At 32.1% G+C, this 288,358-nt stretch overlaps 6 protein-coding genes across 18 annotated transcripts; 2 read left to right on the top strand and 4 right to left on the bottom strand.

Annotated features, from left to right (window-relative positions):
• The first annotated feature begins 12,855 nt into the window (after positions 1 to 12,855).
• Positions 12,856 to 40,845, top strand: LOC139495840 (uncharacterized). 2 transcript variants are annotated; one of them, XM_071284238.1, is made up of 14 exons: positions 12,856 to 13,093; positions 23,319 to 23,419; positions 25,311 to 25,495; positions 26,556 to 27,143; positions 27,948 to 28,136; positions 29,246 to 29,356; positions 30,460 to 30,591; positions 32,610 to 32,779; positions 33,693 to 33,735; positions 33,980 to 34,131; positions 34,547 to 34,732; positions 35,248 to 36,355; positions 38,649 to 38,683; positions 39,986 to 40,845. In XM_071284238.1, exons 2-14 carry the CDS (start codon positions 23,362 to 23,364, stop codon positions 40,074 to 40,076), a joined length of 3,048 nt encoding a protein of 1,015 aa, XP_071140339.1. In that variant the 5' UTR covers positions 12,856 to 13,093; positions 23,319 to 23,361; the 3' UTR covers positions 40,077 to 40,845. The 2 variants fall into 2 exon arrangements, with proteins under 2 accessions (XP_071140339.1, XP_071140338.1); XM_071284237.1 differs by lacking the exon at positions 12,856 to 13,093 and adding an exon at positions 18,466 to 19,198.
• A 12,671-nt stretch (positions 40,846 to 53,516) lies between these two features.
• LOC139495839 (galactoside alpha-(1,2)-fucosyltransferase 2-like) lies at positions 53,517 to 59,084 on the top strand. The gene is made up of 2 exons (XM_071284235.1): positions 53,517 to 53,901; positions 57,767 to 59,084. Exon 2 carries the CDS (start codon positions 57,834 to 57,836, stop codon positions 58,968 to 58,970), a length of 1,137 nt encoding a protein of 378 aa, XP_071140336.1. The 5' UTR covers positions 53,517 to 53,901; positions 57,767 to 57,833; the 3' UTR covers positions 58,971 to 59,084.
• A 5,334-nt stretch (positions 59,085 to 64,418) lies between these two features.
• Positions 64,419 to 65,330, bottom strand: LOC139494392 (craniofacial development protein 2-like). The gene has a single exon (XM_071282556.1). The coding sequence runs from the start codon at positions 65,328 to 65,330 to the stop codon at positions 64,419 to 64,421; it is 912 nt and encodes a 303-aa protein (XP_071138657.1).
• Positions 65,331 to 85,689: 20,359 nt separating this feature from the next.
• Positions 85,690 to 89,423, bottom strand: LOC139494892 (uncharacterized). Its single transcript, XM_071283034.1, has 2 exons — positions 88,783 to 89,423; positions 85,690 to 86,194 (listed from the first exon to the last, which is right to left on the bottom strand). The coding sequence occupies exons 1-2, from the start codon at positions 89,420 to 89,422 to the stop codon at positions 85,800 to 85,802; spliced, it is 1,035 nt and encodes a 344-aa protein (XP_071139135.1). The 5' UTR covers position 89,423; the 3' UTR covers positions 85,690 to 85,799.
• A 13,872-nt stretch (positions 89,424 to 103,295) lies between these two features.
• On the bottom strand, positions 103,296 to 227,288 carry LOC139495842 (talin-1-like). 3 transcript variants are annotated; one of them, XM_071284241.1, is made up of 57 exons: positions 219,407 to 219,759; positions 214,306 to 214,364; positions 186,716 to 186,966; positions 175,533 to 175,630; positions 172,892 to 173,021; positions 172,521 to 172,670; positions 171,451 to 171,593; positions 168,243 to 168,370; positions 167,464 to 167,527; positions 166,887 to 166,997; positions 166,456 to 166,545; positions 165,667 to 165,732; positions 165,147 to 165,248; positions 164,010 to 164,086; positions 163,438 to 163,618; positions 161,072 to 161,212; positions 160,234 to 160,391; positions 159,904 to 160,057; positions 158,989 to 159,258; positions 158,302 to 158,517; positions 157,719 to 157,832; positions 156,997 to 157,128; positions 156,623 to 156,751; positions 155,443 to 155,556; positions 154,737 to 154,850; positions 153,731 to 153,994; positions 152,887 to 152,970; positions 151,790 to 152,017; positions 150,407 to 150,526; positions 149,179 to 149,516; positions 148,226 to 148,319; positions 147,463 to 147,552; positions 144,812 to 144,934; positions 144,108 to 144,251; positions 140,634 to 140,936; positions 140,005 to 140,186; positions 139,162 to 139,294; positions 138,354 to 138,455; positions 137,710 to 138,027; positions 134,870 to 135,091; positions 133,777 to 133,923; positions 133,279 to 133,445; positions 132,698 to 132,881; positions 132,124 to 132,249; positions 127,279 to 127,395; positions 126,665 to 126,850; positions 126,062 to 126,166; positions 125,584 to 125,689; positions 122,373 to 122,408; positions 120,756 to 120,880; positions 118,291 to 118,416; positions 116,845 to 116,862; positions 115,350 to 115,421; positions 113,870 to 114,052; positions 111,068 to 111,193; positions 106,290 to 107,432; positions 103,296 to 106,126 (listed from the first exon to the last, which is right to left on the bottom strand). In XM_071284241.1, exons 3-56 carry the CDS (start codon positions 186,855 to 186,857, stop codon positions 107,304 to 107,306), a joined length of 7,722 nt encoding a protein of 2,573 aa, XP_071140342.1. In that variant the 5' UTR covers positions 186,858 to 186,966; positions 214,306 to 214,364; positions 219,407 to 219,759; the 3' UTR covers positions 103,296 to 106,126; positions 106,290 to 107,303. The 3 variants fall into 3 exon arrangements, with proteins under 3 accessions (XP_071140342.1, XP_071140343.1, XP_071140344.1); XM_071284242.1 differs by lacking the exons at positions 103,296 to 106,126; positions 106,290 to 107,432; positions 111,068 to 111,193; ... (9 more) ...; positions 127,279 to 127,395; positions 219,407 to 219,759 and adding exons at positions 130,393 to 130,948; positions 227,212 to 227,288 and having other exon boundaries at positions 163,477 to 163,618; XM_071284243.1 differs by lacking the exons at positions 103,296 to 106,126; positions 106,290 to 107,432; positions 111,068 to 111,193; ... (10 more) ...; positions 214,306 to 214,364; positions 219,407 to 219,759 and adding exons at positions 130,393 to 130,948; positions 204,866 to 205,263 and having other exon boundaries at positions 163,477 to 163,618.
• An 8,398-nt stretch (positions 227,289 to 235,686) lies between these two features.
• On the bottom strand, positions 235,687 to 283,821 carry LOC139495838 (cilia- and flagella-associated protein 337-like). 10 transcript variants are annotated; one of them, XM_071284224.1, is made up of 32 exons: positions 283,604 to 283,810; positions 282,653 to 282,736; positions 279,059 to 279,134; positions 278,430 to 278,519; positions 276,794 to 276,844; positions 275,258 to 275,356; positions 273,790 to 273,944; positions 273,271 to 273,340; positions 272,622 to 272,778; positions 271,885 to 271,972; positions 270,470 to 270,603; positions 269,562 to 269,576; positions 265,328 to 265,441; positions 264,766 to 264,892; positions 263,628 to 263,663; positions 260,952 to 261,016; positions 260,087 to 260,151; positions 258,614 to 258,773; positions 257,409 to 257,587; positions 256,200 to 256,364; positions 253,753 to 253,868; positions 252,438 to 252,693; positions 249,464 to 249,526; positions 246,622 to 246,787; positions 245,972 to 246,106; positions 244,826 to 244,977; positions 244,117 to 244,182; positions 243,071 to 243,200; positions 241,340 to 241,458; positions 240,599 to 240,722; positions 238,277 to 238,386; positions 235,687 to 237,771 (listed from the first exon to the last, which is right to left on the bottom strand). In XM_071284224.1, exons 1-32 carry the CDS (start codon positions 283,690 to 283,692, stop codon positions 237,577 to 237,579), a joined length of 3,651 nt encoding a protein of 1,216 aa, XP_071140325.1. In that variant the 5' UTR covers positions 283,693 to 283,810; the 3' UTR covers positions 235,687 to 237,576. The 10 variants fall into 10 exon arrangements, with proteins under 10 accessions (XP_071140325.1, XP_071140328.1, XP_071140326.1 ...); XM_071284227.1 differs by lacking the exon at positions 278,430 to 278,519 and having other exon boundaries at positions 283,604 to 283,821; XM_071284225.1 differs by lacking the exon at positions 269,562 to 269,576.
• Positions 283,822 to 288,358: the final 4,537 nt, after the last annotated feature.

The raw sequence follows: 288,358 nt of genomic DNA, 5'->3' as shown, positions 1-288,358 counted from the left end.
AGGAAAACAAATGTTTTAACTGAAGGCAAGTCACAAGAAATCAAAATGAGTTGATGGACAATAAACTAGAGGCTCCAACAAGCATGTTTCCTTCCACTAGCATTTTTGCATCTAACTGTTTTTTTTTTACCGAGAACGTTGGTGTTGAGTGGAACCTATGTAAGCTTTAATCTGGTGTTGTCGAACAGTTATTTATAACGGGTTTCAAGGTAAAAATGGGAAAAAAAATAAGTTTAAACTGAGACTTCTGGGTAAAGAGTCTACTGAAAGTTCATTCGTATTGGCTTATTTGTAGATCTTGTTTACATCTCCAAATCTCTCTCTTAATCATCGTCCGGTCAGGACTTAATCGTAACACTTGGCTAGCAAATATGTCAAAGAATCATCATTTTGGAGTTTACTGACGGTAACAGCCACGTTGACTTATTCGCAGATGTTCTGCTGATCATTGATAGGTGGCAGGGTAGTATTTGCATTCCGGAAATGAGGGTGACTTTTGTGTACCTTTCATAAGTCAATTTATCTAAACAGTGTGATTAGACAAAAAATACGGTATCAACTGAACATACCTCGTACTTGTTTGGCTTCATAACTTTTTTGATCTGAGCGTCACTGATGAGTCTTCTGTAGGCGAAACGCTCCGCTGTCTTACTTAATAATAAGCCTGATACCTTTGCTACATGTTTCGTAAACCAGTGATCGGGAAGGTCGTGCGCCCTGCGCCTATAGCGCATATTGACCAGAAATGGCGCATAGAGTGACAAATGTAAGCGCCCACGTGGCGCATGATATTTTTCACATCGTTTCGAAACGTTTAGATATCGTCAAATGGATTTCCGATCGTTTGCGTGCCGCCATGTGTGTGTACACAACTGTATAATGTTCCTCCAATCATAGGAGCACCTATATACATTTTTGGGACGTCTCGGGTGTATTCCTATGGTAATAATAGAACCATGCGGTTTAACTGATAACCCAAAAAACGTAATTAACCATCATTCATGATATAATTTTTTATAAAGAACTTTAAATTTGTGAAATTTGGCTTTGACAGACGAGATTTAACTCTAATGATAATCTTTTAATTTAGTTTATCTTGCTATTATTTCGATTGAAAACCCCCGAAGCCTTTTTATGAATATAGTTTTTTGTCTCCATAAAAGGCGCTTGACTGTCCTTGCCGTTTTTTGGTCTTTGGCTCGTTTTGACATTTTGTAAACATGACTTCAGCGAATTATTGTTTTGTTCTATCATCTAATGGTACTCTCTACTGTTATTCTTGTCATCGTGATAAAGTAATAATAATAATACAAGAAGTGCAGAGGAAGTGCCTGAAATGTCTTCTAATACGGAACGTCTGGAATAAGTATGGTATCGACGAAGACCCAAATTTATTGTTAAAAAAACCCAACATAAACATGAACAAGTCAAGGCAACAGTACCAGTTTAAACATTGTAAATAAAGGTTATCTTTAATATTGTCCGTTTTGCAAGAAGTTATTGTATATTCATTGAAATTACAGAATCACAGGAACAATATCCATATGATATTATTTAAAATCATAAAGGTAAGTAACAACACCTCTTTGGCAAAAAATAATGATACTTTTTAATTTTTTACAGAGGTCAATTCAAATGGCCCACTCATTTGACAACATGGCCCATTATTTTTTAAAATGGCCCATTGAATTTATTTTTGAGGGGCCCTGGGCCCATAGTGAAAAAAACCTTCCAGATCACTGGTAAACCAGAGGGATAAATCAGGTGTAGAAAAATTTGAAATGATTTTACATAAAGGTGAAAATGAATTTTTGAGAATTTTCAAAATTTTGTATTCACTGCATGATAAAAGACATAAAAGCACTATTGTTCTTATATTTCTTAAGATAGCAAACAAAGTAAGCTGTCATGATACATATTCAAATTCATTTCTGAATAGTATAATGAAAGTAATTCAGTTAACTGTGTATGTAGAATTTCGGGCGGTGTTAGAAAGTGGTGAAAATTCTAAATTATCCCTTATTGACCAGGAAATACTACCGTGCACCTATAGTTTCTCTCATGTATGATATCGTTTCTATAATAATTCAAGGGAAATAACTCATAACAGGAGTGGACTTCTTTCAAAAACGCAAGAAAGTGGGTAACAATAATGGTCATTCGATCAAAATCTTAAAGACATAAACTGACGGTTTTAGGCATGTTGACTAATTCGTAGATCTATATATTTACAATTTCTATATATCTGCCACAGTTTCTACAAAAATATATCAAATAGTCATTCATACTGAGCAAATCCCATTAGAAATCCATTGACATTTTTTTGGTAAAAATCATTGATATAAAATCGCATTTTTCTTAGAGTTTCTTCAAGAAATAGAACAAATTAAGTTAAGTTGCCATTTAAAGTCATATGAAACGAGTAAGTGGTGAAAAATAATGTTTATCCGATTCTTGAACCAATGCGTGTATATATCATAAACTTAGTCCTCTGTGCACGATTTTATCATTATTTTCGCAAATATATCATATAATCGTCAATTTTTTTTCTGTCTGTTTGTTATGATTTAACAAATATCGCTGCTCATTAAATGCCGTGTTTTGAAGCCGAGTTTTACCGATTGTCACCTTATAGTAAACAAATCACAAAAAGCATGGGTATTGAGCACGTGTTAAACATGTATAATCAGATATTTGTTTATTTCAATGACAGATCCATGCGTATTGCGATCACCTGATTTTTACAAGGAGGGTTACGTTCGGGTCACTATGCATACGGAAAATATGTTGGCGAATTGCTTCCTGGAAGCAAGCAATTAAAAATAAGTAAACTTCTTCTAAATGTGGACAAATTAAAGAATTTTCCTCAGAAAAAAGTATATGTACACAAGTTGTATAATGAAAACTATCCATTTAGTTATAAAAAACATATGCATATTTTTTTTTAATTTGAGGTTTCTTATGACTTTAAGGACAATAACTTTTATAAGGATTCGATGTTCTTAATATTCGTCGATCCTTTTTGCTAAATAGTTTTTACTCTTCTGAATTGTGACAAAACCAGTTTCACATACCCAATAGTTTCGAAAAATTCATACGTGTGCTATATTGAAGCACCGCTAAAAAAAATCCGTTATAACAAAGTTTATCTTCCTGAGTGGAATTTAAAAAAACTGAAGTTCAATTATTTATTTCATTATCAACGCGTTCGTCTACATTTTTTTTTTGCACATGTTGCGTGCATAAATGTTATTTTATTTTACTTTCCCTACAAGTTTTGTATAAATATTAAATGACAATGTACATATTTCCTCAATAAATGAATACATGCAATGAATTTGAGGTGGAATGTCATACTTCATATTCACTCTTATAAAACCAACAAGGAAATACTCGACTGATTAGAATTATTGAAGAAATATATTCCATTTCCTTTATTATTCTGTTTACTTTCTCAGCACATCGCTTATCTACATAATATGTAAGGGAAAGTGAAACGAAATAAAAATTATGTGTGAAATATGTTTGATGAAAATACAGACGTTGACAATTGAACTGACATTGACAATGTAATTAATTTGAGTTTCTGTTTTAATTCCATTATGGAATAGAAACTGTTATCATTGTTATCAACTGTGAATAAGGAGGCATACCTCCGTCAAGGAAAATATCAGTACGTTTGTGTCAACCATTTTCAAAAATATATTCTAAGCTTCCAGTTTACATTTATTATTTTAAATCTGTTTCAGGTAAATACTTTAAACACATTGATGAAATTTGACAATTACAAACGCATTACTGTTTTAATGAGCTATCTCCCTGAACCAAGGTTTAACTCCTTAAAAATAGCAAGATTATGAAATTCACGAAACCTTAGATAAGCTATTTGAGCTATGAATGAACACATAATTGTAAGAACATAAAATAATAAGAATATGGATGAAGGCAAAACTGGGGCTGAAAAATAGAAAAAGCTATCCACGAATAATTTTGTTCAAAAATCCCTATCTGATTGTTGACCTTAAATGGCACTTAAACTTGGAACGATATCGGGCCAATAACTTTATACCTTCGATGCGCGTTTCGTCTTCCGACGACTCACCAGAGGCACTCAAATAAAAAAAGACCGAATCAAATACGAAATAAAAATATAACCATCGTTTACAATTTGTTTAGTCCTTTAATATATGTCTTCGAAATTTTTTTTCATTTGTAACGTCATCTATGGACAATATTTATAAGGAGTTGACTGCCAATTTTGTACATATTTACTATTTCAAAACAATAGTCAACAAAGCAAAAATTGTTGCAAAATTGTCATTTAATAGCAAAGAGAAGAAAAAAACAAACCACATAATTTAGATTATTTATAGGCACCTTAGCCAATTAAATGACAGTGTTGCCAATATTTTATCCTAAAAATATATGGTAAAGTCCTATAATGTGTTAACTGACGATTTTAAACTGAAAGCATTTGACCGCCATATTTATTTTGTTTTAGATACCTTTAAAAATGCACTTGGTTGCATTAAGAAATTCAATATTACTTATCACCAACCATCCTTTAATCTCGGAAGCGAGCAAACAACTATATATTTCAACAACGAAACCGCCGGAAACGCCTCTGATTTTCTCCCAGAACACGATATTGCCCTGTTCATCGTTCGGAAGTTCAAGCATCACAAGTGGTATATCCTTTGTATGAATCTGTTCTCGAAATATTAAGAATACAATGTTATTGCCATCTCTGGAATAAATACTTTCCATCCTCGCCATGTTGAACTCAAACATACAGTAATAAGACTCGAAAAACGCTTTACTTATACTTCAAATGGTTTTTCTACTTTTATGAATAGCATTAGTAATGTTAATAGTTATGTCCCGAAAAATCTCGTCTTTTTCCAAGTTTGAAATGAAATCTTTTATGACGAATGATCTATCATTGTCCGAGTACGAAATGAATGAATGGTACGAGTAATCGATGCCATCTTCGTTCGAAGCCTTGTAGCTGTAGTGTTTACTTTTTGCCAGATAAAACATGTACCGCAATTTTCATCTGTACTTATAAACAAGAGCAGATAGAAGGACGATCAGGGTAAACAAGCTGATGGTGGATCCTATAAGAATACCCGAATACGTCCTTTTGTTGTTGGTGTATTATTCCCTTCATTGCATTTAATGTCACTTCTGGTCCATCATCAAGGACACATCTGTATTGTCTAAGATGTAAAAATTTAAAACGTGTTTTCGTTATCCAAATGAGAAAAGGTAAAGTTCCGCAATTACAGCTGAGGGGATTGTTATACATTAATAGTTAGGTTAGATATCTTAGCGATATTGTCAAACATTGCCATATTGATCTCATTAAGGGATGTTATTAAATTATTCGATAAATCCAAGAATCGAAGGTTATGTGATCGTGACTTCGCGTTAACCATTTTGACCTTATGCAATGTGTTTCAAATTAGGCTAGCCATGAAATAACCTGGTACGTTCAGTTTGTCAATATTATTTTGTGTCAAATCAACGTGTTCCAACACACTTTTGTTTGTTGTCATATACTAGTATCTGTTTGAATGAAGAAAATCCCCAAGAAGGTTATCGATCAGAATCAAAATGCGAATTCTATTTAATTCGACAGCAAACTGATTAAGTTTGTTTGTGTAAAGGTTTAAAAACCGTAAGCAGTCTGGTGGTTCCCTTAATTCACATATGTGTCCTGCAAAGTTGTTCTCTGTAAGTCGTAACTTTTTTATTCGTGAACTGTTTAAACAAAGAGTATTCCATGTGTTAGATAAATCTTCAGTTTTCTCAGTGAATGTGTTCCTAAATGATAAGATTGGTGTCTGCATCAGTTCTCAAACTATACGAGGGAAATCTTGTATCACGAACTTTGTACATAATTTGCGTAGCGTTAAGCTTTTTAATCGAGACATGAAAGTTGCGTAAGAACCTAATAGAACAAGAAATGTCTATAACAAGGTTCTTTAGATAAGGCACAAATCTAAAAGTAGTACTAACAATTTGAAAAAACCAACATTTTCCGATATCAATTGTATGCAAATGATTCAAAGATTTATAAACTTGTCCAAATGGATCTGCTTTTAATATTTCTACTTCCACAGTTTCGAGCATTTTTAAATCTGATAGCGAATAATCTGGGATATTATGATAACTCGAACGGTCAATAGGTGGAATAATATTTTTGACGCCCAAATGTTTTAGTCCTCTCAGCGGTTTGAACGCATCTCCTGGAATTGAAGTCCCTTTAAAACGCAGAGGGTTGTTATTAAGTTTAAGAACAACTAGCTTCTTCATATATTCAAACGAATTCCGATTAAAGCCGGCTATGACGTTAAACGACAGATCCAGCACGGTCAGATGAGTGAGCAATCGAAACTTTCCTCCATGTATAAACTGAATTCGATTGTGTTGCAGATCTACACTATACAAATTTCTTGGAAAGTCTGGAATGGTCGTGGTATTTGTTTTGGAACAATCAATTAACACATTCGAATTATATGTTTCTTTCTTACATCGAAAGTTTACTTGAAAGAAGCAAGGCACTGGTATTTTCCTTGCATAAATATTTTCCAGGTTATACGTCAGAAAAACGATAGTAACAGTAATGCATAAAATTGTGTTTACTTACTATGATTCTAAGCTATAATGAAATAGACAAAAATATAAAACAACACGATTTTCCACGTTTAACTACTAGTCAGTCGAATTATTTTCCTTGCTAGTTTTATTAGAGGGAATATGAAGTATGATTTTCGACCTCAAATTAAGTTAATGTATTCATTTATTGAGAAAATATGTCCATACCTTTTAAATATTTCCTGTTCATGTAATAAAAATGCAGACCTTTAGATTGATAATGTAATAAATATTTGAATTTCAGTTTTTAAGTTCAATTAAGGCAGATAAACTTTGTTTTACCTGATTATTTGTCCAGCAGTTCTTCACTATAGCACAGTTATGAAATTTTCGAAACCATAGGATCGTAGGCAATTTTTATCTTGTTATCTTTTTTAAATTGTCTTTAAATTTTAAAAAAAGTGCTTTAATACACAGGTCAAAATATAGGGTGTGTAAAAATTGTTTTGTCATGACAATTTAGAATGTATATGGATAATAGTAAAACTAAAACCGTAGCAAATTTGATTGATGATCATTTCAATTAATCGACTCTTTTAAACAAAATTGATAAGAAAAGTACGATTTCATATGAATGGTTTTTTTCCCAAAATTGTCGATGGATTTTTTTTAGGATTAGTTTGCCTTAAATGACGGTGTCCTACGTTTTACGTTTTTTTGGAAAATCTGCGACAGATAGATAGAATTTGTAAACATAAAAATCATTTCTAAATAATATCTACTAGTTAGTCAACATGTCTGGAACTGTCTATTTCTGTACGTAGGTGTTTGAATGACGATTTGTACCCGTTTTCAAGGGTGTTCCCCAACATATCGTCAGTCAACTCCTCTTTTCAGTTATTTCCTCTGAATGATGAATTTTACAAAGGGGAAATGTTCTTTTCTTACAACAACAAAACAAAAACAAAAAACACCCCACAAAAATGATAACACCGTCCTTGATATCGATTTTAAGGTCCTTTCTGGTCATAAAGCTCTTCAGTTTTTTAGTTGTTGCACACCCCTGGCTTTAAATATCCGGCATTGAGTGGTGATTTAAATAGGAAAAAAAAAAGATTTGGACGCATGAAATGTATAACGTGTTGTTTAATTTGAGTTTATTGAGGAAACGATACAAGTAACGAGAGAAACGATAAATTGCACAATGATCATCATGACATCTACTAATTAGTTAACGTGGCGGCAAATCGTCAATTAACTACTAAATGAGGATTTTTACCCGTGGTTTTATTTTTATGGCAACTAGTAAATATAGAGAATCGTTGACAATGAAAACAAAGCATGAAGAAGGCCCTAGTTTCTTAAGCTATAGCATAATCCCCTGCGATTTAAAATGACTTAAATTCAAGTAGAAACCACCGCTGAGTGGACTAAAACATTTATCTATTAAAAATAGCATACCGACTATTGACCGTATGAGATAGAATTGTAAGTTTATATATCTTTAAATCATTTGCTTACAATACATATGAGTAAATGTTTGTTTTATCAAATTGTTAGTACTACTTTTAGATTTGTGCCTTATTCAAGGAACCTTGATATAGACATTTAATGAATGGCAATAATTTATTTTGAATTTATTGAACCATAAGAGTAAAAAAAAAATTATGGTTCAATAAATTCAAAATAAATTATTGCCATTCATTATAAATAAAGGAGTAGGTCCAGTAAGACCCCTTTTTGGCCCCAAAATATAGCAGTTTTACAAAATTGTTAAAATGTAAAATTACGTTATCTATTAGAAAGTATATTGTTTCTAATACATACATATGGGCTGTTTTTTGACAATACAATGCACATATATTGGGTACTAGCATTATTAAGTCATGTTAAATTACTGAAATCTTCACAATTTTAGCATTTTAGTTAAATTTTAGACGGTTTCTGTTTAAAATGAAAGTGGCCGCATTTGTGTTCATTCTTAATATTGAAATGTAAGTTGTATTTGATGAGAATACATAACATATATAAAGGTTGAGGATGAACACGGATGCGACCACTTTCATTTTTGACAAAAAAAACATTTAAAAGTAACATTTTTGGCATATTTGATAGATTTTTCATATTTAAGCTTGAGTCGGAGCGTTTTAATGATAAAATCAGTTTAAATCTTTCACATAAACTAATTGAATCAAATAAAAAGTGTCCAAAATCTTTCGTCAGATGAGACATTTGAGGCCAAAACCGGTTCTTACCGGACCTTCTCCTTTCTATCAAAAATAAAGCTCAAAGAACTTTTTATATTATTTATGTTAACAATAACAACGTACACATATGTTGGCTTATGAATACATAACGTCAGAGTGGGCGTGTCTCCATAAAAATTGACAATATTAAAAATGAAAGTAATACTTTTAACCAATTAGAAGACAGTAAATACACTAAATGTATTTATGTATTGTTCTATTAGGTTTTTTTCGCAACTTTTATTATGGTATGTCTCGATTGAAAAGCTTATCGTTGCACAAATTAGGCACACAGTTCTTGAGAGAAGATTTCCCTCGTTATTTTGCGAATTAATACAGACATCTATTGTTGTCATTTGGTACCTTTTATAACTTTTTACACCACTGGGTCGATGCCGCTGCTGGTGGACGTTTCGTCCCTGAGGGTATCACCAGGCCAGTAGTCAGCACTTCGGTGTTGACATGAAAATCAATTATATGGTCATTTTTATGAATTTCCTGTCACAAAACTTTGAAATTTTCGAAAACTAAGTTTTTCTTATCCCAGGATTAGATTACTTTAGCCGTATTTGGCACATTTTTTTGGAATTTTGGGTCTTCTATGCTCTTCAACTTTGTACTTGTTTGGCTTTATGACTATTTTGAGATGAGAGTCACTGGTGAGTCTTATGTAGACGAATCGCGCGTCTGACGTATTAAATTATAATCCTGGTACCTTTGATAACTATTTATGGGATTTTTTCATTCAAACAGTGCAGGTTTATGGAACAAGCGTCAAATAATAGATGGACTTTGTGTTTGACAGTAACATTGTTGTTTGAGGAAGGGAAAGTGCGACCTGCCTACAATGTATACAAAACTATGGTCCGGTTGTACATTTGTAATCGTGTATTGTAAGTGTCAAATAGAAAAGAAAAAACTAAAACAATAAAAGCAACACTTCTAATATTGTTCATCATCGGATTATAATGTAAAATCAAAGTTTATCGGCTTGAACGAGATTTGTATTTTTATAAGTTAAATGTTTTTATTTTTTTCTTACAATTTAAAAACGGTTGAAGAAAGACTTGAGATTTTTTGTTTATTAAACGTAAATGATAATTAATACATTATACTAAAACGTGGCGTGTAATATATAATCCGACGAACATTCGCCATGATCACATCGAGAAACTGCTTTTTTCCCCAACACTTAATGCATCTGCAGAAAGATGAAAAAACTTCGACTCGGAACCTCTTACCAAGAAAACGAAGATCTCCGGCTACTAGTACGACATGTTGCAGTTCACTCGTTGTCTCATCAGAGCTAGTTGAAGATGTATGGTCAACTACATTTAAAAGCGCTGAAAAGACTGCCATCAACACGGCATCTTTCGCAGAATATTTTATCGACCAATGGGTTGAATACAGAAAAAAAACCGCTTATACTTAACAACTGCATCAACGAGAGTGGCACAGCAAATTAAAGAGGCAAGTCAACAAATAATCCCTTATAGAAACTCTCCGGAAAACCCAACCTTACCAGATACAAGTAACAGCTTGCAGAACTCAACGAATGTCAGCACTGAAAGAACGTTTTCTGGAATTATGTGAACTTACCATCCAGGCCAGCTAGGACTACCCCGACCAAGCCACCATCCTTCTATACATGAAAATGCGACAGCAGTGTACAGTGTACTGTATTGACATTTAGCCAATAGAATCAATATAAATTTGTTCAGTTTATGACTTTTTCCTGTGCATAGCTTCAAACATTTATTTTTTATTTGTTCATTATTGCAAATTTTGTTGATCTTTCTATACGATCGGAAAATTATTTCCTTTTATGTCACTGGTGCGATTGTACATACGCGCTCGGATGTAAATAAGACATTACGACAAGAATCTCTACTATAGAGTGACATGAATATCAATAATGTGGTCATTTTTATAAATTTCCAAACTTTGACTTTTAGATCCTCAATGCTCTTCAATTTTGTACTTGTTTTGCTTTATATATATTTTGATATGAGCGTCACTGACGAGTCTTATGAAGACGAAACGCGCGTTTGGCATACTAAATTATATTCCTGGTACCTTTGATAACTATTCATAATACCACAATTTGAGAGAGAAATCCATTCGGCATTGTATCTATTTAAACTTTCATTAAAAATGTACGATAGCGGCACAATTTATATGCAGACTTAAAAAAACGATTCTACGACATCAGCACTATGTATATGCAGATGATATAAGGTGCACAGGCAAATAATGACCGGCAATATTTAAAACTGATTCCACAGAAAACCCTGGCAAGCGGGGACACTGAAACAAACCCCCGCCCACATGACCAGAAACCTACTGCAATGGAAATCAAAGACTTTTTTGATGAATTGTTTTTGTCAAGTAATACATTATTGCAAGTAAAATGATTATAGCTCATACAAAACTTCATTTCATTTTGAAATGACACCTATTTTACAAATATTGATGATTCACAGTCCACAAGACTTGAAGAAGGATCGTCTTCCCCATGAAAGTACTACATTCACAATATATTGCACTTTAATGCATGATCTACCATGTATCACAGTATCTCGGTAATACTTATATATACTTATACAGTCAAACTGTGTAATATAATAATATAGCATCTTTATGGAATAATTCTATAAAATTAAATTCCAATTGATTATTAGTCCGTTACTTCTTTAAAATATATTAAATGACATCTCTAACATGTCTAAGTTGAATTAGATAAACTTTAATTAAGCCGTTATCTGGTTACATGAACATCAGACATTACAGACCTATAGTAAATATCCCCGGGTATTTAAACACGGTTGTAATTTATTGTAAATCAATTGAAAATGTCAATAAATGTATCCTTAGATCAGATATAAATAAAGAGGTACTTGAATAGGGTGAACTATAAACACAATCGATGCTATATTATATATAGACATTTATCTCAGAGTGATTCATAGCTTTCTATACAGCAAGGGTCTTGCTCATTATTGAAGGCTAAGTCGGGTTATCGGAATACATAGAATATCCCTCAAAACAGCAGCAATACAATGGTATGACACACATTTATGGACATTATCTTGATATGGATTGTGGTATTGATTTTACTCATTATTGAAGGCTGTATAGCTAGCGACTTATAGTTTTTAATTTCTGTGTAATTTGGATCCCTTGAAGAGAGTTGTCTCTTTGGTGGTAATACCACATCTTATTCTTTTTATATTATAGAAGAAAGAAAAATGTCTCTCTTGGATAGCTAGCTTATTCGTCTCCACCTTCTCCATTACCATGTTCATAATCAAAAGATGATACCGCAAGTGGTAAGAGTTTTGATGGATAAAACTGAACCATTTGTTTTATCTGCTTCTTGAATTTGCAGTTGGATGCTAAAATACCAACAATCTATGATTATCAATTAATCTGTGGGTTCTCGTAGATCTTTACTTTGTGGTTTGTTTTTTTTTGGTTTTGTTGAGCTGTTACACCTCTGTTTTTGGTAGGGAGATGGTTGGCGCCGCCAAAAAAAATAATCAACCGGTATCCCACGATTTTTCACAATGACTTCTAAAATAAGTCTTGTTGTGCAAGTAAACTTTCTTTTCTTTCCAAATAGTCCGAACTGATAGGACATATTGCAAGTACTAAGTATGCATATCTTTACTAGTCTATCCTTTGGTTTAGTCTAAGAAAACGACTCCCTCCTGACCCAAACTTTAAAAAATCAGACCAATGTTAAATACTGAGGTCGAGTCGAGATCATAATTATATTTTTTCGACTATTTAAATTTTTTTTCTAAATATTCGACATGCAAGATATATAATATGATATTTCTAAATTAATGTTGCTCGCAGTTTACTGACATATTGACATTAAATATACAAGATATCATCAATAGTTAGAACTCAATACCTGTTGTACAATCTGCATATATATAGAAACCAATTATCTCAAACCCTTTGGGAAGGCCTCACATCAATTTACACTGCGGTATTTTAAATTGAAGTTATTTTGTGTATTAAAGGAAGTGTACCTGAGTTACATTTTATCCTTTGAACATTGTCCTACAAGACAATTCGCCATTGTACGGTATAAAGATTGGTGTCAATTTTTCTCCGACACGATGTTATTTCCCCGGTAACAATAGTTGTGTATTGGGTGTTATTTGTGTATTGATTTAGCTAAGATGGTAATTTTCTGTGATCATTATTGGAATTAGCTGCTGAAAATATTGTAAAAGGTAAGTTAAATTGTGTGTTTATATTCTTAGGTGTTGTGGTAATAGCTGAATGCTTTACAATTAAGGAGAAGTACTTTCTGTTTATTGATCAAATTTTAAGTATGTAAAATTCTAATGAAAAGTATGCTTCCAAACAGAAAATGTTATGAACAATTGATACAAACAAGATACTAGTACTTAAAGAGATGACCTATTTTCCAGTGGTGGTTTTCGGATGGGGTGTAGCGGGCTTTCATCACCTTTGATTGGAAAGTATATCATAATATTTGAACCTAAACTCGTCAAAAAATTGCTCGCCTTGCTCCGCTCTACTGATTATATTTTCTGGGATTTAATTTAGCAATTTACGCTTTTCTTTCCAAAATCCTGGATCGATCCCTGTTGCCAGTCAAAAGATGACAATCGGCATTAACAATATATCAAACGAGATAACCATTGTTAAAAACCAAAAGAAATTCTGTGAAATAAAATGTTTTATACTATAAGCATTCACAATTTCGCGTAGCATTAAGTACACAATATTGCAAAGGTTTATCGAAATAATAAAAAAAAAACAGTCCATCCCTCTCTTCCCTTTCCCATTATACCATGTATACTGAGTCAAAGCTTATGCAACGTATTTTTTAACTGCAACCATTTCAGTATCCGCAAATCACTTAATTCGGGATTAAAGAATCCGCCAAATTTTTTTTCGTAAACTTTGTTGCCCCGTAATCGCGAAATTCTACACCCGAAGGAAAAAAAACCGCGAAACGGTATCGTATCAATCAAGGTTAGAGAAATAAAGGGTCAGAGATAAATGATGGACGACTCTGAAATGTTTGGTTTTTTTTAAGTTTAATTGCTTCATTCTTATTTTTACATTAACACCTTTACTCTAACTTATAAAACAAACAAAATAAAACAGAAAAAAATCATCTGAGAAAAAAATATGTCTGAAAGGTTTGTTATGTTCGGCAAACAAATTATCTTTGTAGAAAAGAACCAAAAAAAGGTCGACAACTGTTGAATGATTTTTCTACATGTAAAATACATTTGCATTGCTACCTGGCTAACCATTTACCTTAGCAAAAAATATTGATATAACAATAATGTTTGTTTCAAAGCGGAAATGGAATCAATTTAGATGAAAATGATAAAGGTTATGAATATATTTGGTTAGTCACTTAAATGTTTGACTCCTAGTTGAAAAAAAAGTTATGAGGGTATGGATTGGGGCCATTCATTTTTTATTCTTTGCTTTTTTTAAAAAAGACCTTGTAACATTTTTTTTCTAATGTTGAAGAAAGGCCGGGAAGTGGACCTAAAGGAAAGCACAAGTTAAACAAATGTCATTGGCAAGAAAATAGGTCATATTATTAATTCAAACACCTCTTGGCACTGCCGTATATCATAAATATTATAAAGATATTAAAGTCTTATAGAATAGTATATTGTACATAATTTATCATTCCGATTCATTCAATTTTAATTTGCCATTACGTATCCTTATTTACCTAACAATTCTCACAAAGGTATTACTTACCGATATCAATACAATATAAAGGATATTTTATCTAAATGCTTTGCAATGTAAATATTTTGAATATACACTGACGTTCGGGTGAGACCAGTAGATCGAAACATACGTAATTAATCGATTTACCAGTACCTACCTGTATTTTTGAACACTTCAAACAAATAAAAATTTATAACCCTTTTTACAATATTTATGTATCGTATATACTATAAAAGACATGTTGTAAGTAAATTCATTTAAAATTTAAACGTCTAAATGGTTTGTTAAGGGAAATGGTGTTTAAGTTTAATTAAAGTTTTACCACTCAATATATTGACATTTAGGGTGAAATATGTAAAATAATTTGTTATTTATTTCAAATTTTAATTTAAATCACTAGTATTTCACATGAAACTAAATAGCGAAATCCCTCACGGGCATCAGGTAAAAAGATATAATAAACGTGTTGGTATGAAATGTTATTTTTATTTCTGAAGTATACATTAAGAGAAATTTTATGTACGGTTGTAAAACCTTTTAACTATACCCTGAATGCATGTTATGTATACCCACAAACACGACAGTACATTGTGGTAAGTTTTTAATTATTTGTTGCTAACTGTCACTGTTTGAAATAAAGTACTGGTAACTTACATTATGAAAAATACCGTGACAAAACTATGATTTGCTAATATTTTGTTATACATTTCGAATACTTTACTTCGAGATCGAAATTAAGTGTACAAATCTCTGAATGTGATATATTCTCGTGCTTTTGTATCAGGTTGAAAGTTGTCTCATCATGCTCATCGACAACATTACCGAATATCAAATGTTTGAAGACCATATGTCAACCTCAATGTATCTTATTTTTTCGTTGAGTTGCTGTATCATTGGACGTATATATAGCCCACATCTCATGATTGTACAGCCCACATCTCTTAATATTTATATTCTAGTATTCACAATAAATTAAACCGCGAACGCAGATTTGCGTCAAATCGAAGACGCAGTTATAATCTTACATTAGTTTATATTGAAATAATAATCAGAGTGAGATATTAAAAATGTCGTTGAGCAAAACAGAATATTTCATTTCTTATGTATAAAAAACATATTTACAAACGCTCCTACTTATAATAAATAAATTCTAAGGTTTCAAAATATGTTTTTGAAGTAGGCGATGTCTAACTTGACACGTATACAATAGATTATGGTAATAGTTTTCACCTCGTATGAATGAAGGGCTTTCAGATATATTTTGGAATATGAAAGATGTATTGATATTGACAAATATAAGCTGTATGAAGTAAATGTTCGAATTCAACTGAAACGAACTTAAATCTACCAACCATGCATAATTGGTTTATAAGTTGCACAATGTGCATATGTATGAAATTTGTTTACATACATAATTTGTTTTTAAATATGTGCATTCGTTCAAAATTTGTTACAATGTGCATATGTATGAAATTTGTTTACACACATAATTTGTTTTTAAATATGTGCATACGTTACAAATTTGTATTGCGGTCGGCTCTTGTGGGTTTAACAAACATGTTTCATTTAAAGACTTGTTACATTAGCCGGATTGCTATCTTGAATGCACTTTATCAGAAACGTTTATTAAAAATCTGATGAAAATAAAATGTTTGGGAAAAGAAAAAATTGACATTATGGCAAACAGTCGCAACCCTCGTTCGAACCAAGTTAATAATATTTTGGCCATATACAGTACAACCTTGCATATAATTAGCTAGGAGTGAACTAATGCGGCACTATATATATGTGTGTCACAGAACGCGTACCTTTTGGACTCATTATTTTTTTTAAATTTATTTACACACAACTCAGAGTTTGGGATGGAAATAACTATTCTCGTCTGCTAACAACTGGTATGAATTGTAAGTTTGTCCAAATAGGATGACAATGAATATTCTGTTATTAAACACATAATTTAGCTATTTGTATGAAATACTTCTGTTTAAAACATAAATGAATTTTCGCGCGGTAAACAAGACTCGCAGAAGGTAAAATTAAATATTTCAGAAGAACAAAATCTACCCCAGCCCCCATCCTACAGAAAACCCTCAAATGTTTGCCTCTTATGAGTTTGCTCGCGACTACTGTTCGCTCAGACTGTTCGAAGACTAAAACTGCTATAAAAGCAAATTCTTTGATTGGGACTTATATCAATATTTATGATTCGTTTCTATTTTCATAAATTGACCACAAATTGTGCTATTTGAAATGATACCTTTAACCTGACCAGGAGTTATTAGGAGAATGTCAAATATCTCTTTATAATAGAAACTTCCGTAGGATTATGATAACTTTTTAATCAGATCCTAACGGGAGCGGATTGTTGACATAATACTATACAAATCGCCCTGGACAAAGACACGATACAAAGACGTAGTATCACGGTATTATACCATAATACAAATACTACAGGTGGATCAAGAGGATCAAGTAGATATTGAAGATGTTTACTACAAGATACCTGTTGAGGGTCTGTATGCTGGTCGTACTTTAAGGTGCTTTAACTCTGGAAAGTCGCCAGTGATACGAATACATGTGTATATGTATGGCATGTTTGAATGTTTTCGGTGATTTGGAGATGTTTCTACAAGATACCTGCTGAGGATCTGTATGCTGGTCGTACTTTAAGGTTAACTGGAACTTCGCCATTAGTTGTCGCATGAATACGAATGCGTATGCATAATGATTCGATAACTTTTCGGTTATTTTGATGATAATGGCAGTTCTTTAATTATTTCTGTTGAATTTAGGCATAACTTTTATAGACTCGGAACGATTAAGACATTCACATATTGTACAGTCGGGGTACTCGTTTAATATAACTGTCCACCATAATTACAAATATAACAATTATACAGGAGATCTCGAAACTGAATCGAGCCAGCCTACCAAGTACCATACGCTTTGCTTCAACCAGCAAAGGTCTCTATTTTACGTTTACAAAAAGGAGTAATGAGTACGTTAACAAAACAGTAGCCACACAACACAATAAAACTATATCCACAGGTCAATATTCGGTCACTTTAAAAGTGTTTAATACCCTGTTGAGCCTCATTGAAATTGATACTTTAGTGTCACTCTTTTGTCAAGTGAGATGTTTATAACGGTAGAGTGTGTAACCACCACTGTTTGTTTGCTCTCTGATACAAATATTTGACGAACATTTTCATTAACGGCTGGAAACTTTTAACACATGCCAGGGAGAGGGACCGAACCCATACAAGTTATAAATGATTTGTGGAGTATATTTATATCTTCTCTTAAACGAACGAGACAGGGAGCGGGAATGAGCGCATGAAAGTTATAAATGATCTACGGAGTATATATATCTTCGCTAACGGATGGAAACTTTTAACGAAAGGGAAAGAACTCGTACACAGTTATAAATGTTCTGCGGAGTTTTGACCGTTTGTAAATTGTTACTGAAATAACGCCGTTCGTCGTATAGACTGGTTCTCTGTCCTTTATCTGTTTGGCTTTGACAGATATAAGCTGATACCCGTATGTTGCAAGGGAGAGGACCAGCCTATTCGTCGTATAAATTATAAAGTTTTGTACTGGTTTAAGGAGTTATAAAGTATCAACTTTCATCGAATTAAAATATTTTTTCTATAGATGATTTAGATCTGATAATTATATGTGTGAATATATATCGTTTTCTTTTGATTTACATCAATTATTTTTAGAAACCTTGCATTCGCCTTCCTCTCGGAAAATAATTTAATGAGTTAATTTAAACCAAAATGTACAATGAATTCTACAGATAAAGTATTCGATTAAGATTCTCGACACAAATAATTGAAGAGATAATTTGTATGTCAAGATTGATATACATCTCCGAGGGCCAAGTGTAAAATACAAGTCGTTTAATTTATGTTGGTTTTTGTGAACAAGGACATTTAATTTTTTCTCAACCTCGTGCGACTGGGACAAAAATTATCCGTTAAGTACGAAATGAAAATAAACGATTTTCAGTTATACAAAAGAATAAATTTGATAGAAATATGAAACGAGATTTGAGATATGTAAAATAGATAATTACCTACAATTGTGATCAATCATAATATGTGAATTTTATGACTTATTTGACACGGGAGTGTATACACGTACGTCAAATGACTGTTTGTGTGTTAAACATACTTGTGAAAAATATACATGGAAGTATTCTGTTACCTACCCGAGGTTAGAAGTCTCATCAGAATTGTCGTATCAAAATGGAGTAACTATAGAGTAAACAAATCCCGACTTTCGGAGACTTGACTGACAGTTGCATTTTGTGCAAAACCAACGAATTTACGGAAATTCTTGCGAGTTTAATTTTTCACAGCGAGCGGCTTTCATAATCTATGGAGTAAACAAAGCCTGATATTTGGAGACTTGACAGTCGCATTGTGTGAAAAACTATACTAATAGAATTTAAACAAATTGTAGCGAATTTTGTTTTCTACAATGAGCGGATTTCTGAAATATATTTGTCTGTTCAATCAAAAGGAAAGATATTCTCCATTATGGAGTGTTAATAACTTTCATTTTAAGAGGGATGGAAAACACAACGAGGAAATATGGTAAGCATGAAAAAATATAAAAAAAATAAAAAAATCTAGTTTTAGGGTTTGTTGGTTTTGGAGGGGTTGTCATTTTGTAATTGAAACTTCATTGTTGTTCATGATTGCAGAATTTTGTATTTAGATGCAACATTGTAGTTTCACTTTTTTTTTTATTAATAAAAAATCTTATTTCCAAGCAAGACGTTGCTGAAATCAAATTATATACTTTTATTTGATACTATCAGTAACAATCGAACGTATATCATATAAATAGGTTTAAATATACATCGAACTGAATAATAAGACAAGCCCAAACTTTTCTGAAATGTATATCTTCTTTTATTCAAATCTAAACATAATGATTGTATCAAACTTTAATTTCAATGTATAATTTATTTCTTTTTGAAATCCAAGCAAACACAAAAACATTAATGGTGTGACATGCTCGAACAAAAACTAAATCAAACAGAGTTTTAAAACTTAAATTCTATATTTGAAGGTACGGACACAACAGAATATACCTCTCCAATGCTTCGCAACTGAAAAGAAAATCTAACAATATCATGAATGTCTAATAAAATAAATGTAAATTGTTGACTTAAATATATATATATAGCTAATTGAAGTGATTGCTTTTTTAGTTCCAGTTATCATGTAAAGTTTACTATGTTTTACTTACTTTGACTGTTCCTTGCAAAACAAATCAAGCAATGTCCAAATCTTTCATATTTTTTTACCAAGAGTAGAATAGTTTCTTTGAGTAGCAATGATCTTCTTTTTTAAGTGTGAAAAAAGTAGTATATACATAATGTACTAGCAGTGGTAACCTTCTTGGGCTTGCGATTTAATGGTACTTTGATTCAGGCTCTGCGTTTCCTGCCAGAGCACATGAGATCACCCGCGGTGTTTAGTGAGGTTATTTTCGCCCTTGCAGCCTTTCTTTTTCTACTTTTTGGCCTTGAATTGTCCGTTTATCTTCGAGTTAAGAGTTTGAATGTTTCTTAGTATCCTTCGCCTCTCTTTTAGTGTCACAGTTTTATTGAGTGGTGATAATTTAGTGTCACTATTTTATTGAGTGATGATACTTTAAAGTCACTGTTGTGTTGAGCGTTTATACTTTAGTGTCACTGTTTTGTTGAGTGAGATGTGAGATGTGAGATCTCAAGTGCTCCGAAAGGGTAGGAAGATTCTGCTTCGAAAATTATTATCGTTAGAATGTAACGTTCCGATTTAAAAGTATTTTATCTTTAGCATAGTATATGATATGCTCATATGGCAAGGTAAACAAACGTTTTAATTTACAGGTCCCTACATGTACATACTCCTCACCTCCTCCATTTTTTACACTCTTTAGCGACACATACAAAGTATATAGACATTAAACTATACAGTTATGGTAGGTTGTAGTAATAAAGGGTTTCACACTTGTCTATGACAAGATACACACACACATTCTAATTTAAAGGTCCTTCAAACCCCTCCACCCCTTCACCTTTTGTAACGTTTGACACTCTTTCGCGGCAAATATCAAGTATACAGAGTGGTATGTTGTGGTAATAGAAGATTGTCTTGCGCAAGGGTAGACACATTCTAAATCAAAGGTCCCTACAAAACCCTCAACCCCTCCATCTTTTGTAACGTTTGACATTCTTTTGCGACAAATATATAGTATACAGACATTAAACTGTACAATTATGATGTGTTGTGGTAATAAAAGGTTATCCCAGGCAAGGCACACACATTCTAATTTAAAGGTCCCTGCAAACCCCTCCACCCCTTCACCTTTTGTAACGTTTGACACTCTTTCGCGGCAAATGTCAAGTATACAGAGTGGTATGTTGTGGTAATAGAAGATTGTCTTGCGCAAGGGTAGACACATTCTAAATCAAAGGTCCCTACAAAACCCTCAACCCCTCCATCTTTTGTAACGTTTGACATTCTTTTGCGACAAATATATAGTATACAGACATTAAACTGTACAATTATGATGTGTTGTGGTAATAAAAGGTTATCCCAGGCAAGGCACACACATTTTAATTTAAAGGTCCCTGCAAACCCCTCAATTTCTGGTTGACACTCTTTCGCGACAAATATATAGTATTATCAGACATTAAACTATACAGTTATAGTATGTTGTGGTAATAAAGATGTCCTGGTTTGACACGTGACACTGAAACAATTGTAATTATACATTTAACATAAATCTAGTCCAGAGGTGTAACCTTGCATGTTACTCAGGTAAATAGAGAACAAAATATGTAATACATATTTCTGTCTATAACAGACTGTTATGTTATTTAATGTTATTTACAAAATGATGTGTTTTACATACATTTGTGTATATACGATTTAAAGAAGTAAAGTGTTGCTATAGCTTCTATTCTCTCAAAATAAGCAACACATAGTTAAAGGCAACAGTAGTTCACCGCTATTCAAAAGTCAAAAAACGGTTGAAAGAAAACAAATCAGGGTAACAAACTAAAACCGAGGAAAACACATCAACTATATAAGAGGAAAACATCGAAACACCAGAAACACTGAATATAACATTTATTGGGGCCAACATCGACTTCGTTTATATTTAAAATTTCTGTTGTTCAGCAAAATCGCAAGGGAGTTTTAAAATTTCAAATATATACAAAGTTCCACTAATAAGAAAGGATGATGATAGGTTTTGCTTTGTTTCTTGCTATGCGTTACTGAAGGTTGTTTTCACATCCCAAAATTATTTTTTTTATAAGAAACGGTGCAGGGTCAAGAGAAAACACCTCTTCATATAGAGTACAGCAATGCCTTAAAAGGGATATGCTCATAAAATGTGAAGGGTTAACGTAGTTAAAAAATTCTACCCCCCCCCCCCACACACACAAACATATTTTAAATTATCATTTCAAGAGATGTGGTATGTACTAGTAACGCAGACACGACATACCACCTGTCGTCCATACTTTATAACTCGAGTTTTCTTTTAGGCCTTTCTTTTACCCATTAATCTTTGTGTCTCGCCATTTATAACGCTATAATGTTTTGGTTATAAATTACCATATGTAAAACAAAAATAGAACTGGAATTCCTAACACTACTGTACATATTTAATCATTATTAAACGTATGAAGTATTGTCAACGTGACATGGTTTTAAAACAGCAATAGCTGCATTTTATAGTTCTATGTGACTCATTTTCTAAATTTTTCTTTTATCGCTGTGATATAGTATTTTTGTGCTGATGCAGCGTAAAGCAAGCACCAATCGATCAATTCAACAGAACTTCTGTTTTTTTACAAGTATCGCGAATTTTTCGAATTCTATTTCTATTCTTACACATTTTTTGTACAATAAAAGTAAAATCACAAAAACACTGAGGCTTATAAAATGGTGAAATCAAAAGCTGAAATATATCAAACGAATACATTACAACTGTCATATTCCTGACTTGGTACAGACATTGTCTAATACAAAACTGGTGGATTAAACCTGGATTTAAAGCTAGCTTAACCTCTAACTTGTATGACAGTCGCATCAAATTCTTTAACATAATTAGACCATTTTATGACACTAATCTGGCTGATGTAATGCTGGAAGGCCGGGAATGGTGTATAGATCACACGATGACAGCAGTACGTCCAGTAACAACTATTACATTAGATATAAATGCACCCAATTATGTATTAAGGCGAAGCCAGAAAGTTGAATAAAGGAGCAGGGGCTTTAATCACATAAAATCATTCTTCTTTTGAAAAGGAAAAAAAAGTATATTTCAGCGGCCAGGAGAAATGCCTAGTGCGTAAAACATATTTAAATATTGTCAACTGTCGGTCGATGCATGATTTATATTCAGGTAGAGAATGAACATTTAAAAGACCATCAGAAAAACAATTTTTATCTTGTAATTCAATTAACCGTAATTTTTATACTGTAATGTAAAGGTGTCAACTTATAATATTTGTTTCGCCTAACAGAACTTCCCCTAGAAACATTGTTATAAACAATGCAATTTTATCTGTTCCTGTTAGCTGACAACGAATATTTCGAGGCCTTCTTCAGTCCTAACGACAGTCCATGAAAGGACGAAAGAGTCCTGATTCGGTTTGGTTCTAATTAAGTCAGTATTTTTATGTACTGCTTTCTTGTTTTCCAGTGCTTTACATAACTCTGAATCTTCACTGAGCCACGTTGGAAGCATGGAGACGCTGATAGACGCGCCATCTATCGCAGAAGACAATCCAGAGGTTATGTTAGGTAAGCATTTGTATGTGCTTTTTTTGGGTGCAAATATGTTTCATAACTGTGTATTTTTTTTTATTAAGCAAACTTCGATTTATGACATTTTTTCGTTCTTTAAATCTTGGTTAATATTCAATATATTTTAGTTTTATCTCTCTACATATCAATCAATAAATTCAAGTCAAAAATCATAATATTTTGCACTTTTTTTTTTAGAAAAAATACCCTTATTATTTGCGCATCTGCCACTTTGTGTGGTGTCTGTTTCTAGTAGATTGATTTTTGTAGTAAATTCATTTCTTTACATCGTCCTGAACATGCATGAAATATTTGCCACTGGATGTTAAGCAGCCAACAACCAATCATTTCTTAATGTATCATATACATATTTCTCTGGATCTTCTTTTCATGGTATAGACATGGACCTAAACTACATGCAAAACGTGGCAGTGACATCACATAATTAAATATGTTTGATTTGATGTAGTAGACACCATAATCATTCTTTAATTTTTATTTTATTAATGTCATTCTTTTTTTGGCATATATGAATTGCATTTACATATTGTTAAATGTATTTGCCATTGAAGGATGCAATATTGGAAAATTGTACTTCGTTTAATTTTGAAATGTTCATCTATATTTGTACCCGTGTAGTGTTTTTGTTTGTTTGTTTTGTTGCTGTTATAGTCTCTGTGTGTTTGTCTATTTTATGAAGGTGTCGTTGGCTAGTAATTATCATTCGGTGTCTTGTGAAATAGCTTTAAATTGTAATTTAAAGGATACCATCAAACATTTAAAAGTCACCTAAATTGTTAAATGTTACAATATGATTGATGCCTTATCAATACTGAAAATAATTAATTAATAAGAAATTTATAATGTTACTTGTAAGTGATAAGCAAAACATCATCGGAAAACTTATTTATGTTTGTATGTGATGATACCATGGAGACTGCTAACTAAAATATTGAATCTTTGAAATTACGAAGATAACATCATAATTATTTATTTTTTTGTACATTTTTTATTATAGACTTACGTAACAATAGAGTCCTGTTAATCTTAATGAGGTTTCATTGCTCAACAGGTTTTTTTTATGTAACCTCTATTGATATCAAATTAGCCATTTATTTTTCTTTCGATTCTGAAACAATTATTTATTACGTTTCATTTCGAAACAATCATTTACACCGTTTATTTTGGAATAACCATGTAATCCTGAAATCCAATGCAGCTAGCAAAATGCGTGCTTGTTACTGTTGGTGAGCAGTTTAATTTATTGCGTGTTTTATTTCCACTTCATATGTCTAGAAAAGCAAAGGAAAGTTGGATAGACGTTCGTTTTCACATAATTGGTCATCAGCAATGTGTACAAGTTTCCTTTGATCATACTACCTACAATTTTATTAGATAGTGGTGGCACGCAATACTACGGCAACGTCTCGCCACGTCAATTTATCAATGAAATTCGCTCGAATTCATTCAGATATGATTCATACAATCGAACTATCGCGACGTTTTGTACGCTTAGAATTAGTGTTATAAACTTTTCCATGCAATTTCATACTAAAACCAGGCAAAAGATAAAAAGAATGATTGTATTTAAAATTTTTATACTCACTTCATCAGCTAGATTATCAGCTCCCCTTAGCGAGCTCGCATGATATTCTTGCTAATAAAGTCGGTATCAAAAACAAAAATGCCAATTTTCTATATGCAGTTACCCACATCATATTATGCTATTTAAAAAAAATGTGTTGCATGATTATTGGTTTTGTCTATGTACCTCTATTTTCTTAGAGATATCGGGTTGGCAGTTTGGCCTCTTATATTGTGCAATATTCATGGTAATTCCGTTTATCCTTTTTACCTTTTTATTTAATGTTATTTATTATTCTTTCAGATTTCCTTACAATGCAGAGTTTAAGAGACAGATACAATGAGAAAGACCTATTTGAGGTAGAATTAACGGCTCCTTATGTCAACGAACAAGACTTTGATAACTACGTCAGAGAATTCGTCATTGATGATGCTATCTCCGAGTGTTTTGCTGCCTCTGAAGATTCAAGTCCTATATTTTCATTCCCGGTAGGTTCCGATGTCTTCTATAGCTTACTTTACGATGTGAGTTTTGCTCATCACTGAAGGTCGTACGATGACGCAAATTCCCTTCACATCTTCGACGACTGGCCTCCGATGGAAAGTTGTCGCATTTACAATTATAATACCACATCTTAATTTTTTTTTACATTAGAGGTGTTTTGGACATACGATAGTAGGAAGGTGCTCACGCTTAGCTTACCTTAGCCGTATTTGGCACAATTTTTTGGAATTGTAGGTACTCCATTCTCTTCAACTTTGTACTTGTTTGGCTTTATAACTATTTTGCTCTAAGCGTCACTGATGAGTGGTCTAAGCGTCACTGATGAGTATTATGTAGACGAAACGCGCGTCTGGCGTATTAAATTATAATCCCGGTACCTTTGATAAGTATTAGCATGTTATGAATATAAATCCATTATTAAATTTGACAAAGATCATATGCGTATAAAAGGAATATATTTCCTATTTTAGCAGAAAGTATGTTTTCCCTATTTTATAATTCTATAGTAATTCCCCAAAACAGGGAATGATGTGTGCACCTTTATTTGATGATTAAGTTTGTTACGGCAGATTGCATTTACTGTTATACATGTATGTCATGTTTGTGAACAGTCGTAACTAAATGTTTGGAATAGACAAACACCTTTAATATATAAACAATAACTTACTATTTTGTCATACTACATGCTCTCTATTCACTATCATAGGTGCTAGGAAAGAAGTGGCGAACTTTCCCTCATAAGTTTTGGCTAAAATCATCTTACTGCCAAAAAAATGTTAATGGAAGAATATTAAACTAACAAACTTTTAGATTATAATAGAAAAGAAAATGTTACTTAATAGAAAAAGATTTGCTTGTCACTTTCAGAAGTTTGTCAATCCCCTTACTGCTCTGTCTACTCGTGCGCTTCTGGGTTTCTTCGTCCGTTTGATTTCTGCATATCGATTACAAATGTATTGTTAAATCCAACTGAATAGTATAAAAGATATATAAATTGTTCATAGCAATGTGTATTTGTTGTAATACAAACCCTTTTCTTAATAGTTTCAGAAAACGTCTAATTCACCGGCAAAACAAAACCGATTGAAAAAGAAACTTGTCCACAAATCCCCTCAAGAGGAAATGATACTAAGTGATGAGGACTCAAGGTCAAGTGATTCAAAAAGGTCAAAGTTGATTGGTAATATTTTCAGCCGGAAGCAGAAGGGTAAGGAGAATATGAAACCAATCAAAGAACCGGATCCGAAAGAAAATGGCGATATTACAGGGGCGATAATCGATGCTTGTGAGCATATTACAAATACATATAAACATCCTTCAGGGAAACCAGATTCTACTATAAGTGACAAATCACCGAAAAAAGACTCAAATAAAAATCAGGGAATAGTTAAAAATGGCAGCATAGTTAAAGAAAGTGATAATGTTAGTCGTAGGACCAGTGTTAGTAATCGGTCACGTGATAGTAGTTCCTCTCGTCGTCTACCTCCGGTTCCGTCCGATTCCAGCCGATCAGAAAGTTCTGTTCCGAGGAGAAAACACTCAACTGCTTCGTCTACGGGTACATCAAGACGGACGCCGAAAAAGAGTGAAACACTTATTGATGAACTGTTGTCAAAAAGCGATGCTGATTTGGTAATTATATTTTTTATTATAACGCCAACAGGGCTATTATTTCGTCTTTACTTATCTTACAATCACGATATTTATATATATTCTAAAATTTGAATATCTAACGTTTTCATCTTACTTAGTTTACCGTCTGCACTTTAACAATTGTTTATAGCTCGGTCTCATTACTTCATTAAGTTAAAGTTAAAGCAACATACAGTTTCCGCCCATTCGATTGTAAAAGTTATCAGATGGGTTGCTAATTAACAAAGACATAATAAGGTGATAAGTCTTTTTTTTATATTGTTCTGCCATGCTTTTTAAATTAGGTAATTTATATCAATTATGCTATTATTTCTTGACCGGGATTGGTTTTACTTTTGGTTCTCTTATCAGCTCTGCAACGTTTGTATTTTGATTTTGGACTCGAGCATCACTGAAGGGCGTATGCGGGGTACCATTAACGTTGTAATCAGCTTCGTCTTTTTGTGTTACATTGTCCGTTAAGGATCGCTGTAAATATAATGGCATTTGATGCGACTGTCATACAGATGAGCGGTTTAGCGCTATAAACTAGGTTCAATCCACCATTTTCTACATTTGAAAAAGCCTGTACCAAGTCAGGAATATGACAGTTGTTATCCATTCGTTTGATGTGTTTTATCATTTGATTTTGCAATTTGTAAGGGATTTTCCGCTTTGAATTTTCCAGTATTTTTGTGATTTTACTTTTACAGATATATATATCGAATGAATTGAAAAGGTCCAATGTTTCTTTTGTACGACTTTTTTTATGATAAATATAATTGTTTTTCTTTCTTCATGAAGGCATCCACTTTGAACAGTATGTCGTATGATTCTTTGAGAAAAACAAGAGACCGAATGGGTGACACTGTACTACACAGATGTGTCAAAGAAGACAAAACTACCTCAACAAAGACATTGTCTACTAAATATCCTCAGATGTGTTCAGAACTCAACAACGACAGATTGTCTCCCTTAGAATACTCAGTAAAGGTAAATATTACTTAAATAAAAGACAACAGTAGTATATCTCTGTTCGAAATTCATAAATCGATTGAGAAAGAACAATTCCGGGTTACAAGCTAAAACTGAGGGAAACACATCAAATATAAGAGGAGAACAACGACACAACAGAAACACTAAAATGCAACACACTCAGAAACGAACTACAAGATAACAATAGCTATTTTCCGGAGTTTGAAACTGATTGGAACGAGTTTGTCGTCTCGAAATATTCCAGTAAAACAATTTGTTCCCTAAGAACCTAATGCAGATCACAAAACCTGACTCAACTATTTCTCTTCAAACGATATTTTTGGTGACCAAACTCATAGGTTATCTATAATTTTGACAGCTTCAAAGTCCTTAATAATCTCTTCAGTCAAACTTTAAGGAAATAGTTATAATGATTCTAGACATTATTGAAGAATCCGGTTTATTAATATTTGTAACATATTCAATGATGAAATTGCCTAGTCGTGTGATAAGCAAAATTAAGAACATATGGCGTAAACCCAGAGTTAATACCAGTGAAAATTTGAATAAAACGAAATTGAATTGTCAGCATCGTAAATTCAGTTGAAAAAGCTGAAGTGTTTTAGTTATTCAAAACTGTATATGTAACACATACAAATTATTATCATTTTAAAGTTACGTCTGCTGAATCAAACTGCGTCACATGACCAACATGGCAATGAGGATTTCGGAAGCCAACCTTTTCAAAAATCGATATTTTGCATCAATACAAAAAGTAAAATCACAAAAATACTGAACTCCGAGGAAAATTCAAAACGAAAAGTACTCAATCAAATGGCAAAATCATATGATAACGAATGGACAACTGTCATATTCCTGATATGACTTGGTACAAACATTGAAAAGCTCAAGAAAATTAGTTAAAAGTTATCAAAGGTACCAGGATTATAATTAAATACGCCAGACGCGCGTTTTGTCTAAATAATACTCACCAGTGACGCTCAGAACAAAATAGTTATAAAGCCAAACAAGTACAAAGTTCATAAAAGTTGTGCTAAATAGGGCTAAGGCAATCTATATATCCTTCTAATAACACATTCCTAAGTGTTTTATGATCTATCTTGTAGCTTGGAAAATGTGAATGTATGCTGATTTTACTAGAAAAATCGCGTTCTGACGGAGTACTGGAATCTTTAACGGTGCCCCGACTACTTAATATGGCAGCTCAGTATGATCAGGTATAAAACAGTCATATATGTTGTATATTACACGGATAAAATATTGTAAACAACAATCAGATTAAACTCAATGACACAAAACACACATTTAGAAATTAACATACGTTCTTCTACTGTAGACAGGTGTCTAAAATCCTAATCAATGATGTCTTGTACGCCAGATGCGAGTTTCGTCTACACAAGACTTATAAGAGATGATAGGATTAACACAATAAATATAGTGTTGAAATCTTAAGAGCATTAAAATAGAAAATAAATTCATTAGTGTCTAATACGATGAAACATTATAACAAGGTTGAATCTGTTACCTCAACAATTTACGTTTTTGTTCCGCTTATTCTTAATATCAAACATATGCAATAGGAATTAAGTTAATCATCTGAATGCAGAATGAATAAAACAAATATTGAATTGGGTTAATACATATTGTCATCTCTTGACTTATCAAACAGTAATATCCATGCTAAAAGTGTTGTGTGTTTGGGATTGAGGGATGCATAAATACACAACCACGTCTGCTCTGAATACGGACGTTCAATCTGATGCATCCTGTTGAAAGGGCTTAAATAGACGCAGATCCCAGCACCCTGACCTTTATTTTTTAAGGTGGGCCTGTATGTTTTAACTAGCACAAGTCCCTAATACTTTGAATGGCAGACCTCTGAATTTCTAAACTGTTGTTCAGTTAATCCCTAACTATGTATAGTTATCAAAGGTACCAGGATTATAATTTGATACGCCAGACGCATGTTTCGTCTACATAAGATCAAAATAGTAAAATAGTTATTTAGCCGAACAAGTACAAAGTTGAAGAGCATTGAGGACCCAAAATTCCAAAAAGTTGTGCAAATTACGGCTAAGGTAATCTATGCCTGAGATAAGAAAATCCTTAGTATTTCGAAAAATTCATACTTTTGTTAACGGGAAAATTATAAAATGACCACATAATTGATATTCATGTCAACACCGAAGTGCTGACTACTGGGCTGTTGATACCTTCGGGGACGAAACGTCCATCAGCAGTGCCAAACCGAGTGTTGTAAATAGTTATAGTTATCAATAGTTATATATATACAAGTTCTATTCTTTTCTTTTACCATTAGGCTGAATGTTTGGAATCTTTGCTGAATTTACTTCCTAAAGGAGAGGGCAATCCACTGGAACTACCTCCAGATAGTCTTGGTAATACGGCTGCGCACGAGGCTACCAGTAAAGGTCATCTAAGGTGTTTACAGGTACTTATTGGCTTTTATTTAAATTGTCAAATTTTAGACATCATGTGGTGGCATTTACAGATAAGGTAAAATGTCACGTCTTGTTGTGTAATGAGAAAATTTTCGCGCGTGTCTGATTTTCTCTATATCGCGGTAGACATTTAACCTCGAAATTTAGCGTACACGAATATTTCGCTGTGCACGGCCATATAACGTGAATAAAGAACACGATGAAGATTAAATTGCCCATTCTAAACAACCGAAACGCCAACAGGACCTGACGCTAAAATGACTTTATGTTTACAACTATACATTGAATCGAATAAGAGTAAAATAATTGTGAGTCCTGTATTCACCACTTGGCTATCTTATGTTGTAACATAAATTGGATTTTTTCGTTTGATGTTTTTATGAAATAATTTGCTTAAAAAGTGTGGTGAGGGAAAACCATGGTATATTATATGCAAATTAATGTTGTACCATACTTTGCTAATTAAATATGCAACTCAACTAGAATTCAAAGGAAAAAAGGCGGAGCTTCAGCCATGGTATAACATATTCATGTTCATGTTATTCCATGGCTGAAGCTCCACCCTTTTTTAAAATGTATCCGCCTCTTAAATATTTAGGAAACTGTTAAACGTACTAAAAGATCAAGATCTTCATTTGTTTTCATTTCATAACAAAAAGCAATAAGATTATGTGTACCCAAATCTTAAGAAACCTTTTTCAAACTATATAGGATTGTTACGAATTCCCCTAATTTTGGAAACAATTAATAAATGTTTCTTCTTTAAGTTGTGAAAAAAATGAAATGTGAAACTATCATTTCCTTTGCGAAGATCCAATTAAATTTCGAATTAAAAAAGGGGGTACCTATAGAAAAAGGAATAAATATCGGCTACAAATATCTGTGAAAAAACATGATGTTTTGCGATCAATTAGGAGAACGTACACTATCTACGCTCCCTGGATCCGCTACTGTTTAAATACAGTGTTTTATCATTAAAATTGTGTTTTTTAAAATAACTAATCTAATAATCGAATTATATAATTAATAAAATAACGGAAGAAAGCAGTTTGTACGAAAACTAGAAATGTATAAATATGCATTTTTCAATGAGACGAAAATTCAGTAAAATATGATTAATTTGTTTGATACTTGAAAAAAAAAAAAAAAATCTTACCGTCATTAGAATAATTATTTAATCCTTGTCCGACGCTGGAATCCGATATTTTTGTCTACCTCAGTCTAATGATATTATGAAATTACCTGCGCAAACAACCATACACAGGGCGCAAAACTAAATAAAAATCGGGAAAATCTGACATGTTCTTTCCTTTTTGCAAATTCAGGGGTTCTATTACATGAATTACAGAGAAGATCATGCACGAGGCGCAAAAGTGACTTGCGCGAGCTTTCATTTCATTGGATAAAACTGTAACGTGATCAATTTCCAATATTGGTTCAAGGTCTTGAAGCTGTCAATCATTTTATTTATATTACAAATTTTATATACCATGTGTCTTACTCATTAACATATTTAAACAAACTCATCCTTCGGATTCGTTTGTTTAAATATGTTAACTCGTAAAAACCATGGTATGTATAGTACTTAGCAGTCAACATCAATAAAATAAGTGATATGCAGATAATTGTAGAATCTCTGTTAATACTCATCAAAGATCATGAAGATACCAGGCTTATAAATTTAAACGCCAGACGCGATTTTCGTCTGCATCAGACTTATAATGGACACCCAAATCAACATTTTGAAGGCCATACTAAATGTAAAGTTACAGAGTATTGAAAACCAAAAAATCCGAATATTTGTCAAAACGTATGTCACAAGGTAGAAACCACTTACAAAAGTGCTGGCTGGTTAGCTAGTTAACACTTGGGGAAGAAACATACACCAACAGATACATCTATCAACAAGATTGTGAAAATCATTGCCGGTAACACCATCATCAATTTAATTACTGTTACACAATTATACATGTAAATGGCATTAAAAAAACATACTTGTACTTTTCAGATTTTGTTGGATAACGGATATGATGTTTGGTCTAAGAATTCAGAAGGATTATGTCCTATACAGCTTGCCATACATAATCATCACACGGAATGTTACGGGTTTATGTTATTGTTTGAAAGTTCTCGATGTCTTGCAAGGGAAGCTGCACACCAGTACAACAAAGCAGTCAGGTATTATGATAAACATTGAATGCAAAACGTGCATGATTGTAAAGATTTGATTTTCTATCACAAATGTTTACCCTTTGTCTTAATTCACTTCAAAGTTAACAAGATTTTCAAAAAAGTACTTTATTAAATGAAGTTACAAAGCAAGCGAATTGGAGGTTCAAATTGTTTTTACAAGTTATCCTGTACGGTTAAAAGAGGTAGAAATTAAGAACAAGACGTATACTATCATTTTGCAGTATAATGTATTAAAGAAAAAAAAATCATAATTGAACTAGTTATGTATATCGTATTTACATAATTCTTTCACGTACTAATACAGACACCTTTTGGAAAAAGTAAGATAAAACAACTATACCGAACTTCAAGGACATTCAAATCGGAAAGTCCTTTATCAAATGGCAATACCAAAAGCTGTAACATATTGAATGAATAGAAAACTATTGTCATATTTCTGACTTGGTACATGTAGAACAGTTTTCTTATGTTGAAAAAGGTGGATTAAACATATATGGAGAAAGTATAACTATTTGAATTTTTGCAAAAAGTTAAAAATATCTATTCCGATATAGATAATATGGATAATTTGGATAAATTGGTTTTATGTCTTTCTTGTCCGTCAATTATGCAGTATGCTGCTTCATTTGTTAAAAAGTCATGGTCACTGAGGAGGGTGGACTCAACAACTGCATAATAGATACATATATGTATATAATGTTTGGTTCTTTTGTTGGTTTTTTCTGTATGATGTATTGTAAAATTACTATGTTGATTTATGTATGCCTTCAACCCATATGGGTACAAATGTGCATTATATTCAATAGTAATATCTTCTTTTTTTTTTGTTAATCGTTCTAACAGTAACTAATTTGAGTTTCAACTTGTGTTTTAAAATATATTTTATTATGTATTACAGGTTCAGAAATTCTAAGATGTCAAACTACGACGCTTTTGTTATGGTATGTATACCATACATCCTTGTATTGTACATGTTGAAAATAACCCGGTGATAAACTTGTTCTGAACCCTCAAGACGCACTCGGTCTCGCTTCTTTTAAAGTTCGGGCGATTCCCTCAGTTTTTGTACGCTACCTTGATTTATATCCTGTTATTCGTTAAATGAACCTTTATTCCAAATATATCCAAACATCTTTGGGAAAAAAACCAACAACAATCTATAAACCAATGTTTTTATATATACAGATTGAATCCCAACTCTCACGATATCAAGAACAGTTGAATGAAGCCATGAGGTCCACTCTGGAAAGCCAGGAAAATATCTTAGTTACTCTAGACTGTATATACGATCAGTTAGCTGCAGTGTTAGCATCAATGGAGGATTCGTCAGAATTAACGTAAGATATTTGTATACAGATCAAAGGTTATTTTTTCAGATAATTATTTCATTTCATGCAAAAAAAAATGAGATAAGCTTTACTATTTGTTATTATGATTCACAGATTAAGTCTGGTTTCAAAGTTAAAACAAAAGTACCAAAAACAAAAATATTGAAATCCAATGAAAAAAAAACAGAAAGTCAAAATCAAAAGCTCAAACACATCAACTGTCATATTTCTGACTTGGTACATGCATTTCCTCGTGTAGGAAATGGATTAAATGAGACTGACCTGTCATAAAATCTGAAACAATGACGCATTCCTTTTTAAAAAGGAAATTTGCAGAATCGCAATGACATATAACAATATTATCATTATTTTTAAGGATCTGCTTGATATTTGTGATTAATCAAAGTCTATTTTATATTCTCAGTTGCCATTTAGAAACTATCAAGGGTGAATCTGAACGCCTGCAAGATCTGTTTGACTTTTCGGTTATTGCAAATGCCAATAGCATGCTGTCTAAATTGCTAACCGACTTCCGTGAGGTGCTGAAAGATGTGGATGGGAAGGCAATCAAAGACGGTACTCCTGATAAAAAGCCGTACATTAATTTTAGGTAAATCTTTTTGACATTCTTTACACGCCATACATAATTCTATGGTCATTACACCTAGTGATTGTTCACAATGATTTGTTTTATAAGCATAAAAGATTAACAGTTGTATTTTACTGCCATCTATAAGAGGTTTCCTTCAATTATCTATAATTTCTGGTTATTGACAATTGTAAACATTTAATAAAATTTATAAATTATAAATTAGTCACGTTTGGCTTTTTTATTATTACAAGATGTTTTGATAGTTAATTCGAAAACGAGTATATGGAGAAACAGAAGGATTTTTATAAAGTTGTTTCAATGACATTTAAAACAATAATAATAACAAGAAACAATAATTGTTTTTATAAGTATCATACATGATTTCACTAGAAAAGAAGAGCCAATGTCTTAAAAAAAACCGCCAAACAGTGTATACCTAGTATACTTATTTAAATTTGTATGAATTAAAGCAAATAATGCGATTGATTTTTTTGTAAATACAATTGAAACCCCTTTGTTATTTTTATTTTCAGATCTTCATATAAGGATATGATAAGAACTGTAGAGCATGATCAAGGTGAACATTTTGAAACAAAAGTACAACAGCATATGCAGACATTTATAAAAAAATATAAGCTACCGGAAACGCAATTTTCAGATAAGGAGAGTACTTCTAATTCTAGTAGTTCTACAAGCAATCGAACATTTACCATTACTAAAAAGACTTTAAAATTACCGTCCTTTTCCGTTGACTCTACGCATCATGAACTACCTCAAAATAACCCTGACAATAGTAGTAAAGAAGGGTACACACAAAAATCGCCGTCCAAACTGAAGAGAGGTAATACGAAAACTAAAAGTCTCAAAGGTCTAACTCCATCCCAAGAGAAAAGAACTGGTGTGGTAAAAACAGCCCAGTCCGATGAGACTAGTCCAAAAGATAGAAGAAAAATAAATAGAAATACAAGTCAACATTGTAATGAGGATGAAAACAATATGGTTAGTCATATAATGTCGTCACCGGAAGTACCATTATTGGAAAGTCCTAGTGCAACAGAGTCTGTTTACACATCAACTCTGACGTCAGATCAAACGGTCACAGATCAGTATTCTGATTGGACGTCAAGGACTGAAACACTCCAAAGAGAATCGAATGATTCCGGTTCCGAATGGTGGCAAGAAAACAACGGTTACTATAACGAAGAAGAAGACGATATTGACGACGGTCATAGTCGAGTGCGTCTAAATGTTGACAATGAGGACTTGCCAGATGAAATGTTGCGTCAGCATCGTCTGAACCAACACTTAAAATCAGTAGAGAAGATAAACGCACATAGAACTGACGTCATTGAAACTGTAGTAACAGCTTCGGGTAGACAGCTGGGTCGGTCTAATCCTTCCAAAGTACCGAAGCCAGCTCCAAGGCCGTCTTTGAACAAGGAACAACCGAAACATAACAAGGAATCTAAACGAGGGACAAGCATTTTTAGTAAGATCAAAAATAAAAGCAAAGTGAAACTTTTTAGTGCAGAGGACGTTGGTCCCTCGCGTGAAATTACCCCATCGGAGTTCTTGGAAAGTTATGATCGGTCACATGATGGAGCAAAAAATGATTTGAAGTGGGACGAAGTTTCTTTAACAGTAAGTTATCCTTAGGAATACATTGATATGTCTGAATTGTCTATTTGTACTGATTTTTTGTGATATACCTGATGAAGTTTAACTATTGAAGACGAACGAGTCGCGAGCACTATATTACAACATACCTCTTCTATCACTTGCCTTTGGTCAATTTTCAGTCACACAGGGTAACCTTTCCACAGTAACCAATGCATAACCTAGCCTTGTTATAGATTCTTATTATCACTTGATCAGTACTGTTGTTGGTCATTTCTCATTTCAAGTTGGTAACCTCCACACAGTTACCAATGATTTATTTTGGTTTCGTTTACCATTTTACCTATCTATTATGTCTGTTTTCTTCACGCATCGTTGTAAATATAATGGAATTTGATGCGACTGTCATACAAATGAGAGGTTTAGCGCTATAAAACCAGGTTCAATCCACCATTTTCTACATTTGAAAATGCCCGTTTCCTCGGAGTTCAGTGTTTTTGTGATTTTACTTTTTAAATAGTGATTGTCATATTAATAAATTAACATGATTAAGTCATTGATCTATTCTGACGAGGTATGATTGGTCAAATGGTCTGATGCATTGCATGTTTGTGTTTCGCACCGTCCCGAGCGTAACTGAATAAGAACTAGGTCCGTTTAAGTTTTACCAGCTCTTTAACGTCCTTGCGAGGGTTGGATTTTAACATCTCTACCTTAAGTATTACTAAAAAGATTTAAGTTGTCTAAAGACGAATCTGGTTAAGTTAAATTGATACCGCTGTTTATTTAATTCCTAAAGAATAATTTGTCCTGCACTTAGAAATAAGTACCAAATGTTCGATTCTACAATAAACTCATATATACCGGGATTGACCTCTTATATTAACGCCAGATGCGCGTTTCGTCTACAAAAGACTGATCAATGACGCTCGAATAAAAAAATGTTAAAAAGGCCAAAAAAAGTACGAATGCATTGATAATACAGATACAGTAAAAAAACAGTAGGTCATGCAAAGGGCTTTGAAGAAAGAGATATATGCATTAAGTCTGGTTGTGGGAGACAATTCCTAATTTTCTACCTGTTACATCCAATCACAGCTATTGCAAACATTCCCTTTATCAAAGAAAAGATACGAAACCGTTGATAGGGAAAAGTACCTATTGTGTGTTTTTGGAATGCGCAAGTGTTGCCTCAAATGCTACTCCATATTGTAATTGTTGGTATCATTGTACGATTGTTTTATTCTAGATTTTGTGAACCTTATTGGGATTTTTTTTTGCATGCATGCAGACAACAACCAATAAAAGTAACAAAATCTAACTTAAAACCATCATACAATGATAGTAACATATACAACATGAAATTGCATTTAAAACATTGCAAACTCATATGTATCTACACCAATGCAAAAAAAGCTGAAGTACAGTATTGCATTGGTATAGATGGTTTCGAGATTTCAATGTTTGTATTCTCCAAAGCTGACATACGTTGTTGTGTTAGCACTGCATAAAGTACTTAATTTCATTCGTTTGATCGTATATGCATCATCATCAATTGTAAGAAAATATGAAGAGTTAAGACTTGGATATGTAATGTACGAATAATTCGTTAATGAATATTTTGTAAACTTGATCTCAAGTCTGGATACTGGCATATTTTATTAACTACATTTTGTATCTAGTTCATGAGGTTGTTAGGAGACATGGCAGCTGAAATAGAACTTTAAGAGATAGATTCAGGCTAAACTTTTATAAACTTAGAACTTGCGGTATAACACTTTAATTTGTAGGAGTAGATAGTTCTCAAAGGTACCAGGTTTATAACTAAACACGACAGACGCGTGTTTCATCTTTATAAGGCTCACCAGTGACGCTCAGATAGAAATAGTTAGAAAGCCAGACAATTATAAAGTTGAAGGGCATTGAGTACCCAAAATATAAAAAAGTTGTGCTCAATACGACTAAGAATGCCAAGTAGGCTTTTCTGTTTTCTTTTCGATAAATGTATGTTCTGTACGATTGATTGCAGCATGTTGTGTATTTAGAATTATATTATAAAAGTCCTAAGCAAAACTAAAGATAAATGGAGTAACAAAGTATACATCAAGGAAATGGCAACTCAACACAATTTTGCTGATAGACATTCACAGTCTTGAACTACACACATTTGTTCACACTATGGCAATTTTAAATAATTCAAACTTCAAAAAAAATGTAAAGAATGTAATCAGAAGCTATCAAGGATGTATTATTGGCTACATATAGTTAATAAAAACATCACTGACGTGCTTTAGAAATATTTATTTTCTTTTTTCAGGACGGAGAAGAGTACAAATCAAATGAAAAGCCTTGGTAAGTTAAGTAAAATATAGAAAGACAGTGAATCTATTTATAAGCATGTAAAATTACTTTTGTATGAGTGTAATGTGTATTCATCGCATATATAGGTTCAATTGATGCAATTCAGCAATAGTTAAGTCCATTTTGTCGCCATACCGGTTTTAGAGGGTTTCGTGCATTAATTCTTTAATAAATTTGTCAACTTATCAAATTAACTCACCAGATAAACGAAACGTTTCGAAGGGTTTTTGAAAAATTGAAATTTCCTTTAGCTTTGCTTGATTCATCATCTAGAAAGCATTTGTTATCAGGCGTTTGTAATCTGTTATAACCATAACCGCATGGTTCAATTTGGTTTGTCATATAAGAAAATCTCAACCATACAAAATGGAATAGAAAGTAACTCAAACTAAAAATGTATCTTTACGTGGTATGTTTATACAAATATTTACCTTTCAGGAAATCTTTGTAAAAGGGTTTGGGTAATGCCACCGTTGCTTTTCTTAAATAACTTTTGAAAATGGCGTCGTAAGCACTCTCATGGGTACAATTCTTGCCAGATCTTTATTAATCTGATTATTATAATTTTGACAGATAACAAAAAAGGTTTTCTAGTTGTTGCCCTTGTACCTTAGATGAATAAATTATTTGCAACGCGGTGAGACATTGTAACTGTTCTTTTATTTTTTTTAAAATACACCAGGGTTAAATTTGGTATTATTGATTATTTGAATAGTCAAACCTGTATTAGGCAGTAACTCGTAAGAAGTTTAAAAAGTGACTGCTCAAGAGAGGTGACATTTTAAACTAGGTGCCAGCAAATTCCGAGTTCGATATCGTCAGTGGCACATTGGTTTAGGGTTTTCAATCAGTAAAGTTATCGTACTTGCGAGCAGTCTAATGGAAAAGGTCGGAAGGATTTCGGCGCTGTACAAATCAAAATATGTGAATATTGACAACATATGTTTTTCATCATGAATGTTTTTTTGGTAGAAAGTAGCAATAAAAAGACCGTTGTTAAAAGTTGAAATTATGGATTCATTCAAAAATTAGGTGACAGCTGAAACGAGTTAAATATAGAGCGAAAACGTTTGGGATTGTCCAAAAACTGAAAATGACCGTTTAGTTTAAACATATTTATTTATGTTTAAACTAAACGACCATTTGATGCATTGAATCGATTGAACGAGGTGGTCGTTAAGATAAGTTTGACTGTAGTATTATTATATGATATAGTTTGTGACTGTAGTATGATTATATGATATAGTTTGCCAATTCTAGCAAAGAATGTAATGATTTATTTATCTTTGATAGGTATGAAATGTCGGAAGATGAAGAAAGCCTATTACAAGGTTGGAAAACGGACGATGAAGATGAAAATGCGCGGGATTTTGGAAACCTATGATTTTGAATCTATTAGGACAAAAACAGTCTAACTGTGCATTGCAGTAACATCAAAATAAGGATATACGATAATTGTGATATCAAATCAATTTTGTTTTATTACACTCAGGGTCAACATATAACATTGTTGTGAAAACAGGGACATATTTACAAAATTATATTTGCATACAGTATCTATTTTATTTCATTATCTGTGTGATATGTATATCAATCTTCTGTTGATCAAAAAGTGTTAAATGAGTAGTAGAACATTATTAGTTATATGTAATGTTGTATTTTTATGCCCCTTCTACGATAGTAGAGGGGCATTATGTTTTCTGGTCTGTGCCTCCGTTCGTTCGTCCGTCTGTGTGTCCGTTCGCTTCAGGTTAAAATTTTTGGTCGAGGTAGTTTTTGATGAAGCTGAAGTCCAATCAACTTGAAACTTGATACACATGTTCCCCATGATATGATCTTTCTAATTTTAATGCCAAATTATAGTTTTGACCCCAATTTCATGGTTCACTGAACATAGAAAATGATAGTGCAAAGTTCAGGTTAAAGTTTTTGGTCAAGGTAGTTTTTGATGAAGTTAAAGTTACATCAACTTGAAACTTAGTACATATGTTCCCTATGATATGATCTTTCTAATTTTAATTCCAAATTAAAGTTTTGACCCCAATTTCATGGTCCACATAGAAAATGATAGTGCGAGTGGTGCATCCGTGTACTATGGACACATTCTTGTTGTTATTGATTTTGTTGATTGATTATAAATTATTTAAATTTAATCTCATATTTGTTCTTAGACACATGTCACCCAGTGAAAAATCAATCGAAATACTGATTAAACAGAGAAAAATATAATTTTAAAAAAATCCCCAGCTGATGTTAATACGTAAGACTCAGTGTGAAGTCTGTTTATTAGATTTAAGTGCGATCTGACATCATATTTTCAAATTGAATGGAGGTCATTCAACCTTGTCTATCATGAAATACTTGCGATTATCCCCACATACCAGAGTATTATACATATTATCCTAGCGAGGTTCACCGTAGCCATTTTCGAATTGCTGTAGGTAAATTTTTGTCATTCTGAATCTGATTGGGCTATCCCTGTCCTCTTTTCCCCGAATGTGACCTACCAAATAATAGCCAACTTGAATGTACGAGCAACACCACGGTTGACAAATGTGGAGCAGAATCTGTTTACCCTGTTTCTTTTCGTGGGGTTCGATTTGCTCAGCCTTTGGTTTTCTATGATTTTTTCTGAGGACTGTTGTTTTTCAGTTGGTCTTATTTTCTTATGTTTGCCTGAGCTTTTATCATTACCTGATAAGTTTCAATTTCCTCTTCATTTTTTTTTTTATCACACATCGGTGTCAATATAATGGAAATGTATGTGACTGAGGTTGTTTAGCTATAAAAACCGGTTTAATTAGGAGATAACTGTATTGTATTTTAAACTCCGACGGCATCTATTGGGGATTTGATGGTCGCAAATTAAGTTTACTGGCGACGACGCGTTAGCGGAGACAGTAAATAGGTATTTGCGACCATCAAATCCCAAATTGATGCCGTCGGAGCTTAAAATACAATATTGTTATCTCCATTCTAATGAAACTGACAGAAAACAACGTTAAAACATGTATTTAAAATCTGACATATGCCGTCTGCGCTTGCGCGTACATCCCATAGCATCAATTGTCAATTGATGCCATGTAAGAAAGTGACGTTATCCAATCAAAATGAACGTTACAAACGTTGTTGCATAAGACTCCACCATTTTCTACATAAGAAAATTTCTGTACCTCGTCGGGAATGTTGCAGTTGTGGTCAAATCGTTTTTTTTTTTTTTGTATTTGAGCTTTTTTGTTTTGCAATTTGATTAGGGACTTTCCGTTCTAAAGTTTCATCGGAATTAAGTATTTTTGTCATTTTACTTTTAGGTATAAATCACTCGCCTCTCGCTTCGATTTAATAGTTGTTTGTCGATGTATTAATCTGCTAATCAATTTAAAAAAGATGTATGGATGAAGGCTTAATGTAAAAGTTAAGGGAATAATAACAGCTAACCTTTCTGTCATTATAAGACTGCGAAATCATGCTATTTGTCAAATTAGAAGATGGAGTACTTTTATATTGATTTATGTTACTGCAACCTGTTTTCAAAACGATGTAATTTGTTATTTATTTTGTGTTGGTGAATATCATGTATATTTGTTTTAGCTCACATGGACCGAAGGGCCAAGTGAGCTTTTCTCGTCACTTTGCATCCGGCGTCCGTCGTCGCTAACTTTTACAAAAATCTTCTCCTCTGAAACTACAGGGCCAAATTTAACCAAACTTGGCCACAATCATCATCTAGTTTAAAAAATGTGTGGCGTGACCCGACCAACCAACCAAGATGGCCGCCATGGCTAAAAATAGAACATAGGGGTAAAATATAGATTTTGGCTTATAACTCTGAAACCAAAGCATTTAGAGCAAATCTGACATGGGGTGTAATGTCTATAAGGTCAAGATCTATCAGAAAAATAAGACAACCCATTGTAGGGTTGCTGCCACCACCAAATTAGTAATTTTAAGGAAAATTTTGCAGTTTTTTGTTATTATCTCGAATATTATTATGGATAGGGATAAACTGTAAACAGCAATAATGTTCAGCAAAGTAGAATCTACAAATAAGTCAACATGACCAAAATTGTCAGTTGCCCCCTTAAGGAGATATTGCCCTTTATAGTCAATTTTTTACTTTTTTTCAAAAATTTGTCTTTTAAAAAAATCTTCTCCTCTGAAACAACTGGGCCAAATTTAACCAAACTTGGCCACAATCATCATTGGGGTATCTAGTTTAAAAATGTGTGGCGTGACCTGGCCAACCAACCAAGATGGCCGTCATGGCTAAAAATAGTACATATAGGTAGATTTTGGCTTATATCTCTGAAACCAAAGCATTTAGAGCAAATCTGAAAAGGGATTAAATTTTTTATCAGATCAAGATCTATCTGCCCTGAAATTTTCAGACAAATCAGAAACCCCTTGTTGGGTTGCTGCCTTCAAATTGGTAATTTTAAATAAAATTTGGCAGATTTTGGTTATAATCTTGAAAATTATTATAGATAGAGATAAACTGTAAACAGCAATAATGGTAAGCAAAGTAAGATCTACAAATAAGTCAACATGATCAAAATGGTCAGTTGACCCCTGTTAAAAGGTGTTATTGCCCTTTATAGTCAATTTTTTACAATTTTCATAAATTTTTGTAAGTATTTGTAAATTTTTTGAAATTTTTTTCCACTGTTATTACTGGGCCAAGTTCATTATAGATAGAGATAATTGTAGCAAAAAGAATGGTCAGTAAAGTAAGATCTACAAACACATCACCATCACCAAAACACAATTTGTCATGAATTTATCTGTGTCCATTGTTTAATATGCACAAAGACCAAGGTGAGCGACACAGGCTCTTGAGAGCCTCTAGTTTGTTATTATCTTGAATGCTATTATAGATAGAGATAAACTGTAAACAGCAATAATGTTCAGCAAAGTAAGACCTAAAGATAAGTCAACATGACCAAAATGGTCAGTTGACCCCTTAAGGAGTTATTACCCTTTAAAGTTAATTTTTGTACATTTTTACAAAATATTTTCCTTGTATCTAAAGGGCAAAGTTAATTATAGATAGAGTAAATTGTAAGCTGCAAGAAGGTTCAGTAAAGTGAGATCTACAAACACATCACCATCACCAAAACACAATTTTGTCATAAATCCATCTGTGTCCTTTATTTAATATACACAAAGACCAAGGTGAGCGACACAGGCTCTTGAGGGCCTCTAGTTTGTTATTATCTTGAATGCTATTATAGATAAAAATAAACTGTAAACAGCAATAATGTTCAGCAAAATAAGACCTAAAGATAAGTTAACATGACCAAAATGGTCAGTTGACCCCTTAAGGAGTTATTACCCTTTAAAGTTAATTTTTGTACATTTTTACAAAATATTTTCCTTGTATCTAAAGGGCAAAGTTAATTATTTTGTAAGCTGCAAGAAGGTTCAGTAAAGTGAGATCTACAAACACAATTTTGTCATAAATCCATCTGTGTCCTTTGTTTAATATGCACGTAGACCAAGGTGAGCGACACAGGCTCTTTAGAGCCTCTCGTTATTGTATGTTCTTTTGTATAAGTTTTGTTAATATACTGATATAATTGAAAAGGGGAGTTTTGACATCTCAAAAATCTCTTATTTACATCACATTTGAATGTACCTATCTCAAGCCAAAAACCTTGCCAGTGTTTGTCATGTGTCATATATTAATAGATTTGATCTTGTTTGCTAATGATAATGGCAAATCTTTGATTGTTTATGTTGAAATTTGTAGAATTTAACGAGTATTTAATAGGCAACTTTACGGTAAGGGGCAAATAAAGTATGTTCAGGCAACAAATACTACATATAGATCTACAAGAGGGTTTGATCCGCATGATGGGTGATACATTTTCGATAACTTTGGAAAATGAGGGCATATTGGAACGGAACAGAATCTAACCGTTACAATATACCACTAAATACCCATTCAAAGAGTTGTTGCAAGAGTTTCCTGTGTGCATAGAGCGTCAGGCGCGGATCCAGAAGGGGGTCTGGGGTTGGAACCCCCTTTTAAAATGGATGGATCCGCCCCTGAGCGTGGTACTCTCTACACTTGAAATCGGTCTGAACTGTGACAAGACGAGCCTAAATGGACATTGGTTCCTTGTAACTTAAAATGACATGTGGTATTCATTAGAAAATGAAATACATGTACTTATAAACAGACAATAATAGTGCATTGACTTGACATATCAACGATATAAGGATAAGGTTTAGAAACATGGAAATGCGAGGCCCTGTCCAGCTTTCTACCCGTTTCGGGCCGATTCCTTATATCATAGAGCGCTGTGATGACTGTAAGTGGATATTTTTATTAATAAATGTAGTGCGTATATTTTCAATAAAGATTTTTAACCAAATAGAAAATATTTTCTAAAAATATTAACATTGCTGCAAGTTTTGTTAATTTAAAATCGATTTTACATATATCCATATAGGTAAATCAATTGTTCCCAAATTTAGTTAAGGTGGGGGGGGGGGGGGGGGGGGGGGTCAGTGAAAAAAATATGTGAATTAAGTTTTGTATCCTACATAGAACTTTTGATGTCGTCCCTTACGACCAATTACTTCAGAATAATTATTATTTGTTTTCTCCTTAGGTTTTATTTTCTGATACACTTACTAACGCCAAATAAATGCTAATAATATACATAGTAAATCATGTCGACAAAATACAGTTTAGTAACTTATAAATACTGCTAAAATCCAAATATATTAAATTGATCATCAAATAAACTCACATCCGCAAATTAAAATGTTTAACTGTGATATACGTCTATTCAAGTCGGTCCTATCGTACTGAATGGTGATAACCCATGAAGTGCGGGAAAATGAACAACGGTCTATTGGCAGACTACTAGAAGAAATTAATTTCAATTTTCAGTTAATTCATGTAGTTGAAATTACATTTTTTTTTATCGAGTCGCTTTTAATGATAATAACAGAAGAGTAATGGTTTTCAATTCAATTCGCCATTTTGATTATTTAAGAATGACTGTAATATTTTTTCTGTCTATGAAGAAAAAACATAAAAAATATGGTGCACACTGAATAACGCCATTTCATTTTAAACTATAGAAAACCATGAAAAACGTTGATGACGTCACGGTCACATGACTTAATTATGTCTATGGGCTGATAACAAAATAACGTCAGCCAATCAGAAGACGTGTTACATCCAAATTAAATTATAAGTACATTTAGCGCGCTTTTGGTTAAATACATTTCATTGTTTAAGTCATCATCGTGTATTTTCATCTACCTAAGATTTTCCTCAGGAATGATAATAAAAGAGGGTCTTGTAGGGTCCTTCGGTAATGCAAGAAAAGTTTTTACAGCCGATTGCATTGAGTGTGTAGGCAAAAGTTATATTTTTTTTTTGTTAGATTGCTTGCTAGCTGAACCGTGAAGTTAGGTTAGATAAACTACCCTCCTTTAAGAGTAGTCGTCTAGTCCGACAGATAACCAATCTATCTGTCTGTTAAACTAGGCTAGTTCAAAATGAGGGTTGTATACTTGACCTAATAATGACTGCACGGTTCAGCTATCAAGCAAGCTCACCAAAGACATTACCTTTGCCTACACACTCAATGAAATCGGCTGTAAGTATCTTTCTCTTTTCTTTTTATTGAACAGCCCATTACTCTCCATATATGTACTTTATGTTCTGATTCAATTCTTTATAGTCTTTTAATCCACTTTTCTTTAGTCTTTTTAATCAACTTTTTTCTTTAGTATTTGTCCGTTATTCTTTATTTTGTAAACCCAATGAACGTGTATCGAGTATACCTTATTCATTACTCAAGAAACATACATTGAATCGAGCAAACCGATGTGATTGAGATTGATAATTAGTTTTCGATAAAAAAAAAAAAAAAAAAAAAAAAAAACAAGAATGTGTCAATAGTACACGGATGCCCCACTCGCACTATCATTTTCTATGTTCAGTGGACCGTGAAATTGGGGTCAAAATTATAATTTGGAATTATAATTAGAAAGATCATATCATAAGGAACATGTGTACTAAGTTTCAAGTTGATGTAACTTTAACTTCATCAAAAACTACCTTGACCCAAAACTTTAACCTGAACTTCGCACTATCATTTTCTATGTTCAGTGGACCATGAAATTGTGGTCGAAACTATAATTTGGCATTAAAATTAGAAAGATCATATCATGGGGAACATGTGTACTAAGTTTCAAGTTGATTGGACTTCAACTTCTTCAAAAACTACCTTGACCAAAAACTTTAACCTGAAGCGAACGGACGGACGCACAGACGCACAGACGGACAAACGGACGAACGGACGCACGGACGAACGGAGGCACAGACCAGAAAACATAATGCCCCTCTACTATCGTAGGTGGGGCATAAAAAAGTATGGTATACTATCCACCACTGACAAAGGATACCGATGTCAGAAGGTCTAAATAGGGCTTTCAGGGTGAAAAATAATGGTTAAACAACAACGAAAATAGTAAAATAAGCAATAAAAAAGTAATAAAGAATAAGGGGTGCCAAAGTAAAAAAAGAATAATTCAAGAATTTTATTTAAATTATCCCTGGAAATGAACTATGTACAGAACTGAGAAATTATACAATTACAGAAATGGACTATGTACAGAATAGAGAAATTATACAATTACAGAAAAAGGTAAATTAAAGGTAAATTAATTTTAATGACAATTTTATAGAATAATCGTTATTTTCAAAGATGATACAAATGTCAAATGATAGAAATATTATATTAAGTCCAATGGAGGATCAGGGGGTCCGGGGGTTAGAACCTTCGTTTTTGGACGATCAATGCATTTGAATGGGGACATGTGGTTGGAAACCTCCCCCTTTTATCCTTGATTGGGACCCCGTCCCCCTTATTAAAATGGCTGGATCCACCCCTGAAGTCAAATTACAAGACAGTTCTAGTTTGAACGTACTATTAGAAAATGAATATATGAAATTCGTTTGGTTAACACACCAAATATTTTTTTTTAATTTCGAGATCTTATTAATAGGAAGAACTGATCTGAACTATCAATTTTATCAATTTTAAACGAATATTTAATGCATGTCTAGAATCTCCAGGGTAACACTTTATTTCTCTACTTTACATGTGTTACTTAAATTTTTTACTTTGTATGTTAATTTCTATGAATATGTCTCTATACCATTGCACTTAGGTTTGTCGGAGAATAAAGATATTTTTTTTGTTTTTGAACATTTATATCTGTTTATTATTGGTGTTACTTTCTTTCGTGTTCAATTTGTCTTCGATTTAATTTTAAGAGAATGATAATCCATTTATTCACCGTGCGAGGGCTGTATAGCCAGTCTTCTTTTCTCAGTATAAGCTTCCTAAGGAACACTAGCTTAACGGATTAAATCCAAGTAAAAGTACTATTTACACGGTCAAGGTCGTTAAAAACTTAGATCATCTTCACAATTGGGAAATGCTCTAGGCTCGATTGACCTCTTGATTTGTTATAACCAAGATTAAAGTTCATGGTCAGCTCAATGTTTAAAATTAATGCACGTGACTTTTTATTAAGGCTTGTCATTCACGGATTTGCCCTAGTGATGTAAGTAATTATTCCTAATTTGGGAAATTTGAAGACATTGTGACTTTGACATTAGATGTAATGGTAGGAATCGTAAATTAAGTTTTATAAGGATTACGTACCCTTGTATTGATTCAATGTTAAACATATGGAAATTTTATAGAAACTCCACAGCCTCTATCCTTGTAATTTCATATTTGGCAATTTGATGACTGATATATATAGGATTATTGCATGCTTGCGTTAAAACACATATCAATATGAAACAAATCAAATACACCTTTTAAGGTGCACTCGACTTTAGTGACTCCGCATGCGGTGTTTTGGATTAATTGATTGATTGTTGGTTGCTTAACGTCCAGTGGCAGATATTTCATGCATTTTCAGGACGAGAACAAGTCAACAATAAATACAATAGGTAGGTCTTGTATAAGGGGGCGTCCGGGGTGATGGTCGGGAAAATTTTGACTGCCACGGGAAAATCAGGTTATAGTGGATAGGGACAGAAGTTTTCCTTGCAACAGGCAACCGACGGACCCCTCAATGAGTTGTTGCAAGGGTTCTTAACGTTCAAAGAGCGTAGCTTTTTCTTTAAACGAGACATCGGATTTAACGTCCCAATTCTGACTGGACGTTATCCGCAAACTTGATACATCCCGCCCAGCCAAACGGTCGCCTCACTTTAACAAGGTTTAATTTACTGCCGGTCGGAAGAAAACCAAGTGACCATACTTCTATTCCCCAGTCACCATTGGGGGTTGGTGTTTTGGAATTTACAGGTTGCTTAGAACTTTTCGTAAACAATTATCTCTAGCACATCAGAGAAAAGCAAGTAAGTAATCTATGTTTGAAATTTTATAACAAAAATCTCTGCATTTAAGGCTGTGTATTTTCTTAAAAAATCTTGGTTTAATTGCCAGAAAGTTCTCTTATTCTATTAAATGCAATGAAACAGTAAATGATAATGCTTTGCATCAAGTTTCCCCTTGGTATATGTACGAAATGGCCTATCTCTTTTATTCATTATATCTGTAGTTTTGATACAATTGAAGTTTGAAAAAATCGTACAAAAAATGGCTACAGAATGGGTCATAAACCTTAACGCCACTTTGAACACTGATGTGCTACATCGAGGCGGTCAGTTTGTATTGGTGTAGGAAGCCGGAGTGACCTTTCTTTCTACAGGTATGAATCGCCGTTCTAGATCGGCGCACTCCTACATAGACCAGAGAGAACCAACGACCTTCATTAGGAAAACTGACAATCCAAATCAATTTAGTTTGAAGTTGAGTGCACCTACCACTTACGGAATTCGAACTGACAACCTCAGTGCATCAAATGGAAGTTTTTAACGACCTTGACTGGCTATACAGCCCTTGCACGGTCGGTTGCAATGGTGACTGGCTAGTGACTGATCTAGTAGTTCGTCTACTGAGCGTAGGTGTAATGATTTCTCTATAAGACTAATGATACTTAAATCCCGTCATGCTTCAGGGATTCTCTATAAAATCAACCAAATTTGCCGCCTATGAGAGAAGACGGAAAAATCCCAAGTCCAACCATCCTGTTACAGTAGGATTCTATATTGCCCGCCATGAAATAACTGTTTTGCTGACTAAGCGGTATGGGCTCTGCTCATTGTTGAAGGCCGTATGGTGACCTATAGTTGTTAATGTCTGTGTCATTTTGGTCTCTTGTGGACAGTTGTGTCATTGGCAATCATACCACATCTTCTTTTTTTATATTTGCAAAATAAATTGTGCACATCCACGGACACAAAATTATTAATTTGAAATATTATCCGGACGATATTTACCTATGAAATCGTGTCCACAGATGTAAAACAAAAAGTGTCCTTCAAAGAAAATACTAGTACGGTGACCAGACACAATATGTTTTAGATTTAATCGTCAAACAAACTGGCTTTATTATAATCGGCAATCTGAGTACTTTTACAATAATACGTCAAAAATAAATGGGGAACAGTTTTGCATAAAATAAGGTAAAAGATCAACATACTTTTTTCTTTTTTTTTCCTATTATTTTTTTTTAATTTCAAGATATAAGCAGCCCTTTGTGTTAAATTTTAGATACAGACATATTTAAATCAATTAACATTGAATTATCTCGAAAATGTAAAAAAAAAAGAAAAAAAAAGGGGGATTTAATTAGTCGCTTAATTCTGAAAATTGGCCTTTTAAAACACAAGTTCTATTTTACAAGATCAATACAAATTCCGTTAAAGTTACAGTAGTTGCCTTACCGGTAAGTGCATTTTAATCCGGTCCTACTAAATACATTGAATATTTGTTTCTACTTCAATATGTGAGTACAGGTAATTCACTGAAATTTATATTAAAAGTTCAAACAGAATAAAATGAAATAATCGCCTTATAAAATTTTGATATTCAAATCTAATTCAATTTTAACTGTATCTGAATAATTGAAATGACTATTTTACCCAACCGTACGCGTGGATACAATAATCGAAATCGAAATGAGTTATAGAGCTAGAGGTATAGGGAGAGGGTTGAGATCTCATACACATGTTTAACCCCGCCGCATTTGTGCGCCTGTCCCGAGTCAGGAGCCTCTGGCCTTTGTTAGTCTTGTATTATATTAATTTTAGTTTCTTGTGTACAATTTGGAGTTTAGTATGGCGTTCATTATCACTGAACTAGTATATATTTGTCTAGGGGCCAGCTGAAGGACGCCTCCGGGTGCGGGAATTTCTCGCTAGAGTATTAGCTAAAGATTTAGGTTATACCTAGTTTATGTAATCTTTCGTTTTTGTATTTCTTCTCTATTCTTTATGTTTTTGGCCTATTTCTGAACTTTTTGCCGATTATTCTCTTTTCTATGTAAACCCATCAATATCCCTTTATAACTTTCAAAGAACTTATATATAACATAATACATCAATCGGTAATCCTCGGATGAATCCGTTACTCTCGTTAGAAAAGGTACGAAATAGACCGAGGTGTGACGAATGATACATACATTAGATATCAATTATATATCGCCTGTATACTAAAATCCACATATGATTGATTCATTATTTGTTGCTTAATGTCAAGTGGCAAATATTTCATGCATTTTCGGGATGATAGGCACAAATTTGTAAGGATATGATAAATTCAGATAAATTGCTTTTACTCTCCTGAACACTATCTCGAAAAACGTCACCATAACCGGATAAATTTCTTTTACTCTCCTGATCACTATCTCGAAAAAGGTCACCATAGCCGGATACATTTCTTTTACTCTCCTGATCACTATCTCGAAAAAGATCACCATAGCCGGATACATTTATTTTACTCTCCTGATCACTATCTCAAAAATGTCACCATAGCCGGATAAATTTATTTTACTCTCCTGACCACTATCTCAAAAAGGTCACCATAGCCGGATAAATTTATTTTACTCTCCTGATCACTATCTCGAAAAAGGTCACCGTAGCTGGATTCATTTCTTTTACTCTCCGGATCACTATCTCGAAAAAGGTCACCATAGCCGGATACATTTCTTTTACTCTCCTGATCACTATCTCGAAAAAGATCACCGTAGCCGGATAAATTTCTTTTACTCTCCGGACCACTATCTCAAAAAAGGTCACCGTAGCCGGATTGATTTCTTGTACTCACCTGATCACTTTCTCGAAAAGGGTCACCACAGCCGAATGAATTATTTTACACTCCTGATCACTATCTCGAAAAGGTCACCAGAGCCGGATAAATTTCTTATACCTCCTGATAACTATCTCGAAAGAGTCACAATAGCCGGATAAATTTCTTTTACTCTGCTGATCACTATCTCGAAAAAGATCACCATAGCCGGATAAATGTCCTTTACTCTCCTGATCACTATCTCGAAAAAGATCACCGTAGCCGGATTGATTTCTTGTACACTCCTAATCACTATCTCGAAAAAGGTTACCAAAGCCGAATGAATTCTTTTACACTCCTGATCACTACGAAATGTACCGAGGTGTGACGAATGATACACACATTAAATATCAATTATAGTTCGCTTGTATACTAAATCCACATATGATTGATTCATTATTGGTTGCTTAATGTCCAGTGGCAAATATCTCATGCATTTTTGGGATGATAGGCACAAATTTTTAAGGATATGATACATTCAGATAAATTGCTTTTACTCTCCTGAACGCTATCTCGAAAAACGTCACCATAGCCGCATAAATTTCTTTTACCCTCCTGATCACTATCTCAAAAAAAGTCACCATAGGCGGATACATTTCTGTTACTTTCCTAGTCACTATCTCGAAAAATTCACCATAGCCGGATAAACTTCTTTTACTCTCCTGATCACTATCTCGAAAAAGGTCACCATAGCCGGATAATTAATTTTACTCTCCTGATCGCTATCTCGAAAAAGGTCACCATAGCCGGATAATTAATTTTACACTCCTGATCACTATCTCGAAAAAGGTCACCATAGCCGGATAATTAATTTTACTCTCCTGATCGCTATCTCGAAAAAGGTCACCATAGCCGGATAATTAATTTTGCACTCCTGATCACTATCTCGAAAAAGGTCACCATAGCCGGATAATTAATTTTACTCTCCTGATCACTATCTTGAAAAAGGTCACCGTGGCCGGATACATTTCTTTTGCTCTCCTGATCACTATCTCGAAAGAGGTTATCAAATAAAAAACAATATAGGTAGACCCTGTTACAGAGGTCTGAGGTCTGTGAAATTTATAAAATGAAAATATATCTGACCAGGACAGAAATTGTGCCTTCCATCAAGCCTACTACGGACCTTTTATGAAAGGGGTTAACTGTCGGTGACTAGAAGACCTAAGAGACCATATTTCTTATCCAAAGTATTTTTTTTCAAATTGACTTGTTCAATAAAAGCCCGCACTGTGATTAGTGAAACTGCAGTAATTGTATTTATTCTTTCATCTACATACACAAATTGTACATTCATGCATTGTAGCGGAGTTTTCTATCCATGTCGATATGACTTCAACGCAGACCGCACTGAAGAACCTCAAGTTAACAGTTATGTAAACGGTATTTTAACATTATCATTTGCTCGCAACAGAAGCAGGATACCACGAGACTATAAACGTCTAGCTATATAGAATACGTTAATCAATTAATTTAATCTGTCATCCCGTATTTGTATTTATATAGTAGAAATAAATAATTTTTGTTTTTCACATATGTACAATTTGTGTGCTTATGACGTTTGCTGTACAATCGGAAATGTTATTTTTTTAATTACATTTTTTTCACATTGGAATAGATTACGTTCTACTGCTTATTTAATTGGCTATTAATCAGGAAACATTCCAAAACTCTGTTAATCACAAGGGATATCGAATAAAATGCGAACTCATAAATAATGTAACTCTTGAGAAATCCAATTGACATTTGAACGTCACTCTATCCGGTATAACCTACCTTTGTTGTTAAGATATTTAAATATTTTCGTTGTGATCATTCTAAAGTGATATGTTGGATTATTCTTAAATCAATATGACAGACAGGTAGAAAAAACCTCTGGCGAACCTCAATTAAGGATTATCTGACCATTGATAACAGCCGTATAAAGACCGTATTGATTTTGTCACAGTAAAATGTTCAAGCCATAACGTAAGTATGATTTGTATCTATATATGTGTTATTTCCTTGACGGGGAAGTAGATATGTATATTTTTAACTAGGCGACTCGCCCTTGACTAGCGTGTATTGTATACGTGTGTCCGCTTATTTTACAGTGTAACTTTTTGCTCTCGAGTGTACTTAAGTTAGATATTGAAACCTTGGCGACAATGTTTTCTCTAACTAATTATGGAGAAATATAGGTATGTGATTAATTTATACTGCTGTCAATCAAATATTTCTGCGAGCATGTGGTGCTTATAATATATGTACACCGTGCATGAACAGTAAAGAGCGTAGGCGGATTAAGGGGGACACCGGACCGGGCCGGGGGGGATACAGGGTTTCCTTTTCTTATGGTCTTCTGACTTAAAACATAAATTTTAAATTCTTATTTTTTTTATTTTTTTTTTTATTTTCACCTAACTACATCCTTTTAAAAAGATGACTTTCCAGTGTAGGATAGGTCATGATGATTCACTCAATAAATGTTTTACAAATACAAAATAGAATTTAAATGTTTACAAGAAAAACTAATTAGACTTTAATGAAATTTTGACCTTTATAATATCTATTTTAGACTTTACTTGCTTAAGCTTTATTTAGTTTAGACTCTACATGCTAAAGTTTTTCAAGATTTCAAGATTTCAAGATTTTATTCATAACCTCAGACACATACTTGTGTACAAGAGGACAATATATAAAAACATATCAAGATAATACATAGCGAGACAGGACAAACGAAACACAAATACATAGTATATTATAAAAGACAATTGGTATAATTAGATTAAGTATTTTATGATTTTCTTCACGAAAATTGATAATTTCCTTTGATAACTTGAACTTTCCAATAATTAAATTGAGAGAGGAAACGAGAAATGTGTCAAAGATACAACAACTCGACCAAAGGGCAGAAAACAGCACAAGCACCAACAGGTCTTCAACACAGTGAGAAAATCACGCACCCGGAGGCGGGCTTCATCTAGCTTCTACACATAAAAGCGTCTTACTTGAGAAAAAATAGACGTCACACAAAACTCCGAAACTTATAAATGTACCAAAATTAAGAAGACAAAAAAAATACAACACTGACAGGGGCCCGAGTTTCCTGACTTAGGGCAGTCGTAGAAATGCGTCAGGGTTAAACATGTTTTGTGATATTTCAACTCTCCCTCTCTATACGATCCTATTCCTCTAGCCAATGTAGAATAAACAAACATATTGTAATACGGACAGTTAAACTTTCAAGAAGTCCGAGTTCGATGTGACTAAAGAGTTACAAAATAGATGAATCGGTTCAATTTCTCAAGCTGTGTCATGCACATGTTATTCAGTGTGTAGCAGAATATAGTCGATCTCTTAGACAGTGTTATTAGATGTGTCAATACACGATGTGTCAATACATGATGTGTCACTGCAGTTATACTTTAAATATTGCTTTTATAGATTATTTATATATCATCTTTTGTGTATTTACCTTATACTTTGCTCTTATACTAATAATTTGTGTGTAATTATGTTGTAACGTTTGCTTTAAATATTTATTAATTGTATGTTCATTGAATCTCATTTATGAGGAATTAAAGATATGAATGAAGAAGTCCGAGTTCGATGTGACTAAAGAGTTACAAAATACAGGAGAAATGGCCTCACTTTTGATTTTAAATTAGCTATTTATATTTCTAATCCTTATGAAACATTTTCATTAGTGAACTGAATTTCTATGACTGTTTTCAGGTCAATGGATTCATTTCGAAATTTATAAGTTGATATTAAAATAAGGAGACGTGGTGTGGTTATAAATGTGACAAATATAACTGAAGTTTTAAACCAATTCTATAATAGGAAACCGTATGTTCTTCAACGTACAGTCGACTATAAAAGGCCCTGACATAAAAATAAAAGTGAAACAATTCAATCGAGAAAAAGTAACGGCCTAATTTATAACAAAACAATAGACGAAAATGACATAAAAACAACAATGACACACAGACGGATTTGATGTAAGATAACGTGGTAGTTTAAAGTGCACTATTGAAAGGACACTATTGAATTTGTGTATTTAAAAATACTGTAACATATTACCTTTACTTACTGTAAACAGTTGTATAAACATTTAAACAAGTTATCTAAATATTTTTAAGTATATATAGCCATGTAAACTTCCACGAAAACTGAAAATAAAACTGAGAATATAGTTGGCCTTCTGATTTTGTTCTCGAATTTTATGATTATTTTGTTTATATAATTTTTGTCCAACCTGCGACTTCTGACTTTCGCAGAAAGATCGCCATAGGGATAGTGATCCGGTGGCGTTAAGTAACTTCTTAAAAGCTTTATAATTTAGAAGGTGGAATACCCGGATGCTTTAAACTTATGTTTTGGAGTTTCCGTCCGTCATATCTCCATTGTCATTTTCATGGTTCAATTTCTCCTTGAATAAAAGTTAATATTTTTTGTTATGTTAATTTCTCACTTATTATGAGTTATAGAATAACTATATTTAGTATGTGCGAACCTTGCTAGATCATCATGCCCGTCATACAGTTTTCATCTGACCTCAACCTCATTTCATGGATCAATAACTAAGGTTAAGTTTTCGTGGTCAAGTCCAGATACTATAAACAGTCCAGATACTATAAACAGTCCAGATACTATAAACAGTATGTCTTCTATATTTGGTGTATGGAATGATTGTAAGGTGTAAATGTCCATCTGACAGGTGTCATCTGACCTTGACCTCATTTTCATGGTTCAGTGGTTAATATTAAGTTTTTTAGTTTTGGTCTTTTTTCTAATACTATATGCATTAGGTCTACTGTATTGTATGATGCTATTGTATGATGTACATGTCAGTCTGGCAGGTTTTAATTGACCTTGAAATCATTTATTGCTCGGTGTTGAGTTTTTTTTGTTTTGGTCTGTTTTTCTTGAACTATAACCAATAGATCATCTATATTTGTCGTACGATTTGGAACGATTGAAAGGTGTGTATGGCTGTCTTGCAATGTATTATCCGACCTTGACCTCATTATCATGGTCCATTGGTCAATGTTTAGTTTTCTTGTTTTAATCTGTTTCTTAAATACTTTTAGCAGTATGTCAACTGTATTTGGTTTATTACCTGATTGTAAGGTGTCCATGTATTTCTGGTTTGGTTTATCTGACTTTTACCTCATTTTCGATTATCTTGTTAAGTTTATTTGATACTCGTAGTAAAGCTTAATAGACAGGACTATCAACATAAATTCAAAGAAAGGCGAGATATTTCAGCCGATGTACAGCACCGTACGAGTAAATCCGCTAAAGTCATAACTGTAAGTTAAGCAATCATCAATCAATCAATCGTTGAAGGTTAAGATTATCATGTGGTGCTCACCAACATTTTGCGAGGACAACACAATTTTGATAAATTGCAATAGAAACATATGGGAGGCTCAGCATATTTCTTCAAGGATCACCAAGGGAAAAGGATTTCAAAAACTCTGTTCTAGAAGTACTAACAAACCAAGCCAATACTATAGTACAGAACGTTAGTATTGTAGTATTAGCACGAAAGACTTTAGTTTCGGCATGCTAGAACGTTTGAATATTTAAAAGTATTGGCGTTGCAGTACTTAAAAGTGTTCCATAAATCCGATTAAAGTATAAAAGAAATAGGTGCTGCCTTAGTACTTACGACAAAAAAAAAGCAAATGTGGAGATGTGGTTTGATTGTCAATGAGACTTGTATTAAGTTAATACGAAAAAACCCTGTCATATAGTCAGCACAAAAACAAAAGGTTGATGCGAGACGTTAACTTTTTTTTTCTGTTTTCTTCTACTTTTTTAATTTGTTGTTTGCTTCTTTCAGGAGGGGATCAACTAGTATAAAATCTAATGGAGAATACCGAGACAGTTCCGGTCAAGTGGAAACAGCTATGCCGAACAGACGCCAGGACCAAGTTGGAACAAATGGATTTTTCATTTGGACATATGGAAAGTTTTATATGTTTTGCCTTATTGCAGTTATATGTTTTTTCCTATTGGAATATTCGGACTACACAGAAACAAGCAGTATTCGTATGCTTCCAAAAATGATTGAAAAAAACGAAATGAAAGAAGTTCATAAAGTTGAAACGAAAGGAGTGACTAAAGACTTGCCTCCTTCTCGAGAAACGATAGTGAATATTGTAGGCAAACATAACACAACAAAACCGGTCTCTGCTCGACAGAATTCAAGTAGACAATCTAATAGTAGTAAAGATTTGACTGACTTTAAAAGGACACATTTTATGACCGCCAATGGCCAAGGTCGACTTGGGAACCAACTATTTCAAGTAGCTTGTCTAATTGGTACCGCCTTCCGTCATAATTACACACCGTTTATTCCACGTAACCATCGCCTTAACCGTGTATTAGACTTAAAACAAGCAAAGGATATACACATGACTAATATTGCTAGAATCGGTGAAGGCAAAGCAATGGCCTACAACAGTAAAGTTGAAACAGTATCCCATGATAAAAACTGGACGTTAAACGGATATTTTCAATCATGGAAATATTTTCATCATTGCAGACATGAAATAATCAGTTCGTTTAAATTTAAGCAAAATACAAAAAGAAAAGTGATAGAAATTCTTAAAACAATCAATGCCAAAGGGCGGCCATTGATAGGTGTACACATTAGAAGGGGTGATATGTCGTCGAGCTCTGAAATGAAACGAGGCTACAATGTCGCAACACCAGAATTTATTACAAAAGCATTTGCATATTTTAGAAACAATACTATCAAACCTTTATTCTTAGTTGTCTCTGATGATCCGCGATGGTGTAAAGCGCATGCTCATGGACCGGATGTAATCTACGCTGGAACCGGAAGTCCAGAAACAGACATGGTGTTGTTAACATATTGCAATCATACAATTATCACCTCTGGATCGTTTGGTTGGTGGGGAGCATATCTATGTGGGGGTAAAACAGTATATTTCAGTAATTTTCCTCGTAATGGAAGCTGGTTGGCTACAATATATAACCATGACGATTACTATCTCCCGGAATGGATTGGGATGCAATAGATCATGTGACATATATAATTGTGTGCGCGCACCCGAAATGGATTGGGATGCAATAGCTACACATGTTAGTGAGCGCGCATATGTGATTTACTTTAATGTTGAATCCTTAAACTCTATGTGATTAACTTATTCAAACTTCCATGAAAATATTGACGAAGCTGGTAGTTCGGTTTTAGTATTGTGTACATTTTGAGTTTGTTGACTGCGAAATAACCATCAAAATATTTTGCCTTTAATGCAACAAAATCAATGTCTAAACTGTGTATTACGAAATGCTCATTTGATTTTTATGTCATTGGATGGGTAGGAATTGAGTAGAATTATGTTTGCCTGGTAAAAATTTAAAATAGGTAATCTTACACATTACTTAATGAAAAAGCATATTGTGACCCACAAAATGCATGATACAAAATGTCCCAAACCGATGATAAATTTTAAATCCTGCATAGAAAAGATTGAATTGTATATTCTTTCAGTAAAAATTCTTCCGTTTTATCGCAACATATTTATCGAATATAAAAAAAGAAATCTCGGCAATTTGTTAAAAATAACAAACATAATCTACCCACATAATTGTACCAAATGAAAATTTATAATTCCATGTGGTTGTTTTTAAGGGGAGAAGGGGTATGGTTTTTTTCTTGGATACAAGTTTGTTTTTGTGCAAAGCGCGAACATTTCAAGTTTTAAGTTTTTCAACGCTATCATCCAACTTATTTTTTCAGATTTCCAAGGTATGGAAAATTATTCAGAACACTTTTTTTGTGTCATCAGGTTGACCACAATTTATTTTTTTCATCAAATTGGGGAACGAAATGTTGTTTCCCCCCTCCCCTTCCCCTTTTGAAGTTAAATAGTAACTGTTGTTCCCTTAGCGATGTAATTCAAATGCATTTTTTTTTGTGTTTCACATTTTTTCAATGGCTTCTGTTTGCCGTCAAATACACAGATGGTTTACTTGATGTTGAGCATGTAAAACATGAACAAACAATCCATCTCTATGTTTCACCAGTGTACAGATTAAACCGTTTTAAGTAATTTGAATACCTACAGAGTTGGATTAAAGGGGAGGGGGAACTGACCTATGATAGATTTTCATAAAGTTACAATGGAACTGACCAATTTCAGACAAAGTTTACTTACCGTCTGTAAATACTGTTGCAAGTTTGTGATGTAGATATAGATAGACATGAATGGGCAGATCAAGAGAGGTTCGAATATTTTTAAAGGCCAAATAAAAAAATATGGGTGTTTCCTATTTCTCTACGTTCCTATATTTTAAGCTTAGAAATAGCATACTTTAACGTTTTTTCGGCCATTTTTCAACTAGCACTGTTGGAGTCAGATTTTTTCTCTCATTGATTTAATTTAAAAAAAATTGTCAAACGAAAAAAAATCCCAACCTACCTACCCTGTTTTTCAAAAATGTTATAAGAAACACGTATATTATTTTATTTGGTATGAGGCGTCTAAATTTACAAAAATAACTTGAACCTTGTTTTAACTGATGGAACCACACTTTGAAAATAATTATTAATTCACGCATGTTGCTCTTTCCACAAAACGACTACGATTTTCGGAAGTAATTTTTTTTCGTAAGATGTTATGTCAAAACAGTCGCTGAAACTTAAAATTGAAAATGGAAATGAAGACTGTTTCTAAGAGACAACAACACAACCATAGAGCATACAGCAGCCGAAGGCCACCAATGGGTCTTCAATGCAGCGAGAGAAACTCCCGCAACCGGAGATTTTCTACTGCTGTTGTTGTTTATTTGTACTTTTTATTGGGGGGAGGGTAGTGGAAGGGTCACTCTTTCTACTGATATAAAAGAAATATTTGTATTTTCCATAACTGATGAACATATGTCAAATAGACTTAGATATACATGTTAATCTATGAGAACATTACGAACACCTGAAACGTTTTCAAAACCTACCAAACGTGCAAGATCATGAACTGTTAGTGGTATTTTAAAACTCGGTGTATTTAGTTTGACAATGAAATTGTCAAGACTAAAAATATCATGAACACACACTGTATTCACAAATGTTAAGAATTTAAAATATTTATTAATTTTGTTTTGAAAAATGTGAGCTATCGATGGAGATATTATTTTTGCCAAATGTATTTATGTAATCTTTTATCTTTATAAGTTCTATTTATAAAATAAAGATATTAAATTATTTGTTTGCATCAGGTTGTTGACTTTCCTTGTAGAAGAAAAGCGTTTCTAGCGTAATTACACAATTTAATCCTGGTATTTATGAGTTTATATAAAACGACTGGGCCGAGGGTATCACCCGCCCAGTAGTCAGCACCTATGTGTTGACACGAGCTATTATTGATATGGTCATTGTTATAAATTAACTGTTTACAAAACCTTGATTTGTTTTTGAAATACTAAGGCTTTTCTACCCCAGGAATAGATTACCCTAGCTGTTTTTTGCAAAACAGTTTGGAATTTTTAATCCTCAATGCTCATCAACTTCTTACTTTTTTTGCCTTTTTAACAATTTTTTATTCGAGCGTCACTGATAAATCTTTTGAAGACCAAACGCGTCTGGCGCAAATAAAAAAGTCAATCCTGGTATCTATGATGAATATATTTACTGAACTGGTAAATAAGCTTGGTAAATATTGTTCCGTATAATTATGTAAAGTACAATTAAATTTGCTGCAAACAGTATTATGCTAAAATATGCATATGCGTAGAAAGTAGACATGTAGAGTACCCGACCTGTTTAATATGTAGACATGTAGACATGAAGAGAATGCCGATGAAGATCTAGATCAATCAATTGATTTTATTTAAAAAAAAAAAGAAGGGTTTAGATCATGGAAAATGTTGTAGATATTTGGTACTAATACAAAATCAAATAAACAATTACAAATTAAAAGGTTTCTACTACAAAAAAGCTACGACGTGTCTGTAACAATAAGATGCGGTATGAATGCCAATGATACAACTCACCACCAGAGACTAAATGCCATGAAAATTAACAACTATAGTTCACCATACAACCTACAACAATGAGTAAAACACATACCGCAAACCCAAGTTTATTGTATTAATCATGTATATTAACGTCTGTTGTCGTTTTGGGGGTGTGTGGTTTTATGAGAAAGTGATGTCCTTTTAAGTTTTTTTAAAAGGTTTGCTTTTTTCCTTATACACTCTCGCAAGTAACTTCAAAACTTCTCAAAAAAGAAAGAAAGACAAAAGGCAATTAGTTTGAAATTCTTAAAAAAAAGGGCGAAAGATACCAGAGGTACATTCACACTCAAAATTATTTTATATCTACCTGTGTGATGTCAATTGCGCGATTGTACTTTACTTACTTAGGCCCTTGGCTCCTCCGGGGATCATAGGCCATTGACGAACTCCCTCCATCTAACTCGATTTTGGGCAAGCTTTTCTAGTGTGTTCCAGTTGTGTCCTTGCTGCTTTATTTCCGATTCTGTGTCCCTATGCCAGGTGTTTCTTGGTCGTCCTTTGTTTCTTTTTCCTTGAGGGTTCCACTTAAGTGCCTGCCCTGTAATGCTGCTTGCTGGTTTTCGCAGTGTGTGGCCTATCCATACCCATTTTCTTTTCTTGATTTGGATGTCAATCGGTTCTTGTCCAGCTCTTTTCCATAGGTCTTCATTTCTTACTTTATCGAATCATCTGATGTTCATGATTCTCCTTAGGCAGTAGTTGATGAACCTTTGGAGTCTAGACAACATTGTTTTGGTTGTTCTCCATGTCTCTGATCCATACAAGAGCACTGATTTAACGTTGGAATTGAAAATTTTCATTTTTGTGCTTCTTGAGATGTTCTTGGCACTCCATACTTTCCCTAGAATGTTAAAGATGACTCTGGCTTTGTTGATTCTTGCTTTTACATCAGCGTCTGTACCTCCTTCTATATTGACAAGGCTTCCTAGATAAGTAAACACCTCTAGTTCTTCTATGTTGGTGCTGTTCATCTTTATTGGTTGTTTACTTTTAGTATTGATCTTCATTACTTTTGTTTTTTCTTCGTTTGGTTTAAGTCCAAGCTTTATAGATGTTCCGGACCATATGAGTATTTGGACCATACGCGTATGGTCATGACCATCTGGGTATATACTCATATGGTCCGACCATACGCGTATGGTCCAAATACTCATATGGTCCGGATCATAGATGTTGAAGAGAAAAGGGTTGTTTTTTCTTGCATTTGTTGTTGTGTACTGGATATAAGGACTATATCATCTGCAAAGTCCAAGTCCTCTAGTTGTTGCCCCATAGTTCATTGGATTCCATTTCTTTTCCCTTCAGTTGCTTCTTTCATGATGCAGTCTATTGCCAAGAGGAAAAGAAAAGGTGATAGCAGGCAGCCTTGTTTTACTCCAGTTTTAACATCAAAACTCTCGCTGAGCTTGCCTTCATGTATAACTCTGTATTTCATGTTGTTATAGGAGTTTCTGATGATGTTTATGAAAGGTTGTGGTATTCCATAGTGTGCCATGATGTTCCAAAGGGTTTCTCTGTCCAAGCTGTCGAATGCCTTTTCGAAGTCAACGAAGTTAATCAGTAACGAGGTGTTCCACTCTAAGTACTGTTCAATTATTATGCGTAGTGTGGCTGGAGTTTTTCGTCTATAGCCTTAAGAAGTCGTATAAGGCGAATTCTATTCAGTACCTTTCCTGCCACTGATAGTAATGCAATTCCTCTGTAATTTTTGCATTCTTTAAGGTTGCCTTTCTTTGGTAGTTTTATTAGGTGGCCCTCATTCCATTCTTGAGGCATTTCTTCTTGCTGCCATATATCACAGAATAGTTTATGTAAGAGGTTAGCTGTTAGGTCTGGGCTGGCCTTAAAGGCTTCTGGTGGAATGTTGTCCGGACCTGCTGCCTTTCCTGCCTTCAACTTTTTTACAGTTGTTTTAATTTCTACTTTTACTTTAGGTTAAGGTTTATATGAAAGTGTATTAGCTGGAGGTTGTCTATTCAGAAGTTCTTTGAAGTATTCGGCCCATCTAGCAATCTGTTCTTCAAAAGTGGTAAGGACCTTCCCATTTTTGTCTTTAACTTGTTGACCGGTTTGTCTAAATTTGCCAGCAAGTTTTTTGGTGGTATCATACAGATCTTTCATGTTTCTCATGTTTGCAGCTTCCTCAGCTTGTGTATGCTCTTTTATCTTTTCTTACACACTGTCTAACTTCCTTGTGGGTTTTGTTGTAGTCAGTTTGAGCATCAGCTTTTGATTTTCTAGTTTTGCTTCTATTCAATTTGTCTTTTTTTCTGTTTTCTCTCATTAACTTTCCTGAGAGTGGCTGGTGTAATCCATTCTTTTTGGGTGTGTTTTTCTACCAAGAGTTTCTTCACATGTGCTGTTTATTAAACTTTTATCTGACTCCACTGGTCTTCGATGTTATTAAGTTCTTCTAGCAGCTGGAATTTGTTTGAAAGTGTTATGTTGAATTATTCTTTCTCTGTTTTTTCTCTCAAGAAGTTGACATTGTATTTCACCCTTGATGAGTGTTTCATGGTGTATACTTTCCTTAGTTTCATTCTTATTTTTCCAATCAGAAGGTGATGGTCTGATGCAGCATCTGCTCCCCTCTTTACACAAACATCTTGGAACGATCTCCTAAATTTGTTGCTTATGCAGAAATGGTCAATTTGATTTTCTGTGACATGGTCTGGCGATACCCATGTTGCCTTGTGGATGCGTTTGTGTGGAAATATACTCCCTCCTATGACAAATTTATTGTTGGCACATATTTCTGCAAATTGTTCTCCATTTTCATTCATTTGACCAAGTCCATGATTTCCCATTGATTGCTCATACCCCATATTGCTGTTTCCTATTTTGGCATTGAAATCGCCCATCAGTACTGTTAGATCTTTGTCTTTTTGCTGGATTATAATTCCATTAAAGGTGTTATAAAAATTGTCCTTGTCATTTTCATCGGCATTATTTGTTGGTGCATAGCACTGTATAAAGTTTGCTCTTATTCGCTTATGCTTTGTTCGAAATGTTGCTGTTATTATTCTTGAACTTATAGGTTCCCAAGATATAAGTGCCCTATTGGCTTCCTTTGACATCATCATGGCAACTCCTTCTGTATGTGGACTACCATCCTCTTGGTGTACAGAATATAAAATAGTCTCACCAGTAGCAAGCATCGTCTTACCAGTTGAAATCCATCTAGTTTCGCTCAACCCTAGTATTTCTATGTTGTACTGTTTCATTTCATTGGCTATGATTGCTGCTTTGCTACTTTGGTACATGGTTCTTACATTCCAGGTCCCATGTATGGAGGTTGACTTAGGTGTCCGAAGGTTAATCGGCTTTGCAGCTTCGTTTCCGCTTTCCCTGCAATGCGTCATGTCTCTTGTTGTTGAAGAGACCCTCTCTACCGAGTCGGTAAATATATTTCTGTTCGTCAATGTTTATGTAACTGTGAATTTTTTTACAAGGCGGGATAGTTGGTCTTGCGCTCTACCCCCAACCTGGAGGGCCAGGGATTTTGTTTTCAATGTATCCTTCCTCTAGATAAGCTGTCTGCCATGACTTACGAGCCTTATTTAACCGGTTTGATTTTGGAGTTGTTCCTTCTCCTATATGGATTGCCTTTCTTGGCTTACAACTCTCATCTATCCGGCTATTTTCCCATAGCTGGGGCAAGGTTGATGAGTGTAAGGGCATGTCCACACACCGGTGGGCCTACACACTGCATCTGTGGGGCCCTTGATGCTCCGAGATCCTCTACAATTATGCCTAGGATACCAGACCCTAGTTACCGTGTGCTGTCGCGAGGAGGCATTGTAGAAGTCTTGAATAGTGTAGAGGCTATGTACTGGCGAAAAGACTTACTCACTCGGCTTTCTTTTCACCTGCAAAAGCAGGCTAGCCAGCGGTGGTATCAGAGCCTATAGCTCCAACCCACACTAGACGCATACACAATCCTGTGGCACAGCCACCAATACACAAACACACACAAAAATGCGCGATTGTAGGTCAGAGTTAATCATGTGTCCATCAGGGTAAGAATTCGGTCCAAGTACGTACAATTTTTCAATCCTTTATGGGTGGATTTTACGCTGAAAGGTGCACAGAGAACCTTTCACCGAACTATTATCCCTGTGCGGATTTTGCACAGATGAATAAAATCGTATAATAAAAAAACAAATTGAGATTGTTCAATTTGATGTTTGCGTTTTTGTGCTTCTTTGTTAAATTTATTTGTTTTATCGTGATTAAGATGGTAATGATTACACAATATTGACTGCTGAACCCTTCTTTTTTTACATTTTCACCTATTGTGTCTGTTTGTTTTGTTAACGCATCGTTGTTAATATAATGGACTTTGGTGCGACTGTCATTCAAGTGAGAGATATAGCAAGCTATTAACCCAGGTTCAATCCACCATTTTCTACACAAAAAAATGCTTGTACTAGATCGGGAATATAACAGTTGTTGATGTATGTGAGCTTTTAATTTTGCCATCTGATTATGGACTTCCTTTTTTCATAAGTCGAAAATAAACTGACAACGCAATAGTTGAAAAAGTAAAAGACATGCAAACAGACAAACAATAGTACTAAACACAACATAGTAAACTAAAGATAGAGCAGCACGGACCCCATCAAAAGTCTCAGGTGAAAAAAATGAAAGGTTTGGTGTTAGAATTATTGACAGTTTTGTAAAATTGTTTGTTTTAAGATTGTGATTGTAACAGTGATGACTGCTGTATCCATATTTTTGCTATTTTATTTAGTATGTCTGTTTTGTTCACGCATCGTTGTAAATATAACGGAATTTGATGAGACTGTCGCACAAGTGAGAGGATAAGCGCTATAAAACCAGGTTCAATGCACTATATTCTACATTTAAAAATGTCTGTACCAAGTCAGGAATATGACAGTTGTTGTCCATTCGTTTGATGTGTTTTGTCATTTGATTTTGCCATGTGATTAGGGACGTTCCGATTGAATTTTCCTCGAAGTTCAGTTTTTTTTTTGTGATTTTACTTTTTACTATTAACTAATGTTTTTGTTGGCTTCTATTTTAGATTTCATCATAAATCTTTTTTTTTTTGTAAATGTTTGTCAGTTGTGTTGTATGTCTGTGATCGATGTACGTATACAAAGTTTTGGCTGCTGGATCTTAGTAATGGTCTATTTTTTTAATAACAGCTCAATTCGGGGTCCAATCCACGGTCCGCGTCTCAAGTCATGTCCATTTCATCAAAAAAAAAAAGAAAAAAATATTCAACAGTTGAGATGTCAATAACTATACGTTTGTTTTTTCTGTACAGTGTACTGAAATATAAAATTAATTTGAACTCTTAACAAAACAGGAGAAATATCAGCTTCCACGACCCGACCCCTCTTCTGAATCTCCTAGTTATACATTTTATTTTTTTCTACACTACGAATATTGTATATGTATGCGTAGATCTTTCGGTAAAGTAAAATTATCAAAAACGTTCTACACGGATCGCCTGAAAACGTCATGAATATGGGTATGACTCAAACATTTACAGTTCAATTTAGGAGTTGTAAGTTATTGACAATTCAAGGGCTTGAAATTGTACTTTTCTGATGCACGACTTGAATATTTCCACCCACTGCATTGTAAATCACTTACAATTCCTAAACCGTACTGTAATTAAACTGTTGATGTAAAATGCTAAATATATGTAACTGAAGCCATTGCTATTTTATTATTTGAGTAATTACACATATGTCTTTTCGTCAAATGTCTGGTGGTCACAGCAAGACAACTTATGATTCTGTAAAGAATAATATCTATTCATAAGACATCTTCTTTAAATCGCAATTATCATTGTTGTTCGCTTTATTATGTATTCATAAGCATGATCACAAATATTTTGATTACATGAGTATACTTTACACATATATATAATTGTTAAACAAAACTATTATAAAAAAAAATAAAGAAAAATCTCTCTTCAGTAATTTTTTTTTCATTTACCTTGCATCAGACAATGGTTATTTTTATATTAAAAGGTTAAACTGAACCTACAGTTATAATACGTATTGTTGTCCTAAATGACGGAATACACTCGTAAAGATTTTACGTACACTGCATGCAATTTCCGTAAATATTGGGTGCAGTGACGTGCACATGTACCATCAATTTTCCACTTTTAGCTATTGGAAAGCTGTAGGATGGATTAACACGAATAAGAACCACTATACATGTGTGATTCGGTATTAGTCTTGATATCGAGAACATCATGTATATTCAAATATTGTAATGTCAAAAATAGAAATAAAACGGAAGAGGGTATGGTTAGGAAGACTAAAAAGTTCAAAAGATAAATATGAAAATATAAATTGGACCGACAAACCAATCAAAATCCTTGAAATATATTTTGGGTATGACAAAAAAAGTGTCAAACATTAAATATTTAGAAGCGCAACAAAGTCTTGTTTTCTAGCCTCTGCTTCATTTCTAAGGGAATTAACTGAATTATTCGTAATTCTTAATTCTTCCCTTAATATTTTTGTCTCGTTGCGCACACTAAGGACTGATTGTAGATCTATTACACCTTTCAGTTGTTTAAGAGATGCGACTTCCTGTTCCAACACATTGGTATAATTTTCCAGATTCGAATGCTTCATATCAAGTTTATCAAATTTTAATTTTAAGAGATTGTGGTCGGTGTCCAACTCATTATATTTTGCGTATAATGTATTCCAGTTCCTTGTCTCTCGTTCTAATGTAGCGTTATTGTCCGCACTTGTATGGTATATGTCTGTTACTCCTTGTTGGGTTGCCAGCAATTCTTGTTCCAAACGTACTACGTGCTGCTCTAACTTCGCACGCGTTTGACGCTCGGTCATGATTAGATTAATAAGGTTATTGTAATGCTGGTCAGATAGCAATTGCCCGGATGTGGTCTCTGGTTAAGTTCTATCATCTAATAAAAATCCACCACAAGCAAGGAGTAAAGATATTACTGCGAATATTAATGAGAAACCCATCATGTCTGTCATTAAAATTACTTCATTGCCTTCAGTTAAACCTTACCAAACTGAAAATGCAGTAAAATTTTGAAAAGAAAAAGATTTATATTTGTAGGTTTGTTTGTTTATTGATTAAGAAGATATGTCAAAAACCTTTTTCAGATAGCATTGAACATTTTACTCTGAGTGTTTTTATCTTGATATTACAAAATAACATGTAGTTTTTTATATCAGCTGACAAATTTTGACTAGTTTCTGTCTTTTCGGATCACTTTGAAGGAGGAAACTAACCTTTGCACCATCAGCCGTGTTTACATACGTTAGTTTACTTGTTTATGTGCTGAATATTAAAAGTATAATGTATGAAATGAAGTAACATTATCCATAAAAAAATCTTGGCGTAAGAGTTTTTCTAAGTTATTTTAGAATTGTTGAGGTATATTGATCCAAATTGGGAATAAACATAAAGAAACTTTAACAAACAATACCGTTACAAAAAATTAAACCTACAGGCAAACAGCAGTCTAAAAACACTACACGTTGGTCTGGTTCATAATCATTTGGATAATTGATGTTTATATAAAGGATCATTCTAGTTAAAGCAATAAAATGTGGTTCACCCTGTACATGTTTCTCTTTTATCTGATAATTTTAGCTTTTTCAACTGATTTTTATATTTTTTTTATGTTGTACTGTTTCATCACTGTCCCAACTTAGGGGAGGGTTCTGATCCTTCTAACACTTTTAAGACGGCCGCATTCATATGTATGTGCCTGTCCCAAATTAGGAGCCTGTAATTCAGTGGTTGTCGTTGGTTGCTGTGATACATTTTTGTATTGTGTTCATTTTGGTTTGTAAATATATTTATGCCGTTAATTATCTCGTTTAAATTGTTTTACATTTTTCATTTCGGGGCCTTTTTATAGCTGACTATGCGGTCTGGACTTTACTTATTGTTTTGGCTACTATCAAGTACTATACTATCATAAGGTCTAAATCTACAGTCAATAAATTTTGATCGTATGCAGTTATTTTGAAAAGTTATAGGAAGTATGAAATGACAAAACAACCTTGAGGGTAAAGAAAATATCTAGAACTGAAGTAAGAATAAATCCAGCCGCTGATGACTTCATTATTAGTATTATATTTTGTATTAGAAAATTGTAGCTATCTCTGTCCCTTTTAAGAGAATGTTCAACCTTTCTGTTCTAGTTCTTGAACAGTGAGCCCAGGTTCGAAGTTGTAATCAACAAGACCCATCTGATTTTGGATACTTTCGTTTTCCATCGCGGTACGTGTGTAAATAGAATTAGTTTTGCAAAGTTTCAGATGCTGGAACAGATAAACCGGAACTGTAGGAGTGACGTCAGGGCTAAAACAAAAATGGCTGCCTATGTTGGAGGCGGGAATTTCAAAATTGATAATATTAAAATATTGATTTTCTTCATAACGGTACACTTTTTTAACACCAACTTTGTTAAAAAAAATATTTATATAATAATTTTTTATCAATTTAGGCAAACATTTTTTTGGGGTTTACTTCTCCTTTAAAGCGTCATGAAATCACATGCCCACAAGGTTCATATCTAATTTTTTCAACTTTCATGAACCAGCTTGAGAGTTATTTTGATAATAAATCTGAAGTAATATTATGATGTATCAATTTGGGAAACAAAATATCTGCACCTAAATGTAAAATTCAAAAGTGAAAGAAACACACTTTGTATGTGTGTCATACTCACACAGATACTACAAGAGCTTTAATAGGTCACAATCGTTTGATTGGAATGTTTTTTATAGATATCAATTACACTACCAACATACCTAGGGGTAAATATAGGCAACAGTAATCATGATACCACTTTTCGAAAGTCATAAATTGATTGACAGAAAAAATCCGGATTACAAAGTAAATTACACAAGTTATAAATAACGGTTTGTCTGTATTTTAGTCTCTAAATGACAGAACACAGGCTATGATCAATATCAATACTTCATTAGTTTATAGTGAACAAACTGATTTCATTAAAAAAACACTCCTCATATATACCAGGATTGAAATTTTGTTTTTGCGCCGACGCGAAAAAGACTATGATTTAAAATTCTTGTCAAAACTTTCGTTGCTAGAAATTTTCTGTTGTAACTTAGTCTCTTTTTTATGGATTGTAAATTTATATGTTTTGAATCAATTGAAATAACAGTTTTATCCGATTATAGGTACGAAATATTTCAAATTTCGTCAGGATCGACATGTGAATAAGATGCAGCAATTATATAGAAAGTACAATGTACACACAGATATAGAAATATGTGGTATGAGTGCCAATGCACTTAAATATTTGAGAATCAAAAAGGTACTGGTTCGATAAATGCTACTTGAACCAGTAAAGTCAGAAAATGCAATTCCATTTATCCTTAAACCATCCCCTTCAACCAGAACTCTAAATATCAATACATGTGAGAGTTTGTCAGGATAATAGCTAATATAAGCCAGACTTTTCACATTTTATCCTTCCGGAAATTGCACACAATAATTTCCATAAAGGTTTACATACTCTTCTATTAAGGCTTTAAAGAGTTGTTTTACTTTTAGTTTAGAGTAATTTTCTCTATACGAATTGTTCTTATGGAAGGCACTAATTTCAACAATTTCATTAAATGTTTTAATCATTGTGTTTTCTCTATAGTGTATTATAATTTTTCGACTCTCATTCAAGTGTTGTGTCATTGTCCGTGTTAGTGAGGAATATGTCTATATTTCCATTTTGAATTGTCGCTTATACTTATTCCAAACATAATATATGATGCACTAGCTTGTCACGTGAATGTTTTTCCTTAACAATGATATAAAAAAGGAAGGCATTGATATGGTAAATAGTTAGAATAAGCATGATGATGTCGAGTGATAATTCTGTGATATAATAAAGATACATCACAATCAAGGATAAGATCTCGCTGAAAATACTCATGAAAACCCAATTGTGATTGTCATTAAGGTGATAAAAATGCTGCTTTACCTAAACATTCCTATCACAATTTATTATAGACTACAGCATTTTAGAAGATAAAGATTTGTTTTGCAGGGACGATTATTTATTTTAATAATCATATTTTAACACCTTTCCTGATGGCAATTTAAATTCAAATTTGAGGGTCTGCATTGTGATGTCACATTTATGCGTTTCATGAAATTTATAAAATATTGATTCCATTTATTTACAATTCGTTTTGTTTCCGATTGAGTTGCCTTTGACATGCCTCTGTATTTTTACATTCCGCTTTCTTGTGGTTCTTTTACCTTGAGCGTTCCTTTTGCAGGCGGGTCCTAATGGGCGATTTGGACACAATAGGTTTTTTTACAGTTTTGTGTACCTTATATTGTTTTTACTTAATTTGCGTGAGAAGGTGTGTGCTATAAACGGTATGAAATATGAACTACACAATGTTTTTATCGGAGTTCTTATCCACTACAAACACTTTTTTGTCATATTTACTACCAACTACAACACTCTTTCTGTTGGTGTCTATGTTAGATTTGTTTGAAGTTTTATGTAGGTGTGAGGTGTGTTAAAGGAGCAACCATTTAAATTTAAATGAGGGGTGTTTCTCAGTCAGAACATTTATTCAGTTTTGGACGCGATCAATCAGTTTATATTTTCCAAATTTAACACTTTCAGGTATAGGGACAATTTGTATTCAAAATAATTGTTTTGTCATCTGCTTGCCCATCATACTTTTTACTTCGAATTTGAGATCAGATATTGTTTAAGAAAAAGAAATGACCCAACTCCTCCTCCCCGACCCCCTGGAAGTTAAGTTGTTTTATTCTTGCACAATTAAGGCTGCAGGATTTCATGTATTGTAAAAATGTAGCTTTTATGTCTGTTTGGGTTGCTCACTTTATTTTATCAATAAAACGGAACTAAATCAGTATAAACAGCTATCATATAGGTGAGAGGTTTATCGTTTATAGCAACATTCATGTTTATATATAACATTTGGATTAAAGCATTATTTTGTATTTCGGAGCATTGTTCCAAAAATACATGTGTCACTAAAATGTAAAGACAATTTAAAGATTACAATTGTAAAACTGATATACTCTTTAATTTATCATATACTTATTTGATTTCATGTTTTTAACAATTATTGTGAAGCTACGTAAAAGTCATACGTCAAATATCCTTTTAAAATCATAAAGCAGACTTTAAAAAAAAACCAAAAAAAAAAACGATTGGACTTGTTAAAAATGGGGAAAAAATCAATGTTATGAATCATACATGAAATATACCAATATTCCGGTGCTTTTTACTCTTAATTCCATTCACCAAAGTGTGGATTATATATAAATCGTGATAGTACACAAAAGTAATTCATGCAAAAATCCATCCTTGGCTTTCAAATATCTAAGTAGTAGCTTTCCTTTTGAAGCTAGATCCAAATAATTTACAAAGTATACTTTTTTCATTTTTTATTTTAAGATATCGAAATGTTTTCAGCCGAGCCGTGTTCAAGTACAGCTGTTTAAGTTTTTGTACATCTTTGGTTTTAAAGTATTCGGCTTTGAACGGTCCTGGTAAATTTAGGAAAGCGCTTCGGACTATTAGTTTTATTTAGTGTTTTCCCCTTTTTATAGACAATAAACACTTGTTGACTATACATCAATTATTTATCATATATTGGGTACCGTATCATGTATTTAGTACTTGTATACGCTTATATTAGTGAATCATTTGGTAAGCTGTAGAAACGAAAAACATGAATAAATACTGCCGTAAACATTATAAGTTATCTACGTTCATATCCGTAGATATGGATATTTTAACACCCTGAGGCGCAACTGAAGGGTGTTAAAATATCCATATCCCCTCTTAGTCTAAATCTGGCGATATTTAGAGAAATTCCACCACAAGGTTTAACGTGAAAGTAACATTTTATTTTATTTTTAAAATATCTTTTATGGCAATTTGGGATTTTGACATATTTTTAACGGGGTATAGGGTATTACCTCTGGTAGAACCCTACAGATAGACAAATATAAGACGTTTTTAATCTAAAGACAGAGAAAGTGAAATGGTTCGAATTTGGCGCTTAAAGTTGTGAGAGTTACATCATAGACGGTGTGACGTCGACGTGGGTCATTTAAGGTCAGTAGTCCCATTCATTGATTATGTGGCAAAATGTGATGCGTTTACTAAAATAAGTGCAAATAATTGACATACTACGATAAAATCGTTAGTGGATTAAGTATTTTAAAAAATTATACAGATATCATGGATAATCTACAAAATTCGATATTTCATAAGGAACAACCATGGAATTTTCCCCAATGTAATGGGTAGCAACGTCCGGGGATATGGGTTAGCAACACTCAGGAGCTATGGGTTTTGTAATGACGGGCGTTATATAATCAAAATCCTAGAAATAGACTAAGCCGGGGATAGGTACACCTGGTCCAGCCTTTATGAGGATGGTATCATTAATATATAAATGCCAATGCACTATTTCAAATAAACCGCATTTGTATACGCTAAAAATATAATGTATTAAAGTAAATCAACATGCCCTATATGATGTGTTTGCTTTAATTTAAATTACCTAATGTGCTGTAAACAAGAAGCATATGTTACAAAGGGATAATCAAACAACACAAGTAAAGAACAACAGAAAATAACATGGCAATGCATAAGATAAACAACGATAGGACAAATCAAATCCACAAAACTGGGTAAACTACCATAACAAAGTTGTTAATTTCTGTGTCATTTTGGAATCTTTTCGACGGTTGTCTCATTTGCAATCATATCACATCTTCTTTTTTTATATTACATTAATGAGCAGCACGAACCGTAATAAAAGACCGTGACGGATTTAAATGCATCGGAACAAATCAGATTTTGACACTTAAAATACATTGCCCCACCCAAAACATCTTTTATTTACAAACAAAGTATACAATTGTCATAACCCAGTTCCAATCAAGTTCTTATACTTACCTAATCTTTTTAAAATTATTAAGCTAATTCAGGAAGTACTTTTTTGCTAGATTTAGACACATCCGGGACATATTTATAAGAACAACTAAGAAGTGACAGAGTGTGATTTTATATAAATTTTTAACTAGGGGTTCCAGAGGATATCTGGTGAAGGACTAACGGAATCTTTATGCGGCAGCTATGAAAATCGGTTGGTACTTACAACTCAAAATCTTATGATACATTAAATTACCCCATACCATATTGCTCCCCTCTGAATTCGTCACTGACGCAATAAAATTGTTGTTGATACTGAAAACAGTTTTCAATTTCAACATCAGGTCATGAATAGTTATGAACTAACAAATTTCATTTTTATGTCTGTTCTTAACAATAGTCATTGGGAAAACGCATGATGTGAATTAGCCTTTGACGTATATGGCATATACTATTACTTGCCACTTAGAAAAAATCTACTGAAGCTGTAAAGGATTTTCATACGCGGAATAAATGTTGACAGGTCAGATTCAAACTTTAAAAAAAATCATATGAGATAAATATAAAAGTTTAATAAATTCGAGATAACATATGAAAGAGGAGCGAAAGATAACGTTGATCACAAGAGTAACTTGTGAAAGGAAGAAATTTTTTAATCATCAACTTGCCTATCTGTAACTTTTGTGTTGATTCATTTTTATATACTTTTCGTCAATCATTTGTTTATAAATTAAAAAAAGTATTATGAAACTGAAGTTTCATCTCCCTCAAACAAAGCTGACCTTTGATGCATTTGTTTTTTTTTTAAATCACATCTGTTCATATAGCTCTACCCGATTGTTTTTGTCTTATACATCCTTGGCTTCCATATGGTTTGGTTGGAGCGTTCCTAGTAAAAGTAATATCACCAAAGACGGACGTCGGACGAATGAAATTTATTAGGGTTTTTATCTCATTTACCAGCAGTGGGTCGATTATACTTTTGGTGCACTGTTATATACAGTTGGTATGATCAGCTCGGTAGTAAATACATTGGTATCATTTATAGCAAACTTCACTTGAGTTCTGTGCTGATAAATAAGATTGTTTTAGACAACTAAGGTTCTAACTCCCTTAGGCAATGTTGACCCTAAACTATGTTTGCTCATTTTGTGGATGATATGGCTCTTCATTTGATTTTGTCTTCTTATTCATCCATTGTTTTCAAATGGTTTGAGCATTTATGATGAAGTATAATCGACAATATCGCTTTGGACGCAAGAAATTATTGAAGTGTTATTATTGTATTTACAAGCCATTTGTTGATATCACAATAGGTAAACGTTTAGTTCCCAAAGGTATCGTCAGCTTATGAGTCAGTGGTTCGGTCCTGATATGATTTTTAAATTTCTTTAAATTTTCGTTGATAAATTCAGAAATTAATGAAAAAATAATGTTCCAATTTTACAATTGCCACAAACATTGTTCTACTGTAATGTTGGATAATGGGTTGTTGATGGATAGTGTTATTTGCTATACTCTCCATTAATTTACGTAATTCGTTTTAGTGCGTTATTTATTGATGACTGACACATCAAATTCATGATTTTTTGTTTTTGTTAGGCCAGGTCGTATATATTTTTCTACTTTTTTTTAATTGAGCACTTTCTTTGCTTTCTGGATCGTAGAACCTGAATTATAAATGCAATGCATGAATATACAGTAGTACTTTTATAATATTGTAGTTAAAAATAAACCAAATAAAGAGTAGATAATTTAAAATATATGTTTTAATGATAACACAATTTCAGATTACAATCATCACGGTAAATATATCCAATCAATAGTACACACACTGATTCCATGAAATGTCTAATTTTAAGGGCATACGATACAGTTACAGAGGAGGTAATGAAGTTGCTAAAGTAAAATAAATATTATTCACGATGTCAAACTGTCAGATGGTTTGTTTTTGAATTAGGGGAATATACAACAAAATTAAATCATGATTTTTATTTATTTTTTAAATGTAACACTAATTTAAAGCATATTCATGTACTATAGATATTCCAATAGTTTTACAAAAATACGTGTGTGTTTATCGTATGAAACAAAAACGTTTAGTATGTCTTTTCAAAGTATACAAATGTGAAACCGTAATTTTTAATAAACGTGAAAAACTTTTTTTATAGCATATGTATAGCATATTTGCGTAGACTTGGTGAAAAACTGCTTGAAAATTTCGTCCCAAATTCACCATGGATTTAAAACCGTATCATTAGCCCTTAAGATATCAATAATATTGTATGAAATGCACTAGCGTTGTAAAACGTCTTTTGCTGCAAATGTATTTAATTTGTATATAATGTTTGGTGCAGCGTCATATATAAGCAAATTTAGTATTTGTTTAATTTATTTTTAATTTGTAAGCTGTAGGAACGACAAACATGAATAAGTACCACCCCAAACAACTGCACTCGCAACAACATTTGTAATATATATGCTATCGTTTATTTCTAAATGTTGCAGAATAGAAATGGTACTTGTTTGATAAACGTTCACAGACATTAAAAATGCAGCAATCATATTGCCGTTCTTGTTTAAGTGGAGCTCTACATGCCCTTTAGTATTTGTCATAAGAAATGCTGATATCAGATAAAGGCCAGCTTTTTCACATATAAACTTTCCAGATGATCCTAAAACAGACAAAGCCGAATTGCTAACACCATATTTTGTCTGAACTGCAGAAAACAACACGATATCTCCGGGGGAATATGACTTCTGAGGCGCACATACTGTAAATGCCACTGAAAATAAAATGATAATATTAAACAAATAAATTCAGATATTATAAGTCACAACTTTATCGTAATACATGTCTGACAATACCAATACCGTTATACATTATAAAAGAAATAATCAAACATGCATTGTACAATAGTAACAATAACTGCATTTTAATACATGTTTCACATAGTTAATGACGAAAACAAATAGTAGTAATTGATTATGACTGTGTTAACCGGTTAGATTTACAACTAAATAGTTTACTATACAGTCACACTGCACTTTTAACGGGCAGGCTCGTGCATACAGTGGATATCATGCCACATCTTAATCTTTAGTTTTTTATGTTGTGTCTTGTTATTTTTCTGTTTGTCTTTTTCTTTCTTAGACATGGCATTGTAAGTTTATTTTCGATCCTTGAGTTTGAATGACTCTATGGTATCGTTCGCACCTCTTTTAATAAATTCCGACGAAATCTCTAAATTCATTTTATCGAGACATAATCATTTAAAATGAAATAGAAATAGAAAGTAACGTCCATGCGGGTTTTATTGTACACTCGCTTGCATCCATGTTATTTTGTGTTATAGTAAAATGTAAGTAGCATTACCACGTACAAAAATGCCTTCATTCTTTTAATGAAACTTTTCCATCTATCGACAAACAAACAGATGCTTACCTCGATTAGACATGTTATGGATTTCCATATCTAAATTTTCGACAGACTGATTTTGGCTCATTTCGTACTTCTGCATTTGATTTTGAATCCACTTTATTTCGAGTTGTGTCTGATTTGTTTTGTGCTCATAATCTGTAACTGAAGATTTTAGTTTATGTTCGGTTGAATCGGCTTTGTTTAATAGCGCAACAAAATCTTGTTTTCTTGCCTCGGCTTCATTTCTTATGGAATTAAGGGAATTATTCGTGTTTTTCAATTCTTCTCGTAATATTTTTGTCTCATTGCGCACGCTCAGAACTGTTTGTAAATCTGTTACACCTTTCAGTTGTTGAAGAGATGTGACTTCCCGTTCCAATGCTTTGGTATAATTTTCCAAATTCGAATGATTTCTAGAAAGAGAATTAAACTTATATTCTAACAAATTGTATCTGTTCTTCAAGTCATTGTTTTCTGTTCGTATTGTATTCCAATTCTTTGCCTCCAGTTCAAGAGTAGCGTTATTGTTCGCACTAGTGTGGTATATGTCAGTAACTCCCTGTTGGGTTGCAAGCAGTTCCTGTTCCAAACGAACTAACTGCTGTTCTAGCTTGGAACGCGATTGTCGTTCGGTCACAATTAGATTAAAAAGTGCGTTGTAATGTTGGTCTGTTAAAAATGACACAGATGTTGTTGCGGGTTTATTTCTGTCATCTAATAAAAATCCATCACACCCAATGAATAAATAAAGTATTACTGTAACTACACACGATAAACCCATCATGGCTGTTATTGAAATGAAATGATTACCGCATTACCTCAGACAAACTTACGTTATTTATCATAAAGTACAAAGTTTGATCAGATTTGTGCATGCAGGATTTGTTTACTTTTTGATAAAAATATTTTAAAAACTCGTTCACAGATGACAACAACATATTTACTTTGTATACATCTTGATATCGAAATACGATATGCGTTTTAAATTTGTTTTCTCTCAGATGAAGTTATCCCTATACCAACAGAGACATTTCGATTATTACCTGTCATCTTATTTTAATTCGCAACAAAGAAGTCAATTGAATAGCTCTCAGAATCAACCTCAGTATATACGTAAGCATCCATAGGAACGCAATATTAAGTCTTGAAAAGTTTGCTCTATTCGGTCATAGTCATTGCTAAAACTACACGATAAGAAGGTTCATATATAAACATCACATTTTACTTTTATTACCCAGAAGAGTTGTTTCGATTAAATACAATATAGAAATACTGGCCTTAAACGACGTCAGATGACTATATACGCCGATCAAAGATGCTACAGGTGAAACAAAAGAAAGCTTCATAGAACAGCTATATAAAGTCATAGCAGGATCAACTAAACATGACATCCTCTTAGTAATGGTAGACTTTAATGCAAAGGTTGTGATGAACAATGAAGGTCATGAAATCATCATGGGAAGGCATAGAATTGGATGTAGGAATGGAAATGGAAAAAAACCTCCTTGATATTTGTCAAAGGAGCAACTAAGTCATTATTGGCACAATCTTTCCACATAAGGACAAACACAAAGTAACATGGATTTCACCGAACAAGAACACAGAAAATCAAAAGACCATATCCTGGTTACTAGACAACACAGAAAATCAATAATGGACACAAGGGCAATGAGAGGAGCAGACATTGGCAGGGATCACGAACTCCTCAAATGCGAATTAAGAATAAAACTTAGAAATTCAAAATAGTAACAGATACTTCAAGGAAGAAATTTAATACCACCAAACTACAACGTCCTGAAGTAAGAAAAGTATTTTCAATTGAGCTAAAGAACAAGTTCCAACTCTTAGACGAACCAGAGGACATATAAACATTCTTGGAAGATATAACAAAATGCTATACAGAAACAGCAACTAACACACTAGGTTTAAAAGAGCGTGGGCATAAGCCCTGGATCGTCAACAATTTGCAATGAGAAACAGAACACTCCAAGACATCAAAGCCAAGTCTGGGAATCCATTATTTAGCCATGACGAAAATCTTAAAAGATGGAAAGAACACTTTCAAGAAGTCTTGAACAGCACTGAACCAGAAATACCATTTGACATCAATTTAAACTGTGATATCGATGAAAGAGATATAGATGCTAGTCCAATCAGAAAAGAGGAAATTACAAAAGCCTTGAAAAGATTGAAAAATGGAAAGTTAGGAGGCATATATTGCATAACAGCTGAGATACTAAAAATAGCATTAAGATTTAATAACAACCACCAAGTATTTGCTTAAGCTTTACAATCTTAAAAGCTTATCACATCCCAGACAGACTAATAAATAAAGGCAACAGTAGTATACCGCTGTTCAAAACTCATAAATCCATGGACAAAAAACAAAATCGGGGTAACAAACTAAAACCGAGGGAAACGCATTAAATATAAGAGGAGAACAACGACATAACACTAAAATGTAACACACATAGACAAAATCCCACGAGAATAACAAATATAACATATATATATAACATCCCAGTTATAAAACTTTTATACGATTCATTTGAGTGTGCAGCCATTGACGAAGGAATACAATCAGAATGGTTAAAAGTAAAAACTAGAGTTAAACAAGGCTGCTTGATGTCTGGCTTCTTATTTCTAATAGCCATTGACTATGTCATGAAGCAAACAATTAAAGACCATGAAACAGGAATTAGATGGAAATTTACCGCAAAATTAGAAGACCTTGATTTTGCTGACGACCTAGCACTACTTTCTTACAAACTCCAACATATACAGCTGAAAACAAGCAAACTTCAAGAAAATGACAATAAAATAGGGCTAAAGATAAACACATCCAAAACAAAAGTAATGCGGATGAACACCACAAATAACATCCCAGTGAAGTTGAACGAGAAATACCTATTTTGATACCTTCACTTACTTAGGAGAAATAGTAACAACAAAAGGTGGCTGTGACAATGACATGGAAAACCGGTTCAAGAAAGCTAAAGGCCAATTCAGCAGGTTAAGAAAAATATGGAGATAATCGGTACTGTCATTTTAAACAAAGGTCCGTCAAGTTATTGAACAGCTTAGTCATATCAGTCCTTCTGTATGGATGTGAAACCTGGAAAAGAAATTACACACCTTCCTGAAAATAATTGGCCTAATACAATATCAAACGAAAACCTCCACATAAGAGCTGGAACAAAGAAGCTAAGTGATGACTTAATGGAACGGCGTTGGAGATGGATTGGTCGTGTACTGAGAATGGATACCAACAGTATATGGTCAGTTGCACTGATATGGAAACCAGAGAGAAAAGGGAAAGTTGGAAGTCCCAAACCATCTGTAGACGGACTTTAGAGACAGAACGAACATCACTTGGATGGAACAGATAGGCTACTGCAAGAACAGCAGCTAAAGACCGTGTAAAATGGAAAAAAATGTAGCTGGGCCTTAAATGCCGATCAGCATGAAGAGGAGAGCTGAGGTTAGTTGACGTTGTTTCGATCATAAATTTGAAGAAATAGAAATAATGTTATAATGTTTCAATTTGGAAGACAAATTATCTGCACTCTTATGTAATAAAATCAAAGGTAAAAGAACGCATTTTAATTGCTATTCTTACTCACAAAGTCACATTTAGGGCTTCAGCAAAGAGCAAACACAGTCAACTGACTGAAAGTTCAAGATGGTCACTGTTTGACCGCATTTATTTGTTAAATGTCTATAACAATTCATTTGTGGATTGATGAACACCATAACGGGTAACAATAAAGACATTCTTAATAATAATCTATCAGCACCAAGCTATAATTGGTATAAATAAACTCATCATAGATACCAGGATTAAATTTTGATATTTACGCCAGACGCGCGTTTCGTCTACAAAAGACTCATCAGTGACGCTCGAATCAAAAATGTTTGAATGGCCAAAAGATGTACGAAGTTGAAGAGCACTGAAGACCAAAAATTCCTAAACGTTTTGCAAAAAACAGCTAAGGTAATCTATTCCTGAGGTAGAAAAGCCTTATTTTTAAAAAATTCAAAGTTTTGTAAACTGTTAATTTATTATTATGAACATATCAACGATAACTCAAGTCAATAAAGAAGTGCTAACTACTGGGCTTTTGATACCCTAGGGGAAATAAATCTCCACTAGCAGTGGCATCGACACAACTTACTCATAGCCCCATATCGTTCTGTGTTAAATTCTGCTGTTTCAAGCATTTATGGCTACCATGTCTTAAGTGAAGAAATGGCAGTCATTTCATGTTAAAACTATACCTTATCCTGACTTATGGTGACACAAATTAGAGCATACTGATTCCTGGAAGTTTGATAGTACAAACACCGGAACATCTGATCTGAACAACCGGGCAAATATGCCCTCCTATTATAATGTTGTATACTTCATTAATTTTCAAAGGAAACTTTAAACAAGGGTTCTACAGTGATCCCAAGCTTTCATTTAATACCATTACTAACCAAGTATTTCACCTATTGAAAAAGATACAGCTATGCGCAGGAACTATTATGTTTTAAATTTGTACTACTTTCTTGTATGTTCTTACCTACCGGGCCTAAATGATGAGTGGTTCTATGCCATAGAAGGTAAGTTAACTTTCATTTTGCATCTGAGATCGAAGTTTGTAACCTCATAACATTACATAATCTAATTTTTGATAATAACGATATCGTGCAGAACAGATTGGAATGCAACAAATAAGTATGTTCCTGTAATCGATTTCAACGTGTGTTACATTCAATAAAAATAACGATTTTAAAGTTTCATGCGTCCTTATGATTTTTTTGGAAAATCTCAAACTCGAACAATTGAAAACCCAATATGTTTTAACACTAGAGACGTTACGAGCTGAATTACCAAAACGGATGTTAATATTTTGATTCTCTGTTCGAAAAATCAATTTCTTTAAAAATATGAGGAAGTAAGAAGACAGGTTTGAATATTGTCTGCATCTCAAATTTATAACTGTAAAACTATCGCCATAATATTCACTGTTTATTTAAGCTGAGACAACTATTACACGATATAGTAGTCTTAGATTTAAGATAAGAATCGTTCGAACTGTATTAAATTATGAACAAAGAGTCTTATTCAATACGATTAGTTATTGTTGAAAAAGACTGTCAGATATTATAAACTATAAACTGTTATCATTAATTATTCTGAAATGTATAAAAACTTTAAAATTGTTTCCATATCTAGAGAAGTAACTACTTACCTTCTGGAGCGCATAAGTGTACCCCCGTAGTTTGGTACGGATACGGGTGCTCAATCTAGATTACTTTTTTTATGTTATATTTGTTATTGTTGTTTTTCCTTTCGTTATTTTTATTTGTGGCCATAGTATGTTGTTAATGATACATTTTTTTTTCATTTTTGAATGACTATGTTGGTTTCTCTCTCATTTTCAATTTGGACAAATGTCTCAAAAATAATGCAAGGTTTACTGGAACCATGGATAACTATGATCTGAGGGTGCACTTGAAATCTTTTTTGTGATCACTACTTTTCGCTTGTGGTCAATACTATTTAAAACTTGAGTTAAAGAATGTAAAGAAATATTTGTTGAAACCTAAATTCGAAAGCAATTTATAGAAATTAATATTTTTTTATAGGTTACTGTAAAACTTAAATCCATAGATGACCTGGTTTATGTTGGACACCCTTAAATTTAAGACAATGACACCCTTTAGATCATTACATGGTAATTGTTCAAATAAATCTTCATCATGCATATGTTCATATACATTGAAGTTCAAATTTAATTGCCAATTGTTCATAAAGTCTCAGCCACCTCAACTTGTTTTTTTTTTTACGATTGGATATCCTTTTATCTTTTTTAATTTGCTTCATAATCAACAAAACATAGTAATAGCTATAACAATACAAAAACTCAAATTTGAATGCTTCCATTCAAGAAAATCAACTTTCAATTTCAATAAAACATTTTTAGCCTTTAAATCGTTGCATCCTGTGCGTATTATATTACAATTTTCCCATGTGGTATATGTAAAAAGTAAAATCACAAAAATACTGAACTTAGAGAAAGAAAATAACAATCAAAACCAAGGAGGAAAATCTAATCGGAAAGTCCATAATCACATGGCAAAAACAAATAACAAAACACATCAAAAAAGAATGGACAAGAACTTTCATATTCCTGACTTAGTATAGGCATTTTCAAATGTAGAAAATGTTGGATTAAACCTGGTTTTATAGCGCTAAACCTCTCACTTTGATGACAGTCCCATCAAGTTCCGTTATATTTACAATGATGCATAACCCCTTGTTGGGTTGCAAGCAGTTCTTGTTCCAAACGTGATAGCTGTTGCTCTAGCTTTCCGCGCGATTGTCATTCGTGTACGATTAAATTAAAAAGGGCATTGTAATTTTCTTCGGTCAGCAATGACCTTAATGATGTTGCTGGTTTAGTTTTGTCATCTAATAAAAATCCTTCACAACACAGAAACAAATAAGATATCACTGCGAATATCCACGAGAAACTCGTCGTACCTGTTATTGAAATTATTAATGAATAAATACTGCATTACATATAAGAAAAGCTAACAAATATTATCATTAGGTTCAGAGATAAAGATTTATATTTATAGGTTGAGTTTGCAGATCGATTACAAATATTTTAAATGGCCTTTTCAAACAGCATTGAAAATTAACTTTGGGTTTCAACAACTTGATATAACAATATAATATGCGTTTCACAACTTTTTTTCTCCAATGAACATGTGTTTGTTAAATTAACTATTTGTCAAATTCCGTGTTCACTACGTTAAAATCAACATAAAGTATTTACCAAAACTAGAAACTACTAAAGTAAATCGTGATCACAAGCTTCAACAACTAACTTGCAAAAACCTATTGATTGTGTTAATTCGTCGTTTGTAGGAATATATATATTTAAAAAAATATATTACATTTAGAAGGGTTTTTTTGTATTTGAAAGTATACTTTCAAAAAGAGCATAAATCGAAATAAAACATTCTGACACTTTAAAAACATCTATTATGATCGTAACTGAACAGTCTTTATGACCAAACCTAATAAATCTTTCGTTTCAAGTATATAGATCTGTAAATGTATAATTTGTAATCGACATGAAAATAGATTAAAGAAACGCTTGCATGACCTCCACATTCGTTTTGAAAAATCTACTTTATAAACAAGACAAGAAATAAATAAGATGTTCAGTACTTATATTGTCAAAGTTAAAAAAAAAACCTCACAGAAAGCATAGATATTTATAAACAATTTTTGTAATCAAAATCAAAATTTACGATTACAACAATCACAGGATATATTAAATAGAAAGTACACAAACGGGATCCCATCAACATTTCATTTGACGATAATGAAAATTATATTAAATGGCTTTTCAAATTTGCATTATTTATCATATATAAAATTTGTGTATAAGATGCTGTATCAGTGTATCAATTGGTAAGCTGTAGGAACGAAATACATGAATATGTATCACCGTAAACTTTCATTGTCCTTCCGGACTTTACATAGATAGTATCATTTATATTCAAATATTGTAGAATCAAAATAGTACTTGTTTGAAAACTGTAACCAGCAGTCACTGATAAATAAGTTTTAGCAATGCTTTCATCATTCTTGTATAAATCGAGACGTGCGTATACTTTTGAATCTGTCATGAAAAATCCTGATATAACATAGAGACCAGCTTTTTCACATCTAAATTTTCCAGAATTTGCCATATCAGTCAAGGTTAAATTTCTTACTTCATTTCTGGTTTGTACAGTAGGAAACATAATGATACTCTCGTCGGAATATGTATTTTCAGTTGCACATACTGTAAATGCAGCTATAAAAAGAATGACATACATTATTTGAAAGAAGATCCTATGTAAAATGCAAATTTTGACCTTATAGTTATACATAAGTAATGATCAAATCATTAGAAAAAAGGAAAACAAAACAAAAAGAAGAATTCACACCTACAACAACATATACCGTTATACACAGTATGATAATTATAATAGTAATAATAATAGTGATATAGGGTACGTATGGAAAGCCACAGTGAACCCCCCGATAATTATTATTTTTCCTTTAAAAATACATGGATACAAATAAATCTTCGGCTTTTACAATCCCGCCGATTATTATAATTCTAAAATCTTCGGCTTTTCAAAATCTTCGGCTTTTCAAAATCTACGGATTTTCAAAATCTACGGATTTTCAAAATCTACGGCTTTTCGAAATCTACGGCTTTTCGAAATCTACGGCTTTTCAAAATCTACGACTTTCAAAATCTACGGCCTTTCAAAATCTTCGGCTTTTAGAAATTCACCGCCGATTATTATATTATAAAATTTTCGGCTTTTAATCACCTGTCCGTCGATTTTCCGTCCCGAAATCACAAACATTGATAACTATATGTCTTTCTATGTTGTGATGTTACACTATTGTTTCCGATGAGGGAGAAGGTTTGGAACCATTAAAAAGTTTAATCCCACTGAGTTGTGTGCACCTGTCCTGGGTCAGGAATTTGATGTTCAGTAGTTGTCGTCTGTTGATGTGGTTTGTAACTTTTTTTGTAGTTTCTCGTTTTTTTTTTATATAGATTAGACCGTTGGTTTTCCCGTTTGAATGGTTTTACACTAGTTTTTTTTTTTTGGGGGGGGGGGTGTTAATTATAGCTTGTTGTTTGGTGTGAGCCAAGGCTCCGTGTCGAAGACCGTACATTGACCTATAATGGTATATTTTTATAATTTGTGACTTGGATGGAGAGTTGTCTCATTGGCACTCATACCACATCTTCTTATGTGTATTTACATCCTACAAAATATTAAAGTTGTACCTTTATAACTATAGGAGATAGCCGGGCAAACAATGCATCTTACTGACGAACAGCCGGACGGACAAGAGTAAATTAATATGTCAACCCCTATTTTTTAAGGGTGGCTTCAAAATGATACAGCAGCTTACGCACACACTCATATATATACATACATACTATATAGTCTGCATGTGCTTGCGTGTTTAAGGTTTTCACTTGTCCTTTCTTGAAGAAAAAAAAGCCGAAGATTTTACAATTGATAATAATCAGCCGTGGTCTGCCTTTACGGATATAGACTTTTAAAAGCCGAAGATTTTTTAATTGAAAATAATCGGCGGACAGGTGATTAAAAGCCGAAGATTTTATAATATAATAATCGGCGGTGAATTTCTAAAAGCCGAAGATTTTGAAAGCCGAAGATTTTAAAAAGCCGTAGATTTTGAAAGCCGAAGATTTTAATAAGCCAAGCCGAAGATTTTGAAAAGCCGAAGATTTTGAAAAGCCGATGATTTTGACAAGCCGAAAATTGTGAAAAGCCGTATAGATTTTGAAAAGCCGAAGATTTTGAAAAGCCGTAGATTTTGAAAAGCCGAAGATTTGAAAAGCCGTAGATTTTGAAAAGCCGAAGAATTGGAAAGACCGTAGATTTTGAAAAGCCGTAGATTTTGAAAAGCCGATGATTTTGACAAGCCGAAGATTTTGAAAAGCCGTATAGATTTTGAAAAGCCGTAGATTTTGAAAAGCCGAAGATTTTGAAAAGCCGAAGATTTGAAAAGCCGTAGATTTTGAAAAGCCGAAGAATTGGAAAGACCGTAGATTTTGAAAAGCCGTAGATTTTGAAAAGCCGAAGATTTTAGAATTATAATAATCGGCGGGATTGTAAAAGCCGAAGATTTATTTGTATCCATGTATTTTTAAAGGAAAAATAATAATAATCGGGGGGATCACTGTGGCTTTCCATAGGTACAAAATGCCTCATAGTGTTGGTTTTTCAAATCAAAACTCACGAACTAGAAGACTTATATTCTGTAAACAATGTTATCATGTGTAGCAATATTTTCACTGAGTAAGACAATGGCAATTATATCGTATTTCAATAAAAGATTTATATTTATAGTATGTATTGAGGAACTGTGAAGACTGCGAGGTGTCATCGTTTTTATCAGTCTGTGTTGAAGAATATTTCGCTGTCGATAGGATATCATTATTAAAATGTTTTAGTGAGACGTCAATTTTCATTGAACAAATATAGAATTTTATGAGGACCATCTCCGGGTGCTGAATTTTCTCGTTACGTTGAAGACCCATTGGTGGCCTTCTGCTGTTGTCTGCTCTTTGGTCGTGTTCTTGTCTCTATGATATATTCCCAATTTCCATTCTCAATTACATTTAACAGCTCCACGTTAAAGATAAAAAAATTAAAAGATCAATAATGATTATGTTCGGACATTTTGTTGTTTGTGTATATTTACTAGTATGTGAAATGTCCGTTGAATAACATTTTTATTATTCTTTTCCTTTGTTTCTTTATGTCGTTACTGAAATTATGTTCATAGTATTAACTAAGGTAAACTTACAGACGGTTCAGAGATGATGCAACACTTGCTTACCTCGATTTGACATGTTGTGGATTTCCATGTTCAGTTTGTGTTCAGTAGATTCGGCTTTATTCAATAGCGCAACAAAATCTTGTTTCCTAGCCTCAGCTTCATTTCTAACGGAGTTAAGTGAATCGTTCGTTATTTTTAATTCCTTTCGTAAGATGTTTGTCTCATTTCGCACATCAAGGACTGTTTGTAGATCTGTGACTCCTTTTAGGTGTCGGAGAGATGTTACTTCTCGTTCTAACATTTTCGTGTAATTTTCTAAGTTCGTATGGTCTGTACGCAGCGCATTTAAGTTCGATTTCATCAAACTGTTTTCGTTTTCTAAATTCATGTATTTTGCGTATAGTGCATTCCAATTCTTCGTTTGTTGTTCTAGTGTAACGTTATTGATCGAGCTTGTGTGGTATATGTCCGTAACTCCTTGTTGGGTTGCCAGCAATTCTTGTTCCAAACGAACAACATGCTGCTCTAGCTTCGCACGCGTTTGTCGTTCGTTCGTGATAAGATTGATGAGGAAGTTGTAATGTTGGTCTGATAGCAATGGTCCAGATGTAGTCGCCGGACTAGTTCTGTCATCTAATAAAAATCCATCACAAGCAAGAAACACATTTATTACTACGAATATCCATGATATCCCCATCATGGCTAGTATTGAAATGATAAAAATACAGACAACTTATTTATAAAACATTTATCATTTAGTACAAAGGTTGAGGAGATAATTATTTAGAGTCAATCTAGATCAAGTTGTTGATATTTTGATAACATTATTTTAAACAACCTATTTTACTACACTGACAATTTGACTATGAATTTTTTCATCTCGATAACGTAATACAGTATACGCTTTACAGGTTATTTTCTGTCAGATTAATTAATAATCATTGATACAAGACTTAAGTTTGACGTTTAAAATCATACTGAATGACAAATGTCGAAAATTTCTGAAACCTTTAAAGTGCAGGTTTGTCTTTTATGGGGTGAGTAAAATTATCCTTTAGGACTACCTCCGTATGCACGTATGTAGATGAATTGATTCTCAGAAGCATCATTTGTATTCGTTGTAAATTGCAGTTAATGTGCAAAAGATTTTGTATTAAATGTTGGTCAGCATGACCTATTTTTGACACTAGAGTATCTGTACTGAATAATGATCAAACTTTCTCCTTACGGTTACTAAAAACTTGCATTAAAGAGGAAGATTTTAGGCAGTTAGGCGTCTCGTAAAGAGTCTTTACCTTTCTTTAATAATTTTAGGTTTGAATCAAAATGTGTGTTTCAAGGTTTACAAGATACTGTTTCGTCTTAACATGCATACACGATTCACTGTTCATTGGAAATAATAAGTATATATTGTAGGATAAGGATGTATTTTGGATACCAACAAAGGATAAGGTAATTTTTAATTTTTTTTCTGTCTGAAGATTTTTTTTTTATTTCACTTGCATGTATTGAAAAACATTCGAGACCGTATACATTTCAGATCAAAATTGACGGTCATGTGTAACTTTCAAACATGGCAAATATAGATATCATTAGCCTGGAACCTCAACGCTACAAAAACCATACTAATAGATAACAACGTCGGACGCATGTTCGTTTACTTTTCAGTGTCGCTCATAGCGAAGAAATTGGAAGGGCAGATCACATACTAAAAAGGGTCATCAATCGCAACATATTTCCTGTTTATTTAATGTTGAAGTACCCAGAATACCAAGGATTTTCTGGTTCGAATTTTCTACCATATACAGTAGCCCCAAATTCTTAAACAGGTTGTGCCATAACCCCAAAAAATGAATCCAAACCTTTCTTTTGAGGTATGGAACCTTGTTGAACCATTTCATAGAGATAAATGCACTTAAACATGTTAAACACAAGTATGTGTCCTGAAATTAGAAAAGTGTTTGTTTTTGGTACTCAATTCCTAAATAGTTAGGACTATAACCCCCAGAATCAATACCTACCAGACTAAAGTGGATATTAATTTTCTAGATCATTCAAACATATCAGCTATTATAGATCACATAAAATCATTTCTGTACTTTCTTAAAGTTAAACTACTGTCGAATTTAATATTTGTATTAGGCTTTGAATTAGCTTTCCAGTACTCTAATTTTGGTGCTTTGTGTCCTTTTTTTTAAAGTTATTTTCGCCTGATAACGATCTATTTAGTTATGCATATTGTTACTGGTGTTTACAGTTAGTTCTTTTGATGAACTGTTACACCACCATCCCAGTTTATTCCCACCACATTCATCCAGCGGTTAGTCCTTTTTAGTATTGTTTTACACTTTTACAAGGCATTTTATTACTTGCTATATGAAATACGTTTTGCTCATTCTTGAAGACCACATGGTTACATCTACTTCATTTGGTCTCTGTTGAGTGGTTGCCTCATTCTCAATCATATCATATCTCCTTTTTTTCATATTGAAATTTATATAATAGAAAAATACAAAAAACGAAATAAAGAAAAAAGATCCCTTTAATGGTTTTTCATAGTCCTTCCTTCGGACTATGGAATATACATTTGTTAAGTGAAACCTATTTATACTGTATTATTTAAACGATATTCTATAGTCATGATCAATCATATTAAAGGCACGTGTTTTGACAAACATTCTTTCGCTACTTTTCCATTAACAAGTATATGAAGCATAGTCGTAACAGCGAATTAAAATGTCTAACAATTGGTAATTTGTAGGAACGAAACACAAGAATAATAATCTGGATAAACTAATGCTGTAGTTTCCGTCTGTATATGGATAGTATCATGTATTGTTAGAAATTGAAGAATCAGAAAGGTATTGTTCGAAAACTGTCACCAGTGATAACAGGTGATAATACAGCAAGAAGTACAGCCTTATTCTTGTACATGTGAATCTCTACATATGTTTTAGTGTCTGTCGTAAGATATCCTGCTATAAGATAAAGACCAGCCTTTTCACACTTAAACATTCCAGAACTTGCCATAGTAGACAAAGTCGAATTGCTGACTCCATATCTTGTTTTCACACGAGTAAAAGGAATGATGTTTCCGCGGCCGTATGTCTCGTCTTTTGCACATACTGTGAATGCAGTTACAAAAAACGATTAAAAAGTAAAAATAACCTATATTTGTATGTAAGTAAATTAACTGATATGTGTATGTAAGTAAAAATCATTAAACCCAAGTTATTACCATATATAAGATTACACATTAGTAACAGTACAGTTTTCTGTATCGTTCTAAATGATTGTCAAACATAAATTATAAAGATTATAGAAATTGAATAAAAACCACAATGTTTTCTATCAATTGTGTACATAGTCATAGCTTATCTTTGGTCATCTCAACGCGATTGTTTTTTCTCGTTTTAGACGATACGATGAAAGTGGTAAAAGCAATCGAGTTGAGATGATCAATGAAAACCAGCTTATCGCTATTTTACCTTAGCAATTTTATTGACCACGGCAAGTCAGTCCTTAGTTTCAAACGAGAATTTTTCATATCACTCTACTATGCTGTCGGCAAATAGTTATCAGAGGTACCAGAATTATAATTTAATACGCCATACGCGCGTTTCGTCTACATATATAATACTCCTCAGTGACGCTCAGATCTAAATAGTTATAAAGCCACACAAGTACAAAGTTGAAGAGCATTGAGGACCCAAATTTTCAAATATGTTGTGTCAAATACGGCTGAGTTAATCTATTCCTAGGATAAGAAAATTCTTAGTTTTTCGAAAAGTTCAAAGTTTTGTAACAGGACCATATAGTTGATATTCATGTCAACACCGAAGTGCTGACTACTGGGCTTGTGATACCCTCTAAAATTTCGTAAAATAGCGATAAAAAAGATATTCATTTCTATTACTCACTCCAAAGGTATTTGATTACGAGACTTTGGTTTGTAAAAGATATTTTTTCATAAAACTGTTTAAGCGCCCATGGTGAATAAATATCTATATTAGCGTTGAATGTATGTGTTCATCTGGTTGTGTTAGATCCAGAGCTAGAATTGAAAGAAAAATCAGCATTCCTCTTTTTTATCACGTCAGTTTGAGGTGTAAATCTTACTGTCTTATCATATGTACAGTTTAAATTACCGTTGAACTATTCTGAACACTATTTTGGGAACTATAAGAATATCAAATTCAGTTACGTACGGACTTTATTTAGCACTCTTTTCTTTCATTTTTAATTGAAGCATTTTCACTATTGTATGCCTTTATGGGAAATATGTCAGTAATAAAATACAATTAAAATCAGAATGAAAATGGGAAATGTGTCAAAGAGACAACACCCAGACCATAGAACAGACAACAGCCGAAGGCCACCAATGGGTCATCAATGCAGTGAGAAACTCCCGCACCCAAAGGAGTCCTTCAGCTGGCCCCTAAACAAATATAAAATTAAGAAAGGAAATGGGGAATGTGTCAGAGAGACAACAATCTGACCATAGAGCAGACAAAAGTGTAAGGCCACCAATGGGTTTCAATGCAGTGAAAAACTCCCGTACCCGGAGGAGTCCTTCAGTTCGCCCCTAAACAAATATGTATACTAGTTCAGTGATAATGGACGTCATACTAAACTTCAAATTAAACACAAGAAACTCAATAACAATTACACGATTTCGTAATTTTTTTTTTCATTTCGGTTATAACAGTTTAACGCGGAAAGTGTTCTTCGTGTTTTCAAATGACAGCGCACACAACTTACCGCGATTTGACATGTTATGTATTTCCAAGTCTAGCTTTCCAATAGATAAATTTGAGTTCTCTCTATAGCGATCAGATTTTTATGAAGATTAGCGAATGTCTGATTATGAACTGTTCCCAACTTCTACATTTCATCATGCATCAGTTTCATGTCTAGTTTAGCTTGATTTTGTTGATACTGCAATTCAGCAACAAGGGCGCTTACCGAATATTCAAATTTATTGTCGGTTGAATTGGCTTTATTCAGATGCGCAACAAAATCTTGTTTTCTAACCTCCGCTTCATTTTTAAGGGAGTTAAGTGTAATATTCGTGTTTTTTAATTCTTCTTGTAATATGTTTATCTAATAGGCGAGTGACTTATTTCAAAAAGACGCTTAGTTAACGACTTTAATGCACCCACCTAACACACGGCTGTATTATATATCATTCGAAAGCTGTTAATCTGTACTTTCTGTTTTGCCCGGTCGTAAAAAAATCGTATGGTGCAATTTTTGTTAAATCAAGGTCGAAGGTCATGAAAAAACATTCCAATTTTTGCGATTACTATATTAAACGCCATTTTCTAATTCTTGTACCATAAAATTGTTTAATTAGAAGTAAGCATAATTTTAGGAAATTTTATGATGTCAAAAACTTCTTTGATAGTCATTACAGGGTTTTACTTAGTTTTAATTAATTAGTATTTGCACCAGAAAGAAAAATTGGGTTTTCACACATTTTGTTAACTTTTACTCGAATTTCAGGAAACATGTGCTATCTGTCAAAAACACGCTTTAAATATTAAAAAATGCATTTGAATAATGATTGTTAATCTCTCTGCTAAAAGTTTAAATTGTTTGCATATGTGAATTTAGTATATTAAAGTCATATTATGCAATCAGGCTAAAATCTTAGAAAATATGCACTTATTCGTCCTTGGCCTTTGATCTTGATTTGACGGAAATTGCACCGTACGATTTTTTTACGACCGGGCAAAACAGATAGTACATATGTGTAGCTTTCAAATGATATATAACTTAGCCGTGTGTTAGGTAGGTGCATTAAAAATTTTATTTTATGGTTAAAGTCACTCGCCTATAATAACGCACGTTCATGACCATTTGTAAATCATTAATACCTTTCAGATGTCGGAGAGATGCCACTGACATTTTTATAGATTTTAGTGAGTGTCAAATATAGGCTCTCCATCATTAGCGAATGTTTTTTTATTTCTTAATTTTCTATCTAAGTTGCTGTAAGGAAATCTTCTACTTTTTTGTGCCTTTTATATAAAGTAGACTTCCCTATGAAAATCTTTTGCAAAATACATCATTCTGTTAGATACGTCAATGTATGATGATATATTTTCTTTTTTATTTATTACTTGGGAGAGTACATAAATTTTATCATAACCCTGTTGCAAATCTCAGTCCTACAAACCGGATGTCTAATACAATTTGCACAAACCAATCGCAATATAAGGTAGGCATTGGCTACGGTTACATGGAAATGTAACAATAATAAAAATATTATTGTTACATTGGAGACTAAATGCCGGAATGCATGGTTGGGTATCGACCTGTTTAACGTAGCACTACAGTCAGAATTTTCTGACTCCAATCAACAGTCTTTAAAGATTAATTTCTCCAAAAATCTCAATGGATTTTTAAAATCTTTAACTCATTTTAAAGCTGAATTTTTAATCTATATATAAATTTATTTTTGGTTTGATTAATCTCAAAATATAGCTCATTAATTGCCAAAAAAGTGGTCTTCAAACTTGGATGAAAATGGCATATTCATGTCAAATGGTAGTAAAAATTTGTTTCACCCTTTTAATCAACCATATACAATCTCCAAAACCGTGTCTTAGATTTTTAATATATGCCTCCAGTAAGAAGATATATATGGGTGCCAAACCTCATTTCACCTTTCATCTTTAGGGACTTATAAATTCATTTAGAAACAAGCCAAAGGGGTTACCTATAAAGTTTCTAGTTTCATTTTTTCCTTACAATTCTCATGAAATTTTTTTCTGAGAAATGACCTAAAAACTGAATTTCCCCGTTAGAACCCCTATTAAGTCAATATAAATACAAACATTCCACTGGGCTCACCCCAGGAGTGTTCTGATACCATTGCTATATCAATAGAACCACACACTTTGTGTCTTTGATGCTCTAATGCTGTAAATTTTGCATTATATGTGAACTGTCCAACACTAATTTGTTATTTGGCGGGAGTTTGACGTCACAGATTTGACCAACATCTGTGATGTAGCAATTGAATATAGACAAAGCTCCGCCTCTTTCAAGACAGTCTAAGATAAGAGAATAACATGATTGACCAGCTGCATATAATCAATGTTTTTCATCATTATTCTCTATATATAAAGCATAATTTTCATTTGAATCTTTAAAAGGAAATAAACTATGTCTGAAATTATTTAGAACATTAAAAGTGTGCACCAAAAAACATGTTCATAAAAGGATCAAGACCACCCTCTTCTTGAAAATACATTTTCCCACATGATTATTTTAATTTAATTGAACTGAAAAATTAAAACTAAACTAATAATTAGTTAGAATGCATAAAACTGTATTTAAATGAAGAAGACTAAAGAGAAGATATTTATACAGGTAGTCAGGGGCTTTCAAAAACACTTTCCCACTCTTTTTCATAAGTATTTGTTTTTCATTTTTGGTATATTTTTTCCCATTAGATTTTTTTCTCTGTTCGCTTCCATGTTTATATAAATACATTTTGTTGTAAAAAAATGAGATAAGACTACAATATTTATCTTGTGGTCAGGAATTAACAGCTGGACACTGGTATCAACAGATGATTGACATATTAGCCCCTCCCAAATGCCTATATATGTAGATTAATTACTATGTGCTTTTATTTACATAAGTTCATTAACAATTTACTCCCTGTTGTGATATGATAATGACCTTGGGAATTTTACAAACTGTGCAGAATAATACTTACTTTAAAATTATGTGATAAAAAAAATATCTTCAAAAAATCATTGTTAGACTGTAGTGCTACCTGAATTACGAATGTAACAATAATTATTGAGGCTACGGTTACATTGCGTTATTGTTACATGAAAAAAAGCAATGTACGATGGGACTAGTAATATGTACTAAATAATAAAAGTTGAGGACATTTATTACATACATTTATAACATACAATTTATTTATTGTAATTTTTTATTTATAATGACAATTTCTACAAATCCAGTAAGTTGTTTTTAAAGTCCGACACATTTTTGATGAACGAAATTACGTCCTCCACGGATACGTGTACATACAGAATTTCTTAGTATTTAAGTTACAGTTAACAAACTTTGCTTTTGATTATCAATTTGCGTCAAGTTATAAAGCTGTATGAAATGTATGTCTTGATATTGTTTCAGTTTCGGTTAAAACGCATCCCAAGTTTTATTTTTTTCACCATAAACAAAATTGGTCCAAAGTATAATGACAGTAATAAGAGTAGGTGTGCAGTTAAATACTTTAAAAAAGTGAAACCATTGAACTATATTTTTCGCCTTTGACAGTCACACTCCTAATCTTGAGTAGTATCTTTAAGAACATCAAAACCATTAATACGTAGTAAAACTATTCAAGTTGTACACCATTTGTTGAATAATAATATTTTATTATTTATCAGTATTAAATTACAAGTATTGTTTAGTACATATGAAAGAATGAAGCAATACAACTATAGAAGATTTAAGTTTAATCAATCTAGCGTACATTGCTGTTTTGCATGTAACAATAACATAATGTAACCGTAGCCTCAGTAATTATCGTTACATTTGTAATTAATCGGTTCCTCACCCAACTTTGCATTCTGGCAATTAGTCTCCAATGTAACAATAATATTTTTAGTATTGTTACATTTCCATTTAACCGTAGCCAGTGCCTATAAGGTAAGCACTCAGTTTGCTTTATAATCCGAATTTTATCTATCATATCTTCATATTTTCATTGCTTGGTGCCTTCAATTATTTTAAACTCTTTATTGAAGTTGTGGTTATTAAATTAAACCAGTTACACATTTTGACTAATACTGTCTTGTGTGTTTAAAGTTCAGATCGCCTCGAAGGAGAAAACAATCATTTGCACCAACTTCCTTTTTATACATACGTAGCTGAATTATTTCTCAGGATCTGAATTTTTTTTGCGCTTAAAATTATAAGTATAATGTATGAAAAGTCGGTAACTTTCCCTATAGATAATATTTAAATTCTTTTCGAAGTGCATTGTACAGATAGATTATTCTAAAGGGGTAATTAAAAAAAAATAATTTACTTGAACAGATAATACCATGACCAAAAGGAAAAATAACTGACAAAAAGTCCAAAAACACTGCATTTGGTTTTGTTTACATTTATGTTCCTATTTCAAATTTTAAAAACAAAACATGTTAGTCGGAACTTCCTTAAAGATGCACTTTAGGAAGTAAGTCAGCATCTGTGATAGAGGGATATTTTTTTTATATTAATCCTGTATACATTTATTATGTTTTAAAGGTTATTCCGAGGCACCATTAATTATATATTTCATCACAGAGTAGTTTACCTAAGTCCACCTATATTCTATTGATTGTCAATTGATTATTCATTAATTCCTAAATTCTAACCGTTTACCAAGTACATGTAGCATTTACCTATTATTGATTTTATTATCAGTACTGACTCTTCACAAGGGTCAATAGGTTTTTTTTAATTCGATTGGTTTAATAATCCCTTCCTCCAGTTTGGTGGAAGTTTTGAAAAGGCAATGGATGTCTGATGTCTTTGTTGTGATATCGATATACTTGTATATTTTGTGAGGTATAGTGTTCTTTTTATTTGTCTATATATTTTTAACCTTGACTGTGTAGTCAATTTTTCGTGATATCCCTTTTGGTCGGCTCTACTTTATTTTGCAAACTATGCTTTTAACGTTTATATGTAATCTATGGTAGCTTACCATGCACTGTATGTTTCAATTGTGTAGTTTTCGTATCTTTTTATTCAGTCGATGTGAAGAGAGGTTATAGTTATGTTTTAATCAAATATCGACTTTGAATTGTGTTCTGTGAATCTTTGTTACTGTGGTATGGTCATTTTTTGTGTCCTTGTCTTTCATTTTTGCGCATTTGCTTTGTCTTTAGAGTGACTACATACTATCTTGTTTTTCTTTCTTTGACAAAGTTGTTGACTGCTGTACCCCATATTTTTACATTTTCACCTAACAGTATAGCAGTATAAACAATTGAATTCTTTCACCTCATGATATATGCTCATTTTAACATACATAAGCTAGATATTTGTCAACATTCTACTCTTCTCACTAATACTCTATATAAAGATATTGGTAAACTAAAACTATATATTTCTGAAGCATGATTAGGTTTGGATATCGACTTTCTGCTTGAAACTGAAACGCACTGGAGATGATACAATTGCATTCTTTTAACTTTTATGAGTATACATTTCATAAATGTTTGTCATAAGGATGTGAAGAATGCGCGATGCACTTGGTTTGGAAACAATCTTAACAGTAGTAACTAGAGGCTCTCAAGAGCCTGTGTCACTCACCTTGGTCTATGTGCATATTATACAATGGACACAGATAAATTCATGACAAAATTGTGTTTTGGTAGAGATAATTGTAGCAAGAAGAATGTCCAATAAAGTAAGATCTACAAACACATCATTGTTTGTAGATCTTACTTTACTGGACATTCATCTTGCTACAATTATCTCTATCTATAATGAACTTGACAGTGGAAAATATTTTCAAAAAATTTACAAAAATTTACAAAAATTTATGAAAATTGTTAAATAATGACTATAAAGGGCAACTCCTTAAGGGGTAAACTAAAAATTTTGGTCATGTTGACTTATTTGTAGATCTTACTTAGCTGAACATTATTGCTGTTTACAGTTTATCTCTATCTATTATAATATTCAAGATAATAACCAATAAAGGGCTGCGCTTTAGCGCATGATACGCCCGTTGCTCTTTTAACTTGTCTTTTATGCTTTAAATGAATTTATATGATCAACTAGAAATATATATACAAATCAAAAGGGATGTTACATTAATATATTCACCAAAGTTTCATAAAATCTCCCTTTTTTAAGTATAAAAATTCATTACTTAAGAAAACGTAAAATCTAAAATTTATAAAAATGGAAAGGGCATGTCAATAGATATTAACAATTTATCAAAGTTGCATAAAATTTTGAGAAAGTGTTAGTTATTGTCCCAAAATTGGAATATCCCCCCTTTTTAAGCATAAAAATTCATAACACGGAAATATAAAATCTGAAATTTATAAAAATTGAAAGGGATCTTACATCAATAGATATAAATAATTCACCAAAGTTTCATGGACATTGGTGAAGGCCTTTTTGAGTTATTGTCCGAAGTGTTAAAAATCCCCCTTTTTTTATGAATAAAGCCCCATAAATCCAAAACTTAAAATCTGAAATTTATAAAAATTGAAAGGGAGCTTACATCAATAGATATAAACAATTCACCAAAGTTTCATGGACATTGGTGAAAGCCTTTTTGAGTTATTGTCCGAAGTGTTGAAAATCCCCCTTTTTTTATGAATAAAGCCCCATAAATCCAAAACTTAAAATCTGAAATTTATAAAAATTGAAAGGGAGCTTACATCAATAGATATAAACAATTCACCAAAGTTTCATGGACATTGGTGAAAGCCTTTTTGAGTTATTGTCAGAAGTGTTGAAAATCCCCCCTTTTTTATGAATAAAGCCCCATAAATCCAAAACTTAAAATCTGAAATTAAAAAAAAACGAAAGGGAGCTTACGTCAATAGATATAAACAATTCACTTAAGTTTCATGGAAATTGGTGAAAGTGTTTTTGAGTTATTGTCCGAAGTGTGGACGACGGACGGACGGACAAAGGTATACCATAATACGTCCCGTCTAAAAGACGACGGGCGTATAAAAACTTAAAATTACTAATTCTGGGGCAGCAACTCAGCAACGGGTTGTCCGATTTGTCTGAAAATTTCAGGGCAGATAGATCTTGACCTGATGAACAATTTATCCTCACACAGATTTGCTCTAAATGCTTTGGTTTCAGAGATATAAGCCGTAATCTACATTTCGCTCCTATGTACTATTTTTAGCCATGGCGGCCATCTTGGTTGGTTGGCAGGGTCACGCCACACATTCTAAAAGTAGATACCCAAATGATGATTGTGGCCAAGTTTGGTTAAATTTGGCCCAGTAGTTTCAGAGGAGAAGATTTTTTAAAAGAATACTAAAATTTTAGAAAAATGGTTAAAAATTGACAATGAAGGGCAATAACTCCTTAATGGGTGGACTGACAATTTTGGTCATGTTGACTTATTTGTAGATCTTACTTTGCTGAACATTATTGCTGTTTACAGTTCATCTCTATCAAACACAGTAAAATTTCCTGAAAATTACCAATTTAGGGGCAGCAATCCAACAACGGGTTGTCCGATTCATCTGAAAATTTCAGGGCAGATAGATCTTGACCTGATAAACAATTATAACCCCATGTCAGATTTGCTCTAAATGCTTTGGTTTTTGAGTTATAAGCCAAAAACTGTATTTTACCCCTATGTTCTATTTTTAGCCATGGCGGCCATCTTGGTTGGTTGGCCGGGTCACCGGACACATTTTTTAAACTAGATACCCCAATGATGATTGTGGCCAAGTTTGATTAATTTGGCCCAGTAGTTTCAGAGAAGATTTTTGTAAAAGTTAAGGTAGCACTACAGTCAGAATGTTCTGACTCCAATCAACAGTGGTATTCCAACTTGGATGAAAATGGCACATGCATGTCAAATGGTAGTAAAAATTTGATTTCATCCCTTAAATCAACCATATACAATCTCCAAAACTGTGTCTTAGATTTTTGATATATGCCTTCAGTAAGGAGATGTATTGATTTAACCTCATTTCACCTTTCATCTTTGGAGACCTATAAATTCATTTAGAAACAAATTATCCAAAAACTGGGACACGGTATTGTAGAAAATACACCCTTTAATCATATATATCAAGGTCAAGCCAAAGGGGGTACCCATGAAGTTTTTATTTACATTTTTTCCTTACAATTCTCATGAAAAATTGTTCTGAGAAATGACCTAAAAACTGAATTTCCCCCTTAGAACCCCTATAAAGTCAATATAAATACAAGCATTCCACTGGGAACACCCCAGGAGTGTTCAGGTACCATTACTATATCAATAGAACCACAAACTTTTTGTCTTTGATGTTCTAATGCTATAAATTTTGCATTATATGTGAACTGTCCAACACTAACTTGGCATTTGGCGGGAGTTTGACGTCACAGATTTGACCAACATCTGTGATGTAGTAATTAAATAGACAAAGCTCCGCCTCTTTCCAGACAGTCTTAGATAAGAGAATAACATGATTGACCAGCTGCATTTATTCAATGTTTAACATCATTATTCTCTATATATATAAAGAATAATTTTCATTTGAATTTTAAAAAAGAAATAAACTATGTCTGAAATTAGCTTAAACATTAAAAGTGTGCATCAAAAACATGTTCATAAAAAGATCAAGGCCACCCTTTTCTTGAAAATACACTTTCTCACATGATTTTTTTATTTAATGGAACTGAAAAATTACACATAAACTGAAAATTAGTTAAAATGCATAAAACTTTATTTAAATGAAGAAGACCAAAGAGAAGAAATTTATACATGATTTTTTTATTTAATGGAACTGAAAAATTACACATAAACTGAAAATTAGTTAAAATGCATAAAACTTTATTTAAATGAAGAAGACCAAAGAGAAGAAATTTATACAGGCAGTCAAAGGCTTTCAAAAATACTTTCTCACTCTTTTCAGTGGTATTTTTTTTTTCATTTTTGGTAGATTTTTTCCCTTTAGTTTTTTTCCTTTTCTACATGTTCTATGTTCACTTCCATGTTAAATTAATAATTTTTGTTGCAAAACAATGAAATAGGACTACAATATTTATCTTGTGGTCAGGGATTAACAGCTGGACACTGGTATCAACAGATGATTGACATATTAGCCCCTCCCAAATGCCTATATATTTAGATTATTTACCATGTGCTTTTATTTACATACGTTTATTATCAATTTACTCCATGTTGTAATATGATAATGACTTTGGAATTTTTACACACTGTGCAGAATAATACTTACTTCAAAATTATATGACAAAAAAAATATCTTCAAAAAATTATTGTTAGACTGTAGTGCTACCTTAACGACGACGCCGAACGACGCCGGACGCCAAGTGATGGGAAAAGCTCCCTTGGCCCTTTGGGCCAGGTGAGCTCATAAAGTCTGTAAAATTGATAACTATCATTAAGGGGTTTGACTGCATGAATGCAATATTTGTCACATCCACCCACCCCCTATAAAAAAGAAATATAGAAGAAATGAATCAAATATCAGGAATAAAGAACCACATTTAGAATAAAAACACAAAGAAAAAAAAATGTGCAAAAACTGCTGACACAAAGAATTTGAACCTTTTCTTAGCGATAAAAACTTCAATAAAAGCTAGAATAAGGTAGTAGCATAATCTTTACTAAAAGAGTCAACATCTCCAGTTGATTGATCAGTGATCAGAGATGTTTGAATCCAAGTAAGCAAAGGGACCGAATCCATTACACAACGTGAGGCATTTACGAAATATGTTTTCTTTTTACTGTATAACACTAAATTGACACGGTTAGAATAAATTGTGATGGAGGCTGCAAGATTGGTGACACCTATTGGTAAATATAAACAAAACATACCAAAACAAAGTACAAATATTAATTCATTTATTATTGTCAACATTTATAATACAAACAAGCTTTATTTCTTAATGATATGCAAATTAGTTAGGCAGAGATGTCATTAAAAACAAACAAAAACAAGAAATTACAATGAATCTTTCCCTTAGTCCGATTCAGTATTTTAATTTCATAATTAAGTAAAACCCTTTTCAAATTAGAAATTGAAAACATGATTGTGTGAAAACGTGTATCCAATCCCAACATCATTAATACTGGTGGTCTTTTAAACCCCTACCATCCTCCTACTACTAGTTCTGGGATAGCCCTAAACATAATCTACAGCTAACTGAAAGAACAAAGGGTTAAACCTGAATTTCCTCTTATTAGAATCTCTGTTCAATGATTAACTTGAAAATGTGTTTAAACTGATCAAAATATAATAAATTTAATCCTAATCTAATGCTGAACTAAAATGAAGTGGATTTCTTTTTTATTTATAATTGTCAACATTCTAACTGACATTTTGTCTGATCTTCTAATGACATCATCTGCCACAGGTACAGTATATAAATTATAAAACAAAAAGTGCAAATTATGTAAATAACATATCTTTCAATATATTATGTTGCTAAGCAACAGAGCTAATATATACAAAATTCTATCAATAATGGACTGGTATTTTATGTAGAAGCACTGGATATATTCTGTACACTCCATACAATTATATAACAATATGCTGTATTTAAATCCGAGCAAGCTCCCCACTACCGCAGTTAATAAATTATCCCAACAATTTCAAATTGTTCAAATTATATATTTCTTTGTGAGTTAAAATTATTATGATTTTATTTCATATATTTTGACCCTCCTGTTTCCTTATTTATGAAATATATTCATTTTTTTCAGCCATAACAGCTTTCCCTTCAAATGAATGTTGGAATAATGGACTGTATTACTGAAATCCCCTTTTAATAATAAAAAATTTAAATGAAACCAAAATAAACCATCTGGCATGTCCAATTATAAAACTTCACTTCCTAATACCATATTCAGAATACAGTAGTATACAGTATCTATGAGAAATAGAATGCTAACAGATTTATAAAAAAATCTAAAAAATCTATAAAGGCCACTTAGTGATAACTTTGCAAAGCAATATATAAAATAACAAATTACCTACAACAGAATACTTCAAATGAAAAGTATACATTGATCAAAACAGAAAACATGCTTTCTATAAAATTGTATACGTCTTTTAACAAATTGAATGAATATCAAGGACACTTAATATAATGAGCACTTTAATTGTGTCCCATATTTGACTTGGGCCATTATGTTTAGGCTTTTATCTAGAAAATTGTTTGGTTTTCCAATATTTTCTATCTTATTTTCATAAATCAAGCAAATGTGTTTAAAATACAGCCTATATTCTGTGAAATGATCTGATAATTGTCCAATGTTTGATTTTTCATGACTGCTGTTGAAATTGGTAAACATTTTTAACACTCCTTTACCAAAATGTATGCTTTTATGGGATTAAAACTAGGTGACATAGATACAAATTAAATACTTATTCATTTCTTTAATATTCTCTACAATATCAACATAATTATTTATATATGATTTTTATATCATTATCACATTACATATAATACAACAATAAAATATGGAAAGGCAAAGATAACATAATTAGAAAATTTCAGTTTACATCTTCTAGAAACTAATGGCACATAGGTGCATCATTTTTCTAATGTTGTAAAATAATCATTGATATTTTTTACCTAATAAAATCATATCAACCCTTTTATTGGAAATATTTCAGGAAAATACCTACTGGAAGTCTGAATATACTTTAACATCACATAATTATCAAGGAGAAATAAATTATTGAAAGATGAAAAAAATCTTTGGTAGGCAAATTTGCATAGTAAATATAAAATATAACCTACTTTTTAATTTTCAATTGACTATTACTGTAGCTATGTAAAATGTGATTAGGTTTTAAAGCATTAGAAAATACAACTGTATATGGCTTATAAGGAAAACAATGAATATCAATAAACTTAGTTTTTTTAAACATGTTAGTTTTCCTACATAATAATTAGTCTTTTTCAACTTTAGCATAGATCGTCATTACAGCATCTTATTTAAATTATCTCGGAGTACTGACAGTAAACTTATCAAAAATGTGTACTATAGACACCTTAAGACGGTACTTTATTTCACCTCATCGCGTGGGACTGGTGTAAGTAATTCCCCGATTAGGACAGGCAAAAGCAAATACTTGTTTGCTACAGGCATCACCAATTACCTGATTAAGCTAATTCTCACTGAAATCACAACTATAATGAATTATTGAGCAATTTTGGTTTTGTTTTCCTTTTTGATGACACAATAAAGTAAACTCTGACAATTTTCAAACTTACGTCTCTAAAACATTTCTGTGTAGTTAAATAAACATCAATATCACAAAACAATCATTTATTTGAAAAACAGACTGTAATTGTTTAGCTTTTTATGCCACACTGAAAAAATAAAACTTATGAACCTTTCAGCTACGAAAAAGTCAACATGTAAAATTGACAAAATCATAGAGAAAGAGATTGGTTCAAAGTGTAAATAAGCTTGTATCACAAATAAAATGTGTATAAACATGTATAAAAAGACTAAAATATATCCTAAAATTTACTCCAAAAAAACACTCCGATAATATTACAACATATAAATATGTGCCACTCAATAAGTAAACAGACAGGATATTATTGAGGGGGAGGACAGGGGGGTACCCTTCTCCCTTCTCCCACCCCTCTTCTCCTTTCTCCTACCCCCGTTCTCCTTTCTCCCATTAGAATAAAACATCTCCTTTTGAGATAAATTAAAAAAAATTCTCCTTTCTCCAACTTTTTCTCCTTTCTCTAACTTTTTCTCCTTTCTCCCAGCCTTCCTCTCCTTTCTCCTACCCCCTTTCTCCTTTCTCCCACCCCCTTTCTCCTTTCTCCCTGTCTCCCTTACCCCTATCCACCCCCTCATTATTACTATGTGTTTATTAAATATTAAACATGCCGTATTTTTAGCACTTATGTCGATATTTAACATTACAATACAGGCAGGCTGTAAAAATAATTAAATATATTCAGATGTGAGATGAAAATCATACTTGTATGCATTACAAAAAATACAAGTTTTACAAAAAAAAAGACATTTTAAGAAAAATGCAATAATGCAAACGTAAGCTTATTACTACATATCTAAAGGTTTGTACATTTAGAAATTATCTATACTACGCAGGAGTATTCATAAGTATTCTTAAATTGCAAATAATAAACTCATTATAGATATAACTATGCAAATATTTTATTCTTTTCACAGCCTCAGGTCCAAGGCATTTTGAAAATTACAGTTTGATTGTAATTCATTCACAGACTAGGTGTGCATATTTTTGCACTATTTTAAAAAATATTTAACATTTGTATTGTTTTAGTTTGTGTGGGCATATTTTTGCACCATTTAAAAAATTATTTAACATCTGTACTATTTAGTAAAACAAAAGTGAACATGAACAACGCCCACTTTTGAAATCATTCTCCCAGTTAATAATGAATTTCCTTATGATGACCTCACTAATGATTTCTGATATGTAAAATTGTGAGCATGAACTTTCACCTCTGGACCTCTTCCACTACAACATGGAAAAAAACTTCAAATCATAACATGGCACTTCTTTTCCGTATATTTACAAATATCTCTATAAAAAAGCGTTCTTCTTTTACAGTAAAAATACAGTCAAACCTGATCCAAAGGTCCCGTATATTAAGTGAAAACCTGCCTGAACCCACTTTAGTAAGATGTGTACATTTTGGACCTCAATTAAAAAGGTCCACCAAAGGATAACGGAGGTAAAATCTCTAATAAAGTCAGTTTTCACTGTTCTGGAGGGTTACCCTTGTATGCTGGTTTGACTGTACATGCACTTGCAAAAATAATAACAATCACTCTTGATTAGACAATGAACACACAGATATTACGGTTAAGTCTTTCAAAAATTAGATGATGATGAATCATAATCGTCTGGTTTATATCGAGCTTTCCTAATTTCTGCCAACTTCAGTCTGGCTCTTTCAAGTTCTTTTTCTCTCTTTAAGATTTCTTCCTGTGCTTGCAACTCCTGTAATGGAGGAATGAAAATTGTGAAATCATATTGTTTTCTATGTTTCCTTAAAGTCACTAATCCACTTAATTGTTATTCTACACTTCTGAGGTTTTCTTTGTTTAAGAATATTTTATTTTTAAAAGTAGCAATAGGGATTAGACAGAAGTTATAACAACATAAGTGAGGTTCTCTCCCTACTTCAGATTTTTTGTATTTGAAGTTATATCAACCAGAATTACATCTCACTCCTTTAGATGTAATGCATTCGGGGTAATATCATCAAAAGCTGACACCAAAATGTTGTGACTGGTTATATACGGCATAATAATGAAATTTCAATTAATGATGTGAATTATTCTCACTTTGAGTAGATTATAAAACCACAAATTGAAACTAAACAAAGTGAGGGAAAATACCAATACAGCTTACAGAAAATAAATGATCTTTCAGTTACATGCCTCCCCCTCCTTCCCCCCATTTTTTTTACTATTTGCTGTAAGTATTCAAAGGGTTAATTTTTCGTAATTTTTCTACTTGATGCAACCTTAAGAATATAATGTTCACAACAATTGTACAAATTAGCAACACACATAAACTCATAATTTCCATAATATACTTACAACTATTTGTAGAATTGTTATATAACTTTACATATTGTTTAAATATAGTCTTTTAAGAACAGTTCAATTTAAAGGATTTTTTCATAGAATATTATTTCAATGCATATTTTGTTAAAATAGATAGTACATGCGTATTTCTAAAATATTAAAAAGACATGTTTTGTTGAAAGATTTAATAGGTAGAATAAAGATGTCATAGATATAACACTCAGATAACATTTTCCCTCTGTAATATAACTAACCCTTTGAAAAAAAATCATATTAATTAAGTTCTGTTTGTGTAGCCCTGTTATTATACAAAGACACATAAAGAATGAACATTAACAGGAATGAGGAATTTTTTTTTTTAAATAAAAAAAAAAAATCATTAACCGATTTTTTACTTAAAAAATCTGGTTAAAAACCATAAAAAGTATGTGCTTATTTTACCCTGTTCATTTACAAAAAAAATTATTTAAAACATTGTTAAACATAGATTTTAAAAACACACAAAGTTTTCACAGCATTATTTTTATTTTTTAAGCACCTAAAGAAAAGCTTTTAGAAAAAACTAAATCTATGGCAAGTCTTGTCAATCCATTTGACTGAAATGTAATTAATGTAGTTAAACTATTACTGACTACATGGACAGATTACAGTTGTTTTTAAGCCCATTGCACTCCTTTGACCAAAGCAATAAGCAATATTGATTTAACACGTGACGGAAAGCTAGCGTGTAATATTCTAGGATTTTTGCATTAGTGCAAATCTAACTTTAAATTATGAACATCATCAGTGAAAAATATGTTTAAATCAGTTTTCAAGCTTTTCTACACAATAAAAGGGTTATACAACATTGGATGAATGAATTTTTCAGAATATAATCCCTTATAGAATATATATTGCACTCACAAGATTGTACAAAATATAATTATACTCAGGACAATATAATTATACTCAGGACAATATAATTATACTCAGGACAATATCTTTAGTTACACAGTGTACTAATGACCTAATATGATATGAACAGGGTCAGTAAATTTTATTTAAAAAAATATTTTTCAGTTGTTGCTATAGCGACCAACGAGTGAAAGTCGTCCTCTCTTTGAAATGTTTTTGCCATAAAACTTGACAAATTATTTATTTATAAATTTATGTTTATTTGACAATGTATGTTAATAAAGGAACAACACCAGATAATTTTTTTAAAGGAATGTTACTCTACTACTAACAGTTTAATCCACGCCCACTAACCTAATATTAAATATACACCATTCCCATTTAACAAATGTGTAAATTTAACAGTTTCTGATTATTAGAATCAAAGACAAAAACAATATGAAAATGAAACCTAAAGGAATTGGTTTGACTTTTGAAATTGCACTAAATGAACCTCTTATGAACGATCAGCTAAAGGAAAATTACAGACATGAGTAAGGTATCAAGGCCATAGGTGATCAGTCTAGTGAAACTGAAATGTTTGAATGAATGAAAAGATTAATGCATTAAGTTTGGTGAATGAATGAAGAATAAACACCAAGGTTGGGACACATAATGAATGAAAGATTATTATAGAATTATTAATAATTATTATAATCCCTAAAATCAGAAACACAGTGAGGAGTATAGCTGCATTCTGTTTAAGTTACAAAGCAATGCCATCTCTTACACTCTTTGGTATATTTGGCTTTTCGTATTTTAGCCAGTTTCTCTCTAGCTTCCTGTAGTTTCCTTTCCATGATTAACATGTCCTCATGAGCTTGTAATTCCTTTAAATAAATTGTCATTTTAGACATAATTCGTATGTGAAAATCCTATAAAATTATTCTATTTCCCTAACTTATTTGAGGAGTTCAACTTATTTAAACATAATTCAATGTTCATAAACTACTGTGGATGCATTTATTTTCGTGGGTATCAATTTTTGTGGATTAAGAAAAAACTTGTATTTTAGTAGATATTTGATTTCGCGGTTCTGCCAACCTCTGCATATAAAGCCTTTTACAAATTCGTAATTCATTGAGTATTTGAATTCTTGGTTCAACTGTTTCCATGAAACCCACGAAAATTGTATCCAACGAAAAATATTGAATCCACAGTATGTAAACTGATGACACAAGTTTTACAACTTAGTAACATCTTTCACTGATATTTATATTGACACAACTCAGTTAAATCTTTCACCAATTCCTATAAGTTGGATCCAATCCATTACACTTACATCATAAGGATGAATTTGGGGTTTAACATCCAGTGGCAAATATTACATGCAAAGCATGATGAGAATATATTACTGTCACAACAATATGAACCGCAAAGTTACAGGCTGTCAGAATTGAAATGATCTAAATAAAAGGTTATCAGACTGTCTTTTCTTTTATAATTAAAGGGAGGTAAATCAATAATTGAAAACAATTTATTGAATAAAAATTCAAAAATTGACCAGTAAAAATCTTTTTTGAAAATTTATTCAAAATGAGTAGCGAAAGTTCAAGCTTGGAATAAATGACAAATTCTGTAGGTTCTTTTGGAGAAATAATCAGTACAAATGCTTTCTAAATTTGGTATACATCATATCTTTTTGTATTCTTCAGCCAACCAACACTTCTGTAAACTTATTGAGGGACGTACTTTTCTATGTGACCTCTTAAAACTTGTTTGACCCAGACCAAAAATATCTTTAAAGGTTTTAAAAAGGTGGACCCTTAATATCTACCAGAGGGATACAAATTTTGATCAGATCAAACATTAATAAATATTAAATAATTCACAAATGAAAATAAATAATTCAAACTACATGCAAAATCAATTTTTCATCTCATTATACCCAATCAATTCTGAAGCAGCAAGACGAAAAATATGCAAATAATATGGATATATAACAAAAGCTCTAAGAAACATAAACCTCAAACGATAACATTCTAATCAGACCAGCCCCCTTTAACCTAAGTATGGATGTATAACAAAAGCTCTAAAACATGTGTACCCCCAACGATTACAATTTATAAGAACAGTCCCCTTTAACCTAAGATTATAGCATGTCCTTACCTGTCTTATTCCTCCGACTCTGGTGGCGTCTATGTTTACATCTTCCTGTTCTTCAGAGAATCCTTTGGCTTGTTGTGCTGCCTTCACTAAAGCATCGGTAGCTCTCTTTACAGCATTACCAGCAGACTAGAAAACAAGAAAAAAAGATTGAAAATACACCGTCCTGATATTAAAATGAGCATTGTGTTTCCACGTTACTGTGGATTCATTTATTTTTGTGGTAATCAATTTTTGTGGATTGCTGAAAACTTGCATATTCGTGGATATTTGACTTCGTGTTTTTGCATTATTTTCTAATTTATCTATTTTAATAAAGTATTGGATTTATCCATTGTAATAAAGTATTGAATTTATCCGTTGTAATAAAGTATTGAATTTATCCAATGTAATATAATATTGGATTTAACCATAAAAATAGAGTATAAGAAAGAAGAAACATGAAAAAAATGCACAAGTAGTTGAAGGATTGATGACTGCTTATCTTTCAGGTTAGTAGCAAATATTACATACATATTTGGTGATAACATGAACCCTGCATAGACTAGACAGTTTCTTTCAGTCATATTAATAAAGTGTCAGCTGACATGGTAACAGTTTGCTGCATAAAGGCATACTACCCTACTTAGACAAATAAGAATGGCTATTTCCCTTACTCCCAAAAATGGTGAGCATGGCACAAAACAGGAAATCCCAGTTTTTAAAGTCTATGGTAAAGTCAATATACTGTTCAATTTACAAGAGGGGGTCTGAGGGGTTCTGATCCCGAAATCCCAGGCTTAAAAACATGAAATCCCCAAGTCCTGAATTTAAAAAAAAAAATAAATCCTGCCATCCTCAAATTCGTAAAAAGGAATCCCTGATCCCGAAAGGGTCAATCCTGATATCCCAAGCTTAAAAACACCCCATCATGACATCCCAAACTAGAGGGTCCAAGGACCCTGTGTCGCTCACCTGATATTTTTATTTACAATTGTTGCATGATAAATGCAACTGTTGTACTGTCGTTTAGTTTCAGAGATATAATACTAAAAAGTGCATTTGAAACCTATGTTTTATTTCAGCCATGTGGGCAGGCAGGGTCATCATACACAGTGGTCCCTGGATATCCTAGTGGTGATTTAAACCAAGTTTGTTTAAATTCGACAGTTGTTTCAGGGGAGAATTTTTGTAAAATTTATCTAACAAGAAATGCAAAGTAATGAGAAAGTTGTGAAGTAGTTTTGTTGTTGCGTAACCCCCCCCCCCCCCCCACTTTGCCACCAGTGCAAGGGTTGTATAGCCAGCTGAGGTCGTGAAAAACTCTCTTTCTTTTGTTGTTGCAGATAGATCTTGACCTGATAAACAATTTTACCACATGTCAGATTTGCTCTAAATGCTTTGGTTTTTGAGTGATAAGCCAAAAACTGCATTTTACCCCTATCTTCTATTTTTAGCCATGGCGGGCATCTTGGTTGGTTGGCTGGATCACCGGACACAATTTTTAAACTAGATACCCCAATGATGATTGTGGCCAAGTTTGGTTTAATTTAATCCAGTAGTTTCAGAGGAGAAGATTTTTGTAAAAGATAACTAAGATTTACGAAAAATGGTTAAAAATTGACTTTAAAGGGCAATAACTCCTAAAGGGGTCAACAGACCATTTTGGTCATGATGACTTATTTGTAGATCTTACTTAGCTGAACATTTTTGCTGTTTACAGTTTATCTCTATCTATAATAATATTCAAGATAATAACCAAAAACAGCAAAATTTCCTTAAAATTACCAATTCAGGGGCAGCAACCTATCAAAGAGTTGTCCCATTCATCTCAAAATTTCAGGGCAGATAGATCTTGACCTGATAAACAATTTTACTACAGTCAGATTTGCTCTAAATGCTTCGGTTTTTGAGTGATAAGCCAAAAACTGCATTTTACCCCTATGTTCTATTTTTAGCCATGGTGGCCATCTTAGTTGGTTGGCCGGATCACCGGACACAATTTTTAAACTAGATACCCGAATGATGATTGTGGCCAAGTTTGGTTTAATTTGGTCCAGTAGTTTCAGAGGAGAAGATTTTTGTAAAAGATAATTAAGATTTACGAAAAATGGTTAAAAATTGACTATAAAGGGCTATAACTTCTAAAGGGGTCAACAGACCATTTTGGTCATGTTGACTTATTTGTAGATCTTACTTTGCTGAACATTTTTGCTGTTTACAGTTTATCTCTATCTATAATAATATTCAAGATAATAACCAAAAACATCAAAATTTTCTCAAAATTACCAATTCAGGGGCAGCAACCCAACAACGGGTTGTCCGATTCATCTGACAATTTCAGGGCAGATAGATCTTGACCTGATAAACAATTTTACCCCATGTCAGATTTGCTCTAAATGCTTTGGTTTTTGAGTTATAAGCCAAAAACTGCATTTTAACCCTATGTTCTATTTTTAGCCATGGCGGCCATCTTGGTTGGTTGGGCGGGTCACCGGACACAATTTTTAAACTAGATACCCTAATAATGATTTTGGCCATGTTTGGTTAAATTTGGCCCAGCAGTTTCAGAGGAGAAGATTTTTGTAAAAGTTAACGACGACGGACGCAGGACGACGGACGACGACGGACGACGACGGACGCCGGACGCCAAGTGATGAGAAAAGCTCACTTGGCCCTTCGGGCCAGGTGAGCTAAAAAGGACCTGCCCCCTCTCTTACATTGGTCGACAGATACGGACAAAATAATTTTGCAGTCCATAAGATAAGGCAAATGCTAAATGTAGATTTTTTTTCAGAAATGTCATAATAACATGACTATACCAACCTGTAATCTTTGCATGGCCATTGACCCTGGATCAGCCTTGACCTTACAGGCCACCAATAATGCTGCTGTTGACCCTGCTACTTCTTTAGCTGATGCAATGAGTTTCTCCTCCGTAGCGTTACCTTGTACCATAGCGTTGGCTGACTCACACAAACTGTGTGTTGCTCCTGCTACCATTCTAGCCTATGAAAATATGTTGAAATTTGATTAACATTTATCACATGTTTTATATGATGTATGTATGCAAATCATATTTTGAATAATTCATTGCCTATGAAAACATGTTGAAATTTTATTAACAATATTAGGCTTTTCTACCTCAGGCATAGATTACCTTAGCTGTATTTGGCAAAACTTTTAGGAATTTTGGTCCTCAATGCTCTTCAATTTCGTACTTTATTTGGCCTTTTAAAACTTTTTGGATTCGAGCGTCACTGATGAGTCTTTTGTAGACGAAACGCGCGTCTGGCGTATATACTAAATTTAGTCCTGGTATCTATGATGAGTTTATTTATATACTGTAAAACTAAAAAGTAGAAATTTTCCTGGAGGATTTAATTTCGTTTATTTCGTGGAAAGAATATATCCATGAAATTAAAACCCCCACGAAAATTTTACCTCCATATAATACCACTTACATTTAAGGAAACCATGATATTAAATCCCCATGAAATCATATACAGACGAATCCACGAAACTTTCTACAGTATTTATATAAAAGCAAATGAAATTTTGTACTTTTAGAATAATCCATGATGATTCATTTAAAATTTTATTCAAAGTTTATATATTGTGACACGTATTAGCTACAAAATAAAACATCAAATTTTTGCCACTCATAACAGACTTTCGAATATCTAAGAAGGCAACAGAAACATATAACAAATCTTTGTGAAACACTTTGAGGCTCAGTGAAAGGTCATAACTAAAACACAATGTGCAAGGACTCGTTTCAATACAAAACTCAAATTAAATTAGTTGAAGGCTTTTTACCTGAATGAAAAAAAACTGTAGACACCCCAACCCACTTCTCAAATTTGGTTTAATATTGCTATGTTTGGTTTTCATTCCCTTCATTGGTTCTCTAAAAGAAGACATTTGTATGTATTTCCCATAGGGTCCTATGTTAAACTAAGTCCCTCACTGGCGGCCATCTTGGATGATGGATCAGCTACAAAGTAACAACACTAGGTCAGCACCTCATAAGGTACATTCATGCTATGTTTTCTTTTATTCCATTTAATGGTTCTCTAGAAGAAGTTCAAAATGTAGAAAGTTAACGACGACGAAGACAGACAAAGACGACGGACAACAAGTGATGAGAAAAGCTCACTTGGCCCTATGGGCCAGGTGAGCTAAAAAGAATAAAAGATTATTGTGATTACTGATAAAAAAACAATCCTTCATGCTAAATATTTTCACATTTTTTAGTACATAATTTATCACATTACATAAGAGACAGAGAAAATATTGAACTTACTGCTGAGATAAGTCCCTGTGACCACTGTCCATCATCATTCTGGAAATCAGCCTTGTGGTATGCAGCTTCAATCTACAAAGGGAAGTAACTTGTGTGTTAGAAATATCAATAATTAATAATATTGCTTCTATTTTCATGCAATTAAACTATACATTGATCAACATATATATATATATTGACAGAATAGAATTCAGCAAGATCATTCATCAAGAAATTTGTTGAATAGATTAGTTTTAGTTCAATTTGTTCATGCTACTGTTGTTCTTAATCATTCCACTCAGTCAGGTTCTTTACATGTTAGATATCAAGTAAGGATGAAATCAGAAAACAGAGAACATATCATACAACAATATAACATTCAATCATTCAATAAAGTTATGTAATTGAGCTGTATTCTTTATAATAGATTCAATGCAACAGAAAAAGCAATTTGACAGAATTTAAGGTTTAAACTTTTGTTTTGTTTTGGCAACATATATAAGCTATTAAAAACATACAAAAGACAAAAAGTTAGAGAGCAACAAGTTCTGACAGAAAATTAGCATACAATAATATTATGGTAATTAACATGCATACACAATCATATATATTTTTTTAAAGTATATTCATATGGTCCTATGGCAAGATGTCCATTATGGAAGCTCTTTTAATATCAAGCAAATAAGACATTGTATAAGAAATTCTACATGTATCTTTAATATTGGAGTAAGATCAGATACAAGAAAGATAGTTAACAGACAAAATGTATGTTCCATTCTTAAAATTTTCTGACAATAAAAATAGCTGCAAGAAGCTTAAGATCAATTCAATTGTATAATTTCCCCATCCCTCCTCCATATATAATTTTTTTTTTAGGTGATACACATTTTAAAAGCGAAAGCAGATTATTATTGGAAGCTTTCAGATCATTATGGATTCATGCAATTTAATGGCAATAGATCTAAATAATCTCATGAAAAACATGAACTTGCAGCAAGAATGATTTTACATAAGCAAGACAGTGCAGACTAAAAACACATGGCTACTCTTAGTACTATTATTCTTCAGGAGACAGCTTAGACTGTCCCAGCAAATCTCAGTACTTGTCTACAACAAAACTCTTAAATAACCGTATAACCTACAGCTAAGTAGGGACTATCTCAAAATAAAAAGTGAATTTTCAATAAACTGTTTCCTGCACTTCTGAGAAGAACTTAAGAATACCCCATTGCAGGATTCCTAAGCATACAAATTAAATTAAATTAAATTAAATACTTTTTTTCTTTTTAAGATATAATTAGAAGTCACTGCCTCACAAATTTAAATGTATAATTTCCACAAATGTCCAAGGTCAAAACCATTCATCTTGAGATAATCCCCATTGATACAAGGTAGCTTCCTCTATTGATTAAAATTCCTTATTTTCATAACGATTTTTTATTAACCCTCCGCCATTTTTATATAAAATATACAATTGCAAAGCACACCACCACTACAAAGCGTGATATAATTTTACCTCTTTTCTAGTACGGATCTGAAAAGCAGTAATGTTAACTTCTAAACACAGTTAATATACTAACAGGCAATCATTCATAATAAAATAGGAAGATAGATTATGTTCAGTAATCAACTTTATTATGTCTCAGACTCATTAATAATACAACCCAGTTTTAAAATAAAAGGGCTGGCACAAAGATAGAAATCATTTAGAATTTTTGAAATACTAAGGCTTTTTTACCTCAGGAATAGATTACCATAGCTGTGTATTCGGCAAAACATTAAGGAATTTTTGGTCCTCAATGCTCTTTGACTTCGTACTTTATTTGGCCTTTTTAACATTTTTTGATTTGAGCGTCAATGTAGACGAAAGGCGCGTCTGGTGTTAATACAAAATTTCAATCCTGGTATCTATGATGAGTTTATTTGCACATCAAAAATAAAAGCTGAAATGTCTACTAAAAGTATTTTTTTTATGTATAATAAGGAAATTGTAATGGACGGTATAAGATTGCCGTTATTTGAAGTTATTTGAATTACGCTAAAAGTGGAACACAATAATCTCTGCAGATGACAGCAAAATAACGAAAAGGGAAAGATGAGCTGTAATCATGGTGTACAGAATTCTATATGAAAAATTGCAATGAAATCTTTTTTCTGAAATTTTTAACTTGGAGATGGTCTGATATGGTCTAATACTATATTCTACCTGGAACTGGATTCTGATGTTCACTAAACTTAATAAAATAAGTTGAAGAGAAATATAAGCATTCTACAGGTTAAAGCAGGTATTGCAACTTTTGTTTCTCAGATCTTCATGCTTCGGAGAAAGTATGAGGTACCACAGTACTTAAACATGCGAAAATCAGGTACCTTTTCTTATGTATTTAAGTCAAAAACACAGAGAAATAATTAGTATGACAAACAAAAGCTGTATAATGTCACCATGCTCTTAAGAATTTGAATCAGAAGTACAAAACTTGAAGCTCCAAACCTTGCTGACAAATGACTCTTATACTTGAAATTAGTTAGATGTAAAAATTGGGAAGGACAATTTGTTTTGAAATCTACTTTTATAACAAATTGTGATAACTAGTTGAGATTTTTCTATGCATTAACATAGCTTTTACTCTTAAATTCTGTAAATTCAGATTTTTTTTGTGATCTTCTGTTATTGCAAAAATTGAAAAACTTGCATTCTAAATAATTTATTATTTTATTTTTGTATGCAGCATGTCCTTAAATGGCAATAATAAATCTTGCATTTCTGTAATTTTTTTTAACAATCACAATAATAAATGCACATAAAAACTTCTGAATTCACAGAATCCCCTATTACTGAGAATCTTTTAGCTACAATTTCAAATTTTTCCATTAGAATCCTAATGTGTCTGTGGTGATCATACAATCAAATTATAAAATTAAAAAAATATTCCTGAGAAATCTTAAAATAAGGACTATCTACCTTTCCTTGTGCCACCAATTCTTTCTGTGCCGCTGATGCAGACTTTACAAGAGCCGCAGTGGCTGCTGCAATGGATTTAGCAGCATCTAAGATCTGTTCTTCAAAGTTAAGACTCATGTCAGCTTCCTAAAAATATGAAAAAGAATCATAATGAACAAATCAGAATATGTCAACCTCTTTTCAGATCTATTATCTCATATATCAAATTTTTCTTCTTCATTATTAGAATGAAAAGAAGGAATAACTTTTTGCCAATTTTTCCTTCAAGAAAGTTAGAAAGGGACTTTTGACCCTATAAAACATAATGAGATATCCATTTTTTTTGTAAAGGTCAATGGTGAATTTTTCCTTAATGCAGTTATCATTATTTTCCAATAATCTAGTTTACATTGATGAACTTGCTTCAAATGACATAAAATATGAGTCTTGAGGTCAGTCAATTTTAAGGTGGTACCTAACACTACAGGGAGATAACTCTGTAAAATCAGCTAAACGTTTTAATTACGTTGTGTTGTTAAGGGAATATTAAGTTTCTCAGTGATCAAAATAAGTGTTTGTCAAACTGCTATATAACCAGTGTAATTTTTCAGATAAAACGGTTGGTTCAAATTTGTTCAAATTTTTATATTTTTGTCAAAGGGTCAAAGTAAATACTTTGTCAAAATTTTAAGAAAATTAAACGAGCCATATTAATTTTAGTTAAAGTGTTGGGTACCACCTTAACATCTTATATTTAAAATCTCAATATTCAATGAACAAAGATATATGGTAAACATGGAGCAGAAAGTTTCAAGTATTTATAAACTTACAATTAGGAGTTATAAATAACCTTTGGGATAAGGGGAAGAATCCAATAAAATCAGGTTTTCCACATTCTGAGGGAAAAGCCCAAAATAAATAATGTCAAAAAAGCATGGGACAAGATTGCTATACCCATGACAACACACCAGAAAATGCTGGAAAAGTCAATATATATCATGATTAAAAAAAAACCAAATAATCGCATCAAATATATGAGTTGCAAAAACTATTATACTTTCCATCAATTAAGACACATGTGTTAAAATTGCAATGAATTTTGTTTAAAAAGTTTAGGTCCTTTTCAGAGCAACTCTTAAGATACTATTTTTCTGATTTATTCTGTGTTTAGTGTTAAAGACTTTAAATGATGTGATTACTGGACTTAACACTTACCCACGTAAAAAGTATTGATCTCAGCTAAAATAAAACACTAACAATTTTCATCTATTTTCAAATTACAACCTTATTAGTTCTTGACCTTTTTATATATAAGAACAAACTGACTATAGCAATCTCTTCTCACAGATTAAACCTCTGTAGAAGTTGACAAATACAAACAACAGCCACCAAACCCCTCTGTAGAACTTAGCTTGTCTATAATTACAAACCACAACATCTGTAGAAAGTGGGTACTATTGTCGACTACAAATAATCCATCACATATCTAGAACTTGGCCTTTCTATAATCAAAGCCTTACTACTCTGTAGAAATTGGCCACTATACTGATTACAAAAAACAACGCACAACCATTGATTAAAGTTTGGGACTAAACTGGTATTTGCTGGTTACTGTGACAACTACAAACAACCCACCACCGCTGTTTTTTGCTTGCCACTGTTAAGACAAACAACCCACCACTGCTGATTTTTGCTTGCCACTATTCTGACTACAAACAACCCACAACCGCTGTTCTTTGCTGACCACTGTTAGGACAAACAACTCATCACCGCTGTTCTTCGCTGACCACTGTTCTGGCTGAACACAACCCACCAACGCTGTTCTTCGCTGGCCACTGTTTAAACTAAAGATAACCCTCCACCGCTGTTATTTGCTTGCCACTATCATGACATGTTTGATACTCGGTGACTATATCTACCACCAAATATATCAAACATATCTGACAGTAGTTAGCTGTTATCCATCACCAGTGTTAGTATACAGTCAATTATAAATATTATCAAAAATAAACAACAATGCGTCCTAATCCAACAATGATTTAAAAACGTTGTCCTCTACTGTCAATTTTACACAATATGACCTGGATCAATAACTCTATAGAATACAAGAATATTCCCATTATGCATGAAATATTGTCTGACAAACCATCAATCCAACAATAAAACAAAAAGATCTTCACATCTTATTCATTATTAACACACCAAACAAAAGTATTATTGAGTTAGTAATGTAAGTAAATAACTAAGTTTAGTATATATAGACCAATGTGGATTCATTCATTTTTAGTTGGAACCAATTTTTCGTGGATTGCGAAGAAAATTAATTTGTTGATACTCACTATCAAAATTTTGACCAACTCTGCATACAGAGCTTAAGAAAAATTTGTATTGTGTTGACCTTAACTTGTGGTTAATCAACACCAACAAATCCACGAAAAAAAGTTTCCCAAAAACACTAATGAGTCCACAGTCTGTCGAAACCTTACCCTAGCTTTCTGTCTTGGTTTAAGTAATGCCAATTTTTTAGCAGCCGCTTCAATAGAGTTAGCTGCCCCTAGTAATTCATTCTCCGCTATCACAGTGGGGTCTTCTGGGTCAACCCAATCAGAACCTAAAAATATACATGATATGTTAAATTAATATTAAACTTCTTACATTACATTATGAAAGTGTATATTAGACGTATCATGTCCTTTACATGAATGTTACAGAATTTATTGTGAACTCATTTCACTAGAACCTAGCCCATTTTATTATTTCTCATTTTATAACATATTTATTACATTCGTGTTGAAGCTTAGACAAAAGTCTATATATGTACTTCTTCTATGGACACCATTTGACAATCTAATGCATTCTGGGAAATATTTTCCTAGGTTTACAATGAAATGTTGTGATTGGTTAAACAATCTCCATAACAATGAATATCCAACCTGAGTGAATGGCTAAACAATACTTCACTTTGGTGTAATCACAACAAAATTACCCACAATCCTAATTGTAAAAAGTGCAATGTTTTTCATAGGTTTTAAATAAGGTACTTAGTCTTTTAAGAGGAGACTAAAACTGTCCAATATCAATGAGGAGGATAAAATTTCAATTTTCTGAATCCATGCATAGTAGCATTTAACATCTTCATAGGAAATTCATGCTGTTAAAATTATGGTCTATAAACAAATCATGCTAAGTTGGTTTTGATGGGATTGGACACTTATTTTCATGTAGGATTTAATATCATTCAACAAAATACTGTAAGGCTGATGCCAGAAATTACTCATGCAGAATTGCAGGGCAACATTAGGAAAATTAGATATATATCTTAATATGTCAGTTGCATATGCCTTAGGCATTTTTTTTAAAATCATTTACAGAAAATAATTGTATTCTTCTGTGTACCAAAGGTCAAAACAAAGGTCAAGGACTTCAAGGACAAAACCTGTAAAAGGTACTTTCTACTCATATTCTGATATGCATTAATTAACATAATTAAGAAGCACTTAATGTAACTGCTATTGTTAGTAAGAAAAGCATACAGTACAATTACTTCAGAACATTACATGGAGTCATGCTTCAAATTACTCTTCATAGGGTTCACAGTATTTTTGCAGTTTACAAATAAAATCTTTTGCAAGCTTTCCAATCAAACTTCATACTTTGAATTCGGAAAAAAACAGGACTCATTCAACATTCTTGCAAGCACTGGGTCTTGTTGCATTTCATATTAAACTGCAAGGACACAGGACAACTGTGACCTCAGTAACTTTAGAATGATACTAAGAGATCTGCCGTTTTTACCAGATATATTTTTATCTGTATTCTTAACCTTCTTAAGTATAATTAAAAACTGATCAACAACATCAAAGGGGAAATAACTCAACTATCCTACTGGCATTCAGACTGGTTCCCTTAAAACTTTGAAGTTATTACATGGCCATGGAAAGGCATTCCACGTGATTCGGAAGCAAGTAGCATTATCAAAATTTTGAAATTCTTAAAGAAAGTAATTTTTAAACATTTCTGAAGTTAACTATTAGGTTATCACTTTCCATAGCCATTACCACTAAACAGGGAACCAGTAACAATTGGCATTCCATGTTGGTTACCTGGGACAATATATGACCATCTTATTTCATTGTTGGCTGTAGAGGAAAATAATCACATTATATATACAGATTGACCACTGCCAGTCACTTAAGTCATACATATTAAATCGCTGACTATTTCAGATCACTAAGGCAAATTAATAGCCAGCCTTTTTCAAACTACATTCTACTTTATAAGAGTAAAAAAATAAAATAAGCAATAATACTGTCTATCTGAAATTTTTTTTTATTAGAATGGTGGGTTCATTATCATCAAATGGATTTCATGACTAAAAATTAAATTCCTCTATGAAATATTTCGATTAGTTTTGACATAAAATATTTCGATTAGTTTCGACATAAAATATTTCAATTAGTTTTGACATAAAAAATGATCAATTGTTAATTTAACAGCTTTTGCTCAAGTCATTTAAACTAAACTAATACCCAAATCATTTGATGAACCCACTGCATTCTACCTAATGGCAATTAACTGAAGCTCTTCTAAAAAAATAATCTTTTAATAATAGACAGTTAGTTGTGATAAATTCCTAAAACCCATGTGATTTGCTGCAGGAAGGAAATATGATAATAATATCGAATAGATATTTAGATACTATATAATTTCTTCTATTATATATATAAATAAATCAAAAACTATTGTTCCTATTTTTTTCATCAACAAAAGATTTTTTTCTGAATTACAAAAAATCTTTTGATTAAAATCACATGTAAGGCACAAACAGCATAATCTGTGAAAATTTAAAGATTTCAAACTTAGATTTAAAAAAAAATGCATGCCTGATGATAAAATGATATGAAATATTCATAAAAATGAAAGCCTTTATATTCAGTTTTTATGACCATTTAAAAATGTTTTTTGAACACTGATAAATCAAGCAAAAGTCACATTCAGCAGTAAAATTATGAATAATTACAATAAAGGCCATTCAAAATTGTTCTCAAGCCTATTGTGGTGGCTAGTATCTTTTTTCTGATCAATTTGTTCTTTTCTATTTATTTAGATATTAAAGCGTAAGAAAAATCGTAAAATGACACCTTCAGGTCTTTTCTATCTTTCAATTTTCCAAAATGAGCAACATTACATTCAAAATAATGTGACATATTTGTACTTATTTCATTTACGAGAAATCAGACTTAAAAGATAATTGTCATGAAATATCAGGAAATAACTTTAATCATCAGATTTTTTTTTCTTAGATGCACAAAAATTCCAACAACTTGTGTAGGCTTGAGAAACAATCCTTGGACAGAATGGCCTGCACATATCAACAAATTTCACAGACATACATTAAAGTAACAAAGAGAAGACAACTCTTCAAAATAAGGGAGATAATGAAATCATTTATTCAAATAAAAAATTAATTGTTATAAAATTTAAAAGGCAGAATTTTGCAACTAATAGCTTTTTTCACTAAGTTAAAAGAACTGAATAAATGTAGCTCATTAAAACTATTGATAACAAGTACATTTTTAATGACAAAAATATGGCTAAATAAATTATATACTTAATAATATTTATATTAAAATATATTAACAACATGTAAACAATATTTGATGGGAAAGGGAATTGTATTGTCACCTACCTAGAAGTAATGCTAACAAATAAATATGAAGTATAATTAAAATAATATATCATAAAAAAAATTGGGAAAATAATTTTTTCGTATAGGAAAATATAAAAATCATTTCATGTGACGAATGACTATAAAACCACAGCAACAAAACAAATCGTGCTGATTTTATGAGGGGCTGTCTAAAGGTTCTACTTGGGATTTAAAAAACAACGTAAAATGACTGCGTGCAAAACAAAAATTACCCAAGAAAACTGCTCGCGGCACTCCTTTACTTCTATCGTACATATTATTGACTAAAAACAAAAGTAAAGCATGTGGTCTCGTAGAACAAAACAAAAATGTGCACACACAAAATAGTCAAACACAACACATAAATGTCAGAATGAGGCTATGGGAAATTCGGCATTTATGTAAATAAGATTTTTAAATGTTCTAATCAATAATTTTATTTAATTAGTTTTTTCCTAAATATCACACAGAAAATACTTCGGGAAATTGATACTTTCAATTTATATAATCTTTAAGAGGTAGACCTAGGTTAAGGGAAATAACTCTTAAAATCATCAGTACGTTTGTGTCAACCATTTTTTAAGAATATATTCTAAGCTTCTAGGTTACATAGATTATTTTCAATCTGTTTCAGGTAAATGCTTAAAATACATTGATGAACTTGACTTTTACAAACGTACTGATGATTTAAAGAGTTATCTCCCTGAACTAAGGTCTACCCCCTTAAAATGACATTAGTTTGAAATCGTTCTTTGCTTTGCCACAAGAAAACAAACATAAGTAAAAGCAAGATATATCTTCTACTATTAAGCTCTGTTGTTAAAATCATAAGTTCAACCAGAAATGATCTGAGAAATATATTTTTAATAAATAATAAAAAAAAAAATGCACACAAAAGTAAGAGTTATTTATATCTTTTTTGAGTGTGCTGTTATGTCAATTAATGCTGTAAAAAATCCTATCAAAAATAAAATGTATATGATATGACCATGATCAGTTTAACAAGACTTTAGCAGCTGATAAGCATTGTAAAATGTGAAGCGTCAAGCATCAAACTCATGCTTAATTCAATTGAAAAATATCTCAACACAAAACAATATAATAATCCCATTTTACTTATGTCATAGTCTGAGTATTACATTTTAAATTCTAGTTTTTAAACTCTTTCTTTTTTTCTAAAAGGTTAAAATATTTTTCAAATTAAAATATAAGATCAGAAAGATTTAAGAAATAAACATGGTATACAAATTACACAACTCATGTGCTAAAATTATTATTAAATTATATATTTTGTGCAACATTTGATGTTCTTGTACTAATTTATCATTGTCCCAAAAATATACAAAGGTTAAATAAAAAATTTCTTCCAATTTCACACAATTAAATCTGGATAAAACACACAGAGATTGAGTATAAACTAAGGGATGTTCCGTTAAAACACACATGGTGCTCAGGAAATTTACTTTGAAATGGGGAAACCGCCTATAAAGTTAGAATAAGAAATATATAACTTCCCTGCTATCTAATAGTAAATATTTCAAGCCGCCTTCCCTGATTACCATGTATGTTTTTAAGAAACAGCCCCCCAAAGAGGTACAGTAAAATCAGTATAATATAAAACAAACCTTTAATAACTTCCGCTGAGTGAACAATTTCCGTGACTGAGTTGGCCACTTGTCGAGATATAGTGATTAGATTGTGTTTTGCTTCCGCGGTGGGTTTCTGGACACACTGATAAAGAAACAGACATAAATTCAGATATCACTGAAGAAGTGCTTATAAGTATGTTATACAGTTTTAAAATAGAACTGAAAATAAGCTTTGTTTCCAAAATGTTATTTAAAAAGCACAAGTATCACATCATATATATGAAACCAATTGGTAATATTTTGTATTGTATTGTACAAAGAAACTGAAACATTTTCTTTGTAGCAATTTTCAAAGTGTACACTTCTCTTCGTGTTTCATCTACGCCTAATTTAAATTTAATCTTAATTTTCATTTTTTTTTTAACATATTGACAATCATGTTTACTTTTTTATGTTGTTTTTATCTTTATCTTTATGAGCTGAACATTATAAAAGACTGGTTCCCTAAACTTACAGCATGGACTTGTCGTAACAGTTCATTATAAGATATGGCAGCAGCATGTCCTGCTCTGACTGTTCTCTGTCTGGTCTCTGTTGTCTCTGCTGTTAACGCAGCAGCCTGCAATTATAAACTCAAAATTATACACTGTCAACAAAAACGACTTTGTCATAATACTAAGATTTAAAAATTCCTTACAAATAACAAAATTTTCATAAATAAGGAAAATTTGGAAGAAGAAAGATCATATGTAGCCTACATGGAAGTTGCTTGGCAAAAGAAGTTGATGTTCAAAGCCTACTTAAATATAGTCTGTATAAAGGACTTCTCTGTTTCTGTGGCATCTTTTAAACAGTGACGAGCAGAGACAAAGGGTCCTTACAGAAGTACAATAATAGCAAATAAACACTACGTAAGAACGTACATGCAATAAATTCAAAGAAACATTTCAATCAGCACATCAATATATGTAAATGACTAGTATCTTTATTTGCAGATTCTCCAATTTGTAAAATACCAACATACTACTTCCATCCTCTTTTAAACTCATTGTCAATTATGCAAAATCTCCTAGTTTGTATAATGAGCCTACAATTTCTTAAGAACAGCCATTCCTACCTTACAAACACCTAATAAATCAAACACAGCTTTTCTGCTCATGTTGGCTGCTACAATAACATCTTCCTGTCGACAGGAGTTACCAGCAGCAACTGCTTTAGCTGTAGCCATGGTGATAGGTTTGGTCAAGCGTATCAGATCTTCGGCTGAGGCTTTCTTGTCTGTGCCTGGTGTACTATCATAAGCCTGGAAAGTAACAAATATTTTTTTAAAACATTATGATTTATTTATTAATACATAATTTAAAATTTAAAATAATTGTTATGCCTTCAAAATGTTCTAAGGTGTACAAAAATAGGCAATTTTCACTATAAAAATAGAAATTTCTAACTTAGTGAATGGTTCTGGACAACACACATTTATAAATGCTAGTTTTGCAGTTACAGGTTTATGACCTGTACATATTTTTGTTTGGGAGGCTTTTATTAAAGCTTCTTGAGCTTTAATTGATCTTTGCAAGAAATATAACAGTTTATAACTGGAGACCGTAAGTTATTTTTTATTGTTAGTCTTTTTATTTAAAATGTGTTATATTGAAATCCATTTTGACAGGGGTATTAACTTATCTAATTTTGAGTTATTGGCCCCTTTTTTAGAAAGGGGAGACTACTGACCTTTATTTCTTGGTTGATTGCCTCAATTGTACCCTCTAGAGCCTGTGTACCTCTAGAAGCCTCATCCTCCACTGTCTTTACTGTTTTCAGCAGAGATGTCACATTTGTTACCATTACCTATAAAGGGAAATAACTCTTTTTTGATACATAAATCATTTCATTATCTCCCTTGCCTTTAATTTAAAAAAGTATTCTGACAAATCCAATTGCATTTAACAGTGCTCCCTTGTTTTTTCAATCAATATGAAGTTTTTCTTATGTTACATTTTCACTCAAATTGAAAATATAGAAAATGACCTTGGAATATTCGTCATTCTCACATTTATGATAAAATTTTATTTGACCAAAATTTTTAAATATGACAACAAGGGTACACTGTGTATGCGGATATGCTTTAGTAATATTTTTTTATTTCCTGCCTTATTACAGTACCTATATATACCTTACATGGTTACCTATGAAACAAAAATATTACCAAAGCAGAACACAACAAAAACATAATATCTACACTTTATGATAATTAATACTATGGCAATAATGTTTTCATTAGCAGACGATAGCAAGTTCTTACTGTTAATATTCATCATGTGTTAAACCTGAATGCATGTAAACATGATGGATTCTGTACAAAAGCTAGGTGAAATAACAATATTTTGTTTATCTATGTGCAATTTTGATATGTGTAAGTGAAAGATATTTCCATAAATTGTTAGATATCAACTATAGTGTAGATCTTTTTTCAAAATGTGCATCATTGAACAAATTCATGGCAAGAACTATTACTAAAAGAGAAAACCAATTTATTATGTTACACACAACATTCTGAAGGACAAGTTCATCTTCATATTCTCTTTTAATTAAGACTCCAAATAAATACAATAACCTATAACTGCTTATATTCACATCATTTAAATTCTAGTAGATAGTTTTCCCATTTGCAATCATACTACATCTCCTTATACTTATAACCAGTACTTAACAGAGTGTTGACCGTCATAAGCAGACGGCGAACTGCCACAAATTTTGATATACTTGACCTATAAATGTCATAAAAGTAGTTCTGCACTTAGGTGTAAAATATTTTCTCCTGTAATGTCAAAATTGTATAGAAATGCCTGCAATATCAAGTCAAGGCTGAAAATACAATATTCAATCATCAAGAAAGTTATTTTCTTTGTCAAACTGAAATAGGAAAATATTTTTTCTGTGTCATTTTGTTATACAAAAAAGGGAGGATAATTTTTGTTATCTATGTCGTAATAACCAATAATAAACTCAATAGTTTTAAACATAGTTTTAAACATTTATGTAAAAACAGAAAATGATATTTTACAGAAATCATAACAACAATTAATTGGACAAAGCAAAATTTTGTTTGTCAAATTTCCATTTTTTCTTACTTTATTGCTAATGTTCCTATCTGATCTTTTATTTCAATAAAGGAAATCACCAGTCGAATAAATTTAATTATAAATCTAATTGTTTTTAAATTTGAATTTTCAAAGGGTATGTTATATGGAATAAAAAAAAGATTTCATGTTTAGAAAGAACAAAAGAGTAAAAAAATAGATTCTAAATTTCAATTTGTAAAAAAGATTATTTTTTTATACCGTTATGTTTTCCGTGTCATTTCAGAAAAATAACCACTAAATAGATATTAGACAGACAAAATATGCTTTGACACAGCACCATCTTTGAACTATCTAAAATACATCTTTAAAAAAAAACAACAAATATTCACAAATAATGAGTAATGATTTTCTTTATAATGTTTGTACCGTCTAATAAATTCATCAATAAAAAGAAAAAAAGGATAGTTTTGACCAAAAGGGCTGATTATCAGGATAACTGATCTAAATCAGTTGGTTTTTTTTAAAATTATATAACTTAGTCCAGGCCATTCATAAATTCCTGAGCAAGGCCTTACATCATATATATGCACTAGTGGATCATAGATGTCAAAATGAACTCCTTTCAAGTATGTAGAAGAAATAAACAGGTCAAAAACTGCTTTGAAATTTCAAATATTTTAACTTCATTCAATTACTTTAAAATATAATTTGTTGAAATTCTAAGAAAATATGAAACTTATGAATTTAATGATTGATATGTACCATACAAAAGCATCCTACCACAAATTATATAATCTACAATCAACAACATTGGCATGTACAGTGATATGTTTAATTCTTTTCTTATAAAATCATGTCACAAAGACGAAGAGCTTCTTAAGCATGTTAACCTATACGAAGGTTACGAAAATACGAAAAAAATCTGCATCATTTTCCCTCTATTTTAAGTCACATGACAGTTGTTTAATATATGAAATCTTGGGAGAGATTCAAGGGAAATATTTTATAAGACTAGTCTGTCAGAGAGAAGAAAATAAAACAAGCCATCTTCTTTTTACTAATCATAAATTAATTGGCTAAAGAGACAGATAAAACAAAATAAAATAGCCAGTTAGAGACAATTCTTAAATTCCTTTTACAGTATACAACACTAGCAATCTTGTAGTATTTAAGTATTAGAAGTCATCTTAGTAATAACAACATCTAATGAAGCTGCTTATAAACACTCCATTACATTTGTAACAAACTCAGAAGGATATACACGCATTGCTAAAGTTAAAAAAAAGTGATGGTCCAAAAGATTTTGACTACCAAATCTATCAAAGTAACGACACAGTTTTGTTTTTTGCAAAGTAATCAATAGTGAACACCAGCAGATTTTCTTCAAGGATCAGCACCGGTTAACAATGGTTTTGAGAATTTTGGCACAACAGCCAGTATGAATTAAGGTGGTACCCAACACTTTCACTAAAATTAATTTGGCTTGTTTAATTTTCATAAAATTTTGACAAAGCATTTACTTTGACCCTTTGACAAAAATATAAAAATTTAAAAAATTTTGAACCAACCATTTTATCAGAAAAATTACACTGGTTATATAGCAGATTGACAAACACCAATTTTGATCACTGAGCAACTTAATATTCCCTTAACAACACAACGTAATTAAAACGTTTAGATGATTTTACAGAGTTATCTCCCTGTAGTGTTAGGTACCACCTTAAATGGCATTGGACAATCAGTTTAAAATCATATCAATGCCTTGCATGTATATCCTTGATACAGTGTAAAATGGGCAAATACGATGCCACCATTAAATTTTGTTTTAAACTCTGCAATTTTTTATAATTTCTCTTATCATATATACAGTTGAAAGCTTGTTGTGTTTAAGACAAATCAAATTAAACTCATTTTATAAAAGCCAAATTTTCATTTCAAAATATATTTCTTGAAGACAAAAACAAACAATTTGAAACAATTGTTTTGCAAAAAAACAAAAATGCTGAAAATAACAAAATTTAAAGTTGGCATAGCACACAAACATTTATATAAAAAGGATTCCATTCTACTAAAACAGGGATTTAACATGATGGTTGCTATGGAGAAACCAAGTTGTATATGTTAACAAATGCATCCATGGCAACAATGACACATGAACCACATTCACTATAGACACTGAAAGTTTTTTTTAGTCCTGCATGGAATATGGTAAGGCATTTTTCTACTAATCAAATTATTGCAAGCCCTTTCACTCAGAGCATGCTTGAACAAGAAATTTGATACCGCTGTGGACTATGACTCAACACATAATCTGCTTTCTGAAATATAACCATAATACATCTAGGTTTTTCCATAGATATAAAGCAAGCAAGATGGCAATCTAATTAAAATACAAATCGTGAGTCCAACCTTTGCTGACCTGGATCTGATAACACTCCAGTGGTAGATCTTGCTATTTATATAAGTGGGGAATCTTAACCCAGAATAAAGGGGTGGGGTTGGGGGGTTCCAACTATATATTCCCATTCATATGCATCGATCGTCAAAAAACTGGGGTTCCGACCACCCTCCCTCCCCTGAATAAGCCACTGCTCTCTATTTTCACTTTTTGTTCTGGTAATTATAACATTAGCCAATGATATTTCAACCTTCAAATTTGTGAAGGTGTGCATTAACCTAACAAAATCAGAGGATCCAGGAAGTTCTTTAAAACGGAAAGTACAATGAAGTGTTTTCAGATCATTGTTAGCTAAGCATGGACGCATAATACATATTTTAATCAGATTGCCTAAAAGGGTCACCACAGCAAATAGTGCCACAAAAACCACAGCGTTTTAGCTATCCCTTGTTCATTTTCTTAATACATTTATTTTAGAAAATCTGGCAGAATTCTGTAAATGGATACATTTGAAAATGGAAGCTGAAATTTTTAATTTGGTAACAATTTATTCTTTTGTAAAAAACTTTAGCAATATTTCTTTTCTTTATTGGAATGATTTAACTGATCAGTTTATATACAAACTGTTTTGCTTAAAACTTAATTTACTTTGATGACCCTATAAGAGAATTGCCTCCTTTTTTAAATTATGCACTTTATTTTCTGCAAAAAATCTTATATCTAAGTCCCCTACTTTAAATTTTGTTTACATATTGTATGGAGAGTTATACTGAATCATTCACTACACAGAGAAATATAAGAATATATATATATGAATATAGCAATATAATTGTCTATTTTGTCTCTTGGATAATACATTAGAGGGTATCCAAAACTAAATGCAATATATTATACAACTGAATTTACAAATATAATACGTTCAGAAACTATAATTGATTATATGATATAAATCTTAACCCTTCACCAACTATCATTAAAACAAATATATAAAAAAATGCCTCAATTTTTTTTACCATTTTTTTTTAAAATAAATTAAAATCTAAAAATAGCATATCAATTCTATCTGAACTTTAACCAAACCAGGAAGTAACTTACTTTAGCAGATTCTTTAAGATGTAACATAGCTGGGTCTTGTACACTTTTACCAGAGGCATTCTTCGTAGCACTGATTAAATCAGCCAAAGCTGATGCAACATCCTTCACGGCATTTATTAATAACACCTGAAATGTTCCAAATGTACAATTTTAAACATAATAATCTATTACTTCCAAAAACTCTACAACAAGATCTGAAACTAATAAATTTTGTAATAAGTTAAGACTCTTGGGCTGGTCAAACATTTACGTACTTATTATATATCATAGACACACTTATCTAGTTTTTTAATAGAGATAGGTGTGAGATTCAGCAACATTTGACCTACTAACATCACATTGCAAACACTTTTGGATTGCTACCCAAGACCTTTCTTTGTGATGTTCTGTAAGGGCTCACACATTTTGACAGTGTGTAAAATTAAATTCCAAAGACAAAAGAATCATATATTACCATGTGAAACTGAATTAACAATGAGTAAGATTCAAGATAGATATTTTCTTTACTCGTGGTAACGTTATGTAAGAATTTGACATACAATGAAAATGTGTCATTAAATGATATTATATTTACCTGAGCCTCTGGTTGGTCAGCTCCAAGTGAGGATGCCCCAAATTTAACAACATCAGCCAATCTTGTGATTGTTTTGACAGCTTGTTGGGCAGCCCCTGCCAGCTGTTCTTGATTAGAGGCAGCACCTGCCACCAATGTTTTGGTATCTTCAACTAAAGCCTTAGCTGTCTTCAGTATATTCTCCCTGAATACAAATCAAATTTCAACTTGAATAGGAAATACATTTAAACTTTATGAAGGCATTTATTTAAAGTGAACTGTCTGGATATTAATGTTAAGTGACAAAAGGATATTTTTTTTGTTTTAATTTCACAAATAAGAAATAATGTTGTCCTATATTTCAGACACCCTATAGAAAACTTAAGTAAAAATTCATGATCAATTCTTTTAGTGATTTTAAACCTTGGAACAATAAATTCTTGTCAACTGCCCTAAAAGAACATCAGTTAACTAGTTTTGAATAAAATAGTCAAACCTACATTTAGCAATTCACTGCCATCACAACATAATAACTATTGTAAAATGTAGACATCTTTAGTTTCCCTTGTTACCCTCTTTAAACAGATGTAGTCATAACTAACCTATGATCAGTAAAGCTTTCCTCGCCTTCTCTGTTCAGTGTACCAGCAGTGGCAAACATAATGGTAGTGTCAAGATCAGCAATGATGCCACTGACAGTACTAGCGGCATTAATACAAGCCTGGGTACCTCTAGATCCTGCTTGTAAGGAAGCCAATACAAAGGCTACCTGTAAAAAATATAGTATTAAGAATACAGTTTTTTAAGCAACAAAGTATGAAGGGTTGATTGACACCAAGTATCAGTCAGTTGAACATAGCCTGAGCTTTTATGATAAGCATAGTTGAGCTCTTATATATTGAACAACAAAAAAGAACTATATCATAAATTGAATCAAAATTTGTAACCAATATATCCCTTTTATTTCATTTCAGAAGAATTTTACCATGCACATAACAGCCAATTCCAACAACTATATACCGTTGATATATTTTTGTATTCCACAACAACTTTTGTAGACGATAAATTTTGTCAAACATGGAAAGGAACATGATTAATACCTTTTCATTAACACTCCTAGCATGATCAGCCAGGTCTCTTTGTGCGTAGGTATCCCCTGGGTTGCTCTGTAGGTTACCAGAATCTTGTACCAGTTCTATACAACTCTTTCCAAGATCCATCACAGTTGTCCTTATTCTGTTAGACACCTGGAAATAAAAAATAAAATGTAAGATGCTTAATGGTCCTTGATTAAATTCTATCAATTATAAGATTGAGAATGGAAACGGGAATGTGTCAAAGAGACAACAACCCGACCATAGAAAAGACAACAGTAGAAGGTCATCAACAGGTCTTCAATGTAGCGAGAAATTCCGGCACCTGGAGGTGTCCTTCAGCTGGCCCCTAAACAAATATATATACTAGTTCAGTGATAATGAATGCCATATTAAACTCCAAATTGTACACAAGAAACTAAAATTAAAAATAATACAAGACTAACAAAGGCCTGAGGCTCCGGACTTGGGACAGGCGCAAAAATGCAGCGGGTTAAACATGTTTATGAGATCTCAACCCTCCCCCTATACTTCTAGCCAATGTAGAAAAAAATGCATAACAATTCAGTTGAAGAGAAGTCTGAGTCTGATGTCAGAAGATATAACTTACTTACACTTATATACATATTGTTTGTAGTTTTTTCAAACATAATATGTGCGTTATGAAGAAATGTAAAAATATTAACAGTTTAATATTCAATTTGTGCTTGTCCAAAATCAGAAATCTTGTCAATTGTAAAAAGTTTTATTCCTGATTTAAGTCACTTGAGGCATTATTGGCTGTTTCATGGGTGTTTGTTTTAATTGTTTGGGGGAGTAGGAATGTAAGAATAGAGTCATGCATGACCTGCGGCAGGATAACTGATGATTCAATCAATTAAGATTGGAGTGTAAGGCACCTACCATATCGACAGGCTAGTGATACGATAGAACTAATCAAAAACTACAAAAGAAAATGTTTCTCTAAAAACCAATAAAAATATTTTCTCTAAAAACCAATAAAAATATTTTCTCTAAAAACCAATAAAAATATTTTCTCTAAAAACCAATAAAAATATTTTCTCTAAAAACCAATAAAAATATTTTCTCTAACACTTACATCCGAGCTAGCAGACGCTCCAGCAGCTCCTGCAGAGTTGGCAGCCAGGAGGTCGTAATCTCTTGTCAGCTGATTGGCTAATGATCCAAGTTCTGCTGGGTTACTGGTAGATTTACCCACCATGTCTTGTGCTGTCATGGCTATCTTCTTGGCCACGCTGACCATGTTGGTTTGGAAATCTACATAGGATTCCGTTTCACTGATCTGGATCTTCTGGTCAGTCTGAAAAGTTAATAATAAAAAAATTCTTAATTTTTGCTGAGTTATACTTTTCCAAAAAGTAAGTTATTTTATTATAATCATCATGCATCTCCTTTGATATCAGTTCTTTATTAGTCATTATTGTGATGTTTAATTTTCTTACTTTTCTTTAAAATTCATATTGTTATGTCACAAAAATATGCAACAATCCCTAATGATGTCACACTATCTCTCAATGATAATAATACAAATACTACTTTTATTTAAAATCAATGAAATAGGATTAAAACCATTAGAGAAAAAAGTGTGTGTATCAGTTTTAAAACAAAAGGGTGTGATTTTTTTTTCCAAAATAACCAAATGTACCAGAAAGTATATCCCCAGAATTTATCAATGAGGCCTAAATTAAAATATTGTTTGTTTGCCCTTTTCCGACCCTATGTTTTGAAACAGGGTAGGTAGGTAGGTAAAATATTTTATTTTTCTTTCCCAAAAAATAACTTAGCTCGGTACATTTTTTGTCATGGGTAGGCAGGTAGGTATAATATTTTATTTTATAGATACAAAATCTGCATGATGTCATTTTTGTCTGTATTGCTTTTGTTTAAGTATGCTTTTGCTAATAAGTTTCTAGAACTATTAGTATAATAGTCCCAAGTTTTGAAGAAAAAATATCATGTAGAATGTGAAGTTAATTCATATGCACTACAATTTTTTTCAAATTTCAAAATATAGGGCTGTGCGGCATATTTTAAACGTTTACATACCTGGAATTTTTAAGAATTTTAACTTGCACTAATAGTTCTATGTACCTTGAACGCCTACCTAGACCTAAATTTTTTCTGTAAGCAGGTAAGAGATAACTTTGTTCTGGTAAAATATGTCTGGGCAGAAATACATTGTACATTACTAGTAGAAAAAGTCCCTAGAGTGTTTAAATTTTTGTGTGTGCCTGTGTTTCCAATAAAAATGCTACAAGACTTGAAACTCAATTGTCACGTATTTTACACCGCATTTATAAAGGATCTGTATGGAAAAACTTGGCGATTTTACTGCCAAATATTCTCCCCTTTACAGACCTTTGGTTCATGTCAGATATAAATCAGAATATATCAATGCTGGTCGAAGGCATCATTAACATAATCATCCTAATCTACGGATCACCAAAGGCCATCCCTACATAGGATACAAAGTCTGTTTACAAAATATTTTGTACACACGTTGATAATTTAGTATTGGACGAACTTTTTTTGAATGAACCCTGCTCTTCATGTATAAAGACACAGAGTAACGTTCATTAAATCATGATTTCAAAGCTTTCAACATCGATTTCAAACAAATGCTTTGAAACTCCAAATGCAAGTGTTCATTCATGTCAAACGCTCATGTGATACCAAACGGACTAGACCTTATACAGGAAAGATAAAACCTGAGAATTCCGGTAAAAAAGTTTTGAGCGGGAAATACAAATATAAGATTTTTGGTAGGAACAATAAATAAAATAAAATAAAATCTTGCTGGTAAACACAAATAAAAGATTTTCAGGCGGAACGAATTTATAGGGTCGGTCGGTAAAGGGCAAACAAACAATATTTTAATTTAAGCCTGACACAATGAAAATTAGCTTATTTCAAAGCCAGGTTTAATATTGTGAAGATCAAAGGTTCAGGATCCAGGACCTATCAGTGCTTGAGAATGGCCTGACATAAATGTACATTTATGTTGATGATTGGTCAGAAAGAGACTGAGGACTATTCCATTAAAATTTATGATGGAGGGTAGATGGGGATTTTTTGATGGTAGGTCAATTACAATCCATCAATGAATCCAAAATTTCAAAACAATATTATTTTGGTTAAAAGAGGGATTTTGAAGTCCTGTCCAATTCTCACCCATTCATTTTAATGGAATAGTCCAGACTGGAAAGATCAGGATAGAGTGAAAAAAACAATTAAGTAGAAGGATTCTGATTGTAAAAACTCTTGTGTATTTCTCTGGTTATAAGTATTTCCTTTCAAAGCAACTCACCCTAAACATCACTGTTATCTAAATGCATGGAGAAATAACAAGTCTTCTAAGTGTACATTGAATAGCTCTACAACTAGGTTTGAACTCAATTTTGATCCTAAAATTTTATTTACCTTATATATACAATAGCAGTTTTCCAATTTTTTTTTAAACAAATGATATATTTTAGTAAATTATACATTTATTTGCCATTGAATTTTTATTTTCTCTTATTTAAAAAAATATTTCCTTAAGAAAAATTCCGTCTTCATTGAAAAACTCTCATTTGAAATGAGCCTACTTATTTAAATATATTACAATTATGCATTTAAAGAAAAATTCGTTTTGACTGCATGTTCCTTCTGAGACAAAAATTATACCAGTTGATATGATTCCCCCCCCCCCCCCCACCTGAATCACTTTTCATCTACCTTTACAGTACTGTTGTTTAAAGTACAATAGCTCACAAGTATTCAATTCTATATTGTTTTGGTACATTTTTAGGAGTGTTTAGTAAAAGTACTAAAATAGTACATGTACAAAAGAAGATGGGAACATATATAATCAAAGTAAGGGCAACAACTCTTGCCTTAGAAGTAGATTAAGTAATGTAAAAGGGAAGTAACTCTTACCTTAGTTATAGATTTGGTAATTTTCTCAATCATACTGGTAACCATGCCTGCCTGAGAAGCAGCTTCCTCCATGGCTTGTAACAGATCTTGTAACACGTCCCTCGTGTTCTCAGCAGCAGTCTCAATATTTTCATGGGTATGAGTGGCTTTTGGATTACCTCCCCCTTCTTTACAGGCAAATAAGAACTGTAGTGCTGACTCCATGACGGTTTTGGTAAGATCCAGTGTGTGTGTCTGTTGTTTTGATGTTGTAGACTGAGAAGCAGCTCCCACAGCTCCATCAGCAACTGGTTCAAAATAACTGGCCATCATAGTAACCTGTAATGAATTCAATTGTGTCATTGTATGTTAATCAAGAGAGAATTGCCTAAGGGTTGTTCCAGCTTTTAATGCATGGGGTGAGGCACTTCAATTCATAAAACTGTACTTTGTATCATTTACATTAGAATTATGTTAGAATTAAAAAGAATTTAAAATTTTATTCTATATATATATAAATAGGTGGTTACTTTCACTCTGTCTACAGTAACTTACCTTATAGCCTAAATATTCTGGTTCAGATTTAGCAGCTACTTTCACTTTGTCTACAGTAACTTACTCTTTAACCTAGATTAGCTACTTTCACTTTGTCTTCAGTAACTTACCCTATAACCTAGATTTTCTGGTTCAGATTTAGCAGCTATTTTCACTTTGTCAACCATATCCAGAATTTCCCTTGCACTTCCTATTATCTGTTCTTGGAAGCCCTGTTAAAAAATTCAAAATGTAAACTTTAAAAATCAAATTAAATGTTTAAGAATACATAAAAAATATTGATCTTCAATTAGTTTTGTATTTGATCTTTTCAACAAAGCACATATCTAAATTTGACAAACAGAAAAGAAAGAAAACATTTGTATTTTGGTGCAGACCATGGAAGCAGCGTTGTTAACATACATGTGATTCTTCCGGTGGGAGTCAAAATCTCCCACTTTTCAGACCCTCTTCTGTCCCTCCTGTTAAAATTTGAAATCTTCCGCTTTTTGAAAATGTCAACCTCGAAAATTTCAGTAGACATTTTTGTTTACAAAATTTGAATACAGACAGAGAAGAAGTCCGAGAAACTCAAAATTGATATGGGAAAAGTCTGAGAAAGATGGAAGTCACTATTTCCTATTTTGATTTTGTTCCAAAGGTAAAAATGCAATTAGTGTCCTGTAATCAATGAAGGTGTTAAGGATTAGGCTGTGTATACAACAATAAAAGACATTTGGCAATACCTGGTGATAACTAGCTAGTTTTAAGACACATACCAGGATGATATGCAGTTTAAACACAAAAAATTACATTGTGTACGTCCATAAAAGGTCGATTAAAAATCTCCAGTTATGAAGCCCAAAATCCAGCTGAAAATTTCCAAATCTCCAGTTGTGGCTTGACAACTCTGTCACATGTCTGTGTTAATGAACTCACCCGTAGTGTTTTCTCAGTTCTAGGAGTAAGACTTTGACTGATTGCAGACAATGAAGCCTGGTCAAGACTACGGACACATTGATTAATAGTGTCCAATGAATCATCACATTCCTTCTGACCAGGAGCACAGTCCCTAAAAATAAAATTTATATTTCAATCAAACTGCTGATATGAACTATGTCCTTTTATAATTATTCTTTGCAAAAATAATGCTCATATAGATTTTCATCAGTTAAATACTGTGAATTCCTTATTATTCTTTTGATACTAATTTGCATGGATTTGGTGGTTACCTGGGAACCACAAATTACAGTGTCTAACCAATTACAAATGTTAAATAGAAATGAGTGTAGACTTTGGCAAAACCATGAAATTAAATATCCACGAAAAATTATAGTTTTATTCAATCCCTAAAAATTGGCACCCCCAGTAGCAGACATAGATTTTTTTCTGGGATAAAAAAAACTAAAATAGGAAATTTCAAACTAAGAGGGCAGGTACCACAAGTGACAACAACCCAGCAACTGCATTGAAAGAGTTTGATATGAAATTGTCTGATTATTAGCATTTTTGAGTGAATATAAAATTTTGATACAAAAGCTCAGTTGAGACAATTTTTCAATAATCCAGGTTTTTCCTACAAAATCAAAATAGTCACAATGTAATAATTAAATAAATGGTCAGAACTTACAAACTAACAACCAATCAAAATTAACTACATACACTAACAACCAATCAAAATTAACTACATACACTAACAACCAATCAAAATTAACTACATACACTAACAACCAATCAAAATTAACTACATACACTAACAACCAATCAAAATTAACTACATACTTGATTGATGCTACTAATTTCTTAATGGCATCTGACACACTCTTTGAGTAGCTTGAATACATCTGGTAAGTGGGCGGATCTTTAGGATTGACAGCCAATTGTTTGGCTGCTTGGACCATGTTGGAAGCTCCTCCTATCATTGCCTTGCCAGCCTGGATGATTGGCTGTTGGGCAATTCTTGCCTACAAAAAATAAAATAAAATATCATATTTATATAGTTTGGCCAAAATAGCAAATGGGATACCGTATAGTGGGTTATTTTCATGAATAGAGCAAAATCGCAAAAATAAATTCTGCCAATTTAATAGTGCACATACGAAGGTATTGATAAAAGTCAGGAATCCACCAAAACAAAAGATGCCAAAATATTTTGTATACCTGATTCAATGAAAATCACAAAATTTTACATCCACAAAAAATAACCTGCTATACGATATGACACAAGTTACGAAAACATTAATGAAAATCCTCCCAAACTCCAGTGACCTTTATTGCTCTATCTTTCAGTCTCAACCCTCATATTTAAATTTTATTGACAAACTATTTCCAGAGCAAAAGTTAACTTTAAAAGCAAATATTATTTCATAACATTATTAATTATTTGAATCAACCATTTCATTAATTTTTACCTCTGCGCTTATTTTTGCAGGCATGCTGGCAAACTCAGGTGATGAAGCAAAGGTAGATAACTCATCCACAGCATTGATCAATGGCTTAGCAGCCTCGGCACATTTCTGTCTATTTTGTTCAGTGAAATCACTGTCCAATGCTTTAATAGCTTTAACAAGAGCAGCTGTGCTATTGGCTACATCTTTAGCACTCTGCACAAAATGTCTCTTTGCCACTGGATTGGTTGTTTTTGAAGATGCCAGACGACAGGCATTACACAATGATGAAGTATGTTTGGCAACAACAGTAGCAGCAGACAGAACCTGAAATAGGTCAATCATAATATTTGAATTTGATCTATCTGAAATTTGATTGGCTGACTCTAAGTCAGTCTCATGATTCCATAGAAACTGTTGTCATTCCAATAACATACAAAGCATAGCACATTGCAATTTAAATAAATATATAAATAGCATATTGCATTGGTATGTCATAAAATTCAAAAAAAATAAATATAAAATACCAAGACTTTAGAAGGTTCTAACAAAAAATATATGAATAAAGACCAAATACATATATATTAGCAGATGACCAAATCTGAGGTCATAACTCTAGTTGATTAAAACAACCATCTGTAAACCATTCCCAATCTACATTTCCAAAAGTATAGCCATATTCATAAAAGATAGAATTAGGTGATCTAGTGATCGCAAGTACCCCTGCTTGATGTAAACCTGTCAATAGGTAAATGCAAAACCCTGTTATACTAAAATTATAAATGATAGAGATGATTTGATGTCAACAGAGATAAAGAATCTAAATAACCAAGAAGAAAGAGCCTTACTAATGAAGTATTTTAAGAAATCAATGGAATTAAAATATCATTATTATACTATTTGCACTATGATATATGTATTAATGTTGTTAGAAATATTTCAGTATTATAAAGCAACTATAACATAACTGTATTTCTTTACCATAAGTTTCATATATTTTCAAAACAATTCATAAACACCTTTTCTGTGTCATATAATTGCTAAATTGAACTATTTCTTAAAAAAACTATTTTTCTAGATATTCTGTTGACATTCCTAGGCATACAATGTGCTGACCATATCACTTGCATGTGTAATACATGTGTAATTAATGTGTGTATAACATTCTTTCAAAAGGCATACACACTGTTAAAAAAGACACAAACTTGATTCAAAACACTTTATAAACAATCTTTTTATAGTTTAAATTATTTATAATATTTGTTCCAAAATAAACATTGAAGAAAGTATTTCTAAAAAAAGAAAATGACAAAATTACTTACAACATTTAAGCAATTTATTCAAGAATAGCATAAAGTTATAGGCGCTAATTCAGAATTTGGGAGCTCCTAAGAATAATTGGAGAGTTGAAGGACCATTTTTGAATCCCCCTTCGAAAAAAAATGATCTATAAATTGCATATAAAAACTATGTCATGGTCCCCTGTCAAAATCTGTCGAGTTTACATTCACAAATGGACTAATGAAGTTGTAGGAAGTTGCTGTTAAGGCTGTTTACCCTCCACTTTCCAGCTGACTGTGTTAATGATCACCAGTACAATGCGTTTTATCATTGCTGGCTCTTCTTTTCCTATGCTTCTAAGATTGCACCAAATAGGTCTTATAAATGTCTTATCAGTAAAATATTATACTCCCCCTTTCCATGATATCTTGATACAAGAATATCCATGATGATTTACTATATGCTGTACATAACTTAAAATAACCCAAATAATTCAGTCCTTGTATTCCCTTGCTCTTCATTGGCTACATTGATGATGAATGCATTCCAATGAAAACTTGTCAATTAAGGTGGTACCTAACACTACAGGGAGATAACTCTGTAAAATCAGCTAAACGTTTTAATTACGTTGTGTTGGTAAGGGAATATTAAGCTTCTCAATGATCAAAATAAGTGTTTGACAAATTGCTATATAACCAGTGTAATTTTTCTGATAAAACGGTTGGTTCAAATATTTTGAAATTTTTATATTTTTGTCAAAGGGTTAAAGTAAATACTCTGTCAAAATTTTATGAAAATTAAACGAGCCAAATTAATTTTAGTTAAGGCGTTGGGTACCACCTTAATCAATTAAAATTCACTCAGGTTTTACCTATATCAATAAAATGAGCTGAATGCTGACTGATCACCTCACCAATCAAAAGTAAGGAACCATGAAAAGTTTAAGTGTTAGAATTTCACACCCTCACAAGTAGGAGAGATCATTAAGGGGGAAGAACTGAATTATTCAGGTTAAATAGTTGGCAAATATGAATATATGGTATACATGATTCTGAAGAAGACTTATATGTAATGTTTAGAGGGGGTCAATAAAATACACAATTACATAAGTGTACTAGCAGACAAGACAATAGTGAGGAAGGAAATTTAAGTGAGAGTCAAAGTTCATCAATAACTAATGAAGAGTTCAATCAATATTTACTTGGTCCCTTAGTTACAAATTTTATCAAATCGATAATCATTAAGCTGACCTTTGGGCTTTTCCAGAAATAAATACCTAATAGGGTCAGTATTTAATCTATTTTTTATCCCTGCCCTTACCCGCATATACTTTTTCAGGAATTGCCCTCAGTACCATGTATGCTTCGTACCCAATAAATTCTAAAGTTTTGAAAGTTACCAGAGAAAAGGTTTTTTTTAAATCTAAAAATACAATTTAAAGAAATGATGTTATTTTAAAAAAAAATTGGATTAAGACTTCCTTTAAAAACAAAGCTATGTTGTTGGAATATGCATACACTTAGCTTACTTAAAGGATGGTTCAGAAGAAACAATTACCCCAAAAAACAAACAAAAAAAACCAATTTGACAATACTCTCTGCCTTTTGAACTCTTTCAGCATATATCTGAACTTTTGACTCTCTTAATAAAGTAACACATTGCAGTACAGATAAAAATAAACTAAAATGGAAGAAAGATGTTTGTCTAAAGACATACATATATCGTATGCAGAAACGTACCATTGACCTAGACGTCCAGGAAGAGTAATACTTATAAAAGAATAATGAAGGAGCAATTAGACCTGGATTATTAGGGTGGTTAAAATAAAATAATTGAATTTGAATTTAAAAAAAAATCTAAAAATATAAATAAGCATCATATTTCTACTACATAATGATAAGACTATAATTTCTATTTGTATAAATATAGATCATATTTGATTCCAACCAAAAAATGGAAAAAATCTTTGAACCAATGACATTTACAACAAAATACATCAAAATTATTAAATGGTGACAAAAATATTTAACACATATGAATTGCTTTGGTAAAAAATATGTTCAATTTTTTATGAAGGACAAATCTTGGGTACAATATAGTAATAAAACAATGGAGCCCAACAGATAAAGGCAAACATCATCATTAAATCCCTCTATACACAGTTTTGCACAATAAATTCCTTTATAAATAAATTATTATAAACATTCTATATTGTACCTGTTGTTGGGAGCTTGCTGGATTGGCAAGGTTCTGACAGGCAAGTTGTATTGCCTGATTTGCCCTGGCAAACTGTGACTGGTCGACTAATCCTGGCCGTCCTGGTTCTGAAGCCTTGTCTGATATTCCAACTAAATAAGCTGCCTAGAAATAGATATAGATCAAAACACTGAAATCTTTATGTCTTTAAAGAAACAATATAAGTAACACACAGAAATAATAATGCTTTTAAAAGAGGTCCCAATTGAGTCATTACTTGTTAAATTTGTTCATATATTTGAGTTTCAGTAGACAAATAAATATACTATCTTAAATCTTGAGAGTTTATAGTTTGTGTTTGTTTGTATATCTGTTAGTTTTTGGGGTGTCAATTGATGGTGGTTGCTGTGATCTAATATTTCCTGGTGAATCCTGTTATTTCTTGTTTGTTTTTATCTACCTGCACACTTGGCTTTGCCTCTCAGCCACAAAAGTTTTTCGGGTAGGGGCTTTCTCCCGAACAACAATTTACTTTCAATAAAATTGCATTTCTTCTCCTTCACAAACAATGTTATTTGGACAATGTTTCAAAATTATAAAAAAAACAAATATAGTTTTCTACATTCTTTATAAAAATTCTATTTTTCCAAATTATAAATTTCTGATGAAACTAGATTTTTCATTTTCAGTTATAATATTGAACATTTTAATCATCTAATTTTTACCTGTGAAGAGGCCTCTGTTAGACCACAAACTGACCCAGCAAAATTATGAACAGAATCACAGAAATCGTCTAATTCTCCTTTCTTAGCATGGTTAGTAATACCTGTCATAGACTCACCAAGGTTCTACAAACAAAATTTATAGCATTAATAAGTGTTACATAAATAACTAAAGGTTTTAAAGTGGCAAGCCTCTGCCCAATAGTTAAATTTTTTAAAGGCTTCATCAGCAATTTTGCTAGCTAATCATTCACCTTTGTTTTAAAAATATTTATACAATTAGTTATCAAAGATACCAGTCTTAAAATTTGATGAGCCAGATACTTTTTTCGTCTACAAAAGACTCATCAGGGAAGCTCAGATCAAAATATTTAGAAAGCCAAACAAGTATACAGTTGTTTATATCTGTATTGTATATAAATATCTCAAAATTGATCTTCAAAAGGCTGAACTTATATAAAAAAGATTTTTTTTCTAAAGAGGTTTATAACCAAATAAACCCTCCTTGATTTTCTATTACATGAATTGATAAATCATTTACTAGCTTTATTTTGACCTGATATATATAGTATAGTGCTGGATTTTAAATTTAATTTTCAGTTGATAAGGGACGACATCAAAAGATCGATGTAGGATAAAAAACATAAATCAAATAGTTTGCTGTAAGTTTTGTTAATCTAAAATCGATTTTACATATATCTCTATTGGTCAATCATTTTTTCCCAAATTAAGGTAAGAGGGAGGGGTCAGTGAAAAAACTATGTGAATTAAGTTTTTTATCCTTCATTGAACTTTTGATGTCGTCCCTATTATAACTCAGATATGATTATGCAATATTTAGATTTGATATCACAATAATAACATTGTCAATCAGTGTAACTCATTTATAAAAAAAATCATCAAAAAATTGAGCTTGAAGTTTTGATAATAAAAGAAACAAATTGTAATATCTTATTTTTTTCTGTGTTGTGTTACTAAAAACAAAATTTTAACAAAACTGAAAATAAACTGATAATATTAAATGCGGCCCTTATAAATGACACATGTTTTGAAACAAGTTAGGACTCTAATCTATTTTGTTGAAAATAGTAAAGTAGATCATGTTATTAATTTGGAATGACTTTGTTAATATGGTTAAATGCACTACAGAATTGAGATGGTAAAATAGGGTTAGTGTACAAGGAAAACATGGACTATAGCTTCTAAAATTTGGAAGGGATAACAAAGGTCCATTTACTTGAAACATGAACAGTAACAAAAACATTGTACAGACTTTCATGCCAACATGTAAACCTGAACCTTTAACATGCAATGGATAACAAAAGAGTGCATCCAGCAACTTGGAATTATTTCTATCCTTATTTCAGATCGTCATGCAATAAATGTCTATTAAAAAGCCCTAAACCCTTTACAATACTGGCCATTTCCCTGTTACATGTTTGTACAAAGTTTTTTGTTGTTAAAACCCCCCGCCCATGAAATATCAAGCCCGAGTTCAATTTATACATTCCCATGACAGGTGGTTTTTTTTTAAATCCTCTTTAAGTAATGATAGAAAAATTTTTTTTTTTTTAATTTCATTTAAGTCTGGCAAAAAGTAAGAAGTGCTTTCCAACCTGCTACTTAATAATTTCAGATTCCATTTTTTTTGGGTCTGGATACACACTTAATTATCAGCAACTAATCGTGTGAGGACAAGGTGTTAAAAAAACATAAAACAACTAAATTTACCCAAACATGTCCCTGAAACAACCTGTACACATCAAAACCATTCAACCATATATAGTATTGACAAGCAAAAATAAATCTTACATGCTCTCAAAAAAACAAATTACTGCTAAATATTATTTCTCTAAAGGTCAAATGAAAACATACTTCAAAGGTCAAATCAAAATAGTAATGAAACCTTGTTACACTGGCTTATTTCTGTCAGAGGGACATTCATAATTCAATTCAAGTTGCAAATAAATGAGAAATATTAGATAATTAGGTGAAAGAAGGCCTAAAATTTAAATATAATTTCTCATAGCCTAAATTTACCAGAGAGCTGACAAGGTTTCATACCTAATCAAAATTTTAATAAGGATATAAAGAATATATAAGCAACTTAATCAATCATCAGAAGGAGTAATAAAAACTAAGGGAGGTAACAAGAGTTTTATTTTCATTCATTTTTTTTTTCAATTAGTAAGATTTCAACCATTACTTTGTAAGTGTATGCATATGATTTAAAGTTTAATAGTTAGCTTCTGCAAAATAGTATTCAGTATGCAGCTCATTAGAGGAAAGGCCAGTCATATGTTAACTGAATGTCTTTTAAATATGTATTTCTATTATTGTTACAAAATCTATTATAAGATAGATCTTGAATCAAAATTACTCATATAAATTGTCAGTCAATTTATCAAAATAAATATGTAACATGTTTTGAACACATAATTACTGTATAATAAATTTCAAAGTTTTTAACTAATAATTTTTAAATATTAACAAAATTGACCACTTGTAAAAATTTGGCGTTAACATATGAATAACCTCCCCTGTAACCAATATTATCTAAATGTATTTGTTAACCAATGGATATGAAGATGCTTATATCATATGTTGCAATATAATTCTAAAAGTTCAAAAGGTTAAAGGTTAAATGTATTTACCTTTGACCTCTCCATGACAGCATCTAGACATTCAAAGTAGGACATGTCAGTCACAGGTTCATTGGCACTCTCTAACAGATTCTGCATCATCTGAAAACAAAAATATGGTGTCAATTAAACATAAATTTATAAAGTATCTAATATTCAAAATGTTTAGATCAGCTTTTTAATAATTCAAATGTGTTCTATATTTTTAGCAAGACATAAATAATTGACGGCAGAAAGTTTTGTAAGAATATATGGACAAAGTTATCTTCATTGATGTCTATAGGCTAGGGGTTAGTATAACAAGTTAAACTTGACTCATTTATGAAATTGTTTAATCTCTCTGACAAAGGAACAAAAAGGAAATTTCATTTCAAAAAAATAAGTTAATAGAAAAATATATATCATGTACCAGCTGTACAGATTGCTATTTTCAATCTAAAATTACTTTTTCCTTTTTATTGTCTTTTTCTGGTAAGGGCTATTCCAGAAAAAAATGTATGGGGGGGGGGGGGGGGGGGGGGGGGGGTTGGAAGGCACATTATATTAATAATACATGGGTGATGGGAATTAGAGCAACTTTTCACACTATAATGCACTATAATACTCAATTACAATTGTCTGGGTGGCGCGTGCTGACAAAAACTGCCTTCCAACCCCTCATACATTTTTTTCTGGAATAGCCCCAATTAAGTTTAGAATAGCTTTATAAAATTTTCATTGCAGCCAACATTTTCTAGTCACTGAATGGTATGATATATCCATATATGAGTAGTACCTGTATTTGTCTAAGAGCATTATCACACTCCTTCTGTCCTGGTGCTGACACTGTACAGGTGTTTATTAACTGGTTAATACTTTCTGTAACTGCCCTGGGAATTGAAAAAAAACCAATAAATTGATAAACTTATTTCAACATCTAAAGTAATGTATCTTTACACAACTTTAATTCATAACTTTAATATTCACTCAAGCAAAAAAATATTTTTCTCATTCTTAACTGATTTATCCTTTTACTGGCCTGTTTTTTTTTTTGTTTTTTTTTTTATTTAATCATTGTTTTGATCGTTTGATCTCAGTTCTTCTTTGGTCAAAATTCATTTTTGACATCAAATTTTCTTGCTTTCCTCTGAATTTCCTGTGACATCACAATCAAAGGCAACCATGTCGATGACAATATAGAAATAACTCATCCTTTTAAAGATCATTGAAATAGATTTGCATATTGTCCGAAAAAATCATAATTGTATCACATTGAATGCAGTGATAGAATGTATATATAACTGAACAAATACATATAATTGTCCAATCACAAAATTATCAGCTGTTACCTATCTGCAGTAGTTTCTCAATTTTTGTACTAAAGTATATAGATCGAGCTTATACATGAAACTTTTCACATGAATTTCACGTAAAATTTACAACAAAAAAATTTGATATTTTTCATGATTTTAATTAAATTTGAAAATTTAGATGTTATTTGAAATACTCTATTTTAAAAATTCATGTGAATTTCACATGAACATTTTTTACGTGATTTTGATGTGAAATTCACATGAGTTTCACATTAGATTCACATGAAAATCACAAAAACTGATTTCACGTGAGTTTCACGTATAAGCTCGTTTGAGGTGAAATTCACGTGAATTTCACGTGAGATTCACATGAATTTAAATTCACGTGAAATTGATGTGAGTGAAATTTGCCTGTGTAGATCATGATAATATTTACCTTGCAGCATTTTGTAAGAGATTCTTGGAGTTTGGTGCATTAGGATCGGCAGACACTTGTTTGGAAGCCATTAAAAGTTTACTAGAAACCATGGAAACACTTCTCAAACCTCCTACAATTTGGCTCTGTGTTTCATTATCTTTTGTAATTCCAGCAATGGTCAGTCCTGTTTTCACAAATTCTTCATAGGTGGCACTATATTGACGTGTGGACTCAGCGAGAAGTTTAGGAGCACCACGTGATGATGTGACGATGTCACTAGCGGCTTGATTCAGATTGACAGCTACATTGTTCATTTCTAACTGTACATCCTGGAAGTTCTTATTTGTTGGTGGAAACTATCAAATAAAGATTAATTGAGAAATTATTGCAAAAAATGCGACTGGTCTATAATCGCAATAATTCAAACTCGCACTATGAATTTTTAATATGAATTAAACAAGATTTTTTGCAAAATTGCAAATATTAAAATCGCATTTTATTCTAAAATGACAAAGTCGCAATAATAAATGCACACAAATATTTCTTAATTTACAGTATATGAAAGTTTGGCTTTGGTTTTTTTTTATTTTTTTTTGGGGGGGGGGGGGGGGGGGGGGGGGCAGTAAAGTCAAAGTAATTTACTGCCTACTAATAAATCTTGTTATATTGTATCATGTCAGTAAGCCACATTACTATAAGAACAAGAACTGGATGGTTGCATGCAATGGATTGAGGTCACAAGTTTAACATATGAAGAGGATCACACTAATTTAAATCAGGGCTATTTCAGAAAAAAATGTATGGGGGGGTTGGAAGGCAGTTTTTGTCAGCACCCGCCACCCAGACAATTGTAATTGAGAATTATAGTGCATTATAGTGTGAAAAGTTGCTTTGATATCCATCACCCATGTATTATTAATATTATTAGCCTTCCAACCCCCCCATACATTTTTTTCTGGAATAGCCCTCATTCCTTTTACAGCCAAGAATTTTTGTTCTTTGAACAGTGAGTGATGTAAACTATCAAACTGTTGAAAAACATAGAAACCCTAGAATCAAACTAACATTACCTAATGTTTTTAGGGGGGAAATGTTCTGAAGAAAAAAAAAAGCCAAGATGAGATATGGTTAAGTTGGTATCATAACATGATTGTAAACATTTAAAGATCAACGTTGGCCTCTTACAATCAGCATAATCATAAAAAGAGGGAACAAAATATGGTCTAGGGGAGACAATTATATTTACCTGTGTTACAGCCAAAGCTTGGAAAGAGTCTGTGATTTGTCTAATAGCATTGTCTATATCTCTCTGACCTGGTAAACAATTCACACAGTTGTTTAGAGCATTGGATACTGATTTGGCAACCTAAAAAACATTAAATTAGTATATTTCATTATCTACGTATTTGTTGGCACAAGACAGATGTTTGTATTAAAATAAACCACCCTATCTCAAAAAAAAAATCCAATTTTCTAAAAGAGGGACGAAAGATACCAAAGGGACAGTCAAACTCATAAATCTAAAACAAACTGACAACTCCATGGCTAAAAATGAAAAAGACAAACAGAAAAACAATAGTACACACGACACAACATAGAAAACTAAAGAATAAACAACACGAACCCCACCAAAAACTAGGGGTGATCTCAGGTGCTCCGGAAGGGTAAGCAGATCCTGCTCCACATGTGGCACCCGTCGTGTTGCTTATGTGATTACAAATCCGGTAAATAGTCTAATTCGGTAGGTCATATTCATGAAAGGGAAGGGGATTGTAGTTACGACGTAAGGAACATATCCGATATCATTTGTGAAACGGGTATTCCATAACGGTCAACCAACTCGTGATGGCGTCCGTAAAATTTACGAAGGGATGATTTCAACTTCACTATTTGGAACTCTTGGTTTAATAGCTTCCTTGTGAGCAGCAAACCTCTATCAAGAAAATCATGATAGGAAATGCAAGCACGGGAATATCGTATCAATTGGGAGATATATACCCTGTATGCAGGTGCTGCTGGAATGTTGCTACTTAGAAATGGAAAGTTCACAATTGGAAAGCTGAAATCATCTCTTTTGTCGTAAAGTTTTGTTTTCAACCGACCCTCATTGTCAATTTCTAGATGTAAGTCAAGATATGAAGCCGACTTAATTGTATCTGTAGTATCCTTTATCTCTAGTTCGATTGGATAGATGCGTTCCACATAGTCACCAAATTTTGAATTGTTTAGTGAAAGAACATCATCTATATAGTGGAAAGTAGAGTTAAAGGATATTGCTAACTTCTTGTCTTTCTTCCTAAGAAGTTCCTGCATGAAGTTCTAAATGTTTTTGTACAAATTTCGAATTGTTTAAGTAATTTTACTTTGTCATAAATGAGCAGTTTTCATGCAAAGATAATTTGTTTTAAACAAATGTGAAATTTAGCAAAAGAGTCTTTTTTTTGTTCAAATGTTACCGTTGCCTTATGGATAATCTTTTAGTATTTGATTACTCTACTAATCTGGTTTAAACAAATTGAAAACAGTAAATCTTTCATTTTATCGTTTTAAATCTCTTTAAAAATTAAGAAGCAGTAAATCTGTCATTTTATGGTTCCAAATTTATTTAAAATTAGGAAGCATTAAGTACCTGGTTTAATCTTTGTTGATTCTCTGGATTTTCAGGATCATTCATGGCTTTCTTGGCCTCTTCCAATAATTTTGTTGACTGGTTAATTACCTCCCTTGCACTTTCCACAACAAGTTCCTGTACTTCACGATCATCTGAGGTAGCTGCCACACCTCGAGTGGCATCAGCCAGTACACGTAAAGCATTGGCTGTATCTTTGGCAGCTATTCCTACATAGTTATCATTACCCTATGAAAGAATTTAAGGTTTCCAATTAATAAATTAACACTGTTTAAAACAATATTATTCACTAATTGATTAAACTGTATTTTTATTGTCTACCACACTGTTATTAAAGAGATTGTGAGTTTTTTTTTTGGTGAACTAATTTGCCCAATGCCTTAAAAGATCCTATTCATTGAAGAACTTGGGCATACCTATACTAGTAATAAACGTCATTGATCCCTGACTGTAACTCAAAATAAGGCTGATTTTCACCTCTTGTAAAAGTGACTAAAGCCTTCAAAACTCCTAGCTGAAACCCCTGCTGTTTACATAAGACAATGTTTGACATGCTTTTTTTTTATAATTATCAATCGCTTGTTGAAGTGCCCATTTCATGATTGGCTCCCTGCAGACTAGCTTGAACACTGTGGTATTACAGACAATGTTGGTTTTTCTAATTGATTTTCATTGTCTGTATATGAATGCAACTTCTTTTATTCCTCTGATCAAGTTCAATAAGGGGGAGGGCTTAGTGGCCCAATTCAGTAATGTTTGATGTTATTTTTTTGGTTTGTTTGTAAATTTTGTGTTGACAGCAGACCTTTATTCTTTCTGTTAAATGAATTTTAATCTTTTAAAACAGTTGTTGAAATTTCAAGATGAATGCATCTTCTTTTACAAAACAAGGAAACCAATTCAGTTCAAGTCAAAACAAATTATGAGATATTACTCCACAGATATAATCAGAATTAAATCATTGTTTTAAATCATTCATATGAAAACTACTCTTTTCGAGGTCCTTGCAGTTAGTGATTAACCTGTACACACTATTTTATTTCTCCTTGAAGTCAGGAAATTTAATGCAATGGAATATTATCAAAACTGAAACATACTTGTGAAGCAGCTGTCAGGAGCTGTGCCATGGCAGATCCTACTGTCTTAGATGTAGCTCCAAGTTTAGAAGCTGAGGACTCAGCCTGCAAAATAAAAGTTAAAATATATTATCTATATGCAAAAGTACAAATGTACCTCGGAATATACAAAGAAGGGACAATTTTTAAATCTAATTTTTCATCCTAAAATGTGGAACTCTTTAATTCTGTGGTATTATTTTTGTATGCACAGACTAATGTATTTTCAACAAGAATGTGTCCTCAGTACACGAATGCCCCACTCGCACTATCATTTTCCATGTTCAGTGGACCATGAAATTGGGGTAAAAACTCTAATTTGGCATTAAAATTAGAAAGATCATATCATAGGGAACATGTGTACTAAGTTTGAAGCATTTGGACTTCAACTTCATCAAAAACTACCTTGACCAAAAACTTTAACCTGGAGCGGGACAGACGGACGAACGGACAGAAGGACGGACGAACGGACAGACGCACAGACCAGAAAACATCATAGATGGGGCATAAAAACTATTGTGTGCATTTTTTATTGTGCTTGTTAGACAATTGATACAAATGCAAGTCATTATTGAAATTTCAGGAATGATGCATACAAAATTATGCTATCAAAATTGAAAATGCAATTCTTTTTAAATGTTTTTTGAGAAACCTATCATTGTAGCATTTTTGGCAATTATAAAAACATCACAAATATTTCAGAATTTTTATGGTTTACTATTGATAAAGGAAATAATAAAAGTGAAATTAAAGATTGTACAATTCAGGGTCGTTAAACAAGGAAAAACAAAATTTGACCTCTTAGTCAAGTACAATGGTGACTTACAGTTTCTCCTGGTAGAGGTCTGAGTTGTCCATGCTGGGCAGATCTTTTGACTTCAATCATTTCAGAGTCAAGTGTTTGTAGCTGGTCTAAGGCACTGTCTATCTCCAAGGAGCCATACGCCTCTTCTGATTTAGAGGTAGATGACCTAAGTTCAGCCAAGGCATTGGACATGACCTTGACAGTATGGCTCAAGTTCAAGGCTGCAGCCTGGTCACCAATTGTTGGATTGGCAGCATTTGATGCAGCTATTAAGGCACTAGCAGGCTGTAAAAAACAAGAATTAATGTAGTTAACATGTTATAAGCAGATAATATTTATTAAAACAAGAATATGTCCCCAGTACACAGATGCCCGATCCCCACTATCATTTTCTATATTCAGTGGACCGTGAAAATGGGGGGAAATCTCTAATTTGGCATTAAAATTAGAAAGATCATATCGTAGAGAACATGTGTATTAAGTTTCAAGTTGATTGGGCTTCAACTTCATCAAAAACTACCTGGACCAAAACCCTTAGCCTGAAGAAGGATAGAAGGACAAACAAACGCACAGACCAGAAATCATAACGCCCATAAATATGGCATAAAAAGTAAAATTAGCTAAAGATATCTATCCAAACTGCTTCCTTTAAAAAATGTCTTTATTGAAAAACATGAACTCTCTAGCATCTTTCACTAACAAAATTGTTGTATAATGGACAAAATAGCCTAGTTAATTATTGCAATTTTAGAAAATGTTGCATACATATAGATTTCAATATTTCAAATATCAATGCTCTTCAACTTTGTACTTGTTTGGCTTTATAGATATTTTGATATGAGCGTCACTGATGAGTCTTATGTAGACGAAACATGCATCTGGCATACTAAATTATAATCCTGGTACTATTTTATATGTTTTTATTTTTGGGCTTTCCCTTTGCTTCTTTAGCAATCATAATAAATACATTACAAAACATTCTGAATTTAGTCATACCAAAATAAAATTTATCAATGTCATCACTAACCTGTATAAAATCTTTACTTTGGTTGATGAGATTCAGCTGAGCAGTAGCACTGTCTGTATTTAACATTGAGGCTCTGAAGGCTTGCACAAGCTTAGGTAACGCTTCATTCATTTCCTGTGAGCAAAAATTATAACGAGTTTTTAACATCTTCCTCCAAGGTTTTCAAAATTTGATCTATTTTAGTTTAAACAATAATGTTTATTCAAAGAAATCAAAACAAAGTATACAATTCAATAACATGAAATGAATTAGGATTCAGAAACAAGCAAAACATTGCCTTTAAATAATCTGTCTTCTATTTTAGGGGACACAAGCCGTAAATGGCTATATTAAATAAATCCTAATCCTTAAGCTATCACTTACCCTTACCTTACCTTAACTAGCTCTAGTCTTAGTCCCCTTAGGTAAAAGAATTAATTCAGAAATAAGAGAGTAATAATAATAACATCTGTTATTCTATAACTGCTTCAGGCACCTGTAGTATAATCTGTAGGTGATCATTTAAATAATGTACAAGTAAAGTTATATTTTACATCAGCATTAGTTTTATTTCAAAACTGTCTAAAAAGTATCTTTTAATAAGTTAACTGAATTTCTGAAACATGACCAATTTTCATCTTGAAATCTTTTTTCAATATATAAATATTTCATTATTTCCTGTGGATTAGACTCCTTATAACCTAACAATAACAATGACCGTACATACGTTAATCTGAATGTCCAGTTGATGTTGTGAGGATGTATTTGTATTGGTAGTATTAGCAGACTTGGCTGCATTGACCAGCTGTGTGGAAGCTGAGGCGGCTTGTCTGGCTGCATTCTGTAATGGTAAAAAGAAATCACAGATATGCATATTCTATCAAAATATTTTTATAATTAAGAAATAATTCTATCCTGCCATGCTCTATGCTTATTTTAACATGGGTAGGCATTATATTTGTTAATATCTTAATACCGAGCGATAGCGAGGTATTAAATGTTTACAAATATAATGCCTACCCATGTTAAAATGAGCATAGAGCATGGCAGGATAGAATTATTTTGATTCTAATAGGAATATTTCAACTTTTTCACTTCGAAGCGGACCTATAGTAGACGCTCGGAATGTCGCCATTTTGATTTCATGAACAAAAAACGTTATAGAAAATCAGCAGTTTATCAAAAAAGAACAGAAACATTTAAACTTACTTTTAGAATGTTTTTATTTAATTTCCTAGCGAGCAACACCAACAAAAATGTCCATTTTGAACTCTGCCGTTGTTCAAAATTCACCTGACGTTGCAATTTCAATTGTGACGTCAATCACGTGCAGCCCATGTTCTATTTGAATTAGAACATGGCCTTGTACCCAAAGCTTAAGAAGAACGTCATATTAGAACTGACATTTTATTTTTGTCTATTCGCTTTAATTTTGTAAAATTACAGTTAATAACACATTAAATTGATTGAAATACTAAGGATTTCCTACCACAGGCATAGATGACCGTAGCGGCATTTGACAAAAGCTTTGGCTTTTAAATTATTTTGATAAATCCTCACTAATTAAACCAAAAGCACATCTGTCTTACAAAGCTATAAGTCTCTCTTAATCATTAATGCTTTTGTGAGGTCTAATTCTAATACACCAGTACAGAAAAGAAAATCTGAATATATAGAAAATTTGTGAAAAAAAATACCACTTCTCTCATCCAATCAAATTGGGCATTATCACATGAGGTGGAATTAATACTATAATGACTTTCAATTGTTTGCATTTGTGAATTCCTAATGAAGTTAAATCTAGGTAAGCACCCAGGACATACTAAACAATAAAGTGTTATTTTCCTCTAAAAACCTCTTACTATTATTGGTTGCTCATACTGCTATATTTCTTATTTTGTACTTACCTCCAGACGTTTAATGACTTTCTTTTTCAATGCATTACTAGCAGCAATGTTAGTGGCTGATCTCAGGTCCTCTGCAGCTTGTCTCAGTCTGTGTTGCTGCATAGCATCATTAGGATTGGAGGCACAGCCCTACAAACAAAATTTTAATAAATGAACTACACTGGTCTTATCATACATAACTTATTTAAATCATTAGGATAAGAAACTCATCATATTAAAATTTTAAATACAATCATGTAGAAATTTCAAACACTAAAATTTAATGAATTTTTAAGGATTTCCATAGAAAAAATCAATATATTTTGAAGCAATTCAATTTCCAATTTCAAAGCAAACTAAAATAAAGTCTTTTTTAATGGTGTAAAATTATCTACCTTTGCAGCCTCCACCATTTTAGCTGTAGCATCAGCGAGAGCTTTGGCAGCTGCCAGTAATCGTTTCTGCATGTCTGAGTCGGTATGACCTTCAGCATCACCTTTGATAGCATTTACCAACATGGAGGTGGCCTACAAATAGCAAGAATCATGAAATCAAAATTATTATAAATTAAAAGATTTTCTGATATAAAAGATATATAGGGTTTAATTTTTGCAACTTTAATATCTGATATCAAGGACCATTCAAACAGGGTACCAATTGTGACAAAACAGAGTTGCCTACAAACATTGAGAAATCAAAAGAATCATGAAATGTGGAGGATGCAAACAGCAAATATTCTTTTAATCAATTTACTACAAGGGTGGAGGGAACTTGCAAAGAGCTGTTCCATTAAGTCATATGCTTCACCCAGGTAATTGCAAATCTCATCTATGGATGAGTGTCAATACTTTTTTGCACATCAACTTTTTTTTAATTGACTCTACACATAGGTCCCTATTCTATAAATACCTCCCCTTGGTACCTTGCTATGACAAAACAGCCAAATGAATTAATAAATGTTCATATAGTTATAAGAATTAAAGGAAAAATATGTGTTAAATTCACATCAAAATTATATCTCATATTTTTTGTATTTCAGATTCAAAATAAAATTCCCATTGTAAAGACTGGATTTTGAGTTTTGCTAGGGAATATCTAGCTTTAAAGCAATGCCTACCTGTGCCAGCTGTCTAGCCTGTTTAACCATCTCATGTGCATCACCAAAATAACTAACAATCTTGTCTGTTCCAGCTAAAATAGTGTCCACTGCCTCTTCATGAGCCTCATGAGCCTACAAATATTCATAAGCAAATCACTTTCAGAAATTTAGAAAAAATATGTAAATAGAAAACAGAGCATCATAGAACTGATTTTTTGTCTGCAAAGTTTTTTTATAATTATAAGATATATTGCCGTTTATAGAAGATAACGTCTAAGTCCTCTTATACTGTCAATATTTCATATTTAAGACAAGTTGTCAATGAAAAGTTGCCCAGGACATTCATTTGAATTTTGACAGATATGTGTATTGACTTATTACTGTGGATGCATTAGTATTCATAAGGTATCAAGTTTTTGTGGTTTTGTGGATTTCGTTGGGAAAAGTCAAACCATAAATTTTAATATTCAATGAATTATACATTCTATATCAGGAAATTCAGGTTGTATGCAGACTTTAGCAAATCAAATGTCCATGAAAATTGGTATCTACGGAAATATAAAATCCACAGTTGATATTTTTATAGACTAATAACACATACATGGGTGGGTCCTGCTCCTTTCTTGATATGCTGCAACAGATCATTCAATGCTTGTGTTACCATGGTAGCAGCACCTCCCAGATCTTGGAGCAGACGGTCATCACGACAGGCCTGCTGGGCAGCATCAACAATGCCCTCGACTGACTGGGCCACTTGTTTGGCTGCCTCGATTAACTGTTCCTGACAAGCTGGACTGGCTATTGTTGGAGCAACAACCTGCAAGAAAGAATTTAAAGTCAATAAAATGGCCTTACAATATTTTTTTTTCCATATTTTATTATGAACAGCAGGGTCTTCATTATAAAGGATCAGACTTCTGATTCTTAATTTCTTTAGAAATATAAATACTTTTGGATTTAAATGAATATTTTTTTCAATTCTCACGCACGTAATTGAAATCAAGATACCCAAAGCTTTAATAAACCTAAGTAATTTTCCAATAGATACTCCTACTGACAACATCATATTTCTCTCTATGATTTATGACTGCAGTAGCTTAGAAATGGGATGAATTTAAAACATTCATAATAATGAACTGACAAAAGATTCAGTATCTTTTACCATCTCCTTAACTGAGTAAAGCAAATACTAGAACTATACATAATACATGGGCGTTTACATTTATTACATGTATCTTAAATCTATAAATGTGGATACTTTTGAACATGATTAACAATTGCACATTACCTTTGTACAGGCCACCAGTTGTGACGTAGCAAGAGCACAGCTTGTAGCAGAGTTGATAACTTTGTTCTGTAATCCCTGGTCATCCGTAGAACTAGCCACACCCTTAGCCTTCAGTACCAAGGTAGATGTAGCACCAGCCACAGCCTTGGCCAGGGCCAGAAGAGTTTCTTGGTACATTCTGTCCAGGTCTTCTGCTGTTTCTCCTACACCGTACATCACTTCCTGGCTAGCCTCACCAACAATCTTTGCAGCTGCTATTATATTTTGTCTCTGGAAAAATATAACATTCAATTTTTTATCACAATATATTTAACATTCTAAAAGTAGTACAGTAAAGTGGGCCCTTTTCCCCAAGGGAATACTTTTGGGAATAGATATTTGGGAAAAGTATCTGCTAGTTTGAATTTGTCCTACTGAATAAAATTTATCAAAGTTTTTGTGATAGGTTTGCTATCAAACATTTTTTTTCATAACATTTGAAACAAGAATGTGTCCAAAGTACACTGATGTCATAGAACTGAGATGCCTAGTCCGCACTTTCATTCTCTATGTTTAATGGACTGTGAAATTGGGGGGTCAAACCTCTAATTTGGCATTAAAATAATAAAGATCATAATATAGGAAACATGTGTACTAAGTTTCAAGTTGATTGGACTTCAACTTCATCATAAACTACCTGACCAAAAACTTTAACCTGAAGCGGACAGATGGACAAATGGACAGTTGGACAAATGAACGCACAGACCATAAAACTTAGTGCCCCTTAGTTGGGCATATCAAAAGGAAGAACATATATTGTTCAAGGCAAAGGACAAACATTCTTTTTAAATATCTTTCAAAATATTTCCCAGTTCTCAACCATACCAAACATAACACAGTCACTAGATTAATTTTATTTCCATATCCATGACTTACATCTCTTGCATTAGGTTGTGCAGCATTAAGTAAATCTGAGAAGGCACCAGCAAGACGTTTAGCAGCATTCATCAAGTTGTTACCAGTATTCTCATCCTCATGTAGAGCTGCCAACATACGCACATCATGAGAGAACTCTCCTATGTTGGAGGTGCTAAAATAAAAAGAATCATTTTAAAAATTAGTCAAAAATTACTTTAAATCTTTATATATTGTTTTGCATCAATCGTTTAATTTCCCCAATATCAAGATCTAAAATTAACATTAAAAATCTGTCTCTTTCATAATATAATATTTCATGTGTCCATCATAAAACGAAGTTTGACTTACATTTGAGCTACAGCAGAGCTAACTGCTTGTGGATCAGGCTCCTCGTCTCCTGCTGACAATGTTACTAGCTGTGCTGTTGCAGCATTCATAGCAGATACCTCAGCACTCACTTTCTGTCTGGATAAATCTAAAGTATTTTGACGCCACTTCTTAGAGGCCTGTTTAAATACAAAGAATAAATTTTTAATCAGTTTTATTTCAGTTACCCCCATATATTTTATAGTTTATTTTATACTTTTTTTAACAATTTCTTATTAAAAGACAAAATTCACACCTATGCCCCAAAATTGGTTTTAGATTGTATACAATTATTATAGAAAGCCATATTTTTTCAACTCATCCAAAACAATACTAGAATAGGTATGTGTTGTATAAAACATTTCTCGTCTGAAGAAATTAGTTAGTAATTTAAAATAAAAAAAATTTGAGTTGCCATAAATATCACAGTTGTCCTTAGTATCTTAACCTATAACATTATTTTCATTCTAAACTGATGGTTTTTTTTATAGGGAATATATAATTTTCACATTATCATGACAATTATATTTGCATTATTTTTCATAATAATCTAAATTTATATTGTTCCAAAAGACGCAAACATTAAACGTTGCAAAAAATTTGTTAGTTGGCAGTATCTATTATCAAAGAGCACCATTGTGTTTTCCTGTTTGAATGGTTTAACACAAGTTTTTTTGGGGGCACTTTATAGCTTGTTCGGTTTGAGCCAAGGCTCAAGGCCATACTTTGACCTGTAATGAGACTGACTTGGATGGAGAGTTGTCTAATTGGCTCTTAAACCACATTGTCTTATATCTATATACATCATTTTTGTACATACAGCATCGTCCCCAAGCTGTGGTAGTGTGGCACCATGATCCATCTGTGATTGGGCCTTCTTGATGGACGTCATTCCCTCGTCTATAATGGTAATCAGTGCCCTCTGTGAATGTGACAGTGTCTGTTCTCGTATGTTCTGACTCTGTATAAAGGCAACCAAACATAAAGTTATAGCATTTCATTCGCAACTGGAAGAATGAAAACTTGTCTTGTTCAATTTTTTTTTTTAAATGTGATTGCTGAGGTTAGCCATGATGCATTATGTTAATCAAACCTGCAATTCTTATCATGTTGTTAATATCAAATGGAAATTCCTTTCTTTTCTCTTTTTAAATAACCTAGGTGAATATTTTTTTTACTACAGACAAAGTCTAAATCACTTCAAATGACCTTGATTTATTCTTAACTAACCTAATATCTTTTCAATTTACTAATAAAACACACATTATCCAAATCATATCATGGAAGTAACAAAATTTTCTATCAAGAGATGGACAATAAAACATAAGGAAAGTCAAATGAACAAGCAATGCCACCATATTAAAATTTTCTTGTACAAAAAAAAGCACTGTTGTACTTTTAATAATGTTTTAAACAATGTGCAACTTATTAACATCTTTTCAATTGATATTCTCTTTTGTTCCAAGAACAAACAAGTAAAGCCAGTATAATTACCAAAGTAATAATAACTGCTGACTGCAAAATTAAATAAAGATGGTTCTCAATTCAACATGCATGTCAAAAGTCAATCTGATTAAAGTAAAGATCCTGAGTCCAAGTTTTGCTTACATACATTTCACATCACTCGGTTTTCCTTTTGACTGTTCTGGATATTATTTTCAAAGTCAACCAACAAAATTTCAGCAGTCAAATTTATCTGGTTTCATACAATAAAATCACATTAGCTCTACAGGTTTTTAAAACAGAAAGTAGAAATGCCACTTTAGACTTGCAGGTAAATTGTGGACACAGGATCAGAACTTTAGTAAGATTCATCTCAAATTACACTTTTGTTCTTCTTTTTTTTTTTAAATCTGAAACTCACTTATTATTATTTTTCTTATGCTACAAACATAGTGTAGTCCACCAAATTTTTTTTTTTTTTTAAATTTATTATTAGGAATGCAAGAGCTACTTTGTGTAGGACTAGGTACTTGCATGTATCTAATTTTCTATTCCTTGAAAAACATATACAAAGAGAAAAAATATAGATACTAAATTTCTAACACACTAACATCTTACTACATACTGAATTTACATGCTAACTACTTCAAATAAAAAAAAAGTTTAAAATCAATTCTAGTCAATATCTAATGTAGTTATCTGTTTTGAACTAACTAAAAATTTAGAAATGTAAAAGGTAAAAAGTATACATCATTTAATAAAAATTAAAAATCTAGTAGCATAATGACATACGCTGTACAACAATAAAATGTTACTATCATTGTATTAGTAAACCGGAATAAAAATGGGCAAAAGGTTACTTCATCTGATGGTGGTGCACAATATGTAAACACTGGTAATGTATGGGGTTCAGTCAACACATACCTGACAAAGTCAATCTAGGCCAGCAAGTTTGTTTGAATAATATATTCACTACAAAGGCTATAAAGGCAGCTGCCTTAGAAGGAAACGTGATCCTGGCAGTCTGAATAATTATTTTTGCTAAAAACTTCTGATATGCTATTCTTAACCCTTTGGTCCATAGACCATCATGTGTATAAAACAAATCTTTCTCTAGATAACAAGAATGCAGTTGAAATAGAGGCCATATCTACTTGTGTTGGATAAGGATTTCAAATTATTAAGAGGGACATCACACATGTATAAACATTTTGTGAAGGACATGGTCAAGGACAGCATAAACAACAACGTAAATCTTGCAACATTAAAAAGAGTCTTAAATTGAACTGTATGTTTAATAAATGCCGGGGAATTTTTTAAAACATGTACATGTCCTGTCAATGAAATTTTTTATTTGCACCACTAAATAACAATTGCTAATTTGACTAAATGTCTATTGAACCATCTTACACCTTTGCAAACTCAGAATTTGCTGTTAATTTGAGATGCCAGTCTAGTTGTCGAACAAAATTTTACTACTAGAGTAATTTCATCACCTAAACCCTACATCTCTCCTATTGCCAAACCACATACTATAGACAAAAAGATCATCAAACATTAACTTATCCCAATTTTAGCAACAAAAAGTAGAAAGTTTTTCAAAATTACAGAGAAAGTAAGTAGCTTTAAAAAACAAACAGAGAGTAAAAAGTTTTGAATGTCCAAACACAAAGACCCCCCCCCCTTTTTTTTCTTAAGAGACCAAACAGGAAGTAGTTATTTTGTTAGTAGTAAATATCACACCTGTCTATTAGCATGCCCTACATGCGCTTCATTTGACACCTGACTATGTTGAGCTGATCCCATTGATCCAGTAGAAAAACTAGATTGCCCAGTGTTAGCTCCCCTTAATACTGCTGGCATGGCAACGGATCCAACATCAGCATGACCAATCTTAGCCTGGTTCCTCTGGATAATGGTGGCCCTAAAATAAAATCAAGAAATTCTTAGATCTATATATGTCTGACGACTCATAGTCCATGATTTAGATTGATTGATTGGTAGGCATTTAATGCCACTTCCAGCACTGTTCTCTATTTGTGGTGGTAATTTTTTTAATAATGGAGGACTGACAGTCAATGTATGTTACAAATAAATTAACGATATATAAAAAGGATAAATAGAAATGCCATGACTATCATTTATTTTGATTAAACAACTTTAAAATTGAGAATAGAAATGGGGAATATGTCAAAGAGACAATAATATGACAAAAAAAGTAGAAAACAGCTGAAGGCCACCCATGGGTCTTAAATACCATGTTTTAATTTATTCATTTATGAGATTTAAGTCTTTACTAGTAATAAGCTACTAACTGTGATGGAGCGACGTTATCCTCAGAAATCGGAGCTTCATCTTCCCCGTCAATACCCAAGTGATCTTTGGCTTTTTTCTGTAAAATAATGTATCACAACTTTAAAATCAATCTCTTTCCACCTCAATATAAAGACAGTTATGATTTGAATTTTATGAAATATCTTTATCAAAAGATCAAAATTTGTTATTCTGCTGGTGACCATTCTTAAGTTCCATGTCAAAATGGCTTTTGCACTGTCATTTTGAAATCAACCTGAAAATATTGCAATTTTTTCCCCCTCACTATAAAGTTATGATCTGATGATTATAAAATACATTTGTGCCCTCTGAATAAAATGTTATAACGCTGGTAACCAAACCAGATTCCCTGTGAGAATACGTTTTGCAGTATTAGCATGGTTTATATTGATTTTGTCAAAAGTTCCTTTGTCAACTTATATTTACCGAAGGGCTAGACTGTTTTACTGCCAAAGTAAACATCCAACAGACATAAAGATATAAAATTAATAGCCAGACTTGATTGTAGGTTTTATTATTGAAATTCAAATGCATCAACCGACTTTCTATAACAATGATTTTCATGTCTATAGTGCTCTATAAAACTCTATTAACTATATAAATTTTCACCCTTTAAGTTTGGTACGACAAGCAAAAAGCATTAGGGATTAATCTCCAGTTGGCTAACCATCATTAGTTTTCAAGTCAAAGTAATTTATCAGTCATGTCAAGTTATTTCTCAATTCTACAACCATTTTCTGGTTGAGTCAGAAATGGGTTCTTTGAACTGTAAAATTGTATTTCAATATTATACACTAAAGATCATTTTGGTTTTTTCTTGAACTTTTTATCAACCTTAATCATGGTAACCAAATTTTCATTTATACAAAAAATGCAACTTAACAGAAATAAAAATCCTATAAAGGAAATAAAACATATTTTATCATGACACCTAACGACAAAATGTTATATGATATAAACAAAAAAATCAAAACTTTATAAATATACAAGAGAAAAAAAAACACATCAAAACCACATATTGTGACCTTTAACCTACCTTGCTTAGTAAATCAAAACTTTATAAATAAACAAGAGAAAAAAAACCACATCAAAACCACATTCTGTGACCTTTAACCTACCTTGCTTAGTATAATATCAATATAACCAGCTATGAGTCTAGATATTTGTTCTCCTTCTTGTGTCTGTACTGAATAGTAGTTGTCAGAGTAATCACCAAAATCCTAAAAATAAAATGTACTGAATAGTAGTTGTCAGAGTAATCACCAAAATCCTAAAAATAAAATGTACTGAATAGTAGTTGTCAGAGTAATCACCAAAATCCTAAAAATAAAATGTACTGAATAGTAGTTGTCAGAGTAATCACCAAAATCCTAAAAATAAAATGTACTGAATAGTAGTTGTCAGAGTAATGACCAAAATCCTAAAAATAAAATGTACTGAATAGTAGTTGTCAGAGTAATCACCAAAATCCTAAAAATAAAATGTACTGAATAGTAGTTGTCAGAGTAATCACCAAAATCCTAAAAATAAAATGAATCATTGGTATGAACAAGTAAATAAAGAAGAAGTTATAAAATATCAAAATCTTTTAAAAATTGTTTGCCAAAAATATAACGTGAATATAATCTCAGTTCTTACCAAAGTAAAACTGTTTGGTGAAGCAGCCCATCTTCTTACTGTTGTAAGAGGCCAAGTCTTTAAGATCTGAAATTAAAACATAAAGCTTTAAAATATAACTTTCTCATCTTCTTTTTAATCTGGGAATAACTGATTGTATAAAAAAGAAGATGTGGTATGATTGCCAATGAGACAACTATCCACAAAAGACCAAAATTACACAGACATTAACAACTATAGGTCACCGTACGGCCTTCAACAATGAGCAAAGCCCATACCGCATAGTCAGCTATAAAAGGCCCTGATAAGACAATGTAAAACAATTCAAACGAGAAAACTAACAGCCTTATTTATGTAAAAAAATGAACGAAAAACAAATATGTAACACTTAAACAAATGACAACCACTGAATTACAGGCTCCCGACTTGGGACAGGCACATACATAAATAATGTGGCGGGGTTAAACATGTAAGCGGGATCCCAACCCTCCCCTAACCTGGGACAGTGGTATAACAGTACAACATAAGAATATATTTTAGTATTTAATTAATCTGTTGTATAATTCATAAATGCTGCTAATATTTATGAATACTGCATTAAATTCCAAAATGTCATACATTTTGTCCCCTGTCATTGATACTTTCAGAATTTCTAATTCGGCTGAAATTATTATTAAGTATACATTTATTGTCAAAATTAAAGTAATCTTAAAAGTTCTTATACCATCAAAACTCAAGGTCTTCTATTAAAAATTTAAATTATTTAAAAAATTTTAAATACATGTAAAGACCATTAGATGAAACTGTTACCTCTTTAGTTTTTTCATCCATTCTGACCACACTTTCCTTTGTAATACCAAGTAAACGTGGCGTTAGTTTATTTTTACCAGGCATCTTCTCCTGTTAAAGAAAATAAAAAACATTTATTCGCATTAATATTTAAATTTACAATTTCTTATTTACTTACGAAATTTAATCACATGATAAAATTAGTTGGTTAACAGTATATAATTGAACCATAACTAAGCTTACAAGTTCTTGAAGCAAAGTTGACATTAGACAGAAAAGGCTGTTCTGCCAGGCTATTTTTGTTATTGTGTTTTTAATCAGGCTATTATTTTGGTTTTCCAAACTCTTGATCCAAAGGTGTTTTTTGTAACATGTGAAGCCTACATGAAAAAGGAGATTGCAAAAAAAAAATTATTTATTTTTATTCAAACCTTGTACTTAATTGCACTTACCTTGACTAAGAAGAACGTAATACCATAAGTTTTAAGAGATCTACACATCTGTGTGTACTTGGCCTTGGCTTCAAATTCATTTAAACCTTTATTTCTCAGTTTCTCATGTTCCTGAAGAAAAAATAATGATAGATAATAACAAATTGTAAGATAACAAAGGGGAATAACTCATGACGTACAGTAAATGTCAAAACACTCAGAATTGAACTAGACAAATATTTTAAGATCCATGATATTGTGTTCAAGTTTAATTCACAAGATCATGATCATGATCATAGGGGAACAAATTGGATATAAACAACTATAGTTTAATGTACAGATTTCAAGAATGAGCATTATTCAACAACACATTAAAGTGTCACATAACATTACAGGGAGATAACTCATCTGAACGTTTTAATCATGTTTTATTATCAAGGAAAAATTAAGCTTCTCATTCAATCATCAAAATTCATGTTTGTCAAACTGCTTCATACCACTTTAAAATAAGAAACGATGTTGAGGTGAACATAAGATTTTAAACAACAGGCAATTGCCTATACTATTGTAAAATGCTTCTTAGTTAACATATACTTACAAGAAATATTTTCTTTTCTATTCCTTTTGTCTTAATGTATTCCTTGGGAAGAAATTCTTTCAATCTGCAATAAGATAAATTATTTTAAAATTCCATTGAAATTAATATGAGGCAGGCATTACCTGTGAAAGGGGATGAAGTCTGTATGATTTTTTTTTAATTCAAACATAATGGAAATACCATAACGTGTCCGATTTTAGTTCTGTTGTTAGGGACTTTAGTTGTGAAGTTATTTAAGTTATGACGTCATATGCAATGTAAACAAAGAAACACCATCATTAGGTAACGTCTTTTCATATCATACCTTCCTATTTTATACTAGACTGATAAATATATATTTTACTCAAAATTTCATGCAAACGAGACCGGAAAAAGGAAGTACATTGTAGATTTCTGCACAGATGTGGGAATTCAAAACATGACATAAAAAAAATTGAACGATTTTGAGTTCATTAGTACAATGAAAATTTCCCGATTTTTTTTTTTTTTTTTTCTTTATTTAATTTTCTATTATTAAGTAATTTTTCTAATTAGATAGTACAAATTAACTAAAAGAACTAAATTACATGTAAAAAATGCTACCAGTATACAATTTTTTTCACTGTGCGGTTTGCTCTTTTTTGACTTTGTTGCTGTGAACTGTTTGTCCAGTTAATCTAATGAGTGGTGCCATATCTTTACTTTAATATCTGTTTTTTTCTAAATTAATTGAAACACTTTTAACTTTTCACCAACATCCTGGCTAAGAAATAAATGTTTGTCATAGTAACTTGACTTACTCTAAAAATCCTGATTTGTGTTTCCCTTCAACAAAGCTTCCGAATTGAATTTGACACTGGAACCCTGCCAGTTGTATAGCTTCATCTTGGGTAACAGGGTGGGTACCATTCAACACAGCGTCTCGACACTGGAAGATAAAATCAAATATTTAACCAGGTGCTCCGCAGGGCGCAGCTTTATACGACCGCAGAGGTCGAACCCTGAACAGTTGGGGCAAGTATGGACAAAACATTCAAGCGTGATACAGCTCTGAATTTGGATTGTGATCAAATTTTTGACATTACATGGTTTTTTTTACACAAAACAAATGTCAAGATTTTACAAATCAATTAAAGATTTCTTCTTATTTAAATCTAAAATTAAATAGTTGACACAGCATAGGTTTCTGACACAGAATGAATGTGGTCTAATGAACTTAAAAGTTTTTTTTTGCCTTTGAGCAATTCACTATGCTGTTGAATATTAATCCTCTCAAAAAAATGTTTGAAGAAATTTTCTTTTTATTTATGAAATCTGAAATGAGAAAAATTTAACCCCCCCCCCCCCCCTTTTTTCACATCCCCGTTTCCCTTTTTCCAAAACTGATATCAATTCAAATTTCTAATGGAGTTTGCAACAATAACTACTCTTTTAAATACATCATAAAATATTAAAATGTAAAATAAAGTGCTTGTTATCACTGAATGGTAAAGATTGGTTGGTAGTAAAAGTGAATATACATTGTTTATTGTATAAAACAATAAAAAAAAACTTCATCAGCAACATTTTATATTGGCAAATTTCCAATGAAGTTATTTACATAAAGTTATTGGCAAATAAAAATAGAAAATGACATCATAGTCATGTCTGGCAAATTTCCAACATACATTATCTAAAACATTTTAGATAAGATAAGGAAAAAAAGCTTCATCAGCAACATTTTATATTGGCAAATTTCCAATGAAGTTATTTACATAAAGTTATTGGCAAATAAAAATAGAAAATGACATCATAGTCATGTCTGGCAAATTTCCAACATATATTATCAACTACTATTCTATACAAAGAAAGATAACTCCAATTGAAAATTAATTGCTATTGCACAATATTGTGCAATTATTATTTCTTGCTATTGTGCAATACTGTGCAATTGAAAATTTCTTGCTATTGCACAATACTTGATATGGAATCCTGATTTGGACCAACTTGAAAACTGGGCCCATAATCAAAAATCAAAGTACATATTTAGATAAAGCATATCAAATAAGCCCAAGAATTTAATTTTTGTTAAAATCAAACTTAGTTTAATTTGGACCCTTTGGACCTTAATGTAGACCAATTTGAAAACTGGACCAAAAATTAAGAATCTACATACACAGTTAGATTTGGCATATCAAAGAACCCATTTATTCAACTTTTGAAGAAATCAAACAAAGTTTAATTTTGGACCCCCATTTGGACCAACTTGAAAACTAGGCCAATAATTAAAAATCTAAGTACATTTTTAAATTCAGCATATCAAAGAACCCCAAGGATTCAATTTTTGTTAAAATCAAACTAAGTTTAATTTTGGACCCTTTGGACCTTAATGTAGACCAATTTGAAAACGGGACCAAAAATTAAGAATCTACATACATAGTTAGATTCGGCATATCAAAGAACCCCAATTATTCAATTTTTGATGAAATCACACAAAGTTCAATTTTGGACCCTTTGAGCCCCTTATTCCTAAACTGTTAGGACCAAAACTCCCAAAATCAAACCCAACCTTCCTTTTATGGTCATAAACCTTGTGTTTAAATTTCATAGATTTCTATTTACTTATACTAAAGTTATGGTGCAAAAACCAAAAATAATGCTTAATAGGGCCCCTTTTTGGCCCCTAATTCATTAACTGTTGTGACCTCAACTCCAATCAATCCCAACCTTCCTTTTGTGGTCATAAACCTTGTGCTAAAATTTCATTGATTTCTATTTACTTATACTAAAGTTATTGTGCGAAAACCAAGAATAATGCTTATTTGGGCCCTTTTTTGGCCCTTAATTCCTAAACTGTTGGAACCAAAACCCCCAAAATCAATCCCAACCTTCCTTTTGTGGTCATAAACCTTGTGTCAAAATTTCATAGATTTCTATTCACTTAAACTAAAGTTATAGTGCGAAAACCAAGAAAATGCTTATTTGGACCCTTTTTGGCCCCTAATTCCTAAAATGTTGGGACCAAAACTCCCAAAATCAATACCAACCTTCCTTTTGTGGTCATAAACCTTGTGTTAAAATTTCATAGATTTCCATTCACTTTTACTAAAGTTAGAGTGCGAAAACTAAAAGTATTCGGACGCCGGACGACGACGACGACGACGACGACGACGACGACAACGACGACGCAGACGCCAACGTGATAGCAATATACGACGAAAAATTTTTCAAATTTTGCGGTCGTATAAAAACAAAATCTCAATTCTTTTTAACGTATTTGTTTCAGATATTGCAAAGATTTAAACTCAGCAAAAAACAATAATTCTCCCTACAGTATCAAAACAATTACAATGGAAAATATGAAAGACTTTTTCTCTGCTGGATTTACCTAAAACGATTCGTACACTGATTCTACATACTATACTGAAATCTCAGAAATTATTGTGTGTATTTATTATAATTGTATCAATAAACCAATTTTTTGAGACGTTTCAGCCATTGGCCTTCTTCAGTACTTTAATATCACTATTATAAAATTTATTTGTATCTATTATTGCAATTTTTCAAGAATAGACAAAAATGTGAGTTTAATTATTGTGATTTTTTCGATTTCGAAAAAAGTCTGCATACAGGTCTACGTTTCAGTTATCAGAATGCAAGTACTTATTGGAATTCTCACCCAGTCACATTATTCACATGAATAACAAGAATGTGTCCATAGTACACGTATGCCCCACTGGCACTATCATTTTCTATGTTCAGTGGACCGTGAAATTGGGGTCAAAACTTTAATTGGAATTAAAATTAGAAAGATCATATCATAGGGAACATGTGTACTAAGTTTCAAGTTGATTTGACTTCAACTTCTTCAAAAACTACCTTGACCAAAAACTTTAACCTGAAGCGGAAGGACGAACGGAGGCACAGACCAGAAAACATAATGCCCCTCTACTATCGTAGGTGGGGCATAAAAACATCGCAATAATTTCTGAATTTACAATAATGCATATTACAGTTGTTATAACATACCTGTACAAACAATAAGTTAAGCTGTATAGGATCCCTCTGATCTATATTCTGGTCAGAGAAGAAGAATTTCCTTCTCAACAGTAATACATCATTGTCTGTTACTCCCTGTTCACGTAATGTTTTAGAATGATCTAACCAGTCCACTGAAATTAGAAAAAAAAATAATTTAATTATGAAGTCTTTACCATTATGTGAGTAAAATTGAGAATGGAAATGGGGAATGTGTCAAAGAGACAACAACCCGACCATAGAAAAAACAACAGCAGAAGGTCACCAACAGGTCTTCAATGTAGCGAGAAATACCCGCACCTAGAGGTAGGTGCCCCTCAGCTGGCCCCTAAACAAATATATACTAGTTCAGTGATAATGAACGCCATACTAATTTCCAAATTGTACACAAGAAACTAAAATTAAAATAATACAAGACTAACAAGGGCCAGAGGCTCCTGACTTGGGACAGGCGCAAAAATGCGGCGGGGTTAAACATGTTTATGAGATCTCAACCCTCCCCTATACCTCTAGCCAATGTAAAAAAGTAAAAGTGCACACTGTTTTGACTGTGAGCTGTAGGAGGTTGAAAATCACTTTTTTATTTTATTTCGCCATGCATAGAATTTTAAATGAATATTTCCAATAACTGTTTAAGCTATCTTTCTTAAATAACCATGACAGATCAAATTTTATTAAAAGTACCCTTAAGGCTACACCACCCCTTTGTAGTTTTGTACAAGTATTTGAATATAATTGAAATAAACAATATATCATTTTTTTATGAAATTTACACACACAAAAAGATGCAAGGTCAAGATCATTCTTCTGTGCTTGTCATTTTTTTATATGGTTCATTAGCGTTTCTTGTTTTTTTATATAGATTAGACAGTTGGTTTTCCTGTTTTAGTTGGATAAAGAGTTGTCTCATTGGCACTCAAACTACATCTAGTTATATATCTAAACAATTTATGTGAAAATTATGCATGAAAAAGACTTATATATTTGGAATTTTAAAAAAATTACAAATATGATCTTGAATTTATGAATTAATATACATTTACTGTAAAACTAATACAAACTTTCATCATCTGTGTGTAGTTTCTTTCTCATTTCATCTAATTTTTTCTGATCTTTGGCGATGGATTTGTCCCGTTTTAATGTTAATGTTTTCTCTCTCTCGTCTTCAGGCATTTCTAAAACTAATGAGTATTCTTCATGGTTGGATATTCCTAAAAAAAATAGAATATAAAAATATTATAAAGGTTAAGGAAAAACATAAAATTGCTAAACGATAACACACATTTGTTACTCTTTGATTCTACAGTTTTGATTAATATTGATTCGTGTCTATTATGTAGAAATTGACTTTTCTTTTGCCTTCAAGTTACAAATTTTAGTTGATTGTAACTTATTGGTACCCTGCACTATATAAACAGAACCCGTATCTTACCCATTTTAGTACAGATTGTCACCATAAGCTGTCCGACTTGGAAGCTGTCGTCTATCTGGATTTTCTTGTTAGCATCATCTAGAGTTCTAATCTGTAAAATCCTAAGTTTCTTTTTGTACTCTAGTAAGTCCTGTAAAGATAAAATAAAAGTTTAAATTTAAAAACCATCTACTGTTGTGTATAATATGCATCTCCTCTACCAACAGTATGTTTCAGATTAAAAATAAATGTGTATTATACATGACCAAATACGGTACTTATCAATCTTCTATTTTCAAATTTTATTAGAAATATATAATATTTCCATTGTAAAAGTAGTTACAAGTAGTCATGCCTTTCCCTTTTTTGTACTCTAGTAAAAAGTCCTGTAAAAATAATATCAAAATTCAAAATCTACAGTTGTGTATAATATGCATCTCCTCTACCAACTATAGGTTTTAGGGTTTTTCAAGCATGCATTGTACATGACCAAATAAGTTACCTATCAATGTTACTATTATTAAACTATAAAATGATAGAATATTTCCATTGTAAAAATAGTCATAAGTATTCAGGCCCTTTCCCTTAAATTATGTAATGATCGTTAGGATCAGAATGGATTTTCTTTGAATTTAGCTATGCTCAAGGCTGGTCAATTGGGTATCATATTTTTTTAATATGTTAGAAAGTTTGTATGTCTGATATAATTATATAAGAAAATGCACTTTAATTGATTTTTATGCCAGTCTGCTTTTATAACTTTATTTCAACACATATATTTATTGTATAATATCAATATGTTTGTGTCCAACAGTCTGGTAATAGAATTACAAACACCAGAAACTACCAAGGGATAGTATTAACAAACAATGATACATGATAGATCAGAATATACGCTGTGATGTATGATATGTTGAAGAAAAATTCTATGACCATGTGTATTGTGTAAGGACTAGAACATAATTCCAATTTTTAGAGGAAGCTGGGTTTTCTATGCTTTTTTTACACATTCCCCCCACAATATATAAATGTTAATCATAAAATTGAGAATGAAAATGGGGAATGTTCCAAAGAGAAAACAACACGACCAAAAAGCAGAAAACAGCAGATTATCATTATCACAAGGCCACCAATGGGTCTTAACCACAGCGTGAAAATCCCGAATAACACTTACAGATTCAATAGCAAATTTTTTTGGGGAAGACCTACTGGTACGTATTGGAACAGCAAGCTAAGAAAATTTTAGGTATGTTTAATTTTGCTGGCATTGGTATTAGGACCAGACTGGCTTCCATCTACATTCAGCAATGATCAAGATTTGGCAAAGGGACTGATATCTTTTTTTTATTGTGGAGAGTTGGTATGCCTCATAAAATATCATGCACTAGTTTGACTTTATCATACCTATTTCCTAGTAATTCATTTCTAGATATAACTCCCAAACTTGAATTGATGTTTGATATGAATTAATATAAAGACTTTGAATGTAGTATACACTTCCTAAGTGAACTTAAAATGACAAAAGTAATGACCTGCTTCACAAGAAATGCTGACAGGGGTAAAAAAAAGGGGACACTTTTACCAGGGTAATCAGATTTAAATACTTTCCACTGGCAAAAATAACGAAAAAACAGAAATTAAGATGACAACAGAACACAGTAAATGAACTTTTCAGAAGAAATTCTGACAGGGGTAAAATAATTTTGCTGGGTAATAAGCATTGATAAGATTTATATTTTTTTTTTATTTTTTTTTTAAACCTTAAGATGACAAGAGAACACAGTAATGAACTGTTTTACAAGAAATGCGGACAAGGGTAAAATTGTTTTTTTTTTTTTTTTTAATTTAATCTAATTTTCAACAGACTTTATAAAAAAATCTTTAAAAAAATTCTAAAAAAAAACAATAAAAAAAATAAAATGTAGTAGAAATGTCTTCAATCTATAACTATATCTTTTCCAAAATAAATTTATCAGGTCCCGCCTTACAAATGCATCAGGAAGATTTGTAGTACTAACGGAAACCTCTCTCCTTACATTAGCAAAAGATAAGTACCACTTCAACAGACTTATCAATACCGAGTGTTTATTTCTTTTTACCCAGAATGTAACACGACTCCAAGTCCGGATTTTGGTCATTTCAATCTCTATTCTATAAGTACTTCAAATTTTGTACAGGAAGGGAAAATAAATTCTGATTGAATTACATATTAAAGATATGATTTTTTCCTGACTGTTTTGAATTACTACTTCAATTCAAAACATCTGATAAATGTATGTTCAAAAGTATAAGAAATATATACTGAATATTTAATGGTAATGATGAATTCAAATAACTTAAATTGGCTGCTTACTTGTGAGACGTTGCTTTCAATTATTTCATCACCTCTTATTTTTACAAATCATTAGTGTATCAACGTACAAGTGACTCAACAAAAAAATCAAATTTCATTTCATATTGTTAGAAAGCTGTGGAAGACTTAAATCACATCTTAGTAGACAGTAGTCTAGTATATTGCTATTTTCATGAAACTTAAACTTGCTTTCAATCAATTATTTAATGGTTCTTGTTTTTACAAATCATTGAATGTACCATCACTAAACTGACTCAAGACAAAATACCTAGTTTATATGATAATGTTTGAATGCTGTAGAAGACTTACACCACTTCTTAGTAGATAGTAGTCTAGTGTTCTGCCATTTTCTAACCATATTCCTTTACGTGGATCTTCATCTGATAGAAACAGTCCAAATTCTCCAGCTGAAAAATAAAAAGAACTTAAGGTATTTTTGTGAGAGACTGCTTAATAGTATTTACAATTTAAAGTATGTGTACAAGTGTCTATACCATATATCTCTGAATCACCAACTGTCCAACAAAGGAGTAGGTAATTGAATGGACATGATGAAGGGACCAGCAAGTTAAGTTACAGACCATTCAGAACACATGAAATCTATGAAAAATGACTGTAATCCCTCTTTACTATGCTCAGCCTCCATTATAACAACACCCTTTTTAAAATTCTGGAGCTACTACCAGAATTCCTCAAATCTTTTCCTCCCAGTGGTAATGGTTCTCACTTTCGTTTCATTTCCAAATACCAAAACTATGTCAGTCCTTTGCAAAAACTTGGTGGTCAAAACTTTCGGACCACCACTTTACAAGAAATCTGTCCAGCACACTTCCACTTCTCTAACTATTGTAATATTTGACTTATGAAGGAATGAAATTATCAATATGCGGAAAAGTCTCTGTTAAAATATAAAGTTCATCCATCCAGAATCAAGATCTATTTCATTTCTCTCAGACAGTAAATCTCCCTTGTCAGACAGATCCCATCAATTAACTCTATTTCACTTTTATTGGTCTTGGATATACACCAAATATTAAGTATATAATCACAATGTTTTATTGGAATAACTGCATGTTATAATTGTAATCGATAGTGGTAAAACTGTGAAATGCAGAAGAGTTCTTCAATGTCTGATATCAAAGTGAAGCTTTCAATTTGAGGTTTCTAAATCTACCATTCTGTGCATGTTTCCTATAGACCTGCTAGATGTCCAATATTAAAGTTTTTAATCAAAGTAAAGCTTTCAATTTAAGGTTTCTAAATCTATCATTCTGTACTTGTTTCTTAGATGTCCAATATTATAAGGTTTTAAATCAAATTTAAAGCTTTGAGTATGAGGTTTCTTAATTTATCATTCTATACAACTTTTTAAGATGTCCAATATCAAAATTAAAGCTTTCTTAATCTACCATTTTATATACAAGTGAATAAATAGGTTACAAGAACATAGCTGGGTACTGGTGGTGTTCAAAAGTTTATATTATGCAGAATTAATCAACTAGAAAATAGTTGTAGCACTTTCTGTCACTAGATACGTCACTGTTGTGTAATTAGGCACTGATGCAGCAAAAAAGAAAGTGTATGGTCAAGCAGCAAAAGTTGATCCTACTGCTTTTTAATTAAATGCAAGTCTAATGGAAGCAACTAATCTCTGTACTTAATAGGAAGGACACATACATTCTTAATGGCTCTTTAGTTATCTACACTTTGTAAAATAAAGAACAAATTTCAAGCCTCTTTCCCATACAATTTTAGTTTGAAAAAATATTAAATGTAATGTGTGCTGTAATAACCTATAAATGGGTGTTTTAAGACTTAGAAGAGGAAGAAAATGATTTTTCTTTCTTCCTCGACCTGAATCTACTTGCCAATAGCTATATATAGTAGACTTTAAAATTAACAAGCACAAATTATATCAGTTAAAATTCCAGACATTAGAGTCAAGAGATTAAGAGTCTAATTAGCCATAAAAAGTAATAGTTGTGGTTTCATTACTTAGAAATGAAGTAGAAACTCAGAAAAAAATAACATGATTTTTATTCTTCCTGTTTCATATTAAATAATATCTTTTTGCATTTAATATCAAAATACAAAAATGTTGTTTGATTGTCAATGTCAAATCAACTTTCCACTAAAAGTAACTAAAAGACAAGAAGTAAACATTACTAAAGGTCATTATTCAGTCTTCAACAATGAGCAAACACCACAAAGTAAATTATTAAGGCCCCAAAATGACATTTGTAAAAACAATTCAACCACTAGATTAGACTAGATTATATATTCATATCTTTTATAACTTTTATACAAATAATTACTCCCTGACCACATTCTTTTTGTTATTTTTTAATTCAATTTAAGTTCAAGAACATGTAAGGTACAGTTCATTGAGAAGACATACCAGATTTTGTTAACTGTAGAAATAATGTCCATCTAGAGAAAAACGACAAAGCATTTTTCTGTCACCTCCAATTTCTTTACCCAATACATCAACTCATTAAATACTAGTTTTAAATACAGTAAACATTTGCATTCCAATCTAACTATACACCAGCTTAACCAACACTGAATCAATTGTATCTCTAAAACTATTCCCAATAAATGCTTTTAAGAAAATCAGCCAAATTGGGATCATATTTGTCTCTGCCATGCATAAAATACAGCTTGTATTTACATAAAACAATTCCTAAGTATTCATGAGGCTTTATTCAATACTAAAACATAGGCCATGAGAGAAAATATTTGGTTCTTTCATTTTAAATATGTCTAATTTTTTTAAATGACACTAAAGGCTTTCAAACATAAGAAAAGTAAAAATTCAGGATTTTTTTAATTGCTTATTGTCAATCCATTATTTAACAGATACAAATTGACTTTGCATGAAAGGCATCTACATTTGCTCTGAATATTGCAGGGTTATCTACCCTTCAAGTGTATATTGCTAGGTTATCTACCCTTCAAGTGTATATTGCTAGGTTATCTACCCTTCAAGTGTATATTGCTGGGTTATCTACCCTTCAAGTGTATATTGCTGGGGTATCTACCCTTCTAGTGTATATTGCTGGGTTATCTACCTTGCGTATTTATATTGCAAGGTTATTTAGCTTTTAAACTTTCAACAGATGTGTATCAAATGGGAGGTTTAACAAATGAAACATTCTGTGTCTGACTATCTTTTGACCAGAGACTTTTCAGATTCAGGAAATTTTCGTCCAATTGTTCAACATCTTGATTTTATTTTTATTTTCCAATTGTTGTCAGTTGGGATATGATTAATTTTCTTTTAATTCATTACAAGGCCTTGTAGCAATATTCTCATCCAGAAAAAAGCTCCCAATCAGCAGAATGTGTAAAACTGTTGCAGGGTGTCTACAGGTTCTAAAAGGATATTTGATATTTTTTCTGTATTTCAGCCAAAAAATTCAAAAATTTCTGTCAGACTGAATGATTTAAAAAAAAAAAGTTTTGTCTTTTGTCTGTCAGACAGAGTTTGGGATCATAATCAAGAACAAAAAAAATAATTCTTGGCCTATTAATACTCTTTCTTAACTATCACGAACTGTAATGGCCATTGGTCTAGACACAATACTGCTCGGTATGGAAATTTATAACCAAATGGTAAGAAATGACATCAAGTGAATAGAATTAGTAACTTACACGGTCAATTTGGCTCTGTCTTAAGTCTATGTAATGGGGTATATAATCCAATACTATTATTGTCTATCTAGTCTAGCTGCACTGGTAGGAAATTAAATTCTCTGTGACATTTTGTGAGAAAATGATGTATAAAAATGCTGCTATATATTTAGTTATTATTTTTTCTTCCCATTGTCTTGATGTAGCCAAGATGACGACTTTTTTTCAAGTGTAATTAGATAGTCAAGTTTCATAAGTTAATGCACCTTCCAACCTCCATATATATATATATATATATATATACAACTCGTCTAAACATCAACCCAACAATGTTAGATCTGTAAATTTGCTTTCGCAAATTTTTGGTTCTTCCCTCACTGGGATTCGAACCCATGCTACTGTGATATCGTGAAACCAAATCGCCTGCACTGCAGCCGTCCCGCTAGACCACATGACCACCTGGGCTCTCAAAAAAAGAGCTTTCGCTGGCCATGTGTTACCTTTCCTCGTCAGTTTTAATTATATATATTGTAACCAGGGGGAAAGTAGGGTATTTCTGACAATACAAAAGAGTTAAAATGATATAGTTGCATTTTATTTCCTCAATATTTTCAGGTTATATCCATTATATGGTATGCAAAATTTCTTTTGACCTCAAAGTTTCAGAAATCACAAAAAAAATAATGTAGCTAAGTGTCAGGATATCGGACCTAGTCATATGTGAGTTATAAAGCAGTGTATTTGAAAGATTTGAAATGATGCTATTGAAATTCATTTCCTCCATACTTTCAGTTTGAACTGAATTATATGCCAAATTGTTAAAACCACAGGGTTTCCAGGAAAAGACGATATTTTGACAACCCACACAAATTTTAACATAGCTAAGTCTTCAGATATCTGACTTGGTGATATTTGAGTTCTCTGAGTGTGAGCTATACAATCTTGATGTCAAATTTTAAAAGTTGATTCATTTATTTTCGTGGATTGAGGTGAATTGTATTTCCATGGTTATTCAATTTAAATTTTAGATTTTGATAGCATTATTGTCTATGCAGCATTTCTGAAATCGAATAAACAATCTAACAATTGTTCAACAACCAGTGAATCAAACATATAAATGATGATTCTGCAGTATTTTATCTCAAAATTAAACAAAAAATCTTTTTCATTTCAAAACATTTCTATCACAATTTACCAAATTTTTTAAAGAATAAATTACTAGATTTTCCACTTATTGTCTTAAACCTTAAACTCTTATACCAGAAATTTCAAAAATCACAAATAGCCGGAAGAGAGGTTATTCAACCTACAACTTTTCACAGTTTTAAGTAATAATTTTATAGTACAACAGAACTCTCACCAGTACTTTACAAGCAGCATCGTCACCCTGTTAAATTAACCAGAAAACTGAACTGTTATTGCTTAGGACAAATTCATGGCATTAATATCTACGATAAATGATATTTCTGCTTCCGATCTTCCGTTATCTGTTGAATTATGCAATCTCAGAATTGTATAGCGGTACTTGGTTTAATACGAACCAATCTAATTTGAATAAAGAACTGCAGGATCACTCGACTACGATTTTTTTCTCCAATCAAATTGTGCATAATCAAGCATGTAATTTGAATGATAGGGTCGGAAAAGTCAATGGATCTTCTTGTCTAATACAATACAGAATAAAACTCACAACTGACACGGAATCAAGTATTTTCAAGTTTTAACGAATCAATATTGCAGAAAATGTTAACAGAGATATATATCATTCGTTTGGAATAATAATTTTTTTTTGTAATTCAGTTATCAAAATGATGAACATTTATTTATAAACATTTTTTCTATTTTTCAAATAATTGTTTATAATAGAGTTGAACATAATGAAAACACTTTCAATCCTCCTTTTTGTATTTTTGTTCGTTTAATTCAACATTTGCTGCAATTGCAAGATTGACCATGAAATTTTGTGAAGGTCTTTGATAGGGAATAGCAGTACATTGTATTATATAAATACAGAATTTTTTAATCAAATACGAAAGTCAGAATCTTTTTATACATTTATAATTGCACTTGTTGAACAATTGGAAAAAAATGTAATTGCACTTGTTGAACAATTGGAAAAAAATGTAATTGCACTTGTTGAACAATTGGAAAAAAATGTAATTGCACTTGTTGAACAATTGGAAAAAAATGCAAGATTGCAAAAATAAAATTCGAAATGCGAGTACTTGTTTCTTTAGTCCAAGCCATCTTGTCTCAATTTCCTTTATTCTTTACTTCTTTTGCCCATTATTGTTTATTTTAGCACCCTGTTATTCCTTAATCTTCATTTTTTAGCCTATTTTTCTCTTCTTTTTTTATGTCCTTATTCAGCATTTTTACCAATTATTCTATATAAACCCAATCCTTACCCTCATATAGCAATGTCCTAAACGGTGAAGTGTCAGGCTATTGGAAATCTTGTATACAGATAAAAATCTGTCCATTCCCCTCTAACTAAACATGCTTTAAATATCAATTTCTCAATTGTTTCAGCGCACAAATACAATCAACTTAAGACAATACTCGAAACACTATGTTTAAACAAGACATAAAGCGTTTTAGTGATAAATCGTATCAACTGCATTAGGACGATGAATCTATGAATCTCTTTCTCCCGATTTACACGATAAAAGACTTTATCATTTTAATGTAGCCAATTACAATATTGATTTACAAGAAATTAATAATCTTACGCCATTCAATGTTGGCAAAATAGCTGAACGTGATCGATGGCCGAAAATACAGCAATGTGTTCTGACAAATTACACCAATTCATCTATTGGACTCTTTACAAATAATTTTATAGCCAATCATTCATTGTAATTTTCCCAAATACTTCTGAAAATCGGAGGAATTTTTCACGGTTGCTATTTTTGAAAATGACTACTAATCAAAAATGTCAGTTACAATATTGTAATTATAAATTTCTTGACACACATGGAATTGACATCTCTCTATGTGAAGGCTGCAATTTGAATAAAATGACAAAACATAAAATTATAAAGAAATTCTACGAATAAGTTTTTTTATTTCTTCTTTCGAAAATTTCTAAGTTAAAGATGCCACTTATCTGACGTTAATTCAAGTTGAAATCAAGCAGAATAGTTTTCAATTATATTGGACTGAAATGCTAATTTTTGTTTCTTTTAACATTAAAAAGTATCACTGATAGAAAATTCAATTCCTGCTCTCCATTGAAAATGACAGTTAAATGGTATAAACTGATAATATTAAATCAATGATTTTTTTTAGAATTCTCTTAAGTATGAATTAGTGAGTTCTATTTAATGGGTTTTCTTCTTAAAACAGAAAACTTTTAGCCTGGTGTTTTAATCCTTCACTTGATTAAACTGAAACACACAGCCTACAGAACTTTTGCACCTTCCTATAGAGCATAATTTTTTTTTTTTAAATCGGCAATCTTTGAAAGCTGTAAAAGTAAATATAAAGTCTTAATGCAAAAACGAAAACACAATTGTACTTGAAAAGTAGAGAAAGCCGAAATTTCCAAAAAGTTGAGAAGATACTACTTATGCTATCTGAATGCCTGGTAGTAGAAATACTGTTAAATTTCAAATAATTTAACATTTCATAAATAGTAAATTTATAGAAAATTGAAGTATCTAGCAGATTTTAATATTTTCTTTTAACACAGTCAAATGATGACTTCTAGGCAAGCGATAGTCTTTCTTTCTATAAATGAAGGGTCCATTACCTCAAACAAAATTTAAAATTATTTTTACGAGTCCATCAATAAAACTCAGGACAAATTTTAAACCAATAGGTCCGAGTACACAGTTATCGTCCTTTGATTTTCGTTGTCCACGAATATAGTCCCTAATGTGGACAGTGTGTTACTTGCCAATTTTTGTTATACCCCTTCCAAATTTAATTCTCCATGTTTTATGCCTCATATAGCAAGTTGGGGGGTGAAATGACACTGTAAAAAAATTTGGGTCATAAATATTTAGGTAAAGTAGTGATTAGGTCCAGCTGAAAAAGGTCAAAAATTAGCACTTCGGAAGCTGTCAAAAGATTTCAAGACCCCCTTAACACAAAATTGTCCATATTTTGAGTTAGAGCTGATGAAGTTTTCTATAATTTTGATATAATTTGTCCCAAAAGTAGTACAACACACTGTAAAAATATAATTGAGAAAGCGCAGGTGGGATTTTTTTTATTTACATTTATTGTCTAAAAGAAATGCACTACGAAATAACTGTGTACTCGGACCTAAGAGGTGAAATCAGGAAATATAGAATCTGTACTTTGGCAACTTCCCTGAATGATTTGATTGTGTCAATTTGTCAAATAGCATAAAACTAAAGGATTTAAACTTTTATTTGATAGAATTTCTGCAAAATTGACCAATTTTGGCATTATATGGTCAAAATAAGCATTTCATAGCTTTTTCAATTTTGATGCATAAGTGGCATTTTGACTTTCTATCTGACATGTTTTCATTTGTCAATTTTTGTGTTTCTATGCTTTAATCCAGTTGTATTACTCATTTGTGAACTCTGAATCTACAGAAAAGAAGATTATCTCAGACAATATGAGCAAAGTGTGTTGTATAAATGACCCTCATCTAACGCCCTGTTTGGATCAAGTTAAATGTGAGGAGCATGGCACATAAAAGTTGAAGTCCATAATAAAGACCTCACTAAATTTGTATAAAAAGCATTTAACAATGTCTTCTGCACCTGTTGCATTTCACATAATATCTTTCTTTACCTCTGTAGGGTACCATGTGGTTCAAATATAAGCCTGTTGAGACTAAAATTGCATGCAAGTTTTTCACCAAAAAGTGAAAAATCTTTGTATCAGACCATACTGTCTGCTCAAAAAGTTGAATGTAAGAGCCTTTTTGTGCTCAGATTTATTGTATCATGTCACCTGAGTATAGAAATGATAGAAAAGACACAATTTTTTATTTCCTATAGCTTCAATATGCATTTTTAAATGTAAATATGTGCTACGGCCTAAATTGACCCTAAATTATTTTTAGTCATACTTGGCCTAAGACCCTTTTAAACTAATATGATATGTTATTTGTAAGTTTTCTTTCCATTTAAAGTATATTAAGTACATATGTAAGGATTATTTATAATCAAAAAGCTTCACACATTTAAAATTGCTGGAAATATTACATCTTCATGTAAGGCTCCCCTTCATTGGAAAACCTCCATTTTTAGGCACAGGCTCATATAAATTTGACTTTTGAAAAATTATGCTAAGTCTGATATATCAAATGAGTACTCTATTGCTTTAAATACATGATGTATTATATATTAAGGCATTTTAAAAGTATTTTTTTGCAATATTTTAATTTTAAAAGCCCCAAATGTTGATAGTTGAAATTTCTCAATTTTAACGTTCAAATTTAACACGTAAAGTTGAATATAGAATTAATCATAGTGTCTATAATATATATCCTATTGATATGAAACTTTGTAAGCAGTCTTGTAATATGTTGAGCTTTTGTCATACAAAGTTTTATAAAGATTGGTCAACTTTTTCTATCCTATTAGGTCCGAGTACACAGTTATCGTCCTTTGATTTTCGTTGTCCACGAATATAGTCCCTAATGTGGACAGTGTGTTACTTGCCAATTTTTGTTATACCCCTTCCAAATTTAATTCTCCATGTTTTATGCCTCATATAGCAAGTTGGGGGGTGAAATGACACTGTAAAAAAATTTGGGTCATAAATATTTAGGTAAAGTAGTGATTAGGTCCAGCTGAAAAAGGTCAAAAATTAGCACTTCGGAAGCTGTCAAAAGATTTCAAGACCCCCTTAACACAAAATTGTCCATATTTTGAGTTAGAGCTGATGAAGTTTTCTATAATTTTGATATAATTTGTCCCAAAAGTAGTACAACACACTGTAAAAATATAATTGAGAAAGCGCAGGTGGGATTTTTTTTATTTACATTTATTGTCTAAAAGAAATGCACTACGAAATAACTGTGTACTCGGACCAATACATTAATATCTGCAGTAGTAAATTTCAGTTGATTCTGTTTGCTTTTTGATGTGATACTCAAGCATCCCCATAAAACGCTATAAACATGCTTGCTTCTTTAATTGAAAATGTAATTTATCTTCAAAATCTGACACTAGAGCAGCCGATTTCTTCATTTCTATCGAAAACTAGCGCGTCCTTACAAATAACAGAAATCAATGGTTTTTGACAAAATTATTAATTTCAATGAATCAAATAAAACATCACAGAAAAAAAGTGTAAAAGTGACAAGTTGTTTTGTAAATTATATTCTTAAAAGGTTTCACTAAAATGTTTTCTGTAAACAATCATAAAATCTTTGAAAGCCAGTATTAGTAATATGCCCTTAACATTTTATTTCTTTATTCAAACAGTTTTCAGACATTGCCTTCTATTAATAAGTTTATTTCAGTTTTATTAAAAAAATTCTGTGAAGATTTTTTTTTATTGAAACACTCAGTGTTTCAGACATGCATTTTCTTTAGTTCCAATAAAAAAAAATCATATAATTTAGAGAATTTAGAAAAATCATTTGGTCTTCTTTTTTAGTTCATTAAACTTTCTTTTCATGAAAACAGTGTTTAGACACAACCTTTTTTCAGTTCCAATAAAAAAAAAAATTGATATGGGTTAAAGCATTAAGACGATGTTCACTTTAAAGTGTTCTTTTTTGGTACAAATGTTTAATGAACTTTATTTTTATGGTCCTATGAAAAGGAAGAACTCAAAAATATGAATGACTACTATATCGAACTGGAGTATATTATATTTTGCTGCTTTTTAACATAGACATGATGGAAAAATTAAATTAAATTAAATTTCAACAACAAAAATTATTTGAATGTTAAGCTTAATATTTTACTCACTTTGAAATCACAACGACCAAATGTCCACATTCCAAACACCAGGGAAAAAATCCCTCCCAGACTCATTGAAACATACAAATAAAATACCACGTACTTCAAATATACATGGCGAACTTTTTTTTTTCCGCTATCAGTAGCAGTACATGAATGGTTGAAGTTCAAACATGGATGACATTTCCAAATTTATATTCAGGAACATTTGACAAAGTTTGATGGGCAATCAGATGCTGACATTTCCTACTTAATGACCAATTATGTTATTATTCCATTTTAGTCCAATCTGTTGATTGATAACAATTTTCAAATGGACCTATTTATATATGATATTTGTAATTTTCCCTAACTTACAATCACGCTAGACAGATGCCATTTTTAGTTTTGATCATTCATGATATCAAAGATTTTAGTGTATTAAACATGTTAAATATCATCAGTGATTTCCAATTAATGCCTTATTAATTTCTCATACAAGTTTCTTTTATTGTGGTTTTATTAATATTCATTGGGTACTTATTTTCATGAATGACTTTGATAAAGGGGGACCAACAATTTAAATGATCATTAAAATACATCTTCCCCATAAGATTGCATGTAGAATTTGTCTTTAACAAAAATTCAAGTTTCTTTGAGGTTACAATTTCCCTACCTTCACAAAATTGTTTGCCCAAAAAATAAATGAATCCACAGTATGCAACCCATATGCAATAATTCTAATCTATTCTTTCAAACTGAACATCTTATTCTGTTATCTATTTTAGAAATATTCAAGTCAATTCAAATTAGGGGCCATTGAAGCCGACTTCTGGGTGTTGGATATTCTCGCTGTGTTGAAGAAAACCCATTTGTTGACAACCTGTTTTTCTGCTCTTAACACACAGAAACATAAACTCACTCCACCAAAAAAAGGAGGATGATCACTTAGGGGAAATCTCAATATAACAAAATACTTACGATTTATTTTTTCTGTAGTCGTTTCTATCAACTTGTCTCTAATTATTCTGCAGGCATCAAAAACTTGCATGTTTGGTTCAAACTGCATGGTCTTAACAACATTCTGCCCAACTACGCTGATTTTCAGCGAGAGGGTTGCCATCTTGGTTAAAGTTGTCTCCCCTTTTATCAACAACAATTCCTGTTTCTTCAGTAGTGTTCTTGTCTGTATCAAGTTTTGTCTATTGTTCTTTTATCACATTGACGAAAATCTGAAAAATAAAAATGAAATAATTAAATTTCAATCATTTAAAAAAACTTTTTGCTGAAATCTACACAAAATAAACTCAACGCTATTGGTGGCCTTCTGCTGTTTTCTGCTCTTTGCTCCGGTTCTTCGACACATTCGGCATTTCCATTCTTAATTTTATGAAGTTCGTTTCTTTCAACAAAATATTAGTGACAAGTATTATCAACCACTGATTCCAAGCATTTCAAGCTGGAAAAAGTACATTATTGTCTGGTTACAAAAAAAGTAAATTTCACATTTACGTATAAGTTGTTAATTTCTTATATTTTTTTCGCTGATTGCTAAAAGAGATAGTGAATTTTCTATTCAATACTTAAACAATCCATCATTACTGACAGCCCAGTCCCGATAAAAATGCAAATGAATAAAACTTTACAATACAACTATTGAATAACCATAAATTAAACTAAAATATCATGTGTCGGACTAACATGGAAAAATTTACATCTTCTATGGCTTTTTTTTGGAAGTTGAGTTGATTTTGATGTTTCGAAAGTGATCTCACTATTCATCAAATGAACATCCCAAGTTCGATGGACTTCTAGCGTCTGATAACTCAATGGTAAATAATGTGTTGGTCTGACTGAAGAAAGCTCTGTATTTCAGTGTTATGGTATTTAAGCTCTCTAACAAAGTATAAATAACAATTCTTTACAAAGCAACAGAACAGTTGTACATTAGCTTTTGTCCAAATGTTCTTTTTTATAATCCATCTTTCCCAAGATCAATTTATTTGAGGCAGAACATTTTTTAACGTCATTATTTTTCACTCAGTCTTTCTCTGTATTTTCCCTTTTCCATTCAAAACTTTTATAACATGATATCTGCAATTGGCCTTTTTTAATTTTCTTATTTTACTGTCATAACATTCTATTAGAGAAGTGTCAGTATCAAGTTTCAATCTTCCTGGACTCTGCTCATTGTTGAAGGCCATATGGAGACTTATAGCTGTTAATTTCTGTGTCATTTTGGTCTCTTGTGGAGATAAAACAATGCTTGTTCAGAATTATTTTCAGCAATTCTGGATTTTTTTAACGTAAGCTTGCGCTTCAAGTCTAAGAAATACCTCAACAACTATTACAAGAGATCTTTTAAAACACATAGTTGCAAAACCTCATGCAGTATCGATAACACTGCATCCCAAAGTTGACATCAAATGAATAGAATAGCTAATAGATAAATGCTGACAGCCCCCAGGGTAAAATATTGGCTTATCTATGTAATATTGTACAAACTTGGTACCTTATAATGCACCAAAACATCTTTACAAATAAATACAATACTAGAAAGTATGATGTACGAAAATAATCAAGTCATTCATAATACCTATGAGACATGATTTTCACTTCTTTACTATCTTGAAGGGAATCAAATTTTAAAACTTCTACTACAATGTATTCCTTAGCACTTTTATATGCCTTTTTTATCAGATTATTACTAGGCTGTCAATTTCAAGGTTCACTGTCAGAGTTATTAGGTACAATTTTGCCCATTCAATTTTTCTTTTCAGAATTTTCAGTTTTAATTTCCTTTAAGCTTGCATTTGATTTTGGATTTTGACTGTTTTGTTCTGACAACAACTAATGTGTCTATTTATAGAGGAAACATGGTCTGGTCAATACCAAATTATTAGACTCCAGGGATCTGAGATGATTTTTTTATGAGATTATTTCAAGTGTTATATTTTGAAATTTTATAAGTAAATTGCATTAATTGCTTAAATTTGATCGTATAAAAAATAAATTATAGTAAATAAGGAATTTGTTCACATACTAGCAGAAGGTTATGGAATATTGTACAAATGTATCCTGTAGAGTTATCTCCCATTGTTAAAAAAAAACATGTGAAGTTATCTCCCATTAAAAAGCACAATTTGCAACCAACACTAACCCGATTAATTCAGTCGTTATATTCCGCTGATCTACGAAGGCTACATTAACGCCTGAACATCTTCCTCGATAAAGACCGTCAACCGGAAAATTCACACCGCTATGCAATATAGGAATTTTTTACTAAGTTGGCAGCTAAAGAAGGAGGAGTTCCGGATACTAATTGATGTTGAATGATGTAAACTGATTGATGTTAATTAATTATTATCAGATTTGTGTTAATTGAACACACATGTTTGGTAAGATATTTACAAGACAGTTGCGCAGACTCATTATCCTGATCGCTGCCGATTGGCTCTCTCCCACAGAGAGCAGGCGACACGGCCAATGATCATAAGGAGTTCAAGCCCTCGTGTGGGAGAAAATCGGACACAGAAAGGGCTTGAATTTTCGAGTTACAACTAACACAGGTATATAAATGTTTTAGTCTTCATAATTTTTGTTTAAAGAATTATTATTCCTTTAATATCATATCCATCCAGAGTCTTAGATTGAATCCCCAGTTCCCTTATTCGCTAGCTTAAATGATATTATCCAATTATATAATCACAAATTAAAGGTGAACAAATAATGCAACACTTTTCTACTTTCCCATGAGTCTTCCTGTTGACATTTTCTTCCTTTTTTCTTCAAAATTTATCAACTCCCCCTCAACAATATCATAAGTTTCCTTACCAATATAATTTTCAACTGCAAATACTCACAGAACTTCAATATTGACCAAACCAAAAGTACTGGGTTTTACATATGACAAACAAGTTACAAAAATACTTCAGCTTGAGATAAGAACCTTCAAAGATTTTAAAGAATTTAAAACTTCCTGGTATACTGATTCTAATTATATATTAGGGATACTGATTCTAATTATAGATTAGGGAATCCTTAAGTGTATAAATACAGTTCAATGTACATTCCTGATTGTCAGGTGTTATTTATCAAATCTGAACAGCCTCTTTTAATTAAACATAACTGTTTTTTCTCTTCTTTAATTGAATCCAGTAGCAGTTACTAATGTACTGTACAGAAATAGCTTTCATTTAGTGTAAATACATAATTATATTGTCTATATAACTTTTCTTTATTTAAGTATGATCATCAAAATAGGGTAATTGCAGGTTAAATTGATGAAAAACGTACATAGAGGGTTGGGACATTTTCCTTGATTTAAAAAAAAAGTTGATCAATTTTAAAAGAAGTAAGATTTATAGTCAAGGTTCTAAAAGGGGTAACGTTAATTTGCAGTTTATCAGAGGAGGATTTAAGGGGGGCAGGGTGCAGGGCCCCCTTCTGTTTGTAAAATTTTATTGATAATTCAGGAAATCTCTGATGCATGACTAGAGTGGGTCCCTCTTAAGCAGGCAGTGTACACCCCACCCAACCCCCTTTTAAGAAAATTTCTGGTTAAGCCACTGGTTACAACTTTAGAGAAAAGGGCCATTAGTTCTGGTCTCAATATTTGAACTTTAATAATGATTTGGCTATTCTTTTAAAGGTCCCATTTGATCTTAAAGCTCCTCTATCTAGTATATATAAAATGAATGATAAAATTTGTGAATTTTGTAATGTTTAGATATCTGAGGTTTTGGTGGTTGTGATCCACTCCCAAATCATCAAATCTTTTCAAAAAAACTGTCACAATATGTAAATTTCTTTCAACCCAACTTTTAATTTTTAACCCTCTGGTTTTGTAATGAATATTCTAGAAACACACTTTAAAAAAAATCAAGTATTTAAATAGACAATGATCTTTTTCTATTATCTCAAATTTCAATTATATCATTTTTTTTAAAAGGTCCTTTTTTCATCATTGAATATTCATCTTAATATATGTCCCTGCCTATTACAAATGCGACCTACCTATATATTAAGTTAACATTTTTGGTTTCAAGCTTAATCACTTGTAAAAGTGACTCAACACTTTATCGTGAATCATATTTATAACACTGCGTTTGATAGAACAAACCAATTACTGTACAGTCACAGAATAATTTCCCCCCATTGTTGATTGTTCTTCTAAGTGTCGGGGTAATATTACATATAACATTTATTTCTTAATATGGTGTATTGAATATTATATTTCTTCAGTAGAAATAGTGGTCAGGACTTAAACATATCATAAAATATTGGAACCGATATAAAGAATAAACGATCACTATTTCCTTATTTCAAGTTTTTTTCTTTATTTGAAGCATAAATAGGCTGCACTGGGGCTGAGCTTATTCCACATTACAATCTTTTTGATCATTTGAGACTTTTGGTCATTTCAAATTCCATAAAGGGTTTAAGTTTTTATAAATCATGCATTGATTGATGTTGAAATTTTTTAGTTTAAACTGTGAAGAGATTCCAAGAACTGTAAATTCAGAAAAGCACTTTGGATACTCAATATAATTACCAGCATTATATTCATTTATATAAAGAGAAAAAAAGCTATATCAAAATTTTGAAACTTTCCTGATTTCAGTAAAGTCAAAATAGCGCATTGGATGCACAAAATTTCTAATAAGAGTCATTTTCATTTATACAAGGACAAAGAAAGGTAAAGGAAGCCTGCAGCAGTAGCACATAATTATCTCATCAAAATGATGAATTATTATACAATATGGCAGTTCTATTTTTATAATCATTATCAGCCACTAAAATTAATAATAGTACATCGACATCGTTATACATGAACAGTTTTACAAGAAAACAACAAATTCTTACAACTGAAGAGTCCTGACTCCCCGCTGACTTACAAAGAATTTGACATACTTATTTCAGAATATAATACATTTTTTAAAATACTAACATAATGTATTTACCTGACATACTTCTTAACAATAAAAACTTCTTTTTCTTCAAACGACTATTAAAAAAATCTTTACCTGATTTTATTGTAATTTCACCCATTCATATTTATCCACTTCTAATTGATAGGATCATTTAATAGTTACGCAATTTCCAAAAATATATATTAAAATTTGTTTCATTTGATCAATGATAGTGTACTTAACAGTACTGCCCACATCTTCAATTATTTTTTTTTTCAAATTGACAGGTTTAAAAGTACTTATAAACTTACATTGATATATCACTAGAAAAGTTTGTCAAGTTCATTTATTTATTTATTTATTTTTTTTCAAAAACAACCCAAAAAATTTAATAAAATTAAAAAAAGATTTCTACCAAAATTGAAACTTTCTAATCCATTTCATTTTAGTTTGTCAAATTCATATAAATTTATTTAAATTTTCAAAAAAACAATTAGGAATATATTTTATTAGAAAGAGCTTAAACTACCTACCATGAAATTTTCCGATGCCCAGCATTTTAACAAAAACCACGATCTCTCTCGCTGACCCAGAGACAAAATCCATCCTCGTTTCTCTCTCCCAAACGTTTTCCCAATAAACCAATTTAGATATGATATTTCCTTAACAATCGACAACTTCATCAATATAACAGGACGACGTGAATTCACGGAGGATAACACCACAATCTAAAATGGGACGGCTTCTATTCCCATCTCTATCTGCGGAAAGTCTATCATTTGCATAACTACGGCTATTCAGTCACAATTAGCATTTTTCTTAATAGCATCAAATATCAACGTCCTACGAGACCCAATAATTTTGTTAATGTGCCGTTATGTTTGATATTTCATGTGCATTTTTCTCCGTTCTATAATACGACCATATGAATCCAAGTAGAAAACTACTGTAACAATTCCAACTAATTCCATGTTTCCTGAGACTGCATAGGAATTACACAACAGTATTTAAAACACCAAATTCATAACTATGATAAATAAAGAACTGGTTCCTCAGAATTATACAACATTATTTAATAAACCACCAAATTCATAACTATGATGAATAAAGAATTGGTACCTTGGAATTACACATCATTATTTAAACCACAAAATTCACAACTTTTTTTCCTCTATGAAGCCTAGATTATGATGAATAAAGAACTGGTACATTGGAATTAAAAGAAAGTATTTGAAATTGAAACACATAATTCATTACTTTTCTACCTTGACAATGATGAATAAAGTAACAGTACTTCTGCAGGACACCACAGCGTTTTAAACACATAAAATTCATGACTTTTCTACCTTGATGAAAATGAACAAAGAACTTTAGTACTTCTGCAGTACGCGACAGTATTTTAAGCACATAAAATTCATGGTTTTTGTACCTCGATGATGATGAATAAAGAACTGGTACCTTCCAAATTGCACAACAGTCTTTAAAACACAAAATTAATGACTTTTCTACCTTGAGGACAATGTACATATATAAAGAACTGGTACCTAAGTAATCACTGATGTCAAGTGTTTCAGTTAGGAGATTATTCTGACAACCTGTTAGTGTAAATTTAGGTCACTATTCAAACCAGAGGCCGTCAACTTTCTTGCAGCCCAAATGAGACTGCATGGTGTCAGAGGGAATCATATAACATTCCCAATTCTTTACAACAGTTCTAACCATCAGGCAAAATTTTAGGAGTCCACACATCCAACAATCCCTCAAAAGACCATAATGCAAAGTACAAAATGGAAGGCATGTCTTTCCAATTTTATTTTTTTTTTAAATCCACAGCAATCAGAATAACAAAGTTTAAACACAAAATTCAAATTGATTGACTCTTAAACAGAGCATGTAAGACTTCTACACAATGTTATCTAAATCTCCTGATCAGAAATCCTTATCTAAGATTGAAGTAAACACTGCTTCCTCTGTGACTGTATCCTTTACCACTCTATCAAAAATGATAAACTAGCCTGAATGTTCTAGTAACCCAGACAAGGTCAATGGTTTGTAGACTTACTTATATAAACTTACTGAATCATATGCTGAGAGAATGACATACAAGTGTGACTGTCAGAAGACTTACATCATATAAGAGGTCTGGGAAAAGGGGGGGGATTATTTTCAGGTCATTTTACTCGCACACTTTTATATTTGTTTGTCCATCATTCTCTATTCTTTATATTTTAGCTTCCCATTATCATCTATTCTTTAATGACATTATAATGTTGGTTCATTTTTCTCTCTAAAAAAAAATCATTTAATATTCTCTGTTTATTCAGACCATCATAAAACATATATATTTGTGTGAAACACATAAAATTGTCTTGTAAAGAGTTGCACCATTTAATTTTTTAGTGAGTGAACTAAATCCACTAATTCATTTGAACTTTTCAGTGGATAGTTGTCTCATTGAAAATCATACCTACATTTCCATATTTTCATGTATATAGATAGATTAAGATGTGGTACGAGTGCCAATGATGCATATTTTTGGTATATTAAAATTTATCAAACCTTCTCTTTTATTGGATAAAACTGGTACCAAATAATTGTAACTGAATCTACAACATTATAAGGTCAAACAGGAGTCTAAAAGCATGCAAGGTATAATGGACTTATAAACCTTCTTTAGGAATTTTTTTACTATTACAAATTTTCTGTAATTTTCACCTCTAGAATATATCAGAGTGCAACACATTAATTCATTGTCATTCTGGACAATTGGTTGGAAATGAATGCAATGAAAAATACTCCCCAAATCCCAAATGAAAGAACTACAGATTATCTAAAACACACAATTTTTTAGTCTCTGGCCTGCCTTGTGCAGATAAAAGCATAGTTCTGTTAAAGTGTAATATTGATAAATGGGACAATTCTACTATTTCCAGTAATATTCAATAATCTACAATAATTCTGTATAATTAGCTACTTACACAATGCACATGACATGCTGTAAAACTCAAATAAACATTTATTGGGAAATTATAGGATTATGGACAATTGCTTAGTGGTCTGGAAAATTAACAAATGGGTTCCAAATGATACTAAAAAACTTTATCAAAGATCCCTAAATTGTCATGGGATATTGTCCACATATGCTACTTTCTCTTTTATTATATTTTTTGATGGAATGTTTTACAGAATTGCTATGTCATCTTTTGCTACAAAAGGCTCAACAAAAATAAAATAAGTGAATTTAAGTTAGCACACAATTTGAAAATTTTTTGATGAAACTAGCTCTTTATGTCAATGAATTAATCCTAATTCTACTTGAAATAAGAAAATAAGTTTAATATAAATTTTACCACTGACTTTAAGTACCGAACAATACCCATTATCTAAGTAAAATTTTTAAACCAATCATCACTTAAACACAGAGAGAATGTAATGGACATCTGTTTATTGAAATTTACATGTAAAACAGATAGCATAATCACCGATAATCAATTATAAACAAAGTTCTAATTGAGTCCTTAACAGGGCGAACAAACAGCATGAAAACCAATTACACTGAGAATATGGAGGCATATGTTATCTTAATGAAGTAAACGGACTATCTGTGAAATTATCATTACCATTATAAAGGCATGCAAATGAAAAGGTCAGACTATGGTATTTGTACCGACCATGGAAATATCGTGGAAAATAATCCAAAATTTAATATTACTTAGTTTGGCCTAGAGGTCTGAATTTTCAATTTCTTGTCTTGAAATAAAAGTTGTAAAGAGTTTTTGAGAGTGTTTGTTTGAGGGGGGTGGGGGGTGGAGGGAGGTCCAAATAAACTGAGTATGAGGTGCCAGTTTGAATTTTACCTTACTTGAAATAAAAAAAAAAATAACCTGGTTTTTGAGAGTGCAACAGTGTAAGAGTGTGTGAGTTGTTTGGTTTTGTTTTTTTTTTTTTTTTGGGGGGGGGGGGGGGGGGGAGGGGGAGAGGGGAAAGAGAGGGGGTTGCTTGATGTCCATAACATTTTACCTGTTATTGTCTCTTTTTCTTTTTTTAGGACACATTTTTCATGTTTTTAAGGAGGACAGAATTCTTATAATACCTATTAAATATAATACCATTTTAAGGTAGATTTTTTACAGTTAAGTAACTACCTATCTTACTAGAACTTGAAAGTTCTTCTTTTACAATGTCCGACATGCTCCTAGATGCAACAAATTGATAAAAATCCAATAATAACAGAAACAAAATCTTATTTAAATTACAATTTCTGAAGCCAATTAGAAGTCAGTTAAAAAGATCTTCGTCAGATCCTCCATGTAACGGATAAGAACTCTCGCTACAGAATTCCATAGCTTGATACAATTCTGAAGCCATTAATCAATGGTCTATTTGATGGTCAATTACATCTCCCTGTTTTCTATTATTATTCATGTATTAAATATTCATCCCAGCTTTGGATCAATCTCAGAGTCTAACTTCATCTTAATGATGCTCCAAGTCTTCAGAGAATTGACGGAATTGGCAGGCAACAATAGAAAATACTTTTTTGATAATGGTTTCTAAAGTTTTCTCTCCATGTAAAATACAAATTACACAATCTTGCAAGCGAAGCATTTATTGAAATTCTTACAATCTAGACATGGCCGTTCATGAACAATAGAAAATACTCTTTTAGTAACAGCTTCTAAACTTAGTTGCAAGCGAAGCATTTATTGGAATTTTAACATTTTTTTTGGCATGGTAGTTCATGAACAATAGGAAATACTTTAAAATAGCTTTTCAAGCTTTACCATACATGGCAGATAAAAATTATACAATCTTGTAAGCGAGGCATTTATTGAAATTTTAACACTCCAGACATTGACTGACTTGGCATGGCAGTTAATGCACAATGGAAAATACTTTTTAATGGCTTACAAAGTTATACTGTATATGGAAAATACAAACTACTTAAATATTGCAAGCCAAGCATTTATTGAACTTTTGACAATCTAGACCTCGAGTGACGTCATATATATCGAAATAATTTCTTAAATGATAGTTCAATACTGAATCTTAAGGCTTTTGATTCTCTCTCTGATACTATGACGTACTAACCATATTATATGATCTTATTTTTTACATTGAATCTTATGACATGAAAATGGGAACAAATCTACTACATGTACAAGATTTTTTTTTCAATATACAATGGAATGGATATTATCATGATTATGTTAAATTCTTACCATACAGTTTTAAATACTGAACTTTGAAAAATAAAATAAAAACCTTATTGTGGAATTAATATTTTGTCTGACTGTTGGTATTACAATGAGTACTATAAGTGTTCCCCTATTACATCTATTATTATGCAAAATGACTTACGATACATTAGCCACAAATCAGTCAACGCCATGGCAATAAAACGATAAAAAGACCAAAAGAAATATGACAGTACATAGTACACTGTACATAACATACATAACTATAGATTGACCAACACAAACTCTGCCTAAAAACAGGAGGTGATCCAAGGTGCTCTGAAAGGGAAAAGTAGCAGATCCTGCTCCACATGAAGCAACTCTTTTATTGCTCATGATAGCATAAATCTGTCGACAAAGTCTAATTTCTAACAGCACATTCAAAGAAAGGGGGACAGAAATGTGGGTGGGGACAATTGAAACATCATCAGTAAAATCCAATCTAATTGAAGATCAACTCCATTGCTTAAAATTAGCACTGAAATTCAAAGAATGGGGGACAGAATTATGGGTACAACAATTGAAACATATCATCGGTAAAATCCTATCTTATTGAAGATCAACTCCATTGCTTAAAATTAGCACTGAAATTCAAAGAGTGGGGGACAGAATTGTGGGTACAACAATTGAAACATATCATCGGTAAAATCCTATCTTATTGAAGATCAACTCCATTGCTTAAATTAGCACTGAAATTCAAAGAATGGGGGACAGAATTGTGGGTACAACAATTGAAACATATCATCGGTAAAATCCCATCTTATTGAAGATCAACTCCATTGCTTAAAATTAGCACTGAAACAAGGATCTACGAGAAGTGCTACGATTTGTGTATTCCTGTTGAAACTTCCTGGTTCTGCCCTTATATCATAATTAAAAGTATTGTAAAAGAGGAAGTAGATGGAGCTGACAGATCAGAAAAACTTTCACACATATAAAAAACTCACTGCTTACAAGCTGCTGACCTAATATGGAAACGTCCTGTTCAGTAGTACACGATAAGGGGGACAAAAATTGCAAAAATGGAAGTGTAAGGTGAATGCTATATTGAATAAAGCCTAATTCCTGTCGCGGCTGAGGAGCATTAATGAAAATTCCTGTAGATGATTAAAAAAAAATCAGAATTTTCAATACATATTTAATGCTTGTAGGCTTTACGTTCAAGCCTTGCAATATTACAGGTTTCTGTTTTAACCAACAATATACAACCACCATCTTTTAAAAGGAACAATTGCCATGAATTGGACTTTAAATTTATAAAAGATCAAGCCATAAGCAAAACTCTTATATTTGTCCCCAAAAAGCTAAAAAATATAAATAAATGTTACTCACAAAGCCTCCTATAAATGTGTGCCATTCCCTAACTTGCTAGAGGAGCTTTCTGTATCATATTTCTTTACCTTCAGAAGAGAAGAGTTACACTGGCCATACCCACTTCTTGACAATTTTACCATCTGATAATGATTCATAACTGACAAACCAAAAGCTTTAGAGAGTTTCATTTTTATTCATTTGATATTTTCAATTGACAGTTGCGTCATAAGGGGACCAATTGAAGGATTATTTTTATTATTCTTTGACACTATACATAATTCATATCATGAAAATGTAATAAATTATCAAAAAACATGCAAATTTATTAATTTCTTAAATAAAAAATAATTAAGATGAATTTTATCACAAGTTATAAGTTAAAACTCCCTTAACGCACCTCTTTATAAAAAGTCAAAGTTCAATTTAAGTCATCTGATCTTTAATTTCAAAAAAAGGAAATGGACAATTTCATATCCAATTTAAGCTAACACTAATGATTTCCTCTCGTTGAGATAAAATATCATCTAAAATATTCATATATGGTTGATAATTTGATTGTGCTGAATTGCACAAAACTCTTGTCTATAAAATAAATATATCATTTCCACTTGGGAAGGTTATTCCGATACAAATTAATAACTTTATACACACAAAACATAAACCAATTTAGACAATACTTTTACTGTCAAAAATAACTGCGCTCTGACAAGCTGTCTGAAATTTACAATACTTTGTGCACTTACAAAATATCAAACCCATTTTGATAGTTCTCTATTTAAGTACTCGCAGGAGGCGAAATAGCTTTTCAATTGTTTAAAAAACGCCATTTTAAGTTTAATTAGCAACAAACAGTACTGTATTTGCAGATTTTCAGACATCAATTAGCGATTACCCATTTCAAAATCAGTCATAAGACAACTGCATTTATTTAGCATATATCACAACATCAATCATAGAATTGATGCCCTGAAATTTGTGTCTCATCCAATCATTTTAAAATGTTTCAAAATGTCTGATTACTACATGCAGTTTCACTTTATGCCAATAGCTCCACAAAAAAAAGTCAAGATGGAATTTCCCAAAACTGATCTGATTTGATTTGATTGTTGGTGTTTACGCCACTTTTAAGCACTGCATTTAGGCTATATAGTAGCAGTCAGCTTTTATTGATAAAGGAAGCCAGATTGCCAAGAGAAAATCATGTACCTTCAATAAGAAATATGACAATCCTAGTCAATTAAGATTGGAGTCGAGTGAACCCATACCAGCAGGGTTCAAACTCACACCCTCAGTGTTGACTGGCTAGTGATTTCAGTACCGGTAGAAACTTCTTAGACCACTTGGCCACCGAGGACACACCCCCCCCCCCCCTCCAAAAAAAAACCCTGACATGCTGATATGTTTAAAAGAACACGTTCGATATTCAATAATATGTCAACAAGACAGCAACACAACACACCTATGAAGGAACTTGTGCACCTCAATCTCAACATGGTTGCAAAGGGAAAAAAATCTAAAATAAAGTTAATCAAAAAGGGATATACCGTAACTCAAACTGGAGTAAGGCAGTCAAAAACTATCAATAAATATGTATATATAACATGCCTTTTGCAAATATTTATGTTCAATATGATTATTTTTTTAATAAAGATTAATAAGAGGCAATATTAAATCAACATTATCCCTTCAAAGATATTTGGAAATATTTTTCATTAGTTTGAAAATTGAACTTTTCATCTGTGTTTCTTCCTCATTGTCATGATGTAGAAATAACTTACAAACTGTTTAAATTCATTTGCCAGACCTCAGCTTAAAACTTTCGTATTAAATTGTTGACAGGGTAATATTTTTCCCTAATCACAACTGGAATTGTATAAAGAGCACTGTCACCACACTGACAACAGAATAAAAAGAACTGTATTATAAGGGATGTCTGAGACAAAGTACAGAAGAGGAAGTTTGTTTGTACTTGACAACAGCTGACTCTGGCATGCTGGGAGCTTGATTAAAAATATGCAAATATAAACATACCACAATACTTATTAAATATTTCTGACTCAAACATCAATATTGCATTTTAGGATTTATAAAATCAAATACAACTTAGAGACTAAATATAAATTTACACGTCTGTGAAGTGTGTTTCTCAAAAACAGATTTTTCCCAAGTCGCTGTGCTGGTTAAGTGGTCCAACTCTTAAAAGTCTCAAGTTTTCTAGTATAAACTGAAATTACTTTAAATCTTGTGACTTATAAGATGGAAAAAAGTTCATAATCTTAAGATTTCTTCCTATTTCAATAACCTAAATATAAATTGAAGTTAAAACACAAAATCATCATATTTTAACCACAACCTGTATCCCTGTTTATGTGATCCCATGCTGGGTAAACAGGAAGCATTTATAATTTATCTGTTCATAGAATAACCTGATAGATAGACATCTTATACTTGAAGGAGATTTGGTGTAAAGTATTACAGAAAACTGTCTAAAAATAAAATCATCTTTAATCCTTTCAACTTCAAACACTTAAAATAACCTGATTTTCAAATAGAAGAAAAATAACACTTTTGTAAATTTTTACATCCCTTATGTGCTTTTCTGGATTTATCCTTCTTTAGAAACACTCAAACCTTGACTTAACATTTGATATTTAGGGATGTATGATACTGAGAAACTATTAGAGCATCAGATTTAACTTTTGCAGTCATTTTATTTATTCTTAATTTATTTACATATGAAAGTTTGATCAAAAATGTTTAAAAGATCATTTTATAAAAAAAAAAAGAATGAAAAAAAACAGTTAGTTTTTGCAGTATCATGGACTCCACTGCATTTATTATAAAATAGGCTCCCAGCCTAGAAATTTGAATTTTCCAAATCCACTATGAAACTTATAAGCCCACTTGAACACTGTTCTTTCAGCCATTCCCCTCTTTCGAAAACCATGTAGGAAAATGGGTAAAAGTAATACAATTCTAAATATAACTACAATTTTCATTTGACTTTTGGGCACTTTAGCCTCTTGTCTGTCAATGAAGTTGTATGACCTTTAGGGTCAATGACCGAGACTCGAAACTTAAATTACATCACATATATCTTATATATTCATATATATTTATAGGAACTGTCTAACACAAAAATGAATTGCATAAAATATTCTATTAATATTTTTACAAATGTCTAATGGACATGAGAGAGAATACAGATTCAAAAGAAATGTATCTGCCTAATTAGACAGATTTTATAAATGAAGCTAAGAATCGCAATTTCCTTACAGAAACTAATTGTAAACTATCTAATATTGAATTAGTTCTGTACATCATTACATGTGCAGTATGCATAATAGAGTCATCATATGTGACAATTAGAGTAAAATTGTTACATAATGCAGTTTTCAAATGTAGCTAGAAAATTAGTTTGCAATACACCAGCAAAATTGAATTTTCGAAAGAAAATGCACAACAATCTGTGATTTCAATTAAATATTTATTTGTATCCATAATTGCAGATTATGCATCTGTTTTAAGAACAAGTAGGTTTTGTGCAATGTAACAGTGTAAAGGCAGAGTAGTAACTTTCTGATCTAGATAAAATTGAGAATGGAATGTGTCAACAAAGAGACAACAATTTAAACGACCACCAGTAGATAACAGCCCAAGGCCACCAATGGGTCTTCACTAAAGCAAGCAAACCCAGCACCTAGAGGTGGGCTTCAGCTGGCCCCTAAGCAAAAATGTGTACTAGTTCAGTGATAATGGACGTCATTCTAAACTCAGAAATATATAAATGAACTGTGTTGCTCAATTGAATCTATGTACATATTCAACAATGGCCACTCTAATATTGTAGACAAAACTTATGACTAAAATATCTTTCTGGTTAATTAATTCCATACTGCTTACAGATGATTTTTGCTTTAAGGTTTCTATCTATCATGTCTATCAATTATAATTTTCAAGATAGTGAAAACATGCACAGTTGTTAATTACTGTGTCATTTGGGCTAGTGTGGAGAGTTGTCTCATTGACAATCATACCACATCTTCTTTTTGTATACAAACATTTAAGGGCAATAACAGCCCCTTTAAGGAGTTGGCTGACAATTTGGTTTATGTTGACTTGTTTGCAGACACTGTCTTGTTGATCATTTTCCCTTTTTTAAATCTTGATCTATCGTTTGTAGTTTTCAAGATAAACAAAACCAAAAAAAACAATTTTTTCTTAATTTTTGGTAAAGTTATCCTAAGACCTAAACCTTTGCACTAAATCATGATTTATACTATACATATAGGTGACTTGTTTGCAAATGTATCTTCTGATTAATTTAATCAGCATATATACATAAGTTTTACTAATGTATATAAACTGACATTGTCAGATGAAAATTACCAAGGATAAATAATGAATGACCCACTGACCAACTAATCTTGTACTCAGCCTAAGTGAAGTATCTAAACAAACCTGGTATTTCTCTTGCTTAAAATGATATCAGGATGAAGGGGCAACAAAGATCCCCACTGTAACAGACTTTACATTTACATGTCTAAAAAAAAGCATGACAAGGGGACACTGACGCTCAACCGTAGGCATATATGTAATGTTGTATCTGATCTTCTATACCAAAGATCAAGGACATAAAACAGCTGGATGTATTTTACTATATGCTTCGTTGAGTCATATTTTAATGCTCTTTTTAACAAAACATCATATAATTATAATTATCGTGATGCTTTTTGGGGCGTTTTAGTATCTATATGGTTATTAATACTCGTGATAATGTGAATACATTTTTTGTAACATGATTTTTTCACATCATGAAAAAAGCAATGTGAAGCACCAAGAAAATGTTACAATGATTACTATTTACATCAAGAGGGGAGACAACTCACAATGGTCATGTCATTATTATAAGTTACATGGTTTGCTGTAGAAAGCCATGGATTCATTGTGCTTGTAAGATCTATAGTGGGTTAAGGACCTTGCTAACCCTCTATTGATCCTTTAGGGGTTTAGTATCAAAACCATATAACAAATTTATAAGAAACTGTTCCTTTCCTGATAAATATAAACAACGAAATTCAAAAAAATGAACAGTAATAGTAGATATATATATGATGTCATGACATCCCCATGAAAAAAGTAAAATCACAAAAATACTGAACTCAGAGGAAAATCAATTCGGAAAGTCCATAATCACATGGTAAAATCAAATAACAAAATGCATCAAAAACGAATGGACATAAGAACTGTCATATTCCTGACTTGGTACAGGCATTTTCAAATGTAGAAAATGGTGGATTGAACCTGGTTTTATAGCTAGCTAAACCTCTCACTTGTATGACAGTCGTATCACTTTCAATTATATATAGAAATATATTGATAGTCCCCCTGCGAACCCATTAGGGGGTCACCATTTAATGGTATTAAACCCATAACAAAGTCACTAACTTGACCATAATAACATGTATTGGGTTGCAGGAAAGAGAAAAAAACAAAGAACAACAAGTACAAATGCACTAAATACATTAATTGATTCTTATCTAAACAAAGATGTCATTTATTGTAAGAGGATATTACGCATTAATCATTTTTTTCCTGAACATAAAATGATTTAGTCAAATTGCAGAAAGATCCTCATCTAAAATATATTATATACAAGAATGTGTCCAAAGTACACAGATGCCCCACTCGCACTATCCTTTTCCATGTTTCATGGACCGTGAAATTGGGTAATTATCTAATTTGGCATTAAAATTAGAAAGATCATATCATAAGCAACAAGTGTACTAAGTTTCAAGTTGATTGGACTTCAGCTTCATCAAAAACTACCTTGACCAAAAACTTTAACCTGAAACTCCCACTTTCATTTTCTATGTTCAGTGGACCGTGAAATTGGGGTCAAAAGTCTAATTTGGCTTAAAAATTAGAAAGATCATCTCATAAGCAACAAGTGTACTAAGTTTCAAGTTGATTGGACTTCAGCTTCATCAAAATTACCTTGACCAAAAACTTTAACCTGGACAAACGAACGGAACCACAGACGGACAGACAGACGGACGGACGAACAGAGCCACAGACCAGAAAACATAATGCCCCTCTACTATCGTAGGTGGGGCATAAACATAATGCCCCTCTACTATCGTAGGTGGGGCATAAAAATATTTCTTTCTGCAAAAAACATTTTCATGATAATATCTTGGTGTCAACTAGCATAGATACACCCAAATAGGACCAACACCCTCGTGGATCTTATCTTAAAAACCTGGTAAACATAAGATAGGTTTTAAAAAATCCTTACACACTGAATGACAAACCAGCACTGGAGGTATGTTTACCAAATAATCATCAAGGACCACAAGAATAACTATGGAAACAAAATTTTCAAATATAATGAGGAAGAGATGCAAATGTAAAACATGACATGCTTATCCAAGGTCAAGGTCAACTGTAACAGGTTGCAAACGGGTGGAGAAACCATATGGCAAGTGTAGAAGACGTCTGCTAAGATTATAAACACTTCACACTGTCTGAGATACAAATCTAAATTAAGAACCCACATCACCATGTAATTACACATACCTTATCATTATGTCTATCCTGGTCAAGAAAGTCATTAACAGTAGCCTACCACAAAAATGTACACAATTTTTAATCGTTCTTTTTCTTACCTCTCTAAGTTACATCCTGTGTGTACATTCTATAGACAACAACAACATGGTCTGACGTCATCTTAACTGATGAATCAAACTCATTAATTAATCCCACCTCTCCTCATTTCATTTCTTCCCATGCTCCTTCATTCTACATGTTCTAAGATTCAATAAGTATAATGGCTTCGTTATCTTGCTGACCTAACTTTTGCTTTCCTCAAAATTTCTTCAAAACACTTGTCAAATCAAAATTGTTGTTAATATTGATTGTTCTTCAACCTCTTAAAATCTGCAAGGTTGCATGTTCCTACACATTTTTGAAATTCATAAAATATCCATTTTTTCAAATAACTTTTTCCCTTCAAATCTCTAAAACTGAACTTAGAAAAAATTCAAACATCAACCTAACCCAGAATAATCTAAATCAATTAAATGCAATAGATCTTTAAATTTGCTGCTATTTTTAGAACCACAGTACTATTTTCAGGCTCTCTTGTTTGATGGGTTGTGGGAGTAGTATAAAAGCCTGTTATCTGATAAACAAATTGAACATGATCATGACTTAGAAAAGGTTTTTTATACCACCTGTTAACGTGGAACAGGCTAAAGATTCTTCAAAGAGAAAAGTCATCACAAAAACATATATGCAAAGGCTGAGATCATAATGGCCAACCCCAACTGGCTCAAAACCAGAAATATAATTTATTACCAGTGTATGAATTGACTAATACATATTCATGGATAGTGCTATGAGACTGATCTTAGTAATTCATTTGTATTCACATCTGTATTTCTGTCTATTTAACATTTAACCAGATTCTGGGTAGAGAGAGTCCTGATCCTTATCTTTGATATTTTTCAATTTCCTTGCACCTTTCCGCAAAAAATAAACCTCAGCGTCTTAATAACACTGTCATTTTAAAAAAATTCTGGAACTGCCTCTGACAATTATAATTCAATCTTATTATGAAAAGAGGGACCTTAAGAAACAGTCCAGATGTTTATTGTATAAATAAATAAATAATGAATTTACCATGTTTACAATTTTAATTTTTAAACAAATGTTAAAAAAAATATGTGGTATAGATACAGGACATGCTTTCTTCAATCATTAAATTGAGGAAATGCATCAAATCTTTAAAAAATGTAATAAACTAAAACAGGAAATCATAATCATGTTAAACATCATATCAGGGGAGATAATCCAATGTATGCTGATTTATGTTTATCTAATATTTTAAGGCTGTAATATCTTCTATGATTTGCATATCTATAAATACTTGAATGGGATTGGTCAATTAGGATTTTTCTCTTAGTTTACACTTCGATAAACCATGTTTCCGAAACTACTTTCGTAATCTATTCGTGTGAGATACACATTTTGCAGGGATACTGGGATTTTCGGCAAATTGAGATTTTAAAAAATGTGTTTAATCCTATAATGTATACAACCAAGTCTTAATTGAAAACTACGTTCAAACCTATAATTGCGTTCAAACATATTGTAACGTGTAACCGGGCGGGGACGTTTAGATATTTTTATCCTCGGGTTCGTACCAGTTTCCTGGGATTTGAAAAGCAATTCAAAAGTTCTAAAGTCAATAAAAAGTTTACACTATTACTAGATATCAAATATGAAACAAATACTATACTACATAAAACGAATTTCAACACCTACCAAACTAACCCGAACTTGTTGAATTAAAACTGTTTAAAACCGTTTCAGTCCAATACTGTCTAAAACCAACTGTTTGGAACTATAGTCTGAAACCTAAATGTATGGAACTGGTTTGAAACATAAATGTATGGAACTGGTTTGAAACATAAATGTATGAAACTGGTCTGAAACATAAATGTATAGAACGGGTCTGAAACCTAAATGTATGAAACTGGTCTGACGGTTTGGAACTATTGTCTGAAACCTAAATGTTTGAAACGGGTCTGACGGTTCAGGAACTATTGTCTGATAACAACTAAGGATAAAGGGATGATTTTTAATGCCATTTTCAACGATAAAGAGATCAAATGGAAAATTCAAAGTGGTTTCGAAAAATATACAACTGTAGAAATATTATAATAAACTTGACAAATCATGCATAAAATGTAGGACAAGGTGCAACGTAAATCAAATGTAATGTGAACTCTGTGAAGTAAGCATGAAATATACAAGTTCAAAAATTGAAGTGGCTATATATATATATATTTTTCAAATAAATGATTGAATGTCTGGCGACACACTGAAATAATATTTCCAGGTGTATTGTACAGTACCACTGAAATAAAATCATTTTATATGTTATAAACATTTAAGTTTCTTACATTTCATTTCACTTTTGAAGAAATAACCATGCAAATATTAAACAGTTCTGTCGACGAATGAGAATTGAGCAGATCACAAGGTTATATCTATACATGACCAAATCAGATTCTTAAGGCGGTATAATAAATCAATACTGTACAAGACCAAAATCGAAAAAAAAAGAAAAGTAGGGGTTAGTGGGCAAATTTTTTTAATGACAATACAAGGATAAAAACAGAGGATTCCGAAAATCTGGCAAAAAATCAAAATATGGAGGAGCAAACATTCTTAAGGCGGTATAATATCTCAATACTGTACCAGACCAAAATCGAAAAAAAAAGAAAAGTAGGGGTTAGTGGGCAAATTTTTTTAATGACAATACAAGGATAAAAACAGAGGATTCCGAAAATCTGGCAAAAAATCAAAATATGGAGGAGCAAACATTCTTAAGGCGGTATAATAAATCAATACTGTACCAGACCAAAATCGATGGTATATACTAAGTAACTTTATTAAAGTGGAGGAGTAGAATGATGTACATGTTAAAAGTCAGACAAAATTCACACTATAAACAATACCGTTATATTATTTATGAGAAAATAAATAATGCATCTTATCTTTGGATAATCGTTGTTAAGTTACATAACACAAGATAAGTCTATACACTCTCTTTAAGATACAATTAAAAGTTACACTTAAAATATAAGTAGGCTAGTAGATGCTTGATCCAGTTTGAATTCTTTGCAAAACGTACTTCATCTAATTACTGTAAATTTTGGTGATTTTAAATAAGAAGTTTGTCCTTAAACAGGCAGACGAACAGTTGCTTCCCTTTTGCAGAACTGGCCATGGTAGGCTAGGAGGTTGAAGTTCTTGGCAAAACTGTTCAGTTGGAATCTGTTTTTGATATAATACAGCAGACACACATTTGAAGTTTTAAAATTACAGAAATTGTTAAAACAGCAGATATGAAATAAAAGAAATGTACTTGTAATTTTTTATTTTTTTTTAAATACGGAAATTAACAAAAATTCTAATGTTGTAAAACCTTGATAAACCAAGATATATACAATTAAAGGACACATTTTTTTCAATATAATATATATATATATAATTAATAATAATAAAATAACATTAAAATGTCAAGGACTTCTTTTACTGCACATTCCTAAATAGAGCCCCAAATATTTCACCAGTGAATCAGATCAACAATGTCAATTATATTCCAGCCTCCACTTTAGAGAGCTCTAATTTAATAAAACACTTCAAATTTGTATAATACTGCCTAGTAAATAATAATATAATAGATAACAGTGTCATGAATGATAACAATTATTACAGTAATTTCACTGTTTGCTCTCTTATTTGTCATGCTCTCACGGAATCATTCCTTAAATGGGGAAAATTGAGTGTATGACTGCTACGGTTAATTGTCATACAACTATAAGGCAATTTTATAAATGTTGTAACTGATAAGAAAACACAATTGTCAATGAATGTTTCTGATTTTTTTTTCCGTTTTTTACAAATACATTGAAAGTTATCAATTATAATCTTCCACTCAATAATTTATCCAATCTTCTTCTTAAACTAGAGAGGCTTAGCAAGCATGTTCCACTCACTGGACCCTATGCCCATTGTGAGCAATGACAATGTCCAAACCTCTTTGAAACCTCTTCAATTTGTATGGATACATTATTTTGGGTTTTATACTTTGCAATTAGCAACAATTTGATGATTGTATTAAACTAATTCTCTGTGTACACACATTTTAATGTCTAATTTTCCCTATCTCTTTGTTTTTATGTCAAATTAAAAACCAAAAAAAACTACACCAATTAGATGCCTCATATAAAAGTGTACTTAAATATTCTGATAATTTTCTATCCCTGGCCTGATGACCTACATTAAATGGTAAATCACCAAAAAAAATGTTAAGACCCCCGTCATTTTAAATTCCTTTCCTCATGATCCCTTAAACAATCACAATCCCTCATAAAGTTTATATCATCCTTTTATTTTTTGTAATACCTTCCCCTTGACGCTTTCCAATATCAAAGCCCTCATATAGTTTAAATCCTCAACCCTTTTTAGTTCCTTTTCTCTTGACCCCAAAACATGCAAAACCATCCTCTTGACCCTTACATTAGTCAAACCTTCTCATAAGTTATGATCTTTCTGTCAGTTTTTATCAGTACAAGATAACTGTTCTTCCTATGTTTCCTGATTGATGCTCGGTAAAGCAGATGTCTATATAATTAGCTGTTTCCAGCCAGGACAATATAATGGTTTTCTTACTGTAAAGACCAGGTTGTTCTGATATATCAATGGATACTGGGAATTACTTCCTGGTGCCAGTGACCTTAATTTGTTTTGAGGACATTTGTTCTTGTGACAAAAATCTTGCTGGGAAAACGTATTTGTAGGTCATGAAGATTTTAGTACAATTTAGGCCAAAGATGTATACTTTGTTTTGAATTATTATCTGTTTGTTATATGCAGGCATGTCCATCCCACTAAACATGCTGGGTGGAATATAATACTTATTTCAAATTCATAACATACTTTACATGTACTCAAACTGATACAGGGAAAGTGTCCGATTTGTAATTCTTACACATAGAAAGTGTCCGATTTGTAATTCTTGCACATAGAAAGTCTTGCACATAGAGAGTGTCCGATTTGTAATTCTTGCACATAGAAAGTGTCCGATTTGTAATTCTTGCACATGGAAAGTGTCCGATTTGTAATTCTTGCACATGGAAAGTGTCCGATTTGTAATTCTTGCACATGGAAAGTGTCCGATTTGTAATTCTTGCACATGGAAAGTGTCCGATTTGTAATTCTTGCACATGGAAAGTGTCCGATTTGTAATTCTTGCACATGGAAAGTGTCCGATTTGCAATTCTTGCACATAGAAAGTGTCCGATTTGTAATTCTTGCACATAGAAAGTGTCCGATTTGTAATTCTTGCACATAGAAAGTGTCCGATTTGTAATTCTTGCACATCTTGCAGAACAAACATCCAACATTTTTGGCTAAGAAGTTGATGGACAATGAATTTCATATTGTAACATTTCAAACATCTTTTGCTGAATTATCATAATTATGGTTGGAATTTTTAAAAGACAAGTTGATGGTTTTCCATTAAACAGTTTTGATTATATCGTAGTCAGATATTATAGCCGTGCCCTGTATCACCCAAATCAAAGCATTTTTTTGAAAAGAAGACAACAGACTAATTGACAACAGACAACAGATTGAGATAGTTCGTTGATTTACAGATACTATCACGCCCTGTATCACACATTGTTTTATACTTAAATAGTTCGTTGATTTACAGATACTATCACGCCCTGTATCAAACATTGTTTTACTATCACGCCCTGTATCACACATTGTTTGATCTCCTTGATTTACAGACACTATCACACATAGTTTTATACTTCATTCACATACAAATCTCACTATCAGATGTAAACTTTTGGTATTTTTTCATTGCATTGTTGAATGCTTTTAAAAATAAAATCTAACTCCTGAAACAATATATAAATACATACAAACAAAAGATTGTGTACAATACTTCATTCACACACAAATCTCACAATCAGATAGAAATATTTGGGGTTTTTTTTTCATTGCATTGTTGAATGCTTTTCAAAAGTTTGTAAACATATGCACAACATAAATATATATATATATAAACAAAAGTAAGTTATCTCGCAATGCTCATCAGAGCAATAATCTATGATCTTTATTGAAGACTTTCAGGTGTGGCAAATCTCTGGAATTTCAAGGATTTGAAATGACAGGTTTTATTACTACGAGAAAAAAAACTTTTTGAAGAGCATTCAATAGAAAAATTTTTTTTTGCTCTTAAAAAAAAATTTGAATTAAAAGCAATGCCATTTAAAAAATTGTATAAAATAATTAATATGTAGCATTATCAATATTATATTTTCAACACTTTTTTATCTGATCAATATTTGTACTTATTATCTGGCATTGAAGTATAATTTTTTTTTCTATTAATTTTCAATTTAATATCACCCATCCTGTAATATTATATCCCAGGACATCTGGGGATAAATGATATTTGTCAACATGACAACCAGTGACATTTTACAGAACTCGTTCATTATATCCCAATTAAGGTAATTTATTTGGAAATATGAATAGATAAAATATATTTTTTAACAGGGCTGGTTTTACATCAGACACGTCCATTAAATGAAACATCTCAGATTACAAACAGAAGTGCGGGACATGTATAAGTAAGTGAGAACGGACTTTGTTCTACCATATTTGGTTTAAAAAGAAATAGTTGTGTATCCTGTCTGTCAACCTTCTCTTAATAGCCTGTCTACCCAAATTCATTTTATGGACTTTTTGGATAAGTAATATTAATTCAAGAACTTTTCCCTACATTGTCTATAGATATAGGAAGATGTGGTATGAGTGCCAATGAGACAACTCTCCATCCAAATAACAATTTATAAAAGTAAACCATTATAGGTCAAGGTACAGCCTTCAACACGGACCCTTGGCTCACACCTAATAGTACATTTGTAGTTTATTCTTAATTTACATATATACCATCTTCCTGCATGTTAAAAGGGTATGTCTCCGCACGGCAAAGTTCATTTTTGGTTTATTACTAATTATTACATGTTCTATCTGCATGTTTGGTGAATGGGTATTTTTCTTCACTGCATAGTACATCAGTAGTTTATTCCAAATTTACACATTCTATCTTCGTGCATTGTTAAAAGAGTACATTTGTATTTCTCTGCACTGCAAAATACATTTGCAGTTTATTCCTAATTATTACATGTTCCATACCTGTCAACCTGTGACGATGAAAATGCAGGTCATGACCTGCATTGAAGAATCAAATCTCAGGTCATAACGTGTACAAACTTTTTCGAGCTGAATTTCAGTATTTATGGTACATTTTCTTATAATGTATATCAAAGATACCAAAACATCAATGCATGTTCTGACACTTGGTTAAGTCATTTTAAATCTTATTTATTATTATTTCATTACACTTTTAAAGATTTTTATTAACTTGTGTATCATCACAGTCTTATGTCCTTTACCATGTTTACTTTTTGTCATCATCTAAAATTTAATTTTCAAATGTAATTTTAAATGAGACTACTAGCCTTTACACATACCATGTAGAGGTATTTACATGTATGAACATTTATCTGTCAAATGACAAGGAAATTAGACTATGATAAAATATAGTAATACAGTTAAAGGAAGTATAAATGTAAAAAATAATTTTCAACTTTTTTTTAAAAATTGTATAAAGGTATAAAAATAATGAAAAGTTATTTTTCAATATGTATTTGAATTTTATATTATTATGATTTAATCTTTTTCACCCATAAAACGTAAATATAAGGAATAATTTTGAATGGTGACAAATAAGGGGAAGTAACTCTTAGTTGAAATATCTTTGTGAAACAACAGGGCAAGTTATTTACGACCTAAAGCTAATGTAATTGGTGTTAATCAACAGTGTGTTTGACACCAAAGCTGTCAAGTGAAGCCATGCACTTAATGGGTCACTTAATTTGACAGTTTACATAGCTAGATGAACTGCATGTTCATGGAAGAATTACGAATTCGCCCGTATTTCAAAGGAATATTACTTATGTCATGAAAATCAATCTCAAGGCTAAGAAATACGGGTGAAATCGGGTCATTTTCGGAATTTCCGGGTTATTTCAATGACCCGGCGGGTGATCCGGGTGATCCCTCAGAATTGTGAAAATCTCGGGTCACACCCGCAGAATCCTGGTCAGTTGACAGGTATGATGTTCTATCTGCATGTATGGTGAAAGGGTATTTTTCTAAACTGCATAGAACAAATTTTGTGTATTACTAATTCACATGTGCTATCTGCATGCACATTGAAAGGGGTTCGTTCCCCTGTTTGGCTTCCGGGAAGAATTGACTTCTCCCTATTATTCTGAAGAGTGGTGACCCCATTGGTGAAAGGGTACTTTTCCAAACTGCATATACAGTGTAACCCTGTGTAATAAGACACATTGGGGACCAGAAAAAAAATGTCTGGTTAAGCAGGGTGTCAGAATAGGCATATTTAATTTTTGGACCATGGAAATGTGTCGGTTAAAGCAGGACCTTGGAATATGCAGGTGTCGGATTACGCAAGCTACACTGTATAGTACAAATGCGGTGTACTATTTCATGTACTATTTGCATGTCTGCTTTGCATGTCTGGTGAAAGGGTACTGACTCTAAACTGCATAGTACAAATTTTGTGTATTACTAATTGCATGTACTATCTGCATGTCTCTGAACTGAATGTGTCATACCAACAAATGTACAACATGGTTTCTTTCTTCTCCCGATGTAACTTGTCACCGAACATTCTAAGGTCAAAATGATTAACATATTTAATGTCTTTACAAAACAAAAGTACAATCCTTCTACACTTAGACGCCAATTTCCTTACAAGTAGAATGTGGATATCTGTAAATAACTTATAAATCGAGGACAGACTTTGCATAGGGTTTGACATATTGATAAATAAAAATAAACTAAAGGAGATGTGAGGGCAAAGGTCAATGAGACAGTAACCTTAAGACACAAAATAGGTAAAAGTTTATTGAAAAGAATACATATACTGTACAATGTATATGTATTCTCTTCAATATACTTTCTCTTATTACCTATTCCATCTTTTAAGTTGTTTTATCATATCTTTCTTACCAAAGATTTCCCTTATCTTAAAAAGCATAGCATCTGAGCTTGCAGTCAGAGGACAATCATGGTACTGAGACAGAATTCAACCAATGAAAATTCTGGATTTGATGTACAAGCATAAATTTTGTACTCTGAGAAATGAAGGACTCAAGTTTTAAGACCAAAAGTCCTGAATAAACATTTTTTGTAAATCATTTTGTTGATTTTTTTCGTCAGACTAAATCATATATACATGTACTATATAGCTGTGTATCCCTAGTAATCCACTCTACAAACAATGTTCCAAAATTTTTTCAGACTTACACTTACAAATTATACAATTTAAGCCTTTGTATGAGGTGGATACTAGGTTAAATTGACATAAGAGAAGCATATTCACTGAGGACAAAGTCTGAGGGTTGATATATACAAGTCTTACCTCTTAATATCAGTGCATGCTGAAAGTTTACTTTGACAACATCAGTATTTTCTTAGGATCTGAAAATAGAAATAAAATTGTGCTCAAAATTTTCATGTTTCGCATACAATTAATTGCGTGCATCAACTTCAATTAAATTTTGGTGGATAGTTGTCTCATAGGCAATTATACTACATTTCCTTGCTTTTATACAGTGTATTATAAAATGTTCTTGTTTCAATAATACTTTTACTAATAATTGTTTGATTGAATTTTGCTGTTATAAAATTTCATACTTAGATCATGCAAATATCTTCAGCATGCAAATTTAAAAGCTCTTCTTTGGTTTTATTAGCTTTAAAATGCAACTTTAATTTCTTACTGTGTTTTGGATTTTCAAATATTTTGGACTGGAGAATCATTGTAGGGATGTCAAAATGCACATCCCATACTGTGGTGAATATCAATTTTTTCATGGATTTCGTGTGTACAGGTAAATGGTAAAACCACAAAATTAAATATTCAATGAATTACAAATTTCCTATAGGCTTGTATGCTGACCTCAGTTAATCCACGAAATTAAATATCCACGAACACACAAATTTTCTGTTATCCACGAAAATTTGTGCCCACGAAAATAAATGAATTCACAATACTGTAAAATCAGTATTGTTAATTTACTATCAATAATTTATTATAATGGGAATAGGTGATTATTGCAATAAGAGTAACTAAAAATTCTTCATTTTTCCTGAAATTGCATTTTCTTCACCTAGCTTTTTTGTCTATTTTTCAAAATTTGCAGTAATATATGCACCCAATAATAATTGAATTAACAGAAGCTTGCAATGTATTCTCTGTATGAAATTAAACAAACAGACTTTAAACAGTGGTCAATATTGACCAGATGCATCTGTTTAAACTGTTATGGCTACTTTAAAATACAACACATTTACACAACAGCCCGGGTGGATTTTGCTTTTTCCACCTGCCCACCGTGGACTGCCCACCCGTGCCCACTCCAGCTATAATTCCTTTGTTGTAAAAATATTGATTACAAATGCTTATCTGCTTTTTTCAATTGATTGTACTCGCAAAAACAAAAAAAAATGCATGCCCACTCCTATGGGTGGGCAGAGTGGACAAGCTAGAAATTTTGCCCACCCGGTGCCCACTCCCACTGTGGACAGGTGGACAAAGCAAAATCTACCTGAGCTGTAGTGTAGCATAAGGCCTACTGAAAATATAATTAATTAATGTTTATAGAAAAAATAAACTCATATGATAGACTACATGCCTATAAACACATGATAAAGGCTATTTCTATGAAATATTCCAATGGCTTAATTTTAAAGTATATGACTAATCACAATTTATCGTTGACTTCTAATTTGCATAGAACACGACGTCAGTGTCAAAGGCCATTGTATTATACCGATGTATCATAATATTACAAAATGCACACAAAGGTACTCAACCACAATAAAAGTACTAAAAGCACTGACTCAAAGCTTACCAGCATCATTTTGTTAATATGCCACACCCAGAAACATGTGAGATGTACTTCAGTATAACATACATTTTATGCCATGTATGCACTGGCAATATTATACTTTACTACACATCACACTGACTTTTTTTGTGTGTAAATCTTTAAAAATAATAATCTTCTCACAAAATTCCTGAACAACAAGTAAATTGTCCTGTAAGTTACTTTTCTAGCCTTGATTTGCTGCAGGTGAGCATTTGTAAAAGTCATTAAAGCAGTTTGTGAATTCTATAAATAGATTTGTTACACTTAATGAGTATCTTTTGAACTTCTACATCATTTACAATCAGACAATTTCTTAATGCCTTATCTTCAAGCAGCACCTTGTTAACATCCAGAGGTTATCATTTTAAAACAACTTTTTCACATAAAAGTTAGCTTTAAGCTTTGCACCTGGAACTTTTTACTGTGAAGTACATGTACATATAGTCATTTTGTAAATACATGTACAGTGCAACCTGTGTTATCCGACACACTAGGGGACCAGAAAATAATGTCAGATTAAGCAGGGTGTCAGAATACTCAGTTTTTTTCTGAAAGGATAGTCTTAATTTGGGACCATGAAAATGTGTTGATTAAAGCAGTTTGTTTGAATACTCAGTCTCAGGTGTCAGATTAAGCAGGGTGTCAGAATACTCAGTCTCAGGTGTCAGATTAAGCAGGGTGTCAGAATACTCAGTCTCAGGTGTCAGATTAAGCAGGATGTCAGAATACTCAGTCTCAGGTGTCAGATTAAGCAGGGTGTCAGAATACTCAGTCTCAGATGTCAGATTAAGCAGGGTGTCAGAATACTCAGTCTCAGGTGTCAGATTAAGCAGGTTTTACTGTACATACATGTACATACTGTTTTTACTGTACATACATGTACATACTGTTTTAACATGTACACGATTTTCAAGTTTTGTCCAATGAAAAGGAATTCAAAAGTAAACCAGGGGGCTTAAATGCTGCTATTGTCTATGGATTTGAAGGACATAAAACAAAACAGCCATTAAATATATATATACAAAAATAAACCAAATTGACAATCATTAGTTTACATTACATCACTGAAAACATCACAAATCATATTAAAAACCCATGAGTAAATACTAGTGATATGGGGCTAAGAACAAGAAATTTTATCAAGTTACTCAAAATCGAAGACAACTAATTATAAGAAGTTATAGTCTCCAAATAAGATGTGCTTTCATTCTATTTCTACTACTGAGTACTGACACTAACAGTAACAGTTTGACCAGCTTTATCCACTGTATAAACTCCTCCTTTCTTCTTGCTAAGGCTTCTGTAGTACGGAGATTTAACATGATAAACATTCTTTTTATTGCCATCCTTGATTGCTAATAACTGGTGTCTTTTTTAACCAAAATTAGCAAATATTATCATCATTTCCTTAAAATACAATATATTAACATAAATATATGATGTACTTTGCTAAGGTGAAGCTGTTTCTATAATTTTATCTTACAGTAATATTGTTTTCCACTGTTAAATAACTTTTGATTTCCTTTATACATTTGTATTTGAAGAATTTTATATTAATGGGAGATTACTCTGATAGTTCAATTCTATAATAGATCACTCTTTATTAGTCACAGTGAAATCATCCGTTTCTCAACAATATGTTCACTGAAGAATAATTTTATTGGTTATATATTTGTCCTACAATAATTTTTACTGTTTTTGACTGCAGACTTATGTCCTTCCTGACCTCTGCAAAGGTCACACCATTGTTTCGATAAATTATCACATGGAATATAGCCTTCACATCTCAATAAACTCCCTGATGAAGATTTATTTTTATATTGCATGTTCTTCCCAAGATGTTCAAATGATGCCAGACAAATGGGTCCCAATGGTCAGTTTTGTCCTATTCTGACTAGTCCCAAAGGGTCGGTTGACTGATTTATCAATGTCAGATCATGATAATCCAGTGTCTGGCAGAAAAACACACCATTTGTATATTACTGCATTAGGGATAAGTTAGTCTGTACCAACATCTATTCAAACTACCAGTCTGAAGACCAATAATCCAACATTTTTCTCGTGTCTGCACAAAGTTTTATTGTATATCATTTTACCTATACATGTATAATATGGACATGATGGAATACTGTTAACCATGTTCATTCTCACAGATACTTTTTAGCTGAAGAGTATATAATTTAGTCAAATACCAAGTTATAACCCCATGAAAGTATCATACTTTACATAAATTTCAAGAAAATAAAGCAAAAACTGACCAAAAAAGACGCATTTTTGCAGAGTTATCTCCCCTTCCAATTTTAATTTCCATAGGAAATTAAAAATGCTGATTTTAAGTTTTCCTGAAGTTAAATTATATGGGACTTTTTTCTGTGTATATTAAAGGCATAATGCTATAGATAAGAACTAAAACATTTTCTGTTGCAATAAGTTTGAGGTTAAATTTTAGTTTGACTGGACTATAAAAGAAGAAAGCGTATGAGGACTGGAGTGCCCCCATTCACGCTTGCTTATAATATGTGAATGATATGGGACAGATGTATGGATGCTTAAGGGTAAGTAAGTCTAACACATAATGCCCCCTTCGCCTAGCAGCTGGTGCATTAAAAGATTAAATCATTGGCAGAACGGGGCCTCTGTGGCAAGGTGGTGTAAGTAGTTACTACTGTAATCACTAGCTAAACAACACTGATGTTGCAGGTGCACTGGACTCCAACTTTAATTAACTAGGATTGTCAGTTTTCCTATTGAAGGTTGGTAGTTTTCTCCAGGCACTCTGGCTTCCACCACCAATAAAAACTGGCAGCCAGGAAATAGCCTAAATGCGGTGCTTAAAAGTGGCTTTAATACACCAAAAATCAAATCAAATCATTGGCAGGGCTAATAATTGAATGCTTAAGAAACCTACATCACATGTCACAAGCTAATTTCCTAGTAGACAAAGAAAAATTTGTTAGTTAAGCTGCTCAAATATTTTAAATAAAGAAAAAAATATATAAAATGAAAACGTTAAGCAAATGTTGTCGTTGATTCTTCAAACCTTCATAAAGGACATTAACCTCTTAAAAGTCCACAAGTAATTGTTCATTTTAATGCACTATCTAATTTGTTGTAAATTCTTCGTTATACATGTATAAATTTGTGGTTTTTATCAATGACAACTTAGAAACACAACTGTAATAGCTGCAGGATATTTTTGTGGTGAAAATGTAGTATTTCTATGGTATGCAAAATATTCAAAAAGCTACTAACCACAACTCAAAAAGAATTTCCTATTTGGTCCAATGCAGATATTCCAGACTTTCCCCGACGTTTTCACTTTCCAAGGACACAACAGTTTTAGCTGATCACAGTTGAGATTCATGAGCAGTAACACTTAGGACACTATCAAATAGATTTCCTCTATTGATTTACATAACTAGTATAACATACAGCTGTAAATTTTTATATTTGTACAATTATTTTTTATCACTAGATGTTTTCAAAATACATTTCGATGGCTCGTTTACAAAGCAAATCTACACAATTTTTATTTTAGAGGTTATTTTTTAAGTATTACATATTTGTTTGTTAAAACATTTTACGTACCTGCACACTAACAATCACAATATTCCACACAGAATGAGATCAAAGAAATTCTTTATCATTCAATAAATCTAAAATGCACACACATACATATCCTGCTTTTTAGTTTTACTTTAAAAAAAAAAAAATTACGAACACACATGTACTCAGAATCACAATGTAACACACAGATCAAAGAAATTATTTTATCATTCAAGGAATAAATCTAAATTGCATACACACATAGATAAATCCTGCTTTTTACTTGAAAAAAAAAACAACATTCAATTACCCGGTTCATATAAATAATTAAAACAGATCTGGTAACACAGTCTTACTCAACAACACATATGTAAACAGGACATGTTAAGACCCCTAGGTTATTTTGCAGTTTACGACATGTATTACGTAAATACATGTACTTGTGTACGAAATGACCACAAATTACGCTTTCTGTCTCTCACTGACCAATGACCTCACTAGGCGGGGACAGGAAGGGTCAATATCATTTATTAATTGTCAACATGCATGTCAACACTTGAATAATATAAAATATGTAAATTATAGTCAATACACCTGTTTACAACTACTATCCTGTCTATTTAACATCAATCTTTATACTTCTGGTGGTATTGTTTTTATAGGTTTAAAGGTTGTACAGGTACAATATGAGATGCAGCGAAGACCTGTAATTCAACATCTCTAAAACATGGCGTTGGATAGTTTTTAATATTAAATAATAGTCCATTAAATTCCTTGAACTTTGTTCATTTTTATTTTTGCCTACATGTATAAGGGTTAAAAGATGTTGATTGAATAGATATATGAAGATTTGGTTTGAGTGCCAATGAGACAACTCTCCATCCAAGTCACAATTTGTAAAAGTAAACCATTATAGGTCAAGGTATCGATTGAATGTTTGAATATTAATGAACGCAATTTTGCAGATACCTCATGACTGGTATGAAATACAGAAAAAATATTTTTGATTAAATAAATGCAGAAATGATATTATAACCAATTATCTAATCTTGAATACATCCATTGATTATTTATTGATGTAATGACAACATAAACAGTGTTTCTGTCAAAATAGACATTTTTTGTTGTTTCACATCCTGATGTACAAACTACTCTGATACAATGAACACACTGTTCTCATTTCCCAAGTCTATATATCTTCTACTTTTACCTGTTAGTGACCACCGTCATCATGTTGACGATTCTGTTACTTGAACCTACATGTACAAATGTATGAACACAGGATAATATTCATTTTGGCAATTTTTCATTTTAGTTGAATCTCACATTTAATTTACATTTTGTACATAAGAAAATGCCTTTACCAATAAAGGAATAAATGACAAACAGGCTATTATTTGACTTTGGAATTATTTTTAATTATGGAATTTGCATAATTTCTTGTGCTTGAATTTTTTAATAAATTCCATGTTTATTTGTTATTATATTGTTCTGAGCTGTTCATAACACTTTCCATACAAAATATTTTTCCATACAAAATATTTTGTATAGATAGTGTTGTCCATGGCACAGTACATTCTATTGAAAATGTACATGTACTATCATCTTTGTGATAGAAAGTGTTGTGCGCAGCACAGAACATTATAGTACAGAATAAACATGGAATTTATAAAAAAAAAATCAAGCACAAGAACTTATGCAAATTCCATAATTAACAAGAATGTGTCCATAGTACACGAATGCCCCACTCGCACTATCATTTTCTATGTTCAGTGGACCGTGAAATTAGGGTCAAAACTTTAATTTGGAATTGAAATTAGAAAGATCATATCATAGGGAACAAGTGTACTAAGTTTCAAGTTGATTGGACTTCAACTTCTTCAAAAACTACCTTGACCAAAAACTTTAACCTGAAGCGGACGGACGAACGGAGGCACAGACCAGAAAACATAATGCCCCTCTACTATCGTAGGTGGGGCATAAAAATAATTCCAAGTTTAAATAATAGCCTGTTGACAGTTGTTTCCCATTTGTTTGATGTGTTTGAGCTTTTGATTTTGCTATTTAATTTAGGACTTTAAATCTTTTTATTTTGAATTTTCCTTAGATTTCAGTATTTTTGTTTTTTTTTACTTTTTAGTAACTAACATGACTAACAACTCTTACTTTCAAAGCCAACTAATTTATAATGGGACATTGGACACACAAAACAACTCTCCACAAGAGACCAAAATGACACAGCAATTAACAACTATAGGTCACCGTAAGGCCTTCCACAATGAGCAAAGCCCACCCCACATAGTCAGCTATAAAAGGCCCAGAAATGACAATGTAAACAATTCAAACAAGAAAACTAATATTTTCAATCTTCCCTCCCCTTCATCTTCTATAAATCATGAATTCTACAGCTAGAACAAACCAACTTAAACAATGAGATCTTACGGAAATTAATTTGTGACGTTTTCTAAGATATTGTCCTCCAAACTTTTTCAGCAATAAATCAAGTTAAAGAATAAGTTATCACTAAACAAGTTGGTGCTGAAGATCAATAGAAAATGCACAAGCTTCATAATCAATACATGACTATGTCTACTTTATAACATTTTAGGATATCAACCCCCATGAATAAATTGCTTCCATTCCACAAAATGTCCGATACTCATTTCCAAAGTTTGCCTTTCCAAAATCCAATATCGTTTTTACTTGACTAAATTTAACAGCAGAAGCCTGTATTGAGTCAATAATTTGATTTTATGATTCTTCCACTCATTTCTAACTTCATGAATTGAATCATCAAAAATGTTATAACCAAATTAATATCATATATATTCTAAGATTAAGAAACTTGATTCATATTTTTCAACATATTCAATGGACAATGATAACTTAATAAGTACATGTATTTGTCATCTGCTATTTTTTTCCTTTTTATTTCATAAAAAGACATTTTTTTCAATTTTTTTTTTACTGCATTGAGTTTGGACGTATATTGCGATATACAGTTTGTCAATGATTTCAAATTCAATGCATGTGCACGAACAATTATGTACTTGACATCTACAATATTTTCTATCTATATTTCATATAAAAACACATTTTCATAAAAAGCATTTTTGTCTAGTTTGAGTTTGGAATTCAAAAACTCATGAGTTGAAAGGTGCATATTACAGCATAATTGTATATGGACTTCATTTGTTAATTTGGAGAAAAAATTATCAATTGGTCCTGAAAATGCCAAACCCCAATTTCTATAAGTATGTCGACTGCTGATCCCAAAAAAAACAAAAAAATGCCCTTGAAATGTTCTGAACTCTTTATTTATATGGTCCTTAAGTCATTTTAAGTCACATTTGTTTTGCTTATATATACATATCATAAAATTGAGAATGGAAATGGGGAATGTGCCAAAGAGATAACAACCCGACCATAGAGTAGACAACAGCAGAAGGTCACCAACAGGTCTTCAATGCAACAAGAAATTCTCGCACCCGGAGGTGTCCTTCAGCTGGCCCCTTAACAAATATATACTGGTTCAGTGATAATGAACACCATACTAAACTCCAAATTGTACACAAGAAACTAAAAGTTAAAATAATACAAGACTAACAAAGGCCAGAGGCTCCTGACTTGGGACAGGCGCAAAAATGCGTATACCGGTATATATGTATCTAAGGGTTGTTATAATAGATATACAATACATGTATTTCAATTAGAACATTCTTTTCATTTATTCAGTCAAGTATATTAGCAATAAACAAGAGACTGACACGTTGTAACCCTCTTGACCCTAAACCACCTGGTAGAACAATCCGCAAATGACACTTCTTATTTCATGATTTCCTGCCAAAATCTTAAAAAATGACATCCATTTTTACCTAGTAAGGATACTTGTGGCTTTTAGCAGACACAAAAATAGTATACACTTTGTTTAAAGTCTTTTACTTGTAATATCACAATCACTTGAAATTAGGTGCGGATCCAGGATTTTAGGTTAGGCCTAAATTAATATTTTGTTTGTTACCCCAATCCCGACCGTGCCAAGCAAGGTGTGGGTAGGTAGGTAGGGAAATAATTTTATTTTTCCAAAAAGCTTGAAAAAAATGGAACGATGCAGTAAGCCTGAAAATCAGAAGGGAATAAAATAATTTTCTACTTAGTTTTGACAATAAAATTTTATGTGTAGCACCATTTTTGCAGGGTCAGTCGGGATTTATTTTAGGCCTTAGTTGAGATGCAAACTGAAATACTTGCAGAGGCAAACATTTTTTTTAGTAAACTTACCAAATATTTTTTATTAAACTTAGGACAAGCCATGCTTTGCAAATTTTAGGGGGGGGGGAGGCGACCATGCCTGAATCCACCCCTGAAGTTCCCACATTTAAATCAATCAGAATCTTTATAGATAGAATAAGGGGAGGGGATCATCTTGAATAACATAATCTATTGATCAAAATCCAATTTGATTTTTTTTATTGTACATGTAGTTGGTTTTTAATTTATATGCAAATGATGTAGAACTTGACAAACATAATGCACAATATGTGCATGTTTACAATAATACATAGTAAGATTGAAGAAGAAACAAACATACAAATAAACAATTACAGGATACTGCACATCAAAAGCACTTGAATAGTGAGTGTCTAATACATGTATATGCATATTGTATGGGTAGTTTAAAGAATACATTCAAATGAAGGAAACTGTCAAAAGGTTTGTTAAAAAAAGAACATCTTTTACATGTTAAACAAGAATATGTCCATCCATGCCACTATCATTTTCTATGTTCAGTGGACTGTGAAAATGGGGTACAAACTCTAATTTTGCATTAAAATTAGAAATTCAACTTCATCAAAAAATACCTCGACCAAAAACTTTAACCTGAAGCGGGACAGACAGACCAAGGAAAGGACGCACAGACCAGAAAACATAATGCCTATAAATGGAACATAAAAAAATCAACATTTATGAATTGTTATTTAATTTTCAATCATAATCAATTGTCGGAAAATCTAAGTAGACTTTTTAAAATTTAACTCATATATGGGTAAATGAAAACACTAATTGATGCATTTGTAGAGACTGGACATATTTATTTATGAATAAAAGAATTCACAATGTGGATAGTACCTATTAACAGGACAGTGTCCAAAATAAGGGTTGGGTCTTCAGTATTTAAGGCATTTTAATCGGTGTCCATATATATTCCCCTTTGCATTGTCCCAATTTCAAACTCCTTTAAATCAACTAATCATATCAAATTATTTTATTATACCTTTACTATAATCCTTTTGTTTATTCTAGATCAATTAAATTTGATCATCTTGATTACATGTGATAAATATTGATGTTTTAATAAACAATCCTGTGATGATTAAATGACTGTGTAATAGAAATGACAGATAATTAGTTCCAGTTGATTGCTTTTATTGATAATGATCAATACTGTTTTTTAATTGTGTATTCTAATCACAACTGATCCAGTTGCCCAGGCTGACTTTAGACCCTGTAGAGCTCTTCAATTTTACAGAAAATGACCATATAGTGCTTGTGTAACTAGTTATATTTATTTATCTTTCATAATGTAGAAGTCTATTCCCTAGATTTTTAACTTTTACCAACAACAATTTTGCCAGGCTTAATTTGCTCCAGCAAAATACCACAGTCATGTAATCATTAAATGTAAAGTACAATCAACTTACAAATTAACAGTTTATTGTAATAAAGTTCAAGATTACACTTGAACCAGAGTTCACGAAAAGCAGTGGTCCTTAGGATTTTACCACCAAAATTTTGCATAGGACTGACACAATTTAGTATTTTTCAATAAAATTAATAGTGAGGACCATCAAATTTTCTTCAAGGACAACCAGGAGAAAAAAGATTTCATGAACTCTGTTGAACAGACAAGTATTTGGGTTGAAGTCGTAGTATATAATCATTTTCTCTATATCTGAATGTGCCATTATTCAGTGGGAAGAGACAACTAATTCTATTTCCAACCCAGGATAAAGGGGGGTTCCAGCTATATGTCCCCATTCAAATGCATTGATTGGCCAAAAAAGGGTTCCAACCCCTGGAACCACTCACCCCCCTGGATCCGCCAATGGTAAATACCCTTTTGAAATAAAGAATTATTACCTACGGTACATGGTATCAAACTCAAAACCAATTTCTTACAGATTTTGGAATGAATTGTAGGAATCCGCAACCAATGACCTCCAAAACGTTTTGATAATATACATAATTTGGAATGTCATACATTTTTCCCTGTTGCCTTCAAGCATTAGACTTTGTCCTTGAGAAATTTACTAGAATGTTATAGAAAATGGCGGGTAATTAGAAATAAGGTAAATTGAGAGAACATTTCCAATCAAGATAGTTAACCTTCATATAATGTAAGTATTTCTATAGCGAAATATGGTGTGTTGATACTGTACATGAATAGGGGATATAATGCACAATGACTGACAAAACTCAAAATAGAATTTATCAACTTTTTCTTGCATAAATGTAATTAGGCCAAATTAAAAAGTATGTGTGGTTCCAGTTACATCTGAAAAAAAGTTAGGGTAGGTAGGTAGGGATTTTTTTTTATTTTATGTTTTATTTTTACATTGAGTCTATGGGAGCAACATTCTGACTTTACCAGTGCTTAATGAAAAATTTCAGGAACTCAATTTTCGGCTCTCCCTTGACACCATTAGCGAGTATGGTCTTGAGGAAACGATGATAGTCCGTCGGACGGGGACGATAAATGGCTGGCCCGTGTTAAGAGAGAGCCATATCTCTTGCACGTTAAAGACACCCTTGTAGATTTCGAAAAAGAGTAGGCTAATGCCGCTACAAGGCAGCACTCGCACCCGCAAAGTGGAAAGGGATTAATATAAGTTGTAAAACTTGTTTCCCAATCCACTATAAATAAATATGTTTAAACTAATGAAAAATGACAATAAAATCTTTAGGGTAGGCTATCTTTAAGCCGAAAAAGTAGGGACGGTAGGGTTACTGGAACCACACATATATTTTTATTTGGCCTTAGCTGCGGAACTGTAGCTCTTAAGACCTTATGATATTTTTGACTATTTATGGACCCTGAGCTACTCTTCCCCAGCTAACTTGTAATAATCTAAAATTTTGTTGCAGTTTCAAGTGACGTTTATATAGTTATTCGATCCTATTTTTTGTTGTATTGTATGCATCCAAAGTTGGAAATTTAGTTGATAATATAGATAACCAATAAAGCATTATTTGAGTGGGGCCCTCAAGTCAGTCACAGCCCGACAGCAGACCGACCCCTTTATGAAAAGTTCTGGATCCACCACTGGCATGTAATTTACTACTGTATGTTCAATCTATAACCTATAATGCCTATTTTCTGTTTCTTCTACCTTATGATTTTTCAAACCTGTAATTTTAAATAAACCCTTTAACTGATATTTATTTATGGTTACCCTGCTCCACAGACACAGTAAATTATGCAGACAAGAATCAGAGTACATACAAAAATGTACACAAAAATGTGTGTGTGTCAAAATAACAAAATACTTCGAGTGTCTCTAAGAAGAAATCAAATCATATCAAATATATTGTCTATTCAAAAAGACATTATTATCAAGTAACAAGAAAACTTTAAACCTATTTTATGGTTGATTGCCCTTATGTCCAAAAGGGGCAATGTTTTTGGGTCATCTTCAGCATCTTTTTGAAGCTGGATCATGCAAACCGGACGCTATTTTTGTTGTGTTTTTTAAGTCTGGCCACAAGTCTGATTATCATGCTATATGACTGACACTTTTGCTGAGTATTTGGAGAATGCTATAAAGTTTCATCGTAAAAAGTCTTACCCGACCCATAAACTTCAGTTCGGCACACCCTCGCTTTCAAGAAAATGGCTGAAGTGACGTCACGTCCGGAAATGGGCATTTCCTCATATTATTTGTAAACAAACGAGCACGTGTTATCTGTCAAGTTTATGTTTATTTTTCGTCCTTATATTTACGAACTAGCTCGTTAATATTGCATGCTAAATTTCTGTAGCAAAACACAGAATTTGCGCAATTAGTATGAAAATCTTTGGTCGACGACAATTATGATTTTAGGGGGCGTGGCATTTTTTTGGATATATATATCATATAAAATACGTCCATGGATAATCAAATAAAAGTAATAGTTTTTGCACAGGACCAAACAATATTTTGTTTTATCTCTTAATAATCTAATAATAAGGTAACCTGAAAAAAATCTATTTTTCTGAAGGATAAATAATCACTAATTAAATGTCTGCCGATAGTATGCAATATTTTAAGAATGTAGGCCAGAAAGTCACAGGACACAATTCATTTTTTTATGATTATTTTCTTTGAATAAAAAACTCTAATTTCTACAAAAAAATTTTGATTTTTTTCAAGAACTATTGTATATAAACCAACTTTGAGGGGGATATTACCTTTATCGGGACTCCGGGATCTGGTGTTTTTAAGCTGGGGATTTCGGGATTGACCTTGCTTACGGAACCTGGGAATTATTTTTTTTAGAATTTCGAGACCTTGGGATTTCGTATTTTTAAGCCCGGGGTTTCGGGATTTCGTGTTTTTTAAGCCCGGGATTTCGGGATCAGGACCCTGCCTACCCTCTCAACTTTGTAAACAAAACTTATCCAATAAATATTAAAGATTATCAAATAATTGTTACTGAAAAAACAAAATGGCAAAGTGAATTGGCACTTAAATGGCTTCATGGTGCCAAGAAATCTGTCTTTTGCATGATTAAAATTAAATAAATCTTCATTTTTCAAGTATAAATTAATGACACATTTTCTAAACTTTAATATGAATATATGTATTGTTATGTGTTACAATTTATGACTAAAATTAACAAAGACCCATCGAAACAACATTTGATACAAAAAATTAACAATACTTTTAGATATTTGGATGATATATTGGCTCTCAATAATGACGACTTCAGTACATATACTAAAGAAATTTATCGTGTTGAACTTACTTTAAATAAAGCTAATACTAACAATAAAAAAATATTGGCATGACACGGGTTATGTTCTTCTCATATATTTTATGATAGTATGATACTAAATCCCTAACGGGAGGGATTGTGCCTGATATTCATATGATGAAGACATAATCTTTCAATCAGTTTAATTGAGGTCCAGAGCTGGCATGTCAGTTAACTGCTAGTAGTCTGTTGTTATTTATGTATTATTGTCATTTTGTTTATTTTCTTTTGTTACATCTTTTGACATCGGACTCGGACTTCTCTTGAACTGAATTTTAATGTGCGTATTGTTATGCGTTTACTTTTCTACATTGGCTAGAGGTATAGAAGGAGGGTTGAGATCTCATAAACATGTTTAACCCCGCCGCAATTTTGCGCCTGTCCCAAGTCTCTCAGGAGCCTCTGGCCTTTGTTAGTCTTGTATGATTTTTAATTTTAGTTTCTTGTGTATAATTCGGAGTTTAGTATGACGTCCATTATCACAGTACTACTATACATATTTTTAGGGGCCAGCTGAAGGACACATACGGGTGCGGGAAGTTCTCGCTACATTGAAGACCCACTGGCGGCCTTCGGCTGTTGTCTGCTCTATGGTCGGGTTGTTGTCGCTTTGACACATTCCCGAATTTCCTTTCTCAATTTTATTAAAAAGTAAATATTTCAAGATATTTCTCTTACATGTCTTATATATTTAAATAATTGTCAACATATGATTTGTGACCTTTTGTCCTGTGACTTTTTGTCCTACCAAATTTGTGACTTTATGTCCTGTGACTTTCTGTTCGTTTACCGATTTGAATACCAATGATTGATAGTCTAACTATACAAATCCGTTTTAAAACTAATATAAATTCTTCGAGAGATGATACACAGATATCAAATGGCCCTTCATCCTCTTACCCAGACACTCTCATAAGATTGCATATTCAAATCCATCAATACACTTTGCCAAAGAAATATATACACATATATAAATGTCTCTGACTTTGCTTATAGAAAAATGCGTTTGTAGTTTAATAATAAAGTCGAAAGTGTGTGCCCCTCCCCCTTTTCCACCAATGATGAATTGTCTGGCGGTCCTTACATTTTTACTGAGGTTTACTGAATAGAGAATAATGACTAAAAGTGAAGAATAAGGAACACAATATATAAAGAATAGAGAAAAATAGGGTGCTCAGAACTAAAAAATAGAGAAAATGGGGAAAAAAATAAGATTAAAAGAAATATACTGTTTCGCCCCCAAAAATATATGTGCAATGATTCATATATGGCGATCTAATTAAGATTGACAGCATTTAATTTAAATATTGTAAATCAAGTTGAAAACTTAATAAAGAAAAAGAGGATATCCCTGGGTGTTGGAAAATAAAGATAAGAGAATAATGAACAAAAGAATAAATAAAAACGAAAAATTGGCTAAAAATATGAGAGACCGATACAAAAATGGTAACGGCCTAAACGTGATCACAATTGGCGAATGCTTGTGTCATGTATACCTTACATGAACAAACCTGATTACTTTTGTCGATTTTGCATTAAATTCCCTTTCCACGTGTGCTATTATATGCTTTCATGGCACCAGAAATGAACGCGGATTTAAAAAAAAATATTTGGAAATTTGTTTTTAATGACTTCGCCGTTCAATATAAATAAGAACACTTTTTCTCCGATATGTTATTCGATTTTTCCTTTCTGTTCTAAAATCACATTCGATGATACAATAAAATGGGGAGATTTTCCGGGGCAGGAACTCCTTTTTCCGATTTTTTATTATTTGTATTTTATTTTTTATTTTTTTTATTTTTTTTTGTATATCCCTATATATGTGAACGTTTCATGGTTTCGGAATCCCAACTTTCAAAATGGCAGGATCTGCGCCTTGAACGTATGATTAGCTAATTCTATTTATGAAATATCAGACATAACTTCGAATTAAGAATTTTTAGATTATAAATATATCTTTAAAATAGAGTACATATAACAGAGTGAATCGAACATTCAAAATCTATTTTAAATCAATATTAGAGCTGTTGTGATTTCCGAACAAGGAAGAGATTTCAAAACGATATTGAATATAACTATTGACGGAAACAGTTTTTACCAAATGAGCTAGATGATACATATCGATAAACGTGAATTTTATACTAAGATAACACTCAAGTTTTTGGTGGTATTCGTGTTGCTTAGTCTTTAGTTTTCTTTATTGTGTCTTGTGTACTATTGTTTGTCTGTTTGTCTTTGTCTTTTTAAGCCATGGTGTTATCAGTTTATTTTCTATTTTTAAGTTTGAATGTCTCTCTGGTATCTTACGACCCTCTTTTAAATATTTTTGTTAATTTTACGATTGAAAATGGTATAAAATGAGTAGAATTAGATGTAATATTACGACGCTTCCAGAGAGTAACCCTGGACTTCTGGTAAAAAAACCAGGGACCATTCACTAGAATGCTGGAACATTGAACTAATTTGTTTAACAGCAGTATAGTGCAATATGTTTTTGAAAAATAATTTAAAAAAAAAGAAGAAGATTCGAAGTCATATATCCTAATACTACCGGTCAAGGGTGCGTGGAAGAAGTTACTAGTAATCTTAACAGTTACACTGCAGGTCAATGATGCAAACACCTATGAAAATGACAAATAGGTGGAAGATGCCAAAGATATATTCAAACTCATAAAAAAGAGCAGTTGGCAGTCTAAACCGGACCCCTGCTGTTGTTTCAATCTTATCTACACACTTTGTGTCGTAGTATCAATCAGCTGGTGCCCAGTTAATTGGCAGTCTCTAGACTTTAGATTTTTTATAGCTTTTTCGAATGCTTCCCAGATATCATCATCAATTGATTATTCTATGTATTGTGTTTATGAAAGTTGCATTGTAAAACTCAGTCTAGTTTTCATCTACTGGTATCTTATGTTTTTCTGCATGTTTGCATCCCCCAATTTAAATAGCTAAAATCATTCTGAATGAACAATGAATAATCTGAAACTAACTTTATCAAGATGCTTGATTTCTTAATTGACAACGTATTTGTTACGTTTGAATGACGTGTTTTCCAAAACACTATCGGCATTTCAATGGGAAATAAATGTGCTCATCTTTTTACCGCCTGGTTCCTTTATTTATATAGGCTGACTTCATTCAGGAGCTTTTTAAAAAGAAAATAGTGCTTTATTTTCCGCTAGATAGATGACGTTCTCTCATTAAATAATTCAAAATTTGGTAACTATAATAATGAACGCATCTATCACATTAAACTTGGGATAAAGAATACAACACAATGCAAACAGTTACGTCTGCCTATAATCTTGACTTACAACTAAAAAATGACAAATAGGGTCGATTGAAAACAAAAACTTTACGACAATATAAATGATTTTAGCTTATTGTGAACGGCTTTCAATTTCTATGTAGAAACATTCCAGCAGCCACTGCATACGGAGTATATATGTATCCGATGGATAAATCTGTTGTAGAGTTGTCACTGACTCAGATGTACTTATGCATATAATTATTTTCTTGCATTAATTTTTAGGATCCTTTACTATAGATAATTGAGCTGATCTGTAACAATAACATCTCCATGCCTTATATATCATGTACTGTAGTACGACGCTAGATTAAAAACTGACGAGGAAAGGTAACACACGGCCACCGAAAGCTTTATTATTGTATATATATATATCTCAATTGACACGATATTCAAGCTGCTCACAAGGAAGCTATTTGAAAAGAGTTCCAAGTGCCGAAATTGAAATCAACTTGAACCCTTCGTGAATTTGACAGACGCCATCATGAATTAGTGGACCGTTATGGTTCTTACCCAACTTACGCCAGAGTCAAACTACCTGGTATCAAACATGGTTCACACTCAATTTAGATCAGAGTCAAACAGACCTTGCATCAAACAAGGTTTGCACTCAATTTAGATCAGAGTCAAACTACCTGGCATCAAACAGGGTTCACACTCAATTTAGATCAGAGTCAAACATACCTGGCATCAAACAGGGTTCACACTCAATTTAGATCAGAGTCAAACATACCTGGCATCAAACAGGGTTCACACTCAATTTAGATCAGAGTCAAACATACCTGGCATCAAACAATGTTCACACTCAATTTAGATCAGAGTCAAAGAGACCTTGCATTAAACAGGGTTTACACTGAATTTAGATCAGAGTCAAACATACCTGGAATCAAACAGGGTTCACACTCAATTTAGATCAGAGTCAAAGAGACCTGGCATCAAACAGGGTTCACACTCAATTTAGATCAGAGTCAAACACACCTTGCAACAAACAGGGTTCACACTCAATTTAGATCAGAGTCAAACTACCTGGCAACAAACAGGGTTCACACTCAATTTAGATCAGAGTCAAACATACCTGGCATCAAAAAGGGTTCACAATCAATTTAGATCAGAGTCAAACATACCTGGTATCAAACAGGGTTCACACTCAATTTAGATCAGAGTCAAACATACCTGGCATCAAACAGGGTTCACACTCAATTTAGATCAGAGTCAAACAGACCTTGCATCAAACAGGATTCACACTCAATTTAGATCAGAGTCAAACATGCCTGGCATCAAACAAGGTTCACACTCAATTTAGATCAGAGTCAAACATACCTGGCATCAAACAGGGTTCACACTCAATTTAGATCAGAGTCAAACACACCTTGCAACAAACAGGGTTAACACTCAATTTAGATCAGAGTCAAACTTCCTGGCAATAAACAGGGTTCACACTCAATTTAGATCAGAGTCAAACATACCTGGCATCAAAAAGGGTTCACAATCAATTTAGATCAGAGTCAAACATACCTGGCATCAAACAGGGTTCACACTCAATTTAGATCAGAGTCAAACATACCTGGCATCAAACAGGGTTCACACTCAATTTAGATCAGAGTCAAACAGACCTTGCATCAAACAGGGTTCACACTCAATTTAGATCAGAGTCAAACATACCTGGCATCAAACAAGGTTCACACTTAATTTAGATCAGAGTCAAACATACCTGGCATCAAACAGGGTTCACACTCAATTTAGATCAGAATCAATCACACCTTGCAACAAACAGGGTTCACAATTACAAACTCAGTATTGTTCTGCTGATTATTATTATAGCTAAACTAATAAGACCAGTAACAGACCTGTCAACAGTCTTGCTTAATTGGCTTCACATGTGTGAAACTCAAATATGCAGAGTAAATACTTTTAATAAAACATTAAAAGGAGCACAAAATAATGATTTATACGCATGTGTACTCATAGATGTTTTAAATAAGTACACTAATGACATGTATAGCTATGCATAAGATCGTTCTGAATATGAAAGAAATATTTGCCACTGGACATTAAGCAACCAACGATCAAGCAGTTATTTGGTCCCCTTGTGCTCAAAATCACCCAATGGATAACTTGAAAGTTGGCAATCATGTATTTAGCCAATATGGCCCCATTAAACATTCACAATTAACACAACATTTAAAGATTGAGGTATTAACTGTATATCTTAATATCTTATAATATCTGATTTGCTTGTGCATAGTTGTATGTATAGATAATAATGCAAATTTCGTTTCAATTGACCTATTTTTCAAATGATTACAGCCTTGGACTTTCTAAAAAATAATTTTCCCCTCCGTTGTTAGCCAAACTCCCAGATGTTGAGCTGAATATTTGAATATAATTGCAACACAATATGCATAATAGTTCTGTTTTAGTAAATCAACTTTTCACTTAATGTTTTAAAAAAGCAAAATTCTTTCTGATGACATTTAGATATTGGGGTCTAGATGGGGTTTACAGAATAGAATAACAAAAAAGAGAAAATGGGCAACAAGGATAAAGAATGGAGCTTAATGGTATGTTTTATGGAATACAGTGGCACAAAATTAAAGAATAGAGAAATATGTAATGACCAAACAATAAGAACAAGAATGTGTCCCAAGTACACGGATGCCCCTTCTGCACTATCATTTTCTATGTGAAGTGGACCATAAATATGGGGGGAAAAAAATCTAATTTGGCATTAAAATTAGAAAGATCATATCATAGGGAACATGTGTACTAAGTTACAAGTTGATTTGACTTCAACTTCATCAAAAACTACCTTGACCAAAAACCCTAAACCTGAAGCGGGACAGATGGACGAACTAACAGACAAACGAACGGATGCACAGACCAGAAACATTATGCCCATAAATGGGGCATAAAAAATAAAGAAATTAAACTCTCCCAAACCAATCTAGAGACTATGCTTCAAATTTTATACGTTAAGCAACCAACAATCAATCAATCAATCAAAATCTTTCACATCTTTGTTTAGGCTTAGATCTCAATAAATAAAAGTTTAAGAAATAGTACATTTCCTATCACCATGATCATTCAATGGTGAAGTTCATTTTCTTGATTGACACTAAATTATAATTACTGATAGTTGTTCCTTTAACATCAAGTGGCAAGTATTTCAAATAAATTACTGATGGAAAGATAGTCACTTATCAATTAATTAGATACTATTATTGCAATTTTGTCATTTTAGACTATAGCACTTTTGCGATATTTAGAAAATTCATGTTAAAATGCAAAATGCGAGATCAAATTATTGCGATTATAATCCTGTAGCATTTTTTGCAATAATAAAAACATCGCAATAATTTTTAATTTTACAGTATTCGTTTTAGGTCCCATCGGTCATATTACTCTTGACAGTACTGACACATCATTGCCTTTCAAATTTTCAGTTCTTTTTTTTTGGATTTTGCTGTTGTTTTTTTTAGTTTTTAGGTCTCTATCAGTCATATAGCTCTTGGACACCGCTGCTAGTGGACTACAAGTCTCAGAGGCTAATAATTTAGTTATTATTAAGAAACTAAGGTTTCAACTACCTAAGTAGGTTTTTGTTTTCTTGACTAAGCCAATATTTTAATGTCCTTTTTGCTCACAAAGCTCTTCAACTGTTTTGACTCTTATACATGTTTGGCTTTTAAATATTCAGTTTCGAGCATTTCTGATGAAGGTAAATACAGAAAAGCACTGGATGCAAAGAACTAAAATTTATAATGACAGTTTTTATGTGTTGTTTTTCTTCTTTTCTTCATGTATTTAGGCACTTAAAATCCCGGACAGACAGATGGACAGACAAACGAGCCAACCCACAGACAAGATAACATAATGCCCATAAATGAGAGCTTTGGTCACAGCAAATTAGTGAAGTGTTTCACTCTCACACTTTAATACTTTGTTACCTAGCAACATCAACAACAAATTTAGCTGTTTAAGAATTAAAATTGAAGTATCAGCTTTGTAACATTTTATTAAAATTAGACAAACAGATAAAAATACAAAACATATTAAATTTAACATCAAACATTCTGACCTGAATATTAAATTTAACATCAAACATTATAAACCTGAATATTAAATTGCTCTTTAAAAATATTCTTTTGCTTAAAAAGTTAAGTGATTCAAAACTTATGTAAAGTTTTTATAAAAATTGAACAACCAATAATATGTATGAAAATGAAATATTTCAGTTCTCTGTAAGTATTAAAAATGGTCCTCAGGAAATCATCTTCTGGCCAATGAAAAAAGTTTCTACCTAAAGTTAACTTTAACAACTCAAATCTTAATTTTAAAACGTAAATGAATATGTCGAAACCAATTTCTGGTCAAAATGATGAGAATTGATGAGAAATCTTTTGTAATTATTACTTTTTTGTTAAGTCCTAGTTAAAATAAAAAAAACTCTTAATGTTTGGACTTCAAGAAGCTAATTTCTAGTACAGACGAAAAGCTAGCATCCTAAATTTATCTACTATTTCGTGATTTTGAAACAATTGTAAATGAAACTGGAAGCATCACACTAGAAAAGCGACATTACCAAAAGTTAGACGACATAAATAACATATAAATGCATCTGGAAAATATTGCAATTAAAATAGCACTTAAAAACAGTGCATTTCCTTTTCAATATACTGAAACCTACACTAGGCAATATATAATACTGATTTTATTGGAAACATTATTGCAATTTTTGAGTTATGATAATTCCTGCATAAAGATAAATTTATAAAATTATGATTACTTTGTGATTTTATAAGGTAATATAATTTTATTATAAAGTTATTTGAATTGATTTTTATTATATATTATAGGTGAGAGTATATAAACAATGATGAAATAATGATAAGAGTAAATTCAGTATGACTTTGTATGTTTTTCATTAAAATTTGAAGAACTATAAAAAAAAAAAATTGTATTAGCCAGAATGAAAAGATTTGAGTTATCAAAACTCTGCTATTGGTTTATCTAAGGTTTTATATAATTTTCAATGAAGTAAAAATACTTTCAAAAACCAGACAGAAAAAAAATCATGCAAATAATTCTTTTAATGCTCCTCAAACTTTTACTAGACATATAACAAGGAAATAGATTTAAATATCAAATAAATATTTTTTCAATAAAAAAATAAACACTGAGGTTTTTGTCACTATCACAGTAGACATATAGGTTAAAAATAAATCAACAAGAATCTTACATATAAATATATTATTTATCATTACAATAAGTTAGCATTGGTTCATGCATATAACAGAATAAATTTAATATCACAGTTCAATTTAACATTTATATGGCAGTTCTAAATAATAAAACCTGTACCTTTTGTGTACAGCTTAGTACAGTAAATTTATTTTTACTTACATTATCATTAACATGATTTTGGAAGAGTTATTCCCCTTTGCTGCCACATTGAAAAAAACTTAGGTCTTTTAAAATCTTCAAATTCAACCAACTTGTAATATTGACAACAGGTCTTTAGAAAAAATAGTTTTCTGAGCAATCTTCATTTGTTTATGCCTTGCATGGTGGTAAAGGGTAATTTTGCATTTGTAAAGTTCACATAAAAATGCAATACATTAAGTTTTATTCTTTTAGAAATTAGATATTAACAAATTGTTTACCCTCAAAATTGAATCACCTGATTTAATAAATCTTTGAACCAACAAATTAAAATGAGTTTTACAAAAACTGAAGTGGTTCATCCAATCAAAAACAAAGAGAAAAATCACATATCAGAGGTGCAATAGATATTGTTGTAAAATGCCATAACTCATTTTTAGTCCTTCAAGATATTGAAGTTTACTGAAGCAGAATTATTTTGTCCTATCAAAATTAAATTTACTGATCACATGACAGAAGCATCAACACTTGAGACGACAGATGTACGCCTAGAAACTCCCCGGCTCATTTTCATGTTTTTAACAGATCGTGATTTAGTAGAAACAGAAGTATTTTGTCCAATCATTTGTCCTATATTCTGTAAACTAGACTTGGTCAATCCACTGGCCAAACTTCCTGCTAATTTATTCCTGATGTTAATCTACAAGAAAATAAAACAAATAAAAAATCAATCAGTCAAACAATGAAGACTATTTTCAAATGTAATGTAGAAAAAATTCTAAAAAGTTTAATTGTGAGCTATTGCCCAATAATGATACCCCTGCTATGAGCAGTCTTCACTCATAACTTTAGGCCCTGCAAAATTCCCTTTGAGACTGTCAAAATCAACTCTATAGGCCAACAGAATCTAGCTAAACATTTTTCAAAATTGAGCTGTGGGCCTGTAGATTTAAAAGTTTATGGTGAAAACTGTACGAGTCTCTTTTTATTTATTTTTTTTATTTGCACATTTAGAGGCGGATTAAGAGTGTTTTCTAGTTCCCCCATTTTATGGGTTGATTATTTAGGGAATGACTGAAACATGACTGGAACTGGTCCCCCCTTATGAAAATTTCTGGATCTGCCATAGACATTGTCTTTGATCATACCATTATTGTTGTACCAATTTAGGTCACTAGTCTTCTGATACTTAGTGATTTACTTACAGGTTGGTTTTGTTGTTCTAACTGCATTTTATGGTAACTTTTCATCTTGGCTTCAAAGTCAAGGATGTACTTAGGGAAAATCTCCTTCTCAGGAATAGGCTGTTGTAGAGCTGAAAACGTAGATTAAATTGTTAATTTTTGTTTCCTCAACATGACTTTAGCAAAGTATGTATAACATTAGCGTGTGTAGGATTTTTTGTCAATGTTGACAATGCAACATTTCTATGATGGAACTGTTGTGTCCCTAAAATGCAGGTTCTTCTATACTGCCATTTTTGATTTATTTGATCTGATCATTGACAGTGAAGTTGTAAAATACATTCGTTATTTTGTTTAAGTTTGGTAAACAGGTGGTTCTGATGTTGTAAAATCATCTATTTGTGTTTATATTGAAAAAACAGGATTTATTTTAAACAACTGATTTTTTCAGATTGGTCTGTATTTGTCCAAATGCATATATGTTTGAATATGGTATTTGCTAGGTTGAATAAAAACTTTATTTTGTGGGAGAACAAAATATCATTTCAATCTAATTTGTATTCATTATAAGAAGTTTTTCACTTTTTGTTGATAAGTAAAATTTTGAAAGTTCATCCCTTTCCATGTGCAAAAAGTACCAACCAGTGAATGGAAAATGTGAAGGTAGAGAGATAATTTGTTAAATTTGTACTAACTATAATATTAATATACATAACTGCAATAATACTTAATTTAATTTACAAAGTTATTTTTCAACTTTTATCCATTCAATCTTATAGTAGATCTTCTCACTGTGTGTTTCTATATTACAAAAATTTATAATGTTTCCAAAGTACCAATCATTTATGACTCACATAACCCTGTGAAATTGTCATTTGATAAACTGATACTATAATTGTCTGATGTAATGATGAGTATAGGAAGATGAGGTTATTGAAGTACAGAGTTGCAGTTATAAGTTACTATCCCCAGTTTTGTGTCGCACCCAAAACCAGTTTACTTACATTCCTTTCAGAAAAGACAGAACTGGGTTTTCGCTTTTCTTAAATTGTAATAATAATCCAGTTAAATAATTTATTTGACCCCTGCTTTTTAATTTCAATTCTCAATTTCTAAAGCAAGTGAATAATAGCTCATCTATAGTTTGAAAACTAGAGGGATTTTTTCTGCTAAAGTCTCATTTAAGGACAAGAAATTAAACTTTCATGATATGAAAGACCAAATGGTAGTTTTTAACGACCTTGACTGGCTATACAGCCCTTGCACGGTCTGCCCTGGCTTGTGCCTTTTTGGGCATTAAATACCATACATTAATTGTTTATCACAATTTTTATAGACAACGTCAATGATGTTAGCTTATGAGGTTATGATGTTCTAATAACTCTACTGGACACAAACAACTCATTCTCAGAGGTACGTGTAACCTGAGATTGAGAATTATCACATAAAGATCAAAACAAAATTAAGAAAATTAACCTAAATGTTGTATATTAAGGTGGTACCTAACACCTGAACTAAAATTAATTTGGCTCGTTTAATTTTCTTAAAATTTTGACAAAGTATTTACTTTGACCCTTAAACAAAAATATAAAAATTTCAAAAATTTTGAACCAACCGTTTTGTTAGAACAAATACACTGGTTATATAGCAGTTTGAAAAACACTCATTTTGATCATTGAGAAGCTTAATATTCCCTTAAGAACACAACGTCATTAAAACGTTCTGCTGATATTACAGAGTTATCTCCCTGTAGTGTTAGGTACCACCTTAAGCTAAGGAGCATCAAACTATTTTTGTTTAAGTCATTGGTTTAACCCAAATAGTGACCAAACCCATAACTTCAAACAATTGATGTAAAAATATAATAGAGCTCTTTGCAATATTGTAATTGTTATAAAGGTTCCTCTTACAGTCAAACTGACTCTTTTAAATGTTTTCATAAACTACAAATAATAGAAATGCAATTTTTTTCTTCATATTTTTATGGCAAAAACAAGAACAATGTTTATATAAAAAAGAAGATGTGGTATGATTGCAAATGAGACAACTATTCATAAAAAAAACAAAATGACACAGACATTAACAACTATAGGTCACCGTATGGCCTTCAATAATAAGCAAAGCCCATACTGCATAGTCAGCTATAAAAGGCCCAGATAAGACAATGTAAAACAATTCAAACAAGAAAACTAATTAAACTTTTCAATAAAAAAAGAAGACAGTCATGACACTAAACAATCATCATAAGTACTTCATTGCACAAATATTAATCATATTATACACAATTTCTGAGATACAGTAAGTCAACCAAGCAAATACACATTTCTTTATACAAATACTTACTATCAACAAGATTAGGTAGTTTGGGCAGTCTCAAATGACTATCTTTACGTTTAGGTACATAATTAAAATCTTGTTTGGACACTTTTAAATTCTCCAAGTCCTGTAAATCTTTTGTTTCCAATGCCTACAAAAACAAAATTTACAGTAAACTAAATTTAAACAGAAGGTCAAAGACTCAAAGTGCTGTATAAATTTAGGATAGGCTTTCTGTTTTAGGATATTCTAGAAAAAATTATCTGGGTGTCTTTGAATCAATTGCATATACATATCTAAGGGTATTTTGGTATAGAACATATTTTAGCTTTAACATTTGTCTGTTTGTCTTTTTCATTTTTAGCCATGGCGTTGTCAGTTTATTTTCGATGTATGAGTTTGACTGACCCTCTGGTATCTTTTGCCCCTCTTTTAGAACAGATATTATATTCTTGAAACTTGCAAACGTTATGTTATATTCTTGACAAATTGTATATTATTTTGTAACTTGAATATCTGAGCATATATTACATTGATGGATTTCTGAAAATGTTTATGGGATAGGTTGTTTAAAAGCTTATGATCAATACATTACATTTTGTGTCTCAAAAGTAGTGATCAACCTTGGAAAATTTAGACATCAAGTCAATACCATAAGGTTTTCATTGAATTTCATGCAATATTTACCCAAAAAGTGCCTTCAAAGACAATACAGATGCAGAGAATTGCAGTCTTAATCAAAAATAGAATAATTGTGATTTATCTTACAGAGTATGGTCCAGCTGGGGCTTGTCCTGTTCTCTCCCAATGAAGGTAAGGTAAATCTGGAATATTGCCTGGCTGTTTTCTTTCTCTTTTCTTTGTTCTTGTTTCTTGATATTCTTTTCCTAAAATAATTGAAAAACTGTTTTTGGTGGAGTGTATGTTTTTTGGACAAGTGTTATCTAAGATAATTCAGTTATCATATTCTATGTACTGACCTATCATCTTTTATATCAGCTTTGGATTTTTATATTTATCAAAGTTGTACATATATCGATGCTAGTTTGTTTTGTTTAGTTAGGAACATGTGTTTATGCTATTTATAGAAAGATCTGTTTGATTAGGTATATAAAGTATGCGGGAAGAATTTCATGCACGGGTGGTTTGGTAGTAGTTAAAGTCATTCAAGTCATTGCAGTCAAGTGCTTTAAATGCTTTTTTCCAAATAAATGATTATGAAAATTATTTATTTACAGGTTGATAGTCCAAGAAGAGTCGCAAATATTGATGTTGCAGTGCTAGTTAGAGACAAGACAATTTTCATAATTCTCATTGGTATAAAATGAGTTACGTGTATTTATTACCTGAATAAAAATGCACTTGACTTTTGCAAGTGGCTACTCCCATGTGAGAGTTTTTTATTATATTGATAAATGTTTTATGTTCGTTTGAGGTTACAAATTAGAACATAACAAGTATTTTGGCCACTAGCATCACTGAAGAGACATGTATTGTCAAAATGTGCATCTGGTGCAGAAAAATTGGTACCGTTATTTGTTATTATGGCTACATTAATGCCTGAATGCCTGACCAATGAAAAATCTTCAATTAAATATTTTGAAATTGTATACAAATTGGATCATGTTGGTATACAAAGCTGCAAAAAAAAAAAATGATAACAAAGATTTCGAAATTTACTATGCTTTTGTTGAGAAAATGGCTTGGATGTTGCATTTAATTTTTGTAAAAACTCATCTTTTATTGGTTTTTTATGCTAGTCTATTGTTAAAGACTATGCATAAGTCCAAATGACTTTTGATTGATTGTGTCATTGTGTTGCTTTCTTATTGATGCATACCTAGATTTAAGGGATAACAGTACTGTAGTTGAAGAGTTGCCGTCAATTGCAGATTTGACGGTCGCAAATGCAGTTTTACTTGCGACGCGTAGCGGAGACAGTAAAATGGAGATTTGCGACCGTCAAATCAAAATTGACGGTGGCAACTCTTCAACTACAGTACTGTTATTCCGATTCTAATGCATTTCAAAAAGAAATAATACAATAAAACTTGGAAAAATGTCTAAATTTGACAAATAAAAAAAAAATCCGTGAAACTTCATGAATGATTTTGGCGCAAAGACGTCATGGGTAAACGTGACGTCAGTTAAATAAAAACTTACAAACTGGAGGTAATTAAGTTACCTGTACGCTTCAAATTCGGATAAAATAACTTTAAAACGGCGAATTCGTGGTAGGTGTTGTTTTATTTTGGATTATATAGTAGTAATCGAACATTTGTTGATTCAATCATTTCAAAATGGTTGACCCTCCTAAGTTACGCCTGGTCAACTGTGGATTTGACAGCAACTTTTAGCCAATGAAAAAAATTGTTACATACAAATTGCATTAGAATGTGTCATGGTGTTGCTTTGTTATTGATGCATACCTAGTTTGTCAATTTTTCATATTTGGGACCAATTTTTAAATTACTTGTGTCCCTAAGTCTCAATCCATACCTAGAATGGTAGTGTCCCAAACGTGTATCCTGTATCCCTGTAAATCTGATATTGCTCTTTCATCTGGTTTCCAGTCCTTTTCCAATAATGGTTTCTCTTCTTCTGTCTCTTTCTCCTCCTGTTCTTCTTCCTATTTTACATATGAATTTTATTGAAAATCTATCAAAAATTTGCATAAGAATGAAAATGGAAAGTAATAAAAGGTTCCTTTTGGAAATTACTGTGGACTTATTCGTTTTCTCGGGTACCAACTATCATGGATTAATGGATTTTTTTTCCAATTTTTGTCGTTACATTATATTGTGGTTTGGCTAATTTTGGCATACAAGCCTACATCAAATTTGCACTGTTTTGATCTTTTAAAATTGTAGTTTACTAATACCCTGATATCCACTTAATCTGGTATCCTAAGAATAATTATGAATCCACAGTAGAGTATCTCTCGGTCTTTAAGAGGAAGACGGATAATTTGTTGATGAGAAAAAAAACACAAACAGGGAATAAAAGTTTTTTTTAGGACTTAAAGATGAAAAAAAGCATTCATGTGTTTCATGACAATTGTAAAAGAAACAATAGCTCTTTTCTACACACCAAAAATCTGGTACCCATTATTTGTAAGCTCTCCACATTACATTGACATACTATCAAATAAACTAACACAAGAAACCAAATTATCATCCATACTTCACATTCAACTATTTTATATTCAACATTGAAAGAGACATAACTTCAATTTTTCTTAAATCAATTGGTACGAAAATCACACAAAACTCAATATGATATTGAAATAATCTGCGCAAGGAAAAAATTCTGATGAGCAAATTCCCATTTTTGCTAAATTAGTTTTTTTACCCCTGTATTTTCCAGATCCCTTTTTTTACCCCCTATTTCTCAAATCATCACTTTTTTTTTATCCCCTATATCCCCATCCCCACTGTTCTTTAAACCCCTGTATCCCATATCCCCACTTCATGTCATCCCCATTAAGTTTATTCTACGTAAAAATCAGATGATCAAACAGGTTTGGGGAGGAGTTACGAACTGACCTCTTCTTCTTCCTCTTCCTCTATTTCTTCTGCTGGATCAAATTGTTCAACTTTCCAATGCTCCTCCTAGTAATAAAATCATAAACATAAACTGGCAACGTTGGAAATAATGGCTTAAAATACACAAATAATTCAGTGGTTATATTTTGCTGTCCTACAATGGCTATATTAACACCTGAATAACTAGTCAATGAAAAATCCGCAATCATTCATTTGGAGTTGGTTGAGGATCATATCTGGAGAGCCACATCAAAATCCAAGATTCATGGCGTGTTTTATTCATGTTTAAATAGTATAAACCCTCAAGAGTAGAAGAGGTCTATAACAGGGAGGTAGTTTAACAATAATTTCTATTTAAAGAATTGTAGTTTCTGACTTAGACTTATTCATAGTAATTTTTGTAATTTTTAACCCAGTTATTATGTACTTCCAAATGCATTTCAATTTAGGTAAATTGGTGGAGTTTGATAAGCTCAGTCTTGTTTTCAGTGTAATGATTTGTGCTTTGTTTAATTATTTTTTTATATTAATCATGATTTTGAGTGTTTTTTCTCTACTAATGAGTTTTCTTTTTTCCTTTTACCGATATCTTCAACCTCATGTTTACATTTCTATTTTACGTGTACTTTAGCTATGCAAAATATGTCCAAATGTTAACAGTTATAGTTATAGCAGTAGAAATCTACATTAAGTAAAACAATCTATTTACCTGGCCACAGACACCAATCCTCTTGCCTAGGAAGTCATACACTGCCACACTACAGTCTGATGATGCTGATATCACTAAAGTTCTACCATTACGCTCACACATCTCTAACGTATTAATCATATCTACATGAGGCTGGAACTGACTTTTTAGCTCTGAAATAATGAAGTTCAATACAGTTTTACATGTATAATATGTTGTAACACAGTTTACAAATTATCTTTAAACAGCAGTCAAGGTGAGTTCTAAATTGTCTGAGCTTAAATGACTAGGAATGTCAGTTTTCTTCTTAAAATACACAGGACAGTGGTTATATCTATATAAGTGTGCTGAAAGTGATTATATATGACAACAACCAAACTGCAGTTATTTAAAAGAAGGTGACATAATATTCATGAATGTTGGAGGTTGTCATTTTTTAATCCGAGTTGACAAACCCCAAGATCTAAAAATTCTGCTACTCAAGAAAGTGCCCTAGATTAAGAATTAGAGAAAAGATTTGCCCACTAGAGGTCAGTTTATTCTATCCAGAAATAATTATGTCTTATCAAGTACAGCAGGGCATAAAAAATTGTCTCACTGTTGCACATTAATATAAGAGAGGATTTATATTAAAAAATAATAACTGTGTATTCATTATCATTTATTGGAGATCAATTTTCATGGATTTTGAGGGTATAGGTAAATCAAAGAATTTTATTGTTAAACCAAGTACAAGTTTCCGAGGGTGGTAAAGGTTTATTTTCGTGCAACGTGTTTTGCCATTTTTATTTCACGTGCAGCCGTGAAAAAGGTTCATTATTCACCGTGTTTCGTGAAATCGGTAAAAAGACCAACGTGTAAGAAATTTTTAATTGTTCGTTCATCGTGAAATGGCAATTTTATTTCGCGTTCTTCCGTGCAGATACCCCCCTTTACGCCCCTCATTTCCTATAGGTTTGTATTCAGACTTTTGCAAAATACTGATATGAAATTTTAGAGAAAATGAAATTTGTTCTCAATCCACGAAATTTGGTTTTATCTCAAATAAATGAATCCACAGTAATTTGATTTCATTGTTAATGTGGTTTAAGAGTTTGTGTACTGGAAATAACTTTATAATACAACTAGGTTTTAATATATTTATTTGCCCTTGATATTTATACTCACTAGGTGGTGCTGTTACAATTTCGTCTTGCTGATGTAAACAATATTCTTTGATGTCCCAGACTTTGATACTACCATCAACATCGCCTGTCGCTAAATATCTGTTCTGTGCATCAATAGCCATTATTATACTACCAGCTACAAGATAATTCAATACATGTACATGCATAATTAGCTAATAAATATAGATTCTAACACTGCATCAAGTGTGATATATTTCTCCAATCCATATAGTCAAATTGTAAGTAATCTAACCATCAGGCCTGCCAAGCATTTCAAATATTTAAACTGTAAAGAATGTCTAGCTCAAGCTACTAGCATCTAAAAAGTTCTTATTGAAAGGGTTAGCCGAAATTTGATTGACATCAAATTATTTTACAAATCTGTTAGTCCTGTTAGGGACGACATCAAAAGTTCAATGAAGGATAAAAAACTTAATTCACATAGTTTTTTCACTGACCCCCACACCCCCTCTTAACTTAATTTGGGAAAAATTGATTGACCAATAGGGATATATGTAAAATCGATTTTAGATTAACAAAACTTGCAGCAATGTTGATCCCCCACCCCCAAACTATTTGAATTAAGTTTTTTATCCTACATCAATCTTTTGATGTCGTCCCTAAATGAGGTCATATTAGTTGTGTACTTACCATGTGTATGAGCAACAAACTCTGCCATTAATTCTGATTTAGCTGTATTCCAAAACCTGACCCAACCATTTCCGCCACAACTAACTAAGTTAGCTCCGCCCCCTGCAGACTGGTGCTTTCTCTCTTCTAAAAATTGTAACCTCGTTACAGCATAGCCAAAGTCATTCTGAAAATATAGGCAATATAGGAAAGGTGTACTGACATAAGTAGTCTCTAAACACATTAGCTCCATGGAGCTTTCGTTAGTAGAAGCCATATTAACTATGTGTATCAGTGAGAAAAATGTAAAAGCATAAAAATATAGTATATACCAATACACATAATTAACAGCGCCTGGTGATGTTTGATAGCCTGACCGGTTTCGGTCCATAAAGGACCTTCATCAGAGGCAGAATGGTGGATTAATGTTTGCACCCTATTTATATAGATATGGTAACCGGCGGTTGAGTTAACCGGCGGTTGAGTTAACCGGCGGTTGAGTCAACCGGCGGTTGCGTCAACCGGCGGTTGAGTTGACCGGCGGTTGAGTTGACCGGCGGTTGAGTTAACCGGCGGTTGAGTTAACCGGCGGTTGAGTTTACCGGCGGTTGAGTTAACCGGTGAAAAATCCCAGTGGGATTTTCCATGGTTACAATTATCTATATTTAGCTTATGTTCATGTTACAGTAAACTTTTTGACATGTTACGGTAAACATTTTTACACTATATGGTAAACATGTGACCTGATGATATAACCATATTTGGGCTTTAGCATTGGATAAAGGGTGTTTTAAAAATTTAAGAAGTACATAGTAATCATTTAGTCTTGATCTTTGGCTTATGATCCACCTAAATATCAAGTCTTGGAATAGTATTTCATGGTAGTTATGTGATCTTAATATTTGGCTTATGATACACCTAAATATCAAGTCTTGAAATAGTACTTCCTAGTAGTCATGCAGTCTTGATCTCAGGCTTATGATACACCTAAATATCAAGTCTTGAAATAGTACTTCCTAGTAGTCATGCAGTCTTGATCTCAGGCTTATGATACACCTGAATATCAAGTCCTGAAATAGTAATTCATGGTAGTCATGCAGTCTTGATCTTTGGCTTATGATACACCTAAATATCAAGTCTAATAATAGTATTTCATGGTAGTCATGCAGTCTTGACGTATTAGCTTGTGATACACCAAAACATCAAGTCAAAACTATTACCCCCTCCCCTAACCAAACAAAATTTGGTTTAGGGGGGGGGGTTCTTATTGAGAATGCTTCATTTAAGCCTTTAGTACTCCTTTCAAGATCAAAGGTAGATGAATATTAATCCTCAGTGTTAAAAAGTTTTCAACACCTTAAGTTTGTAATGTAGGTATTACATATATACATCAATTTCAGGTAATCGTTAGGCTTACGCTTAGAGCTCCTATGCCAGTGAAAAATCAATAGGCAATATAGGAAAGGTGTACTGACATAAGTAGTCTCTAAACACATTAGCTCCATGGAGCTTTCGTTAGTAGAAGCCATATTAACTATGTGTATCAGTGAGAAAAATGTAAAAGCATAAAAATATAGTATATACCAATACACATAATTAACAGCGCCTGGTGATGTTTGATAGCCTGACCGGTTTCGGTCCATAAAGGACCTTCATCAGAGGCAGAATGGTGGATTAATGTTTGCACCCTATTTATATAGATATGGTAACCGGCGGTTGAGTTAACCAGCGGTTGAGTTAACCGGCGGTTGGGTTAATGTAACATGAACATAAGCTAAATATAGATAATTGTAACCATGGAAAATCCCACTGGGATTTTTCACCGGTTAACTCAACCGCCGGTAAACTCAACCGCCGGTTAACTCAACCGACGGTTAACTCAACCACGGGTTAACTCAACCGCCGGTCAACTCAACCGCCGGTTAACGCAACCGCTGGTTGACTCAACCGTCGGTTAACTCAACCGTCGGTTAACTCAACCGTCGGTTAACTCAACCGCTGGTTAACTCAACCGCCGGTTACCATATCTATATAAATAGGGTGCAAACATTAATCCACCATTCTGCCTCTGATGAAGGTCCTTCATTCTGAAAATATAATTTATGACTTATCACAATATGAAAGTATTAATTATATTGTACACTTAGAAAGAAGTTTGTTTTGCCTTTAAAGACTTTTTATCATATTTAATGTCACTTTACTTTAAAACTTTCAACATTCTTATTAATTTTTTCGTAAATTGTTCTGTTCTAAATTAGGGCATTAGTTTTCTCATTTGAATTATTTCACATTTATCTTGTAGGGGCCTTTCATAGTTGACTATATGATATGGATTTTCCTATTGTTGAAGAACATACTGATGCCTATAATTGCTTATATCATACTCACTTAAGGGAGTTCGCTTCTCAGTTTCAAAGTAATTAACTTTTCAAAACACTAGTTTATATTGATAGGGATTATTAAAGGAATCCAAAGAGCAAAAAAAATATATAGGTCGCCGTGCATGTTTTCGAGATATTAGCTGTTGCAATTTTGGCGGGAAAATATTCTCTCTTGACTTTTCATAGCTTTATCATTGACAAATTTAAGTTCTCAAAAACTATTAAAAAATAATTAAAATTTTAAAAGACTTTTACAGATGGCTTATTATTATACATGTAAAAGATTTACAAAAAGAAAAATGGGGGTCACCGGGCAAAATTTTTCAAGGCATTCAAATGGATAAAACCAGAGGGTTCCGAAAATCTGACAAAAAAATCCAAAACATGACAAGCCAGCTTCCTTAAACAACTATATGGTGGATAATTGTCTCATTAGCAAACAAACCACTTCTCTTAATTTTTATATTGTTCTTTAAACTTACAGAATCTTCCTGTCTTTGTGAAGCCCTTGACCTAGGTCGACTCTTTGTTGACATATGGGTAGCCTGAAAATATAACGAAATTTAATTATCAACTGATACACCCAGTAGTACAGTAAATTCATACCTGCCAAATTTTCAAAATGCCCATGGGGGTTTTACGTGCAAGATGGCTATTGCAGTCCTACAAAACCTTCAATGGGACCTTCAAATACATTTTAAAGTTGTTTTTTTTGGCTTCTCCTAACAAGCCTATGGCCATTTTAAAATAAATTGTTTTGTTAAAAATTATGGACAAAATTGATCTTTCAAAATAATTTTTTTGGAGCCTTCATGGGGGAAATCCCACACAAATAGTGCCAGTTGGCAGGTATGTAAATCTTTGACTTGACAAACACTGCATAAAACTGATACCAGAGTATAATTAAAGTTATCAAGACATTTAAACTAGAGGCTCTAAAGAGCCTGTGTCGCTCACCTTGGTCTATGTGAATATTAAACAAAGGAAGCAGATGGATTCATGACAAAATTGTGTTTTGGTGATGGTGATGTGTTTGTACATCTTACTTTACTAAACATTCTTGCTGCTTACAATTATCTCTATCTATAACAGTGCTTTCTGTGGAAAATGTTATTGAAAATCTTCAAATTTTAAGAAAATTGTTAAAAATTGACTATGAAGGGGAATAACTCCTTAGGGGGTCAATTGACTATTTTGGTCATAGTGACTTATTTTTAGTTCTTACTTTGCTGTACATTATTGCTGTTTACAGTTTATCTCTATCTATAATAATATTCAAGATAACAAAAAAAACAGCAAAATTTCCACAAAATTACCAATTCAGGGGCAGCAACCTAACAACCGATTATCCGATTCATCTGAAAATTCCAGGGCAGATAGATCGTGACCTGATCAACAATTTTACTTCCTGTCAGATTTGCTCTAAATGCTTTGGTTTTTGAGTAATAAGCCAAAAACTGCATTTTACCCCTATGTTCTATTTTTAGCCATGGCGGCCATCTCGGTTGGTTGGCCGGGTCACTGGACACATTTTTTAAACTAGATACCCCAATGATGAATATGGCCAAGTTTACTTAAATTTGGCCCAGTAGTTTCAGAAAAAGATTTTTCTAAAAGATTACTAAGATTTACGAAAAATGGTTAAAAATTGACTATAAAGGGCAATAACTCCTAAAGTGGTCAACTGACCATTTTGTTCATGCTGACTTATTTGTAGATCATACTTTGCTGAACATTATTGCTGTTTACAGTTTATCTCTATCTATAATAATATTCAAAATAATAACCAAAAACAGCAAAATTTCCTTAAAATTATCAATTCAGGGGCAGCAACCCAACAACGGGTTGTTCGATTCATCTGACAATTTCAGGGCAGATAGATCTTGACCTGATGAACAATTTTACCCTGTCAGATTTGCTCTAAATGCTTTGATTTTTGAGTTATAAGCCAAAAACTGCATTTTACCCCTATGTTCTATTTTTAGCCATGGCGGCCATCTCAGTTGGTTGGCCGGGTCACCGGACACATTTTTTTAACTAGATACCCCAATGATGAATATGGCCAAGTTTACTTAAATTTGGCCCAGTAGTTTCAGAAAAAGATTTTTCTAAAAGATTACTAAGATTTACGAAAAATGGTTAAAAATTGACTATAAAGGGCAATAACTCCTAAAGTGGTCAACTGACCATTTTGTTCATGCTGACTTATTTGTAGATCTTACTTTGCTGAACATTATTGCTGTTTACAGTTTATCTCTATCTAATAATATTCAAAATAATAACCAAAAACAGCAAAATTTCCTTAAACTTATAAATTCAGGGGCAGCAACCCAACAACGGGTTGTTCGATTCATCTGACAATTTCAGGGCAGATAGATCTTGACCTGATGAACAATTTTACTTCCTGTCAGATTTGCTCTAAATACTTTGGTTTTTAAGTTATAAGCCAAAAACTGCATTTTACCCCTATGATCTATTTTTAGCCATGGCGGCCATCTTGGTTGGTTGGCCAGGTCACGCCACACATTTTTAAAACTAGATACCCCAATAATGATTGTGGCCAAGTTTGGATTAATTTGTCCCAGTAGTTTCAGAGGAGAAGATTTTTGTAAAAGATACTTAAGATTTACGAAAAATGGTTAAAAATTGACTAAAAAGGGCAATAACTCCTAAAAGGGTCAACTGACCATTTCGGTCACGTTGACTTATTTGTAAATCTTACTTTGCTGAACATTATTGCTGTTTACAGTTTATCTCTATCTATAATAATATTCAAGATAATAACCAAAAACAGCAAAATTTCCTTAAAATTATCAATTCAGGGGCAGCAACCCAACAACGGGTTGTCCGATTCATCTGAAAATTTCAGGGCAGATAGATCTTGACCTGATAAACAATTTTACCCCCATGTCAGATTTGCTCTAAATGCTTTGATTTTTGAGTTATAAGCCAAAAACTGCATTTTACCCCTATGTTCTATTTTTAGCCATGGCGGCCATCTTGGTTGGTTGGTCGGGTCACGCCACACATTTTTTAAACTATATACCCCAATGATGATTGTGGCCATGTTTGGTTTAATTTGGCCCAGTAGTTTCATAGGGAGAAGATTTTTGTAAAAGTTAACGACGACTGACGACGACGACAGACGACGGACGCAAAGTGATGGGAAAAGCTCACTTGGCCCTTCGGGCCAGGTGAGCTAATAATATCTCTTCAGTAATTGAACATGAATATGAATACCAGTGTTATTCTTACAATATCTTGAGGCCTCAACGGATTTAAACTGAATTCACTAGTGTTGCAGTTATGATAAAAAGTGCCAGCTTGGTCTTAATTCTATAATACATGTCCCATTTCCGATTCCTAAGATTAGTTTATACATACAACCCTGCTAAAATTTAATCCAATTTGTATGCAACTTTCAATTCATTAATTCATTTATAAAACATAACCTACCTCACGACTCATTGCACCAACATTGCTTTTGCCTTTCAACAAAATTCTACGACATCTGACATTTAGTCTCTTTGACACTTGTTCTGATCCTAGGTTCCACACAATAATTTCCCCATCGTAAGATCCTGTGGCAAGCAAATTAGGTCCTGAGTAAGCAATGCATAAGATATCCTCTACGTGTTCCTGGCCTCCTTTCCAATCTGATGGTTGAACATGATGCTCTCTAAACGCTGCATTACGGAATAGAGTAATGTATCTGAAAACCAATATGGATATTGAGTAAATTGTATGTTTTCGTCAGAACTCACACAAACAAAATCCTGTTCTTCTAACATTTAGGAATGCTGTCATGACTAGCATAATAGTTTTTGCTTTTTTTTTCCAATTTATTTCTAAAGAGATAAATGATTTGGTAAGTGCTACATTAATTTCAACATACCCAATCTTTTTTCTGCATATATAGTATACCCAGTACTGTGGATGCATTATTATTTGTTGGATACCAATGTTTATGGATTTCGTAGATAAAGATGAACCACAATTTCAAAATATGTTCAACTTAAACAAATTTCCTTTAGGCTACATTGCAGATTTCAGCAACATGAAATTAAATATCCACAAACATGTAATTTTTCCTTAATTTAAGAAAATTAAGGGGGCTCCTGGGTATAAATCAATTATTTTTTCTAATATAGGATTTCCCTATATTTTTTTTATAAATGAACTTTATCATATACTTGAACGCAAAATGAAATAAAAAAAATGGGGTCACCGTTCATTTAAACTCACAATCTGCCTATGGAAGAAGCATACATTTTTGTTAATGTCCTTTTTTTCTGTAAAAACTAATAGGAGAAATAAAGTTAATATCGAAATAAAAAAATAACCTTATTTCAGAAATCGCTTAAATTTTACAAATATTTAGTTTATGTACAGCTTATTTGATGACAATAATAAAAATATAGGTCACCGATGTGTTAAAAAGGATATTTCAAATTTGATACCAAAAAAATTGCATTTTTGCACCAAAGGGAGATAATTTGGAGCTTTTTCAATGATACAAACATTTTAAAAGTCATCTGGGGCCAATCCGAATCATTTTTTTGGGTTGTTTTTTGTACCATATCATAAAGTTATAGCTAATAGTGTAATAAATAAAATTTGTAATAAAAAAATAAAGGTTTAATTTTTTGCTGAAATTTTTTTACCCACAAGCCACCTTAATACCCACAAAGATAATTCAGTATCTCTTTTCATTCATATAATTTAAAATTGAAATCAAATCACATCTCATTTTATTTTAATTTGAACTCACTTTGTCCATCCTACAGACACTACAGATCTTTTGAGTATTAAGGTTTGACCAATGTCAGCAGGCTGACCACCAGCACACTCCAACTGGTGGTAACAATGACCATTAAAATCCCATTCCTAAAAAATATTTTGTATATATTACAATTTATCCCATTTTCACTCAAATGTTTTCTATCAAATTGAGTTTTCAGCAGCAATTTTTCAATGAACTTTTTTTTTAATAACTGTGAAATGGGTCTGTGCTGTGTTGAAGAACCATCGGTGGCCTTCAGCTGTTATATGTCCTTTAGTCAGGTTGTTGGCTCTTTGACAAATTCCCCATTTCCAGTGTCAATTTTATTAATCTTTTGCTTCTTAAAAAGTCAATTTCAAAACTTCTTACAAATTTCAAATAAAATCCACAATGTGTCTTTAGCAAAAATTTCTCATTTGTTCAACATAAAAAAACAAGTGAAACTGTGAGCTACTGCTCACTGATGATACCCCCGCCACAAGTGGATAATTTTAATAGTGTAAAAATATGCAAACTTGTGTTCAGTAAACAAGAAGTTGTTGAGTGATGAATCTGAAAACGCATCATACGGTATAGCTGACTTGTATAAATCCTGAAACCAAATTTCAGAAATCCTTGTATTGTAGTTCCTGAGAAAAATGTGACGGAAATTTTCAACTTGGTTATCATGTGTAAAATAGTACAAGTGTTCGGTAAACAGGAAGTTGTTGAGTGATGAATCTGAAAAGGCATCACACGGTATAGCATACTTATATAAACCCTGAAACCAAATTTCAGAAATCCTTATATTGTAGTTCCTGAGAAAAATGCAACGAAAAATATTCATGGGACGGACTGACGGAAGGACAGAAAGAGGTAAAACAGTATACCCCCCTTTTTTCAAAGCGGGGGTACAAATATATAATCTATTACTTCTTCTACAATGCACTTGTAGACCATGTATAAACAGACGGTTTGTGGTAGCTGACATGCAGCCTTTTCACACATTGGTTTGAATTAAAAATACAAAAACACAGACATTATAATTTTAATGGATGGTACAACCAATTGAGACCCCTTTGTTATCTACCAATAGGGATCTCTTTGCTATCTACCATGGGACAGTTACCACTTTTTTTTTGTCCACTTTAGCCATCAAACTATGCAGTCTGTACCATCACATTGTATTGAAACCTTTAAATATGTTACTTTTTGTTGAAGGTTTAAGAAAATGGTATATAATTTTATTGTATCTTTTAAAATTTTGATTCTATATTTGAAAAATCAACAGGATTAAACTATTCTAAGATTATAAACAGATAGAATTCACTTGTCATTTATACAAAACTCAAATACAAGTATGATAACTATAAGAAAAGCAAAAAATATATATAGGAGGGGAAGTAACTCTACTTTAATATTTAAGAATGAAATTTAATTGAATATTGAAACAGTATAAAAATTGTGTGCTTATGCTGTAAACTTGTATTCATTATTCTTATTTTGTACTCTCTGTATCAGATCAAGCGAAATAAAAATAAGAATGTTTCGATAATATGTCATATTTAACTCGTACAATATTATTCACAATTAATTTTTTTTAGGTTCTATTGAAACATCAAGACAGCTACTAGGAAGGTTATTTGTAAAATTCAATACTATTATGAAGCATATTTTTATAAATCGATTTCAGAAATAATATGCAAAAGAATAACCATAAACAGCCATTCCTTCTACTTGTTTCATCATAGAAAAGTATTTGTATTTCTAACATTTAAAAATTCCTGAAATTTAATGTAAATTTATATAACTTTGCATGCATTTATTATTTCATTTGTTGGAAAAAGTTACTTTCAAGAAACCACCAGGACTGTGATGGTGTTTGTAGCCAGGCCTATGATTTCTGAATACAAACTGGAGTTGGATGTGTTTTCAATAAATAGTCAGATGTATCATTGCAGCATTCAGACTTCAAGTCAAAAATAAAATTAGAATAAAAATTTAGAATTGGAAATGGGGAATGTGTTAAAGATACAACAACCCGACCAAAGAGCAGACAACAGCCCAAGGCCACTGATTGGTCTTCAATGCAGCGAGAAACTCCCGCACCTGGTGGTATCCACCTAAAAAGAAGCCTACTCAAAAGATTGATGACGTTATCATTTTAAATTTTATTCAAAGGTGTTTTTGGGCTCTTACCTAATTTTCTTGACCAATATATGTAACTTATGTTGTTTGCACCTAAAAATAATCACAACCTTTCTATAAAACCCTACAAGGCATGTGAAGGCAATATGAAATTAGGATTTTGTAAAGGATGTCCTGACCCAGATTTTTGACCCTTACTTTACATTCTGAATATGAACCCTACCTTGACTATACCTTGATCATTGCAGTCCTTTGGACCTCAGCCTGATTTTTTACCCTATACTTTACAAACTAAACATGAACCCTACCTTGACTAGACCGTCAGTTCCACCTGTGTAGATTTTGGAGCCAAAACTATCTTGAGCTAAACATGTGACCTCTGATGTACCATGAATATTGTTGAACTGTTTGACCTTTTGACCTGTATCAATCATCCACACAATCATTGTTCCTTGCTGACAGACACTTATAATCTACAATGGAGAAAAATAAATGATAAAAATGAGTAGTACAATTTCTACTTGTAATCCCTTAAGGGGTAGGTTCGGTAAATGCCATATTTTGGCCCTGATTATTATTAAGTTCAAAGTTTCAGAATAAAAAGATGAAAAAACATGTGAGCAAGTAAATTAGAAGTATTTTTTTCAAAGTTCTTACATGAAGCGTTGATTTTCACATCCAAAATAGGTAAAAAAAACAAGAGATTCTGCCAAAATTTGATAAAATCGTTCCGATTTTAACCAAATTGATGCCTAGAAAAGTGTAGGCGTCAACAACCTAAATGTTTGTGTCAGATATGTAAAATGCCATAACAAAGATTATGCTGATATTTGTTTATGTGGACGCCTGCACTTAAATATCCAAGAAATCAAAGGAAATTTATCCATTTTCAATGAATTTAAGTTGAAAATCAAAATGAGAGCTATTTGTGACGTCATGCTATTAGTGACAACATAATTTAAAAAAATATATATTTTTGATATTGTCGTTGTATAAGCTATGATATATGATTCTATTTTGTATTGGTCAATTAATCCTACTCTCAAATCTTAGCCAGAAATAGGGGCCATTTTAGGAACTTATCTAACCTACTTCTTTCATATAGATACAAATACTGTAAATTCAAACTATTGTGTGCCTTTATCATTGCTATTTCAGGAAAAGCAGCATACAAATTAATGAATCAAAATCAGTATTAACATTGATAAAAACATCGCAAACATTTCTGAATTTACAGTGAAGGTCATAAAAAATTGTGTGTGGTTATTGACATCACTATGGTACACCAATGTGCCAAATAAGAACTAATTTGGCAAAAGTGACATTCCGACAGGTTTGCATGATTTTTTGGTAGATTGGATCATCACATAAGATTTTTTTATTCTAATTTTTTGCTTTCTTTTCTTTGATAAAGCTTTGCTCAATATTTCTTTCAATCAACCAATTCCTTATGTAAAACTTTTCACCATGAGTCTAGCTAAAAATAGACATTTGTTTATCTTTTTATAATTAATCACCTGACTTTTCTTTTCATTATAAATAGCAGCAATAACTGGTTTGTCATGTGACAGAATCCTATCTCTGATCTCCGCCTTCATCTCTAACAAGGTCAGCTGGTAGTTGAAGGTCAGGAACAAACGATTTCTATCTAATCCGTTCCTATCTTTCCCTTCGTCAAAGAACAGAGTACTGTGAACTAGAAACATAAATAATTGATATTGAAGTGATTTTTATTTATATGTATATTATTACCATCTTCAAATTAAATGTTAACAAGAATGTGTCCAAAGTACACGGATGCCCCACTCGCACTATCATTTTCCATGTTTTATAGACTTTGAAATTGGGTAAATATCTAATTTGGCATTAAAATTAGAAAGATTATACTATAGGGAACATGTGTACTAAGTTTCAAGTTGATTGGACTTCAATTTCATCAAAAACTACCTTGACCAAAAACTTTAACCTGAAGCGGGACGAACGAACGAACGAACGGACGGACGGACGAACGAACGGTGCCACAGACCAGAAAACATAATGCCCCTCTACTATTGTAGGTGGGGCATAAAAATTAGGCTGTTAGTTTTCTTAATTGATTTATATCAAATTTTTACTTTTAAAGCAAACTATATGATATGGGTTCATCTCATTGCTGAAGGCCACACAATTGCTTACACCAACATCATTTGAACTTTAGTGGATAGTTGTCTCATTGAAAATCATCCCATATCTCCTTATTTTTATGTGGTGAAAGTTTTAAATAAAATTGAGAATGGAGATGGGGAACGTGCCAAAGAGACAACAACCCGACCATAGAGCAGACAACAGCAGAAAAAGTTAAAGGTTAAAGTATATGTTATTCAAAATCCCCATGAATAAAACCATATTATGCTCAATTAACTCTTTTTACTTTAAAAATCATTTCAAAAAAAGTTTGATTACCAATAAATCTTATTTTGTATGAACCCCTATCAATCAATCTTATCTTGTATGAACCCCTATCATCAATCTTATTTTGTATGAACCCCTATCAATCAATCTAATTTTGTATGAACCCCTATCAATCATTCTTATTTTGTATGAACCCCTATCAATAAATCTGATTTTGTATGAACCCCTATCAATCATTCTTATTTTGTATGAACCCTTATCAATCAATCTTATTTTGTATGAACCCCTATCAATCAATCTTATTTTGTATGAATCCCACATATATTTTTACCTTCTGGTCCTTTAGGGAACATGCCAGCTAATCTCTGTATACAGACTTGTAGCTGTACGTCCCAGATTCGTAACACTTTATCTTTAGAGAAGCTGATCAGCTGACTTCTGGACTTCATAAACTGGGCCTGTACAACACTAGCCATGTGACCTCTTAATACCTAAAAAAAGAAACAATCTTGGTCAGCTTAATTTTGTTTCAAAATGGTGATTTGACTTAATAATACATGCACCTAAAAATGAAAGCAAAGACTTGAACAGCTAAAGTTTGTTTTTATGTGAAAATATGACCACCTGACCTACAGTAATAATTTCTGATATGAAAATTAGGGTAGAGAGGTTGTAACTGACAAAAATTAAGATTATTAAAGTAAGAAAGACAAATGATTGCAATGATACTTGTATATTGGAACTGATCTATGACTCTATAATAATTTTTTTTTAAATACTGCTGTAATCTAACTTATTTATGCAAATGATTTAATTCAACGAGAGAAAATAACATGAATATAAATAATCCCAAATATGTAAGAAAATGGTCTTTCATTATATAAATTATCAAGAGAATGAAAGAAATAAAGATATAAATGGCGACTGCAAAGAGATTATCGCAAAATAAAGAAACTGTAAAAAGAGGTTGGTTTACAGAGTATGACTGATTGGCTAGAAGTTTGACTTCCAATTAGGTTTAGAGTTGACATAAGGATTCCACAGACATATGTGTGGCTAGAAGTTTGACTTACCCCATTAGGTTTAGAGTTGACATAAGGATTCCACAGACATATGTGTGGCTAGAAGTTTGACCTACCCCATTAGGTTTAGAGTTGACATAAGGATTCCACAGACATATGTGTGGCTAGAAGTTTGACTTACCCCATTAGGTTTAGAGTTGACATAAGGATTCCACAGACATATGTGTGGCTAGAAGTTTGACTTACCCCATTAGGTTTAGAGTTGACATAAGGATTCCACAGACATATGTGATGATTTACACCAGTAAGTTTGACTTACCCCATTAGGTTTAGAGTTGACATAAGGATTCCACAGACATATGTGATGATTTACACCAGTAAGTTTGACTTACCCCATTAGGTTTAGAGTTGACATATGGATTCCACAGACATATGTGTGGCTAGAAGTTTGAATTACCCCATTAGGTTTAGAGTTGACATAAGGATTCCACAGACATATGTGTGGCTAGAAGTTTGACTTACCCCATTAGGTTTAGAGTTGACATAAGGATTCCACAGACATATGTGTGGCTAGAAGTTTGACTTACCCCATTAGGTTTAGAGTTGACATAAGGATTCCACAGACATATGTGTGGCTAGAAGTTTGACTTACCTTATTAGGTTTAGAGTTGACATAAGGATTCCACAGACATATGTGTGGCTAGAAGTTTGACTTACCCCATTAGGTTTAGAGTTGACATAAGGATTCCACAGACATATGTGTGGCTAGAAGTTTGACTTACCCCATTAGGTTTAGAGTTGACATAAGGATTCCACAGACATATGTGATGATTTACACCAGCAGTAGCTGTAATAGAAATTGAAACACAATATTATACAATATAAGAGATTTTGTGATAGTTGCTATTTGATTCAATGAGAAAGTTTAATAAAATTGAGAATGGAAATGGGGAATGTGTCAAAGAGACAACAACCCGACCATAGAGCATGAAAACAGCAGAAGGTCACCAATGGGTCTTCAATGTTGTAACAATTGATATTTTTCTTTGCATCTAGTTTTTCAGACAGACTAATCGATTTTTTAAGATTTCAACTTGAAATATTCAACTATACATTTCTATTTCTACCTCAGACGAGATTCTGCAAGGTGACATCATGCAAAACTTGATGTATTCAGGGATAGAACATATTATTCATCCCAACAATGCATAAATTTCTTCTTAAACCACATGACTTTTGCATGTAAAATAAAACTGGACACTTCAATGACAGACTTTATAGTAACCTGAAGTATTGTCAGGAAAATATTAGTGGAGATTTTAACTCAAATGTGTTTTCTGAAAGGAAAAATTAGCCAACCCAGAAAATCAAATATAAAAATAATAAAAAAAAATATTTCAATGAATGTGAGCTACTGTTTAATGTACATTTTTAAAATTTTTGTGATATTTTCACATTTCTTAGCGGTGTGAGAAAAATATTTCTCCTCACTAATGATATATCTGTTCTCAGCAATTAATTGGTTGAAATTTATTAATGAAGTTAAATTTTTGATGATTTCTTCTGAATTTCATTGAATTTTAAGTAAACAGTTTTTGCTTTCATCAGCATTTTTATTTTCTATTATTTCTTACACAACATGCTTACCAATCAAGTTCAAATTCTGGCTGTAATCAAAAGCATTGACTCCTTGTGATATGTCAAAATATGTCCTGAAAAAGGAAACGAAACATCCTTGTTCTATGTGTTGTCTGTTGTCTTATCTCATGTATAAATACATTTATAATTCTTTTTAAGGTGGTACCTAACACTACAGGGAGATAACTCTGTAAAATCAGCTAAACGTTTTAATTACATTGCGTTGTTAATGGAATATTAAGCTTCTCAATGATCAAAATTAGTGTTTGTCAAACTGCTATATAACCAGTGTATTTTTTTGGATAAAATGGTTGGTTCAAATATTTTGAAATTTTTATATTTTTGTCAAAGGGTCAAGTAAATACTTTGTCAAAATTTTCTGAAAATTAAACGAGCCAAATTAATTTTAGTGAAAGTGTTGGGTACCACCTTAATTAGTGTGGAGTGGACACTCAATAGGTCTCAAGTTTTACCCTCACCCACTTAGCAAGTCAATTTTTGGAGGAGTTCCTGTTGCTCAGTTTTCAGTATTTTTATGTTGTGTTAAGTAGACTGTTGTTTGTCTTTTTGTCATTTTGTTTTAGCCTTGATTTTGTCTGTCTATATTCAACTGTGTTTTAGGATTATTTTTTTCCCACTTTTACTAGTTTACCAGCTAAGCAGCTAAGTGGGTATCATTTTTCAATTTTGATTATTGTTCTGACTCAAAAATTCCACACTTTGGAGAAGGTGCAAAATCAAGAGGCCACTCTTAAGTAATTGTAATTTTTTTTTTTATATTTAGATCATCCATGAATTTTGTTTTTTGCATCTTTTCAAAAGTATTACGTGTTATTCCCTTATTTCCAAGATGGATTCCTCAATGTCTCACATCAGTGATGTCACTAAGTTTTGAAGAAGCAGGCTGAATTTCTAAAATAGGCGGCAAGTACATGCGGACGGCGAAGCCGTTCGCGTCGACGAGCTTGCTCGTCGCTACTACGGCGGGGGGTCTGGGGACCGCTCAAGGGCCCCAGGATTTTTTTTTAAAATGGTGCAAAATCCTGCATTCTGGAGGTGTCCTAGACCCTTATTCAGACCTCTGAAAACATCATTTTTTACTGAAGATAATGTAAATGATTAACTAAAATTAGCAACATGATGGGTAAATTTTCTGTACATGTGATCACATCATTGATCATCTTGATGGACCAATATACATTTTTGTGCATTTTCCTGCAGGTTGACTGCTAGTAAATATTTTTGAACTGAAAGAATCCAAAAATCTTAGTTTGAATAGAAACATATTGTCTCTGGTTTGAATTATCACTTGAATAATTTAGTTTTAAATGAAAATTGTAATTGTGACATTGAGAACATTATGTTTTAATTTTATATTAAAAAAGTGTTGGTTTTGTTTTTACAAAATTAAAAACAATATTCACTGACTAGTAGTCAGCTGGAGCTTCGATTTCAAAGTTAAAACTGTTACAGAGGTGCTATATTTTATAAAATCGTATGCTATCCCAAGGACGTATAACTAACATAATATACGTCCTTGGCTATCCCCAAAAAGATTTGAAAATTTAGACTAAAATTCCTGCATTCTGAGCATACCTGAGAGTGATTTAGATGCTTGGGAAAATGTTAATTTTGTCTTATTTTTGTTGTTGACTTCAATCACATTGATTTTTTTTTTAAATGAGAATCCGTAGTCCTGGCAAGGCTAATCTATATTATATTTTTTTCTGGGAAGGTGTCTTTTGTAAGACAACTAAGGAAGTCTGTTCTTGAATATATGTAAATAATATACAGGCAAGTGCCTGTGAAATAATAGGTGAAATATTATAATTTTATTTCAAAAATAATCGAATTTATTAAATATCTTGATCGATTTATTTGCGTACGTACTTAGTGACAAATGACCCCCTTTTTTCTCATATAAGACTTGTACACGTATTTCAAACATGTTGTCAAGCTATGTCGTTTTATTTTCTCTTATTTGTTAACTGTTCAGTAATCAGTAAACTAAAATCCTTTTGAACTATAAAAGATATTTTTAAAAATTATTTGTGGTCGACAATATTCTACTTTCGTTATTGACCTTCATTCTCTGGACACCACGTGGTCGTGGGCTTTGAAATGTGAACTTCAAAAGGTGCTGTTTTCCAGATTCTTGACAACATTATATATATTATACTTTCTTTTATTTGACTGATATATTAATTTCCATAACATGCTATTGTCATCTTTGGCTTATTCCTTCTCTTGAAGCAAAAACCAAACAGGGTCATAATGTCCATCGGAACGTCTCTCTTTTTATCCTTGCAAACATTACAATACTTACCGACTTTAAATAGACGACCAATCAGCGGACTGCATTTACGTGAACTATATTTAGTCAAAGGTAAACACTGATTTACATCCTTGTTTATCGCGACTTTAATCGTGGAAGCTGATGCATTGAACAATTATTTTTTAATATTAACCTGATTATCTTTTTTATCTTATTAATTTTTTTTACTCATGCAAAAATAGCCGGCGGGAAAAGGACAATAACCGGCGAAAATCGCCGGCTGCCGGCTTCTAACGACATCACTGCACATACATAAATATAATAGCCTTTAACTTCTTTCCCCTTACTTGACTAAAAACAAGGGTTACTATTATTTCTATGTCAAAATTTGTTTTTACTTGAAAACTTACGGTCTTCGACTTATACTTCGGCTAACCGGCTTGTTTCTGTAAAATAATACAAATCATATAAGTTAATCGTAAAAAAAGGTTTAAAATTGATATCAATGTTTGTGTTACATTCAGATGAATAGTTATAGAATAACTTATCGAAGAATTCAAATATAGAAAAATATTCAACGAGCGACCCAACAACATATTAATTCACGTTTGCGCGTAGTGCATGAGTTAATTATCAGTGTTGTTCGGTCATGAGTTGGATATTTTTCGATCTTTGAATTCTTTAATTAGTTATTCTTTTTATTACATTGGCAAATGGCTTTTTTTAAAGAAATTAATGTAAAACGTAAGGAACTATATCTTTTTTCTACGCATTCACAATTTGTTTTGATTTGCCTTTATCGACCTCTTGACAACGCCTATTGTTATATGATGTCAGAGAGTGAAATAAACACGTTTATTTCACATGTGAAATTATCGATTTTTATTTAACTGGGAAATCAATGTAATTCATTGCAACCAATGTAATAAGTATATTTAATTGGATCAAATAACAAAAAAGAAAACCATTCCAATTTATGACACACAAGTACCTTATATAAATTTAATCAAAAGCTGGTAATGTACTGAGCGTGCGAGGGCTGTATAGCCAGTCAAGGTCATTAAAAATTTCCATCATCGTTATGTTCAAAACCTATATGCACAATATGAAACTCACTGAGCTTTTTACCAGAATGGGATATAGCAAACTTAGTTAAACAAGAATGTGTCACCAGTACACAAATGCCCCACTCGCACTATCATTTTCTATGTTCAATGGGGTAAAAACTCTAATTTGGCATTAAAATTAGAAAGATCATAACATAGGTAACATGTGGACAAAGTTTAAAGTCGATTGGACTTCAACTTCATCAAAAAACTAACTTGACCAAAAACTTTAACCTGAAGTGGGACAGATGGATGGAAGAATGAACAAACAGATGAACGAATGGACAAACGAACAAACGGACACACAGACCAGAAAACATAATGCCCCTCTACTATTGTAGGTAGGCATTAAAACATTTCACAGAATTCATTTGGCTCCATCTTTTTGACAAATTTTACCAAGCATACTAGTTTCAATTTTTGGCTTTTACATGTATCTTACTTATCTATTTGTTGTCCAGATGGTCCTTTCTCTGCTGTTCCTGCCTTCTCCATCTTAGCTATGGCCATGGAGTTATTGTTAGTTGTAGAACAGCTGATAAAAGCATCTAAATACTGTGAGTACTTCACTACAATATGTGAAATAAATAATTCAATCTGGTAAATTGCGAAACAAATTATACTCTCACAAAACAAATGTTCTTAACAAAACATGCAAGCCACATTAAAATATAGTTTTAATTTAAGAAATAAGAAATGTGTAATAAGTGTTTGTTACTTTTCTTGGTTGAATTGTTTTACATTTGTCATTTTGGGGTCTTTATAGCTTGCTATGCAGTATGAGTTTTGTTTATTGTTGAAGGCAGTACAGTGACCTGCAGTTGCTTCTACAACATTTGGTCACTGGTGGAAAGTTGTCTCATTGGCAATGATACCATATCTTCTTTTTTTCTAAAGTGTGAATTACAAATATATATTTGGAAATTGGGAAACATCATTTTGAGAGATAATAATTATCCTGAGGAAGACAAAGATCACGTTTTACAAAACTTTAAATATCTCACCCTGCCTGACCCACTGTCCTTTATGACAATCCTTGAAGAAGTAGACCACATTCTTGTACTTAGCATTGGCAACATCACTGGACACATCATTGATATTTACATTCAAACAAGGTTCTACAAAGTGAGAAAAAACCAAAGTAAGACAGGATATCTTGTATATCTCCAATTTTCTATCATTTTTCACTGCTTACATATACATATCAACTGGTTATCAATGTTTAAATGAGAATTTGGGTGGGAATTCAGGACACTAGATTTTTTGATTAATTTTTAGTATCAGGAAAAAAATGTTATATTTTTAAAGAATTTCAAATTCAGCATTCCCCTGGGAATTCAGGATGCCATCCCCTCCTATCCCCTTTATATTATCAATGCACTGAAATTCAAAGAGACTTCTCTGTCTCCTTTTGTGGTAGTACAAAACTAATTTCAAATATAATGAGTAAAAAATCACAGGAAATAAATGCAATTTCGAGTTGGGGTACACCCAAAATAATATCACGACATAAATTCAGTTTGAGAATTGAAATAAACCCAATTTTCTGAGACTAAAAATCAATTTCAATCAGACTATTAAATTTTGAGAAAAAAAAATAAAAGAAAAAAGTAAAAAAAAGACAGTTATCACTTATATCCATTAACAGACTCCTACCAGGTCTAACAGATAGATAACCAGTCATAAGTTATCTCCCTTAAAAGACTCCTTCAAGGCCCAGCAAAGTCCCTTTGCACACTCCTACCAGGTTTAACAGACAGATAACCAGTCATAAGTTATCTCCTTTAAAAGACTCCTTCAAAGCCCAGCTATCTCCCTTTGCACACTCCTACCAGGTTTAACAGACAACCAGTCATAAGTTATCTCCCTTAAAAGACTTCTTCAAGGCCTAGCGATCTCCCTTTAGATGCTCCTACCAGGTTTAACAGACAGATATCCAGTCATAAGTTACCTCCCTTAAAAGACTCCTTCAAGGCCCAGCGCTCTCCCTTTACACACTCCTACCAGGTTTAACAGACAGATAACCAGTCATAAGTTATCTCCCTTAAAAGACTCCTTCAAGGCCCAGCTATCTCCCTTTGCACACTTCACCAGATGAAACAGACAGATAACCAGTCATAAGTTATCTCCCTTAAAAGACTCCTTCAAGGCCCAGCTATCTACCTTTGCACACCCCTACCAGGTGAAACAGACAGATAACCAGTCATAAGTTATCTCCCTTACAATACTCCTTCAAGGACCAGCAAACTCCCTTTACACACTCCTACCAGGTTTAACAGACAGATAACCAGTCATAAGTTATCTCCCTTAAAAGACTCCTTCAAGGCCCAGCTATCTCCCTTTGGAGACTCCTACCAGGACTAACAGACAGATAAGCAGTCATAAGTTATCTCCCCTAAAAGACTCCTTCAAGGCCAAGCTATCTCCCTTAGCAGACTCCTACCAGGTCTAACAAACAGATAACCAGTCATAAGTTATCTTCCTTAAAAGACTCCTTCAAGGCCCAGCTATCTCCCTTAGCAGACTCCTACCAGGTTAACAGACTGATATCAGTCATCAGTTATCCCTTTCATTGACTCCTACCAGTCAAAAGTTATCTCCCTTTACAGCTTGCTTCCAGTCATCAGTTATCTCCCTTAGCAGTCTATCAGGTCTAACAAACAGATAACCAGTTATCCATATAATATGTAAACAGTGTTTTTAATATGATATACCATGCAAGGTGTAAGCAAGTTTGTTATTTTTAATGTTATATTCATGCAGTTCAAGCAGAAAAAAGTTTAATAATATTCAATTTAAATCTTTGCATGCATAATAATCATTTATATTTAAAAATGCAATGGTGTAAATTAATAAAGCAAGGTGTTACTCATTTATATTTATCTACATGCAGTTATAATCATAAAACCGTAAACAAATATATATCTGAAATGAGAATTGGTACTTGATCCTATTTGGTGAAAATTGAAATAAACTGTCATATTTTAAGACAAACAAAAGTTTGTGCAAAAGGTCACTCTTTTTCTTTTCTAAATAATCCCAGATTTGTTAACCTCAATTTTTTGAATTTGGAGTAATAACTATTGCACATGATAGTGCCATCCAATAAGGTTTGACAGCTCTTTGGCCTCCCAGTTTCAACTTCTCAGATAATCATTAAGAAAAGACCCAAAAATGGCAAACTACTCAAATTTATTTGATAAAAAATTCTAACATGAAGTTTGAAATATGTAATTACATCAATTTTACATCGACGGAACTTAAGAATTACCTCGACTTAACCGAGAATTTGAATCATCCGAGTTCGACTCATCAGAGGTTAAAATGCATTGATCAAATGGGAATTATGCCGGGACCAAGAACTTACTTCGACTCATCCGAGTTTTCGACACAACCGAGTTCGACACAACGAGGTTCGACTGTATTAAAAAAAAAATCAAATATGAAATAACTAAAATTTGAACAACAATGTCAGTTAAAGGCTTAGAGCATAAATATATTTATTTTAAAGTGTATCTGTACACTAGCTGTTATTATCCTACATTGGGAACTCAAAAAGATGACTGATTGACTAATTAATTGTTCTATGGTCTTTTCATGCCAATATCTAATCCTAATCTATGGAAATGTACAACAATTCATCTAAATACCAGAATAACTTACCTTGCCAAGCTGTTGAAGTTAAATGTTAGAGGTCAGAGGTCACACACACAGCAGAAAAAGATACAAATTAATTAGAATTAGATAAGATTAAATATAGAAGATAAAATCATAACAAAGAGTTAAAGAAGCTGTCATTTTCATCAACCTTTTCGAAAAACCCTGATTTTTTTTTCTGTTTTCTTTTTGCAGCAATTTTTAATTGTTCTCTTGGCTCAATTTTTGCCAATGAACTCATTTATTCAAAAGCTTAATTGATAAAAAAAATGAATATGGGAGCACATTTTTTACAAAATTTAATCTAAAAAAAATAGAATAAAAACAAAATCTAAAACAAAAACAAAAACAAAAACAAAATCAAAAAACAAAAAAGAATAGTAAAAAAACAGGAGGAGGATCAATGACTAAACAAGATTTTTTGTTTTCATATCTTCCAAAATATATATGGAGAGAGTTAGATCCTTTGGAACATTTTTTTGTAAAAAAATATGCTAGAAAACAAAAAACATTTGTTTTTATTTTACAGAAAAAAAACTTGAATATGTAACAGCCTTTTAGATTTGATATTTAATTTAAAGAAATTACAATTGTTGCTCAATATATATACCTGATATAAGAAGAGTTGGTAAGAGTACCAATGAGACATCGAAGTCACAATTTATCTATAGTTTTCATTTTTAAAATTTAAAATAACAGCTTCTTCTCAGTTTTAAAAGATACAGTGACAGAAATGTTATTTGTGGATTTTTTTTCAGGACCTTGGAAAAAACCCATTTGATTTGCATATATAAAGAACATTTGTTAAAAGAATAGGCAACACATTTCTGCTAAGTATGATAGCTGGACTCCATAAATAAACATAGTTTCCAAATGTCAAGCCAGCCACCATTATAATTATATCATTTAAAAGTCATGCTGTTAATACACCTCAAATATATTGCCCCCCTTTTATTCAGCGAAGTTTTTTGTAGACAGGAGACAAACAATTTGCCTTAGAATAAGATGTGATGTCATGGTTACATGACTGTCTCGCCAAACTTAAAAAAAACCTACCAAATATTTCAGGATATTGGAAAAAAATCTCCTTATTTAAATAAAAGTTTTCAAAAGGTGACATTGTTGCCATGCAGAAAATTAAGCATTTCAGAATATGAAAACCAAATTCTTTTCATTTCAGATATTTGTAGATAATACAAATTAAAAGAATATTCTTATATATTCTGAATAATGAACAAATATTTAAATATTTGTGATTCAATCCAAAGTATAATTTCAGGGAAAAGTGAAATATTTTGGAATTCATGAATGGCAATCATTAACCAGACATCATACCTTTTAGACTGTGTATTATTTATCATCTAAATTCAAGTATTTCATCATTTCGTCTAATTTAAAAAAAAAAAATAATCATTTTTTGTCAAGATAATTCAAAAAAGAAAGAAATGTCTAAAAGTTACTAAAATGAAATACTCAAATTGTGTTAGAAACATGTGGTAACAAGTTAATGGAAATTATAACAAGTATGGACATAATAATAAATAATGATGTTCATCCTCCCTCATGTGACAACCAACCTACCACTTAATGCAGATGCTGAAAATCATTAAATACAATATTTATTGGAAATCATGTGAATATCTTGTTCCTATAGTATAGATTCTCTTTCATAAATTTAATTCTGTATGACTGAATTTATTGGCAACTTGTTGAACTTTCTTCATTACTTTAAAAGACATGTGACAATATCTGTATTACTTTAAAAGACATGTGACAATATCTGTATCCAATCAAATAATAAATTGCAAAGATGAGAATACAAGAGATAAAAGTAAAGATAATTTATATAAGTCAAGTGATGCATGTCCATCCAAATGTCTTTTTTAGTTGTGGTAAAAATTGAACTGCCAGTATCAGAACCTGTATCTAACATGCTGCTGTGTAGGTATCTTTTATGGTCTCCTAAAGAATGTTGTGTAACATAGATATAGCCAGACAAATAAACATTCAACAAATCCATCCTTGTGTGTTATGTCCAGAAAATACACAATATAATAATTTAAATAGTTTGGTTTTATTGCAATGTAGTATTAAAAAAAACAACAACCTTAAATGAATATTTATTTCTGTTCATAGTGTGTATTTCTAGATGAATTTCTACACATTTAAAAATCACCTAGGAAATATCTGTAGAGATGCTGCAAGTTCAAAGACTTATAGACCACTGGCTGAGAGATGGTAGACCATGATTTTTAAACTGCATAGTCTAATTCTAATCATCAATTACACTATCACAAAATTTACACATCCTAATATTTAGTTGTTCTATTTTCTAATAAAATCAAGAAAATAAACCAAATAAAAAAGAAAGCTAGCCTCTATAAAACCTCCTATACGATTACAAAATAAATCTTATAAACCAAAACTTAAAATGTTTAAGAAAAGAAGAATCCCTTTTAAATGAACTACTAAAGGAAGCAACTCTTTACCTTGTTTTTCTCCTGCTGGAGCTGGTGGTCTATCAAACAATGCCATGGTAACGGAACTAAAGTATAAAGCATTGACATACCCTCCTACATCTCCCCATACCAACATGGCCTCGTTCACATTGTTTGGGTTGGACCTAAAAAGTAAACAAACTTTAATATGTTAGACATCTTCCAAACAACATGGCCCTATTTTCATTCTTCAGGTTGGAGCTAAGTGAACATTCATGAGGATAAATAATACTAACCATTGACCACGTTATTAATTGTTAATTGTTTAATGTCTAGTGGCAAATTTATCATGCATGTTCAGGACATTTGACAAACTTTAACCTTTTTCTATAATGTATTTATCTGCACTGCTAATGCAACATAATATAATAAGCAACACGACGGGTGCCACATGTGGAGCAGGATCTGCTTACCCTCCTGGAGCACCTGAGATCACCCCCCGTTTTTGTTGGGGTTTGTGCTACTTAGTCTTTAGTTTTCTATGTTTTGTCTTCTGTACTTTTATTTGTCTGTCTTTTTATTTTTAGCCATGACATTGTCAGTTTATTTTCAGTTTTTGACTGTCCCTCTAGTATCTTTCGTCCCTCTTTCAAAAGAGTATCAAGAACTTCATTCACATCTGAATATCAACAAGGATTGAAAACAAGACATTTTTGCATTTTTTGAAGTTTTCCCTTATGTTTGAAGGTCAAATGCAAGTTTTGTAAACTGGATTTTTTTTTTATTAAGAACTTTTTTCTCATCCTGTTTCCTGATTAAAACAAAGTAATGAAAAATATTCCCTTGAGTTAATTTGATATTGTAAGAAGATTCAAAATCAAGTACAAGAAATGCTTGAAAACAAAACATTATGAAAAGATTAGGTCCTAAAAATTGTAAACAAAACCAAAACAACACATACAGTATTAACCTATTACTTAATACTTATTATTACTGCATGTGGAGCAGGATCTGCTTACCCTTCTGGAGCACCTGAGATCACCCCTAGTTTTTTGGTGGGGTTTGTGTTGTTTATTCTTTAGTTTTCTATGTTGTGTTGTGTGTGCTGTTGTTTGTTTGTCTTTTTCATTTTTAGCCATGGCGTAGTCAGTTTGTTTTAGATTGATGAGTTTGACTGTCCCTTTGGTATCTTTTGTCCCTCTTTTTTAACAGATGGCTGTTTTTTGGAATTTCTAAATCATATTAACAGATCTCAAATACTTTTTTCATTTTCCAATTAGAAGAACCAGGAGTCGCTTTCACATACCTTCTATTTCATATCAGTTATGAGGATTTTCAATGGCTAGCATCTATGGAAATTCTGTCCTGCTTATGCTTTTGTTAATTAAACATATATATGGAAAAAAGGTAACACATTTAACTCTTTGTAAATATACAATCAGGTCTTGTCTTATGTTAATACTTACCAGTAATCCAGACTTAGTGGTGTGTGATGTAAATTCTGTATTTTATACTGTGGACTGAACTCCATCTTGGTACTCATGTCATAAATGGCTGAAATAAAGACCATTTTTTCAATAAGTTTAATATTTATGAATAGCACAAGAACATGCTTTCTTAGACTATATATGAGGTTTTTTTTTACACTTAATCCATTGGATGTTTATTGATTAGTAAATAACTGATTCAGTTTGAGAGAACATGATTTTCCTTAGTTAATGGACTATGAACTGGCTTCAGTAGCTTGTACTCTTAGATCAGTGCTTTTGAATAATTTTTCCTTTTTATTATTTGATTTTTGTGAAAAATACCAATCTGATGAGTCGAGTTCTTGTCAACTGATTTTTACAGTTTGCTCTGGTGTTGTGTTCTTATACCACTTTCCCACGTTAGGGGAGGGTTGAGCACTCACAAACATACAAAAGCTTCCTATAATCTTTATGTGTATGTATATACTAGAATCTTTTGTTCTGGCAGTTTTTGTCAACCGCTATCTGCCATTCTTTTCTTTTCATTGGTATAGCATAAAACGAGCCCATAGTTTTTCTGATATTCACATGTTATGATACAAAGGATGCTTTTTGTTTTGCCCATTGTTAAAGGATGTAGGATAAAAGAGATTGTCCAGGTCTTTACCTTCAAAATGCAATCTCATTATAATGATAAATAGTAAGTGTCAATATTTCTTTCCACCAGAACTTACCTATTTCTTTACTTGTGAAGGACAGAGCAATTTTATTGATATTTTGTAAAATGACAAAATCTGTAACCCATAAATCTCTTGTTTTACAAGAATCTGTCTGTGTTTTAATGGCCCTCTGAGCTTTCAGATCTTGTCCCCACATTGATATGGTTCCCTCCTAAAGACAATTAGAAATGATAGAACAAAATTATATATTTTTCTTTTAGCATAATTAGGCAGTAGGTACATGGTTTCACTTTTGAATTGATTCGCAATTTATAATTGCGATGCTTTTTTATCTTTCTATATACAGTTGGGATTTTCTCATAGTTGAAAGCTGATAAAATCAACCGTGTGTATCCTCTTGATTGTTGTATCATTGGCAATCATACCACATCTCCTTATCTTTATATACTGTTGGTTTATTATTAATTATTGGGTATCATTTTTTTTTTTAAACCATGAAGTTAAATAATAAATCAATGCATAAATTTTAAATTGGCTTGTATGCAGACTAAGGCAAATATAAGAAATTTTTTGTCTACACATTTGCTTGTTTTTCATCAACCAACAAAAATTAGAACCCATGAAAAGCCAAGGTTTTTTTTACAAATACAATTCTGGAAAAAATTTACAGACAAATCATTTTTTGGTATTATCAGCTTCTTACCTTACTTATAGCCACATATCTGTTATTATTCTTTATACAGGAAACTCTCTGGATTATATCCTTGTGAGGACTAAAATAAAATTAACTTAAAAATGAAATATTGTCAAAAACTATGACATCATGAAATAAAATACCAACTGAGTATTCATTTGGTCAAAATCTAACTCTAAATTATAATAGTGTCCGTCTCATTTTAGATTTTTTAAACTTTAAAATAGCAACTGTGTTGACCCATCATCATATGAAACAAGTTTCATATTTGCATTTACTGTTTTCTTTTAATCACTTGTGTTCTAAATTTAAATGATATAAGCTACCAGTCATAAATTTTGCCAATCATAAATAAATTCTTATTATAATGAAAACTCCAAGTTTGTTCAAAATAAAAAAATCTATTCTCAGTACATATTTTGTTGACATGTTATTTCACATTGATGTTAACCCTACATCAAATATCTATTCATTTGAGGTCTTTCACTATTGAAACTTTAGATAATTTTTTTCCCCTTCTTTTTATACCTTTGAAATGTTTTCAGATCTTTCCACTGAGGAACTTGTGTAGACTTAACTTTATCATCCCTCTCTGTAAACTCTAACAACATGTGAGATGCCAACTTGTCCCAATCCACTGTCCCTTCTCTGGCCACATCAATCTTGTCAAACAGCTCTCCATACTGTGTAGAGAAAAGATAACATAAACATTATAATACTGTAAATTCAGAAATTATCGTTGTGATTTTGTGATTTTATTCTATTTTAGATTTCAATTTTTGTGATATTGAGAAAAATCCTGTTTAATTCACATACAAAATTTAAGAATGCAATTTTAAATTGTTGCCATCATAAATTAACCCTATAATTTATTGCAATAATTTTTGAATTTACAGCAGTTGCATGATTCTTTAATGTAAATGATGATTCAAAGAAACTCAATTTCTCATAAATATTTTTTTTCCAGGACAGCATAGTCAATGAAAAATCATCAGATAATCATTTGGAATAAGCTCTGGATTAATTCATCTCGATATATTGATAACCCATCTGATTCTCTCTCTCTCCATAGATGCCAACCCCCTTTTGACACAATCAGTAACAAACTATCAAATTTTCCGTATTTTTGAAAAGTTTTCAGTAATCATTTATAAACGTGCATTTACCAATCAAAATTACTGACGAGTGGTTGCAAAGTGATGTACACTAAAATTTGTCATTTAACATGTTGTCTGTAGAATGTATTCCATTCATTAATTGTTCAGATGTTCTCGACTCAAACATTTTTGTTTTGTCAAGGAGAAGTAGAGAAAGGGAAAAAGCTACTTAACAAAATGCAAGTTTGACTCTTCGGAAGTCAATTAGTTACCCAACAATAGGTTGATAACTCCCGAGAAACCGGAAGCATTAGATTGGCGTTTCCTAAACACTGGACCCGGACGGAAAAGTAATGATAAAAATCTGTGTTTTACAAAATTGAACGTCGATGATTGGGAATCCGTAACTATTCGACTTTGACCGTAATAGCGTAGTTTATATCGCAAAATCGGAAAAACTACGGAAAAATCGTAATAGTTGGCATCTGTGTCTCTCTCTCCTGGATTTGTGATGCCTTTAGCTTTTAATTGTTTAGAGTTCAAGCCATTGCTAGTAGGAAAGATCAACTACCTTAGCCTGTATTTGGCAAAACGCTTCCAATTTTTTTGGTCATTATTGCTCTTCAACTTCCTACTTTTTTTGGCCTTTTTTACATTTTTTATTCAATGGTCACTGATGAGTCTTTTGTAGACAAAACCTAGTCTAGCTTAAATAAAAAATTTCAATCCTGGTATCTATGATGAGTTTATTTACATGGAGGGCCTGAAATATTCATGAAAGCACATACCTGCTTTTTTAAATGGTCCATCACCCCAAAACTTTTAACATCAATAAATGACTGACAGGGATCGACAAACATGATTTTATAAATGATTCTATTTTTATATATACTGGTTACCTCTTCCTTTGTTCCTTTGTCCAACAAAATGGATAGAGCATCACAGAACTGTTCCCTGTCCAATATTAACTTTCCTTCCTGTGTCCCATCACCACCAGTCTAAAATTGAAAAAAACAAAATGTTATAACTTCAACTTCATTATTTTGAAATATTATTCAAATAAATAAATTCTGAAAAGGTTTATAATTGGCAAAACACTTAAAATATTAAAATATGATAAACACAGTAACGTTCTAATTATAAACTGGACAATTGCTTTTTTTTTGTATTTTCAAACATTTTATATCAAAATTACATAATCAATTTGAGTTTTAAAATCTGATATATCTTTTTTAAATAACTCTTCAGAATAATAAAATATAATTGATAATTGACCACTTGCAAGACATCAGTAATTATTAATATTGAGATGATCTTCTTAGCATGAGATAAGATGAGTCTTATTTAATATAACGGAAACACATCTTCTTAAGTAATACATTTAGAAATTCCCAAAATGCTGAAACTTATATTTGTGTGAATTAAGAATACAGATAGAAAGTTTAAGAATTTTTAGATTTCCCATGAATTATTTGACAAATTAGAATACTCTAAAAAATTGATAATAAATGTCTAATAATAATAATAATAATAATAATTCTTTATTAAATGTCTGATGAAAACTAACCTGATGAAGAAGGGTTAGCCATGCATGCTTGACCAAGGAGTGTAAGTTAGCTCATACTTCAAAATATCAGTGAAACTTTCTAACCTTAAATCTTCTGATTGGTTTAAAAGTTTTCATCATACACTTCCTATTAATTTTCCAGAATTCAAAAATAACCCATATTTAAATAATATCTTGTTTTAATATATTAGTAAGTAAAGATCCTAGAAGTGAAAGATGAAATTCAGAAATTGTGGATTCTACATATAACTATATAGTGTTTTCTATCACCATTTGTATTTCAGCACCAAAGACCAGGCCACCTACCCAACTGGAATGTGTGTGGTGGGGTTATACGTTATTATCTTGTTTAATATTAACATAATAAGATAATATTTGATTAGATTATCATGCAAACGGCTAAAGATGTATGCAATTATGAATCTATTATACTAGGCTATTAAGATTTTGTTTTAATAATATATGTATTAAATAGTAGATCTATATTATTTATATTCTGAGTAATACATGTAATACATATAGTAATTTCATAATGAATTTTAATTTTGTGTGTATTGTATCTAAATGGAAAAAAACCCTCATATTTGAATATTTAAAAAACAAAAAACAAAAAATTAGCTTGAAATTAAAAAAAGATAGTTTAACTGACCAAAAAAAATCCAAATAAAGAGCAGGACATCACAAATGAAAGCCAGGATGACACAAATATTTTCATGTCTACAAGATATTATATTTTTTCTACCATGATAATAATATCCTATTACAATATATATTTATTAAACTGATATTCTAAAGATAGTACAATAGAAGATGAATGTTGTGACACTACATATAACTAAATAGTGTTGTCCATCACCTACAATCTTACCACACTCTGAAAATCCTCAAAGTCATATTGAGAATGTGTTCCTCCTATTGACTGAAATCATTAGTAAAATGCTGTTTTTACATGTACATATTTAATCATTTGAAGTAAAATTACATACATTTTTACAGGCAGTAAAACATACAATAGACAGTTTATAATTTGCATCATAACATAAATACAACCACTTATCACTCTAAAATACATCTAACCATCAAATTACTAGCAACAATAAAGCCATCAAACAATTACAAATTAAAATTTAATTGTAGTTTAACAATCGTAGCTTATTTCACTTTAAACTAATGATGGTCTATATGGCAAAAAAAATAAAATCAAATTGTTACTTTTAAAATTATTGTACTTCATTCTTTTGGAAAATATCATATTTTCATAAACAAAAATAGGTATTATTTTTCTAACTGTTTATTGAAACATTTTGATTGGTTTAAAATAATATAAGATACATTCAAATAATGTTTGAATTTGATTATGATAGATAATTTATTAGAACAATATTACCCTTTCATTCCTGGAATGACAACTTTCAAAAAAAAAAAAATCTTCTTAAAATTGCAGACTGGCAAAATTTATTTACAATATTTATACAGCTCAAACACCTCCCTACCTTGAATATGTAGTATATCTTTAAAACAATACCAGTGATTTAAATAAGTATAAATATATGGTAAACTCATAAAAGACAAAAAACCTTGATTTCTTGTAACCAAAAAGGCAACCAATGATCATATACGATTCATATATTTGGACAAATCATTGGTAAGGGAGATAACTTTTTTCTTTCAGTAATGTGTTTAAATAGACAGTTTCATCTAAACTATTTAAGCATTCTTGCGAAACAGGATCAAATAATTGGTGTTAATTAAAAGCTTAGAATATATAAATTTAGGAAAATAGTTGACACAAACTAACCATAGATTTGAAAGAGTTATGTCCCTTCTCGTTGAAAAATTAAACAAAACCAAACAATATCAACAACTTGCTACTGCAGTACATATAAAATTTTGTGAGAGATCTGCATTTCAACACTGATGCTCCCTTCACCATATTGAGTCAATAAACTGTCTCATCATATACATTGGTGCCATTTAACCATTTCTAGTTTTTGCCTCTGCGTTAACATACATGTACATGTAGCCTCACAGATAAATCTTAATTATGGTGTGCATGTGGGTTTTACCAGAGTGAAGGGAAATTCTGCCATGTATTCTCAGGCTTCTTAATAGTGTAAACCAACTGTATTTTGTGAGCAATTTATTGAAGAAAATGAGAAAATCAGCGTCATCAAAATAATTCCCCTGAAAGGGCTAATTGAGGATCTGTTATAGGGTTGTTTTCTCATTGTTGTTTATCTGACTTTTAAGATTTTAAACCCTCTACATGTATCTGTCTCAAATTCATAGTCAAACTTTGATTCCATGACTTAAGTTTCCCTTAAAAAGAAAAAATGTGCTATTATGGAATACTTTAATTATACTATAAAGTCTCTTTCTATTTTTAAACCAAATTGCAACATAAATCTTGTGCTAAATTATGCAGACTGTGATCATACAATTGCAACCTTACTAATTATATACCCATGATTGATGTGACGTTCAAATAATTAACAACAATTTACCCAAGAACTAAGAGTTTCTATGACAGGTAGTTCCTGAGAAGCAGTCCACGCTTCAACAGCCTCCCAATCAAAACCAGAAATATACAGTACCTAGAAAGTCAACTGTTTATTTATTATTGTTTAAGAATAGGACCAAATTTCAATCTGAATTTATAAGTAATTCGTAGGATACCAATTTTCATGAATTTCATAATAACAGCAGAAGCATGAATTTAAATGTTTAACTTTTTCTTTTGGTTTGTTATATATGGAGATTTCTACAAAACCATGAGATCAAATATCTTACATTTAATTTTTCTTCAATCAAAAAATTATTCAGGAATCAACGCAAATGAAAGAATCCATAGTAAACTAGATTTAAACTTGGTTTCAAAAATCATAAGTTCAAAACAAGCAGTTAAAGATGTATTAGGCAAAATATGTGAAACAATGACATAGGTTTTTCAATGAAGTGGAAGAAGAAATATATTTGTTTTTCTTAAAACAGTTTAAATAATAAAAAAAAAATGCAAACTTTGATAAAGTTTTAAAAAAATGTGTCCATTGACTCAGCCTGCCAAACAAGATGGCTGACATTGCTAAAAATAGAACTTTGGGATAAAGTTAAAGAACAATAACTCTGGTCTTACCATAAAGCCTCTTTGTAACTTGTTGAGGTCTTTCATCGTCAACCTATTTTCCAGCTTATCCATCGACAAAGTTTTCCTGAAAATGTAACGAAATAAGTTTAAACACTTATAAATTACAATCTTAATGTATCTTTATTTATCTGTTAACTCTATATTAATGTGTAATGAATTACTTGAACATTTTTTTATAACTTCAAAGGTCTTATATAACTTTAGATGTTTATTAGGTTAAGAAGAAATGATGTTATCTTTATACATAAAATAAATATCTACCATCTTTGATACACAAGAGAAAAAGCATAAAACATTTCCTATTTTAAATAAAGAGTAAAGAGTTTTGCTGTTTAATAATTGAAGATTTCTTGTTATTTAATATGGATCCATCTGTTTATTTTTTAGTTATAACCAGCTCTGCAAATCAGGCCATTAGAAAACAAGAGTGCACACGCTGAAATGTATCGCCTTCTAAACTAATCATTGATATTATGTTGATAGTAAGTATAAAGCTAAGCTTTATTACAACTGTCATATAAACTTAACATTAACCAAGATAACTAAACAAAGACCAATGAACCTTGAAAATGAGGTCAAGGTCAGATGAACCATGCCAGGCAGACATGTACAGCTAACAATGCTTCTATACAACATATTATATAGTTGACCCATTACTTATAGTTTAAGAAAAATAGACCAAAACGCAAAATCTTAACACTGTGCAATGAACCGTGAAAATGAGGTCAAGGTCAAATAAAACCTGCGCGACTGACATGAAGATCATGAAATATTTCCATACACCAAATATAGTTGACCTATGGCATATAGTATTAGATAAAAAGACCAAAACTTAAAAACTTAACTTTGACCACTGAACCATGAAAATGAGGTCAAGGTCACATGACATCTGCCCGCTAGACATGTACACCTTACAATCATTCCATACAACAAATATAGTAGACCTATTGCATATAGTATGAGAAAAACAGACCAAAACACAAAAATTTAACTATAACCACTGAACCATGAAAATGAGGTCAAGGTCAGATGAAACCTGCCAGTTGGACATGTACACCTTACAGTCCTTCCATACACCGAATATACTAGCCCTATTGCTTATAGTATCTGAGATATGGACTTGACCACCAAAACTTAACCTTGTCCACTGATCCATGAAATGAGGTCGAGGTCAAGTGAGAACTGTCTGACAGATATGAGGACCTTGCAAGGTACGCACATATCAAATATAGTTATCCTTTTACTTATAATAAGAGAGAATTCAACTTTACAAAAAATTTGAATTTTTTTTTCAAGTGGTCACTGAACCTTGAAAATGAGGTCAAGGACATTGGACATGTGACTGACAGAAACTTCGTAACATGAAGCATCTATATACAAAGTATGAAGCATCCAGGTCTTCCACCTTCTAAAATATAAAGCTTTTAAGAAGTGAGCTAACACCGCCGCCGTAGCTGCCGCAGTCGGATCACTATCCCTATGTCGAGCTTTCTGCAACAAAAGTTGAAGGCTCGACAAAAAATTATGCAGTATGTTTGTAAGCCATGTAAATGAGAAAAAGTTTAAATGTTTGATATATAACTATTTCTCCTAAATTTTATTTAAACTTAGAATAAGCACGAAAAAATTATCGATAACTATACATTCATTTGTCTGAATAACTAAATATATAGAAATACACCTCTAAAAATAAGAAGTCACTACAAAATGTTAATACTAATAATTAATAAGAAGTCTGTTAGTTAACCATACATTCCAGAGGAGATTACTAGAAGGTATTTCTTAGATCTAGAGAAGGCTATTCCTAAGATAAAGGTTTTTTCTTAGTTTTCATTCGAGAATTTGCTTTCTTTTCCCAACTGCTTTGCACTTGGACGATAATTTCTTCATTATTTGGGACCTTTAAAGATGACATAAAATATTATCTGTCATGTAATGTATAAAGTAGTTTTTTTGTATAAATATATTTTATTTGGCACCAGCAAACATTTCAAACTCAGCAACATTTTGTGTGTCTGTCTCAAGTTAGATGGTAATTCAGTGGTTGTCATTTTTTTTGCTGTACATCATATTTGTTTTTTTCATTTATTGCTTTCTCCATAAATCAGGCTGTTATTTTCAATTTTATTTGTTTTAAATTTGTCATTTCCGGGCCATTTATAGATTATCACACAGTACAGATTTTGTTCAATAGTGAAGGCAGTGTGGTGAGCTAACATTAACTTCTATGCCATGTGGTCTCTGGTGGAAAATTGTTTCATTAGCAATCATACCACAACTGCTTATTTTGTGGGTCTCACTGGAGTCTAAGCGTGACGTGGGATTCCTGATTTTTTGTAAGCGTGACACGTGAAGGTCAAATTATTGTGTCATGAAAACAGGAAATGAGGTCTTGCGAGACCTGGGAAATGACAAAAAAATGAGAATGGCTTACGTACATAGTGTTAGCGGGATACGGGAATCTGACAAAACAGTAAGCGGGATCCGGGATCTAAACCCCCCAATCAGACCCCCTATTTTTAAATATACCATGGTTAAATTTTGCACTGATGTACATACTGTAGATTCATTATCATTTGTTGGATACCAATTTTCGTGGGGTTCGTTGGTAAATTGTATACAGAGATTGGAAAAAACACAAATCTAATCACCATGAATGTGCAAGTTTTCACCAATCCACACAAAAATTGATACCAAGAAAATAAATGTATCCACATTATATAGTGTACTGAATTGCAGGATAATTAATTAATTTTCAGATATATATATGCCTTACTCAACTTCACAAAAAAGGAAAAAAAAAACACAATCTAACTTTTATGAGTATTTATAACTATAACCATCTGATACCAAAAATATAAAGAAATTAAAAATGTTACTAATTGATTAGCTGAAAATCTTTGCAAGACATGTTATCTACAAGTAAAATATAATAAATAATCAATAATAGTTATCAAAGGTACCAGGATTATAATTTTTATATGCCAGACGCATGTTTCGTCTACATAAGACACATCAGTGGCGCTCAGTTAAAAATAGTTATACAGCCAAACAAGTACAAAGTTGAAGAGCATTGAAGACCCAAAAGTCCAAAAAGTTGTGCAAAATAAGTCAGACAGTCATCTTTGCCTGGGATAAGAAAATCAAAGTTTTGTAAATAGGAAATTTATAAAATTTACCATATAATTGATATTCATGTCAACACCGAAGTGCTGACTACTGGGCCCATGATACCCTCAGGAACCAAATGTCCACCACTAGTGGCATCGACCCAGTCTTGGCAAAAGATTGTCTGATCATATACATTGTATGACATGCAAGACGGAACATTTTACTTTCTTATAAATATGAAAATTTCATCGGAGAAATATTCAGATAAAATCTCTAACAGAATTTGTACTTTTAAACAAAAACATGGAACTTGCAAATATCTTCAGCTAATAGAACCCATAAACCCACTATAATATATAGAAAATAAAATATAATTATAAGTATAAATTTTATGAAAAATATATATGTATGATAAATATATGTGTGACAATATCGTGGAAGATATATATCATTTTGTGTGCATTTTCTCACCACTCATCTGGCTCCTTTTTTTGTTTCTTTGGTTTAGGTTTCCTTTTTGGTTTAATTATTGTTTCTGTTGCATCACTTACAACGCTACATAAAGTAGAAACTTTTATGTTAGCAATGAGTCAATTAAGATATATATGTCTACTTCTACAAAATACTACCATATGTATTTTAGTCAATATCACTGGAGGGGGGCCTCATCATACAATTTCAGGTAAACGAGTCTGGCTTTGATCTAAAACCCACCCCATTTATATATTTCTCATTTATCGGGCATACATAATTTTACAAAAACTTAATTTGATGTTAACTGTATGGGACCATTCAATTACAAATAAAATGGATGGATGGATTAGTTATTGTTGTATGCCACTTTCAGCACTCTTGCATTATTTCATGTGGTCAGTTTTTCTATGTGGAGGAAGCCAGACTGTACAGGGAAAACCACCAACCTTTGCTTAGAAAACTAGTTAATCAAGATTTGGAGTCAACCACAACTGGCAGGTGTAAGATGAGAACTCACTGTCACGGAATAGAAGTTCCTTCATAATATAAGTTCCAAAATACCCACTGAACAAATTTTGGAATGCATTCTTACCACACTGCACAGAATACCACAGAACACTCAAAATATATACAGAACTATAAAATTATGCTCCCCTCAGATATTGGACTGCATTATTTTAGTTCTACAGACATGATAGATATGTATAACACTCACATATTATCCTGTGTACCAGTGTCAATGTATATTTCTATTCCGTGACACCATGAGGTAAAAATGAAGGTGTTAATTGGTACTTTGAGGCAGTCACAGACCTGCGATGTTGTAGGTGTGTTTTTTGTAAATTAAATAGGGTACCTGCTACTAACACAAGTAACTTTACCTACTGCCAAGTTATTTATATCATAGTATAATTATTGTCAATATTGATTATATAATTGGTTGTTTACCTTTCATTTTTTTCTGGTGTTTTAGGATTTTTCGATTGCTCAACTGATTTGCCAATTGATTCATTTCTGACTGAACTTGACGTAGACATTTTCTTTCAAAATTCTGTTTAAATAACTATGCTATATTCGTTATTAGTCGCATTCTTGCAAATCATTTGATAATTGTCATCAGTGGTTTAAATCCGCGGCCATATTGTTAACCAAGTTGCCATGCAGGTGCTTTATATAATTTACGGATTTCTACGTGTGAAACGAACTACGCAACTTTTTAACGCCGATTTAAAATTCAGTTTGAATAGCGATTATTCTTTTTAGAAGAAAATTGGCTCGGTAACTTTGCTTTATATCACCGATTGCACGAAAATAAAATATTATTGGAAAATGACCATGAAACCAGGCGGAAACCCAGTTGAAAATTAGCGAACAAAAACTTTATCTAGTGAAAATTCAAGGGCAGTTATCGCCGGTATCAAAGCAGGTCCAATTAACATAGTTATTTTGTTTATAGTTACTAAAATAAATGACCTAAAAGAGTTTGAACATATATATTCACATTCTGACTTTTTAAATGCCCATTCAATTATAGGCGTGCAATTTTTTTTTCTTAATAAGATTATGAGACAAAGTGGTACTAGTATATAGGGTAGAAAAATCATAGCTTTGAACAGATTCGAAATCACCAATATAAGCATGCAATTTATCAAGTATTTTGACACTCAAAAAGGAATTAATTCCACTATTTTCAAAGGCCTTATTTGAACAATTTATTACCAAGTTTTTTATTGTCCCATGTGTACTAGGAAGTAGAATATACAGTTAAGTTGTGGAACAATGGCTTGAACACAAAAAATATATATATTTAAGGTGTTTTTTGCAGCTTTGAATGCCAGTACATAATTGGAACACCCATTGTTTATGGTACTGCTTGTAAAGAGCCAACTAAAGTTTATGTTTGTTACAGATGTCCTTTTCCGAAAATGGAGTCAGTTGGAATGTTGCTGAGTTCGTGATTACCTTTTGAAGGACCTCAATGTAAAATTTACGTCAAACAATAATGATATTATTAGCAGCCTTATCATCCGGGACAAACATATCCATTGCGAGTTTTCTTTTAACTAATGTTTGATAAGAGAAACAGAGCTATTGCGGTTGTTGTTAGGAGTAAAATGTTCTTTCAAATGTTTGATACGAATATCAACTATGTGCATTACAGGATTAAAAAAAGAATCTAAAGATTTTTTTGTCAGCTTTTTTCTCGTTTTATCCATTTCGAGCAGCAAGTACGGAGTGAGTCGCAATATTTACAAAATCAAAAACTTTAATGACATATTTGATTTAAATAAAATGTGTTTTTTATGATCTTCAGGTCAATCAATTTTGGGAAACAGTTTAAAATAACAATATGCAATTAAACTTGGATGCTTTCATACTTAGGACTGCAATATGGAATTATGTTGAAATCCTTTAAAATTTGATTTAATTTGTTAATTCAGATACTTCTACCACTAAAACTAGTGACCTCCGTCATTGGGTTGACTATTTGGCGTGCGCTTGCATACTTAACAAATCACTTGTTTTAACAGAAATGAAACTTTTTTGTGTTGAACATAACATTTATACATGGTGCAAATAAAAACATGGGACTTGAAATTTGATGTGCATGCAGTAATCTCTTGAACAAGTCAAGACTTTCTGAAGCGGACACCGATCTAGGTAATGGATAGTCACTGAGGACTCTTTCCCGATGCCGGTCTTTCCATGCAGACTGTATTTGGAAAGAGTGAGCGTTCATGTCTTGATAATCTGTCTGGTGGTATCAGTTTGTCACCAACACTAATCTTTACTTCCTCATTCGAAATTTTATATAAGAGGGTTAGTCTATATAAAAAAAGAAGATGTGGTATGATTGCCAATGAGACAACTCTCCACACAAATTAACAACTATAGGTCACCGTACGGCCTTCAACAATGAACAAAGCCCATACCGCATAGTCAGCTATAAAAGGCCCCTATGACAATGTAAAACAATTCAAACTAGAAAACTAACGGCCTTATTTATGTACAAAAATTGAACAGAAAAACAAATATATAACATATAAACAAACGTCAACCACTAAATTACAGGCTCCTGACTTGGGACAGGCAAATATATACAGAATATGGCGGGGCTAAACATGTTAGTGGGATCCCAATCCTCCCCCTAACCTGGGACAGTTGTATATTAACATTACAACATAAGAAACGAACTATAAAAATCAGTCGAAAAAGGCTTAATTCATCAGATGGAAAAAAAAATACAAGTGGACGTGGCCGGGTACGTGACTTGTACATCCCAACAACAAAAAGACACTAGGTACAGATCTGAGAGTACTCGCAGTTAACTGACAGCTAGTTCAAAGTCACTAACAACTAATACAAAAAATCATGAATCTAAAAATAAATTATCAATCCGTACACATCAGTTCTGAAACATCCAATGGATTTAGTGTAAAGACGTCATAAACATTCAGAGAAAAACATGACATTGTGCAATGCCAAGATACAGGTATCGACAGATTGTAGATCCATGAATGTACGCGTCACATATATGATATGTATAAAACATACTAGTATTATTTAGTTTGCTTTTAATTTAAAGAAATGAACTCTAAAAGACCTTTCCGTCAAGCATGTGTAAAGGTCAGCGACTGTAGCCAATGTGCACCCCACTGGGCGTATATTTATTAATTTTTTTTCTCTTATTTAGATATTCCCAAACCAAGTGTATATAGACGAGATATAGACTTCTTGAAAAAACTTATTTATAAGAAAGTGTTCCTTTGAAAGGGGGATTTCCTAATACAAATACAGATACAGATACTGGCCCGAGTTGTCTTTAATAGGCTAGTTGGTTAGAGTTTTCTGAGTGTGAATTAGTCCGAGTTGTCTTTTGTTCGAGTTGTCCTAATTCGTTTCAGCGGGTGCATTATTTCTCCAGTTTTTCAGTTTCAGTCAGGATTCTACTTCGTCAAAATTATCTCCCCATTACCAAAGTTCATTTTCAAAATCGTAGAAATGGACGCCATTGTAGGGATGACGCGCTGCCAATTTTGCTCTTGAAAAACGATAAATTTATCCAGACCACATTGCACCATTATACGATCAGCCTATGGTGACTAACTGAGCACCACTTATTGCAGACCTGTTTCTGTATTGTTATGAGTTACAATTTATGACTAAAACCAACAAAGACCCATCGCAACAACATCTGATACAAAAATTTAATAGCACTTTTAGATATAGGATGATATATTGGCCGTTAATAATGGCGACTTCAGTATGTACACTAAAGAGATATATCCTGCTGAACTGACTAACAAATAAAGCTAGTACTTACAATGCACACTGCCCTTTCTTGGTTCTTGATATCTATATCTTTAACGGGAAGCTTAATACCAAAATTTATGGTAAAAGAGATAATTTTTCATTTGCAATTGTTAATTATCCATTTTTAGTTGGTGACGTTCCCTTGTCACCTCTAATCTCAACGTGTTCGATTCGCTCGTGTATGTAACGACGTATTTAATTTAACGAAAGAAATCTATTTATTACTAAAAAAAAAATACACAAGAGTTTTTGATATCACAAACTAGTCAAAACATTTACTAAATTTCATCATCGGTATAAAGACATCATTCGTAAATGTAAATCAACATGCAGACATCTTATACGTTCAGGTCTTTCACTTCAATTTTTTATGGTAATATTCTATACAAAGCACAAACATATCGGCATTCAACTCACAAGCTAACAAAACCTTTAAACAGACTTATTCAGAAGGGATATAATTATGATACTGTTGTCAGATTATTAAAGATTGCATATTTTGGTATTAATATGGATTCACTCATAGGGTCTTTGCATCGGAAATAAACACATTTTTTCTAAAACCAGTTGTTGGCATGATACGGGTATGTTCTCCTCATATATTTTATGATGGTTTGATACTAAACCATTAATGGAAGGGATGGTGCCTAATTTTCAAATGATGAAGACATACTTTTTCAATTAGTTTAACCAAGGTCTTGAGCTTGCATGTCAGTAATTGCTAGTAGTCCCTTGCTAATTTATTTTATGTATCATTGTCATTTTGATTAGTTTCTTTGTTACCTATTCTGACATCCGACTCGGACTTCTTTGAGACTGAGTTACTGTGCGTATTGCTGTATTTTTGTTTATTCTACATTGGCTAGAGGTACTAGGGGTGGGCTGAGGTCTCACAAAACATCTTTAACCCTGCCGCATTTTTGCGCCTGTCCCAAGCCAGGAGCCTCTGGCCTTTGCTAGTCTTGTAAGTTGTTTTTTTAATTAAGTTAATTTACTTGTTTTGGAGTGATGTTTATTTCAATTGAACTAGTACACATTTTGTTTAAGGGCCAACTGAAGTCCGCATCCGGGTGCGGGATTTTCTCGCTGTGTTAAAGACCCATTGGTGGCCTTCGGCTACTCTGCTCTATGGTCGCGTTGTTGTCTCTTTGCCTCATTCCCCCTTTCCATTTTTAAATTTTATGCAAGAATACTGAGCCATTAATTCTTTTACTAAATGTGTGAGAAGTACAAAATATATTGAGCTGCTCTTATTAACTTACGAAAGTGAGGTGTGAATATTTATTAAATAAACCCCAACGATATCAGTTTTTTTTTCAAAGAAGGGTATACAGCAGCGGATCCAGAAACTTTCATAACGGGGGCCCACTAACTGCCCAAAGAGACCTT

The sequence above is a fragment of the Mytilus edulis genome, chromosome 11, assembly GCF_963676685.1.
Source record: "Mytilus edulis chromosome 11, xbMytEdul2.2, whole genome shotgun sequence".
Classification (NCBI taxonomy): Eukaryota; Metazoa; Mollusca; class Bivalvia; order Mytilida; family Mytilidae; genus Mytilus; species Mytilus edulis.
This window is presented reverse-complemented; position numbering and strand designations above follow the sequence as displayed.

Excerpts from the sequence above, each read along its gene's own strand:
- LOC139495840 (XM_071284237.1), top strand. The coding sequence starts at position 19,083 with ATGAGCGGATTTCTGAAATATATTTGTCTGTTCAATCAAAAGGAAAGA. Across the intron at positions 25,496-26,555 it reads GTCCTATATTTTCATTCCCG|TTTCAGAAAACGTCTAATTC; the intron begins GTAGGTTCCGAT and ends TTTTCTTAATAG. Across the intron at positions 34,733-35,247 it reads AAGCCGTACATTAATTTTAG|ATCTTCATATAAGGATATGA; the intron begins GTAAATCTTTTT and ends TTTTATTTTCAG.
- LOC139495839 (XM_071284235.1), top strand. The coding sequence starts at position 57,834 with ATGCCGAACAGACGCCAGGACCAAGTTGGAACAAATGGATTTTTCATT.
- LOC139494392 (XM_071282556.1), bottom strand. The coding sequence starts at position 65,330 with ATGACGCATTGCAGGGAAAGCGGAAACGAAGCTGCAAAGCCGATTAAC.
- LOC139494892 (XM_071283034.1), bottom strand. The coding sequence starts at position 89,422 with ATGATGGGGATATCATGGATATTCGTAGTAATAAATGTGTTTCTTGCT. Across the intron at positions 86,195-88,782 it reads CCACAACATGTCAAATCGAG|CTGCATTTACAGTATGTGCA; the intron begins GTAAGCAAGTGT and ends TTCTTTTTATAG.
- LOC139495842 (XM_071284241.1), bottom strand. The coding sequence starts at position 186,857 with ATGGCAACCCTCTCGCTGAAAATCAGCGTAGTTGGGCAGAATGTTGTT. Across the intron at positions 148,320-149,178 it reads CTCTTACAAAATGCTGCAAG|GGCAGTTACAGAAAGTATTA; the intron begins GTAAATATTATC and ends TTCAATTCCCAG. Across the intron at positions 118,417-120,755 it reads AACCAAGACAGAAAGCTAGG|GAAGCTGACATGAGTCTTAA; the intron begins GTAAGGTTTCGA and ends TCATATTTTTAG.
- LOC139495838 (XM_071284224.1), bottom strand. The coding sequence starts at position 283,692 with ATGTCTACGTCAAGTTCAGTCAGAAATGAATCAATTGGCAAATCAGTT. Across the intron at positions 272,779-273,270 it reads GATATGTGGCTATAAGTAAG|GAGGGAACCATATCAATGTG; the intron begins GTAAGAAGCTGA and ends AATTGTCTTTAG. Across the intron at positions 253,869-256,199 it reads GAACTGACGGTCTAGTCAAG|GAATGGGATTTTAATGGTCA; the intron begins GTAGGGTTCATG and ends AATATTTTTTAG.